At 41.7% G+C, this 287430-nt stretch overlaps 2 protein-coding genes, 1 long non-coding RNA gene and 1 other non-coding gene across 6 annotated transcripts; 1 reads left to right on the top strand and 3 right to left on the bottom strand.

Annotated features, from left to right (window-relative positions):
• Positions 1–4626: 4626 nt before the first annotated feature.
• LOC123479584 (uncharacterized) lies at positions 4627–6980 on the bottom strand. Its single transcript, XR_006655237.3, has 3 exons — positions 6920–6980; positions 6007–6128; positions 4627–4791 (listed from the first exon to the last, which is right to left on the bottom strand). It is a non-coding gene; the product is annotated as an uncharacterized lncRNA (long non-coding RNA).
• DKK3 (dickkopf WNT signaling pathway inhibitor 3) lies at positions 5057–49768 on the top strand. 2 transcript variants are annotated; one of them, XM_024559024.4, is made up of 8 exons: positions 5057–5164; positions 7838–8082; positions 14471–14608; positions 17799–17882; positions 44894–44986; positions 46131–46275; positions 47008–47164; positions 48179–49768. In XM_024559024.4, the coding sequence occupies exons 1-8, from the start codon at positions 5068–5070 to the stop codon at positions 48396–48398; spliced, it is 1179 nt and encodes a 392-aa protein (XP_024414792.3). In that variant the 5' UTR covers positions 5057–5067; the 3' UTR covers positions 48399–49768. The 2 variants fall into 2 exon arrangements, with proteins under 2 accessions (XP_024414792.3, XP_071077535.1); XM_071221434.1 differs by lacking the exon at positions 5057–5164 and adding an exon at positions 7140–7272.
• Positions 49769–54679: 4911 nt separating this feature from the next.
• USP47 (ubiquitin specific peptidase 47) lies at positions 54680–158595 on the bottom strand. 2 transcript variants are annotated; one of them, XM_045194312.3, is made up of 29 exons: positions 158325–158595; positions 128862–128921; positions 123196–123399; positions 119448–119561; positions 117476–117614; positions 112852–112948; positions 108556–108701; positions 107949–108028; positions 105777–105926; positions 87769–87864; positions 87532–87684; positions 84516–84683; positions 82051–82182; positions 81533–81609; positions 80925–80980; positions 78699–78811; positions 77881–77985; positions 75268–75475; positions 71069–71184; positions 70641–70760; positions 68104–68881; positions 64095–64270; positions 63676–63756; positions 62238–62353; positions 61768–61886; positions 59546–59676; positions 57979–58026; positions 57758–57888; positions 54680–56923 (listed from the first exon to the last, which is right to left on the bottom strand). In XM_045194312.3, the coding sequence occupies exons 1-29, from the start codon at positions 158361–158363 to the stop codon at positions 56749–56751; spliced, it is 4128 nt and encodes a 1375-aa protein (XP_045050247.1). In that variant the 5' UTR covers positions 158364–158595; the 3' UTR covers positions 54680–56748. The 2 variants fall into 2 exon arrangements, with proteins under 2 accessions (XP_045050247.1, XP_024414738.1); XM_024558970.4 differs by lacking the exon at positions 128862–128921.
• Positions 158596–261009: 102414 nt separating this feature from the next.
• On the bottom strand, positions 261010–261111 carry LOC112303504 (U6 spliceosomal RNA). The gene has a single exon (XR_002974653.2). It is a non-coding gene; the product is annotated as a U6 spliceosomal RNA (small nuclear RNA).
• Positions 261112–287430: the final 26319 nt, after the last annotated feature.

The raw sequence follows: 287430 nt of genomic DNA on the forward strand, positions 1-287430 counted from the left end.
TCCCTTCAATTTTTCCTGCAGTCTCCATCTCTCTTTCGCTTGGACTGGGGTGCTACCAGCACCTCTTTCACCATCTTTTGACCCCTGGGGAAGCTCGATATCTCTTGCAATCATCAAGAATAGAGGTTCTAGTCCTGGCTGGTGTGGCTCAGTGGATTGAGAACCAGCCTGTGAACCAAAGTGTCACTGGTTCAATTCCCAGTCTAGGGCACATTCCTGGGTTGTTGGCCAGGTCCCCAGTGGAGGGCGCACAAGAGGCAACCACACATTGATGTTCTCTCCCTCTCTTTCTCCCTCCCTTCCCCTCTCTAAAAATAAATAAAACCTTTTTTAAAAAGAATAGAGGTTCTAAAGATTGGTTTCTTAATGGATAGTACTGGCATCACATAGGAAATTGTTAGAGACGCGAAGTATAGGGGAGTAGGCGTGTTAACGCTGACCACCTACACCCAGGTGATCCCGGTGCTTGCCACTGTCTGAGAGCCACCAGCTGAAGCGGTGATGGGCGCTGCCTGCGCTGCCTGACAGTGCTGGCCAGCCTCAGCGTCAGCAGGGTGAATTTTCAAGCCAGCATCATCAAACTAGTGAGGGGCTATTATTTTGCAGAGATATACTAATCAGATAGACCCTCTTCAAGTGTCTGCTTCGAATCTAGAAGGAACAGTCAGAGGAATAAAAATAAGACACAATTCTAGCAGTATCTATCCAAATTGCTTCAATCATAGGAAGTCTTTCCTGCAGGACCAGTGGGACCAGTGGGACCAGTGGGACTAAATCTTGCACACATTTCACCAGAGGGCTGGATGGAAATCATACTGCAGGAAGGAATGTGCAGACCCTGAGCAGGAAAAGAAAAGGAGTCTAGAATGTGAAAGCCTCAGCAGTGGGAGCTAAGCTTGGTTGGGAGCGTGTTTATTATGTGAACTTCTTCTGACCCAGCCATTCTGGCAACACTATGCACCAAGACAGATAAAAAGGTTTGCCTGTGAAAACAGAAAAGAGCTTTCTGCACCAAGACGCTCCTTACCCCTTCATGGTCTAAGCAAAACTGACTGTGGACACTCCCCTCACCCTGCCTTCCCTTGAGCCCCAGCTGAGCACACACAAAGGGGGCTCTGTTTGCCGCTTGCTTTGCAAGAGCTTTGTTGGCCAGGCCTGGTGATGATGCTGAGGGTGATAATTATCTTAATAGCTAACAATCAATGGGGCTTGCTACAGGGGGGACGCTTTGCTAAGGGTCTTACCAAACTATTTCTTATAAGACTCACAATGGTCCTACAAGGCAGATGCAGTTCCTGTCCGCCTTTTATAGATAAAGGAAGTGGGGCTCAGAGAAGTGGAGAGACTTCTCCCAGTCACCCGGCTGGACAGTAACGCAGGACCAGGGCTGCTTGCTCCAGGGCCACTGCCCTTGACAGTGACGCTGTGGTACTTCCCAACAAGGACTTGTTTCTTAAGGTCGGCTTTTATTGCTCTTCTTTAATTAGGAGAGATTATTTTTTAAATGAGAAAACTAGGGTTTAGAAAGATAAATTAGCTTATCCAAGAAATCTAGGAGGTGGCACAGCCGTGACGAGAACACAGTTCTTTTACCCACATTGCAGCGTCTCACCTCCGGCTTCTTTGTCTGACACCCCTGACCACAGACAGAGACCTGTTTCCAGAGACGTGCCACCTCTGCCTGTGGAACTGCCGGGGGCTGTGAGCAGCCACAGCACAGAACAGTTAGAAGTCTGGGTGCAAGGGTTCGACGGCCCTGCTGGGATCCCTGGCTCTGACCTTGGGCAAGCTATGTCACCTCCTTTTTACCCATCGTCTTTGAATTTGGGTATAATTCACTTCCATACACTGAATTGTCTCTTTAGTGTATAGTTCTGTAAGGTTTAACAAATGTATATCAACACCCTCTGCCTACCACCACGGTCAAGGTACAGAATCCCCCACATATTCCCACACCTCTCCCCTTCATCCCAGCCTCTGGCAGCCAACGATCTGTTTCCGGTCCCTACAGTTTTGCCTTTTCTAGAATATCATATGGATGGAATCAGTATATAGTTTTTTGAGTCTGGTTTCTCTCACTTAGAATAATGCATTCAAGATGCATCTGTATTGTCATGTGTATAAGTAGCCCATTCCTTCTCACTGCTGAGCATGAAGGACCTTACCACAGCAGAACCAACAGCAGCCGCTCCTCCTTAACCGGAAATACCCTGCCAGGCAGTGGAGAATGCCACGTATTAAATCTTAACTCATTATTTTTATGAGGGCAAAACAATCTTGGAGATAATAGTAATGAAGGTAACTGGAAACCAGGGCTGAACCTCAGATTTACAAACCCATCTTTTGGGGACTTCCCAGATTGTCTTCTTTGTGACGGCAGGTGTGGGCTAGGAGCCCTGTAGTCTGGGCTCTAACATGCCCATAAGCTAGAGAACCCTGGGATGTTCAGGTCCTGGCAGCGGGGATCAGAGCCAGAACCTAAAGCCAGGATTATCTAGCTCCAAATCCAGCCTTTTTTCCACTACTCCAGCAGCTTCCAACCACATGGGAAAGCAAGCCCTGCTGGCCCGACCACACTGTTCCACAGATGGGAGGCTGAAGGGTTGGGAGGAGAGCTTTTTGTTGAGGCCTGATGCTAACAGAGTCCCCAGCAAGGACCATTCCAAAATGCAGCCCGCGGGGCTCCACCTCACAGTTTGGAGACACCAGTCAGCATCTCCAAAGGACACTCAGGCACCTGCATTATTTAGCAAGCTTCACAGGAGGTTCTGCTATGGACTGGGCATTGGAAATTGCTCCAGGGGAGGAATACACACATCGTTCCATCCCCAAGCAATGGAGAAAATTAGGTAGAAACGCTTTTCTAGACATCCTTCCTCTGTAGTTGCCTAACAACATTAATTCTTTGCTTTTCCTCTTTGGACTGTAGCTCCACCAAAATTCTCTTTCTCCTTAGCTTCCTCCACTTGAGACACACATGCAGGAATATACAGTACAGAACAAGAATCCACCTGCTAAATAAAAAAAAAACTAGACAGCCAGGCCCGGGGCTCAGCCCTCCTGCGCTGCATTCCAAGGGTGATGGTCAGGAACATGGTCCTCTGGGTCGCTTCTGTTCGCCCACCCACGGAAACTTGGCAAAGTAAATGTGTGTTTTGGATCTTCAGAGACTGTTACTCATGGAAACCCTGAATCCACGTGAAAACGCTTTCCAAAGCCAGATGGAGTTTCCATTCAGAAAAATCTTGGCACCAGTTTCATCAGAACAATCACAAATTCCAGGCAGGACCTGGGAAGGCTCGATGAAAGTGGTAGCTGGCACTGGGTCAGGGGTCCTGGAACAAAGGGGCGGATGGATGGCCTTCGCTGGCATGTCCCTGATGGCCCTGTAATTCTGATCCACGGTCTCAGAAATTGGTACTAATCTCCTCTAATGCGAGCCTCCCTTGAAAAGGCTTGCCTTGTTAAAATATTGCCCAGACAGTTCAGTAGCCAGTAACAGAAAATTACTAAATCTAGCTCAAACAGAAAGAGAAGAATCCAAAAACATCTCACAGTGTCCAAGAGCAGATGGCGCAGCTGGGTCTCAGATTCATAAAAAGACTACAACCAAGAACCAGAATGACTTCATGGAACGTAGCAACTACTCTCCTCCTCCCCATAACCCCTCCTCTCAGGCTCGTGGAATCTCTAAAGGTCCCTCCCCTCATTCCCTCTCTCTCTTTCTCTTTTCACATTGGCTTTGTCTTTAAGCAGCCAAATGGTGTCTCTAGTCTCAAAATCCAAGAAAGAATCTGATGAGTCAAGAAAGAATCCAATCTCCAGTCCAATCAAAGTAAATGTAGGCCCTGGTGGGGTGGCTCAGTTGGTGGGAGCGTCATCCCATAGACCAAAATGTTGCAAGTCTGATTTGTCCCCAGTAGGATACATACCTACGTTTCAGGTTTGATACCCTGTTGGAGGCACGTATAGGAGGCAACTGATCAGCATCTCATTCTCTCTCTCTCTCTCTCTCTCTCTCTCTCACTCACTCTCTCAAATCAATGAACATATTTTCAGGTGAGGATTAAAGAAAAAAAGTAAATGTCGATGGAGAGATATCCATGTGGATACCACAGGGTACCCCATTCCCACTAGAGTTAATTGGACCAGGGATGGACAACCCCCTAGACATTCTGGAAACAGTTAGCTTTTATTATTTTCTCCTTTTTAAATTTTATTTTTAAAATTTATTTTTCAACTACGCTGACATACAGTATTGTGTTAGTTCCAGGTGTACATCATAGTGATGAGACTTGCCAGGTGATCTTCCCACTAAGTCCAGTGCCCACCTGACGCCATACGTAGGTATCACACTAGTATTGAGCACATTCTCTGTGCTGCACTTTACATCCCTCTGACTGTTTTCATAACTGGCAATTTGTACTTCCTCATACTTTTTTCCCTCAGTGCCACTTTCTCTCTGTCTTTTCCTCCATCTTACTGTCCTGGAATCTGCTTAGTAACAGAAGTATCTGCTTACTTCCCTGCTTTTTCATATCCTGTAGATTCCTTGTGGGCCAGGACCCCTGCCTCTGGCAGGCCCCTCGTTCATTCGGCATCTCCTTATCAAATGCTAATGCTCTGCAGGCCCCGGCTGGACTGGAGGTGGTTGCAGGGACCAGCATCTCGCATCCTGTGCAATCCCACGTGGCTTGCACTCTGGCAGGGGAAACAGATACTAAATAGTGATGCAGATATGTTATCTCTGAGTCTCCTCTTCACACTTTTCCAAGTTATGTTTGGTCCAGTCTATACAAGATGGAAAGGAAAAGAAAAAGAGAGAAGTGTGTAATCAACCCTCCACTGGTTTAATAAATTATTCCGAATGGTTAAGTGTTAAACATCAGTGCTTAACAGCCACCTGTGCTGTGTATACATTCTGGATATCTGAGGTTCCCTCCCTGGGAAGGGAACCGATAAGCCTTATCTGCTGCCCAGAGCCAGTTACTGGCTCCGGCTGCCCGACACTCCCATCCACCCCGGGGAGGAAAGCTCCCAACCATTCGAGCAGACAGAGGGCCTTTCATGAAGGGAAATGCCACTCCACCTGGGCCTTGTGTGGACCTTCCCACCCCGGCCGTTCACCTCACAGCAATGCAGGCCGCTGCTGGGCCTGCAGGAGGTGAGTGTTTCTGTCAAGAACAGATCTAAGAAAAGTCTGTTTGGCCATAAGAGGATTTTCGTTTTGCTTTGTGAGCAGGGAGTGGGGAGCTTGCCCTTTGCTTTGTTTGTTTGTTTGTTTCAAATCTTCACCAACTGTATTAAATAAACCAGAAATAATACAGCAGACACACCATACACCCACGTGTAATTAATCAGCTGCGATGATTAGGCAGATGTGAGTATTTGGACACTTTCGCTTCAGCACTCCCCCCACTGGTACACTCTCTTTCACAGAGAGAACTAGAACGTTATAAATACAGCTGTAGATGGTCCCCATCTCTTCCTCTGCTTTCCACCTCGGAGGCAGCCTGCCCATCTCTGTACTTTTTTACTACACTGGTAGCACCCATAACCAGTATGTACTGTTGATTTGCGTTTTCAAAATATGCACACATAGTGTTCTGTACATATCATTTTGCAAATTGCCTTTTCTACTCCACATTATGTTTCTTTGAGATTTATCCAAGCTGTTGCCTAGAAATATTGTTCATTACTTTAACTGCTGTAGTCTATTGTTTGTAGATATCCCACTTTATCCATTTTCCTACTCAAAAACACTAATATGTGGGTTTCACATTTTTGCTATTGAAATAGTGCTTCAGTAAACATCTTTATATGCAACACGTCCCAGCCAGGTTTATAGCAGAGGAGGTTGGCTGTGAAGGGTGAAGGCTCTGGAGCTAGACTCCCAGGTTCAAAACTGCTTACTAGCCATGTGGCCTGGGGAGAGTGTCCTCATTTGTGAAATGGGGATAGAAGTTGCAGGACCAACCTCAGAGGTAAGAATTAAATGAGTTGTACCTGTTCCTGGCACATAGCTGAGTGCTCAGTGATGGTGCTGCTGTATCCATGTGTCAGTAGCCATTGTTATATTAATCAGCCCATCCATTTCTCAGGGACCAAGTGTGTATGGTGTTCCAGACCTGGTGACACAAAAGTGAGCAAGTCAGTCCCTGCCACACACCCCTGCTTCCTCCCAGCGCTTCCGGTCTCTGGGGAAATGGGCCAGTGACTAGGTAGATCATAAGGAGCCTGGGCTGCAGTAGGGAAGCTCACGGTCCCGGGACAATGTCTAGACGGAAAGAGTAATAGGAAGAAATAGGAGGAGGTCTGACACATAAAACACTGGCTTATTCAAAAAATATGTGAGAAATCCCTGTTCTCAGCACGCACATGGTTTTAAAATTGTTTTTTAAAAAAATAGTGCCACCTGTTCTAAGTGCTGGGGAAAAGGCTGTGAACAAGACGGTTCTGTTCCCGTTTGGACAGCGAACACATAACCCACGCGTGCCGCGCACTCCCCATGCCCGTTATGCTCGTTAACGATGCGCTTGCAGCTGTAACCTTCGCGTACATTCGGGCTCCCTGGAGCGCAGACAGCTCCGGTAACCTGGCCAGACACACGAGGCCCGAAGAGCAGAGCTGGGATTGCCCCAGGCAGCCTGGCTGCGGCTGACTGGCCTTAACCGCTCGGCATCCGCCCTCGAGCGGCTCGCTGACCTTCTGCGGGCCTATTCTGGGAGCTTCAAGTGGGTTTTCTGGGCTGGAGTATGGTGTCAGCAGGGACAGCCAGGTACAGGGCAGCGTCTGATGGGCCTTGAGCACCAAACTGAGGGGCGGGATTTCGCCCAGTAGGGCTACACGCCGAGGGGAGGATGGCTTGGAGAGGGCCAGGTGGGACGCAGGCACACACCCCTTGCCCCGTTCCCCTTACAACGCTGTTGGAAGAATCCTGGAAGAGAAGGCCACGGCCGGGATGCCGGGATTAGGAGAAGGGGACGGCTTCCTGTGAGACTGGATCTGGGAGGCAGAGGAGGCAGGCCTGGGGCGTGAGGTCGCCGGCGCTGATGGCCAATGGCAGCGGGCTGGGCGCGGCCTGTCTCGCGGGGCGGGGGCCGGGCCTGCGGGCGGGGCGCACTTCGGGCTCGCTCGGGTACCAGCGCCGCCGCATCCGCACCGCGCTCCACTCGCGGCCCGCCCACAGCGCCGCTCCGGCTCCCGCAGCCCGCGGCGGCCTACCCGCGAGGCCCGGCAGGTCCAGTCCGCAGCACAGCTCTGTCCAGTCGGGTGGGTGAGGGGCGGCGGCGCGGATGGGGTGGCTCTGCTTGATCCGTTAGGGTGGGTGAGGGGCCGGACGCTCGATTGGGGTTCGAACCAGAGGGTAGTGCGTGGACTTGCGTTCCCACCACCCAGATGGGGCCGGGGTAGGGTTGCGCTGGGAGTAGGGTAGCGGCGCTGGAGCTGCGCTCCGATGTGGTCGAGGAGAGGGCAGGGCTCGAACCCGGCGAACCCAGGAGGTGGGATGAGCTGAGGGAACCGGGGTTCGGATACTTGAAGCGGGGGCCATCACTAGGGGCGGGTGAGAGCTCAGCCCGTGCCTGAGGATGCGGTAGGGGTACGGAGGGGATCAGAGCGTGGGGCGCGGGGCTGGATCTAGGCGTTGCTTCTCGGTCCGAGGGAGCTGCGTCCTGGGGGCACTCGGTTTCTTCGCTTCTCGGGGTGGGTGCGGGGAAGAGAGGCGCCGAGGGCGGACGTGGACTCGGAGTGCGACTCGGAGTGCCCGGGGAGGCCGGGTGGGGCGGCAGGGCTTTCGCGGGTGGTCGGCGCGCTCTGACTGCGTTCTGGAACACAGGCGGAGGCAGCGGAGTTGGGCGCAGAGCGGAGATGCAGCGGCCCGGGAGCACCCTTCTGTGCCTGCTGCTGGCGGCGGCGGTCCCCACGGCCCCCGCGCCGGCTCCGACGGCGACTTCGGTTCCCGTCGAGGCCGGCCCGGCTCTCAGCTACCCGCTGGAGGAGGCCACCCTCAACGAGATGTTCCGCGAGGTGGAGGAGCTGATGGAGGACACGCAGCACAAACTGCGCAGCGCGGTGGAGGAGGTGGGTGCGCCACAGGGTTCTGGGAAGCACAAGGCTTGGGGTTGGGGACGAGCAGGCGGCGGGAGATAGCAGTGTTCGAGCTAGTCAGGGTCTTAGGTTTCGCAAAGGGGCTGGGAAGGGCCGGCAGCAGAATCGGGGTGATCTGGAAGCAGCTCGGGACGATCCCACCTCCCACCTCGTCTGCCTCCCTGCCAAAAGATCGGGATAAGAGCCTGTCCGCCGAGTAGCCTCTGGCTGGACCCACCCACGGGCAGCCAGGTCTGGGTCTCCATCTGACTGCAGACTGGCCGCCACAACCCAGTTTTCTTCAGATGTGCAGCGCCCCCCCACCCCCGTGGTAAGCAGATGTTTGTAAGGTCCCTGGTATTCCAACGTTGTGGTTTTGCAGACAGGCTAAGGAACCTCCAGGCATTTCAAGTTCCAGCTTGTCTACTGGGCTTTGAGCTTGTGCCATCTTCCCGAGACACAGTTAAGATGCCATGTGGGGCAGAGAAGAAAATCCGAATCCTGAGTCCAGCAGTGTGAATTATCAGAAGGTGGTGGGTGGGGGGAGGAGGGGTAATATGAAAAGTACCCCACCTCTACCCGAAGAATGCTTTAGAATCAGTCTCAGGCTCAAGGTCCTCTTCTGCCACTCACAGGTGACATTGGACAAATCCCTTAACAACCTGTACCTCAGTTTCCCATGTCAAATGATGTGTGTGGGCACCTGGCATATAACGTATAGCAGCTGATAGTATCAAATACCAGGTACCTAGGCAAAACTGCCTGGCTTCTTCCTTCCGTCAGCTCCCAGGTCCAAACACTCTGGTTGGCATCCTCTGTGATGGGTATACACCATTGCCAGGCCTGCCAGGCCAGAAGGTGCAGCTGGTCCAGCTCTCCCAGCCTTGGTTCCTGGTTCCTGGTTCCTGGGGCCGGTGCAGAGCTCAGCCTGTGGGCATAGTCACTGTTAGGCCCAGCTCTGGCTGCAGCATCTCTTTGGAGAGAAGGATTTAGCAAGAGATTAGATGTCCAGGCTGATGGGTCAGGTGTCTTTACATCCATTTGGGCAAAGCCTCCAGTGCTTGCTGAGGTCTCTCAGAAGTTGCTTTCTCCCCTCACCCCAGTGTAGTTTGGGGATATAGCCCCTTCCTCCTATAACCTTCAACCCGGAGCTTTCAGTGAGGGGGACGTGGGACTAGGAGGCAGTTGCACGGGCAGCTGTACCTGAACATTCACTATGTGGGCCAGATTCCAAACCCATGGACTTTCTATTTCCTGTTAAAACACAAGAATCATGACGCGGAACAATTACAGAGGGAGGGGAGTCGGGCCCCCCACTGTCTCTTAATTCTGCACTTTCAGATTAAGTCGAGCTCATGATCCCTCTGGTCTTCTCTGGATTCCAGGGTTTTCCCTCCCACGCACAGATTCTCAGTGACACTGACTAGGTCACCGCCGTGTCTTTATTCCGTGGATACTGGTCCATGCAACATGGCCCTTGGGTGGGAGCTCCTGGCGAGGGAGCAGCAGGGACTCTTCAGGATCTTCACTGATGAGAGCAGTTTGGGGCCCAGCAGGACCTTAATGGCAGGGTCCACTCTATGGGAACTGTCCACATTCCCTGCCTGGGCCCCAGCTGTCCTCTCTCCAGATGTGGCTCTGCTCTAACTTGGGAAGATGGGCGAAATGAAGTTTGCCACCAGGGGAGACATTAGCTACCACTTCCACCCCATTCAGTGGCTATTTCCCAAAGGATGTCCTCGCTAGCAATGGGGACAGGTTGAGAGAGAGGCTGAACACCTGAGTGGCAGGAGAACGGGCCGTGGGGACCAACCTTCCTTCATACGATCCCAGCTGTGTCACTTACTAGTGGTGGCATCCAGGCTCTGAAATAGAGGAAATGTCTACACTTAGGGCAAAAGAATTAAGTGGAAGGGTGCAAGTCTTCCGACCATCGAAAATGGGGTTAAGTTTAATTGATATAAGTCAGCCCTTGATGAGGTTGTTTTAAGGATTAAGGAGATTATTTGTTATTGATAAATAATGGCTATTATTATCATCACATCAACAGTACTAGTATGTCATCATATTAACAGTGCTAGGATGAATAGTAACAAAGAACCACCACTGTCCACTATATCATAGATTCTCGAGAGATTGTGGCTATTGGTATTAATGTCTTTTTAAAGAGACTGCCAAAAGGCCCCTTACATCTCATAAACACGGGACAGCTGCTATTTACTCTTGTCCCGGGTAAGAACCAAAAGGTCCGGGCCAGATGTATTAACTGTTTACATAGTTGCATCATGAATCTGCTTTCAAGTCACCTCCTGACATTTTAAATATTCCAGCTGACTCCGCTGTGCATTTCTGTAGTGGGGGAGACAGAGTTAACTCTGCTCGTAGCATCATTATTGGGGGGTCTAATCTTCACATGGTTCAGTCCAGGCTGTCCCTGATTTCCTGTCTTATTCTATAAGTTGCTGATAAATGTATTTTGAGGATAAAACTTCTTCACCCCCCCTACCCCCCATGCACTCGTTGCCTTGTCTGTAGCTGGTATATTTTAGAATATTCCCAGGAAGGACCCCAACACCAAGCCTGGATTATCTTCCAGTTTTTCCTACTGTACTCCTTTAATACACACATTCAACCAACCATAAACGCCATTTTAAATAACATTCACATTCCTCCTCTGTGAGACAAGTCCTATTGGTTAAGGTTTTCTTGCTAGTGGCAATAATAGTTGTGGTTGAAATTTCCACTGTAAACTGTACTTTTAGTTCGCGGTGCCATTAAAGAACTGTTAGCTCATTCTGTTGAAATACCCACTGGTTGAGAGGGAGGTTTTATGAAAAAACTATCTGCTCAGCCCAGAAGAAACTCTAGATTTGGTAACGTGTCAATTATTTGAAAACCAAACTGGAAGAGTCAGATTCCCATGGGAATGTTAAAAACAGGAAGACCTTCCCATCTCCTTCTGCATAGTCGCCGCTGCAGCATCTGCAGTCTCCTACGCTTTTCCAGCTCTACCTAAACAGGCCGGGCTCTTTCGCTGACAAAAAAAAAATGAGGTCATTTTCTTGCCCATCTTTGTCTCCTTTCTTGAATCCATTCCGTTTCCTCTCCATTTGTTAGCAAACTCTTCGAACGCATGATAGAAAGTCTGCTTTTTCCACTTCTACCCAAACATCCCCTGGCAAGCTACCTTCTGAACCGCTGTCTTCAAGGGCAGTACTGTGAAAGTACTCGCAATAGCTATTTCTCACACCTTTGCTGCTTGGCAAATACTGTACCAAGCACTTGGATTTTGTGATCTTAATTCTTACATCTGCTCAGCAGAGCAGGATTATCCCCCATTTTATAAAAAAGAAAGCTGAGGTTTAGGAGATATTTGTCATCTCGTCCAAAGTCACTCAGCTGCTTTGTGGCAGAGCCGGGACTTGGCCCACCTTACCTGCCTCCAGAACCCAGGCACTTTCTACTGTGCTGTCCTCTGAAGATGCTGGGGGCAGTTTTCTTCTTCTTTTTTTTTTTTTTTTCCTAATCCTGTGGCCAGCTCTCAGTGGCTTGGTCTGTCCTTCTAGACATAGTTGGAGCCTTTGCCACCTAGAAGTCCCCTCCCCAGCCATAACTTCCTACCCCCAGACCTGGTTCTAGCCAGCCCTCTGACTGTATTCTCTTCTTTCTCTGGCTGTATGATTGCCCAACTAGTCTCCAGAACTTGCTGCAAGTCCCCATTATGGCCTGGAGCAGAGGTTCTTACCCGGGAGCAAGTGGGAGGCAGGAAGGACCCCAGAAGTACCTGAGAAGCTCATTGATATCTGAGGTCCCACCCCCAGAAGTTCTAATGTCAGAAGTCTGGTGAGGGATCCATAGATACTCATATATATTGAGAGTTTGGGCTATGACTGCTGCTCCCTCTTGGCTGAGAACCAGGACAACAGCCTCTGCTTTAGAACTGCCCCTGGATCTGCCTGTTGAACATTTTCTGCTTCATCGTCCACCACGTTATGCTGTGTCCAGCATGGACCCTCTGCAGGAGCTCTCAGCACACACCATCGCTGTCAGGCTGCCACAGCTTTTCCATCTCTGGGTTCCTGTCTGTCCAAATCCTACCCGTGTTTGAGACCAACCCAGTCATGCCTCCTTTTGCTCCTAGAAGCCTTTCTCCTCTCTTCTTTGAACTCCTTACTTGCTTCCAGAGACCATCATAATTATCCTCAGACTGGTTTATGTGGGGCTCTCCTATCTCCCCAGTAAAAGCATAAGCCACTGGGGCAGAATCATGTACTGGGACGGCACATAGTTTGCGGACAGACTGACCTGAGTTCCCGTTTGAGCTTTGCCTCTCACTAACAATGTGATGACCTAAGGCAGATTCCTTCGCCTCTCTCAACCTTGTTTTCTTCATCTGCAAACTGAGGGAAATAACAACTTCCTCATAGGGTTGCTGCGAATATTCAAGGAGACGTGGTAGGTATCTGGTGCAATGGCTCACGCACAGCTTCTGTCCAAACGTGGGGGCTATAGTGTTGAGGCCGACGACGATGATGATGATGAAGCCCGTGATCGACTTTAAACATCTCAGCAGTCATCTCAGGGTCAAACACAGCAGCCACTGACCAAGTCCTCTTATGATTATCTGGGCCTTCGTGCCTGTCTGAATTGCTCCACACTTCAAGTTCAGTGTTTTTGAGACATGGAAATTCATGTCCAATATCCAACCCAGCTCAGTAAATCTGGTTGGAAGAAGAGGGAAAAGAGGGGCCTCGTGTAGTCCATAAGGAGAGAAAGGACAGTGATTTTTAAATAAAAGCTGGAGGGAGGCATGTGTTTGAGAATTAGTTTTAAATAGGATCAGTTTTCATTCGTTTTAAATGAAAATAGCCCAGAGTATAAGATAGCAGTGTGGGAAAATTGCCGACTACCAACTAGAACTTCTCTTTGTGTCTTTTATTTTTGATTCCTAGAGAGAGTATCTGATTGGCTCGACTATTTCATGATGTGGCCTCCCTTTGAGTCCAATCAGCTGTGAATGGGTCATGTTGTCAACTGCCCACTCATCAGGGCTGGGACAGGGCGATAAATCTGGAGGGGAAAATCGGGTGAAGATGTGAGTCAGCCGACCCTCTCTGGAAGGGTCGTCTTACACCCAAGAGGTGGAGTGGGGAAGGAGACAGAACTGTAGCCCTAACCTGCAGCGGGTAAGGGGCTGCCTTAGTTCAGGTCCTCTCCACTGCCACCACCAGATCTCGCAGCCAGGGTTGGGGAGCTAATTATTTATTTTGGAAGTGATCCCAGAAACACCAGGAAGAAGTGGAAAAGTGATATGGAAGAGAAGAAAAGCAGTAAAGACTGTGCTGATGAGAAGGTCACTGCTCCGGGCAGCCAGGGCTCAATGCCACCGGGGTCCTCGGAGAGAGACCGTCCTGTTGTGGGGAGAGGGAGCTGGAGTACTGACCCCATCACCCAGCTCACACACCGCTGAGCATTGTTCCTGGGTGTTAACGCCCGTGCACTGGGGGCCTGTGCACACTGAGCACACTTCAGCCACTGGAGATTACCCTCAGAGAGAGACGGTTGGTTGTTGCCATGTAAGGGAACTGAATACAGGTGACCACCGGATGGGGGCACGAGGAGATGGGTGGGGCACCCACAGCGTTTGTACAGGGGCCAAGACTACTCAATAGGAACATGCTCACATCCCAACGCTGCCCTTCCCTGAGAGCCTCAGAGAGTTATCTGGTCTCCCTGAGCCTCGGGTGCCCCATTTATGAAACGCCCACCTCGTAGGGAGCTTGTGAGATTTGTGGCTGTGATATATGTAAAACATTTAGTACAATGTCTTTTCCTAGTGGGTACTCAATTAAAGGTAGCTATCATTATTACCATTATTTGTAATTGCAAATAGGAAAAGAGAAGTAGTTCTTTTTTTTTTTTTTTAATTTTTGGGAGGGTAAGGGAAGGCAGGAGAAGGTAAAGGGGGGATAAATGGTCACGGAAAGAGACGTGACTTAGGGTGGTGAACACACAATGTAATATACAATGCAGATGATATCTGATAGAATTCTCCTGAAACCTATATAATTTTATTGACTAATGTAACCCCAATAAAATCAATGAAAAAAGTAAAAAAAATTTTTTCAATTACAGTTTACATTCAATATAATTTTGAATTAGTTTCAGGTGTACAGCATGGAGGTTAGACAATCATCTACTTTACAAAGTGTTCCCCCTGATATCTCCAGTACCCACCTGGCAGCATACACAGTTACTACAATATTATTGACTGCATTTCCTGTGCTGTACTTTACATCCCCATAGTTTTTTTCCCCCCTAATGGACTCTGACTTGTATGAAGAGAAAACAGTTTTGCCCATTTAATTTATTGATTTAATAGATGGAGGCGGAAGAAGCCGCTGCTAAGACATCGTCCGAAGTGAACCTGGCAGACTTACCTCCCAGCTATCACAATGAGACCAATACAGAAACCAAGGTGGGAAATAACACCGTCCACGTGCACCGAGAAATTCACAAGGTAAGGGTGGCCACTGCCAGCACTTCCTTCTTTCTGTAGCGCCCAGTCCCATCTGAGAACTAAGATTTTATTCACGTATTTGATACACAAGCCAAAAACACAAATGAGGGTGGTACAACACAGATTACAAACCAGAGGGAGTAGAGGAACTGTTTAATGGGGAAAGATGTATATCAAAAACCTAAGTTGCTTTTGCATTTAAGCAATAAATTTAACTCTAGGCTTCCTGCCAGTCCAATTGCAAAAGAATGTTCAGGGATTTTTTTGTTACTTGAAAAAAGGGAAAAAAGGGGGGGGGGGCGCCTACAGACATATACTATACTTTCCTAATATTGGACTTGAGGAGTTTATCTCTTAGGTTGTTATGTATGTTTCAGTAGAGTTGAAATAGAGTTCTAGAGTTCACCTTACTGTTTTCTTAGGAGGAACTCACATGTAATCTACTCTGCCTTCAGAAGGGAAAGCCTCAGTTGCCATGAGATTAAACATCTTCTTTGCTGGTTATCCATTTAAAATTCTACAGCAGAGTTTTTTCAATGTACCACCTGTCTCTTGGTCTAATATCTTGCAAGAAAATCAAGTAGTTTCATTCCAAATCCAACTTGAGGAAGAAAACACTGCAAATCTAGAGGAACATAGTTAGCACACTCCTGCGATGAGGTGTCCCCAGCGAGATTGTGACAGGACTTTGAGAGCAAGCTCTGCAAGCCTGTGTTAGCTTGAGGAGTCCGCTGTGCAGACATTCAGGATCACTGTGAGGGGCCGCAGAGTCGCCATTCCGCTGTGGCCATCAAGGAGCTCGACCTCTGATCTCATTTCGGCTCCTATATGCAGGGCCACGACAGCGCTCACAAAAGAGCCTTATTTCCCTTCAAGTGTTCAGGTAATGACTTGGTTGAAACAATAGCATTGCTGTGCCATAGCGCACAAAGGGGTCAATTTTCATGGGCCATTGCCTTGACTATAAAGTAGCTTCTGTGTATGGCTCTCCTGCTGCATACTGATGGGCCCAGCTCCAGAGTGTACCCCTCCCCCAGATAAATGAATGAGTCACCCGCTGAACAGAATCTTTTAGCATTTCTCATCCAAAGACTGGAGAATGTTTCCAAAAGTTATTCTTTTATTCTTGTCAAAACCAATATTAAGTCACCCTTTCTGACAATCATTAGTCAATAAGTTCGGCTGCTTTTTAAAGTTGCTCCTTGTAGATGTCAGAATATTTAAGTGTGAGTTTTCCCAGTAACCACTGTGCAATTGAAAAATTATGTAAATGTCCTGACCCTCAGTGACCACACTTAGGAAACAGGAATGTCAGCATCTGCATTACAGTATTATGAAGGTCAAATGTCCTAAAGTATACGAGCATTCATCGTAAACTGTTAAGTGCTATGCAATAGCAAGTTGTTTTTATTATTACAGCTGTTATTATGGTAAAGCTATGTTACCAGCATGGTGTAGTAGTTAACTGGGTTCCATGGAGCCCTGTCCTGTGCAATGAATGCGTCAGGACAGAGGGGCTCAGCAGTGGTGAAACATATGTGGAAACATTGTATAGATTTTGTATCATGTAGATACAAAAATCCACGTTAGTATAATAAAGGCTCTGAGACATCCTACAACCTGTATGTACAAGACTGCAGATTTTCTTAAAAATATAACTTTGGTTAATTCTATTAAAATTTGGAATGCAAGGAGAAGACATTATGTCTTTGCTGGGGAGAGGAACTATTTAGATAAAAATTTTAAAGTATGTGGGTGAAGACATGATTCTTAACTCCTCAGCAATGGAACTTGATCCACTACCATAAATTAGGCTGAGTTTCCACTTTGTTCTGGCTGCAGGTTCCTGCGATATTGAGCTGGCAGGAACTTTAAAGGTCACCTAGAAATGAGGAAATTGTGAATCAGAGTGGGGAATGACTTGTTCCTGTTACAAAGCAGATGCTTGTTGGCAGTGGAGCCAAGGCTCAAAGATCACAGATCCCCTGGCTCTTGAGTCAGCAATCTTTCTGTTCTTCATCATCAACCTCAACATTAGACGTGGCCTTTGATGGGGGCCTGGACAGCCTGGGCTCCACGTCGGGATTCGAAGGCTTAGCTCTGAGGTGCCTGCTTCTGAGTACAGAATCAGAGGCGGATGACGTAGGAATAGTGGGCCAGGTCTCTCCTGCTACTTAAGTACTTTTTTAAAAAATAGAAATTATTTGTATTTATTGTTAAATATTTAGTACTTCTATTTTCTTACCACTCCTTGTCTTTTATTCATTTTTTGACATTCAAGCATGGACTTTCTTGTACTTCTCAACAGTTCCACACATAAATCATCTTTTTTCCCTCACTGGACTGAAATCCTCTGGGGGACAAGGTACCCAGCATGCCACTGGTTTTAAATTCCCAGTGTGCATCAGAATGACCGGGGGAGCCTGAAACATCTAACCACCCCCAGCCCAGTCCTCAGGGGGTTTCTATAATTGATACTGGGTAGTTTTAGAGCTCGCCAGAGCTTTGATCTAGTTCTCACACGTGGCTAGACGCTGGACTCGACTGGGGAGCTTCATGAACTCGTTATGCGTAGGTCCATCCCCAGGGACTCCAGGCTAGTTGATCTGAGTGCTTCAGTGATCTGAGCGGGCCCGTCATTGATCTAACTGCCCCCTTTATTGATCAGAGAGTGTCCTCCATTGATCTGGGCGATGCCTTCAGTAATCCCAGGGGGGTTTTTTTTGATCTGTGTCTCTCACTGAGCTAAGTTTGAGTCACCTGAATCAGGAGTGGGGCAGCTATAGCTAAAAACCGCCTGCTTCTCATGAAAGGTGTTCAGTTAATCACCCAGACCTGTAGCTGTTGAAAAGAAAGTTTACCTCGAGTTTCAAGTGATGCACCCCGAGAGTCATCAAAATAGCCAGCACTGAGTATGTGCGAGGAGACAGGCTGTGTGCAGAGCGCTTTGCACAGACCACCTCGTTGCTCTGCGTGGCAGCCCTATGCGGTCCGCTCGGTTAAATCTATTATCACTGCTCAGAGGGGAAGCTATTTGTCCAAGGACTGTTGCTGGAACTCAGAAAGAGAGGGGAGTGGGCAGTCTGTCTGCTTGGCTGGATGCCCCTGCTTCAGAAAGTAGAAAAAAAGAGTTGTAGGACTTTCCCAGTGTTCCTTCTACTTCACATTCGCCATGCTTGTTCTATTGCAGATCACCAACAACCAGACTGGACAGACGGTCTTTTCAGAGATGGTGATTACATCTGTGGGAGAGGAAGAAAGCAAAAGGAGCCATGTGAGTTGTCATCTCCCCTGCGCTCACACCCCAAGGCACACAAGCCTCCGTGCCCCCTGCCAAGGGTGACCCAGGCTTCAGACCATGGGCAGGAGGGAGCTGACTCTCAGGCACCTTTCCTGCCTCATTTCAGCCACGATCGTCTAATTCCTGACTAGGCCAGTGCAACCTGGTAACAGGCTCTACTTTCATGCACTTTGCGTCAGAAATAACAGAGAAATTACATTCAGTTGTCATTTGCGTGGCTCTATCTCAGCCTTGAAGGGGGACACAGAAGTACGAGGTACATTGATTAGGGACCCTGGTCCCAAGACCTGTTGCATCCAACTCTGGGATGCCCTGGAGCCTCTGGCCTGGCCTGTGCCTTGTATAATCTCAGCCCTGAGCAGGCAGTTTGAGAGCAGGAACACCGTGAGTAGAACCCAGTGGCCTACAGGGAAAAGGGTGCCCTCCTGCTGCAGGCTTCCCACTCGGCCCCCTTGTGATTGCGCCTGCTACTTAGGTGCCTGCTGTTCAGTCCAAAGGCAGGTGTTTTCTCTTTTGCTTTAATAGAACTATAGAGTCCTCAAGTTAGAAGGGGTGTCATTACACAGAAGGAAGACCTGGGGACAGTGACCCAATCAGACTCACTGGTCTCCAGACTCCCAGGCCAAAGGTGACTCACCGGCAGTCGATCTTCTCAAAGAAATGCCTGACTTCAGAAGTGCATGCCTGGCGAGGCCTGGACAAGCGACTGCCTGGCCAATGGCCGCAGTAAAAAATAGGCCTCCTTTGTGGAAACCGCAAAGACCAGCCTCTCTGGACCCAGGTGCCTTATGCAAATTTCCGGGCTGTGAGTTCTTTCCCTCTGAGGATCAAGGATTTTCCCTTGCCTCCTCTGGCCTTATCTCCGGGAGAGAGCCAGTGTATTCGCAGCAGTTAGGGGGGTGTCGCTGACGTGGTTGGTAGTCTGGGGGCCCTTCTGGGTGGGTCTCCGGCACAGTGCTCAGACACGTCCTGCTGGCCGAGGGGTCCAGGCGGCCATGTGCGATGCTAGTGACCCGCCATTCGTGGGACAGGGGTGAGGCGAGCCGCGTGGTGAAATGAAAAGAGCTCCAGCAGTGGAGGCTAGAAGGGTGAGTTTTTCGCTTACAAGCTGGGTCACCTGGGCGTCCCCATCTTCAAGCAGGGCAATAATTTTCACTGTCTCCCCCAAGTCTGAAAGTACAGAAGCCTCTGAAACAAAGACAGGATTGACTAAGGTCAGGAGGGAAGAGAAGCCAGCTTTTGAAGTTGGGAGGAGAGAGGGCCACAAAACGAGACACCGCCAGCTGTAGGTGCAGTCACATTGCCCAGAAGGAGAAGCATTAGGGTATTCCGGGTTTAAGTCTCGGTTTGGGGCCCCAGGAGGGCAGGAGCACCTGAATAGAAGCCATGGCATGGGCAGGGCAGGGGACATAGAACTCACAGGGCTGTGAGTTAGGGAGGAAAAAAATCCATTGTCTTCAAGTTTTAAAAAAAACCCCTATGATTGTGCGGTGAAGCAGGTTTGCTCCAGGGAGCTTCCCGGAGCCCAGAGGGCAGCAGCCCTGGTGGTGAGTACACCTGCACCTGCCGGAGGGCCGAGTACACACGTGACCTGCACCATTCAAATCCCCCCTTACTCTCTCCTGTGCCCCCCAAGGGAGATGGCTGTTTTCCCCCTGTGATGGGGGAACCGAGGCTCTGATCAGGGTGGGCCGGTGGGAGACAGGATCGCAAAGATGCAAAGAGCGTGCTTGGGGCAGAGAGCCAGTGCGTCTGTGCTAGCTGTCCCGAGGGCGCTTGGCCTCGAGTGTCCCTGCTCAGTGGGGAGGCCCAGAATCTCCACGCCTCTGTACGCCATCTCCTCCGTCCATCCTGTGATGTGGACGTACTGCAGCACCTTTGTGCAGCGCGTGATGGGAACCCCTGTATACATGGTCCTGAGAATGCAGAAGGGCGAGAGAGGTCCCAGAAACCCAGAAGGCAGAGGCTCACCAAGTTTTTCTAGATTTCTGCTCAGGCCCTTGGAATATTAACTCACTGAGTTTCTCTGTGAGAATAAATTCCAATGTGATTGGTTAGAAGGGGGACCTGGGCATCTGATGCTTGACTAGCTAGTTTCTGGAGAACCCCATGGGTCTGTAGAGAACAGACTGGAGACTTTTCAAGCCGCCTGTGACAGGGATGTCCTGTTCAGAAACTGTGACATTCGTCCCCTACCACAGAGCCTCACTCATTGCCAGAGTGGCTTGCTAAAAGGCAGAGAAGCAAGATCTAGTTTCAGATGCCCACAGAATTCTCCCACTCAACTGCTCTTTGGTTCCTAGGTCACCACAGTCCTCACACAACTGAGCTGGGGCTCAAGCCTCATCTTCACAGACACATGAAGCTCCTCTTCCCGAGTAGGAAGCTGTAAAGACTAGATTGCTTTTAAAGGAGTGTGAAGGGTCAAACATCGTCACCACTGTCCCATTCCAGAGTTTCATAATGTAATGCTTTTTACAGTTGGCCCTGAAATGCATTACATGCTGAAGAACTTTCTCTTAAGTGGAAAAGGGAGATTTGCTATTCAAAAGGACAAAAGTTATATGCTGTTCCAGTGTTCAGTTACTGTAAACAGGGGCCAAATTTCCAGGATTTAAAACTCCCAGATGAATTCAATTAAAAATAATCACCAAGCACCCCCTATTTTCCTTTCTTCAAATGCTGGTATGCGTATTAATATGCATGGTAACCCGAGGAGGCCCATGGAAAGTTGCAGACAGTAATACTAGATGGCTGTCTAGAAAACTCAGCACAGCATGTGCAAGGCATGGGTCTGTTTTTACATTCAAATGCGAAAGGGGAAAAGGACACTGCAGCTTGTTATTGCACCCGAGTGCGCCAGCGATGGAGATGTGGCCTGACGTCTTTCTGTGAGGCTTTTGTGCGGAGCCCTCAGCCCTCTCCCTGCATGGGCCAGTGGGCAGCTGACTGACGCGGTGCTCCTTTTGTGCAGGGCGAGGCTGGGAGGAAGGTGGTATGTTGGAAGCTAGAGAGCGGACAAGCCATTATGCATCAATGGGAAGCTTTTATTTATTTATAGCCCTGTGTCCCCAAATAGGAAGAATCTGGCCCAGTTAGCCAAGGCGCCATTTTGAAGGGACATGCCTTTTCATTAAAACACAGCTCACAGCCACCAAGCTCCGCACGTCATTCATTGGTTGTCTTTTCTGTTTTTACATTCGAATATGAGATGAAAGAGTAGATTCATTTGTTTTTCCAGCTGAACATAACTCGTTTGAATCTATAGGTTCAATTGCATTACAACCAACTCCAAGTCTTGGTTAAGACTTCCGAGGCCCCAGGGAGACAAATTTCAGTACCAAAATCATGTAGATAGTAGCGATTCGAGTGACCCAGCAACTTTCTTGTCCCAGAGAGTGATGGGGTAACAGTGCCTTTTTGACTTGCTGCAGTAGATGGTGGGTAGTGACGATGGAATTCTCTACAAGTGTGAACCAAATGTCTTCTCTGTTGCGAGGGTGCTTGCCTGTTATTTGTGCTGAAGGTGAGGAGACGTGGGAAGGTAAACTGTGGCTGAACTTCTCTGGACTCGCTTGTTGGTTTTCCACCAAACAGTAAGCGTCCTGTCACCTCAAAGCCCAGGGAGACCCAACAGGAGTGTGGGAGGAGCAATGGCGTTGAGTGACGGCCTTCTCCCGGGCTTGTCCATTCATCACAGTGTAAACATAGGTGGGGCGCTGGCTTCGTTTGCTCCCTATGCCCTGGTTTCTGATGCTGGAGTTGCCGTTATCAGCCTAACGGAAGGGCAGAGGGCACCATCATGGCAAGTCACAGGGGCTATTTTAACAGAAATGCTCAGGGGGAAGACATGGGCCTGTCAGAGAAACTCAGTCAGTTCCCAAAGGTCCCTGCTCCCTGAAGAGTCCTGCTTGGAGCGGGAGGGTGGAGCTGCCGGCCTGAAGGTCAGACTCTGACCTGACCCTTCCCAGCTCTGTCCTTTATGAGTCAGCTTCTTCATTTACCAAATGGGGCTAATAATCCCCAGTTCACAAAACTGCGTGAGCAAGGTAGGCAAGGTTTATGAAAGCTCTTTGTGTGAGGCTGATTATTATTGGGAAGTAATTATAAGTGGGTTCTAATTGGTTTCTCCCCTGGTTCCCAGCAGCTTACTGCCAAGAGTGAGTGTGCCTGGAGGCGGAGGATATGTTTAAGGACTCCACAGGCCTCTTTCCACTGACCTTTGCAGCCGGAGGCTGAGTTCTCCAGAGCCCCGCCTCACCCTCTGAGCAATGCACTTCCCCAGAGCTCTGTGTTCCTAGCCACAAGGTTGACTCACCTGCTGCCCTTGCAAGTTGGATGTGTCTGGTTTGGGCGTTGGGGATACAAACAGAAAGGGTGGGCCGTAATGAATGACAAGAAGAATAGGTGATGGCCAGGTGCTGACAGGTTCCAGGATAGGCCTTGGGCTGGCAGGACGTGCACTGGTTTCTATAGAGAACAACAGACTCGAGGTTCTAAGAGTGATGACGTCGTCTCGTGTTTCCACTGCCCGTGACCAGAGATTTGGGTACCTCTGTGATTCCAGATTTACACTTTGAGTTGAACCTGTGATTTCTGGCCAAGTATAAGGCCCTCATGCCTTAATCCAATAGGAAAAAATTATAGGGAAAATTACAGAGCTCTGGATCACTCTGAGAAATGGATAAACAATCTCCAAGTCAATAAAGCTGATGTAGGCATTTCTTTGTGAGCTGCAACCCGCCTGTAGTAAGTTACGCCCTCCTCACCTGACTATCCGTCAAGAAGGAAGTCATTAAATGTACATATTCCACGGCTAAACTTAAAATATTGTGACGTTAATAAATGAGTCTCATGTAAGTTGGCATAAAAGGGCATCTTCGATGGAATGTGAAGTGAAAACGGGCAAGTGCGGAGCAGAGTCTGCGCCACACTGAGAATGTAATACATGCGTTGTATATGCAGTGTAGTAAAAATCCCGTTTTTATGGAGGAAGCATGCCTTAAAAACCTTGGCAAAATATATGCTAAATCATGAATAGTGCATCTCTCTGGAGGAATTGAAATTCCAGAGACTTTTCCTTTAGACTGTTCTATATTTTTAAATGTTTTAAAAAGAGCTTGTGAATTATTTACAGTTTTGCTATAAACATCTATTTATATTTTTAAATGATTTTGCAAGTTTTTCTCTTGTGATGACGATCCTGGAAATTAGATTGCTAAGTCAAAGAGTGCATATCTAAAATTTTGAGGGATCCTGCTGAACTTCCCTCTAGAAAAGTTACAGTAATTTTGTTCTTGGCAGAAATTTCTGAAGCCGTGTTTCACTAACCCTCACCTCCAGTGGGTGTTTCGGTGGGTGATTATTTATATCTTTTTTGTTTGCTTCTATTTCTCTGACTACTGGTAAGGTCAAGGGGAATAGCTGTAGCAAACACAGAGTGCTCCACAGGCTTATCTCATCCCCCCTTCGCTTTTGCAGGGAGGGGGCAAGGTCAGCTTTGCATTCCAGGCTGTTCCCAAGAGCAGACCCCATCTGCCCCAGTGTGGGGCAGATTAGGAAGGTGTGGCGCTGCAGTGGGAACTGTCAGAGGGCTCAGTGTCCGTGTGAGGTGGCTGCTAGGCTGTGAGTCACACCGGGAGGTGATGGTGACATGCAGCCTCCTGCCTTCACCCCTGTAGACACAAAAAGACAGGCACTTCTCCCTTCCTTCTTCTCTGACCCCCACCAACACCCCAAACACAGGCTTAGGTACCTCCTGGTCGGAGGAGCCCTTTGTAGGGTGGCTAAGTTCCCAGGCAGGTGGATTCAAAGCACAGCTCTATTTATTGTTCAGGAGCCGTGTGGCTTTGATTAAGTTTCCTAGCTGCTCTAAGACCTTAGTTTCCTCACACGTACAGTGGAGTTAGTAAAAGTCCCTTCCGTGTAGTGTTGTCATGAGGGTAAAGTAAACTAATCCGAGTGAAAAACAGCACTCAGCACCTAGAATGCCAGAGTGAGTGGTCAGTAAGTGTCGGCCACTTACTATTTGATTACCCCAAACCCCGGCTGCCAAGTCTCCAGCATTGTTACTCAATGCATTCATTTATTTGCACATTCATTGAGCTCTTACTGCATGTAGGGCGGATAAATGTAAAAGATAGTCCCTAACATCAGAGAGCACCCAGGCTAGCTGTGCACCAAAAAACCCAGACCGTTCCGACGTGGGTTCCTGTTTCTGAAGGCAGAGGCTGTACAGGAACAGCGAGAGCACCAGAGCTGCAACTCCGGAAGACTTGCTGGGAAGTGATCCTTCGTGGTCTCTGGTGTTTCCCCTAATTTTATAAGCAGATGCGTTAATTACCACTTTGTTCCAGACTATCTTTTTAAAGATGTTTCTACAGTAAGCAGCCTTGGAGACAGAGGCAGCTGTCCCTCCTTGGCAGAGGGCAGCTTTGCTTGCAGCCCGTTAAAAAAAATTTGGGTTTGCCAATCTTGACGTTACTCAGCTGGGGTGCACCCCACTCTAGGCACAGCAGCTGCCTGGGCCCCTCCGTGGTGTCATGTGGGTGTTGGGGCAGGGGAGCTGCTGAAAACACGAAGCTCCTGCTCCTTCTGTGCTGTCAGCAATAAAGTCCTTTGTCCCCAACCCAGGAGTCTCATGTCTTCTGCTGGCATCCATGAAACTGTGGAAGGCTCACTTGTCACCTTGCAAGTAAATTCTCAGACCCTTCACACTTTCTGGCAGGCTTCCTGGAAGAGGTGGCAGTTAAGCTATAATTTGAATGATGTCTAGGAGTTCTCCATTGTGGAGGGGGAAGGGCATTCCTTGCAGACGGCTTCTTTGTTCAAAGTCAGGGAAGCACGTGGAAGTAAGACCATGTTTGAGGAACACTGTGTAGTTTAGAATTCCAGAGCTGGGAGTGTGCTTGAAGGAACAGCAGATGAGGCTGGGGAGAGGCAGGAACTAGATCAGGAAGGGCTTTGAGAGTCCAGCCAAGGAGTTACAAATACTTGCGGAGTTAGGAACACACCCTGCGGCTGAAATGCTTTAACGTGACCGGTACTGTGTGCATGCAGAGTCCTGAGGCTCTGCGCAGTCCCCAGAGGTCCCCGAGCAAAGAGCCAGGAAGATGTGGTCTGGATGGCAGATACATTGATGGGGACAGAGTTTTGCTTAATCCTGCTGGAGCTTGAGTCCTGAGTCCTGTATACCCTTCAAAAAGCCTGGCTTCGGGACTTGGAATTTGGAAACTTTTAGTTAGAAGAGGAACACTCTGCTTTTATGTGGTGCCAGTAGGCAGGCCAGATAAGTAACAGGATTGAACTTGAAATCTCATTAGGCTGAGGGCTGCAGAACAAGCCAGTGTCTGTGGTGTCTGAGTAGCCTGGGGCTGAAGAGCTCCCCTGGGGCAGGTCTGTGGCTGCCCACTGCCCTTGGGGCCTGGGGATTCTCCAGGTCAGCCTGGACAGCATTCCCGTGGGGCCTTAGTGTCTGGCTGGAAGACATGTGGCCCTGCCCTTTCTTGATCTTTGGCATCATTCTGAAAAGCTCACAAAGCTTGTGAGTCCATTTTGTTTTATTTTTAAAATAATGTCAAGAACCAGTGTTCCCTCACTCAGTCATTATGACTGAGAAAGTGACCGAATTAACCACCCCCTCCCCAAAGCTGCCTGTCTCGCGTTCAGGTAAATCCTGGTAACAGTTCAGGCCAACCCGTCAGTGCTGTGATTAAGAGCTCGCATAATTAATGATCACAATGCCCAATAATAATAGATGATGATGCAGATGAGAGCTGCCATTTATGGGGCCCTTGCTATCTGCCAGGCCCCGTGCTTGGGGTCTGACCAGCTTCCCCTCACACAAGCTGCGGGACAACCATGCAAGGCAGAGGCGCCCTTGACCCCGTTTCCTAGACAAAGTGACTGAGGCTCGGGGAAGTTCCACCCCAGAGCTGGGCAGCAGCACCAGTTCGACGAGGGGAAGACAAAACCAGTCACTCAGGTCTCAGCGATTCCAAAACTTCCAAACACGTGTTCTTAACGGGACATTTCTGAAAGTTGGGATCACATATGTGTACCGTAAAATGTACCGTCCCAGCCTCGTTTCAGTGTACGGTTCAGCAGTAAGCACTCGCACATCGTGGTGTGACCAACCCGTTTTCATCTCGCAGAACTGAAACGCCGCACGCGTGGTACCATAGCTCCCCGGCCTCGCTCCCCGCTCTCGCCCCCGGCAGCACCTTCGACTGTCTGTCTCCGTGAACGTGACCGCTCCAGGTGCCTCCTGTGACGGAATCACGCAGGAGTGGTCTTTTTGTGGCTGGTTTGTTTCTCTTACCACGGTGTCCTTGAGGTGCATCCACGTTGCCCCACGTGCCAGAGTTCCCTTCCTTTGTAAGGCTGAACCGTGCTCCACTGCGTGCGTGCGTGTGTGTGTGTGTGCGTGTGTGTGTATGTACTACATTTTGTTTCCACGCACCCATCGATGGACACTCGGGTTGTTTCCCTCTCTCGGCTGTTGTGAATGGTACTGCGACGAAAGTGGGTGTGTAGATATCTCTTTGAGTCCCTGCTTTCAATTGTTTTAGGTGCATTCCCAGAAATGGAATTGATGGATCCTACCAACATTCTATTTTTAATTTTTTGAGAAATGTTCACACTGTTTTTCACAGCAGCAGCACCACTGTGCATTCCCACCAATGGAGCACAAGGTGGGATATTTTTTGACCTCTGGTTTCTGTGACTGTAGGAACTAGGCTACTCACAGACCCAGGTTTGAGCTGAAGGGGTGCACAGAAATCCCCAGGCTCTGCTGCCTTTGCTCAAGGCAGCGCCTTCCAGCACTGGCCCAGGGGTTGCCTCTGCTGGGCGGCAGTCACAGTCTCAGGGGTGTCCCAGCCTCTGGCCAACATGCTGCAAACTGCCCCGAGCTCTGGCTCCTGCTGCATTTGGGAGATTCATATCTAGGAGCCAAACGTGATTTTTTTTTTGACCATTAGGAATCTATGCCCCTCTCCATTCCCTTCTTTATGAGGTCCCCCACTGTGATCTCCTAGAAGACTCCACATGCTTTGGGGGCCTCCTACTCCCCTATGAAGACTCTGCAGACTCCTGGGGACTCAGGTGGGGTCTCAGGCCTCCAGGGAAAGGGCTTTGTGCTGGTGGTGGTGGTGGTTTTTAAATTCCCACCAGTGGTCGGGAGGGTTTCCTGGGACGAGGGCCAGAGGGTAGTGCCAGTAGAGGCCTTGGTCATTCCCTCCCCACCTCCAGGGGCAAAGTCAGGGTCAGTGGAAGGGAATGAGATCAGGATGGGAGTTCGGGATGCAGAGGGGCGTGTGCAGTGCTCTCAGGGAGTGTGCAGCCTTGCCCCTAATCTGATGAGCTGAGCTAGTCTTCTAAGTCAGGCGGGCATGTGTGCTCTGGTCCCATCCCAGGCAGACTGCGGTGAAGTGATGGATAGGGGCTGAGTCATCGACGTTTTTGCCCAGATCTCATCACTCTGTCTAGACCTGCGGTCAGTTCCATTTTTCACCTCTACCTCCTGGAAGAGAAAGAACAAACACGACATCGGGGTATGCTTAGGGAGCTCAGTGTAGTGGGATTTGGAGTCCGAAGTGCCACAGGCTGGAATCTCTGCTCCTTGGGCAGCTTCCCCCACTCCAGACACTGGTTCCTGCTCTGTGCAGGGAGAATTTAGTGACTGGGCCCAAGGCAATTGTTTTAGAAATAAATGACAATGTATGGAAAGTATCTGGCATTTAATAGATGCTCAATAAATGTAAATTCTCCTTTCTGGCCCTAATTTCCTGGACCTTCCAGGGCAGAAAGCAGTAACATGTTTATTTTTTACAAGGTTGCTCTCGCTTGAAACATAGTACCTAAGAAAGTTTCTCTGGTGATGGTGGCTAAGGTGCATGAAGAGGTTATGTGTTAAGGCAGGCCTCTGTCCGAAGATAAACTAAAGCAATATGTCACTGAGTCACAGAATTCTAAGTGGCAGAATTCACAAAGTTCTTTGAGCTCCTGTAGATCAGGGATAAAAACATGTGGCACCCACACTACTACCCCACCCCCCATGCCTGGCAGACATTGCTAATCAATTGCAGTTCTTCCCTGGTGAGCCCAGATAGAGCCCCAGAACTTGAGAGAACACGGCACTTCAAGCAGGTAATCAGTTGGAAGAGCACTATATCTGAGATCTCTCTCTCACCCCTGCTCTACCCCAAACCTCACATTTTAACATATGAGGAAACAGAGGTGGGGAGGTGCATAATTTTCTCCAAGTCATGCGGCTCTTGGAGTTGGGGCTTCACGTCCAGTTCGTTTCAGTATTTAATACACTGTGGACCTGGAGTTTCCTGTTCAGGAAGCAGGGTCTAGGTGCCACCATTTTTGTGACAGCTCTTAAGAAGATCACTAACAGGGAAGACACTCTGCCTAATGCTGAGAAGGGTGGTGGAGACCAATGGAGAAGGGTCTCCCGAAGCCCAGGGAGCCAAATCAGAAGCTCATACAGTGGTGGCCAGGAGAAGTGAGCCCTGGGAAAGCAGGGACATTGTCACATTCACCTCTGTACTGACATGAGTAGGCGCTCAGTAGTTGAATGAACGAATTTATGAATGAAAACTGTATGACCAAGTGAATTGGGGAATATAAACAGAAGCAGAAATCCTTGAAGATAAGATTCAGCCAAGAGCTGCAAGTATGAGGATGAGTTTTATTTGTTTGAAAAATGATTTCCTCTGTGTTTTTCTCATTCATTCATTCATTCATTTACTCATCTACATTGGCAATTTTCAACCTTTTTCATCTCATGGCACACATGAAGTAATTACCAAAATTCCGTGGCACACCAAAAAATGTGCTTTTTGCTGATGTGACAAAAAAGTAGATCTAATTTTGATTGATTTACAAATACAATAATAATAGTAATTACCTCCCCTTTTTGCTCCAAAGTGACATTTTAAAAGTCAGGTTTCTATATACAGGGTCTGGCAGAAGTAACACCTGCTTGAGTGTGGTTGATTGGGTGTAATAATTTATAGTTTTAATTTGAATATTTCACCTAAAATGTCATATGATATGCTTGAGTGTGGTATCATGTTACAGAATTACATGCATGTGATTTTATAATAAAAGATTTTATAATAAAAGGGGATGTTATTTGTGCTGGACCCTGTACATATATACATTTATAATGTGGAATGCATATACATGCATGTATATGCATATATGTATGTGTACACACATGTATGTTTATATGTGTGTATGCATGTATACATGTGCACACACACGTATTTCAGGTACCAAGAATTAACCAATCAGTTGCAACCTTATGCAACATGACCAGAAAGATGCAACCCCATTATATGACCCATGTATTAATGGTTCAAGACAGGACGTTCACAGTAGATGACTATTGTTGTGTGGCTGTGATCACTTTTTAATTTGACAATCTAAGGGGAAATAGATCAGTGCCCCTGAATAAATAGTCAAGTGTTGTATGTTTTAAAAATTCTTGCAGTACACGGGTCAAAAATCGCTGATCTACGTTACCGAACACCTACCGCATGCTCTGCTGTATGCGAGGTGCTTCCCGCGTGTTTTCTAACCCTTGTCACACTGAGGAGAAAGAAGAGGACACTGGGGTTTAGAGAAGTTCAGGCCACAATAGCTCCTGAGGAGGAGAACTGGAATATGAACCCAGATACACATGTTGGCCTTTTCCATAGAAAGGTATTTCTGATAGAAGAAGTCATGGAAGTTTGGAGCCCTAATTCTAGGTGGCTTTGCAGAGGCTAGCATGCACCTTCCGCCGCCTGCTCCTGTTCCTGTCGTTTACATCGCGTCATTGAACACCCACCTCCCCCAAACGCCCCAAATGAAAAACCGAGAAACACCGACCATTCCCTCCAGGAATGGCGTAGCCCGAGGGCCACTGGGGGAGGGGATCAGGGGAGGGTGGTGCGGAGACTGTGGAATCTCTCACCCACTTTTGCTCTCACCAGTGATCGGGAGTGGGCCCTGCTGCTACTCACCAGGGACATTCTACACCACTGAAGAGGAGTATTTTAAGTGGGTGGCATGTGCTCCTCTCTGAAGAAGTTGACCACTGACACATTTCAGTGATGCGATGTAGCCAATATAGCCACAGGGAAACAGCCTGAATTTTCCATAGTCTCATAAGTCAGGGTCTCCCCAAAGAGGGAGCAGGTACGAAAGGCAGAAAGAGCTCGTTGCCCCATGAGTGGTGGTCAGGATGGAACACATTTCGGCTGGATGACGGAGAAGGACCTGCACTCCAGGCCAGCAGGACCCCAGCGGCTCAAAGTGGGCAGAGGCAGCAGGCCCAGTCCTCAAGCCCCAAGGCAGCAGGCCTTGGGCTCAGCCCACGTGCACAGGTCCCACCCAGCACCCTTCTGCTTATACTGCGCTTCCAGGGCCCTGTTTTTCCCCGTCTGCAGGGACCTCCTTCCCCAGACAGAACACACGCCCTGCCGCAGAACGGCCAAACCAGAGGCCAGTGGTCACACCTGCTGCCTGTCTTGGCCGAGCGGCTCCCCTCCCCCTGATAGTTTTGCTAGGATTTAGAGGAAGGAAGGAGAACTAATGTTCACGAGCATCTACTATGTACCAGGTGCTATGTGACCACTTCACATAAGCTCGTTTCCTTAACTCTTACCAAACTACCGACCCGGGGTATTAGCCCCGCTTTAACTAAAAGGAAGCATAGAGTGACCAGCCAAGGTCACACAGCTAGAAAGTGGCAGAGCTGGGATTTGGAAATAAGTCTGTCTGACTCCAAAGTCTGGATTCCTGCTCTGTAATACTACCTACAAAAGGGTCGATGGGAAAGTCACCAACAGTCACTGAATGTCTGGCAAATGCCATAGTGTATGGATATACTTCCCACCTTAATCTTCCCGGCAACATCATCGGTTGGGCTTTTTCATTCCTATTTTACAGATGAGGAAACTGCAGCCCAGTGATATTACCACATTTTGCTGTGTCCAATGTGCACATTTTTGCCCACATTTTTGAGGGAAAAATAAGGATGTGCATTATGCATGGGTAGCACCTGAAATACCTTGTGTCTGTTCTCATGTTTTGTAACATTATTTGTTACATAAAATTTCTTGTACCACAATATGTTCACAATTAAATGCTAAAATTCCTTTATAAGACAAAAAAACAAGTATCTAAATATAAATAAATAAAAATTGTATTAAATAATTAAAATGAAAGATTTTTTTTCCTGAAAGTTTGGGCCAAAAAGGTGGGCCCACATTATACATGGCAAAATACAATAAAGGACTTACCCAGGCTTGGCCAGCAAGAAGAACTGAGGAAGGAAGCAAACTTGGGGAGCTGACCACGGGGGGAGTGGGTCCCTTCTGTGGCTTGTGGCTGGGTCTCCGCTTGGAGAGCCAGAGCAGACTGGGTGGTGTGGGTGCCAGCACCTCCCCGGCAGCACTGGGGCAGCTCCAGGGCATCTGGGGTGTCTCTCGGGGTGCCCGGACCACCTCCCCTACACCACGGCACGCAGCTGAAGCTTGCAGTGCTCCCTGTCATCCCACCGAAGTGAAGCGAGTAAAACGTGTCTGCTTGGGAGCAAAATGAGGCCAAAGCACATTTTTCCAGGCCTGAAACTCATGAAGGCTTTTTTCATGCTCATTAACATAAACGGTTCAACTTGAAAGGTTTAACAATTCCACAGGCCCCCTTTTCAGTCCTCACTGTGGTGGAACTTTGTGGGCAGTGCTGGGGGGGAGAGAAAGAATCAATAGTAAAGGCAGGAAAGAGGCGAGGCCCAGGGTGAATGCCAGGCTGGTTCCCCCACCCTGAGGCCTGGCAGGGGGCTGGGAAGGTGACTTTTTTCTGCAAAGGGAAAAACAACTTTGTGTTTGTTTTGTGTTCATTTAAACTTTCTTCTTTAACTACTTTTTTTTTTTTTTAAAGAAAGCTGAAGGAATTCTTTGAGCTGTGGTTTGAAAAGAGGGTGATAGATTGCAGGCACTAAAGCAGCGGTTCTTAACCTTGAGTGTGCCTCAAAGCCACCTTCTTAACCTGGGCAGGGTCAGGGGAAAGAAACGCACCCTTGTTTTCACTGACTTTTAGATTAAAGCAGCACTCCCTCCAATCTTCAAAATCAGCAACAGACCGCAGTATCGCTAGCAGTACCTTTGTTTCCCGGAGCAATCACAGATATCGCCACGTCCCGTACTGTAGCTGCCGATGCCTTTAAATAGCATTTACGCTCATCGCCACCTAGAAATGAAGATGGTTGTCACACCTGCCAGTAGGTCTTACTAGTCAGCGTGTGAGTAAAGAAGCCCATAAAACACTGTATCTCAATTTGATAACTGTACTTCAGTCATTTTTCTCTGTAATCTTCTATTTTCCTTTATTCATTGAAATGCATTATTCTGAGCAGGGGCCTGCGACCTTTGTGTAGCCGCCATAGGAGTCTATGGCGACTGGCCAGTGCCCACCATTGGTTGTTCAGGTTTAGGCAGGTCCCCGCAGACAGCGGGGAAGTTGTTAAAGGAAACTGGTCTGTTGCATTCTCTGGAGTGGAATCCCCATCATTGTAGATGGGACTTGAGCCCTGGTTTTCCCAGGTAATGCCAGCCTCCATTCAGATGGTTTGAATCCTAAGGACCGTGACGACCCACTTGCAGGAAACTAAAGTTTGAACAAATTCCGGTCACCAGCAATGCTGGGGTCAGGGGCCATCTCAGAGGCAGGAAGGCGCAGGTGGTCTCAGATCTGCTGTCTGACACCTGTGTGGCCCAGGTGGGAAGCCTGTAGATGACTGCTGGTTAGGAGTCCAGCAGAAGTTAGGAAAAGGAAGGCTGGGGGCCTTGGCCGCAGCTTAGACGTGTGAAGTTGCCTTCCGAGGTGTCTCCTGACCTCCTTCTCACTCCAAGGCCTATTTCACCAATGGCCTGGGTTGAGGACACAGACAAGACACCCAGGTGGAAGTTTTTGATGTTGTCAGGAGGCATCATATGCCATAACGCCCAGAGCCTGTTCTTGCTCAGAGAAGACATCACCTGCTCCCCTCAAGAGCCCAGCCCCAGGCCTAGGGGATGGGGAAAGATCTAGGCTTCATGTCCACGGTGCTCTCCAGTTCCTGTGCCTAGGGACTGAGTCTCAGAATGCCAGACTCTGAGAAACTAGGTCTTGTAGAGGCACCATCTCTAAGTGCTAAGAGTAAGGTAGGGACATGATACATTGATTACTTTTTCTTCCCAAGGCCAAAAAAGAAAAGAAAAAAACAGGGGTTAGGCCAAGTCAGCTCACTGACTCATAAGAAGAGTAAAGGAGAAACCAACTAAGTAAATATGGAGAAACTCCATCTTCAACAATAGAGGAAGGGTCCTGAATATACCCAGATCTAACTGAGCAGAACATTCTAAGGAGCTCTGTGTAATTACCGAAAAGCACAAGCACGCACTTGCACCCTAACCCTGAAACCTGCCCTATTTCTACGCTTCACCTTCTGCATTACTCTTTCCCTTGAAGGAATCACACAGCCAATGGTGTGAGCAATACCAGGCTTGTTGGGTGCAGGTAAACGGTGTGAGTGTGACTAAGATTAATGCTATTCCTTGCTTTGTTTGAAGTAAGGCGATTTCACGAGGGTGGAAACACAAAGCGATGGCTACCCCACAAGGCCCTGATGGGGCCCCGTTTGCCATAGTCACATGGGAGCATCATCCTGGCCTGGAGCCCAAGGCACAGGCCATGGTGTCGCCTAGTTATGAAGCATAAAAACCCAGAACAACACTGCCATGGCAACGGCTCTGCTGCCCTCCAAGGCCAAACGCTGTTTATCTGGGGCAGATGCCAGCACTGAGGGGAGCTCCGATTCTGGTTGTGTGTGTTGCAAAAAGTGTCCAAGGGCCGGCAGGACTGGAGGCAGAGGATGCAGAAAGCAGATGAAGATGTTAGCCAGATAGCTATTCAGCCCCCATGTAGAGGAGAAGAAGGAGGAGGAGGGCAGCAGAGATTTGCCTGAGGTGGCTAAGTTTGTGCATAAGAGGTCAGAAGGGTAAAGCAGATAAAGCCCTTTGGACCAGTGACAAAAGCTTATGAGAAACAAGAGCCAAGACCTGCCTTCCCATAGACACTTCAGACTTCCTGGAGCTGTCTCCTGGGAGACCTGTCGCTGGGACACCCCAGGTCCCTCTCTCCCTGGGAGGGCCCATCATCTGCCCCAGGAGAGCTGGCCACGGTTCTCCATGGATCTCCTCCCGGATCTCCTCCCAGGCCCTGACTCATCATAGTCAGGAAATGCTCTGGGCTCCTCAGACTGTGGAGGGCCCACTGTCCCTCCTCCCATGTTGCTTCTGAGGCCCACCATTCATTGCCCAGAGCGTTTATTTTAAAAGAGAGAGAAAAAACATAAAGACCCTCCCCATGGGCCTCCATTCCAGCACTGCGGGGTCAAGGCTGGGGTTGGGCGGTGGCCTCCTCCTCAGAGGACCACAGGGGCACCTCCAGCAGGTGACCACCTCTGAGTCTTAGCATCAACTAAGACTGATACTTTATGAAAAGTCACTTGGATTCATAGGAATGCTAGGCCTGTCGGACCACTGAACAGTGAGGGGGGAGTTGTCCAGCCAAGGACAATGGCATCAAACCTGCTTGGCCAAAGAGACCATAGAGCGGGCAAGACCACAGAGGGGCGAAGTGGAGATGAAAGGGTTCATGAATCAGCCACGGAGCTGCGAGGTGACCAAGCAGAGGGGTGTGGAGTTGTCCTCCTCGCTCTAAGTGACTGCCTGAGAATGCCGAGAGAAAAACGCCCCAACCCAAATCTTGGCTTTCCCAGTATGAGTCTTACAAGCACCTGTTGGTCCTTTGAGCCCAAAATACTCCCATTTTCCCACCTTTTACTGGGAGGATTCTGAGGACTGGGTGTCAGGGTGGTGGCAGGGAGACAGGCACCCAGTGGGGGAGTCAGGCAGGGCCTCACTGGGGCGGAGTTATCTGTGCTGCTCCTTAAAGACGAACCAGTGCAGCATTGTGGAAGCAGGGACCAGGATTAGGGGCTTGTTGGGGGTCAGGGTCAGACCCGAAAGCAGGTTGGAGACTGCCCATGGAGGGCTCCGTGTGCCATGCAAAGTTGGGAGCCGGGTTGGTTGTCTGAAGTTTGCTGAGTGAGTGAGAATTAAGCCTGGGGAGGTCGATACTGTTGAGGACAGTTCATGGCCCCAGGTGCCCCCCGTGATGGAACCTCAGGCCCCCTCTCCCAGGTCACTGGAGGACGCAGCTGGTTTTTCACTCACTCCACCCTTGTCCCTTTGTTTTACCATGCCAGGGTCACAGATGCAGTCTGGCCGTTCTCCAGCCAGAGCGCAGCCTGTCTGCTCCCATTAGGTGTTGATTGAACTAGTCTAATCTTTGTGTTCTCCAGGGCCCCTTGGTTGGAACAGCCGTCAGAACAATTAAGATTAGGGACATGGGTCATCAGGTTTGTGTGTTTAGGAAGATAATTTGGGCTGCGGCAAGGAGCTGGGTAGAGAGGGAGAGAGGCTGGGGTCTGGGGCCCAGCCTCTGCTACCACAGTTGTGAGGTACCACAGGACCGGCGCCCTAATGTTGGTGCTTTTGATCCCAAAGTTCTCGTCTGGCCCTTGATGACTTCAACAGCAGCTCTGCTCTGCACGTGGAGCGCTAACCGGGTCCTCGGTGTGTTTGGTGGACATCAGAACCAGGCCCAGTGGCTTCCCCATGTCTGCCTTTGGAATGGAGGGTGGGAGCTGTGCAGACCCAAAGCCCCTGGAGACGTTGCTGGGGGAGAGGGCAGAGAGGGCTCCCTCCACTGCTGTAACTCATTTGGTTAGAGAGGACTTGGGCTTGTGAAGAAGTTTCCTTTGAAATTAAATATGGTACAACTTTGCCAAAGGCAGCATCACTCAGACTAAAGGAAAGCGTTGGGAAATCCTGTGAGTGGGGCCTGGCTGGCAGCAGGACAGCATCCCTGGAGGAGGGCACGGGTCCTGTTCTGGCACACCCCCTCTCCATCCCTGAAGGCCTCCCCAGGGGGCTGGTGAGGAGAGGGGGCTCCCAGAGGGTGGGGTCTGGGGGCTGCAGATGTTGGGGGAGGGAGAAGTGCAGGACTATTTTCTTGAATGACCCTGGCACGGAAGGGTCCAGAGTGAGCAGTCCGCACACCTGGGACGCCCAGCCCCGCTGCAGGGCACATCCTCCCCTTTCGGGGCTGTGTGACTGGCGGGGGATGAATTGACTGGAGCAGCCCCAGGAGACACAGGCTTTTGCAGACGCCAGGACTTCAGGGTAATAATAGCTGGCATCGGCTCCTGGCTCCTTCCTGGGTTTTTCCATAGGGCAAGCTCTGCATCATGGGTTAGGCCAGAACGCGTGGTGTAGTTTGGGGCCCCTGCCTGCCCTGAGCTGGCAGGAAGTTTCTAGTGCAGCCTCCAGGAGAGGCTAGGGTGGGGGCGCCCTGCTGTGTGAGAAACAGATGTATATTTTGCAGGTTCCTGTGATGGGCCTGCATTTCAGATGAAAACCTGGCTTAGATTGTGAATGAAGGGCGGACTTCCTGATGTGCTTCCTCAGCACCTTCCCTAGTCCTCTAGACACCTGGGACCAGGACCCAGCCTTGGGGACCATGGTATGAGGACACCAGAGACAGGATAGCAGAGACCTCCTATCTTATACTGTCCCCTCCTCTCCCCTTCCTGGTCCCCAGCCACTGGCTCCCAGGGTCGCCCTACTCTCCATAGAACACTGGTGGGTTTGGCAAGGGCCAGCCCTGCCCCTTCTCACCCATGACCTTGGTAAGTGACTTCATCTCACTGCCTCGCTTCCCTTGCCTATAAAGGGAGCTTCACTTGCTCTCCTGGGAAGATAGCGAGGATGAGACGATGGGTGCCGAGGTGCCGAGCACCCAGAGGCATTTGAATTGTGTTGATTTTTTCTTGCCCCTCAATGCCTGCTTGTCCTCCTTGGCCAATGGCCAATCTGGGCCCCCTGTAGTTCTGTGTGACTGGCCTCCTCCTCCTGCCTTCCTCCCCATAGCGCAGGGCTTCGGGTGAAGCAGGTGGTTGTCTCGTGCGGATGGATCGAGAGCCCTGACTAGACTGACATTCTGGACCTGTTCAGCAGGAAACGTGTTCATTGCTAGAATGAGATCCACTGGCCCAGACTTAAGCTTGGAAGGTTATTCAAGGCTTTCTACAGATACCGGTGAACTCCTGCTGGGAGTTAAGCAGTGCAGAGAGAGCTGTGCCCTCGGGTTTGGTCCTGGGGGCCAGGCGCTGTTCCAAGCATGCAGCTATTATCTCTTTTAATCTGTGCAACAACCTCAAGAGGTCCTTCATTTTAAAGATAAGAAACTTGAGGTACAGAGAGGCCCAGTAAATTGCCCAAGATCACCCGGTGTGTAAGTGAACCTGTTTTCAAGCCCGCACGGGCCTCATAGCCCTGGTCTTGCCCTCAGGCCGCCCCAGGCACGCTGGGCACACGCAGCCCTGACAGGGTGGAGGAAACACAGGTGTGACCCAGCACTGTGATGAGTGCAGCATCAGGGCTTCTCACCTTCCCAAGGTGACCCGCTGTCAAATCAAGACAGTTGGTCCCCACAGTCCGCTCTTCTCTGTGCAACTACCTCTGCTCCGGAGGGCCAGCGTCAGAGAGCAGCCCTGCATCCGGGAGGGACACTCGTTTACTCCTTTACTCGTTTACTCGTGTAACTCGGGAGGTGTTCAGGGTCTGGCACCACCACCCCAGGCCTGAGGCCCGAAATGACCGATGATCAAAACCTTGATTAAGCAGAGTGTGGGACTCCAGTGCCAGAGCCTGGAGCTTCCTGGTTGGTGGGGGGCTCAGCCAGGAAACCCTGTTCTGGTTTCTGGGTTCAGCATCCTTCAGAATGTTCCAGAGCCTTTCCACCGGCCTCCTTCCGTCACCTCCGCCAGGGAGATGCTGAAACCGAGGAGCAGAGGCTGGCTGTGTGAGGAAGGTCTGAAACAGAGGCGACTGGGGCTCGGGGCTGTTGGGGGCGGGGCAGCCTCAGATTCCTAGGCCGAGGTAACAAAGTGCCACAAACTGGGCGCTTCCGCAGAAATGGCTGTCCCCCATATCTGGAGGCTGGAAGTTCAAAGTCAAGGCATCGGCAGGGTTGGTTCTTTGAGGGCTCTGAGGGAAGGACATGTGCCAGGCCCCCCTCTGGGGCCTGGAGATGGCCATCTTCTCTCTGTGTCTTCCCATTGTCTTCCTTCCATATGTGTCTGTCCCTGTGTCCGAGGTTCCCCATGTTATAAGGACACCAGGCATATTGGAGCAGGGCCCATCCCCATGACCTCACCATCTTAGGTATTACATCTGCAGTGTTCCCGTCTCCCAATAAGGTCCCCTTCTGAGGTACCAAAGGGTAGGATTTCAGCATATGACTTTGGGGGGAGCACAATTTGACCCCTAACTGTGTGTTTGGAGGCAACAGGATGCAGTGGAAAGATGGAGCCTTGGCTTAGGCATCTGAGTCTTGGGTTTGAATCTTAGTTTTTTAAAGTCCATCAATGACCTTGGGCTCTGAGCCTCAGTTTCCTCATCTGCAAAATGGAGATTGACCAACAGTTCATCTATTCATCTATTCATTCCTTTGTTATTCCTTTAATGGGTGGCAACCATGTGCAAGCCCCTCTGGGGAGACACAGTCGGTGGCTGACCTTGGAGGGTGGCTGTGGGATCGGAGGGCCAACTGGAGCCCGAGCAGGTGCAGGCACACAGCAGGTGCTCTCCGAGCCCTCACTGCTGCCCTGCCCACCTCAGCTGCAGCATGCAAAGCTGAGGGCCCGCAGGTTTTAGTTGGTGGTGGTGCCCCAGGATTCTGTTTCATGTGCCCTCGCTCCTTCCCCTGCAGATGTTCTTTCCAGAGCTCTGGACTCGAGAGGAGGCTGTAGACAGCCCAGCCCTGGAGAGGTCCGCCCACGTGGCCCCTTTCATGGGGCCTCATGAGAGAAAGAATGTCTGGGATTCTTGAGGAGTGTGGGCATAATGCCCCTAGCCAGTGTGAGAAGGGAAGCAAGGCAGCCTAAGGGCCACAGAGAAGCCGTGCCCATCTGCCCCACCTGCCCCACGCATAGATGTGAGGACAGCCCCTCAGGGGCCCAGTGCTGTTTTCTTCCCCTCCTTTGGGTTCCTGCCTCCTCGGAGCTGCTCGCTTCTGATAAACTCTGAAGGGGAGAACCAAAGATGCAGAACAGCCCCTTTGCCATTTTCCACTATTTTATGGTAGCGTCAAAGCACCAGGGCCGTCGCCAGGCCCAGCGTTCTGCCAGATCTGTGGCATGTTCCCCGCCAGCCCCACCTCCCTGGGGCTCTGGCCAGAGCTTTCCAAATATAGCTCTCTCCCCAGGACAACAAAGACGCTATCCTTTGAATGGCTTCCGCTCGGACAGCCAGACCCAGACTGTTTGTCCAGCTTCTCCACCAGCTGGGGAGGGAAGAATGGGGACAGACAGGAAGCAACTGTGAGAACGGGGACTAGAGAGGAGCTGCTGAAGCCAGTTCATAAGTGACCTGGACACTCAGACGTCCAGGCATAAGGCCTTGGCCCTGAGTTCCTGCCTTCCATCTGCAGAGAGGTGTGGGACTCAGGGCACTGTCTTGTCACTGAGGGGACTGATGAGTGCTGACGGGAAAGAAAAAGCATCTTCCCAGGGGGAGAGGGAGAGTCGTCCTGACTTTAGGATTGGACCTGCTGGCCGGGACTCCCAGCTTCACCTCTCAGCTGGGTGACTCTGGGCAGGACCTTCACCTTAAATCTTGGCTTCCACATCTGTGACATGTGGATAATCAACACGGGGGTTAAGGAGAACTTGTGACAAGCGGTAGGCGCTGGTGGCCCTGTGGCACCAGGACCCTGTGTCCGGAGGCCTCAAAGTGCTACGGTCGGCTCTGAGGGCAGGGCGCACAGCCGCCTCCTCCCCCCCACCCCGCCCCCCACCTCTCCCGCTCTGGGGCACCCCTGCCTTCTGCACTGTGAATGGCTCTGAACAGGAAAATCAAAGACACAACAGCCCCATGGCTGGAGCGGCATGGAGTCCCTCTTCCAGTCCCGATGGTCTGAGAGGCACCCCAAACCCAGAACCTCCACGGCCTCTTACTTTAGAGCTCACCTCCCCAGATAGCCTGTGCCCAGTTTTACTGAGGCTCCTTTAAAACATCGGCCCACGTGTGAATATTTAACCCTTGAGCGTAGGTAAGAGAAACCGGAATTACAGAAAAGAATAAAATCCTGGATTTCTCAGCTCTGGGCCTGGCTCTGCTTGGGGCAGGTGGGGTGGGGGGAGCCCACCCATGTCCTCCCCTCCCACCCATTAAGTTCTGTTTGATGGGGGCGGACCTGACCTGTTTCCCAGGCCTCTGATACCAGGAAAGGTAGGATCCTGCCCTCTGCTAGTAAGGGGTCCTCAGGAGATACCCCCAAATAACAGCCTTACCATATGGGAAGCCCGCTCAGCATATAATGAGAGGCCACTCTTCCCCAGGAACTTTAGTCTTGTGGGCACACAGGCTACTGTCCCCAGATGCGCCCTGCACACAGACAAGTCAGGGCTCATGTGACAGCCCCAGGTGTTGACAGGGAAGGAGATGGCGAGTCACTGGTGGAAACATTAGCCCCTGTTTGGACCTGCCTTTCTGCTAACAAGCTGGTCCCCTGGCAGGGGTGCTGCCCGGCAGACTAGGTCATGCAGCTATTAAGTAGCAAAACCGGGATTCAAAGTTTGGGCTCTTTTGGCCTCTAGGGTTCACGCTTTGGAGTTCCAAGGTTTCCCATATGGTCACAATTTTTAAAGACCTTTCATAGGGGCTGCTGGGAATGCACACGCACAGTCAACAAGCCGGCAGACTGTCAGAACAAAAGCACTGAACGTTCTCGAGGCTAGGTCACACTGAACTCACCTGCCAAGCCTCTTGTAGTAGCAAAAACTGTCAGCAAAGGAAAGCAGTAGCTTTAGAGTATGTACTTCAATGTTTCAAAAGTCTTTAGCAAGGTTGCATGCCAAAATATTTTCCATACCTAGAAAAAAATGGAATTGCTTCCCTGTGGCTTTGCAGGGAGTGCTTTGTCATGCGTAGGAGCCAGGTTAGGGAAAGAAAAATGTTCCTGAGGATGAATGTGTACTTTTCTTATGGAGAATTGTAAACAGCAGGGTCTCACAGGGATTGGTGCTAGGAAGTCTTAGCTCATATTTTTTAAAATTAAAGATCAGGAAGAGGCCCCGACTGGTGTGGCTCCGTGGATTGAGCACGGGCCTGCAAACAAAAGGGTCACCGGTTCGATTCCCAGTGAGGGCACATATCTGGGTTTCAGGCCAGGTCCCCAGTTGGGGGTGCGCAAGAGGCAACCGCACATTGATGTTTCTCTCCCTTTTTTCCTCCCTCTCTTCCCCTCTCTCTAAAAATAAAGAAACAGATCTTTAAAAAAGAAACAGATCTGGAGGAGGAAGTATGTAGTGAAAATTCTCAGTCAACAGGATTTTTGGAAAATGAGAAGTCAAATTAATGGAATCTGTGTATTTTTTGCACTGGTTCCCAAATCATTGTGAATGAGCAGCATTTGTTAGCCTGTTTGCCTCAGTAACATTCAAGTGATTTTCTCCATTCAACACACACCGGCCGCGTGGCCCTGTGTGCCAGGCTCTGCGCTGGGCACCAGCACGCATCATACATGTTGTTACTCTGCTTTACAAAAGCGGGATTTCATGGTACGTCCGCTTGCTTTTATTTACCGATGTAGACGTCACAATGCAAAGGACAACCCCTTCGTGTTCATGTCTGCCTGGTGGCTTTTCCCCATGACCCAATTTAATTGGTTCCCTCTTGTTGGGCATTTCCAGTATTTGTGGATTACAAATAATATCCCAGTGCAGCCTTAAACACCCCTGAACTCAGATATTTGTACATGTGGGCGAGCGTTTCTGAGGATAGTCACCTGGAAGGGAAATAGATTCTGATGAATCGCCTGCAAAAAACATCTAGTTCCGTTTCAATGCCCCCGAAGTGTCTGGTTCTGCCCATTTCCTCAAATCCCTACCAACACAGGACATTACATTGGTTTCCTATTGCTACTGTAACAGCTTGCCATACATTTGGTGGTTTAAAAATAGCACAGACTTATTAACTTAGAGTTCTGTTAGTCAGAAGTCCCGCAGGAGTCTCACCGGACGGGAATCAAACTGTCAGCCTGGCTGTGCTCCTTCCGGAGGCTCCAGGGGAGATGCTGTTCCCAGCCGTGGCTCTCTGCACCGCCAGTGCGGTCTGGGTGACTGGTAGCGTCACCCGCCTCTGTTTCTTCCAGCTTCACGGCTCCTTCACTACATGGGGCACACTCGGATAATCCAGGAATCTCTCCTTAGCATCAGGTCAGCTGATTAGCAATCCCAATTCTATCTGCGGCTTTTTGTCTGTTTGCCATGTAGCATGGCCTGTCCACAGGTCCTAGGGGGTCGGATGTGGGCGTTTGGGGTTGGGCGGTAGTCTGCCTACCACAGATATTGTCAACCTTTCGAACTGTTTTCGTTTAAGTGAAAACATGGTATCCTGCTCTTTTAAGTTGCATTTTCTTGGTTATTGGTGAGGTCAAACATCTTTTTCTGTGTGGAAAGGAAAAGCAATTTCTGTTCCTAGGAGTATACCCTCTGTCTCCTTTTCTACTGAGTTGCCTTAAAAAAAAAAAAAAATTCCTTGAGGGCAGGGACTTTCTCATATTCATCCCAGTGCTTCAAACCGTGGCTGGGTTCAGAGAAGAGACTCGATGCCTGTGGGCCCTCTCTCCCTCCCTCCCATCCCATTCTTGTGCTATTCTGCTTGGGAAGAAATGCCAGGACGCTTCCAGCTGAACCGGCAGAGTCGAGTCTGTGTCTAGGACAGCGTGGTGGCTGAGACAAAGCTCTCTTGTGGCTTACTTACAGCCCAGTGCACTTAGGCCGCATGGGCCCTGGAGTCAGACAGGCTGTGCACCCCCCCCACCCCAGCCTCTGACTCGGGCAGCCCTTTCACCAACTCCCCGCCCCCCTACACTGAGCCTCAGTTTTCTCCCACGTGAAAACAGTGATGGCGGCATGCTGACATTTTAGGGCTGTTGGCATGGGAACAGGGACCAGCACCGACTCCTTCGAGAGGGAGGACCCTGTTTGCCACGGTGATCAGTGGGCTGATATGAGTCAGACGCTGGGGAGACACAGAGAAGAGCAATTTTGGTCGTTTTGCAGGGCATCAGGCAACGTGCTCTCCTTTGACATTTTAAAAGAACTTCCAGGAAAGATTTAAATGGCTTCTCAGTGATACCGGGGGTCAGCCCCTGTTTCTCCTGGAGCCCCTGGTGCAGAGTGGTGGCTTGTAACACTGTCTCCAACTTGGCCTCTTCCCATTATCCTTCAGAGGGGCTGTGGGAAGCTGGTGTCCAGTGGGACAGACAGTCTTCCTGGCTGCGCAAGCCTTGCTTGGTCCAGCAGCAGAGTGGGTCCCTCTGTTTGAGGTGGGCCCGGCAGGGGGGCAGTACCAGGGCTGGTGTTGCAGAAGCCAAGCCTGCAGCCACCCTAGATCAAACGCCCGCCCTCTCAGGCCTGCAGTGCTGGCCAGGGTGCACCCAGACCTGGACCAGGGACACTGGCACTTCCCAGCGACTGAGCTCATGAGTTCCCTAAGCTGGCCAGGGCCTCCCTGCGGAACCCCAGCCTACCCACATGTGCTGGCCCCCAGAAAGCTCCGTTGGAAGTCTCCCTGTCCACCCCCATGCGCAGAGCTGCCTCCGTTCACAGAGCAGAGTGGGGACGAGTCTGGTCTGCAGGCCAGGGCCTGCCCATGCAGGCCTTCCCAGGTCCAGCCCCACACCTGCTTTCAGGATGGAGCACGCCCTGGTGTTAGAGTTGGGGGATGGTTCTCTCCCTCCCCCTAGAACCTTCTGTAAGGTTTGCTAGGGCCCCAGAATCCCACCCTCAGGAGAGTCTTTCTCATCTGCAAGCCTCTGACGGCTGCATCTGGGGCCCTGGGCCCCTTCTCCCAGGGGCCAGCGGTGGAAAGAGCCCCTCTACCCTGAACTAACTGCACTATCCTGTGGGGGCGGGTGCTTTTGGCCTCTCTGAGCCTCCGTTGTCAGTGTGCAGCACCGGAACAGTCCTCCCTGCGGCTGCCTGCTGGAGGAGTCACAGGGGCATCAGGACCATGGTCCTTGTCATGCCCCCCTCCCCCCCCCCGCCCCCCCCCCCCCCCCCCCCCCCCCGCTTCTCCTGCCCGTCTTTCCTGGCAGTTGCCAGTTCCTAGGTCTGAGCTGACATAGCCCTGCTCCCACCAGTGACCCTCCTGTGACCTCTCTCTCTGGAGCTGGGTGGTGGACAGATTCCCTTCCTTCCTCTCCCCCATTTTCTCCAGCCAAGCGGGGCCAGCAGCAGTGAGAAAGCACCTGGGCTGGCGGAATGCCCGCCACGCCCGCCTCCCTTTTGGAAGCTGGCAGCTGCCTTCGGGTGTCACTCAGACCCAGGACCCTGAGGTGGGCTCCCTGTGGCCACCCTTTTCCTTCTCAGTCAGCAAGGCCCTGCTGAAGTGCAGCCCCTCCCGTGCAGCCACCCGGGGTCTGGAACTCATTAGCTCTTTTTATTAAATCCATCTGCTCCGTGCTGAAGACTGGCCCCGGGTCTCAGTGCTTCCCACCCTGGGTGTGAGGGGAGGCTGCACACCGAGGTGATTGTGTGAACTGGGTACGGCATCCCAGAGGGCAGAAGTCTAGATGCCTTGTGTGGGGGAAGGCCCTGCCTGCCTGGGGGAGTGGATGCTGAGGAGTGAGGGGAGTGAGCAGAGTGAGCGGGACAGGGCTGCAGGGGAGGGCGTCTGTTTCTAATCCCTGAGCCTGGGGATCCTGAGACTTGGGGTGGGGAATAATGGGGCTTTGCCCTTTTGGGGTGTATGGTAGGCTGCTGACCTGCCTTTCCTGATGAAGCTGCACCCCTCCCCCACTCCCAGGAGTGCATCATTGACGAGGACTGTGGGCCCCGCAGCTACTGCCAGTTTGCCAGCTTCCAGTACACCTGCCAGCCATGCCGGGACCAGCAGACGGTGAGTGTGTCCAGAGGCCTCGGGGCTGCAGCCCCAGGGCTAGGGAGCCCAGCAAAGAGCCCTGGGGGAGAAGGCCAGAAGCCCCACATTTTTAGCCGGGCTTCCTGGAGGCCTCCCATGGAGCCCCACCACATCCCTACTCACTCAAAAGAACCTGTGACCGCCCGTGGGGCTGACTCCTGCAGTGACCAGGAGGCCGTCTGCAGACCTGCTGCCACAGGGATGTCACAGGGAGGCTCCGCACCTGTCCCTTCCCCTGGGAAGGCCCATCCCATAGAGAGCCAGCGACACCGCTGTAGCCCCTGGGCAGGGAAGGGGCAGCCCCTCGCCCTCCTGGCCTGCAGCCCACCGGCCAGATCTTCCTCCCACCTGCCCTATCAGAGAGGGCAGAAGGGGGCAGGGAAGAAGCCAGAACACTTCCCTGCCAGGGACTTTTCAGAGAAGCAGGAACCAGGGGAGCAGAGACTCTCCCTCCACCCAACAGCTGTTTGGAAAGAGCCATATAGCCTCAGAGTTTTCTTGGCCTTTTTCATCATTAAGACAGTAGTAACATGTTTGGAAAATAGAGGGCTTCTTACTACTACCCAACCCAGCCCTGCCCATCGTGGTTAGGAGCCGCAGTTGTCCCGCCCAGCCTGTCCTGCTGGGTGCTTTCAATGAGCACGGCCTGGGGAACCGGCGTGCTCTCTAATAGCCATTCCCCACGTGTGACTCCCACGTGCCTGACCATTCCCGTGGCCTTCCCAGGCTCATGCAATCAGCTTACAAGAATCACATTACTGCCTGCATCTGGGGGCCCTGAGCCACCTTCCTTCCTGACTTAGGGACCTAATACAAAGGGGGCAGGGGGCAAGTCTGTGGGTGAACCACAAAGACAGGCTACATCCTTCAAAGGCAAAATCTCAAGCTGTGTAGGAAGACTCAGATTCATGCACCCCTCTACCCCGTGCCATTTTCCCAGTGTTCCAGCCCTTCACATCTGCCTTACCAGCCCTGCTCCGATGGCTTCAACACCTCCCATCCTGCCCCGACCTAGGACCTCAGCTTCCCCCTCCGTGCAGTGGGTGATGTGGGTTAGCTCACCTGTGGGCCTTCGGGCCCTCCCAGGCCTGAGTCACAGGCTGTTGTGTCTTCCCACCTCCAGCTCTGCACCCGGGACAGTGAATGCTGTGGAGACCAGCTCTGTGTCTGGGGTCACTGCACCAAAACAGCCCCCAGAGGCAGCAATGGGACCATCTGTGACAACCAGAGGGACTGCCACCCTGGGCTGTGCTGTGCCTTCCAGAGAGGTGGGTGGTTCCCTTTTGGGTGCAGCGTAAGCCCTGTCCCAAACTCCAGCCTCCCACTCCACCTCATTCCCCAGGCCTGAGGTAGCACCTGGCTCCTGTCCTGTTCCCCATGAACTGACTGGCCCCCCTCTCTCCCCATCTTCCATGCTCACTGCCCCTCCATGGTGAGGTAAGCTCAGGCACTCTCCCCTCCCACAAGTGTTTCCGAAAACCTCTCCCTTAGTCAACCTCCCCATCCCTCTGGTCCACCTGGTACCTGCTGCTCCTGCAATTTTCCTCAAGGACGGCTTTCTGGCTGTCACTCCTCTGGGGGCTGTAGCCACACCTGATCTGTCACTTCAGTTTGACTCTCCAGTCCACCTTCCAAGCCTTGGCCAGCTCCGGCTAACCTGTCCTCCATCTGTCTCCACTCCTTCTCAGCCTGGTTGGGATTCTCACTGCCCCAGCCTTGAACACCTTTCTTCCATTCTTAATTTCTCCAGACCTTTGGCCTCAAAATCCAGCACATGCCCGTCTCTTCCAGGCAGTCCTCCTTAACTGCTCCAGTCCTCCCGACTCATTCTCTCTTGAGCCCACACTGCCATTCTTGTTTCTCTCATTCCACGTTTTCAATCCAAATATCCACATTGGGGTTGAGGGTGGAAAGTGGGAGGCTGGAACCCGTTTCTCCGCTCCCCCTTCCCGGTGCCTGCCTTGGTGCTGGAGCTTGGGGGTGACTTTGGCCGGTTCTAGGCCTCTTGTTCCCTGTGTGCACACCCCTGCCGGTGGAGGGCGAGCTCTGCCATGACCCTGCCAGCCGGCTCCTGGACCTCATCACCTGGGAGCTGGAGCCGGACGGAGCTTTGGACCGATGCCCATGTGCCAGTGGCCTCCTCTGCCAGCCTCACAGGTGAGGCCCCACCTGTCTTCCTTGTCAGGGGCCAAGTGGGGATGAGATACCACTCAGAGGGGACTCGGGCAGGAGCAGGGGAAAATGTGGATTCAGTTTAGGATAGGTTTGATCTGAAGTGTCCTTGGGTCTTCCAGACGCAAGGGTTCAATAGTAGTCAGACCTGTATGACCGGCTGAGGAGAAGGTGGGGCCAGGGGCACAGAGTGGGGGCTCATCTAGATGGTGGTTGAAGCCTCCTGAGTGGGTCCTCTGGGAAGAGCGTGTGGAGGGAGAAGCAGTAAGGGCTGAAGGGAGCCCATTATGACAAAGGACAAGAAGAGAAGGAACCAGCAGAGTTGGCTGAGAAGGCGCAGAGAGGTAGGAGGAAAACCAGGAGAGTTGGCCCCCAAGGTGGAGGGCACCAGCAATGATTAGAAAATGCCCAGAGACCAAGAAGCACCAGGGCTGCACGGCCCTCTCCCAGTGAGCATCTTCCTGGACCTCTCAGCAGCGGCTGGCTCTTCAGCCTTCTCTCCCGGCAGAATCCAGGGTGGCTGGGCGGATTGCACCCATCCCTGCTGCACAGGCCCCAAGCGCCCCACAGGCACAGGCGATGAGGCGGTGAGGTCCTGTCCCACTCTCTGGGGCTGATCCCTCCTGGAGGCCCAATGGGCAGTGGGGCTGTGGTTCTCAGACCCTGTGTCCTCTGGCCAGCCCAGGCATGCTGAGCCCGAGAGGGTCGGTCAAAGGAAGACAGACCTGCCCCTAGAGGCAGGGGGAGCTGCTCCTCAAGTACATTCTCCAAAAGTGAGCCTCCCTCAGCAACCTTTCCTAAGGCAAGATGTTGACAGGAAGTTAAGACTGGTGGAGAGATGTTAGAGGAGGGGTTGTGAAGGTGAGACCCGGAGACACACCCACAGCAGCACCAGGTGGAGCCCCTGTCTCGCACCCAGGCTCCCTGTGTTGAGCGCCCAGCTTTGCCCCTCCGGGGAGACACGGCCCTGGGCTGAGCCACAGCCCCGTCTCTCCCCAGCCACAGCCTGGTATATGTGTGCAAGCCGACCTTCATGGAGAGCCGTGGCGAAGACGGTGAGAGCCTGGTACCCAGAGAGGCCCCCAGCGATTATGGAGACGGCGGCTTCATGGAGGAGGTGCGCCAGGAGCTGGAGAACCTGGAGAGGAGCCTGACGGTGGAAATGGCTCTCGGCGAGCCCGATGCCACCTCTGAGCTGCTGGAGGGAGAAGAGATTTAGACCGGGGCTTGTTCTCCGGGTAGACGTGCAATAGAAGTAGCTAATTTATTGCCCCAGCTGTGTCCTCTAGGTGTTGGCTCACCAGACTTTTTTCCATGGCCTCTTCCCAGAACACGTTCCCTCTGGCCCGAAACCAAGTGAGGCGCTGCACGCTCGTCCAGCCCCCACCAGATGGCACACACGCAGCGCAGTGCTGGCGCCTGGGGAAGGCACCACTTCCGGTGTGGGGGTGAAGGCGGAGCAGGGATGCAAAACTGGCCCAAATTATTGGCCGCTTTGCCTCTGCGGGTTGGCAGATGGCACGTTTTGTTCTACGTCCCCCGGGAGGGGATGGGAAAGGATGCAGAACTTCCACGTGAAGGGTTTTGGGGAAATATTGTTGCTTACACATGTGGAGTAGTGTGGCCTATTGTGCAAACATCAACCTGGCGAAAATGCAACAAATGAATTTTTCTCACAGTTCTTCGCATGGGCACAGGTAAGCTGTGCCTTCAGCTGCTGCAGGTGAAACGTGCTGCTCATTCGTCCAGCTTTTCAGCAGTCCCTCAGCTCCTGCCTCTGTGCCAGGTGCGCAGTTTCACATCCACCATCAAGTCACGCTGTCGCCACAGCCTGGGGAAGAGGCACCGTTCTCCCCTACTGTCAGCCTCGCAGGGGCTCAGAGACGTCACGTCGCTCGCCCAAGGCACACAGCTAGGGAAGACCCAAGAAGGATTTCACGCTCCGGTGTGACTCCAAGTTGTGCTCACCCACTGCCCCCCACCAGCCTTGGTGCCCCCAAGAGTACCCCCTAAAAAGAGAAAGAATGGGGTTTTTCTTTTTCTGAGGCACATCTGGCATTAAGGTCAAACCAGTTCACACATCTCTGAAAGAGCAAACTTCTACTCTTAGAAGTAGCGTTCTCCCCAGTGTCGGGGTGGCCATCACCCTAGTGGTGACAAGTGGTATTGACACTGTCCCCCTTGGCACTTAGTTACATTAGTAACTTTGAAGGTATGTGATTGGAGCATAATATTGAAGTTAACTTGCCAGAAACAGTATTTAAGTAACTGTAGGGCTAGGATTATAAATGAAATTTGCAAAATCACTTACCAGCAACTGTAGACCATTAGCAACCACGTGGAGAAACTCAAACCATGCCAGGCTCTGTGAAATACGGTTGTAATATCCAGACTGAGAGCAGTGAACTGTACGCTGTTGCACAAATGATGTTTTCAGGTGTCACGGACTGTTTCCATCGTGTACGCATCCAGAGTTATTAAATTTTACATCTGCACACGATTGTATAAGCATGCTTTCTTCGAGTTTTAAATTATGTATAAACACATATGTTGCATTTAGAAATGAAGCATAAATCACTTAAACTCCTCTTTTGTAGTTCTTGGACTTCTTTTTTTCCTTTTGACTTTGAGTAAATATAAAAACCCTTTCAGCCAGAAAAAATAAAATAGAAGTGACCTGCATCATAAAAACAAAAACTCTTCCATGTAGCTAAATTTTCCAGACAACTAAAGCACATCTCTTTTAGCATGAAAATATTTTAGAAATGGTAACCGTTTTTGGATGGGAATCAGTCTTAAGAGTGTCAACGTTTCACTGTCTTCTGAAAGAGTAAATGGAATGTGTATGACTTTATTTTTCTTGGGAGGCTTTTTTAATCCAACACAGTTCTGGCCCATAAGAGAGTAGGATTTTCAGGGACTGTAATAATAAAGCTACTGTATATTAAGGTCAACTGGGTGGCAGGCAGTCACTTCATTTAACAAATGAAGAAATGGAGGCTCAAAAAGATTAAGCGATAGAGCTGGAAGTCAAACCAAAGCAGTATGAAGTATAGTATGCTGAGGATCAAGTGATAATCTGAATATCAAATATAGAGTTGTTCTCTCTTCAATGTTAAAAATCAGTCCTGGCTGGTGTGGCTCAGTGGACTGAGCTCTGGACTACAAAGCAAAGGGTCGCTGGTTTGATTCCCAGTCAGGGCACATGCCTGGGTTGCAGGCCAGGTCCCCAGTAGGGGGCATGTGAGAGGCAACCACACACTGATGTTTCTCTCCCTCTTTCTCCTTCCCTTCCCCTCTCTCTAAAAATAAATAAAATCTAAAAAATATTGAGCAACTACTATATCTCAGGCCCTATATTGTGCCAGGTAGACCATGGAGCATGAGATAAAATTAGGTTCCTCCCTCATGGAGCTTGTATGCAGGTATATTATCTTGCTCTACTAGGCCATCATAGCCAGAAAAATGTAAGCACAGGAGAGACTTTGCCAAAAAGTTAGCTAAAATTCACATATAGAGTAGTTATTTACTTAGACTTCTAAATGGAATGTGGTAAGGGTTCAATGGAGTTTGGTACTTGAATCTGTCTGCCTTTCTCTGGGATCCAGAGTTCCTGCCAAGGGAGACAGGGCAGATGTCCTTTCAGCTACCCAGAGCTATTCGCAGCCCTCTTTCTGCCCCTCCCCCACCACCGCAGGGGCTAGAAAAGCCAGGTCCCCGCTGCAGCTAGGGATGACCACATGACCCAGTCCAGGTCCAAGACACGTGAGGGGAAGGCTGCCAGTTTTCTGGGAAGGATGTTTTTCCTGAGGGACAAAAGGAAAGAGGCCTCACCCCCCCACCCCTTTCCCTGGTTCCCTGCCTTTGAGTCCAGGCGTTTAGGATATGCTATTTGACACTGGAAGCAGCTCGTGGTCGGTCACGTGACGGGGATCAAAGTGGTGTCAGCAGGGCGGAATTCTTCACTGGAGGCTGTGGGGAAGAAACCAGCTCCCTGCCTCGTTTAGCCTCTAGATGTCACTCTCATCCCTTGTCGCATAGTCCCCTTCTTCAAAATCAGCAACAGGTAGATTGCTTTTCGTGAATCACCTGCCTCTCTGGGTCTGAGCAGCTGGCAAAGGTTTTTTACTTTTAAGGATTCATAGGATTAAATTGGGCCCACCTGGATAATCCAGAGTAATCTTTCCTGTTGGAGTCCTCAACCTTAATCACATCACTCAGGGGCCATTACCCTGCCTACCGCAGAGGGATAAGCCTCCGAGTCCTTGATGAGGTTGGAGGGAAAAGCAGCCCTGCTATCCGCTGTAACTGGACTCCTTTTCAAGTAAACCACCAAAATGGTTATAAAACTGCTGTTAGTCTTTTCGTTATTTGAAGTCCAAAGCATTCTCAACTAATGTGGGAGATACTGCCCTGGGGAACAAAGGCCAACAGGGGAACAAAGTAGAGCTTTGAATCCCAACCCACCCACTTTCCAGCCCCAGCGCACAGCCCTGGGAAAGGCAAGATTAGAAAATGAAATGTTTGGGCGTGAGGTGCAGGCTCTGCGTCTCTGCCCTCCCCTCCCCACAGATGAGAAAGCGGGTTTACCTGCACCCGCAGAACGAACGGGAAGAGGAGTGAGATGCAACAGAAAGGGTGGCCGCTGACCTGTTCGGTTCCTTCTCCCTCTCTTCCCCCTGCCGCGTGCTTGGCGTGTCCTGCCTCACTAGCCTGGCTCTTCGGGCTTTTGGGAGAAAGGGGTGCAGGGCGGAAGGATGGGAGTTGAAGAGAAGCAAGGGGCCCTGCTGTGGCGTGAGGGCAGGCAATGGGGTCAGAAAAGGGAGAGTAAGTGTTCTTGTGGTCTGTGCATCCTCTTCACACAGTCAAGAGATGCAACCGATTGTTCCAAGATTATTTTTAGATCATTAGACTGGGTTTCGTAAGTTTAGAGGCCAACAGCTGTGGAGTAGGACCCTCCACGCAGGACTCGCTGAGGTGCCATTTCCATAGCAGCACATCTGTCCAATAGAACCACTGGAGAGAGGGTAAGAAACCCCCTTTTGGGAAGTTAGTGTTTAGAAAACAGGGCATTTCCTTCCCCGACCTCCCATGGAGGGGACAATTAGACTTATTCCTTTAACTGAAACTCATGGGGAGAACTTTCAGAAATTTTGTACGGGAGCTATTGACACATCATGGGGGAATGGCTGTGCAGAAGCCGCAGGTCCTGCTGACCCGCCAACCATCTACTACAGGAGCACCAGGGAGAGGCTGCTCGCGGGGACGGCTGTGCGGCAGGGCTCCTGCCAGCACTCATCCCGGGAATGGGGTATGGAAGAAACACGAAATAGGGGTCGAAGGCTTGGTGGGGCCAGGGCAGCATGGGACAATGTGGTGCCCGTTTCTGAGGGCAGCCCTTCCCCAGCAGCACGTTGGCGAGTCATTTCACAAAGGACCACCACTACTGGGTGGAGTGGAGGCCTTGGCTGCTAGAGCCTGCAGAGCACTCTTTACAGTGAATGGACAGACCAGATGAAAGGGGACAGTGACCTAACCAGCACCAGCAGGAGGGTGCCCCCATCAGGGGATGTCTTCACCCCTTCCTCCCTCTCCGGCTGCCCAGAGCTGGTGCAGGAAGAGCAGGTGGGGAGAGTGAGCACCGGCCACACACCCCCTTCTCTGTCCAGGCAGAGAGCAGCACGGATACCAGGCACTTTGGCACGTGATGGGGATGGCGGCCATGGGGAGCTTTGAGTCAAATGACTGAAACTTTAAAAAATACTGGACTGTTTTAATAGAAAGTGACTTAAAAGTTGTAAGACTGTACTGAGAGCTTGAGGACAGCTGACTTCCAGGGGAGAACCGCATTCAACAGAGCAAACACGGTTGGCAGTTACTGGAAAAATAGAACCATTGCATATTTGTATCTCAAGTTGATACTCCTTAAATGGGTAACTTAAGCATTTTAATGAGGCTGAAACCTGTGTGCCTCTGGTACTGGGGGAGGGGGCAGGTCGGGAGCAAAGGACGCAGAATGCAAACGTGGTCCCTACCTTTCAGGCTGGGCCAGAGAGTCCACTGGTAAATCCCGGAGGGGTGAACACCAATCATTCTGCACAGTTAGCTGGAGGGGAAAGGGACATTCTGCCTCAACGCTTTTCTGCCCTCCTCGCTTGGCCCCTAGTGATTGCTATGTTCTTTTCTAAATGGTTACACTTGCTTTAATGCACTCTTGATGTTGTCAAGTACTGGTTTCCCAAAGCCAACTTCTGAAAATTAACACTGTATCCAACCATACGATCCCAACACCCCTCTTCCCCACCTGACTTCAAGTCTAGGTGGGTACAAGCTCTAGTTGGGAAGCAGACTCCTTTATAAACCCGATTAAAAAACCATCATACTAACCCCCTGGAAAACTACACACGCACACAATTTTGCATTTCAGAATTTATAGCCTTTTGACTGCTAGCGCCCAAAGTATTGATTTTTCAAAAATTACACAGAATTGTTTAGGTGGAACAGTTTTATTTAGCAAACAAAAAACTTGCTACTTCAGATTCTCTTCTATTCCATGTACTCTCTAGACTACAATTTGCAAGCCACAACAGCAAAACAGCTGGTTAGGGTCTCAATGCTGAATAGGACAAAATTCAGGGGGAGGACTTCAGTAGCCAATTAAAGGAAATACTAGCAACTGAACCAGAATAAAAGGTTTTATTGTATTCCATACATTCACAAGTCACTTTCAGACGCAGTGCACTCATTTAGCTTAGACCACATTGTACATTGGGGGCGCTCTCCTTCTCTCTCCGCCTAGAGACGCATCACAAGACCACTCCTAACAGTGCGGCCTGGCAACCAGCAGCCCCGTGACCGTTTCCTAGCTGTGGCATCGGGTCACCCCTGCTTCCTCAGCACTCTGAAGTACTTCCCATTACATTACCGAAGAGATCACCAAACATTGTACTGTGAGGCTCCTTCACTTACTGTTTTTCTCTCACGGTGACTACTATCCTGTTTACATCCTTAGATTGTGAAGTGGACCTTCAACTAGTGAACTCCTGTAAAGGCCAGGTAGCCACAGCACAGTCCTGGAAGCACAGCTCTTCTTCCTTTGGCCAGAATGCACCCCTCATCTTCAACACCTGCCTCAGAAATGTAGGTATTTGGTTCTCACAGGACACGCTGGCTGACATAAACCCATCTGCCCCACAGTAAAAGCACTTCAAACCCTTGGGGTGACCTGCGGGGAGGAGGGCCAGGCTGGCGAGTGATTACCAGGCTCCGCGTCCTGCCCAGCTTGGGTACTTGATCCAGTTAGTGCTCTGCCCTTTGGCCTCGTGGGTATTCACTTGATCCTTTGACTCTCAGGGGGTCTGACTCACGTTTACCTCCTTTACATAAATTACTGTTCCTATTACAAGTCCATTTGAAAAGTTAAGTGCCCCTTTACTGAAATTACTAAAGTGCAACTTTGTGTTCTCACTCTATCAGGCACTGAAAAGCAAGAGCTTTAACTTTTTATTTTCTGTAACGAAATGTATTTTCTTTACTCTTGGTATTTGTAACATGCCAGCAAACACAGAACAACAATCAGGGCAGAAGGCACAGAATAAGAAGAATTTTACCATTTACTCTGTAGGAACACTAAACGAAACCGAACCAAACAAGCCCACAGCCAATTTTGTTGACAGCCTCCCCTGCTCCACAGTCAGTCCTTGAAAGCAGAGACCCAGTTCATTAGCCCCCACGTCCCACGTAAGCAGGTCTGGATCAGAACCAAAGAGCCGTCATGTTACATCAGAAAATCCGTGACCTTGAAAGACAACTCACCACAGGCTTCCAGTTTTCCTCTGAGAACACCAATTCCAATAATGCAAACTCAGAACAGGACTTCAGACTGAGCAGAATGCTATATAGTTTACATGAAATAAAAATTAGCCAGAAAAATACCTTAGAAAAGATTTTTTCCCCTTGTGGATGCCAAAAGACTTTTAAGATATAGTAAGAAATTCTCAATTATTATATTCAAACTGCAGAGCCAACCTCTAATATTATTTTCTAATTATATATTTCTTAAAAGGAAAAAAGTAAAAATCTGATTTTGTAATATTGACAGGACCCTCCAAAGTTAAATATTAACATCTCTTCATCTCTTATGAGAACTTTACTGTAAACATACCCTATCATAGAAGTGAAATAATTATCCAGTACACATTACAAAATGTTATATTTAGAGAAAACAAATGTATTCTTAAACCCAATTCTTCACCCACAAAAGTTTAATGACTAAAATAACACAACAGAATGAACGAATGTTTTATTGGCGTGTTCATTGTTGTAAACAGCATCTGGCATGAAAAAGTTTTACCAAAACCTCTTTATTGATTTTTATAAATTAGATGGCATTTTCAAAATTTACGTATAATTGTGTTCATTGAATAGTTGAATTGAGCAAAGCAAAAACTTGCCGACTCTAATAGACTTTGCAATGAAATCATGTTGACTGCATCAGCCTGTGCTATGGCCTGACTTACTAGCAAGTTTATTCCACATGATGGTAAGAAGTTTCCCCAAAGTTAAACTACATGGAACTACAAATCAACTCCCAAAATTAAAGTGGGGCTTACAAGGGTTCTATAAGATTCAAACTTGAAGTGTATTTTCAAAAGTAATGTACAAAAAGAAGTAAAACCAAAGCCACTGAACAGAGAAACCTCATTAACAAGGGCAGATACAATGGTATGGGACCCGGCACTGAGGAGGACACTTACACAGACTGCTACACTTCTTGGTGCGCACGGATGCACGTCATGATGGGAACAGCTGAACTGCCGTTACGCTAACTCAGCAGGGTCAGTTTATTTACATGCTGAATGAACGAGGGAAACGTATTCTCCACATCCATAACTTAAGTACAGTTATAATTACAATATTCAGCAATTTGAGCTGCCATCTGCTGGGAGTGGTCTAAAGGAAATGTTTTGATGTTCCAGAATAATGTTCTTTATACTTCGCAAAAAATGAAACAAAAAAACACAACTTCACAATTCTTTACGGGGTTACGGCTGGTTCTAAGAATTTCCTTCTTCAGCTCCTATTTTTGCTGCTTTCCAAGAGTCAACACACGTTGCATTTACTTACAAATTGTCAATGAGGTAATGTGTGTATCAGTGAAATAAACAGAAAACCCATTCATTCATGGCCTTTGCACAGCTTTTATTATTAAACTATCAGAATCCTGTTTGAGGCTAGTTTTACTAGCGGCTATGCGCACATTTGTCCGCAAAAAAGACGTTTGCTCATTCCCCTCCCCCCTTTCTAGTAGCAGGTTTTCCTTTTTGTTTTAATTTTTTTGCACATCCCTTTTTACTTTACAGTACATTTGACTATAGTGCACAACATGATTCCAAGTCAAAACAGTGGCCCATTGGGCACTGGGCTTCTGATTGGTGAAAGGCAGTCCAATCAGTGCTGGTGTCACGGGGTTACCCCTAACCATGTCTGGCCAGAATGGCACTACACAGTAGCAGTGAACCATCTAATTAAAATCAAAATCCCCCAGGGAAAATGCTACACTAGTAGAGTCAGTCTTGAGTCAGATCTTTATTTGGTGCTCCATCCAGATATATTTTTAGTGCTTTCTCTTTCCGAGGTGAGTAGGTTACGCGGTGTCCCGTCTTCTGGAGTCGACTGCTTTCTTTTTTCATCAGTTCATTTCTTTGCTCATCTGTCAACTCCATTAATTCTTCTGTTTTATCCCTACATTTAAAATATTAATGACATATTAGACCACGAGAGCCATCTGCCTCTATTAATTTATGCTTTGATACTATAATGCTCCTCAGTGAGAAAATGAAATCTGATGTCACCAATGAAATTAATCTCATATACTAAAATGTTGTAGATTACTAATGTGTTTATTAGCAAAGCACTCACTTCTAAAAATGGCATAATTTCCATGTTATCAGTATAATAGTTATCATTTATCGAACATCCATTTAATAACAAGCACTGTGCTAGTTTTTGAAAATGAGATAAAAGCTCTAATTCTCAAAATCTTGCAAGGCGGACATCACTGCTGCCACTTCACAGATGAGGGTTAGGCCAATAACAAAGCTACATCTGAACCCGTATCTGCCAGGCTCCAGTGACTTCCTTTTCTTCTTGGTCTGTGTTGTCCACTTGTTAGCCAGTAACCACGTGTGCCTACTACCGCCCGTAGCTGTGCCTGGTCCAAACTGCAATATGCTAGAAGTGTAACACACACACACGATTTCTAAGACCTACTACAAGAAAAACAGTGTAAAACAACTCTCAAGTAATTTCTTACATTGATTACACGTTGTAATCATAATATTTTGGACATCTGGGTTAAAAACATTTTATTAAAATTAATGTCACCTATTACTTTGTACTTTTTAAAATGTGGCTACTAGTAAATTTCAGAATGAAATGTGTGACTCTCATTGTATTTCTACTGGTCAGAACCGCTCTCTATTATAACAACAGTGAAGGTATTTATAAAAAACAAGACACTTACGCAAAACAAAAATGTTACATTATTAGAAATAACAAAAACACTGTGCGTGTTACCTATAAAATATGACTGCACCATCATCACAAATATAAAGAGGCCAAACATTCAGGGTAGAAACTTTGGGGTTCCAGTCCAAATCCTGATGAATATCAAGGACAGAAATATCGCAGGGAAAAGTCCCTCTACCCTAAGGAAGAAAGAAGGAAGGAATAAACCACGCCATTAACCACATTTATTGAGCGACAGTAACCTGGTGCAAACATTCTCAGGGCTTTACCTTGGCAAATTCAATATCTTCCAAAGGAATTCCACTGATTTCACAAAGCTGTGAAAGGAAACATTATATGAGTTCATTTAAAATATATGTTTGCTTAAAAAAGTTATTTTCCTTTTACCCAACATACAAATAACTTGATTTTTTTCAAGAAAAAGTAGTATGTTTGATACAAAAAATTAGGAAAAAAGGACAAAGTGAAATTCTCTCCTCTATCTACTTTGCAAAGGCTATGTCCCAGAAATATCATTTAGTAAATTCCTTCCAGAGCTTTTCCTATTATTTATAAATTATGCAAACATTTAAAAACATAAAACTTTATAAAATATCTCTACACGGTACCTTTATTTTATAAGAATAGTCATCCTATTATAATAATAGGATATGGAGTAACCAATTCTCTTCACCCACCGAACTACTTTATTTCCAGCTGATGGAAGTAAACTAGTAAGCCTGTTTTTAACTCTTCCCCGTCACAATGCTGCACTACACACCACCATGACCCCCTGCATACTTCTGCGAGTACCCCTCTGGACTTAGTTCTCAGATGTGGAGCTGCACGTGTGGAATGCTGACGATGCCAAAGTGAACCTTAAAAAGTCGTATCATTTTAATCACGTATCAAAGGTATATGATATTGCCTATTACTTCACTTTAGGTATTCACTGATTTCTAAATCTTAATCAATTTCAGAGGTGAAATACTATCGTTTTAACTTATATTTCTTCAACAAATTGCCTATTCATGTTCTTTGCCCATTTTAAAATTAGGTTATTCATCTTTTTCTTATTAATGTAGTAGCCCTTTACAAATTATGGATCATCATGTTTCATATATGTTTCAAATATTTTGTCCCTTTCTTATTTTTTAACTAAATTATTTATTAACTTTTACTGTTCAAAAAAAATTGGGGGGGCTGTGTAAAGATTTAATTTTTATGTAAGTCTATCTTTTTTTTTTTTTTTTAAGCTTCTGGTATCATGATTAAAAATATCTTTTCCTCTCCAGGATAAAAATCTTTTCATCTAGTATGTTTATCATTTCATTACATTTTTAACATAAATTTAATATATTTAGAATTTATTTTTGTGTTTGGTGTGAAGTTTCAAAATAAAATTTTTTCCAAAATGTTAGGTGGCCTAGAATCACTTATAAATAATTCACTCTTTCCCCAGAGATCTTTACAAATCCCACCTTTAAAAATAAAACATTCGAAAGAGACCTTCATCTGGATTCTCTATCTAATCCTACCTGCCTCATTAAAAAAAAATACATACAGCAATTTATTCTGGGAACTCCGAGCTAATCCTAACTACTTAGGACAACGTTGATCCAAGTAACAGAAATTGAGGGTCTACTTCCGGATGGCCTGAAGCCGATGTTATTTTTCAAGGAATCAGGAGCCCTCAGAAATAACTGGAATGTGTGGTTCAAGGTGCCACAAAATGTGACAGAGACAAAGAAAGGTCGCTGCAGCAGTATCCGGCACTCACTTTGCACGCTACCTCTCGGGCCACACAGGGGAAAATACAGAATGTATACTAGGTCACTCTGTTTAGAAAGAACTTACCTTCTCTCGCAACTCATCAACACTACTGCTTTCCAACACAACCTCCTGGAAGGGATCCAACTTCATCTCTGACGGCCTCCACCGTCTTGACAAAACTGCGAGCTGTGACATGGATTTCATCTTCTCCACCCCTAAGAACATGCAAGATTAGGTTACCACTGCATTTTCTCTATAGGTGCATAATTCAACGTTCTCTATGTTGCCTGACTAAAAAAAAAAAAAAAAGACCTACTTCAAGTGTTACTCTTAAAATTTGGGCATAAAAGAAACCAATTATCCCCAGGAGTTTTTGAGAATAAAATTTACTCTCCTTTGCAGTCTCAAAAGATACTTCCTAACTCTTCTGCAAGCTCTCCTTCCACCAGTATTCCTAATTCCACTCTCTCCTGACTTCAGTTGGACACCAATTACTCTCTTCTCTGGATCGCCAATCTATGCCTCTCTATCGGCTACGACCCACAATCTAAAATCATAGTTAAATCGTCTTCACTTTACCTCCTTTTTCCACTCAAGCTACCTGATTAATCATTCCCTCTACATTTTCACCCAAGCTTACTGATTCTTCAAAACCCAGCTCAACTGCCACCTTTCTCTCTGGTTTATACAACAACAAACTATACTGATTCAGTCTGTAGTACCTATTATTTTGGAATTACAGCTTTTGAGTTCTGGTTCACCCACAGACTATGTATATCTGGGGGCAATCACTAGTTCTTACTCATTTTTGTAGCACTAGGAATTAGCAGTGTCTGGCAAATTATAGGTCAATAAATGCTTCTTAGATTTAATTCCATAACTTACTTCTTACTCAACTATTTGATGCTAAAATATATCCTGGATGCTGACTCAGGCACCCACCTCTCAGTGACATTTTCTGGCCAATCCATCTCTGCTAACACACACTCAATCCTCCCCGAGAAGGGGGACTTCTGTGTCCCCCTTCCTGGCCTACCCAGACACAGTGAGGACTCCCCAAGGCCCCAGCCCCTCAGAGAAGGAATCACAGTCTGAAGCACTCCCTTCTGCATGATAGCGTACAGTACCCTTCCTGATTTCCATTCCCTTCACAACTTATCAATCAATTAGAATTTCAACCATTGAAATTTAAACCAATTTGTCCTGAAATAGGTGAAGAGTTAGTATTACTAAGCATCTGAAAACTATCACAATCATATACAGAAACATTCAGAAGTTATAATATATTAATTTCTATGGGAAAAAGGAAAATCAAAATCTAAGTGACAGCAAAGTCACAAAAGAATATAGAAAACCAGTTGTTTCCCTAGATAGCACCTCCTAAAAGCCACTTTCCCCACATTGCCTCCTCCAAAACCCAGTACTTTAAATACACCAATTTTGACAATTAAAACCATGATGTAAACAAACACAAGTGTCTCCTCTAGGTCACTGTTATGGATTGAATTGTGCCTCCCCCAACCAAGACTTACTGAAGTCTTAACCCCCCCCCCCCCCCCCCCGGTACCTCAGAATGTGACCTTACTTGGTATAAGGTCATCAGAGAGGTAATCAAGTTAAAATGAGGTCACTAGGGTGGCTCCTAATCTAAAATGGCTAGTGTCCTTACAATATAGGGACATTTGGACATTTGGGTAAGCCGACAGGGGAGACATCACGGGAATATAAAGGCAGAGATCAGGGTGATACATCTACAAGAAAGGAACACCAAAGACTGTCAGCAAACCACCACAAGCGAGGAGAGAAGCATGGAACAAATTCTCCCTCACAGCCCTCAGAAGGACCCACCGCTGCTGACATCTTGATCTCAGACTTCTAGCCTCCGAAACAGCGAGGCCAAAAATCTCTCCTGCTTAAGCTACCTAGTTTGTGGTACTTTACTATGACAGTCTAGGAAACTAATATAGTCATTATTCTCTAAATCTCTGATAAATTATCAATAGCACATCCTCAAAATAAAATAAGCCATAATGAAAAAAGAAACTAAATAACAAACATGGCTAAGAAAATATTAGAAACATTTTCTGTAAAAGATACTAAAAATACAACATTGAAATTGCAACATCCCGTAAGAAGCAATAGTATTCTAAAAACCTTGAGAAAAAAGAAACATTTAAAAGGCAAATGGGATCCAGAGAAAATACAGGAAAAAACTCATCATTTGACTTAAAAAGCTATAGGCTTCTATAGTTTTAATTCTAGAGCATTTCTAACCAGTATTTCCCCCTCAAAAATGTTAGTAATACCATCAAGAACTTCAAGAAAAACCTCCCAGTTGCTGGAAATATTAATATCTTCTTCATAAATATGGTAATCCAAAAAGACAGTGCCAGGATTCTTCCATGTCTTTTTCCTTAAACGAAACCTACAAATATGATAAGACATTAAAAATACTGTAACTTGAAATTCTTGACTTAAGAAAATGACATTGATCTAACATCAAGGAAAAACAAATAATGCTTAAGTCAAGCAGTTATTCATTAAAACTGGAGAAAATAAAATGCTCCCAATACTTCAAATTTAATAGTATTCTACAGAGGAAATTTGAACACAATTCTAGTACTTTTGCTTAGTTCTATTAAACTAATTTGCAGTACTAAAATTCTGAATTCTATAGGAATTTTAATTCTTCTAGTTTTAGAAAATCATACCAATTCTATCACTTGACCACATGGTCTTTCTTCCAATCACGGATGACACCGCAACTGCACCTTACCTGTCAATACTGAGTTCCAAACCACACTGCTCCCTGAGTTGAGGAATTAACTCCTCTTTCGATTGCCGTACAGTCATTCCTTTAGCAAACACAGCGTCTAGCAGAAACTTGCATGGCTGGAAACATAAATAGTTAGAGCTTGAGTTATACATTTAAAGAAAGGATTGACAAGACATTTTATTTGCACTTTATACTGTGACAATTATGGGCCAGAGTTTAGGTTCAAACCTTGACTCCACTGGTGCCTGGGGCAAGTTTACTCAACATTTCTGCACTTCAGTTTTCTAATCTGTATACAGGGACAAAGTCTTACTCACAGTCATTGTAAGCTGAAGATAATACATTCATATTTCCCTTCTTGTGATAAAATGATCACAATTTTGAAAGTAAAATTAATTATTTTTATGGACTAAAATAAGGGAAATGCATAACTAATTCTCCAAGTACATTCATTAATTGTCTTGAAAGAGAAACAGTACCCAGAGACCCCACACTTGGAAGAAACATGTAAGTCAAAATGACTGTAATGGATCACATACAAGAGATATGATTGGTGCCTGACAAAATGTTTGTTGAATGAATAGAGGCATTTCATGAAAAATTTATCCCCCTTATTTGCATTTGTTTTTCACATTTGTCTAGGTCCCCGATAAGATATCATAAACATTTTGAAAATAAGAGTCTTTGCCTTCTTCTTCTGGGTATTCACCACAAGCTTTGTGTATCACAGAAACTGAAATACTTTATTCATTACTCCCTAAAAAAGAGCCTGGTTAGATCCTTAATCCATCATTTACAAGTTGTAGGACTTTGTGTAAGTTACTCAACTTGTCTGAGCCTCAGTTTCTTCATCTATAAAATGTGAATAATAGCAGTTACAGAGTTAATTAACGAGGATCGAAGAAGTTCATATGAGCACTTTGAGCACATGGTAAATAAACACTAAAAAAATGCCTGTTAAATACTAAAATGATACTCTGAACACAAAAAGAACCAATATACTCTACAGGTCAACTGTTACCCACCTGAAGCATTACACAATCGTTCCCAGAAAATAAGCAGACGCAAATCCCCTTTTAAAAGCAGGAAATTTTTGCCTCCCTCCAGCATTTGTAGCTACACTTTAGAGCAGGGGCATGATAAAAAATGACCTGAGAGCGACATTCATCCCCTGCCTGTTTTATAAATAAAATATTAGTGGGAAATAGCCACTCGCGTTGGTTTTCTGTATTGTTGATGGCTGCTTTGATGCTACAGCGGCAGAACTGAGTAGTTACAAAGAGGCAGTATGGCCTGAACAACCAAAAGACGTCCTAGAAAAAGTATGCCAACATCTGGTTTGGAGAGGTCAGAAGTGACTACTAATAAGATGTCTGCATCATACATTTTTAATAACTACCAAAAGTGACTATATCTTGCTCTTAAGTGTATTACTTACCTCCTGTTCATTGACTAGAAGCTGGTACACTTTAACTCTGTATTCTCCTTTTTTAAGAGCTCTCCCCAGTCTAATTGTAATCTATAAATTAAAAACATGTTTTAGATGTACTTTCTCAGCAGAACAAACAACCCATTCTCACCCATTGTTTAGCTTGTTTTCCAAAATTCTCTAAATAATGGGCTCTTTGAGAACAGGAGTATCTTTTACCCTTGGTTCCCCAGCACCTAGACCAGTAACTGACACAGTTAACATTTAACAAGTGTTTGTTAGATGAATGAAAACAACAAAAATAACCACTAAACATCAAAGAAAAATTATACTTTTAGAGTATCTATTCCACTTTACTTGAATGTAGTGCAAGATGTTCTTGTATCTATCATTTAAAAGACCAGTTATTCAAAATTATTGTAATCAACCTTATTGTCATCTGAAAATGATGAAAGTGTCTCATTCAGTCGGACGCTCTCAAACTCTTGATTGCTGGCATACACTCGAAAGACCTTGAAGTGAGAGGACAAAACTCCAACAAAGGGCTCTAAATGTTGTTTGAAAGCAGCCAGAGTAATTCTTTTATCAACATGCACCATCAACCCTAAGCACAAAAAAATCAAAACAGAAAAAAAACTGTAAAAGATACCTCTTAGAGTATAAAACAGATCATCTACATTTTACTCTACTGTAAGCAGGGAAAGCCCCCCTTTCCGTTACCTGACTTTTAGCAAATATACGACATTAGAGGGACAAAGAATACGGACACTGAGTACAGACTGGTATAATCTGACAGCTTTAAATGTTGAGATATTTAAGTGCTTATTTATTTAGACTGCTGGATTAAAAAATAAACTTCCAGGCAGACTTTTCAAACACACAGATCTGTAGTTGCGCATAGTAAAGAGTGGGTGCTGGCCGGGTTCCAACCCTAGCTCTTCTGCTTCCTTAACACGGAGCAAGCTGCCAGCCTCTGTACTTGTATTTTTTCATTCAAAAGATGGAGGTAGTAACAGTACCCAACTCAGAGCATTGCAGTGAATTCAATGAGGTAATATAGTTATCATGCTTTTAGCACAGTACCAGGTAATACATAGCAATTGTCTCAAATTTTATTAGTAAATCTAGTTCTGGGATTTCTACTAGGAAAAAAAATGCCAAGACTAGCATGTAGCAATGTGGCTGGACTGTAACAGGAACAGATCTAAGCTGATCAGAAACTCCCACCTCCTCCAAGGTTCAATTTAGGTTTTCTGGGCACTTTAATGTTATTATCTTTGATGACCTTTGTTTTTTCTAATGCTTATTATTTTAATCTTTTGTCCTGTATTATATGAGCCACTCATGAGCATACTTCTGAATATTTCTATTTACTCTGGTCTTTATATTCTAGTAAAGGGCAAAACGCTCATTTGTCTCTTCCTCTTATGACAGACAGAGCAGACCACAATAGCCGCTGCACTGCCACAGGCCCAGGGTCTCCCTGCAACCCTAAGGCTCTCCCTAGGGCAGTCCTCGTTTTTCCGTGAGATTTATATCGAAGGTCAAGGATGAGACCTTAATATGACTGCTGGTTAATGTTTTCAGGTCATCCCAATTTGGGGGATGCAGTTTTCTGAGTGGACTTTTTCAATTTAATGTTCACTTAGTGTTTTCCTGACTATTAAATACTGATTCACCATAGGAAATGTCACAAGTACGAATTAGATGAAAAGATAAAACAGCGTAATAAACTTTTTAAATGCCCATTTCTAAGCTTTAAGGAATATCCTAAATATTAATAATCCAGCTTTTAAAAAACAAGCCTCTACTTATGCTATCCCAGGAAGGTGGTAAATTTCTGGAGAAGTGTGTAATGAAGACATTATTTGATTAGAAATAAGAAGCCTATGGCTGAATTGGTTTTGCCTCTTTAGTCTGACAAAGGGCCACAGATAGGTCACCCAGTCTCTCAGAGCTTCAGTTTTCTCATGGGATCATTACACCAGTCCCCATGTTTTTTTTTACAACAAATGTACTAAATTCTACAGCACTACTCAAAACAAGTTACTACTGCCATTTTGGTTTCTCTCATAACTTGTAGTAACATTGTATCACAGGAAGATACAAAAGCTTGTTGATTACTGACTAGTCAATAATGGTAATTAGGACCAGGTGGTTCTGGAGTTAGATGGCCTGGCCTGAATAAATTTCTGGCTCCTTCTTGTATAGATGGGTGACTTTGACTTCTTATCTATACTCCAAATACCTCTATTATAAAATGGAGATAACAGTATTTATACCCCCAAATGTGTTTGTGGGTCAAATCATATAAAATGACAAACATAGCCCTGATAAAGAGAGTGTAATTGGCTGTAATTATTTCAGAGTTTTAGAGATTACCATCATATCATTTTTCTTATCTACCTCTTCAAACTGAAGAGTTCAGTCTCTTCATAGTGCAACTATCTTCAGGGTTTTCCTTTTTCTTTCCTTTCTTTTATGTATTTCTTGAATAAAGTGGTAACCAACATTATACAAATAAGTTTCTCTGCAAATGCACTACACTTTTATTACCTTTACTTTCCTGTTCATACCCACATGCCTGCGGACTACAACTAGGTCTAATTAGAACAGTATTTTTAGAGAAAGGTATATAATTACTCCTTGAAAGAATTCCTGGATTGCAACAGATAGCTTAAAGGTCATTCTTTTGAAGGTAGTTTGGTTATTACCTAAATGAATCGCCTATACAGTACATAGAATGTCACTATTCAGTTTTAAAATTCTTTGTAGCTATTATACTTTGCCATTTCAACACTTTGATGAAGAACCTGTATTAATACTTATCATCCATGTTTCCCAGGCACCGCACCTCAGATCACTGAGGAACTGTGACAAAGCAGACTTACTACAGACTTCTGAAACAGCTGGCTACCATTCCTACTTCTCTATCTCTAAGCCAGTTTTCTAAACCTGAAAAGGCATTTTCCAGTTTTCTCTTTTTTGTTTCAAACGAGCCTTCTGTGTAGCTTCTGAAAGACTACATAAGATGTTTATTCTTTCAATAAATGCTAGTAAATCAGCCCACTATGAATTTCCAATAAGGTTAAAATGGCCAGCACTCCCTTTTTAAAAGATTTCATTAACCATTCTAAGATGGAAATAAGATCCTTCAGACTATAATTCTTGGGGTTGACACTATCATGCAAATTTTAAAAACAAATCCCTAAAAATAATCTCTAACCTTTCCCTAAAGAGAAGCTACTTTTAATTTCTTCAATGTTCTTGAAAGGTTGAGTATGGCAAGAAAACACAGTAGCTACTGGCTAATTTTCTTTACGATGATGTAAGGAAAGCAAGGCACAGTGGTGGCAGTAATGGGGTGGAAGAATGCATACTAGGCGTGCAATCAGAAAACCTGATTTGATCCCAGTAGTGTGACCTACTAGCTTTGTGACCTCAGGCAAATTATTTAACCTATTTGAGCCAGTTTCTTCATCAGTGAAAAGCATCTAAGGACATCAAATTCACACAGCTATTGAGAACAAAATGAGATAATGTGGGTTAATGAGCCTTATGAGGTTTAAAAAAAAAACAAACACTCCATAGAAATTTAAAGCATTATTATGACCAAGTTTCTCTGACTCCATTTTGGCCCCACCAATTCACATTTTCTCACTTGAATTTCTACAAGATGTATATATAAACATCACATGTTTCCAGTGTTATTTGGTCCTAATTAAAAAAATAAAAGCACCTTTCCTTTCGGACTTTCCCAATTAGTTACATACTTTTTAGGGGGTGTGGGAGGGGAGTTGTTTGCATTGGGGGATGGAGGATATGGAGGGGACACACAAAAAATTTTCTTGGGCATTGAATATAGAATTTTCTAAAGTGTCTAGACTTTTCTTCTTTGTATATTATTTAATTTTAAGGCTTTCTTAATTTTATAGTGCTTTTATCATGATTATTTTCTTTTTAAAATATATTTTTTAAGATTTTTGTTTATTTATTTATTTTTTAGAGCGGGGAAGGAATGGACAGAGGGAGAGAAACAGCAATATGTGGTTGCCTCTCACATACCCCCTACTGGGGACCTGGCCCACAACCCAGGCATGTGCCCTGACTGGGAATCAAACCTGTGACATTTTGCTTTGCAGGCCACTGCTCAAACCACTGAGCCACACCAGACAGGGCAAAATACTCTTTTAAAAAAATAACTCATCTCACTAGAGTTATGACATCATTACTGTCACAGATCTAAGAACACTGTTCATTATAACTGCATCAAAAATTAAAGCTAAGGCAATAAAGAATAGTCTTATAATCCAGGAAGTTACAGGTGGTCTTAGAACAAAGTACTTAATTCTCAGCTGATTATTTTTTAACTAAAATTTAAAAAGCTGAGAATAAACTGATGATGTTTCAAGGAGCTTTTTCTTTTTAAGTACATACATTTATGTCCTTCCCCAGAACCTTCATCTGCAGCATACGGTTCTGCTTTGAAATACATGTACTGTATTTCTCCCCTACTCTTGCCACTCTCATCATATTCACTATCAGTTCCGGAGTCTTCTTCTGCTGTATCCCATGTCTCTTTCTTCCCTTCATTCGCTTTAGTTCTTCTACTACTTGTGATGCTATGAGAGTCAAGTCCATTAGCCAAAGGGATCTGAGCGTTATCTGCATTGCACAAAGTGTCACTGCTATGACTGGAGCTAAGAATATCACTGTCCACTGAACTTGTACTCCTGTCATTATTCACATCCGAGTCCGATCGTTCTTCAGACTGAAAATTTTCAGGATCAGAAGTCTGAATATGCTGTTCAAGTTCTCTATTTTCCACTGATGCTGAAGAGTCTCTCTCATTGAGGGGTGATTCAATATTTTCAAAGTCACTTGTCTCAGTACTTTTGCTGCTGTCCCCATTATCTCCATCTTGCTGCTGCTGCAGTGACAAGCTTTTGAGTTTCTCAGTGCTCTCTTCTAGAATGGCTTCCACAGACTTTAGGCTCCCCACAGGTCCTTTGACTCTCTCACAATCATCCTCCACATTGCCAGCATCACCCCCAGCTTTCTGGTAGGCTGTCCTTTTGGAATAAGATCCTGGGGATTGTTCAGGTAACAAAACAAATAATCTGATTGTATTTGCATGCCGATCCAGGAGTTTCCACAAATGAGAGTCTGTAAAGGCCATCTGGTAATCCAAAGTCTCAGAACTTTCAACAAACACCTAAATAGTAAGTCAAAGAGTTATAACGCATCATTAATTTTAGTGACATTCTCATTCATCTTAAGGATAATATCATATCAATACCAGAGAGTGCATAAGTTATAAATTTTGGAGAATGACAGTGTTTCTATAGGGCACATGCACTGTTTTTGGAAACTATACAAAATAACTGGTATTCTCATATGTCTTTATAATTAGTCATAAGACTGTGCTAAGACAGATGGAACACACATTCAGTATCTTATTTACTGGGTTGCCCATTTTCAGAAAATTTCTGTATCTACGTCTTGCTTTTTAGGAAAACAAAGCTTAGCATGACTACAGACATCTTGGGAATGCAAGACCAAAATCCAGATTACAGAATAAAATCTAATGGACAAATGATTTGATTCCATAGCAAATTAAACATGAAGGGGAATCTTTAGATTAAAAAAACTTCAGAGAGATATTATGACCTTTATTTGGATCCTGATTTGAACAGACAAATCCTATTGGGGAAAAAAAATTTTGTAAGATAATCAACAAAATTTGAACACTGACTAGCTACTGGTTGATATTAAAGCATTTCTGTTATTTTTTTAGGTATAATAATGCAATTATAGTTGTATCTTAAAAAGACTTCTCATCTTTTAGAGAGATATATTCAGATTACTTATAGATGAAATGATATGATGCTGGGGATGTTTTTCAAGGAATCCAGGGAAAGAGGTGGTTGAATATGGATGAAACCAATAGCTGGTAATTACAGAAGCTGGGCAATAAGTACACAGGGGTTCATTACACTATTCTCTCTATTTCTGTATATGCTTGAAATTTTTCAAAATAAAGTTTAAAAAATGAAATGCATATATATAAATTTGGCAATTATAAATAGCGTTCTGAGTTTTGCATAAAAATATAACTATTATTCAATAAATGTTACACATCAGGACTAACAGTTAACCATTAAAAAAAAATCTCTCCCACTCCTTACCCTAAAGCAGTATTAAGGTGGATTAGAGATTTTCATGTTCCACACACATATAGCACATAAAAGTACTCGAGGAAAACAGAGGTAAAATGAAAGTTACACATTGGATTTATAATAAACAATACTAAAAATGGTTAAATGAGATGAAAGACAAAGATAAGTAAGGCTGGAAAAGATGATAAATAAAAGATGACAAACAAGGAAACTTTTGAGTGAAATTCATCCAGACTAAACCAATCGTGTTAGGAACAAACACATAGGAAAAAATGATAAATAATGAAACACATAATTATATCAAGAGATGAAATAAAAACATCAACATGAACTTTCTCTTTTCTAACAGAGACAAAAGAGTAGGCAAAGAAAATAATGTTGGGTAAAGCCAATATGATAATTTTCTCTATACTAGGCGTGCCTCTCACTTTCACCATGCAGTACTACATTATGGGAGAAGCTTAAAAATGAGTAAAATTCAGAGGACATAACCAGAGTGGATAAAAATTGTCATGAAGGCTTCACCAAAGAGGCAGGAGTAATCTGCAGCTTGAAAAAAAATGTAGGGAGATAGGAAGGAACACTCCAGGTGGGAGTAGCTCGTGAGCAAGGCAGAGAGGAGAACGAGTAAGACTGATTCAGAGGACAGAAAGAAGCCAGATCTGACCTGACTATAAAGAAAGGTAATTATTGGGAGAATTTAAAAGGTGGATAGCTCTAGAGGCTGGGTTTATAATGTTAAACTTAATTTCATTTGTTATTACCAGAAAGTAGTAATGAAAAAATAAGAGATACCTTGTTACTCCTAAAAAATCCTTCAGCTTTCAGGGTTTTACTGGGTACAGTGAGAAGACGCAAATCATTGTAGCAGCGTTCCAGCACTATTCTCATTGTTTCAGCAGGTAAATGAATGGCCTATAATAAAAGTTAATTTAACTGAAAAAAGTAATTTAAAAACCCTCCATGAAATAACTGAACATACATTTCCAGGCCTGTTTACAATGATCCAGCCAAACACATCATTGCTTTATACACGTCTCACACTTTCTTACCTCAACACTTTGGCCAATCAGTTTCTTCTCTCCTAACTATAGTTGTCTCAAGCTATAAATGCTGGCTTCTAAAAGTAAATACTGATTCCTATATCTTACTCATAACTATCACACAGCGCTTCGTGCAGAGCAGGCACTCAAAAACATTCATTAGCCAATTTAAAAACTTACCTTTGAAATAAGTTGTTTGAACTCTGTAACTGTTTGGTTTAAGTAAGCACGAACAGTGACAGGAGCAGCTACAGATTCTGACTTTAGATCAACGACGTGAACTTTCACCATCACTTCTGTCACATTTGAAAACAATGAAAATGTAACTGGAGGTTAATTTTTAAAATGTATTTCACATAAGTAATGCATTCTTCATGTTTCTATAGGTAGCAAAGATAACTTTTTACTAGTTATAAAAATGGTAGATAGATGAAGCATGTTACACATGCTTTAACACACATTGTAATTTGTACAATTTGTCGCATTACAAACATATATGAAGATATGAAAATGAACCTAACAAAAAAGTTCCAGATCGCTCTAAAACAATGACAGAAGTCAAAATGTGATTTTTAAAAATACATGGTCTGACACTTCTGGTCAAGATTGCGGCATAGGTAAGGCTTGCCTCCTCACACAAACATCAAAATTACAACTAAAATACAGAACAACCATCACTCAGAACCCTCAGAAATTGAGTTGAATGGAAGTCTGACAAGTATAGAATTAAAGAAATCGCATGTATCCAGACTGGTAGGAGGGACAGAGACACAGGAACGGGCTGGTCCCACATCCACATGTGGTGGGTAAAAGTTCAGGAGGGACATCTTGGAGCGAGGAGTCCCAGCCCCATACCAGGCCCCCCAGCTCAGGGTCCCAGTGCCAGATAGATAAGACCCCATAACTTATGGCTGCAAAAGCCAGCAGGGATTGAGTCAGTGGAAGAAATTTCTAGAGTCCCAAGCAGTTCCTCTTAAAGAAACCACATACAAACTTAATCAGACTCACTCCCTCTGAACTGCAGCACCAGGGTAGCAACTTGAAAAGTACCAGTGGCATACAGGGAGAAAGCAAAGTGTCTGGCATCAAGGTGGGAGCTGGGGACAGCTTTCTCCCAGGCAGGGATGTCTGGGAGACATTCAGAAATGTCCCTTTTCTGAACAAGGGCCACAGAGCCAGCAGGCTCGTGCCATATCTGAGACTGCATCAACCTGGTTAACACTGTTAGCCCTGCCCTGGAGATCCCCTGAGACTGTCCCACCGAACCCAACTTATGGCCCACCCACACTGCTTTTCCATATGAATGGCTGGTCTTGCTTCATGCTTCACAACTTCCTAAATCCTCTCAAACAAGCAGTAACAGCCTCAGGGAGCCCGCAGCCCACCATACCACTTGTTGAGGGGCCCCCCAGCCCAGCCCTAGCAACAACAAGCCTAGATTCACAGCTTGACTTTGCCTGGGAATCTCTAAGTCCAGCACAAGTAGCAGCCATCTCAGATTGCTTTAAAACTCATGTAGGGTGGTCCCAGGCAAAACACATGTTGGGGCTGACCTTGGCCTACAATACCCTGGAAATCCCAGAGCCTGTGCACCCAGAAGACAGCTACAAACCACATTGGAGCACCACCACCCTGCTCCTGCTCAGAAACTTTGCAGAGGTTGGTGGTCAGTGGTCACAGCCAGTCTTTGCAGCTGACTGGCCTGGGAAAATCCCTCCCATTGACCTGCCAACAGCAATCAAGCAACTACAAGAAGAGGATGTATGCAGCCCACATGAAGGGCACACCTCCAGTACCCAGCTTGCGTGACGGGAGGCTGTGCCACTGGACCCTACAGGACACCTACTACATTAGGCCACACTAATAAGACATGGAGTCAAAGCAAAGTCTTCCTAACACATAGAAACAAACACAGGGTGGCTGCCAAGATGAGAAAAAGAAATGTGGCCCAAATGAAAGAACAGATCTAAACTCCAGGAAAAAAACTAAACAAAATGGAGATAAGCAACCTATAAGATACAGAGCTCAAACCATTGGTTATAAGGATGCTGCAGGAACTTAGTGAGGACCTAAACAGCATAAAAAGATCCAGTCGGAAACAAAGGATTTTCTAATTAAAATAAAGGACAGTTTACAGGGAAACAGTAGAGTGGATATAGCCAAGAAACAAATCAATGATTTGGAACACAAGGAAGCAAAAAATAACCAAACAGATCAACAAGAAGAAAAAGGAATCCAAAAATAAATGAGGATAGTGTAAGCAGCCTCTGGAACAACTCAAACAATCCAACCTTCTCATTATTGGGATGCCAGAACAAGAAGAAAAAGAGCAAGAAATTGGAATCTATTTAAAAAATTAATGAAAGAAAACTTCCCTAATTTGGTGAAGGAAATAGACATGCAAGTCCAGCAAACACAGAGAGTCCTAAACAAAATGGGTGCAAAGAGGCCTGCACCAAGACATCATAATTAAAATGCTAAAGGTTAAAGATAAGGCAAGAATCTTAAAAGCAGCAAAAGCCTTAAAAGCAGGTAGTTACCTACAGGGGAGTTCCCATAAGGCGGTCAGCTGATTTCTCAAAAGAAATTTTGCAGACTAGAAGGGATGGGCAAGAAAGATTCAAAGTCATGAACAGCAGGAAGCTACAGTCAAGACTGTTCTACCCAGCAACGATATCATTCAGAATCAAAGACAGATAAAGAGCTTCCCAGACAAGAAAAAACTAAAGGAGTTCATCATGACCAAACCATTACATATGAAATGTTAAAGGAATTTATTTAAGAAGAAGAGGATCAAAACTATGAACCATAAAATGGCACAAACACATTATCTATCAACAACTGAGTCTAAAAAACAAACTAGGCAAATAAGAACAGAGAGAGAATCATGGATATGGAGAGCATTTTGATGGTTGCCAGATGGGAAGGGGTATAGTGGAATGGGTGAAGAGGTCAGGGGATTAAAGATTACAAATAGGTAGTTACAGAATAGCCATGGGGATGTAAAACACAGCGTAGGAAATGGAGTAGCCAAAGGACCTATGCGTGACCCATGGGCATGAACAATGGTGTGGGGATTGCCTGAGGGAGTGGGGGGTACAGGGTTGAGAGGGGCAAAGGGGAAAAATTGGGATAACCGTAACAGTATAATCAATAAAATATAGTTAAAACAAAAATAATAAAAAATAAAAATATATGCTTTGTTTCCTTATAAAACATAACACCACTGTCAGATTTATTAAACATATTAAAAATATATTTCCAAAGTTCCAAAATACATGCCCAAAACATATTAAATAAATACAAATAACTAGAGAATGCAAAACAAACAGTAAAGGGGGCACAGGAGCTGTACCTGCTTTTGAATTACCTTTATTAAATCATTCAAGACCTTGTTTGTAAGTTTTACAATTAACACTCACATTTGGAGATCTCTTTTAAAAAAATTGGTTTTATTGCTGACTCATGTTATTCTTCGATCATAATTTTTGCTAAACAGGCTCAAAAACAATCTGCCAAGAAAGGCTCCAAAGGAACTCTTTACAGATAAGGCAGAATCTGACCGAAGGAGCCCTTGAAAGAATACCACACTTAATCTACTTCGGAAAGAGGAGTCTTCATTTAAAAAAAGGAGGTGTACAGGAGCCACAGAGGAACACAATTTGAAAGGCTAGCAGAAATTCTTACAAATTCAGCCTTTAGGAATAAAAGTAGAGAACATAAACCTGATTTCTGATTAACAGCCAACACAAGGGAATTAAGATCAAGACAATAACAGTAAGAATTTGGTAAAAAATTTTAAACATTTTGATTTTGCCCTATCTGTGGCAGTTTAAATATAATGACTACTAGAAAATTTTGGACCATCTTTAAAGATGACTTTGGGTAAAGCTACAGGCATGGTGTTTTGCTTTTCAGATCAGTCTCAAAGAAAAAAATACCTTCACACACTGAAAAATGTGACAGATTTAATAAAAACAAAAAAGGCTGAAGTCCCTGGAACCCACAGAAATGGGGAGGAAGAAGAAAAATTTAAAAGGTTAGCAGCGATGAGTTATGAAACCATTTTTCAAAGGGACCCTGGGAAACAGACTCTATTTCTAAGGCTTTATGGGAATACATGTTTTTTGGTCCAGGGTTTTCTTTATAAATGGGGGGGCGGGAGGGGAAGGATTATTCAATACTGAAGAAAAATCCCACTGAAGACTGTTGTTTTTTAAATTTTGTGCATAACTCTTTGAAAGTAATCTGGAATTTAATTCCAAGCTTGATACTGACTATCAAAACTCTTTTAAGAACATAGAAGACATTTTAAGAAAACAAAAATTTTATAAAAATTTTAAGCCCACTACTGTACAAAATACTGTGACATTCCTTACCCCCAGGTTTATAGGACTGAAAAACTTGGTCAGGTTTTCTAGTCTCCAACAGCAGATCGAACATATACGTTGACTTGACTCCACCTAGTAGAAGTCCCATCGGTGTATCTTCTTCTCCTTCATATGACCGTTCAAGGTAATCATGAAACTCATCATATTTAACAAGGCGACAACAATCCATGGGGATTACCTCTTCCAAATCCATCATCTAAAAGAAAATGGCCCCCAAGGAAGAACATATAATGTTATATTCTGATGTGTAATTGCACTCACATTTAGAGCTCTCTTTTATAACGTCTCTTACTAGGTTCTAACAAACCTAACACCCGTGTTTATGATTTGCATCAAAGCTCAAAGAAATTCAAGTTAAAGACACAACTTAAATGCTACTTTTAAATAACCACATTTCATTATCCTCAAATCATACAACCTATGCACTAACATATTTTAAAGACAACTGTATTTTAAAAAGTTAATATTCTAAACTTTAGATGAACTCAAAGTCAGTGTATTATAAGTTACTACTCTATAATTACTAAGCTGAAAACAAGGGGAAAACCATCAACTAAAATAGACATCTTTTGTTTTCTTAATCCGACTTGGAGAAGAATTGGTAACTCACATACCTAGTAACCATCTTTAAGTACAGGAGGACAGCATACCTCAGAAAGCTACCGTAAAGTCTATAGCTTCCGTGCCTCCCGAGTGCTGCCCCATTCCTTGCTGAACTATCCCCTTCAATGTTAGCCTCCAGAATACATACAGCTCAGGGCACAGGAATTCCTATCATAAAATTTCCCTCTATCCCATGTCACTAGTAGATAGCATGCCTGGATGCAACATCTCTGAAGTTGGAAATGAACCTCCTGGAGAAACACAGAAACCTCATTTAAGTTCTGTGATTGTGACTTCAAAGAAAAACATGTGTGTCCCCACTGACCTCTACTTAACTTCACTCTCATCCCCAAAGATCAGCTCTATTTTTGGCACATAAGATTCATTATTTCTCTGTTCTCTTTGTTTGATTCTTTATACTTGCAAACTTTTACTTCCTACTTTTAAGACAGTATTTTTTTTCTTCATGCATTAAAAACTGATGGAATACAAACTACCCTTACTGCTATCACTGACTGACCTTGCTGTGTAAAATTGTTTAGTAAAGACATTTTCTTCATTTTAGTCTAATTTGGTTTCACTGTGATCTTGCAATGATGTCTGTATGTTTAAAGGATTTTTACTTTTTTAATAAAGTCAATCCAGAGCCACCCATCCACCCATTTTATTGTTTGTTCATTGATTTACTCATTCATGTAACCATATAATTCTGACTCTCCTATATACCTGGCAGAAGTACTGAAAACGAAATCATGAACAAAACCAGAACACTCTTCACCCTTATAAGTGCTTACAGTTTAGTGAGGAATGATGACATTAAGTCACATAATATAAATTTTCAATACTGATTTCTATGAAGGGTCAGGCACCTAATAAAAAGTGGATCTCAAACTTCAGTATGCTTAAAAATCACTTGAGGTAATTGTTTAAAATGCATATTTCCAGGCACCAACACAGAAATTCAGAGTTATTTGCAGGAATTAGGTGTTTTTTTTTGTTTTTTTTTTTTAATAGGAACGCAGTTCTGGTGCAAGTTGTGCTGAATCACATTTTGAGAAACAACGTCAGCTACCATGTGTACTATTTCTATTTCTCACATTGGTTCTAATACAATTATAAGTGACAATCTGGTATACAATTTTTTCTTTAGGTAATGACTGCTTAATTTCAGTCAAATTATGTTAATGTTTATAGAAAAGGGCACAGAATTTTAATCTGCCAAGTATCACAGATGATATTTAGAATAATCTGGTTAAAGAATGCTTCCCTTTCTATTTGCCTTTCAAAACCCACTAATGACTTTGCATTGTTCTTAAAAATGCAAACCTGTAATATTGAAAAGTCTCTAATTTCATTTTATGCTTGTCTATTCTCATTCAAGACAATCAAAACCTAATGCTTTTTTTTTCAGTTTCTTGATCATGCCAATCACTTCCTCACCTCAGTCTTTACACACACTGCTACCTCTAGTTAAAATATTCTTCCCCCAATTTTTGCATAGCTGTCTCCTTCTCGTGGTAAAAAGTTTCAGAATCAATAATCTCCATATACCACTGATTTACTTTATAGCATCTAAACAATAAAACACGGGCAAGTTTTGATGTTTAGTATGTTTTGTCTGTCTTTCCCCCAATGGATTACACACTCGGTGAGGGCAGTGAGCATGCCCGCTCACTCTGGTATCCCTAACGTCTTATGTTGTCCTGCGCACTCTACTGTCTCCGACGTCTCATACGGTAGGCGCTCAGTAAGTATCTGCTAAATGCATGTAAAGAATGAATAAATATTTTTATGAGAAATTTCTCAAAACCAACTCAGTATGTTTCAAAAAAGAGGTATAACCAACACTTTTAAAAAGATACATGATTTAAATAAGCTTTCAATGTTATTGCAAGTGTGTATATTATTATTGACTATAATAAAAAAACTTTGGAAAGCATGTTAATACCATTATCTAAGATATCAATAATTAAATGCTAACAGTGCAATTAAACATACCTTATAGGCCATTTCTACTGCTTCCTTCAATGTCTTATCTTTATGAACCTCCAATTTATTTTCCATCATTACTTGTTTCACAGGATGCAAACAGAACAATTTTATCTAGAAATTGTAAAATATCATCAACTCAGCAGGTCATAAGTTGAAGCTTAATTCTTTCGTAGACAGCACTTTTTCCCTAATAGTCAAAAAACTATATATGTTTTAAAAACATAATTTGGATCATTCTCTCTGGTGTCTTTTTCTCAATAATTGATAGTGATTGCATTTCATGTTATTAAAACATTTAAAAACATCATTTTTAACAAGTGTATGTTTCTTTTTGAGTATTTATCAAAATTTATATACTCATTCCCCTACTAAAATACATTCAGTTTGTTTCCAATTTTTCCTGAGTTTGGAAAATACTGTGATGAATGTCCCTGTGGTCCAAATTTTACAGCATCTGTAATTATCTCTCTAGGTAATATTTCCTTAAGAGAATTATATATAAAATAATATGAATTTGCATAAGGCTCTTGATAAATTCCACTCAATATCTACGCAGAAAAGTTTTAATTTAGTCTTTCTGTAGCAGAGTATGACCATGTTCATCTTACTGTAACATCACCAGTACTGCGTATTATCGCATGTTACTGTTTTTAATGCATACTATGACACCCCGTCTTACCTCAGTTATGTGGCTGCTTACACGGCTGAGTGATCATGAGCACAGAACCACCTACAGAGCCAACCCCATCAGTGAGCTATGAGAACTGCAGTTAAGCACACTTCACTAGCACTTTTTAATTAAAAGTTAAATTATGAAATCTAACCTTGCATGTGTTGCGCTCAATTTCTCGTTGCCTCTTTTCTTGTTCTTCCAGTTCTCTCTCTCTCTGCACCAATTTTTTAATATGTTCTGGATATTCATCTACTTCTAGAAATTCTATTAATAATAAAAACACGGTAAGACTGTTACTGAAATTGAGCTTCCTATATTTTATTTTGTTCTACTATGTTCCCATTGTATATAATTCTACTATAGCTCTCATCGAAATATATCTCAATTATGTAAATCTCTTGATTTCAAATATGAGCTTCTTCCAGACAAGGGTAAAGAGGTAGTTAATAGTAACACATGATTAGGTCTCATATTTTAAAAAGACATATATTTACCCATAATAACTCCTGGCTCCAGGATAAGTATGTAGATTAATATTTTTAGAATAAAAACATTTCTCTGAAACTTGGAAATAAAACTATTTCTGATTTCACATCGCATTACCACCATAAAATTATGTGGCCGTGGGCAAGTTTACTTCTCCAGACCTCGGTTTCTTCAGCTTATTACCAGCACATACCCCACCAGTTATTATCCAGGATATAATAAAATGTAATAAATGCTGTTACTATTGCTACTACTACAAATGCTATTTATTTATTATTCCCTAATATAATTATCCCATCTTTGTTCTCAAAGCAATCTTTCAGCTGCCTCTAATAAAGGAATTTCATATGGAATGCAAAGTATTAAAAGTGACATTATGAGATTATGACACCATTTAATAAAGCCAATTATTATTAAATGAGAACTTAATATAAATTTAATATACATTTAAAAATCATGCCTCTGTGGAAGGTAAAAATCTACTCTTAGAAGTACACTCTTAATTCTAAAAATACTCCATGTCATACACAGAGCGCCCTCTGGTGCTTCAGCACAAACCTACAGCTGGGGCAGCGAATAAAAAGCAAGCTGAGTTTGTGCTCTATTGGAAATAATCTGGAATGCTGGGTGCTAAAGAGGACACATAAAATATAATCCTGGCTCTGCCTCCGGGTAGCTATGATAGTGGACAAGTTAATTTTGGGGTTATATCAAATGATTACTCCTACTCTAAAATCTTTGTTCTAAAATGACTTACTATAATTTTCTTTCTTTTCATTGATTCTACAGTAAATTATTGATAAACCACTATATGACAGACCCTGGACTATACTTTTGGTGAAAAGATGAGTAAGACCTAAGCCTTGCACCAAGTGAATTCACAATCTGATGGGGGTTTACAAAAATGTAAATAAAGCATTATACTGCTTAAAAGAGATTTACTCATAGCATGGTAGTTTCTAAATAAAGAACTTTGTTAAAATCAATGACAGTGAAAATATTATTTTAATTATGAAAAGAACATAAGTAAACATCATCTGTGTTTATAACTATGCACATGCACAAACACACACCTCTATTTGCAATACTGCTTTAGTCAGAGTTAGCAAGTCAGCATTAGTCAGGAACTGCAATTTTTAAAATAATTACAAAAAAAAGACAATCTTACATGCTTTGTATACAAGATTACCTGGGGGGAATTCTTAATAAAATTAAGATTTAATAAAGGAGGCATACTAGATTTGTAAAGCCTTATTTGCTTTTTAAGCACACAGCAAAGGTATTTAACTCTAGTTTCTAAGAACACTTCTTGAGTGCTAACTGGGAAGTTTATTCCATCTGTGGTCCCCATTCAAAGCATTTAGATACTAAATACCCAAAAAGAGTAAAACAGAGAAAAACAGTAATAGCCAAATTTGAGTTTTTACTATGCAGCAGACATGATGCTAAATGCTTAAAATGTTACCTCATTTAATTTTTAAAAAACTGTATAAAATACTATAAGTATTCCTATTTCAGAGATGTGGAAAGTGAGACTTAGAAAAGTTAAATAACTGGGTCCGGGACATGCACCTGGTGAGTTGTGACTGCTACACAGGCCTGGAGGTTATCATTACTAAACTGCATACAATACAATCTTACTGCAAATAAGTATCTGGTTTATTCAATGTAAATAAGTTTTTCTCTTAATGTATTAAAAAACAGCTCATTTTTTCCCCAAGGATTTTTACCAGTTGGTATTCTCTTTTAACAGTCTTTATAATTAATTCTTCCATGCATAAAAAACCTTAATTGTCCTATCAGTTAAAAGTGGTTATCTAGGTTTGCTAAACTTGCAAAAGAAATTAGTTTATACTACAGATTAAAATCAAATTACTACATGTTAACATACTTGCATTTCTTGCTGGATCCTTCAGTCTATATATCAGCATATATGCATTCGTAGAGCTGGTGGAAGTACAAAAATGATTAATGGGGACAAAAAGTACAATGGAAAGATTCTATTTCCTAGCATCAAATATTTATTTAAAATATATTTTTCAAACTATTAGAAAATCATGACACTGTTCTCAAACAGGTTCACATTCAAAACGTTCTAAAAAAAAAAAAAATCTACTTTGCTTTTACTGCTACATTTATGAGAAGATTCCATACCACCACTTGGTAATAGTAAAGTTTTCAAAACAACCTGTGTCCTAGAATGATTACTACAGTTAAGGGGTCAGTAAATTTTTTCTGGAAAGGACCGGATAGTGAAAGTATGATCTCTGCTGCAATGACCTAACTCTGCTGTTGTAGTGCAATAAGATCAGCACACCATATTTAAACAAATGAGCATGCTGGTGTTTCAATAAAACTTTATTTCCAAAAACTAGAAGTAGACTGGATTTGGCCTATGGGTTATAGTTTGCCAACCTCTAGGTTAAACCTTTTTAATGGTGAAAAATGCTGAGAACCTATAATTAATTTATAAACACTGAAAATTATGAAGTTATTTACCTTGCAAAGGCACTGGAGTAATACCCTCTGCTTCCTGAAGATCCACCATGTGTTTTCTTAATGTCCTCTTGTGTTATCTAAGAAGTTGTTACATTATTTACTTTTTGGTAAAATCTGTAACACCGTTACCTTTATGGCTATATGTAACCCAATTTTTAACCTCAGTTAAACGGACGACACAAATACCAATTCACAAAATTTAACCATAATCAGTGGCTGCTGGTGACCAATCAGTTCTAGTGCTCCTAAATGGCCCATATAAAGGCTCAGGACAAGAAGAACATTGGGAGTCTATCTCTGGAAACACTCAGAACGCCCCAAACAAAACCAAACCAAGAAATGACATCAATAAACAAAGCAGGAAATTTACTAAAAGTAAAAACAAAAGTCTGATTTGGTATGTGTCTTAAAATGCTTCACTGGACATATTTAGTCTCCCATTTCAATAAACCCTGCTATTGATAGAAACATCCCGATCTTGTCTTTTAGAGTAATTATCTTTACAATCCCCTCCTTACCCTGCTGACATGTTGATCATTGAAGCTGTACCACTGGTCGTCACTGAATGACTTTATACAAGCATAATAATGACCACCAGCAGCACTCCCTGAATGAACCATAACGGAGAAGAGCTCATAGATCAAGGAATTCTAAGGGAAAAAAATAAAGGTAGCTCAAGAAGAGGAAAAACACAAAATCCTTATTTGTATATTTCCTACTCTTTATTAATAGTAAAGTAACATGTTAGTTGTCCTATTATTTACTGTAGATTAACTCCTCTAAGATAATTAAAATGGCAAGTTACCACATAAATGTATATACTGCAAGTTTCACAAGTTTTATTCACTGTATCCCTCCACATTTTAATTATGCTACACCCTCTGCAACTATGCATATCTGAAATATAATTTATTTATTTATGTAAAAAAGAAATTAATAGCCTGAAATTTAAGAAGCAAGTGTCAAATATAAGACTAATCTAACATGAACAGTCAAGATCAACAAGTCCCAAATAACTGTTTTTGATTCAAATAAAATTGTATTACATTTACAAAGGAGATGAGGGATAGAATAATTTGCAACATATAATGTATTTATGTAATATCTGTGATACCGTGACCTACTGATTTGACATGTCAGGTAAAGCTGGTTCAAAATTAGAAAAGCAATCTATGTAAGCAATTTCCAACCTTTTTCATCTCATGGCACAAATAAACTAATTAGTAAAATTCTGTGGCACACCAAAAAATATATTTTTTGTCAATCTGACAAAAAAGGTATAATTTTGATCCATTCACACCAGATGGCTATTGTTTAAGCTGTTGTTATTTTTTATTTGACAGTCTCAGGGAAAAGAGGTCAGTGCCCCTGGCTAAATAATCAGGTACTGCACATTTTTAAAATTCTTGCAGCACACCAGTGTGCCCTGGCACACTGGCTGAAACTCACTGATCTATGGAATGCAGATTAAAGGAGGAAAATTACATGATCATATCAACTGACCCAGAAACAGCATTTGACAAAATCCAATACCCATTTGTGATAAAAAACTCTCTACAAATTGGAAATAGGGAAACCTCCTCAACTTGATAAAGAACATCTATAAGACACCTATAACAAACGCCATAATTAATGATGAGAGACTGAACACATTTCTCATGAGACTAGGAACAGTGCTAGAATGTCCTCTCTCACTATATTACTCAACATCGTAAGGGAAGACCTACCTATTTTAATAAGCCAAGGAAAAAAACCATCATTGTCTATGTAGAAAAACAGGCATGGGGTTGGATTTTGCTCTGAAGCCAGTGTGCCAACCCCTTGCTTGAATGTAATGTTCTTTATACTAAGTTATAATGTAACCCCCCATTATTCATTTCATAGTAATTCACACTCATCTGTCTGCCCTGAAAGAAATAGGTAATCTTAAAAGGTAAAGGGCAATGGTGGTGAGAATATTGGTCTGGGCAAAAATAGATTTATGCACTTGAAAACTCCATTTTCAAATATTGCCAAAAAAGCCTGTATATGTAATATGACTCTAAGATTGAGGTAGTGATCAGTTTTCATGCTAGTGACTCATATTCACACTGTGTTCAAGATATTTGCTCTGTAATTCTCCCTTCATTAAAGCAGATTATATGAATGTGGAAGAAATGGTTTGAGAAAATGTTAAAAATTATTGACACAGTAACAAAAAAGTTTCTATCCTAGAGATTATCCAGTTTTGTAGTTTTAAAATTACAATTCATGGAACTATAACATTTTTTAAGTGCCTTAAGGGCTGTCACGGGGGAGGAGGAAGCAGACTAAGGGCTTTGTCTTTCCCCTACCTTGAAAAGATCAGTTCTGGGCGAGACCCAAGATGGTGGAGGAATAGGTGGAAACTACACTAACCTCCTCGCAGGACCAATCTGGAATTACAACTAAACTGTAGAGAAATCATCCTGACTAACCAGCTGAACACTAGCTGGAGAGAAGCCTTATAACCACAGACAGGCAGAAGGAACCATTTCACCACAGCGTGGAGGGACTAAAATAAATAAATAAATAATACAATAAAAAGATCAGTTCCATTATTAACTATTTCATAAAGGGTTCCACAGCCAGAATTTTAAAAATCAAAAGATCTAATGTTTTATTTTGCTGCATGAGAAAACTCTTAAGACACAAGATGTACCGGCTTGCTGCAACTTGAAGGGCAGAAGTCCTGATCACTAAGGCCCTTTCCACACCATCCCCCACCTTGCTTACATAATCACAGTTCAGCCTCCCAAAAATTAATGCTCCCACCTGCAAGCAGTTTCTCATAAGTTTAATTATAATCACATAAATTAATAAAAAACAATACTTTAAAAAGTCTTAATTATCAAAAACTTCTTTTAAAGAGAACTTTATCAGTCACACAGGTACATAATTGTGCCCATCAGCCCAGAGACATGTTATTCTCTTTCAACTAAACACCACACACTGTAAAAGGTACCTTTTCAAGACCAGGCTTTGAAATCTTTTCAGTTCCACTGTTGCTCTCAAGGCAGATGCCTTCATCAACACCATCATCATTGGAGAAGTCATTGCTCATCTGATCGCTGTGACAACTGCCTTCGTTTTCTGCTCCACTGTCTGTGCAACTTTCAGTCTGAGGGGATTTCTTAATAAAACAAATATCTCACAATTACAAACTAAACACAGGAAAACTATACACTCAAGAGAAACGCTTTATCTATATGCTGCTTTTCACACAATTTAAGATGTTATTGTTAATAAAATACTTAAAGTGAATTTAGTTTTTCTCTAAAAGACTTTAAAATATTAAAACAAAAAAAGTGTATTTTAAAAACATTTATATCAATTCCTTAAAATTCTAATACAACAAATCAGTGATTCAGATTTCTATCAAACCATACTTATGTTTATAGTTGCAAAGTAACAATAAAAAGTATTTCTTTCACCAAAATGAAAAAAAAAACAGAAAACCAAATCTCCAAAATGAGCTGCTTTTGTTCTCAAATCCCCAAAGAAGATTGTATCTTTCTTGAATAAAAAGCTCAATTCATCTTATCATTGTGTTAGGTATTGTAGACAATTAGAAAAACAAGATGTATCTTTCCTTATTTCTAGTATGTAGGAGGTGGAAATACAACAACAGCAAATCATACTTTTTCACACTTTTATGGTTTTTAAATTCCTATCATGCATATTTAAATTGAAGGAATCTACTTCTAAGATTTCTTTTCCCCTTTTCATTTAATGTTTTATATACATATCTAAAACTTTTTTTAAAAAATAATTTCAGAATTCCCCTCTAAGGCATGGCATAAAAGTTCTTGAATTAACCAACTAATATAAAATAAGCACCAATTTTTTTGCCAAGAACTTTGCTGTAGGGACTGCATCTGACACATGGTCTTCATCCCTTTAGTTGGTTTAAGGAAAAATGGAGGTAAAAAGCAACCTTAGAACTCCACACTAAGTCCAAAGAGATCATTCCTGAAACTCCTTTAACTAAGCCAGAGCATCTTCTCTTTTCTTCTCCCAAGAAATGAACTTAGAACTTCCTAAAAGTTCCTGTCAAACTTTACATCTAGGTTTCCATCCCTTGAAAAAGATTTCCCTTTACAATAAATATTGGGTTAGTCAAAAAGTCCATTGAGTTTTTTTATATAAAATAAGACACATTTTTCATTTTCACCAATAACTTTATTGATTTGGATATTTTGAGTATGTTGACTATCTCCCAAGTTGGAGAACACTGATTGTTCTCAATTAATGTCTCAATTTGATCTCTATCAACTTCAACTGGTCTACCCGACTGTGGAGCACCGTCCAGCAAGAAATCTCCAGCACGAAACTTAGCACACCCCTTTTGAGATGCTGGATCAGTCACAGCATCATCTTCATACAGCACACAAATCTATTTTGTGTTCCAGTTGCCTTTTTACCTTTCTTGTAATAATAAAGCATCATATGATGAAAATGTTGCTTATTTTCCTTCATCTTCAATATTAAAGTGGATACACAAAAATTCACTAATTTTGATGTTTTTTTAAATGCATGCTGATATGACAGCTGTCACAATGCAATCTATCAAAATTGTTTTGAATGAGGTTAAAGATAACTAATTACTTCTAGAGACATCTTACAGAAAAAAACCAAATGAACTTTTTGGCCAACCCAATATATTAGGAACATACTGAAGACTGAAGTAATAATGATCTCTGAGAAGGAATCCTACAATGATCATGTCTCCTTTGAAAGTTTGGTATACTTCGGGTGGATTTCCTAGCTTAAGCACAAGCATTTGAGATGTTAAACTAAACCTTTCAAAATATTACCTGGTCATAGGTATCACTCAATGAACACTCTAAACTATCACTCTTGATCTAAAGCACTCTCTTCTTATAAAAGCCATAAAAAGTCAATTATTATCCTTACTTTACAGACAAGAAAAGGAGGCTCAGAAAGGTTGCTCTTTTATACCACACTGTCTCTTTAGCATTCAGCAGCACTAAATAAAATTTGATGAATGTTTAAAATTATTTTTTGAGCTTCTGGGAAAAGGCATTTTTATAACTATAGTAGTAAGTTCCAATCAGGAAAAAATATTTCATGACAGTTTGAGAATTCTAAAGATTTATCACTCTAACAACTGTGTAAATAATTGTAAATATTTCCCATAATGAAATATTAAGAGTTCCCAAAAGAATATAGTTGAACATTATGAACGTTTCACTGGATAAGGAGAGAGAAACCAGAGAATTCGAGCAGGTCAATGAGTGGAAAAAACTGATGAACTTTACCTGTGTAGTTCAAAGTAACATTCTCAAACTATTTAAATAATGTTTTAATTTTAAAGAACTCATTACAAAAGGAAAACAGACAAAACATCTTTCTTCCTTAGCTTTCTAATCTAGCCAATAAGAGCAGGCAAACCTTAAGAGAGAATAACCCAGAAACCTTAATCCTTGAAAAAGACACTAAGACAAATACAAGGAATTACGGCTATTCTACCCGGTTGCTTGTTCATTCATTCATATATATTTGTTCTCTGTTTTTTTATATACAAGTGCAGCCTACCTCTAGATTGGTTTATTTCAATAACTGAAAAGTATGAAACATAAGATTACCTCTCAAACTAAAGAAATAATTCCAGAGTTTTAGGACTTATCTTTTCAAAAAATATCGTAAATTACTTTGATCAAGCAAGACTATTTGAAATACAATTTGTGATGGACAGAGAAAACTTATACAAGGTTAGTTGTTTTTATAGAAATTGGCATTAGGAAATAAGAAAGGAAAAGCTTCCATCAAGAAAATAGTCTAGTGGGTGGAGGTGGAAGAATGTATGGGGGGGACAAATGGTAATGAAAAAAAATTAAGAAAGTAAATAAATACTCTAAACATCAGTGTTAAGCTACTCCACATAGCTCTTTTAAACATGACTAACCAAATGGATTAATAAAAAAATCCTATAACAAAAAAATATAATAAATATTTACCTCATCTTCAACATCAATAAATGTACTCATATCTAGCTCTTCAGGAAATGTCATCCGATCATTCAGTTTAATCCTGTGCATGGTTGTATAATCAAAATCAAACCTTTTCAATTGTAAGGTCAGCAGATAAGGGAAATGCAAAAACCGAAGACCCTAAAAAAAAGAGTGGGACCTATTAAATACTGACTATTACCTCAATGTAAATTAATTTAGTGTTAATTTCAACATGGCATCTACCTTTCTTGCATCACACTTCTTCTTACAGCGTTCACAAAAATACTGATTTGGGCCATCCAGGATCTCTGGCTGAATAAATGCATGCAATGCTTCTTCCTAGTTAGAAAAAAAAATATTTCACAATTACTTATTATCATATTAGTAACAAAGTCCTTAATATGAAAACACTGCAATTACCAAAATACTTATAAATAATGGCTAAACAATTAGCAACTCAAAATGCAAAAAGGAAAAATAAACAGAATCAACAAAATATTATTATAAAAACTGAGCAAAAATATAATTATTCCATTTTGTATGAGATCTGCCTTTCCTACTATTGCACATCATAATCATTTCTACCTAATTTTTATTAACTTTACATTGTGGTGTTTGCCTAAATAACGTAATAAAAATACCCAGTCTTTAGGTTAAAAAGTAATTCCATACTTCTTAGAAAAGCAGTTACACATACCATTTCAATCTCCTTGTAAAAGGAAGTATTTTTACACTGTACAGTAAACAAGGACTCTAAAGAATTCACACTATCCATATACTTAAAAATCTAATGATCATCCTTAGTCACTGTATTTAGAGTCAGTCAGGAATCCCCCACTGCGCTAGCATAAAGGCTGAAACACACTGCAATCTTCTCAGTGCATGTCAGACACTGCTGCATTTGAAAATGTATAATGAGAATTCCAGGACTATTCATCTGTGTAACATGTTGTCCTCTTTTCTCCATACAGCCTTAAGACAGAAGCAAGAAAGTATGAACCCTGTTAAAGAATCAGTGGGCATAAAATTAATTTTTAATCAATAATTTTTCACAATTAAAAAAATTTTAGTTAACACAACACATAAAGGTTGCATAATGTCAAATTGTATTTGATGCTATCTCTTCACATTATCTAAGCAGAAATACTGGCAATACATATTTATTACATATAAGAAAAAATGGAATCATTAAGACAAAGAATTTTCAATATTTCAGTTGTTCCTCAAAAGACAGAAAAAGGGAGCTGATCAGGCTAAATGGACTTAGTTGTAAAAGAGCTGGCAAAGCTTTTAAAACTACTATCCACAAGTTGTTTGATATTGCTCATTCTGGAATAAGATCAAAGGTATGAAAAGATATTAAAAATGCTTCTGATTTCATCCATCTCTTATTTGTTCTCAAAACACAAGGAAGACCAAAGGCAGGGGGATCAATTAGCTGGGGGAGTTTCCACATGACCAAGCATTTTACTGGAAGTCATAGGAAAGAACACATTTAGAAAATGATTTTTTTCTCTAAAGCATATTTTAAGCATAAAAAGGCAAATGCCGCAAAAACAACAGAGTAAAAGCAGCTTTCATAGAAATCACATATACATATAGCTTAACATAGAATGCCATCAAATTCATCACTTTCCAAATAGAGATAATTTGAATTGGTTAAACTCTCAATACCTAAAAGAATCACAGGAGGAGTGGGAGGCAGGCAGTAAGGAGAAGAGGGAGATTGAAAAATTATCTAACTCGAATTCTACCTTACTAAACTAAGGTGTGTGTATATTGGTCTCTGGCTTACAGTATGTACCCAGAACTTAACTTTTTTTTCTGTTTTTAAACTCAGGGAAGTTAAAAAAACAGAAAATTCCCTTCAACCATTTACTCAGACTCACCAAGCTTTAACATTTTGCTGCCTTTGCTTTATCATTATCCCACCTACATACACATTATGTATTTTTCCCAACCATCTGAGAGTAGATCCACACTTCATGCTTTCCTCTTAAAACTTCAATGTAATACTTTAAGAAAAATATTCTTAAACATTAGTTATCAAACTCAGAAAAATTTAAAGTGCTTTTTTTCTGTCCATATTCCAATTCTGTCAATTATCCTAATAATGTCCTTAATAGTATCTCTCCCCTTCCAGTACAGAATGGAATCCTGGATCACAGACTGCATTTGGCTGGCTGCCTCTTCAACCAAAGCCTTTCTTTTATGACATTAATTTTTTTTTTTTTTTTTTTTTTTTTGCGGAGGCCAGGTATTATACTCTTTTTTAAAAAGTCCTCACCCAAGGACATTTTTTAATTGCTTTTAGAAAGAGAGGAGGGGAGAGAAAGATCGATGTGAGAGAGAGGCATCGACTGGTTGCCTTCCTTATGCGCCTGGACCAGGTATAGAATCCACAAGGCATGTGCCCTGACCAGGAATCAAACTGGCAACCTTTTGGTTACAGAACAGCACTCCAACCAACTGAGCCACACCAGCCAGGGCAAGACAAGGTATTTTATAAAATGTTCCACAATCTGGGTTTCTCTGATGTTCCTCATGATCAGATTCAGATTATGCATGCCTTTCTAGACCACTTTATGCCTTTTTAAGGGTTTCACAGTTGCAGACCATTATCCTCCTTACTGGTGATATCATTAACTTTAATCACACTCAGAGTCGTGTTCAGTTTGTCCACTATATGAGAGGGGACCCCCCAAAAGTCCCAGAATTATCTTCTGGAGGGCAGGCCCCTTATAGTAAAGGCTTCTCCTGCTAGGTGAGTGTTTTAGGATCTCATCTGTATCAGTGTACCAGCTGGCACTGTTGTGAGAGGCTGCATCTGGTTTCAGTGAATTTTTTTTGAAAACTCATTTAACACATTTGCCCATTTCGTGATGGGTGATTTATAAGCTCACCTGCCCACACCATGCTGAGTGTCCAGCAGTTTTTGACCAAAAACAGCATGACCACTGTGCCCTACCCTCCCTATTCACCCGATCTCACATAGAGCGCTTTCCCCAATGAAAAAACTCCTCACAGGGAAACGTTTTGCCATGTGGAGGAGGTGAAACAAAAAGAGCAGACGTACTAAAAGGCACTAAGACTGATGAGTTCAAAAACTGTTTTGAGCAGTGGAGAAAACGCCTCGACAGGTGTATTGCATCAAATGACGCGTACTCTGAAGGTGACTGAAGTTTAAACATGTAAGAATAAATGCACAATTTTAAGTAAATTCTGGGGGGGGGGGGGTTTGGTCCCCGCCTTATATAGTTATTTTTACCACTTGCAGCTAACAAGAAATCTGGAAGAAGGCCCTTAGAGACCATGCAAAAATCCTCAGCCTTAAACTTTCCACCCTAGATTTATCATCCATTAATGGATTCTTGTGTAAAACAAATTTTAATGTAATGTTTGCTTTTATAAGCCAACTTGAAAATTTTCTTTTAATAGGCAATTTAAGCCCATTCATATTTGATACGACTGATGTTTTGTTTTACTTCAGTCACTATTGTATGCTACAATTACTGTATTGAATAATATTTACTGTGTTTTTTTCTCTACGTGGAATGTCTTCTTTCTGTTTTTTACATTTTCTTTTGGTATTTAGGAAAAGGTTAGTAATTTTGTTGTAGTCCATTTGTACTTTTGTTACCACCCTTAATCCTCTTTATCTTTTCCCTGTTCTTACTTAAGCTTGCAGTGTCTAGTCTGCCAGTTCTAAACGGTACTGTATTTCCCACCTACTGAACAGCCTTTGATCTTACTCTGCAAATATTTTCCCTTTCTCTCCCCTTTCTTTCCCTTTACTGAGAATGATATTCCTTGTACTTTGTCTAACATAGGACATTTCATGTTATTCTTCTACCCATATCCCTATCCTTTTAAAATTTACTCAATTCTACAATATTAATTAGCCCTCAATTCTACAATTCAATAAATCAAATGCTCAAAGTCCTTTTCCTGAAGTTTCCCCAGTGATTCTTTGGTTGGATGGAGCTCATTCTCCAATAAACTCCATAGATGGGCTCATAACATTCAAAGTTCTTCAATGTTCAAAACTGGTTTTCTACCACCGCCATTATTGAAGGAATGCTGGCTGGATATTGAATCCTTGGCCTGCACTTTCTCCCTTTGAGTTTCTTGAAATTGTGATTCTGTTGCCATGATTTGAATGTTGATCTTCAGAAGTATGATGCTGGTCCAATTTATCCTTAAAGTTTAATGGTTTACTAAAATATGTCCCAGAGTTGGTTCTTCCAGCCCAATTTGTCCAGATAAATGGTGGGTACTTCAAAAGGTAGGTTTAAATTTCTCTTATTCCCATGAAGTTTTCCTAGAATATAGTTTTTAAGTTTTGTTTCACTGTGTTTTTATTCTTCAGACTCATTATGTTGGACACCTCCTTTACTAGCCCTTCCCTTATAATCATTTTCTCTGAGATCCCCTTTTTTAAAATCTCATTTTCATTTGTCCCTTAGATTTTTATTCCATTACATTCTCTTTCAAGAACTTTATAATTTACTCATTTCTAGCACAGTTTTGTCTTTCTTTCCTCACTTTGACCACTATTCATTGCATTTCTTGTTTTTTTTTATTTATCATATTTTTTAGTCCTCACCCAAGGGCATGTTTTTTTATTGATTTTTAGAGAGGGAGGGAGAAAGAATGAGAGAGTGAGTGAGTGAGAGAGAAATGAAGGGCTGCCTCCTGTAGGTGCCCCAACTGGGGATCAAATAAGCAGCCTACGTATGCGCAACCTTCTGGTGTAAGAGATGACTCTCTAACCGAGTAACTCAGCCAGGGCTTGTTTTTTTTTTTAAATCCATTTCTCTCTTTAAATTTTTGGATACTAGGTTTTGCTTGTTTGAAAAATATTTAGTTTAGTCTAGAGTACTGTCCTACTTGGTACTATTCTATTTTTCAGCTATTTTCCTAAGGTTTTTATTTTGGGGGGGATTTTCATAAACTAAAATGCTTTAATACATATTTTTTTTGTTTTCTTCTGACAGTGGTGCTAAGTTGTTTTTTTTTCCTAATTCTTTTGTGGATAGCATTCTTTAGTTTGAGAATAACTTTTGTCATCTTAGGGAAATGCAGTTTCTGGAATTGGCAATGAGAGGAGAGATTGGTGTCTTCCTTCATTTTGCAGGACCCTTAATTTTTCTTTCTCTTCTTGTTTTCTCTTCACTTGCTTTGGGTGGGAGGCATCAGCCCTTCTGCATTTATCTCCTTCTTCCCCAAAAGCAATATTCCTCCAAGGCTGCCACTTCTACCCTGCTCACTCTAAAACTCCTTCCCTTTAGCTGCTGCTGTAAACTACCAAGTCTCTATGTTGGCACATACTGTAGTACTTTCTCTTTTTGAGGGTGACTTTCTCTTTGTTTTGCCTAAGTCCTTCAATCCCTCTTCTCTAGTTTATAGTCTCTAAAGCTTCCCACTCCACCCTCTTCACACACAGACTTGCAGCAGCGGTGCAAATTCTGTTGGAACTTGGTGGTTATTTATTTTGCTACTTACAGGTAATTTGAAGTTCATGATATTCTTCTCCCACTAATGCAAAAGGAACACAAACGAAATCCAGTTAACCCACACCTTCTAGAGTTTGGGGGAAGGATGTGTGGAGGCAGCTACCATGATCCTTCAGGCTGAGAAACCAGTTAAAGCTACATTAATAACTTTTTTTAGTTTCTGTATTAGTAAGTTTCTATAGCTTCCTTACTCTAGCTTTTAAAAAAGTTTTAACCAGGATAATTATAATTAAGTTTAGTCAGTTATAAAAATTAGCTTCAATTCATCCATCCACCCATTCAACAAATAAGTATGTGTAAATGATACATAAATGATGGGTTAATATGGTTGTTACATTTATCTTCACTTAATGTTATAGACAAGATAACTAAAAATCATGCCAAACTATATTTTAGATACTAAAAATAAGTTATGGATTATAAAATAGAACAAATATTATCATTGTAATATTATTAATACACATACACACAAAAAAACCCCTGTACTGCTTACCATGAGCTGTCATCTTGAGTATGTTAAATTGATGTATCATGCATCCAAACTAGCTCTGGGTTAACTATGATTGTTTTTCATCATTCCAGAGTGAAGATTATAGTTTTATTTTCTAGAACTTACTTATATACTATACAAAATGTAATTATGTACATTTTTTAAAACTGTAATTTTCACACTTCAGAAGAGAACACAAAGAATTCTTACATCCCTAGTTCCCCAAATAAAAAATATCAGTTGTGGTCCTGACCAGTGTGGCTCAGTTGGTTGGAGAATCATCCCACAAATCACAGCATTACAGGTTCAATTCCCAGTCAGGGCATAAGCCTAGGTTGCAGGTTCTGTCCCCGGTAAGGGCATGTGCAAGAGGGAACCAATCAGTGTTTCTTTCTCACATTGATATTTCTCTCCCTCTCTCTCTCCATTCCTTCCCCTCTCTCTAGAGTCAATAAGCATATCCTTAGGTGAGGATTAAAAAAATAGGTTATCACAATTTTATATTTAATGCAGAAAATAATAGGTGCAGTGCAATCAAAAGATATAACCAAAGAATCGTACTGTCTATAAATCCTCTCATTTTTCTTTTTACTCTTAACCTATATACAAAATCTTTCTCCACCATTTAATCTCTATTTTACTCTGAACGGATATTAAAATGTGACACTTTATTTTTCAAGTTGACAAAGATAAATCAGAACCTCGACTGATAGCTATTTCTTGATTTTCACATACTTAGCAATTTTGAGCTATTGCTATACAACAGCAAATATATCCAACTATCTTCCCAGGATACGGTATATACTTTAATATACATATAATGGGTTTCTGTTGTGTTTCACTAGGGAAAAGACTCCAATTACTTTTAACCTAAGCCGTCTACTTATTTTAATTGCAATTTTTGAGATCACTATAGATGCATACAACTATAAGAAATAACCCTTGTAGACTCTGCCCAGCTTCCTCCATTGACACAACCACCTACTTTATTCCTAGATTTTCCCAGTTTTGGTATACTCACTTGTCTGCATATGTGTGCATATTAAGCTCTACACAGTTTTATCACCTGTATAGGATCATATATCCATCACCAGTCAAGAGACTGAACAGTTCCTACACCACAAGTACACCTATGTTGCCCCTTTATGGCAACCACCTATCTGTCCTCCTCTTGACCCCACCAAATCTATAAGCTCTGGCAATGATTAAGCTGTCCCCAAGTTTTAAATTTTTTTCGTATCAAACATATTATATAAATGGAATCATATCATACGTAACCTTTTGGGATTGGCTTTTTCCACTCAGCATAATTCCCTGGAGATTCCTTCAAGTTTTTGTGTGTGTCAATAATTTTCCCTTTTTATTGCTGAGTAGTATTCTATGATTTGTATACACAAGTTTGTTAATCACTCACTTGTTGAAAGACCTCTGGGCTGATTCTAGCTTTGGAATATTAACATAAAGATGCCATGCACATTTGTGAACAGGTTTTTGTGTAAACATAAGTTTTCATTTCCCTGGGATAAATAACCAAGAGTGTAATTGCTAGATCTTATGGTAATTACATGTTTAGTTTTATAATAAACTATCTGTAACATTTCACATTCCCACCAAAAATGTGAATGATCTATTTCATCCACACGCTTGCCAGCTTTAAGTGCCATCATTATTTTTTATTTTAAGCACTCTGTGAGTACAGAATGATACTCTCATTGTGGTTTCAATTTGTATTTCCCTAGTGACATTGAATACCTTTTCCTGTATTTATTTAATATCTGTATATCCTCTTCAATAATATGTTTATATCTTTTGCCAATGGTCTAAATGGATTGTTTGAGGGTTTTGGTTTTTTTTTTTTTTTTTACTATTGTATTTTGAGACTTCTTTACGCATCCTATAAATTAGTCCTTTGTCAGATATGTGGTTTGCAAGTATATTCTCCCAGTCTATAGCTTCTATTTTTATCCTCTTTGCATGGGCTTTCAAAGACCAAATTTTTAATTTTGATAACTTCCAACTTTTGGAATCAAACCTAAGAACACAGAGCTTAATTCTAGATCTGGAGGACTTCTTTCCTATTTATATTACTAAAAGTTATAACTTTACACTTTAAGTCTATTATCCATTTTAAGCTAATTTTTATACACAACGTGAGGTTTAAGTAGAGGTTCTTTTTTGTACTTACGGATGTCTAATCGTTCCAACACCATACAGTGAAAAGATCATCCTTCCTCCATTTAATCACTTTAGTATCTTCCTCAAAAGTCAGTTGGGCATACTTGTTGAAACTATTTGTGTTTTCCATTCTATTCCACTAACCTCTTCGTCTATCCCTCCATCAACACCATACAGCCTTTATTACTATAACTATATAAAAATCAGGTAGACTGAATTCCCCAACTTTATTCTGCTTTTTCCAGAATTCTAGCTATTTTAGTTCCTTTGCCTTCTACATAAATTTTAGAATGGACTTGTGTATATAAAAAATCTTGCCATATTTTGAAAGGAACTGCATTAAAACTATAATCTGGGGGGAGAATGGACATCTTTGCTATGTTGAATCTTCCAATCGATGAGCAAAGTATGTCTCTCCATTTATTTAAATATTCTTTTCAGTTTGTAGTTTCTAATATATAGATCTTTTTCCATAACTGTAAAGGTATTGTATTTTTAATTTCACTTCCCACATGTTCTTTGTTAGTATTTTGAAACACAACTATTTTTGCAGGTTTATCTTATAACCTGCTACTTTGCTTAAACTCACTTATTATATCTAGAGATTTTTTACATAAAACATGTTATCTAAAATCAAGAGTGGGGACAATTTAATTTCTTCAATTGGTATGCCTTTCATTTCCTCTTCTTGCCTTACTGTGTTGGCTAGGACTTCTAGTACTATATGGAATAAGGGTGTTGAAAGTAGACATCCTTGACATTCTAGGGGGGAAGCAGTCTTTCACTGTGAAGTATTGTGTTAGCCGTACGTTTTTTGAATATGTTCTTTATCAAGTTGCAAAATTAACCTATTCCTAGTATCTACATTTTTATCATGAATGTTTATAGAATTTTAACAATTGAGTCAATTGATGTGATCATGTAAACTTTCTTCTTTTGGTATATTAACTCACTGATTTTTTAAAAATACTGATTAGCTTTGAATTCCTGGAATGAGCTCTACCTGGCCATGGTATACAATTCTTTTTATATATTACTTATTTCTACCTGCTAATATTTTGGTAAGAATTTTCCTATCTATATATCTTAAGGACATTGGCTTGGCCATAATTTTGGTTGGTTGGTTGGTTGTAACTGTCTTTGTCTGGTTTAGTACCAAGATAAGACTCAGCTATTGTTGAGTGCAGAATTTTATAAATGTCTATTAGAGTCTGTTGGTTGATGGTGCTGTTGAGTTCTATTATCTTTGCTGATTTTCTGTCTAGAGGTTCTACCTATCAATTCTTGAGAAAGGGGCACTGAAGTTCCAAAATACAACTGTGCATCTGTCAATTTCTCCCTTTAGCTGGGGAAGTTCTTGCTTCATATATTTTGCAGCTCTATTATTTGGTACATACACAGTTAGGGCTGCTGTCTTCTTGATGAACTGGCCCTCTTATCATTACAAAATGCCCCTGTCTTGCCTATACCAATATACTTGGGAGGGATTTTTGTAGATAGCATACTACTAGGTCATTTTTTAAAATCTAATATGCTGATCTCTACCTTTTAGTCGGTATAGTTAGACCATTTATATGTAATTAAATTCACTATTTTAGTTTTTTTGTTTTCTTTCTCCTGCCTTCCTGTGGAGTACTTGAATATTTTTCCATTTTGATTTATCTACCCTGTTTTGAAGGTATCTCTTTTTCAGTAGTTGCTCTAGGTATTATATTATATACATATAAATGCCTATTGGTGCCTTCCTTTTACCAGTTCAAGTGAAGCAGAGAAACCTTACCTCCCTTTACATCCTCTCTCCCTCTCCCATTTAAATATCATTTTCTCACACACTTCCCCTCTATATATTTAGAATCATATCATACAGTATGATAATTTTGGTTCAACCATCAAACATAATTTAGGATAGTCAGGAGGAGAAAGAAAGCCAATTCTATTTACCCCAATTTTTGCTTACCATGTTCTTTCTTCATTCCCAATGCTCCAAGACACCTACCTTTTAATCATTCCTTTTCTGTTCAGAGAAATTTCTTCAGCCAGTCCTTACAGTTGGGTCTGCTGGTGACAAATGCTCTTAGTGGTCCCCCATCCAAGAATGTCTTGATTCCCCTTCCATTCCTTAAGAATATTTTCACTGTTCTTTCAACACCCACCTGAAAAATGTGCCACTTCCCTCTGGCCTCCATAGTTTTTGATGATAAATCTACTTATGAAAAATCAGAGTGGTTTTTCCCTATATGAAAAAGTGCCTTTTCTCTCTTGCTGCTTTCAAGATATTTTATTTGTCTCTAGTTTTTAGAAGTTTGATTATAATTGGACTTGATGTAGAATTCTTTTGGCTTATCTCATCTGGGGTTTGCTCAGCTTCTTGAATCTGTATGTTTATGCCTTTTACCAAATTTAGGAAGTTTTCAACCATTATTTCTTTGAGTATTTTCAGGCTTGCCTTCTTTTTTTTCTCCTTCCAGGACTCCAGTGAAACAAATGGTAGATCTTTGACTATAGAGTCCCATAAGTCTCTGAGGATCTTTATTTCCCAGTCTATTTCTCTCTGTTATTTAGATTGGGCAATTTCTATTGTTCCATCTTGAAGTGAATTCACTGATGCTTCCCACTATCTTCTTCATTCTGCTGTTGAACCTATCTGTTGAGATTTTTATTTTGTTACCGCATTTTTCAGTTCTAAATTCTCATTTCATTTTTCTTTGTATCTGCTATTTCTTCCCTGAGACTGTTTGTTTCAAGTGGGTTTGGAATCTCTCATTAAAGTACTTCTATGATGGCTCTTTAAAATATTTGTCAGATAATTCTAACATCGGTTATTTCAGTGTTTATGTCTATCGATTGTCTCTTCTTTCACTCAAAATAAGATATTTCTGGTTCTTAGTACACAGAGTGATTTTTTTTTTTATTAAACCTGAACATTTTAGGTATTCTGGACCTTATTAAATCTTCTGATTTACCTGGTTCATTTGACACTGCTCCAGCTGGGAAAGGTTCCTGCTTCATACTGTCAGGTGGAAGTAGAAGTCTAGGTTTCCCACTTGGCCTCTGTTGTCACCTCAGTTCAGGAGAAGCTCTTCATTACTACTGGGCAAGAGTATGGATTCTGGCTGCTTAGTAGGCCTCTGCTGATGTCACTTTGGCTGTGAGCGGGCTAAGTTCCTTACTAGCGGGAGGTGGTGAAAGTCCTGATTCTCCCCTACTAAGCATCACTCCAGTGGGGAGAAAAAGGAACGCCTCCTTAAGGCCAGGCTCCCTATGCAGTCTCTGGTACCAGTGAACCAGGGAAACAGGAGAATGGCAGTGGGAAAATTAGTTACTGCCCAGCACAGATGAAACTCCTGGGTAGCTAGCTACTCAGCCTTCTCTGAAACCACCCTGGTGCAGGGTTGGAGAACTTTGTTATAATTTGATGAGGGTGGAAGTTTAGGATCCGTACGAGCCTTGGCTGGCAAGGGGTAGGGCAGGGGTCAAAGTCTTCCTGTGGTGTTTGGCTAGAGCAGAGCAGACACTATATAAATGCTTTGAGCCTTACTAGACTGTCCTCTCCCTGGTCTTTCGATTAGAGAAAGTAGGCTTTTTAGTCTGTGCCTACTGCTGTTTCCAGGCTGCCAAATTCTTCAGCTCCAAGTCTCAGATATATTAGGCAGAAAGAAAACCCAAGGAACTCACTCCATGTCATTCTTTGAGTCCTAAGGTAACTAGTCTTAATGCCTTTTCTCAACTTTTCAGAGTCTTCTTATGTTTGTTTTATATATAACGTTCAAGACCTTTAGTTGTTTTAGCAGAAGGAATAGGGGAATTGTACATCTACTGCATTTTCCTGAAAGCAGAAATCCCCACTTTTTAAACTGGCTCCCACTAGGTCTAACCACAGAAATTCCTGGAAAAATGAGGGTAGAGTCTGTAAAAGAGATTATTCTTTATGTAATGCTTACAAATTTGGACCACTCCACCATCCAAATGAGTTATTGTGACTGAACCAGCCATACTGGAATGTCCAAATCACCTGTTAAATCAGGGAGTATGTCTGAGGACCTCAATGTGTGTGCAGTACAAGTTGATATCTTATGATTTCATAAATACTTAGAAATTTAACAATTATCCATTCAAAACTTTAAAACAATCAATAAACTATGTTTACTTACAAAACAAATGTCTTTTATATAATCTGATCTTTCCAAAGACACTATGTGAAACTATACAGCTAAACCCATTTCACACTTTTGAACACATATTGTTACAATAAAGAGATATTTAGATGTACTTACCCAATAATAGAATAAAAGTATCCTAATAGAAAATGGCCTAGAATAGCGCCAGTCAGAGTAGGCAACTAAATAAATATGTTAAATAACAAAACGATACCCATAAAATATAGTGTTGAAAATTTTACCATTAAATAGAAAAGCGCCTCTCCTGTTAATACCGAACATATGAGGTTCTATCGTTTTTGTCCAATTTGTGAAATAAGCTTTCATAATTAACCAATAAAAATATTTCTAATTTTTATATATCATTAGAATATATTCTGTATTTAGGACTATCTCCTTATAATACATTCTCAAATTTGCCTGGCAATACACCAATTCAAGGTTCCTTTGATTATTAAATTCAGGAAGACTGGTTGTATACAAACAGCTCTAATCAGTGAAAATAAAAGGTTCCAATTACCTAATAAATCATTAAGAACAAAACTTTAAAAAAGACTAATACACAATGTTCCAGCTGATGTTTTTTTAAGAGTAATAACAAAATTTATAAAAGATGAGGAAATTAAAACATGTATTTTAGTATTCTCATTTCCCCTCAACATCCCAAGGACATAAATGTTAATGTAACAAAGTAGAAATAGTCCTTAAATCATCTTAATCTACTGCAGTGCTTCCCAATAGCTGTTCCTCAGAATCCAAGTGTCCCTTGAAATATTAACGGATGTCCCACAGAGAGAGACAATGCTAGGTTAAACACAGTTAAACAAATTTCTCTACTATAGCAATCCTTGGGGAATTTAAAATAAAATATGCACCTTGAACTTCACAAAGAGGACTATAGGTACACAGTTTCCCAAATTTAATCAAAGAAACCATCTCTCAAACATCTCTTAAATCCCACTGGAGACTAGTGTTGAACAGAATCGAATCTGACAGAAAGAGAAAGGCAGGAGAGTCCTTAAATACTGATGCCCTACTTGGCCAGGTAAAATGAAGGCCAGAAATTTAATAAATACCACAGTTATAATAACTAAAGAATTCAATAAGGAAAACATAATGGTGAAAAGCATTTTTCAAAAACTATAGGCAATTCTAGTACTCATTAAAAGAAGTCTTCTATCAATCATGCTGAAAACTACCATAAAAATTGGTTACAGATGGTATAAGGATAAAGTAGCTAAGTGTTAATATCAGTCATATTTTAATATTAAATATTATTCTCAAGAAATTTATTTGAACATGGAAAGAAAAACTCCAGAAACTGGATGTTTTAGATGAAGGTTAAAAAAAAAAACCCACTGATTTTTAACAGAACCTCAAACTTAACTATCTGAAATTAAACATCAGGTCTTATTCAACCTCACTGTATATATACACATCTATACTACAGTGGTTCACAGAACAAAACATACAATGAACAGAACATATAACCATCAATGTTGTGCACTTATGTACATGTCTGTGTTAGTATTTGTGTGGGTATACATCTGATAAGACAAAATACCAGAATCCAAAATTAAAAGTCGGAAAATAAATTTTTAAAAAGTTCAATTTGAATTATGGCCAAATATAAAATATACTCTGAATAAGATTTTATAATGCTCCTTTTAACTAGATTTTTATAATACACATTTATATCAATTCTTTAAACACATAAAATTAATAAAATACACAATGGCAAGCAGTGATATAAAACTAATCTTAGATGCTATATGATGATTTCTGTGAATTAAGAAGTGTTTTGAATTCAGAAAATAATGGGAAATCACTTACCTCTAACTAAAGTTTTCTGAAGGTAGTATCCTCCTTAGAACCCCATCTTGGGTAGTTTCGCCTGCTGTTATTTCCCTCAAGAGATTCCAGCAAATTCTAGGAAGTTTTGAGTTGCCTTCTGCAAGCCCTACTAGCGCATGTGTGCTGAAAACCTGCTCACATACTGCCTCATAGATAAAACTTCCAACTCCCACTGAATCACCACTACCACCATCCTTGTATCAGTGGAGGATATTACCTTTGGAAGATTTCACTTAGAAATGTGGCTTTTTTCAATTCTCCAAAAATATTCTCCAAATTGCTCCATTGCTGTGTCTATAATGTACTTAAGAGAGTGGTGGCAATTCAGTAGGTGAATAAATCATGACAAAAATATTAGCTAAGCAATTGTATTTGCTGAATACTCAAATATAGCAATGCAACAAAACAAATAAAACTAGCTTCCTCAACATTCAATTAATACATAAAAAACCTAAATGTATATGAGAAAAATCCTTCATAAAAATACTTTTGTAAACAAAGGAGAAAAAATGTTCTATATCACTTGGGCCTATCAAATATTTCCCTAGTATATTTTGCTAAAAAATGCCCATATTTTAAAAAGAGATAGGACATTAATCACTGAAAGACAAGTGTTAACCAATTTCCAATGGTTTTTCAGTTTATCACTTCTATCTGCCAAAATAAAGAAAAAGCAAAACAAAAATGAAAAACAAAACTAGTTACTCAAACCACAGCCAATTTCATATACCTAGGATGGCAGTTTATGAAGGGTACAATTGAGCACTTAACAAAATTTTTCAAATCTATTCAGGAAGTGGACTTAAAAGTAGTGGAGGAAAGAAGGGGACCTTATCTTCCGCTACCCAGAAAAGGTCTTTTACTTTGGATTTCACTCATAGATTCCATAACTGCTTGCTGATTATTTCTGAGAGCCATACAAAAGTAAGAAAAAAGAGAAAAAAGGGATCAATGGTTCTATAGACCAGAGGACTAAACCATACACACAGCACTATTTTAGAAGATCAAGTATGAACTAGCTTTAAAAACACTGATTTTAGGAGTTCTGGCCAGGATGCAGATGTAGGTAGAAACACTTCGCTTCCTTGTACAACCAAAAGGACAACAACCAATTTAAAAACAATAAACAACCAAAAGTGCCAGAAAATCAAACTGCATGGAACTCCGACAACCAAGGAGTTAAAGAAACATTCACCCAGACCAGTAGGAGGGGCAGAGACAGGAGACAGGCAGTCCAGCAGAGAGGATAACTAAACGGGCAAGGCAGGGCTAGCTGAATGGGAAATTAAAGACTCAAAGCTAGCTGTAAAACATGGTGGGGGCTGCAACGGTGGGAGAAACTCCCAGTCTCACAGGAGAGTTTGTTAGAAAGTAGGGCTAGAGTGGAGCAAGCCAGTGGCATGGTTCCCTCTCAGACCCCTCCCTGACAGCATCACAACACAGCAAGCTGGGTTGTCCACTCTGATGAATACCTAAGGCTCTGCCCCTTACAACATAACAGGTGTGCCAAGACAAAATAATATGGCCCAAATGAAAGGGCAGATCAACCCTGGCTGGTGTGGCTTAATGGACTGAGTGCCAGCCTGCGAACCAAAGAGTCGCTGGTTCGATTCCCAGTTGGGGTGCATTCCTGGGTTGCAGGCCAGGTCCCCCACTGGGGGCCATGTGGGAGGCAACCACACATTGATGTTTCCCTCCCTTTTTTTCTCCTTCCCTTCCTCTCTTTCTAAAAATAAATAAATTTTTTTTTTTTTTTTAAAGAGCAGATCAAAACTCCAGCAAAAGAGCTAAGTAATGAGGAGATAGACAACCTATCTGATGCAGAGGTCAAAACACTGGTAATCAGGATGCTCACAGAACTGATTGGGCTCAGTCACAAAATGAAGGAAGAAATGAAGGCTACCCAAAGTGAAATAAAGCAAAATATACAGGGAACCAGCAGTGACAGGAAGGAAACTGGGACTCAAATCAATAATCTGGAACAAAAGGAAGAAACATCCAACTGGAACAGAATGAAGAAAGAATTCAAAAAAGTGAGGAGAGGCTTAAGAATCTATGGGACAACTTTAAGTGCTCTAACATACAAATCATAGGGGTGCCAGAAGGAGAAGAACAACAGTAATAAATTGAAAACTTATTTGAACAAATAATGAAGGAAAACTTCCCTAATCTGGTGAAGAAAATAGTATTCCAGGAAGTCCAGGAAGCTCAGAGAGTCCCAAAGAAATTGGACTCAAAGAGAAACACACCAAGATACATCATCATTAAGTTACCCAAGATTAAATATAAAGAGAGAATCTTAAAAGCAGCAAGAGGAAAAGAGACAGTTCCCTACATAGGAGTGCCCATAAAACTATCAGCTGATTTCTCAAAAGAAACCATACAGGCAAGAAGGGGCCGGAAAGAAGTATTCAAAGTCATGAAAGGCAAGGACCTACATCCAAGATTGCTCTATCCAGCAAAGCTATCATTTTAGAATGGGAGAGCAGATAAAGTGCTTCCCAGATAAGGCAGAGTTAAAGGAGTTCATCATTACCAAGCCTTTATTGTGTGAAATGTTAAAGGGACTTACCTAAGAAATAGAAGATCAAAACTATGAACAGTAAAATGACAACAAACTCGTAACTATCAACAACTGAACCTAAAAAACAAAAACTAAGCAAACAACTAAAACAGGAACAGAACCAGAGAAATGGAGATCACATGGAGGGTTTTCAGTGGAGAGGGGGAGGATAAGAATGGGGAGGGGAAGGTACAGGGAATAAGAAGCATAATTGGTAGGCATAAAATAGATGGGGAGAGATTAAGAATAGTATAGGAAACAGAGAAGCCAGAGAACTTATATGTACAACCCATGGACATGAACTAAGGTGGTGGGGGAATGCTGGAGGGTGAGGGGGTACAGGGCAGAGCAGGGATAAAGGTGAGAAAAAAATTGGGAAAACTGTAATAGCATAATCAATAAAATATACTTAAAAAAATAAACACTGATTTTTAGCTAAGAGCCACCATCAGCTTGTAAGCATAAACAAGACCCAAAGGACATCATGATGAAATTCTACGTTTTTAGATGTCTCAGTTAGCTCTGAAAGCTTCCCCTTGCTAAATGTCACTGAACACTCTCATTTTAAATATCAACTAACTCCTTCCATGACTCTCCTTTCATATAAGTAAACACACATAATGATGAAATACAATAATAAAATTACCAGAAAGCAATTAAGAAATGGATAACAGGAAAACTAGGAAAATGTTAATCTCCCACTTATATACTCAATATATAAATAAACTAACCATATATAGTTCGGATTCTTGAAATTATCTGTGCTTCTACAATGCATGGATTTAAATTAAATTTTAGAATAGAGATGTTCCATTAAAAAATGTGGCCTCTGTTATCATAAAACCGAATGTTATTCTTCCAATTTTAAAAGTGTATGGAACAGCAGTGGCCAGTGTGGCTCAGCTGGTTGGAGCATCATCCCGTAAACCTGTGACCGAAAGGTCACAGGTTCGATTCCAAGTCAGGGCACATGCCTAGGATGTGGTTCGGTCCCTGGTTGGGAGGGCCTACAAGAGGCATCCAATCAATGTTTCTCTCTCATGTCATTGTCTCTCTCATCTTTCTCCCCCTCCCTTCTCCTCTCTTTAAAATCAGTAAGTATGTCCTCAGGTGAGGATTAAAAAAAAATCATATGGAACAAAATGCCCTCAAAACAAAACATATCTTCCAATGCAAACAAAGGTCACAAAAGAGCACTTATAGAATAGATTGTTTAGAGGTAAAAATAAAGTGAAATAATCTAGTCACTTATCAGAAAGAATAAAATACTGAGCCATAAGGCAGTACACATGCATTCACTTTCTCTTTTACACATGCACTATTAGGACTCACTGAAGGGTCAAAAATCTTCTAGATCTTGCTAGTTTAAATGCAGGAATGACTAACAACCCAAGAAGGTGTATCTAGGATGATACTTACCTTATGATAGATTATACCACTGTGCTATTATGTATTCTGCATATGGATACACAAGCAGTCAGCGGAAAGGTACACACCACACTAGCAAATGCTTGGCTGGACCCATAAGGTCGGATGACCAATGGAATATCAAGATATGTGTCGATTCTCCAGCCCTCATAACCACATTCCAGACATCTTACGTAGTCCTTCAGCTTGCCTTGATATAGTTCATTTATAAGATCAGCCTAAAAATAAGAACATTTACATTTTAAAGTATAAAAATTTTTTTAAATATGTGAAAACACAACTCATACTTTTAAAAATGAAATTTCTAAATGATACTCATTTTGTTGAGCTTTTAAGAAAGCTTTAATTTAAGATTTACCTAAAATCCAATGGAAAAAAATCAGGGCTAGATAAAAATCAATTAAAAATCAGTAAAATTAGATTAACATTAATTTAAAAATCAATGTACAAAAATTAACTACTTCAATTCTCATATATTAAAAACCTCACTATTAAAAAATGTTCTGTTGAAATCAATGACCAATTTATTATACTATTAAGCCTCATATCTTTTCAGTTAGCTGAAAATACATCCTAATCTATCACTTTAGGCATATTAATAATGAAACAAATAACTGGCTGTTTTTATAGCTTTATATATGCATATCACCACTCTTACAATACTACATTCTGATTTCTAAAATCCTATCTGCTAGCTCAAATAAAATTTTTTAACTTTCAGTAACATATGTAAAACAATTTTAAGAAAGATTATAACTTTTTAAAAATGTATAGAAAAATTTTTTAAAAAACCTTAAATTCCATCTCCCTTAAAATATCCTCACCTAAAAGAATGGATTTCTCACCTAATCCCCCAAACTCAGCCAACTAGGGCTGTTCTGGCCCAAATAAGGCACATAACTTCCTAAGTAAGGACCCTCCATGTGAATGAATGTCTTCCCTCAAGGTTCTTTGCACCCAAACTCTGGGACGCAGTAGGAATGCTCCAGCTGATCTAACTGAAAGTACTGACCCATAGAAGGATGTAACAAGAAGGAGGATATCTTCAGAAAAAGAAACAGGCCACTAGTACCATCTACATAAATTACTAAAGTACAATCCCACAGGGTTATGTAGAGAAGCTAGATCACTAAATAAACTTAAAATTTTTTTCAAATCTCTTAAGAATAAAGAAGAAAGCACATTGCAGTTTACCTCTTTCATAAATTTACCTCTCTTCAAATGTCTAGGTCTTAAATCCTTCCAGCTAGGATCCACCATCACTGTCTACTCTAATATTTAATAAAGCCTTCTTCATTCACCTGCCCCAGTCACATTTGATTTCGTCTTCTGTATCATTTCTAGTGGTTCAGTCCTGTGTTTTTTCAGTTTTGATAGTAACCCACAGAAAGAAAGTAATTTCCATTGCAACCCAGTATATATAATTGTAACAAAAGTTATATAACAACAATACTTGCCCTCACTTATGTGATACTCTCTTACACTTTTCTACATTTTTTTTAAAGTGCTGGTATAGATTCACTAAACTGATTTCATAACCCATGAACGGATCACAATCTACAGCTTAAAAAACTCTGGTCCAAGCTATCATAATAGTTCAGAGGAGACATCAGCGCTCCAGGCTACTGTCCAGATTCTCCACCTGCCCCGCTTTGTTAATCCCTGTCATTCTCTATTACTACATCCACTAGTTACCCCTCATACCAATGACATATCGAATGTTTTTCCATCTTCCAAACCTGTTCCATCTTCTTTTGGGTAAGAAGAACAGGGTCAGGATAACAAGAATTCGAAACGTCAAAAGCCTATGACTATACCTCATTGCTCAAAACAAAGGTAATGCTCAATGAATATACTTCATAATGTGCTACAGACTATAAGACAATTTACTTAGTAAATATCCGGAAATTCTGTTCAAAAACCATCCCCCTAAATTATATATACATATGTAGAATATATATATGAATTACATAGTTTTTAGCTAAAAAGAAACCATCTAGATAATAGAGCCCAACTTCCTTATTTTAAAATAAAGATGAGGAAACTGAGGTCTACAGTGGTTTAATGAGGATTTTTATGACTCAGTTAATGGCCAACTGAGAACCTAGTATTTTCAACTCCTCATTTTAGTACCTTCACAACTGAACTATGACCAAGCCAAAACATTCCAATAAATAGAAATCACTTTAAGGTAATAAATGATGTATTAGAAAACACTCCCATCAACTTAAGAGAATTACCTGTTCCGTTTGTTTCCACTTCTGTTCTAAAGCATCAAACATGACTCTGCACAGTTCTTGTACATCATGCTGCTGCCAAGCTATTTTAAGACAAAATTTAATTAAAAATAGCAATAAGTTTAGTAATAAAACATTATTGTTTAAAAACAAATGTCAGAAACATTCAGAAGTCTACAAAAAATAATACTGAATTTCAAAACAACACAAAATATGCATTACAATCATTAAAAGGCAATCACAGGAAAAGAATAAACGGGTCTCAGCATTTACAAATAACATATGCTTTATGGTGCTATGTATGATATTTGCTATTTTCATTATTTTTCACTAGAGTTTAAAAAAAAGATGACAAACTTTAAAATGTTTAGTTTAAGTACATGTAAATAGAGTATAACCACATTTATTTTACAGAAAATTTTTAACTAATCAAAAATTTACTCCTCAGAGCTTAAATATTAAAAATAAGTTGTTTTTAAACCCCAGGAAAAAGCAATGAAAATGTTTTAAAAAGTTGATTGCATTCTTAACACAAATGTTGTGTTATTTTGTTGTCTACCAGAATTCCTCTGAATATTGGAAATACTTATCATTACAAGAGAATTAGTACCCTCACTACTATCCCATCCAAAGCTCCTTGTAACATCTGTGGTTTCAATTGCTCTCTTTTTACTTGTTTGTAACAAAACAAAAAGCCTTTGTAGTTGATATGGGATGCTTGTCACTGGATCTTCTTCAGATTCTTCAAATTCCCACCTATTAAAATAAAATTATTGAAAATTATAAAATATTTTTATTCTTTAAAGCATAATTAATATTAACATCATAATATGTCAGATCCTATGTAGAGTTTGAATATTAACTAAAGCTATTACTATCTAATGAAACATTAATCTTTCTCCAATTTATAAATTTGGAAGAAACTTAGACTTTAATAAGAAAAGACATAAGAAAGCAACATGAATGAAAAGTAACTGTCAAATTTGAATCCAATCAGGACTCTTGTCCTAGTTATTAACTCACAAAAAAATACAAGGAATAGGACAATATTAAATGACGCCATAGCATTCAACCATCAAAATCCAAACTTGCAAACTACAGGACAAATGATACCGGTTTTTTATATATGTATGTACATATACATACACACATATACGAGTATGTATGTATATGTTTTTTGTATTTTATATTTTTTTTTCAAGGAAGAAATTACAAGGGGAAAAAGAAAGAAATTAAAAATAGATTAAATGTCTTATCAATCAATTTCAATGCATGGATCTTACTTGGATCCTAATTTGAACAGATTGTTTAAAAAAATTATGAGGCAAATGGGGAAATTTTAGCATTGACCTGAGATATACTTTACAGATGGTAAGATGGGGGCGTGCTTCCAAAAAATCAAGAGTGGATAAAAAATAACTGATCATGAGTTGATAATATTCAAAGCTGGGTGACAGGCACAGATAAATTCATTACAATATTTCACTATTTTTAGTGTTTGAAATTTTCCATAATAAAATGTTTTAAAAAGAGAATATAAGTAAATAAAATAATCCAGATACGATACATACTCTCATATATTTCTGATAAACATTAGTCTATCTAGTCCTAACTACAGGTACTGTCTCAGTAACAAGCAAATTTCTAACAAAAGAACTTAAGATCAGATTGGAAAAATAAGATTGGTGGGATTAAAGTTTGTGATGTACCCACAAAAGTCCTTAAAATAATTTACATACAATAAAATAAAATGTCAGAGACAATATTAATATTAATAAGGATAATATTAATGGTTATCTTTATCTTAAGTTGGCAGTAAGATTACTTTCCACTTTCTCACTCGATTCTTCTTAGAATCTTTTTAGATTCAAAAGGAGGCTGTAACATAACTTTCCTGTAATGCAATTTATAAATATACTAAAAATCTTTCATTTTTTCTTCTTTTGGTATGACCCTCTGTTAAAGTATTCAATACTTTTCTTATTTGAGGGCTCTGGGATCCTGTTCCTTTTTTTTTACATACTGAAGCTCCCTTCTGTCTTGCAGATGTCAATGGAATACATTTTGTTTTTCTCTTCTCAAAGCTTCCCTGCAAAACACCTCTACTCATCATCCATTCTTGTATATTCAATCCCTAGCTCTCTTTTATTCTTATTTCTCTCAATAGAAGGAAGTTATACTTGACATTATAGGACCTAAAATTCTCGCAGTAGCGGTAAAGACACTGTGAAGTCAAAATAAAGAATGCTTAAACTTCTTGCCAGGGAAATTCACTAGTGGGAAGGAATTACTGTATATAAAGCTGAATTCTCACCTGTCCTTTAGTCCTGGTACAAATACCTTAAAAAGGTCTTAAATCTTGTTGGTACTTGCTGTTACTCCAGTCAGCTAAATTAGAAACTTTGGGCCATATTTGATTCTTCCTTTTCCTTTACTCCTAAATAAAATGTGTCACTAAGTCGTATCAGTTTTCAATCTGAAATATAATAAGCACTACCACCAGCTTCATTGTGAGCCTCATCTATCTGTGCCAGGTTTAATAACAGATTCTTCCAGGGTTCCCTTATCTTTCAAATCAATTCTACATGCTACTATATATAAACTTTCCTGAAACAATGTATTTAACACATCACTTACATGCCTCCACACCTAAAGTGGTAGAGTCTCTGTTGGCTATCATATAACAAGCAAAGAAATAAGACTCTATCCTTTCATGCTAGTGCTACCCTGTCTGTAGTTAAGTGAGGTCCAGCCTGTTTAACAAACCATCCCTTCCTTGGGTCTACATTAGGAAACATCATTAGGCTCTCAGGCTTTGTTTCCCAACTGGCAACAAACACTACTCTATTCTCACAATCCCCACAGCATTCTGCCTTCCTGTTTAACCTTCTGTCTCACCCCCTCCTCACTCACTGGGCTCCAGACACAATGGATTTTTGTTCCTAAAAGGCCTTTGCACTTGTAGTTCTGTCTTGAATGTTCTTCCCCTAGATCTTCACAAGACTGGTTCCTGTGAAGTCTATTCCCATGGCAGGTAGTTCCTTAGAGAGGAATTCCCTGACTTCTCCACCTGCTGACAGTTACTCTTTCCACATTGTCCTGCTTTATTTTCTTTGTTGCATACGTGACTATGTAAAATGAACTCATTGATATAAACTGACTTATGGAAGCTCGAAGGGAGGGCCTTTGTCTTACCACTGTGCCTAAAAGAGTGCTTAACATACAGTAAGTACTGAATATTAATTTGCTGAGTGAGTAGCCCTGGCCATGCTCTTAGTCTTCTCCGCAATACTGTGTTTTTACAGACCATGTTCAGGGATTAGAACTCATGATTAATCAAGCTCCTGGGATCCCTATTCCCTCCCATGCACTACTTGCCAAAGCAGGTACAACACCCTAGACTGTTCAGTTTGTTCTAGTTTTGAGGGCAGGTTCCAAACTCCATCTATTAACCTCAACTTCCAGTACTCTGACAAAACTGCAATTATGCTATTTCCTGGAGGCCTCGAGGACATACGTATTTATCGGCGTCAGCTATAACATAGGCAGAATAGGGAAAAGGATTGTGACATCTACTGGGTGTGCCACTTCTAGCACAGTGGACTCCAGCAAAGTACTTCACCTCTCTGTGCCTTCAGTTACCTCCTTTGTATAATGTGGATAATAACATTGTGTAATTCATACAGTTACCAGAAGAATTAAATGAGTCTATACGTAAAGTGCTCAATACAGTGTCTGATACAAACTAATAATAACTAACATTCAGGTAGCACTTACTTTTGCTCATTTTTGCTCTTGAAAGTACTCCCTTCTGCAATACATTCTCTATCTTTCCGACCTGGCCAAATCACACCTAGCTTTATGACCTCAAATTCTACTTTCTACACTAAGCCATTTCTCCAGGTTTCACTAGTCTCCCTTCTTTCTAAACTCTCATGGTATTTAGCTGTCCTTAGATGTTAAACTATTTCATAAATACACATGTTGCTATTGATATAAAGAGATCTGTAGCTTATTCAAGAACAAAAAGACCTTACTCCATCTCCATCCACCAAGTGCCTAGTATACATAAATGCTACTGGGCAATAAATACTTGCTGAATGAAAAAGATAACTTTTATAAGTAAACTGAGCCTCCATATTAATGCAATGGTAGTATGTTGTTTGAACAATACAGCAATATTAAAAGTTTCCAAAATACTTTAAATACATATTTATAGTAATTTCAAAGATGTTACTCAAAAGTTACATGAAAAAGGAAAGAAATCAGTTTATTTGTACTTTAAAATGTCTTTTAAAAAGTAGAAGTTGTATACACCTTAAAGAAAATATAAAAGACAAGGGTATGTTAATAAACAAGGGTGTGTAAATAAACTTTAGGGTTTATTTACTTAGGACTCCCTTCATAAAGCATTTTAAAATATCTGATGTATAGAGAGTCTTTTAATAACACACATACAAACCATACAAACCCAAAACATAGAACAGATGCTTGATACATTAATTAGAAACAAAGTTTGCAAGTTTAAAAGACAACTTTGTTTCTTAAATTAAGAAGTGAAGAGAAAGAAGATGCGGCTTACATATTCAGATTACCTGAAAAAGCAGGTAACATATTTCTTCATAAAGGTGTTAAAGAAAAGGTGTTAAAGAAAGAGAAGCTTATAAACAATAATTTATCCCAAATGTAAATCTTATCAATTTACCCTTTGCTATCTATGCATTTGATTCTCTCTCCATATATTTTTCACATGCCAATCTCTTATAAAATCCTGTTCTTATATGCTATTCTGGTGTGTCTTATGAAGTAAGAAATATCCCAAACTTTACAAACAACTGTACAAAGATAAATTAGATTTTATTCATTAAAAACTATATATTTTAATAGAATTAAAAAAAATACTTACTTATATAATGCATTCCTAAATTCAGGAGTCATAAAAAGTGTTTGCAAAAGGCTATTCAAATAGCAGGTCATTGCTTGGTTTACTAATCCCACATATCCTTTAAAAAGAGAGCACAAAATATACATGAGTCAGCATTTATATTAAAAAATAACAAAAGAGAACTTACTGTGAATTTAAAACGGTACAAACTGAGAGGTTAAGGATACTTTGGTGGAAATTATTCTCACTTTTTTCAATAGCACCTAAGAAATATGTGCACCTTGCTTCTCAGAAAATCAGGATATCTTGTTATAAGTCCAGAGATACACATGAATATTAGGTTGCATTTAATAAAACATTAAGAGAAATATGTTTAATATAGTATGTTTAATTGACATAAAAATAATGTTTGGTCCCCAAATCTGACAGCTGTGGTTTAAAATGGAAAAGGAAAAACATATTCCCTTTAACTATCACACCTACCCAATCTAGGAAGGCCGAACTGATCCAGTTATCCCTGTTATCAGGTCCTATAACCCAATTTCTACCAAGAATTAGTAACGAGATAAACTCATTATATAAAAACTCAGAATGACTTCCTCTATTTTAACAAGCCCATAAATTGTCAGATTCTATGGGTCAGCATGTTATACAAAAAGTGACTATAAAGTAAGAAGAGAAGAAGACAGAAGTGGAAGTAGGGAAGATCAAGGGATTGAGGGGAAAAAGGAAAAGGAGAAATGTCTATGAATTTAAAATTTAAGCTGAGAAGATTAAGGGTGTTGGGGAAGACTGTCCTGGTAACTTGAAGTCACAGAGGGAAGTTCATTAAATGTTCACAAGTGCTTTTCAAAAAAAATAAATAAATAAAATAAAAGTGCTTAGCTTTATATATCTAACTGGATACAGAACTGTTGAGAACATTTTGGGAACTTTCCTTTAGAAGTAGACTACAGGCCCAGTTTATGAGATATACATATACTTAAAAAAATCAGTCTCATCATTTCAGTTACACCTCATTATTTGAACAAAATGTAGTAAATACTTTGCCTAATAATTAAACTTATTTACTCTTACTTAATAATGAATAACTTTATTGAAAAAAACCTTAAATCTGCCCTGGCCGAGTAGCTCAGTTGGTCAGAGCATGGCCCAGATATGTCAAAATTGCGGATTCGATCCTGGTCAGGGCATATACAAGGGTCAACCAACGAATGTATAAATAAGGGGAATAACAAATCGCTGTTTTCTCTCTATCTGTCTTCCTCCTTCATGCGCGCGTGCTTAAAAATATCAATAGAAGAAGAATCAAAACTTAAATCCTTTCTCAAAAGATGCTGGTGTTCACTAAAGTTTTTCAAAATACCTTTTCAGTTTTCCAACAATTATTAAAAATTGTTTTTACAAATGATAGGCTGTGCGGATAACTATATTGCCAAAGATAGTGACGAAAGGGCCAAAAAATATGCATGATGAATCTCGGTCAGTTGTGAAAAAGAGGAATAGATTTCACACTATCTGCACCTGCACAATTCTAAGAGACCAAGTTGCTACCACTTTTCACTTTGGATGAAAGTTCAAGCTTTGATTTGTAAGGGCTTTTATCTTTATTTTAAGAACACTGTGTTTATATAGTTTACATTTTTTATAATTATAAATTGCTTCAATTACTACCCATCCCCCATGTGAGTTTTTTTCCTAACACCCCATCCTTAATCTATATCAGAGACTTTAATCTCACTATTCTATAATTACCTATTTACTTATATTTCTTCCTCATCAGATTTTAAGGGCAGGGTTCCAATCTGCAAGTAGGGAGTGCACATGAAGGGGAAGAGCATGTGACTTACAAGTAACTCAAGTCCGTATGATACCTAGCCTGGTTATTAATAATTAAAAGCATTATTTCATTCTTAGTTCATATAAACAGTCTCTTCCCCACAAAAAACAAAAACAAAAAACAGTGCTCTAGCCAGGAGACCACTGCAGCCATAGCTCTAAAAATACTACTATTGTCCTTTGTGCACCTATAGACCAATCATGTATCATTTATTTGTGATCTTAAAGATTTACAGTAATTTCTTAAGGAAAAATACAAAATCAATAGTGACTAAAAAAGTAAGAGTTTTTAACTTAAATTTTATTTTTTCAATTACAGTTTTCATTCAATATTATTTTGTACTAGTTTCAGGTGTATAGCATAGTGGTCACACAATTACATACTTTACAAAGTGTTCCCTCAGTATTTCCAGTACCCACTGGACACTATACATAGTTATTACAATGTTTATGCTGTACTTTACATTCCTGTGACTATTCTGTAACTGCCAATTTGTACTTCTTAATCCCTTTACCTCCAACCCAATCCCTCAATTCCCCACCCCTCTGGCAACCATGAGTCTGTACCTATTAGTCCATTTTGTCTGTTAGTTTATTTTGTGTATGGTATTTGTCTTTTGCTAACTGACTTACTTCATTTCGCATGATATGCTCTAGGTCCACCCATGCTGTTGCCAATATTGAATAGTAAGATTTGTCTTTTTTATGGCCAAGTAATATTCCATTGTCTATATGCACCACTGCTTTTTTATATACCTGTCTAGTGACCAAAATGAATTTTGAAGTATAGCTCCTTGGGATGTTTATAGACTATTTCAATTCACAAAGGCAGTGCCCCAGAATACTGCAGAAAAACCACAGGTAGGAAAAAGGAGTGGAGTAGAGGTGTGTGAGGTACAATTATTGGAAATAAAGATTATGATTACATGGCAATGTATTTCAAGGGCCTCTCAATTTTTTTAAAATAAATTTCAACATAGTAATTCAATTTCTGGGAACTTGCCCTAAGGAAATAATCTGAGATGAAAATAAAAACTTATATGAAAGAGTGTTCATTATAAAACCAGTAACAGTTTAAAAACCTAAGCCATATACTAAAACACTAATTTTCAGCCATTTTAATTTTCAACCCCATACTAAAATACTACTTAATAATTGAAAAATGCTCCCTATATAGTATTTATGTAAAAAATATAGACTAACAATGTACTATCATGATTACCCTATTTTCTTAAAAGCATACATGTAGGAGAAAGATATAAATAAGCAAACCACTAAAAGTAGTTTCTGCTAGGAGTACTATCAGTTATTTTCACTTTTTTATTTTATTATATGTCAATAAATATATATTACATTTATATAATCAGAGAAAAGACATTTTTAAAGAATGTTTTAGTCTTTAGGAATTTATGGGCATCAAAGAGCCATATAGGACACATCACAAAGTAGGAGTTTTGTAAATACTGTCTGCATAAAGGCTGAACTGGATGTCAGAATACAAAGCAAATATTTTAACAATCTTGATGTGTTAAATCTGGAACTTTCTTGGAATTCCAACTATCAGAATAATCTAGGATGCTCATTTAAAACAAAATGCAATTTATCCAGCCTGCTCCAGAGCAGCTAAATCAGTATTGCTTTGGAACCTATTAACAAGTATCCCCAAATGAATTTTTAAAAAATTAAAATTTGAGAATCACTATCATAGTGTAATGAGAAACAGATTTATTGTCTCTTATTATGTGAAACAGAAGATAATTTTGCATTCCTTTTTACTCTTGGTAGTCTGCTATAAAAAGTTCTACCGATATAAATCATCCTAAATACCAAACATGACCAGTTTTTACTGCGGTTTCCAGAACAAATACAACATTTAAGCATGAACAAATGATTAGCTATGAGAAAATTATTTTGTATTTTAATTACAAAATACAGTAAATGGAAGATTACAGATCACATTCAAACATGATATGCAATGTAACTCAATAGTTTTCTTTTATACCAGATATTTGTACGCATTATTTCAAATCATCTGTTTTGAAGTTGTAAGATTAAAAGTCCAAAAGGCATACTGAGCATTAACTAGCTACAAAATCAAAGGCTTTTCTGTACCCCAGCTTCCATTTATTTTAATATGAATAAACCATCTACTGGGAAGGTTTGCTGTAGGATGAAATGATATGTAAAAGTACGTACATTTTATTTTTAGGCAATTTACCAATTATACATAAAGGAATATCTTTGGTATTTAAAAAGCAATTTCACTAGCTCAATAAATTGAAAAATTTCAAAAATCTAGGTTTAACCACGTTCGGAAAAAAGTTAACTGAATTTTTAAATTACAAGATTAATGTCAAATACATGATTAGATTAAACTGAAAGATAACATAGTAGGTCTAATAAAATAAGCCCAGCCTATCTGCTTCAAAAGGGAAGTATCCCCCATAATCTATTCTAATCCAAAAGGAGATAACAAGAGACATTCCTTTCCAAGGAAGTCAAAATAAAAAATGTAATGTTAAATTCCAAATAAAAACTTACCAAAAATAAGAGTCTTCCTTCAAAATACAAATTCAATATTTTTTACTTTATTACTAAATAGTGGCAGTAAGAATACGGTAAAAACAACAAGGTGAGGAAAACGGAAACCACATTCTTAATCTACCTTTGCTTCTGCTAACCACTGATCTTGCTCGGGGTCTCAAATTTTCTAATCCACAAAACGAGGGGATTAGGCTTGAGACTGCTAATATTACTCTGGGCTAATGCCTACAGTTCATGAAAATACAGCAAAGACAAATCTTACCAGTTTCTGACTTATTCAAAATAGATGAATAGGAGTAGCTTTGGCTGACATAATCATTGGTAGAGCCCACAGAACCTTCTCTTGGAAGTGGCCCTATAAATCTGTCATGGACACTGTCATCCCCAGCACTGGAATCCTCCTAAAATGCAACGTAACCAATATTTACTAAATGGCAAATGTTGCTAAAATAGTAAAAGAAAAAAAACAAAAAGAAAAACATATGAATAATTGCTAAAGCAAGGAAAAAAGATGAGGCACCATTATTACTGTTACCACCAAGATATTTAAGTGTGTCCACTCTGAACGTTTCCTGTAGAGATGTTTGAAAGATGGCTGATATAAAACACTTTGGAGAGGTGCTCGTGTCTCCAGAGTTCTTAACTTTCTCAATTTTCTTTTTTTTTTTCATGGATTTTATTGTTAAATATCACAGACATTTTATTTTATAAAATTGTTGTTCCATTTTCACCCCCCCTCAGCAACCCCCCACCCATCTCCGCCTCCCATCCCTGAATCTACTGCTTTTGGTTTGTCCATGTGTCCTTTATACATATTCTTTGATGGACCCTTCCCCCATTACCCCTCTCCTCCCACCCTTCTGGTTACTGTCAACTTTAATTATGTTTCAAATTTCACTTACATGAGAAAAAGAAGATTTTTTGGTACTAATAAATCAAAAGTACCATTGGGAACTACAGAGTGTCACTCATTCTTATATCATCCTTGCCAATAGGCCTGGCTGGTAGGGGATACTCAGTAAGTGTTGAATTGAATGGATAGTTTTCTACTGTCTCCAACAAGAAATCTCCCATCAACGAGAAAAATGTTGAAAAGGATTTAGAGACATAAAATCAGTGCAAACAATTAACACAGAGCTCAAGGTAATTCCTATGAAATTTAAAACATGAATTCCCAAATTGTGAATCCAGAGGTTCTGAAATTTTTAGCTGATTTCAATGTCAGACTCTAAATCAAAATATTCTCATAATGTTATAAAAATAAATGAGACTTTAAAAGGTTAGAGGGAATATTTTAATATTGCTTTAGTATGGATGCCCTATGTTTAATTACTACCTGCTGTGCAGAGAGGCATTATAATTCACAATAGGCTTCTAAAGGAAAAGCATCAAACAGAACTTTTCCTAAGGAAAGTTTCATTGAAGAGAAGGATTCTGAAAAAGTCCCTGAACTCTGAGCCTGCCTTTCTTCAGTCCATAAAATAGCAAGGTTAAATCAGACCAAGTTTACTCAATCTTTTTTTAAAGAATGCCGCTCAAATTGGGAATTACTGGGTTTAATCATCTCTAAGACCACACTATACCAGACAGGAAATCGTATCAAAATATGAATTTTGGAATAAACACTAAAAAAATAGAAATATATCATATAATTTACAAACTATTCATTCTCCCAGAAAGCATGAAGGGAGGCAGGCAGTGGGAGTGAAAATGGCAGAGTAGAGAATTCTGAGAGTCTGCCCTTTCTCCAAAATACCAAAAAATGTGGGGCAAAACTGTCAAAGATTTACAGCAACCAAGAGAATGCTTAACCATAGGAAAGACCACCAAAACACAGATCTTTGTGTCATTTTAACTTATCCTAACCCACCCCACATCCCTGTTGTGATGGTGGTCTTGAAGATCGTAACCTGTGTTCCCCATGGCAACAGGCCACATATACAAACAACAGTGCTATGGATGCCCATTGTAGCCATGTGAACATCTACACTGTTAACAAACCAACATACTTTATTGTAATCAATTATATTTTTCTTTAAATAAATTTATTTTTCTATAATAAATTATAGAAATAAATTATATTTTTCTGTAATTTATTTATTATATAAATTATAGAAAAATAATTTATTATACATGGATTAAAAACACATCTCTCCTTCTCCCTTTGGAAAATTGCTTCCCAAGTAGTAGGTAACAATGCACAAAAAATATGAATGGCTTTCTAAATAGTTTACCAGCAGTATTTGAGGCTGTTCACCATCTTTATCTGTCAAATGCAGAAAGTTCTTCTTTCCGGGCTCAAAATTAGCATCAAGAAGAGACTTGTCACTGGTATGATCTAGTGGAGCCTATTGGCATAACGTAAAATATCTCAGATTATGAAAAACATTTGCTGCAATAAAATAATTAATATGCAAATGAACACGTATCAACAATTATTGGGCTCAAATCATTTTTTTAAACAAAGATTCTGGTAAAGTTTATTAGACTACATTTGGGATTAACTCATCTACTCATGTATTGGGATGGCTAAATCCAGTGACAGTCATGTACTGACAGGCATCCCAGATACGCCATTCCCCGATGTCTAAAAAACTAAAAGGAGAAAAGGTAAAGGTTAAAGCACTCCACAAAAAAAGAATTATAAACATTTGTGGTTTATGCTCTCTAAAATATATGCAATGTAGTGTTTAATAGATTTTCATGAAAATTAACTGAAGATAATTTCATATAAAAACATGGTTTTATATATGAATATATTAAGAATTCCCAGATAAGCAACACACTAAACAAGCCAAAATAATTACATACTATAACAAAATGGGCACCTTTAGAAAGACCCCTTAAGGAAAAGCCTGTCCTAGTAAATGAAACTCATTTTAAGTCCACTGCCAGGACTCAGGGGATCCCAGGAGGATAAAAGTGATAATCCTTTGAAAATTAAACATCTAAGATATTTAGTCTTTACCTAACTTTTTTATGTGTTAGAGCAATTTCAGCTCTAGCTGTCATTCTGATACACTCCAACTGGTGAATGTGAGATGAAGCTCTGTATACTCCAAGTCCTACTCACTCACACTATAGTCCAGGGGTGTTCAACCTTTTGGCATCTCTGGCCACACTGGAAGAAAAGTTGTCTTGGGCCACACGTTAAATACACACACTAACAAAAACTGATGAGCAAAAAAAAGGTCCATGCATAATTTTCGTGATATCTGCCACCACAGATAGGCAAAAATGTCCTCACATAACCCTAATTATGCAGCAGCCTCACAGTCATCTTGGGCTGCATGCAGCCTATGGACCATGGATTGGACACCCCTGCTCTAGTCAATTGTTGAGAAAAATGCATGATGGGATGAATACCCTATTCTTGTTTTAAAAAATTGTTACACTAAGAATTTTTTTTTTATGTTTTAAAGATATGAGGAATGTCTCCTTAGAAGGACTTATTTTATGGAAACATTTTTATTTCTTAGAAAAGCAACATTTTATAAAAGTACAGGTATTGAGCCCTGGCTGGTGTGGCTCAGTGGACTGAGCTCTGTACTGCAAAGCAAAGGGTTGCTGGTTCAATTCCCAGTCAGGGTACATGCCTGGGTTGCAGGCCAGTTCCCCAGTAGGGGGCACACGAGAGGCAACCACACATTGATGTTTCTCTCCTCTTTCTCCCTCCCTTCCCCTCTCTCTAAAAATAAATAAATAAAATCTTACAAAAAAAATACAGGTATTAAGGACAAAAAGTTAAGTGATTTTTCCACTAGCTATTTATGTGACTTTGGGGAAGTTAAAGTTACTTCAGTTCCCCATCACTCAGTTGCCTCAGCTGCAATATGAGGCTGTAACATCACCTACCTCATAAAGTAGTTATAAGGATTCAATGAGGTTCTATTTGTATAGAGCCTAGTATCAAAACAATACTAGATACCTAGAGTAAGTGCAAAAAGTGTTAGGGAAATAAAGTAAACTATATAATATACTTCTTATCCCTGGCTCTAGAAATCCATGGGAAAAATAGGAAATACTAAACCTGAAGCTACAAGACGTCACATAGGAAGAGAAAATGTTTTGGGTCCCTTACATTCTCTGGCAGGAAATAAAAGATCAGATGATATAGTTCAAATATATAATAGTTTTACCTCAATAAATGTGTTTATGTGTACTAGATAGTGAGTAGCTAAATGTGCTAGGTTTTCAGAGAAGCATACCCTCAGCATTTCGCAGTAAGCAGGTGAAAGTTTACTTTCAGAAATGTACTGTAGGCAAACAGAGAAATTGAGTACTTAGGAACAGCCATAGCAAAGAAAGAGAAATAGTAATCCTGACATAGAGTTATTTGGAATTATGTAGATGTTAAATTAATAAACACTTTTTGAACACTTAAGGGGAATATCTATAGAGGACACAAAGTTAGTGCTATGAGGTCCTAGCCATCAAAATACAGTCTACTAAATGGAATGACACGAATGAGTGACAACTATGATAAAAGGAGACTATGACAAGTGGCACAGCAGAAGAAAAAAATGGAATAGGAGGACGAAGCTAGCGAGATTACATTTAAAGTTGCGTGAGGAAAACATCAAGTAAGTCTTCTTAAAATTGAAATATAAAAAGGACTTGGGTAGACATATGAAACAGTATAGAGCTATACTTTAAACTGAAAAGGAGGCAACACTAGAAGTTATATGGTGATATACCAGGGAGTATTCAAAGTTTCATATTAAATAGTTTTTTTTGTATATTTTGTTGGACTACCAATTTCTACTGATCAATTTCAAAGGGGAAAGCTAATTAAAATATTAGTTCTATATTTTAAAAAACAAATATAGAACAGAAAGCAAAATACCATGAACTTTAAAGGCGTATCAGGCAACATCAAACAGCTATGATTATTCTATAAAGCCAGTGAAGCTATGCCCTCCAAATACCATAGGGACACACATTTCATTTCATTTGCCGTTAGAGGTACTTTCCTGAAAAACTTTAGAGCAGCAACAGCAAAGGATAGAAAAGAGATAATATAAAAACATGGATATGGAAAGGTATGGAAATTTGTGCTGAGAAAATAAATTAGTCCAGTATCTGGGAGTTAAGATTACAGACTTAAAGGACAAAATGTAGCTTGTCTTGATTGCTAACCTAGGGAATCTGATTTTTAATTGTGGGCACTGAGCACTCACTGAATATTTCTGAACTGAAAGGTGACACCAGTGCTATGATTTAAGATGACTGAAGGTAACTCTAACAGTAGTATGCGGAGTGAATTTGGACTGAGAGACAGGAAACAAAAAAGATAATTCAGAATACTAACGGTGCAGTTAGAGCCAACTCAACAGTGTCCTTCACCACTATCTCATGCAAAACTGGTCAATGCCTCATCTGTGCACTCAGGGAAAATGTGTAATATAGGACTTAAAACATAGTCATGTAATTATTTGTTGATACATCTGTCTCTACAACTGGATTGTGAGATCCTTGAAGCAGATGTCACGGTACCACTGAACCTCTTGATCAGGGGCTTAGCACTCATCTGGCATGTAATCTCTGTTAACACTGCTGTGTATATCCTTTTACTCATTTCTCTTTCTAGATACAATTTTTTCCCTTCCAAAAATTAGATTATAAAATACGTATGAGTTTATATCATGCATTTTTTTCATTTAAAAATACAAGAGGAACATCATTCCATTCAGTAAATGTTGCACATTTTTTTGTAGTTGACACAACATGACAGTCATATTACATGCATTTAAAAAAACTAAAGGTGCAAACTTTAGGATAAGCAAATATTGAATCCAGAATGAAGGCAAAGGGATGAAGAGGGATGCAATTACTAAGTTGCACATAGGCTCTTAATGTTACAGTTTTGCTCATATTAAAAAGGGTTCTAGGATTTAATATACTCGCTTCTAAGAACAATAAAAATGACTATATTTTTATTAGCCACTTAAGAAAAGATGCTTTTTAAGTGTAGCGTTTTACCATATCAGCAGTATTGATTCCATTTCCCCACACCAAATCAAAGGTTCCGTTTATGTAGCCTACTTTATTGGCCACATCTTCGAAGAGTTTTCTGAGTGGAGTAGAAGCTGGTAAATTTAAAGTGATCCGTTCATTCACTGTCTTTGAATTAGTAGTATCTTGTATTATACATAAGACTCTAGGTTCTTCAGCAGCATTTTCTATCTGAAATTAAAAAAAAAAATTATCTTTAAAGGAAAACAATTATAATTAGCCACACTTTCTATGCTTAAGTGTTTTTAAAATCCCACAAAATGTTATTTTCTTTGTGCTAGCATTACTGCTTTGTTATGTCTAAAACACTTTAATGTGTATGTCAAACATATAAAGCACCATATTTGTTTGTTTTGGAGAAACTGGGACATATTTAAAAATCAAGTCATTCTTGTGGATATTTGCTTTCACCTTTTAAGGCTGTAAATCAATGGTCAACAAGCCATGAGGACAGTATACATGAGCAATTTTCAGTTGCAAGTAACAAAATCTGACCCTTAATAATGTGTCATTACCTTGCTAGCACAGTCAAATCAAGCATGTCTGGGTCTCCTGAAGAAACAGAAAGGGAACTGTGTAGAAATGCAGTGAGGATTGTCTAAGATTACAAAATCCATAACTAAGGGACACACAGGCAGCAAGGCCTACAGACCTTTTTGCTGCTGTACCGGTAAGCCAGATGTCCAAAATGCCCATTATCCTTGCAGAGGGAGCTGACAAGGTTGTCCCAACAAATCAGCCAGCAGAGGGAGGAAGTTTTAAAAGCAAGAAAAAAATCTTTTCAATTACCAATGTAGAAGAAAGTTAGGGTCATAAATTCTCCTTCCTTCTTTCTCAGTAATTATCAAGACAAAAAGAATTGTAAGGACATTTTCCAAAGAAGCTATGTCCCTCCTCAAGCTATTGAAGGACACCATTTTTCTTTATCACTTTCCACAGGGGTCAATAGGCTGCATCAGATACTTGTGGAAGTTCTTTCCCTTCTCCTCCTCTAACAGCCAACTCAATGAATGGCACCAGCTGGTGAAATCAGAGAGCAGAACATCTTCCTTGTCTCCTTCCTCCTCCTCATCAGGACCTTACACCAAGATGCTGGCAATGGCTTCCTGAGAAATATAACTTCTTCCAATGTTATCTTTCTTCAATCCAGAATAGTTATTTTAATATGCCAATCTGATTATGTAAATCTTGTGCTTTCCATCGAAGTCTAGCAGTCATTTTACTGGAGGACCTCTCAGTATCTCCATGATGGGCTTTTCAGAAATATTAACTGAACAAACTGGTACAGTATGCTAGAATTTACTTCTTTCCTTCTTTTTTTACAATGTAACCCTTTGTTTCTTCTATATATACACTTTTAAATAAGAATAATTATTATCATTTACTAGTATTGAAAAGAGAATGGCCATAAGGTTTGCTTGTTTATTTAATGGGTTGATACAATTATAATTTGTTTCTGCCATACATAATTTTGGGTTTGCAAGAGATTACTGAAGTTAAATTTAATCTGATTAGTTTAGGACAGAAGTAAGTTGTTATAAAAGAAGTATAACGTTTAAAACAGATTGGCACTATATTTCAAACAAATCAAAATATTTAATTACCAATCATAATCTATTTAAAAATGAAAGGATAATTTCTATAAAATAAGCAGGTAACAAAAGAGAGTATTACTAATACACTAATACTTCTCACAAAGGAGAAAAGCTTTCCCTATAAACTTAAGGTGTCACATTGAACATATAATGAATTATTTTACACATTTTAATCCTAAACTGAGAAATACAAAGTGGACCTTTTTAAAAACTAGTTTATAATAAAAGAGAGAGGAACTACATTTCGACTACCAAAGATCTACTTTTGTAATTTCAATAATATACTTCAGAGGTAGGTTCAAGTTTTCTAGGTATAAGATACTGTGGTGGCCGGATTTTTAAAGTTTCAGATAGGTTGGAAGTGATTGTCCAAGTAAGATGACCCTACTTAAGAACTCAGAAATCATGAGTGCTGACGCATTATACATAACAATAGTGATGCAGCAACACCAAATGGCCAGACACTGACAGTTCCTAGTTCTTTCCCTAAATACCTGAACACAAGGTACAGGCACTCCAGCCTCCTCACTCTTCACCCAAAAATGTGGGGAAATTATCCCCAATTGAATCTTTGAATACTTAAATGTACAATAGGAAACACAACATTTAATTCCATGTATGTCTTTTAATCTTTTTAGTGACAAAAGTTTTCTTTCCTGTGCATTGCATATAAATCATTTTGCTCCTCTTTTAAAAAGTAGAAAGAGTATAAAGGAAAAAGTGAAAATCACCCACAATCCCATAACACAGAGATTAACTACTACCATTTTAGTATATATCCTTCCAAATAGTTTTCCTACACACACACACACACACGTATGTTTTTAAACACAAACACTGGTTTAGGAGATACATGCTGCTTTGTACCTTCTTTCTTTACCTATGAATATACCATGTAATCTTTCCCTATCAAACTTTTTCAACTCATCATTATAATAGTTGAATAATATTTTATTATAATTTGTTCTATAAATTCTATCTAACTCTTAGTGTAGACTTTATTACACGTCAGAGTAATTTTGTGATGAACACCTACATAATAACACTTTGTATACTTTTCCTTTTCCTTAAAATTTCTATAAGCAGAATTTTTGAGTCAATGACATTTTACTTTTAAGTTCAATTCCAGGATAATTTAAACAAACAAAACTCTCTGCTCTTCTTTAAAGCTCTAAGATAGTCACCTGTAAACTGTATGACTTTATACCCAGACTTTTGGCCCATTCTTTGTTTCTAATTTAATTAAATAAGTGGTTATCATCCATGGACTGCATCTAAATTTTTGATATTACTATCGCCAACACTAATCACACTGAGATGAAATTTCCTCCCTATCCCCCACTCCCCAATTTGGGAACTCACCCCCTCCAAAAAAAACCCCAATCTTACAATATTATATTAAACACGGAGATTTCTAAAACATTTAAATCTAAAAAGTTATTTGTTAGAATTGGAAAAATAAAGTAGCTATTTTTATTTATTTATTTGGAGCTCTACCCTTCATTGAACCTACTTATGCCCCCCCCCCCAAAAGCAGTATCATCTTGAGGTGAATTAAAAGATGGCTAAAAATCCTTTGCTTCTCTTCTTCCTTTTTTTTTCTTTTTCCTCTTCCTATAAATCTGGGCTGGCCTTTTGACCAGGTAGGACCAAGAGTATGTGACAGAAGTGATACTGCGTGGGATCTTAAGAAATCAGCAGCTTTTGCACTTCTTGGAATATTTCCTTTTCTTCTAAGCCAGCCACCACAAAAGCAATCCAGTCACCCCAGGACCACCAAGCTATGAGGAAGCCCTAACAACCCAGGCAGAGAGAAGCAGCCATTTAGAGAAACAATGAAGTGCCTGATATATTGGGAAAAGAAGCCTTCTTGCATATTCCATCCAAAGCCAGCTACCAGCCAAATGCAGCCCAGTAATGATCCCAGATGATGCCATGTGAAGCAAAAAAACCTGAGGGGCTGAGTCATTGCCCAAATCCAATCTGGAAAGAATTGTGAGCAAATAATCTAGTTGTTTCAAACACTGAATTTTGGGGTAGGATATTCCACAGCAACAGATAACAAAAACACACCTAAATATATTTAAGCACAGACAAGCTCTAACTGGGAAGGCTGGTGATGGTGGATTATTGAGGGGGTCAGGGAGGAGAGTACCCATTTAAGTATATACCCAACGTAATTTAGGGAAGGGAGCACACTTTTTTAGTTAAAACAGTTTCTATGAGGAATATGAGAAAACAGGTAAGAGAAAAGTGCAAAGTTTTAGAAAAGTCTAAATCATGTCCCACAAGGGAAAACATTTACTATCTTAGGGAAACTATTTGAGGGGCACAAAAGTTTTCTACACAGAAAATTTAGCCAAGTACAGAAAAGGCATGAAGCATAAAATTAAAACTACTTATTTTATGTACAACTCACAGCAATATTATACTTGTAGGAACGAGGGGAAAGTCAACACTATATATGCTAAGACAGCGTTCTGTCTCTATGCTCACTGCAGAAACAAAGCTGGATTTTTCTAGTAAAGTCTGAAGAAAGCAGCTGAAAAATAAGTGAAAAAGAATAAAACCATAGTCTTATTTACAAAAAGTAAAAAAATATTGGGATTTTTCATTGAAAACATTTTTCTTCCAAAGATCAGCTCACTGCTAGAAACATTTAGAAATGGTTGACACAGATAATTCTTCTAGGAAATCTCAGAGCCTGCTTAAGCCATTATTGTTTGCCTCTTCAGTCATTTTGGCTTTTCTTGGCTTTCCCAATAGTGCTGATTTCAAATCTGAGTTCTTTGAAGCTAACATCAAAATTCTTGTTTCATAAGAAATACTTCCTAGGTGTTTCTTATTTAAAAAACAGAAAACAAGGTATATAATTCATGGTATATGTTCAGAATGGCACTAGCATGCAGAAAAACAATATCAAATAAAACTCAAAGTTAAAATGATTCAAATTTTTCTGAGAGAGAAAAATTAAGATAAAGAATTTTAAAACATTAGAAGGGACCTCTTTACCTACAAATTTAAGTCAGTCCATTTTCTCTCAAAACTTTCTTCTTTTCAATGTTATTTCAAAGAATGGTATTGTGGTTATAAACTTAAAAATACACAGGCACACACATGCACACGTTAAGTCCACCTACATAACACTTCGTGTACTTTTTTTTAATCTACTTCTTGATATAGGATCTTCTATGAGCTAAGAAATTAGGCCTTAACACAAAACCCATCTGAATCTCCATAGTTCATTTTTAATACACTGCAATACATCTAAAAAGAGAATTGATGGTGTGAATACTTTCGCTGATTGAAATTTATTAAATGTATTAGCCTCATTCAGACTGTGCGTTTTTACTTTAACAGGCGATAATTCCTGGGGTAGGGATGGAGATCCTTAACTTACATGGGGAAAAAAAGAGATTATTTTAAGTTCCTCCCACCACTCCACCCCAACCATCTCAGCAAACTCTGATGTAATATGATTTGCGTCTAAGCAGTGTCTTCCCACAGGTGTCTTGAAGACAGAAGAGGTTAAAGGAATAACACTGGGGAAAAAAACTTAGAGCTACAGGGACCTGGAAAAAATGAGGTATTAAGTAAAAGTCAGAATGAGATGATACATCCCAGGGAAGTTTAGGTTTGTGATGTATAACAGGCTGCCAGGAAGGTAAGAGTTTTACTTAATTCTTCAAGTAAGATTTCTTATTTTTGACTCTGTAAATTATTAAATGATTTAATCCCAGAACCATTAGTATTTCAAAAAATGAATGTCTGTTAAAAAAAAAAAGAGAGACAGACAACTAACATACTCAAAAGTCAAAGCAAAGGGTTCTTGTGGTTTTTATATCAGTTTTCCCCCTCATTCTATTGTTAAAAAACAAGGGAGTATCAAACACATATTTATGTAAGGTGACTTTATTATAGAAATAAAAGTCAAACAAGCATAAAAGTTAACACATGCCTTGTTATTAAATAAAAATATTGACATGCTGTTACTTGCTCTGCTGATTATCACACTAAAGCAATACATCAGCAGTCTACCTGTAAAAATTTCTTCTTCATTTCATCAAAGATATTTTGTCTGCATCTCCAAAACACATCCTATGGTATACAGAGAACAAAATGAATTACAAATTATTTCTTTAAAATACAGAGGTTAAACAGCGAAATGAGAACAATTAACCTAAACACATCTTTTATAAACAAGTTTTCTAGAATTTTATTTATAAATTACATTTACTCTTATGAGGTTACTGAAAATTTGTGCTATAGTTATAAGGAATAATATTAACAAGAAAAACAACTACATTTTTAAAAAGAGTGGTACCTTAAGATTTGGGTATAAATCAGAAGTTCTAAGTCACAGAATATTTTTCCCAGTTTTAATGAGATGAAATTGACATACAGCAATGTATTTTTATTACCACTATAAGTTTAGTTAACATCCATCATCTCACACAGTGATGAGAACCTGGCCACTGTGTTGTGTGGAAGCCAAGTAGCCACATGGAAAAGTCATGTGTAGATGTTCCAGCCACAGCCCAAATGAGATCACAGCTGGCAACCAGCATCAGCCACCATACATGTGCGTGAGAAAACATTCAGATGATTCTGGCTGACATCCTTTCAGCTTCCTGGCTGACACCTAGCAGAGCAGAAACAACCTACCCTAGACTCACTTTGCTTAAATTAACATCTGTGAGCAAAATTCACTAAGTTTGGGGGCAAACTGTTATATAACATAAGACAATCAGAAGAACAGTCAATGTCTCAATCTAGTCCTTCTCTCGCCTTCCTATAGAAAATCACAAGTGTCTTAGTATTCTTCAGTACTCTTCATCTCCTTTCCTTGTGTTGGGTTTTATAACTACCTGATATATTTGCTTATTTTACTTATATATTGCTTATCTCCAAAAAACCTTCCACTATGAGCCAATATGAAATAGCAGACTGGATTTACCCTCCCCACCTTAAACAACTAAAAATCAAGAAAAAAAAATAAAGTGATAGTTCTCAAATATTAAACAACAGGCAACACAGGACAGCGATCCCGGTGAAAGCAGCAACAGACAAGATCAGCCACTGTCCAGGCTGCAGTGCTGGGGAGGGAGAAGCCAGGCAGAGTCCAGCAATCTCCATGAATTCAAGAGATGAGGTGGGGAGTTCAAGGAGGCCAATTCAGCTAGAATTTACAGGGCAAAATACTGAAGAGAAGAAAGCTGCACAAATATTGGGTTGGCCAAAAAGTTCGTTGTTTTCCCATAAGATGGCTTTAGTAGTGCTTAGTTGTCTTCAACTTCATTCAAACCAATTTTGTTAGATTGTATTGTGACAGCTGTCATATCAAAATGCTTTAAAAAAACCTTATCACAATTGGTGAATTTTTGTGTAGCCATTTTAATATTGAAGATGAAAGAAAATAAGCAACATTTTTGGCATATGATGCTTTATTATTACAAGAAAGGTAAAAATGCATCTGAAATGCAAAAAAGATTTGTGCGCTGTATGGAGAAGGTGCTGTGACTGATCAAATGTCTCAAAAGTGGTCTGCAAGTTTTTGTACTGGAGATTTCTTGCTGGACAATGCTCCACAGTTACAGAGACCAGTTGAAATTTATAGCAATTAAACTGAGACATTAACTGAGAACTACCAACGTTCTATCACACAGGAGACAGCTGACATACTCAAAATATCCAAATCAATGAAGTTATTGGTGAAAATTAAAAAATTGTCTTTTATATTACATAAAAAGCTAAAGGGACTTTTTGGCTAACCCAATAGCAAACTCTAGAGATCTGTAGAGTGGTCCTCCTCTGAGTACTCAGCTGAGCGCTCATCTGCATATGCATGTGAAGAAACTATCTGACGCAGAGGGAAGAATCACACGAAAGAAATCCCTGGAACTCACTTCAGTTTCCACCAGCCAGAGTGGGGAAAAAAAAAATCTCATAATACACAGGGCATCAGATGAGAGTATTGGCAAGAGTGCTGTCTCAGTAGTGGGACCAAGTAAGGCCTGGTCTAAAGGCTACTCTCGTCTAAAGTTTAAAAGCTTAAAAGCCTCAAAGGGATCAAACTGTTTAAAGTAAATTAACTGCATTTGAAAATAAAGCTCAAGAATATTTATGGGAATAAAAATATCCACTAGCAATCAAGGTAAGTAAAATTAAAAATGTCTGCCATCCAATCAAAACTAAACAGGTATGCAAAAAAAAAAAAAAGAGAGAGAGAGAGAAAACATGGAAAATATTACCCACATTAAGGAGAACAATCAATGAAATCCAACCCAGAAATAATACAAATGATAGAATTACTAACAGATAAACACATAACAAGTTTATAACTATATTCTGTATTTCAAGAAGGTAGAAAAGGCTGTGGTTAAGGAAAAACATGGAAGATAGAAAAAAGATCCAACTCATGAAAAGTATAGTATCTGAGATGAAATATATAATGGATGGGATTAACAATTAGGTATCATTGAAGAAAAGATAATGAACTCTTGAAGATACAGCAATAAAAGCTATCAAAAATAAGATACGGAATGGGGGGGGGAAATCCAAAAAGACCGAAAAGTGGGACAACTTTCTTATCAGAGGCCAGAAGTAAGTTGCATAATACTTTTCAGCTGCTTACAAAAAATAACTGTTAGTCCAGAATACTGTATCCCCCCAAAAATGTCATTCAGGAACAACCCAGGAATGGCTTTAGTAGTCAAGCAGAATCCAAGATGTTCTCGGATGAGGAAATTTTCTAAACAAAAAGAAAATGATCAAAGAAGGAACCTTAGAATATTAGGAAGGAAGAATATGGTAAGCAAAATGTAGCTAAATACAACACACTTTTCTCTATCTGTTGAGTTTTTACTAAATGGTTGTCAGCTGAAGTAAAAACTAAAGGACTGCTTGATGTGGTTACAAATATAAGCAGAGGCTATATTTAACATAATTATAAATGAGGGAGGGTAAAGGGACATAATTAAGTTTCTACATTTCAATTTAACTGGTAAAATAATGACACTAGTAGATTCTGCCAAGTTGACATATCTAATGCAATGCTCAGAGGAACCACTAAAAAAAGTATTGCAAAACAATACAATGAAAATCACTATAGATAAATCAAAATGGAATTTCTAAAAATGTTTAAGTAACTCATGAGAAGACGAGTAATAGACAACAGAAAAATGGAAAACAGAAAGAACAGAAAACACAAAATAAAATGGCAGACTTAAACTCTAACAGATTGATCATTACATTAAATACAAATGGTCTAAATAAACCAATTAAAAGACCAATTGTCAGAGTAGATTTGAAAACATGACCCAATTATACACTGTCTCTATGAAAGTTAGTACATACACATACACACACATCAAATATGTGACATAGTAAAATTTGTTACATGAATTTGTGTATAAAATATATTTCACATAAACTATTTTATATGAAAATAAAAGGATTGGGAAAATATACCATGCAATCATTAATCAAAAAAGTAGGAGTTAATTTAAAAAATTAATAATCAGATAAAGTAGACTTCAGGATAAAGAAAATTATCAGAAATAGACAGATTATATAATGGTGAAAGGGTCCATCCACCAAGAAGACACAGCAATCCTAAATGTGTATGAACCAAAAACCAAAGCTTCAAAATGTTTGAAGCCAAACTGATAAAACTGAAAGAATTAAATAAATCTAAAATTATAGTTAGGAGATCTCTCTCAATCGATCAATTCCCCCCCCTCCCTCCCTCCCTCCCTCCCTCTCTCTCTCCTCTCTCTCTCTCATACATAGAACATTTATAAAAACTAACCTGATACTGGTCTTCACTATAAAGCAAGTCTCAACAAATTTCAAAGGATTGTTATACAGAACTTTCTCTCACTATAATTCTCACTATAATGCAAGTGAATTAAATATCAATGACAAAAAGATGACTAGGAAAACCATATATAATTGCAAAATTAAGAGACACTAAATCATGGGTCAAAAAAGAAATAATAATGGAAATTAGAAAATATTTAGAACCAAGTGATAATAAAAATATTACATATTAAAGCTGATACGGAGTATTGGGAGAAAGTAGGGAGTCTTCCAGCAGAACAAGGGAGTCTACAGGAGAATAGGTAGAGGCAGGATGAAGAGTAATCTGCCCAATTCCAAATGATGAGCTCGAAAAACCTAGAGCTCAAAAACAATTCTCTGCTGCTAATGGCGTACGGGGCTATAGCTAGTCCCCAGAAGACAGAAAGCAAAACCAAACAACAAACTCTGTCCCATACTGCTAAAGCAGCAGAAGAAATAAAAAGGTAAGAGCAGAAATCAGTGTCACAGAAGATAAAATTATTATGAAGGAAATATCAAAGCAAAAATCTGGTTCCTTAATGACAAACTACTAATATAAAATAATCTCCCAAAAAGGAAAAACAAAAATATTACGAATAAGGGAATAGAAGTAATACATACAACAACAAAGATAAAAGAATGTCACAAGCAAATTTATGCCAATATATTTGAAAACATAAAATGGAAACGTTTGAAAAATATAACTTATCAAACTCAAAGGAACACAAAAGAAAACCTCAATAGTCCTAAAGGCATTAAACAAATTGAGTTAGTACTTAAAAATCTTTCAATAACAACAAAAAATTCCAGGCCTAGATGATTTTTTAAAAGTTTTTACTAACTACTCAAAGAGAAACCATTCAGGTTTTACAGATATTTGTGTTACAGAATATGAGGAATGCTCCCAAATCATATCATGAGGCTAGCATTTGGTACTAAACTCTAAAATATTAATATTAAAAAGCTATAAACCAGTATCACTCATGAAGACAACTGCAAAATATCTCAAACAAATTATTAGGGAACTGAATGCAGCCATGTATTTTTTATGACTCTTTTTATTTTTTATTGTTCAGTTACAGTTGTCTCCATTTTCCCCCCTGTTGCTCTCCCCTGCCCCATCCAACCCTGGCTCCCAAAGACAATCCCTACCCCATTGTCCTTGACCCTAGGTCCTTTGTACATGTTCCTTAACTTGACCCTTCTCCTTCTTTTCCTATTATCCCCCTCCTCTCTCCCCTCTGGTCATTGTCAGTTTGTTCTTTATTTCCACGTCTCTGGTTCTTTTTTGTTCGTTCGTTTGTTTTGTTGATTAGGTCCCACTTTTGGGTGAGATCATACAGTATTTGTCTTTCAATACCTGGCATATTTCACTTAGCATAATGCTCTCCAGTCCCATCCATGCTGTCTCAAAGGGTAGGAGGTCCTTCTTTTTGCTGTGTAGTATTCCACTGTGTAAATACACCACAGTTTTTTGATCCACTCATTTACTGATGGGCACTTGGGCTGTTTCCAACACACGGCTATTGTAAATAATGCTGCTATGAACACAGAGATGCATAGGTTCTTTTGAATTGGACTTTCATGATTCTTAGGGTATAATCCCAGCAATTTAATCACTGTATCAAAAGGCAGTTCCATTTTTAGCTTTTTGAGGAAGTCCCATATTGTTTTCCACAATGGCTGCACCAGTCTGCATTCCCACCAACAGTGCACTAGGGTTCCTTTTTCTCCACAACCTGGCCAGCACTTGTTGATTTGGTCATGATGGCCATTCTGACTGGTGTGAAGTGGTATCTCATTGTGGTTTTAATTTGTATCTCTCTGATGCCTAGTGATGTTGAGCATCCTTTCCAATTTTAGTATATGTGCTGCTGAAGCGAGCTCGAGCATCCTTTCATATATCTCTGGGCCCTTTATATGTCCTTCTTGGAAAAGTGTCTGTTCAGGTCCTTTGCCCATTTTTTAATTAGACTGTTTGTCATCCTGGTGTGGAGTCCTGTGAGTTCTTTATATATTTTGAAGATCAAACCCCTGTCCAAGACATCTTTGGCAAATATATTTTCCCATACAGTTGGTTTCCTTTTTATTTTGCTGATGTTTTCTTTGCCATGCAAAAGCTTTTTAATTTGATATAGTCCCATTTGTTTATTCTTTCCTTTATATCCCTTGCCCTAGGGGATATATTGGTGAAAATATTGCTACATGGGATATCTGAAATTTTCCTGCCTGTGTTCTCCTATACGACTTCTATAGTGTCACAATTTATTTTTAAGTCTTTTATCCATCCTTCTATCCATCGTGTATTTTGGTGTATGGTGTACGTTGGTGGTCTAGTTTCTTTCTTTTTGCAGATACCTGTCCAGATCTCCCAATACCATTATTGAAGAGGCTATTTTTACCCATTTTATGCTCCTGCCCCCTTTGTCAAATATTAATTAACCATAGAGACATAGGGTTATTTCTGGGCTCTCTATTCTGTTCCATTGATCTATGTAACTGTTCTTATGCCAGTACCAGACCATTTGAATACAGTGGCCTTGTAGTATAGTTTAATATTAGGTATTGTGATCCCTCCAACTTTGTTCTTCTTTCTCAAAACTGCTGACGCTATTTGCGGTTATTCATGGTTCCACGTAAATTTTTGAAGTATTTGTTCTAAACCTGTGAAATATGTCATTGGTATTTTAGTAGGGATTGCATTGAATCTATAGATTGCTTTGGGTAGTATGGTCATTTTAATGATGTTAATTCTTCCAATCCATGAACACAGTATATTCTTCCATTTATTTGTGTCTTCTTAAGTTCTTTCTTCAGTGTTCTATAGTTTTCTGAGTACAAGTCCTTTACCTCTTTGGTTAAGTTTATTCTTAGGTACCTTTTTTTCTTGTTGCTACAGTAAATGGGATTTTTTTCCTAGTTTCTGTTTCTGATATTTCATTGTTGGTGTAAAAAAATGCCTTTGATTTCTGACTTTGTATCCTGCTGTTTTGCTAAAATGAGTAGTTTTTTGGTGGAGTCTATAGGGTTTTCTATGTACACTATCATGTCATCTGCAAACAATGACAGTTTTACTTCCTCCTTTCCAATTTGGATATCTTTTATTTCTTTTTCTTGTCTGACTGCTGTGGATAGAACTTCCAATACTATGTTGACTAGAAGTGGTGAAAGCAGACACCCTTGTCTTGTTCCTGATCTTAGGGGGAAAGCTTTCAGTTTTTGCCCATTGACTATGATGTTGGCTGTAGGTCTCTCGTATATGCCTTTATTATGTTGAGGTATGGTCCCTCTACTCACACTCTGCTGAGTGTTTTTATCATAAATGGGTGCTGTACTTTACCAAATGCTTTTCCAACATCTATTGATATGATCATGTGATTTTTGTTTTTCTTTTCATTTATACGCTACATTATGTTTATTGATTTGCAAATATTCTACCATCCTTGCATGCCTGGGATGAATCCCACATGATCACGGTGTGTGATCGTTTTAATGTATTGCTAGATGCAGTTTGCCAACATTTTGCTGAGGACTCTAGAATCCATGTTCATTAATGATACTGGCCTGAATCCAGCAATGTATTAAAGCATAATATATCGTAACCAGGATCATTTAACATCGGAAATATCAATTTATATAATGTAACATATTAACAGACTGAGAGAAAATCATGTCAATACATACAATACAAAAAGGCACTTGAAAAGAACTGAAACATCTTTTCATGACAACTTGCCATTAAATTTCGTGAACATCTTTTGATGATAATGCATAACAAAATAAAAAGAATTTCTTTAAGTGGATGAAGTGCATCTACAAAATTTTACAGCAAGTATATTTAATAACTCTCCCTTTAAGAATAAATCTATTTACTTTAAGAATAGAAACATGTTCTGGCTGGGTAGCTCAGTTGGTTATAGTGCCATCCCAATATACAAAGGTTGCAGATTCGATCCCTGGTCAGGGCACATACAGAAATCAATCAATGAATGCATTAATAAATGAAACAACAAATCCATGTTCTTTCTCTCCTTCTCCTGCTTTCCCTCCCTCCCTCCCTCCCTCCCTTCCCTCTCTAAAATCAATAAATAAAATTTAAAAAAAAAGAATAGAACCAAAACAAGGTTGCATACTAGTCATCATTTCTGGTCAACACTGTTGAGAGACAGTGCAATAAGCAAACACATGCAGTGGAATACCATGCAGCCCTTAAAAATTATGCTATGTGATATTTACTGACAAGGGAAAATATTCACTACACATTGCTAAGAAATAAGGGTAGCCTTACAACACAAAACAAAAGAGGCTTTTAAAAATTCTGTGTTGGGAAGGAGAAGAAAACATGTACAGAATAAAAGAATTACAACAAAATGTTAACAGTATTGTCTTTCAAGGATAGAATTAGAGGTGATTTTTTTTCCCCTTTTTCTTTTCTGGGACTTCCAAACGTTTGGCACTGCACATGTATGTGTTTTCATAACTTAATGTAAACTACAAAAAAGAAGCCTACACACTTAGTTAACTTTCATATAAAATAAACATTTTTAAGTGTTAGCCCACTTAACCCTTTTAAACATTTTTAAGTGTTAACCCTATCAAAAGAGACAAAACAACTAAGTGCACAGTAAGGAAATGAAAGCACATTGCCTGGGCAGCAGTACACATGTCAAAGATGTGCAGAGAGTTCAAGGACTACACTCTTAGTGTGTACAACATGCATGATGTTGTCTACAGAAAATAAACAATAAAAAAACAGCATAATCAAGACTGGGTAATATTAACAGATACTAATATACAGGTTTTAGGTAATTTGAAGTTACTACATAAAAATATAATTAAAGAAACTACGGATGTCTAAAATAGAGAAGGCAATGAACTTCAACATCTAGGATTCCTCTACCTCAAGTAATACACACTTGGAAGAATACAGGGCACAAGGAAGGGTGAAAGCCCCTTAAAAGGAAATTAATAGAAAAGAGCATTTAGATAGTGGTTAAAAAAGAATTATTGTCACTTATAGCCTTAGAGCCACATACACAATATATATTACACAGTTTAAAACATCTAATACTTTAATTTCTGGAAGAGGGAGGAAATGCATTTCTCCCTGTTCCTCCTGCTAAATAAAACTAAAAATGTTATGTATAAGGAAAAGATAAGAAGACACTGAAATATGAGAAAGCAGACTGGCTAGGGGCCTGAGGAATTAAAGACATGGTGGTTAATTCCCTGGATTTATTTTTTGCCTAATACATCCCGGCCTGAGTGGACACACACTAAAAAAGCCCCAAAAAAAGAATGCCTTGCTCTAGCTAAAGCATCAGGAAAGGGGCAGCCTTATAAAACACAAAACTTGCAGACACTAACCACACTATACTACAGCCAAACACCACAGGGGGGAAAAAAAAGCTGTTGCCCTAACTCCACTCTCATCATCAAAGTCTGAGAAAGAAGCCTGGATTTCCAAACTCAGCTGGCTATAGCAAGGCACTCCCTTCCCTCCAGCAGGGTGGTGTCAAAGAAGACCTAGTGGGCAGCAGGGTCTTTCATCATAGCCCAGTGGTAAAGACAGCCTCCGCACTTCCCTGTCAGTGGAAGCCACGTGAAAATAACAAAGGGCCCCACTGCCTCCCAACCAAGCAGGTGTCCACAGAAGCTTAAAGGGAGCATGAACTTCAACCCCATCAGCAGTAATAAGGCACACCTCTCATCCCAGACTGTAAATAAAGGTGGAATGAGGAAATTGGACTCCCACCCCTACCTCCAAGTAACAAGGGAGTGCCCCCTTTTCCCTGTTGACATGCCATCAGAGGAGGTCTGTTAAAACAGGAGGTTTAAATAAGATCCAAAGTCTCATAACGTAATACTCAAAATGTCCAGAATATAATAAAAAAATCACTTGTCAAAGAACCAAAAACATGTCAACTTGGAGATGACACAAATGTTGAAATTATCTGGCAAGGACTGTAAAGTGGCCATCATAAAAACATTCAGCAAGCAATTATGAACACACATAAAACAAATGAGAAAAAAAAGTCTCAGCAAAAGACTACCAGCTAAAATACAATAACCAAAATTAAAAGTCATTAGGTAGGTGCAATAGCAGAATGAAGATTACAGGGGAAAGATCAGTGACCCTGAAGATAAGAACAAAAGAAATCTTTATCTGAGCAATAAAGAAAAAAACATATTTAAAGTCTATCTCAAGCACCTGTAAAACTATTAAAAGATCAATCTCAAGCATCCACAAGACTGAAAAAAAAGATGTCATATTTGTTTCATCCAAGTTCTGGAAGAAAAGAAGAAAGAGGGCAGGCCTGAAAAAGCTCTCAAAGAAATAATTGGGTGAAAACTTCCCAAGTTTGACAAAAGGTATAAGACTACATATTTGAAAAGCTGAGTGAATCCCAGAGAAGATAAACTCAAAGAAAAACCTGCCAAGACACATCACAATCAAACTCCTTGAAAACTAAAGTCAAAGGGAAAGCCTTTGAAAGTAGTGAGAGAGAAATGTGTTATCTGTTAAGAGCAAAACTATTCAAATGTATTGATAGGCTATTTCTCCCCACAAATCACAGAAGTGGAGGTGGCACAATGTTTTCCAAGTGCTGGAAGAAAAAAGTTGTCAATTCAGAATTCTATATCCAGCAAAAACATCCTTCAAGAATAAAGGGGAAATAAAGACACTTTCAGATGAAGTAAAAGAGATTTCTTGTTAGCATACCTACCCTAAAGGAATGGCTAAAGGAAGTTCTCTAAACAGAAATGATGAAAATGCTATGAAATCACTTTATATTAAGAGTGAAATGTAATTATTACATTCTATGATAATATATAAATGCTATTTTATGTAAGTAATTAAAGTACTGCCCTCATTAACACACTGCAGAACTCCACACTATAAAATAACTGAGAGTTGACTCAATGTGATATTTGGGCTATTGCCACGAAAAGCTAGACATCATGAGCTCTTTGTCAAGGCTATAAACTCCTGCTATATCACTTACCCATGCTGCAAAGTCAAATTCAACTTACATCATTTCAGCTTCCAACAAATTTTCAAAACATGTGACCCTATATATATATATATATATATATATATATATATATCATGTAAACACATATGCAAAAATAAGCCTTAAAAAGGCAATTCTAGTACATACTACAAGTTGGATAAACCTTGAGAAAATTATGCCAAATGAAATAAGCCTGTCACAAAATGTCAAATACTGTATTATTCCACATTTATGAAATCAATGTGGAATCACAAGTAGTCAAATTCATAGACACAGAAAGTAGAATGGTGGTTGCCAGAGATTAGAGGTAGGTAGGTAAGGAAATGGGAAGCTATTGCTAATAGGTAGAGTTTTGCAAAATGAAGAGATTTCTGTGAGTGGATAATGGTGTGTAGCACAACAATGTAAATGTACTTAATATCACTGAGCTGTACACTTAAAAATGGTTAAGATAGTAAATTTCATATTATATGTATTTTACCTAATTGTTTGAAATATTAAAATTAAATAGAGAACTTATGACCATAACTTTGTAAAAGTAGCAAAACTGCCTGTAAACTTGGTTTCTACTGGCCTGTTACAAATACATAATATGTATAAATATATTATGGATATGTATAAGCAAGAAAAATTTCTATTTTTCTTATAATCCAAAAAATACAAAATCCTCCTATTTTTAAGAGCTTTCTTGTGATTTGAATGTATATATTCATACATGTAGAGAGAAATACAGAAATAAAAACATTTCAAATTTATATGTGTATGTGTGCTTATTTTGTAGCTCCTTTCACTAAGAGAACCTCGAAGTAATGAATACCCTATAGCAATAAATATATCTAGCATCCAGATTTTGGTTTCTGAATACCATTCTCCACAAAAAGGATTCAATGTCTTTGCAGAAATGGCTGATGTCAGTGCTGGGGCTGAGAAAGTACAGGAAGAATTTGGAACATCTTATAGTGCCAGAAAGTAAGGAAGTTTTCCAAAAATGGTGGGATATGTCAGGTAACATGGCTCTCACTAACCAAATCTTGAATAATTTAAATATCAAAATAAATAGATGAACTATTCAATTTAAAGCTAACATTAAAAAGATTGCTGTATAGCATGAGAGGTAATCAAATGAGTGAGCGTATATATGTATTCTAAAAATTTTAACATTATATCCTATTTCTGAATAATATTAAGATACTGCTGATGGGCAGTAAAGATTAGAGAATGACTCTCTCTGGCCTAATACTTCTTGAGGAACCCTTAGAAAACTTATTCTCAATATTTAAAACTCACTTGCTCACTTAAAAGCAAAAATGTTACCTATAGAAGTTCTCTGCCAGGAAGCTGTATTCCCAAATCAAATATAAAAACATTGCTCATATTTTAAAAAAATTTTGATCATGAACTTTTTATTCAGCATATTTTAAATATTCAATTTAGAAACAAATGTGTATGTAAATAAATGAGAATTAAGGATAAAGACATTACTGTTAAATTTTACATGAACCAATTTAGAATTTTTAGAGCTTATTTCAGTTTTTAAATTTTTCAGAAATCATCTACTCTTTCCATTTTTGTGATTTCATGTTTTAAATGTTCCACTTTAATGTGAATGAAAACTGAATTTAAATATGTCATTAAAAGCCCTGGCCAGGTAGCTAGCTAGCTCAGCTGGTTACAGTGCTGTCCCAGTATGTGAAGGTTTCAGGTTCAATCCCTGGTCAGAGCACATACAAAAATCAATCAATGGATGCATAAATAAGTGGAACAATAAATCAATGTCTCTCCCTCACCCCCTCTCTCTAAAATCAATAAATAAACAAAAAAAAGGTGTATTGTTAAATTATATCACATTTCTCATTTCCCATTCCCATTTCTGTCCAACATTCCCAAACAGTCAAGCCTTTCTATTAAAACATCTCTATGAATCAGTATAATCAGAAAGTATTAAAAGCTATATATTACTTACAAAAATTCAAGTCTTTCTACTTTAAGAAAGTAGATACTTTCAAGTATCTACTTTAAGTCCATTCCCACTAGTATCCTCTGTAACTTCCCCCCAAAAGTTCAGTCTTCTAAACCCTAGCTTTTCATAACATTCAGTTTTAGGCTCAAATTTCTAAAAATGTTTCATATCTCTCGGATTTATATCATTTTTTTTTAAATATAGACTTCAGCCGTTCTGCTTAAAACAAACATGTCCAAGGATTTGAGATTGAGAATATATCAATATTTCAGAAAATCATAAAGATTGATATGATATGACATATTGATATCTCGTATTGATACAATATGACATTAATAAAGACCATAACAAGTGTACTGAAAGAAACTAAGCAGATTCTTATGAATAATTCTGCTTAGGTAGAAAAATGAAAATGGTACTTTACAATATTTATTACTAAAAACAAACTACTGGAGTAGAAAGTCTAATGCCTTTAATGAATTCTCTAAACCAGTGACAGTCAACCTTTTTCATCTCATGTTACACATAAACTAATTATGAAAATTCTGTAGCACACTAAAAAATATTTTATATTTTTTGCCAATCTGACAAAAACAATAGGTATAATTTTGATTCATTCACACCAAATGGCTACTGTTGTGTTGGCTGTTGTCATTTTTTCATTTAACAATCTAAGGGCACTTCTTGAAGACACTGTCCAGTGTTTCTGGTCAGCTAATGTCAAAGCAGACCAGCACAGTGTCTGAATCAGGACAGGCCAGGGGCCAGATGTTATCACAGTAAAATGAACCTGAAGTGTGTCCCACACGCTGAGCTCAATGTGGCACTTGTCTATCTCAAAGCGTGCGGTGTAGTTCTCAAACGGTGGGGACATAACTCCCCTGGCAGGCACCCTTGGAAAACACCTGCAGCAGTACCATCTTGCCGCACAGGGTGTCCCCCACCAGTACTCAAGCACCCCCACCCCCCTCACAGCCTCCCTCCTACTTCCTGGGTGGTGCTGCCGCCAACAGCAGCATCTCAGCTCACTGGCTCACACCGAGCCACAGGTGGGGAGTACAGTGCCCCCCCTGCCCCACCCCCAACACCTTAAAAATTGTGTGCTTCTTGCAGCATACCAGTTGAAAAATCTCTGCTCTAAACAAAATAAGTTCATTCAGGAAAACAATTTCATGGTATGGTATAGTTGAGGCTTTTGGAAACACAGTGTCTCTTAAAATTTTTAAGTAAATTTCTAAAAATTGATTATAAAACTGAAAATTTTTCAAGCAGATTTTAAATTCTAAAATTTTTTTAGTCCAAGAGCTTTTACTATTTAAAGTAAGTTTGAGAATAATTACTCCCTGCTTTAACCCACTTTCTAAATTCAAGTCTTCATAGGAATTTTTTAAAAGATGACATTGTACCTGGTTCTAAAGGCTTAGTTTGAGGCATAAAAAGAATTGTAAGTATATTCTATTGTAAGTACTTTACTATGTTACCAATAAAACAAGTCCCCAGAGCCCCCATGATATAATTAGAAAACTAAATATACAAAACTCTTTGGAAACTGTTTTACTTGTAACAAATTATATCAAGTTCTAATTATAAAAAAAAACTAACTGTAGAGTTTCATAACTTTAAAAGAATAGTTTAAAATCTAACTATGATCAATAAATTAATTTGACAGTTAACCAATCAGCTGATTCATCATCACACATGACATATTTAAAGCTGGATGAACCTTTGGACATCAGATCAAACTCCTTATTTTACAGTCAAATAAAAAGGAAGTCAGGAACCTAAAGGAACTTACCTAAGGTCACATACAAACACAGATCTCCTAAGAAATAAAGGCTTTCTGATGACTTTATAATGTTAACATATTTGTGGCATTAAAATTGTAAGGATATTGTTTTTCCCCTCACTTCTATCTTAACCTCTTTCCATTTTTGCTTTATTCCTTTAATAGTAGTTGTTCTCCTGGCAATGGGTAACTCACTAATAATGTACTGTAGGTATCTAAACTTAGAAACTAAACAAACTCCTCTCTGGAGGAGAAATAATATGTCCTTTACTATTCCCATTATCTTTATATTTCATTACAGCTAAGTTTTCTTCAAGTACAATGCTGCTGACAGGCAGTGACTCAGCTTGTGATAAAACTGATTTGTTTGAAGGTCTTGATATTCTGCATTATTACTAAATCAAAGAAGCTGTAACCATGCTTTTCATTTAGAAGCATGAATAATAATTTTCATGTAAGATTACACTCTTATAATACTCTGAACATAATATTATACAACTAAAAAAGTGTTAAAGTTATTTAAAACTACTTAAAGACTGTTTATTTCCTATTGGAGTAAACTACAGTCCAAAGCGATACACTGCAGAGGCAAAAGATCTAGACTTGAATTCTCAGGCCAAGATGGCTGGCTACTTTTCTTTTAACTGTGTAATCCTAAACAAGTCACTTATCTGTGACTCTCAGGCACTACAAAAAAGTGTTTCTTAAGATCAAAAGAGAATAACTTGAAAATGCTGTATAAATTATAACATAATAGCCCCAGCTGCTGTGGCTCAGTAGATTCAGAGCCAGCCTGGGAACCAAAGGGTCACTGGTTCAATTCCCAGTCAGGGTACATGCCTAGGATGCAGGCCAGGTCCCCAGTAAGGGGCACATGAAAGGCAAACACACATGGATGTTTCTCTCCCTTTCTCCCTCCCTTCCCCTCTCTCTAAAAATAAATAAAATCTTTAAAAAGTTATAACAATAATATCATATAAGAGGTATTACTTAGAACGTTACTACCCTTATAACAGATTTAAAAAATCTATAATCCTTAACTATAATAATGATACATAATTTATATTTTTAAAATTTCAAAAAGTAACAGGAATTTCATCAGATGGGAAAATTGGCAAATACCCTTTGTTTTATGATTGCACAGCCTTCTCACAAAATTTAAAAACCTGCTACCAAAAAAAGTTGAGAAAAACCTACTACTAAAAAGTTTATGTAGACTTATATTTTAGGGGCAAATCTTATACCTTATCTGGTCCAACTCCTTTATTTCACAGATGAAAGAATTTTTTTTAATAGGCTCAGAAGGATTAAGCAACTAAGGCAAAGTCAAACCAGTGAGTTTTCTGATTCCCAACCGTTGTCCTTTTGCCCAGACCACTTAGTATGTAAACCATGTTCTCAAAGATCCTACCAAAATTATAACCGCACTACCTTTTACGTAATTACCCGTTTTCCCTATGTAAATCATTAACTCCTTCAGAATAGGTACTTTTCTCCCCCTCCTATCGGTACCTAGTAAAACTTTAACCATATAAAATCTTCACAAAGTATGCTTTTTAGATCAGGCTTAATAAAAAAAAGCTCAGACACATGAAAAGATGCTCTATGTTATTAGGCATTAGAGAATTGCAAATTAAACCCACAAAGAGATATCACTACACACTTACTAGAACTGTTAAAAAGCTAAACTAAACTAAAAAAAACCTGACACTGCCAAATACCAAACAGCTACAATGGCCATACATTGATGACTGCAATGCAAAAAGGTACAGCCAACTTCAGAAAAGAGTTTAGCAGTTTCTTTCAAAGTTAAAGATTCATTTACCATTTGAAGACCTGTCCACCCAAAACACCATACACAAATATTTTTATCAGCTTTATTCAGAATCACCCCAAACTGGAAAAAAACCCAAATGTCCATCAGCTGGTGAATGGATAAACAAACTGTGGCATTCGGCAATAAAAAGGAAGATTACTAATACACACAACGACATAGATGAATCTCAGTTTTATGCCAGATGAAAGAAGTCAGACTCAAAATGCTGCATACTATATGAATTCCAACTATGTGATATTCTGGAAAAGGAACAATAAGAGGGTAGAAAACAGATCAGTGGTTTGCAGGGCCTGGGTTTAAAAGAAGGCGTTGACTGCAAGAGGCATGAGAAAACTTTAAGGTGACTGTATCTTGATTGTAGCAGCGGTTATACAATGTATAAGTTTATAAAAATTCATAAAACTGTGTACACCTTAAAAGGGCAAATTTTAGTGTCTATAAATTACACCTCAGTAAACTTGACTTTTTAATAGATTTTATTTATTATTTTTAGAGAGAGGGGAAGGGAAGGAGAAAGAGAGGGAGAGAAACATCAGTGTGTGGTTGCCTCTCACACGCCCCAAACTGGGGACCTGGCCTGCAACCCAAGCATGTGCCCTGACTGGGAATCAAACCTGCGACCCTTCGGTTCTCAGGCCAGCACTCAATCCACTGAGCCACACCAGCCAGGGCATCAGTAAACCTGACTTTTATAAAAAGCTTCAGCTCTTCCATTACCTGAGACCTTGAGTAAGTTATTAAGCTTTTACAGCTTTTATGTTTTTTCACCTAAAAATGGACTGTAATACTTCACTACTATCCTTCCAATGCTAAATCATATTACTGAATTGTAGAAACATTTTCTGTGCTATGTCTATTTTTTTTAGAATTCTTAAAATTATATTTGTATCATGTTTATGGTAAATAATGTAATGGTAAACAAGTATTTCAAGACACATGAATTTTAAATGTCAAAATTAAAGCAGTAATATTTTGCAGATGTCTTTTAATAGAAACTTCATTGTTAGGTATCTAATTTTTTTTACCAATTCCCTTTCATTACCTCTAAGTACTATAAATAAAGTAACATATTATACAAAGGCAAATTAAAACACCTAAACACATAATAGGGTAGGCAGTTTATATCTATAAAATGAAAAAAATGTATATAAATTCATAGATAACATTTATATTTACTAAAGCAACACATATCTTTCATGAGTCATACAAAAATTCTACACTCTAACCCAGCCTGGAACTGGGTTATAATCAAGAGCTCCTCTTAGTTAAATATTAAAGCCAATTTTACTTGGAGCATTGGGGATATCCATGGGAAGATTTCATTAATCCCTTAATTAGAAACTCCTTTTGGTATTCTCAGATGCTGCTGCTGCTGCTGCCGCCACCATCAGATTAATCCCTCTCTAGCACAGGTGACACCTCTAGCAGGCTGAACTTCTGTCAAAAAGAAGGGGGGTAAATAGGGAGTACTCTATACATGGCTCCTACAAACATGAAGGCCTGTAAACAGACCATCAGTAAATCACTCAGGAAGCAATTGGCTACAAATGTTGCTTTGAAAAGGTGAAGGAACCACATTATTACAAGCCTAGTATTGTGGTTGTCCATGAAAATTCTAAGTACACTGAACTTCTCATTTGCAAACTTCCCTTCCAGCAGCCAAGTGTGAAAAATTGCTCAGAACTTCCAACAAACCTAAACTCCCAGAGTGCAGGTACTGGCATTTTTCTGGAGGAAAATGAGTCCTGTTCTACTTAGCCTATTTGAAGACACCTACCTGTGCATTATCCATATCAAATGTGTAACAATTATACCAAATGATATCCTGTCAGCACAATTCGTATGTGGAGAATGTGTTTAAGATGCATTATAATGAGAAAATATATATTGTTAAAAAACAAAAAAGTAGCCTTGGCCATGTAACTCAGTTGGTTCGAGCGTCGTTCTGATACACCAAGATTGTAGGTTCAATCCCTGGTAAGGGCACATAAAAGAAGCAACCAATGAATGCATTAAATAAATGGAAAAACAAATCAATGTTTGTTTCTCCTTCTCTCTTTCCTCCTTATTCTCTTTCACTAAAATCAATAAATAAAAAAGTAAGTATATGATTGCAAATAAAATTTTAAAAAGGTGAGAGAATAAAGTATTAGCAAATTCCCCTTTCCCCATTTTCATTTGTGTGCAAATTTTTAGTATTAATTCAGGACATAAAACATTCATGTAAGTAAAATGCTTCAATGAACACGTTTCAGCAATTAAATTTCATTAACAATTATACACAAATCTGTTAACCTGTTCTGGGGAGAGAAGGGGACATTTCCCTGCCCCCTAATATCTACATAATAAAAATCCAAATTCCTTATAGGTACATAAATCCTTCAGAATTTTAAGACACAACGTGCCAGAATTATCTTCTTTCACTCAACCACAGCCCCCCTATGCACCTACACTAAACTTTTGCCACTTCCTAAAATGCATTACAAATGTTGTGTTTTAAATGTTATTCCTTCTAACTAAATGATCTCCTCCTTTACCTGGTAATTAAGTCATCCTTTGTGACGTAGTTCAAATGTTACATTTTCACAGAATCCCTTAGATAAAGCCACTTGTTTTGGATTTGTGCTATACACATAGTTATTTAGCTGACAGGTCATAATCAGAACTGTAACTTCAAGTAGGATATTTAATAACTAAAATACAACTTCATTTTTTTAAATCCTAACCCAAAAATATTATCATTAATTTTAGAGAGGAAGATGGTAGGGGAGAGAAACATCACTGTGAGAAACACTGATTGATTGCCTCCTGTGTGCACCCCAAACGTGGATCAAACATACAATCTAGGTATGTGGCCTGACCAGGGATTGAACTCACAACCTTTGGGTATATGAGATGATGCTCCAACCAACCTGAGCCACCCAGCCAGGGCTGACTTCATTTTCATTTAATCAATAAATATTTATTGGACAACAATGTAGAACACATTGTGCTGGCCCCTAGGGAGAATATGAAATAGAATAAAGGTGTGAGGGAAGATGAAACTTCCCTCTACCCTCAGGTTCTTCTGGCTGGTTTAATAATCAAATAGACATGAGACAGATTAGCAAGAGAAAATAACCAAATTTAATAACTACACATGGATGGAAACGCCCCATACACAAAATCCAGGGACCATATGCATAAGTGGTTCAAAGACAGAAAGGGAAAAATGAGTATATGTGACATTCTGAGCCGGGGATGGGGTAAGGCACCATGAGGCCTCGGAAGGTCACTGCAGGGAGATACTTGTTTAGAGATTAGTAGTTTGCCCTGCCCTACATATAGGTTGAAATAAGTTATTTCTGATAATCCTTTACTATGGGAAAGGGCCTAATTCAAGTTCAATTTCTTCTAGGTAGTTAAGAGAGGAGCAGATGTTTCTCTTGAGCCCACAGCTAGAGTTGCCATTAGCTCAAAACAACTCTCATACCACAGAGGCACGTCTTTGGGTGACCCATTCTGAACCCGGCCAAAGGTAATAACAGTAATGATGACAGTCACAGTAATGCTAAGCTAACATTAACAGAGTGCTTATTATGTAGAAGACACTTTACATGTATTAACTCATTTAATATTCTCAACAACCCTATGAGGTAGTTACCAGTATCTCATTACACTAAGGTACTGAGAAGTAACTTGCCAAAGGTCACAAAGCTGGTATTTAAGCCCAGGCTGCCTGGATATCCTGACTTTGAAGAGCTTCTCATCTAATGAAGACACTAACACAAGTAACAGTTAACATAATAAACGGGCGTAAGTTTTTAAATGCCAAAAAACTACAGTGCTATGGGATTTCAAAGTTAGGAAAATGCAATCAGACTGACAGAGGAGAATCAGGAAGGTTTCTTATAGAAGAGAGGCTGGATTTTGCTGGTTAGGCAGGATTTTAAGAGTATATTTTTAAAAATCAACAAAGTTGAACACAGATATCTCAGTAATTTCCATAAAAATTAATCTCTCAAAAGTGGGTTGTAGAAGTTTCATGTAAATAAGTGTTCATATCCATGGCTACTTTACATATTCATGGTTCAGTTTAGCTTCATTAAACAAAAGAATAGAGCAATTATTATTGCTCCCACACCTACAAAGTAAATGGAGTATGCAATAGGGCAGAGAGGAGACATCTGTTTACTTACTCTACATCAATAAAATCCAGGGTCAAAAATATATGTGCTCTTTAAGGATCTTGGTGTAAAAGACCACATCATTTTGCCAATCATTTGCCATCACTGACAAACACAATCATTTTGCCAAATGCTTTTTATCAATGGACAATGTTTGTACAAAATTAAATTTTAAGACAGCAATACCTGGGCAAAACACTTTAAAATTTGTGTAATAAATCTTACAGAAGAACATGCCTCTGCATAGAATGATACCTAAACATGTTGCCTGAACTGAAAAAGGTCCTTAATACCCATGAATCATTTTTTTTGTTAAATTTATTGAGGTGACATTGGTTAATAGGGTCATATAGGTTTCAAGTATACATTACTGTGATATATTATCTGTACAAGGTCTGTCCAGTAGGTATCCAACCATATAATACAGAAAATAGAGACATTTATTGAAGAAAATACAGGATACAAGAAACAGTGTACATAAGACAATGATACCTCAGTCCCCTTCAAAGTAGGCACCTTGGGACCTCACACAGTTCTCCCAATTGCCATCAGCTGCCCCATTGTATTTTCCTGAATCCCACCAATGGTCTAAAATCTTTTTCCTTTCAAAGGTGATTTTAGTTTTGAGAAAAGCCAGAAGTCACAGGGTGCCAAATTTGGGCTGTAGTGGGGCTGAGTCACCTGGGTGATTTGACGTTTTGCCAAAAAACTCTGCATGAGATGTGATGCGTGAGCAGGCACGTTGTTGTGATGAAACTGCCAATCACCAGTTGCCCACAGCTGTGGCCTCTGAATCATCCAAATAGTTTCCACAGTGGAATGTTCAAGCTTAATGCAAAACGTGATGCAGATCCATTGCTCTAATTTTAAATGTGAAGGCCACACAGTGCAGACGCTCACTCAATGGCATCTACCACCCCACCTGACTAGTACAGTGAAGTTGTCCTTGTTTATGCATGTGCGTTCCAGTCCACTCTCTTTGGCAGCCAGGTTAAATTGATATTGAGCAAACTGTTCTCATTATATTAACAATGGCCAGTCTTTTTCCAGACAGACCTTTTCATATAATGCATCGTGTGCTCACCACCTAAAGTCAAATCTTTCTTTGTGCATCATATTTTGGCCCCTTTACTACTCCCCCATTCTGCTCCCTTCTGGTGACCATACTGTTGTCTGTGTCCGTATAGCTTTTCAAGGTACCTCTTTTAAGTAAGTGTTGACTTCCAAGGACCACCAAACATCTAAGGAAAGCACCTAATAGGAAAGACAAAGCCCAAAGCAAACAAACAGGAAATCTGGAGAAAAGAGAGTCTATGCAGAGAAGAAAACTACCAATATTTCTTAAAGATAAAAGACACTGCATACATGAAACAAAAATAGGATATAATTTAAGACTTTTCCCAGAAAAAAATAGTGCTTGAAATTTATAAACATGATGGCAGATATAAAACCTTAGTAGAACTGGAAGATAAAGCTGAGAAAAATCTCCTAGGAAGCAAGGGAGGAAAAAAGAAATAGAAAACAGATGAAACAAGAAAATGGATGAAGACAAAACTAGAGAAGCCACTTAGTATAGGCCCAACATCTAAACAATAGGCATTCTAGACAGAACAGAAACACAAAGGACAAGAAACTAAGGAAAAGTCTCAGAACTGATGAGAGACCTTCTAGATCAGATAAGACTACTCTGGACAGCAGAAATGGATAAAAAACAGACCTATTCTAAGGAACCTAGTACAGGAATTTCAAAACTCTAGGGGAAAAGATCACCCAAGCTTCCAGAGAGAGGAAAAAAATAGTTTCGAAATAGTGGAAAATTATTTTGCAGGAATCTGATATCCCAACAGCAACACTGAAAAAAAGTAGACAATAAACCAATGTTTTCAAAATGTTGAGAGAAAATTATTTAAAGATAATTCTCAATAGAGAATTATCTGCCCGGCCAAACTGTCTTATAAAGCAAGGGGATAGAAACAACATTTTCAGGCACATGAGGTCTTGAAAAAATTATATTCCAGCCAGGAAGCTATTGAAAGTGATCGTCCAAAAACTGAGAAAGCAAGCAAAGAAAGGTGAAGACGTCAGATGCAGAATCAGGAGCCCCAACACAAGACATCTGAGGGGAACTACTAAGGTGACAGTAAAGGCAATCTAAGATAACAGCTGGAAGTCAGGAAATTCAAACAAAAAACTGGTAGGTTTGAACATAACAAGAGGAGATTTTATATACTTGAGAGAGAAGAGTAAACCAGGGTTTCTCAACAGTGGTAGTATTGACATTTGGGGGCACGTAATTCTTAGTTGGGGGGCGGCGCTGTCCTGTGCAGTGTAGGATGAAATTTGGTAGCGTGACTGGCACCTACCCACTAGCTATCAGTAGCACACTCCCTCCCCTCCCTCCACCTACCTAACGACTGCCAAGCGTCCTCTAAGTTGAGAGCCACTTGGTAAATTAATAAGTACATAGAAAACTAAGCAAAATCAAATTTAAAATATTACACTAGAGAAAACAAAATGTTGTATAAGAAAGGAAAATAATCACAGTAAACTAGATGGCTCAACTATGACTAGTTTGGAGTCACACTGATAGTAAACTCTGAATACTGATGTATCCAAACAACTTGCAATATAACAATATTGGGAGGATTGGGAAGATTAGGAAGTGTGTCTCTGTGTGGTTGGGGATAGTGGTATAAACATTTCTTCCACTATGGGAAGTCAGTAGATAAACCCTTAAACTGGAGAATCAAGAAGGAAAACTATAAGCATGCTATTTTGAGATACGGAGATAAATATCAAAAAGAATGGATTGAAAGTAGTTGCCTCTAGAGAGCCTGAAACAAAGGGGAGAACGAAAATACAAAGGACTACAGTTGTTGTTTAGTCCTGCGGAATTCAACTTTTAAATGTATCCATGTATAACTTTGATAAAAATTGAATTTTAAAAAACCAACTGAGCCTAGATTATAAAGGACTTTCCTACTGGTTAAAGCTAAATGAACTTAAAATCAAACAGCTATACAACTTTAAGCACGTTACTTAACCAAACCTTACTTTTTTCATCTACAAAATAATGAAAAACAGTTGTCTTAAAGGGCTGTTATACAGAACTCCAAATTTATACATGAGGTGTTAATATTTCTACTGGGTTTTTAATTATATCCAGGAATGGAGTTTTTTTTTTCTTTGAGAAAAGAAATATTTCCAGAGAAATCTTGTATCCATTATTGCAATTCATACAGAAAGAATACTACCATGTACTACATGAGAAGAGAGACTTGGGGAAAAATATAGAATGTCTATTAAAATGAAACGATAGTATAAAAAAAAAAAGGGCTGTTATAGAAATTAAATGAGATACTGTATATAAATTGTTTAGCATAGTGTCTGATACATAGTAGTGTTTATAAATAGCACCTATTATTCAATTTGCAATGAAAGGTAATAATTACAAACAGGTAAATCCCAATATTATCTGCTTTAGACAGTACTTCTGTCACTTGTGAGGATGGCGGCTAGCAAAGGGAAGAGCTTAGAAGCTGAGAGACCATTAGAAGAGCTACACTTGAATGAGAAAAAAAGAGTCAGAGCCAAGGATAGAAAAACAAGGATACCAGAGATATTTTCCAAGTGATGAACAAACTACAGTATATATGAGAAAAGGAAAAAGGAGGAATCCAAAAAATGTTCTTTTTTTAAAAAAGAGATTTTATTTATTTTTAGAGAGAGGGGAAGGGAAGGAGAAAGAGAGGGGAAGAAACATTAATGTGTGGTTGCCTCTTGAGCACCTCCTACTAGGGACCAGGTCCACAACCCAGGCATGTGCTCTGACTGGGAATCGAACCAGGGACCCTTTGGTTCGCAGGCTGGTACTCAATCCACTGAGCCACACCAGCCAGAGCCCAAAAAATGTTCTTAACTTAAGCAAAGAAATAGATGGTGATGACACTAACTGAACAAGAGAATACAGGCAAAGAATTATGTTGAGAGGAGGATGTGAGAAGAGGGAAAGAAGATACATGAGATTGACATTACTCACATTTAATTTGTGGGCTGTATAGTACATGCAGGTAGAAATCTGAATCTAGAGGAAGAGAGGTCAGGGCTGGAGATGTAAGTATGTAAATTACAATCAAAAATCGAAGTCCTACAAGTGGATCATATTACTTTGTGGCAAATATACAGAGCATGAAGACAGGTGGGGAAAAAAAATCCATTAGCATAAAAAGCAAGACAACACTATATAAATAACTACCTCAAAAACTACAATCAGATCATCTACATTCAGATCATCTAAATGTACATGCTTCATTATTGAAATACATAAAGATAAAAATATAAATATAGTCCAATAATCTAGATATCCAGAAACAGCAATTGTTAATATTTTAGAGTATTCCTTCTAAATCTTTCAAATCATATAACCCTAAATTGTCTATTTTTTCTTGACAAAATTGGAATCATATACAACTCTGCATTCAGTTTTACTTTATTAAATTAGTATTTCCAATGATATCTGAAATACTAATGATTTTTATTAAACACTCCAATCTTTGTAAACCACTGATTAGTGTTACCTAACATAGTTGCCTCTTACTGGTAAAGGAGAATCCACACTGCAAATTTAAGGAAAAAAAGGCTAATTTTAAAAGAACCACCAAAACCAACAATGATCATTATAGTACATTTTCTCAAGTGATTTAATTAGCACAAATAATATTAAAATACACATTTGACATCCTCCATAATAGATATTGATGGATTTTATTTAAAAAACAAAAATGAAAAAACCCAGACAACAGAGATGAAAAACAAGTTGTTTTAATGTTTGGGGGTTCTCAATACCAATGGCCCTTATATAGTTGTGAGGTCATTGTGAAGCTCAAATTGATTAACACACAGGAAAAACATACAACAGTACCTGACATATAATAAATGCTTAATAAATATCAGTTATTACTACCATCATCATTAGCTCTAGATGGAAGTAGTGTTTATTACATGGAAAAGAGAGGCAGAAAAAAAACCAATGAGAGGGAACTGCATCTTTTTCTTTCTTTTTTCCATCTTTTCTACATTAATATACTTCTTGGACAACAGTTTAAGTGTTGCAGTGAAAGTATTATTTTAAAAGCATTAGTAAATATGTACCCTAACCTTAATTATAAGATACTTGAGGGAAGAGTGAATTTTTTCCATTTCTTCTCAATTTTCACTGTATAATTGCAGAGTACAATTAATATGCACAATGAATACTCAATAAATAATAACGTCACGAATCCTTATACGATAATAATAAAAACAAATAAAAAGAAATTGCGAAGACATTAAAAAAGTGATCTCAAAGCCAATATTAATATGCAACAATTCAAAGACATACAGTAGAGTGAAAAAGTGAGGTGCGAAGCTCTCTTTGTTACCCACAGCGAACAGACCACACTCTCTTTGCTCTTCTCTGGGCACAACAATTAAGGAGGAATACTAAAAACACTGAAATGTGCCCAAAAGAGAGCAACAGAGAAACAGTTCAAGAACTGAGATGCTCAAACTATAGGAAGAACAGAGAGGGTTTTCCCTCCTGCACCCCTCCCCCATCTTCACCAATGAGAAAAATGCATCCTACAGAAAATGATTAAAAGATTTCTCTGTTGTCCAAAGGCAACTATCAAAAGATGGCCGCAACAGCGATCTAGACATCTCTCAACTCAAAAACTTAACAGATCTCTTTTAAGCCAAAGATATTATGAGAGAGAGAGAGAGATCTCTGCTGCAAGAAATTCATAACATAATATATAAAATGTATATTACAGTTTGAGACCATAATGGATGTCACAAAGCACTATTTGTTAAATGCCAAATGAATTCTATTCATGTATAAGGGTCTCCTAAGAAGGAGAAATTCCTAAGGTTAAAATGCTCAAAAAGTTTTAAGAATAAGTAAGATATGAGGTAATTGTGGGAAAAAATGTATATGAAGGTTCTGAACAGGTGGAGAAAAGTAGGAAATAGGGAACAGCAGAAATGAAAAGCAAGTTAGAAACTTGTTTGGATGCATTATAAACCTGTTTCATGGGAGAAGAGCTAAGCTGAAAGGGCAGGTTGTGGCCAGAATCAAACTGCGCTAGGCCTTGAATATCAAGCTAAGTAGTTTCAGATTTATCCTGCATACAGCAACTGTAGCTACTACTCAACTCTGCTGTAGCCACAGACAATGGTAAATAAATGGGGGGCATGGCTGCATTCCAATAAAACTTTACTTACTGACACTGATATTTGAATTACACCTATTTCTGTATCACAGAGTATTATTTTGATTTTTCTCGACAATTTGGAACTCAACTCTTGGGCTATACAAAACCGGACTGAAGCTGGGTTTGGCCCATGGGCTACAGTTTGTCAAGCTAAGCTACCTCCTTCACTAAGCTGCCTTTTCCAGCAGCATTGTAAGGGACATCCTTGAGCTTCAGGGATCAGAATCATACATTCCTCAATCAACATGCATGAATGCACATACCTAACCAAAATCTAAATCTAGTAGGGGTCAGAGGTTCACTATACAAAGGTCCTCAAACAAACAAAAAACTCTCTAAATTATTGGTAATAAGCCATTAAAATGGAAGAAATTTTTAAATTTTGTAATTTATTTTCTCATAGTAAATGTACTTACAGAGTTACAAACTATTCTTACAGAGCATCTTTCTACTTGGAAGGACCTGTAAAAGGGAGTATAAGCAAGGGGATTGTCAGTTCTACTCCTAGCTCTGTCATTAACTCATTATGTGACCCTGAACAAGTCATTCTCAATCCTCTGGCCCTGAGTTTCTCATCTGTAAAGTGAAGGGATGTAAGTTACCAGATGACCACTGCGTTCTCTCTCAGCTTTAGTACTCTGTGATTCTACTACTTCTTAAGAAGACCAGAGAGAAGACAACATACACCAGACAAAAGTGATGATTGAGGACACAGAAAAGAAGAAAAAGGAATTGACTAGAGGAGTGGGCAGACAGAAGAGGTACGAAAAAGACCAGAAAAGTACAGTATTACTAAAATCAAAAAATGGGTTTTTTCAAGTATCAAATGCAAAATAAAATTAAAGGAAGAGAAACAAGCAAGAAGTTAAGGAATATGACCATCAAAAAAGAAAGAACTAGTCAGCTAGATAAAAAAAGGCAAGGACTTCAAGTGACAGTCAAGGTTTAAGAGTACTGTGCACACTCCAGAAATCATGAGATGAGCTGGGGAAAAGACTGAAGATGAATCCAGGGAACAAAAAATAAAGGCTTATGGTCCAGAAAAAGTAGACAGAAAAAAAGTTGGGGTAAACTTGAAGCCTCAGGTAAAGGAGTTATTCTTAAAGGAGAGACATTTTATCTCTAAAATCCAAAAGGCAAAAACAAAGCAGCATTACAGTATCAGTGTTCATCCAGTTTTCTATACATCCAGTTAGGGAAATAAATCTAATAGTGGCTTTTCTTAAAGCAGAGTTCCACCTATTACTATATTTTGTAATGGTCAAAAACTTAAGAACTAACTTCACTTTTCATAAGAATGAAAACCAGCAATATATAGTTCTAAAAGAAAATGCATGTTTAAATTTCTTACAAAACCTATCACTTCCACTCTTACTTATATAAGAAGAGTTACTTTTTTCGTTAAGTACCTAGCCCTTAACTGGGGCTCAACAAATACTCGTGTTCTCTTTCTTAGTAGCTCTGAAAGCTCCCAAAACAATTCTTCTGATTAATTCACCTGTTTATCTGCTTTGCACAGGTGATGGTTTATGAATACTGACACAACTGAATTAAAATGGTCCTTCCGAAACAACTATCATCTGATAAAGTTGGAAAAACATTTATATCATAGATACATAATTCCAATATCACTAGAGCTTGCTTTAAGTAGCAACAAATTACTACAAAGCAACTAAAAAATTAAGAATTTTTAATGAACTCTTAAATATCAAGATCCTGCTACACAGCTAATTTCAACAGACAACTGCCTCTATTTAAGGTATATGGGAAATAAAAATCCAAAGCATTAGCCTGAAGATCAACCAGTTAAAAATACACATTTGTATACGCTGAAAATATTTATAAAGCCCACAGAGATACTATTAATATATTGAAATCCACTGGCCAGTGCTGGATTCTACCATTAATCTTCCAATATTCAAGAGAAGCCAAGAAGTCGACGCTCCTCATATCACTTGCTTTTGAGAAATTTAGTTAAGTCACGCAAAGGGGCATACATAACCCAAGTTAACAAAAAGTAGCTCAGCTCTCCATACGTTAATGTGAAGCTCTTACCTGTACGTCAAAGTCACATCTACTACTTTTCAACGAGGCTGGGTAGGCCCCATTTAGGCAGGCCATTAGTGCTACCAAGTAACAGCAGTTCATAAAAGTCTTAACAGTTAACTCTGCCCTCCCCCAGATCTCCAGGCGGGTGTAGATTTCACAAGCCCTGAAAGTTATACACTGCCCCTGTCAAAACCAGAAGCAGCACCGTCACCCGGTCGAGCCCATTAAGAACTGTTGCAGAATTTTTTTCTTTGCAATTACCTACCTTGGCTCGACATGTGAAATAAGGACTTAAAAGGCCACCTCCCCCAAAGCGGGACTTGATACCTTCCAGTCCGCTCCTTTATTTGTCCAGCCCTACAAACCCGAGGGGGGGGAGGTCTCGGCCCCCTAGATCCAGGCGGGTCTCCCAGCTGCTCGCCGCACCCACCACACACCGCACCCCCCCACTACCCCCACTAGCACCTTTCACGTCCTCCTCGCCGCACACTCGGGCCGCACACGAGCTGGGCCCGCAGCCGACCCCTCGCCCGGGCCCGCGCTGCCTCCAGTGGCCGCAGGCCTCAGGCCTAGCCGCCTCCGCTGGCCCCTCACCTCTTTCGGAACCAGTTGGTTCTCCTCTCCGGGCACCATCGCTCCGACTCCGGCCGCTCCTCTCCGCCCTGCCGGGGGAGGGGGGAGGTGGCGGCGGCTGTCTCTCAGGAGAGAACAGCAGTGGCAGTCATCCTCTCCACCGCCTGCACTCAGGGAACCTCGGAGGCCTCAGCCTGGGCCTCAGACACCAGCGCGCAGATACAGACCCACCGCTCAGCTGCCTCCGTCGCCGTCGCCTCAGTTGTCGGCCCCTCCCCCAGCTCGCTGCAATCAATGGAAAAATGGCGGCGTCCGCTCTCGCGAGAATTCGGGCTTTGGGACGCCGAGCCCGGCGCCTGGCGCCGACGGTGGCGAGGCAGCTGTCACTCGCGTTTAATCATTTCAGCTCTTCTTCAGGCCCAGGGGGTACAAAATTAGCTGAGCAGCTATGGAAACGGTTTTTCGATAGAGGGAGTTTGGACTGGCCATCTCGGCACTCCCTTTGCGGGCGGGGGGGAAAAAAGCCAGGCCTCAGCGTCATCTCGGACAGTTACTACTCCCTGCCCGGGAGGAAAGACTGGTGCCTAAAGCCCCTTCCCCACCCAACCAGCAATACTTCTCTTCCCTGCGGTTAGAGAAGAGAAGTGCCTGAGCTTAATCCCCTTTTCACTTACTCCTGGCCTCTTTCCGGGAAAGAAAACGCCCTGGGCCACCTCCTGGCCTCCGCCTTCAAACCGGGCACAGCCGGGAAGAACTGCGTTTTCTTTTCCCCTTATCTCTACCCTCCCGACCCTAGCAGGAGGGACATCAGGGCCCAGCTCTTGCTAAAAGGAGGCACTAGCCCTTGCCTGAAGGGCTGAAAAAGATAAGCTGAAAAAGATAGAAAGATATGTAGATCCTAATGGAAGAAGTACGTCTTTGCCTGCTCTTACTTCTGTGGTTCCATTTTTATCACTTGCATTCATCAACCATGGAAAGTTTTTGTTGCAATTTAACTAGTAACTTTTTATTCTACCTGTTGTCAGCCAGGAGATGTTGCATTTTTATATGTTTAACAAATGGGTCCAAAAGTCTCTGGAATCATTGCTTAGAGGATTTTTAAATAGGTTGAAAAATTCTGTCTTCAACTTTTAGTGTACATATATAACTTTTTTAAAGTACTAATAATCTTGTCTATTTAAAATTTTGATATTTTTGTTCATCACAGATTTTCACATTTTGACTTTTTAAAATGTTACATTAAGATAATTACCTTGATTCCTGAGTTTTGGGGGTCTCCCTCAAATTGTGTACCTGAGATGAATGCCTCACTTGCCTCACAGCAGCCTCGGGTAGCATGCATACATTATTTTTGCATCAAAATCACGTAATGGAAGTGTTTCCAAATCTCTGATTTCAAAATGTCATCCTCACTACTTGATAAGATGACTTCTACAGAACTCATGCTAGAAGTAGACATGTCCTCTCTAGTATTGTCTTTTTGGTTTATGATTGCATTATTATCTACAACTCATGTTTTCTTTACAGAAATCTTTTTTAGCTCCTTTCATTTTAGTGAGGGTTAGTTCAATGAAATAATAATGTAATTGGTAAATTTACTTAGCCCAGGCCACATAAACCAGAATAAATCACAATATATTAAAAAGAAAGAAAATAAATAAATCCCTGAATTGTTCTCCACATTGCATAACTTGTACTTTTCACTCATCAATAGTGAGATGCCAGTATAAATCTATGTACTAAATACTTGTAAGACATTTTTTAGATAAAAAAATATTTTTAAGGTACTAATATTTTCTTCCCATGATCTACCTTCTCTGGTTACACACTCTTCCCTTCAGAGGACATTAGCATGACTGTACCTATCAGCCTATCAGCCTGATATGTTGATAGGCATACAATGAATATTTCTGGATTAAAAATGTGAATGCATTAAGGAAACATGATACTCAAGAAAATGTAATCCAGGAGAAACCTAGGAACACGTACAAATATTTTTATGAAGCAATGGAGGGAGGACATTAGTGGAGCTCTCAATCCACTTTGGCTGCAAAGAAAGATTGGTTCAAGGACTTAATATAAAAAACTTAAAAAAAATTATTCTTACCGACATGCTTGCCCTTTCTGAGGTGAAGTATGTAAAACAAAAGTTTACAGGTCAATGTGTTCAACAGCATAAAAAGAGACTCACATCAACAGAGAATGCCTTAGCAAACATATACAAGGAGACACCACTATCAGAGCTCACCACAGCCAAAGACAAATTGACTGTGATTTATTTTAGCTTTCTCCAGGGTTCTGCAAACACTCAAATTTTAGGTCCAAAATAAGGAGCAATCCAATAAAGCATAGCTGGAGTCACGGTGTTAATCTTTTAAAAATTATTTTGTAAGATTTTGCAATAGAGTAGTATCTATAAATTTGGTGTTTGAGGCGACCTCAATATTCCTTGAAAATATCAGATGTTCATGGTAATAATTACTTTATAGAATTGCTAGAAATAATGTATACAAAGGTGAATCTTTTATAATAGTACTGTCTTGGAACAAAACAAAAAACCAGAAGTGTAAACAAAGATGATAATTTAAAAATTTTAGGCCCCAGCCAGGTAGCTCATTTGGTTAGAATGCTGTCCTTATATGCCAAGGTTACGGGGTTGATCCCAGGTCAAGGCACATAAAAGAAGCAACCAAAGAATGCATCAATAAGTGGAACAACAAAATCAATGTTTCTCTCCCTGTTTAAAATCAATTAAAATAAAAAATAAATTAAAAATTTTAACTGGTATGTAGCAAAATATTAATATAAATAAACTCCAAAGATAAATATCACCTGGAAAGATATTTGCAACAAATATGACAAATGGCTAATATCCTTAATATAAAAGAGCTCTTATAAATCAATAAGGAAGAGATGAATAACCAATAGAAGAATACTTAAAGGAGATATATTGGCACATCATAAGAAATGAAACATGAATTGCTATTAATATCTGAAAAGATGCTCTAAATTATTCTTTATTAAAGAACTGCAAATGAAAACAACAAAATGCCATCTTTCACTCTCAGATTAGTAAGACTTATGGGAAAATAGCTCATTTAAATTTTGTGAATTAGTGTAAACTTCTTTAAAGGCAGGCAATATGGCAATATATATATCAAAATTATACACAAAATGTACACATCTTTTACCCAGTAGTACTATTTCTAAGATTATCCTACAAGCACTAATGAACACAGATATACATGTCATGATGTTCATTACAGTATTGTTTGTAATAACTAAAAACTAGAAACAACGTGAAAATTTGTCAGTAGGATTATGTAGATTACGGTACACCCATACTATGTAATACTACGCGGTTGTTAAAATAAATAGAGTGAGGCGGAAACATGAAAACTGACATGGACTAAGTGCAGCATGGTATGCTGGGTTGCATCTTGGCACAGAAAAAGGGTATTGAGAGAAAAACTAATGAAATCTGAATAAAGTTCATAGTTTAGTTAATAATAATGTGTCCATATTACTTTCTCAGTGTGTGTAGAGCAGTGTTTGGGCTACACTTCAGCCTCCACTCACCCTTAGCTGGGCACCCTTAGCTGGGCACTGCATAACTTGCACAATCACGTAACTAAAACAAATATGTGAAAAAGATATAGTAGATGTATACACAAAGTCTTGAGTGTGTTGAGAAATAGGGTCTGTCAGGACAAGGCATTTGAGTCTTAGATGATTGGTAGGGTGTGTGATAGTGAGAAAAAGGAAGCCCTTTATTTGTGATTGGCTCTGTCTGAGTCACATGACTAATGCAGTGGTCAGAGACTGAACTGAGTGGGGACAGCCAAAGGAGGCACCAGTGAGAAGAGATCCTTGAACTGCAAAGCCACAGGGGGCATTTTGAGAGCTGCAGAAGAGAATCATAAACATCATGGAAGATCCTAAATGCCATGCTAAGAATTTAGGCACTCTGGGAGTGTTAGTAGAGACATAGAAATAAATTTTGTTCTGTAAATTTTCCTTATAAAATGTTTTCTGGTTCTGTTCCTGTTCTAGTTGTTTGCTTAGTTTGCTTTTGTTTTTGTTTTAGGTGTGGTTGTTAATAACTGTGAGTTTGCTGTCATCCTTACTGTTCCTATTTTTGATCTTCTTTTTCTTAGGTAACTCCCTTTAACATTTCATATAATAAGGGCTTGGTGATGATGAACTCCTTTAACTTGACCTTATCTGAGAAGCACTTTATCTTCCCTTCCAACTTATAAGTATGACCCATGGACATGAACTATAAGGGGGGGAATGTGGGAGGGAGGGGGTGGGCAGGATGGAGTGGAGTGAGGGGAGGAATGGGACAACTGTAATAGCATAATCAATAAATATATTTAAAAAATGTTTTCTGGTTGTTTTAGAAATGCCAACATTATCTAAGTCTAGAGTTGAAAGGTAATAAGTTGAAATTTTATCTTAAAACTGTTCTGTGTGCCCAATCTCTTTTCTCAGGAAATAGAGACTATAAACAATATGGAGTGTAAGATTCTGGACACTCACAGAAAGTTGTTTAGCTCTCTGTCAATCTCTAGGGCAGTGGTCTCCAAACTTTTTTGACCTGATGTTTATTTAATAAAGCACTAACATATGTTGATTCATTTATTTGTAAATTCAATACCTGTCCTACTAATTTTAGCTAATATACTAAAACATAATCAACAACTTCAGGTAAAGTTCACCATTAAGGATGGTGATACAAATCTGTATTTCAAACACCTTCCTGATAGTTCCATATAACTTTGTTTTACTGTGACACTGGTCAGGCTTTTAGCTTCCTAAGACACCTGACCAAGGTGTTGTACCAAGAGGAGGAAGAGTGTCCACTATGCCATTTTCCTGTTTCCTGGTGCTTGTAAAGGAGTATCATGTTGTGGTCCAGAGCACTGTCTGAGGTGAATTGGGGCTCTGCCATTGACTAGCAACTTAAACTCTCCCAGCCCCAGTTTCCTCACGTTTAAAAATGACAATAAGAACAATAGCACTCCCCCAGGGTTTTTGCGAAGGTTAAATGAACTACTGGAGACAAAGCGTGTAGGACGGTGCCTGGCGTGCAGGACACGCTGCTGCCTAAGTGTTTGGTATCACTGGAGTTATATTCCTCCTTGTAGTTTTTTAGTTCGAGTCTGTTAAAGCCACTTCTCTATTTTGTGAGGGCAAGTTAGTTAAAACCAGATAACACAATCTGTAAATCTACCTCACTGAACCCTCAGTGACCCACTCTTTGCTGTGGGAGCTCCCCCCCTTCCCTTCAAGTGACCTGGGTGTAGTATTGGCGGAGAGGCCATCAGACGTGCCCGCTCAGTGGGAGTACTGACGTCAATCCACACATAAAATATTAGTAAATCTTAACTTTTCTTTTTTTTTAATAAAAAGCAAATAAGTACCTGTGTGTTTGTGTGTGTATTCTAACATTTCCTTCTTACACTTCGTGGATTTCTAGGGTATTTCCTGTGATGTGCCCATCCACTCTGGAGGCCCCTGTGCAGGGGGATGCACTGAGAATACGCCCACAGCCTCGGTGAGCTGACCACTGTGGAAGCCGGAGGCGAGCAAGGTGGGGGCATGAAAGGACAGGTGGGGAAAAGGAAACCTGGCAAGAGCCTGCGAGTGGAATTTTGGCTGTAGGCAATCCTGTTCTGAAAGGTCTTCCTGGGCAAGTTGGTGAGGTCATGGGGTTTCAGATCCAGCATTTTCCCACAGCTGGGCTGTAGGCAAGTTTGCACGCAGCCCCCACAGCACCCAGCACTGGGTATGGGCCTCAGAGTAAGTGGTCACTTCCCCAAGGAGTTTATTGAGATGACTAACACCAACATAGAATTTCAATATATGTTACTTATGTTTATTAACGTGTGAATATACACACACTTTATGAATAAATCACACAGCACAAAAGGCTGTAATTTACAGAAGGAGGAACTACTAAAACTTGAGTTTTCAAAGGAATTACTTCCTGGAGGAAGGAGGTGGTGCCTTGGATAAGTATTGAAAGAACAAATTCTCATTCATTAAAGCTAAAAAAAAATCCCTTACAAACAAACAAAAACCCTTCTTTTAACTGTTTATTAAAGATGCTATTCCTAATGACCCAGGATTTGTATAGAGCCACTACAGATACCAGAATATAAACTCCATGAGGATGTTTGTATTTTTTTTTCACTGTTGTGTGCCTGATGCCAACACTAATACTTTGCATATAGTGGGTTCTCATTTGTCAAATAAATTAATGAATGATTAGAGAAACTGTCTGTGAAATGTTAGTTGAAAGTTTTTATCGTCTCTCTTTGAATCATGGTGTGACTATCAGGGTAAATGCAGACGAAATTTAGTCCAAATTCCACAGCTGAAAAACCAAGGTCCAGATTGCTCAAGTAACCTACTCAAGGCAATCCAAGAAGCCAAGTCTATAACTGGAGTTAGAACTCCTATTTCCGAACTCCTAGCCCAGTGCTTTCTTCACGATCCAATGGCACCTCCCCAGAAGTACCAGATGGCCACAACTCATCTTTCAATATCCAGACCTTCTCAAGAGCCAGGAAAGAATCTGATTCCAAAGGTTGACAGAAATGAAGACAGCTAGAGAGTTTCCTCTCCAGCTGCTGCGTCTGTGTCTGGCCTCCTAGACACCAGTGGTTTCCATTGTTATATGTCCTTTTTCTCTTGGGAATGAGGAAAAAGAAACAAAATAGCATTACATTATGCTATTTAAGTATGATTTAAATTATGTAACATAAACACATTTTGTAACTATGTCCATTATTTTCCAAGCAAAGTAACCAGGCTAATAACCCACTCTATGTAGCCCAATGCTCAACAGGAATATGACCTGAGCATCTCAGAGTTCTTCTTGTTCTTAAAGGTACATTCTGAAGACACGTATATTATGAATATACATATTATATGAACACATATTCTGTTTATGAACACATGGTATGTTTATGAATATATATGAAATAAATGTGTCATCTATAAATTATTACATTTCATATAAAATAAAATTATACATACACACACACATATACCCGATAACCCAGGTTTTTAAGTTTTAGGCATAAAATCTGACCTCATCATAACATCCTTTTGTTTCTGAATATATTTTATTGTCTCAAAGTAAACTCTGTAACCCTTTCTGAATAGGAGCTATCTGAACCTTACTAAGTTCTCTCCCCTCTTTTAAACTTAAATTCATAACTAATAGTTTGAATTTTCAGGCCTTACTTTTGTTCTGTAAATTTTCTTCTGTAAATTTTCCTTATAAAATGTTTTATGGTTGTTTTAGAAATGCCAACATTAAGTCTAGAGGTAGTAAGTTGAAATTTTATCATAAAACTGTTCTGTGTTGTTTATCAGTTCTACCTTCTGAAAATTTTTCAAAACTGCCCAGTTTTGTCCATCTCTACTGTCACAAGCTAGGCCAACAACTACTGTCTCTCAATTAAGACTAATAAAATAACATCTCTTTTTTTAAGTTTTTTTAAAAAATATATTTATTGATTATGCTATTACAGTTGTCCCATTCCCCCCCCACTCCACTCCATCCTGCCCACCCCCTCCCTCCCACATTCCCCCCTATAGTTCATGTCCATGGGTCATACTTATAAGTTCTTTGGCTTCTACATTTCCTACACTATTCTTACCCTCCCCCTGTCTATTTTCCACCTATCATCTATGCTACTTATTCTCTGTACCTTTCCCCCCCTCTCCCCCTCCCACTCCCCTATTGACAACCCTCCATGTGATCTCCATCTCTATGGTTCTGTTCCCATTCTAGTTGTTTGCCTAGTTTGCTCTTGTTTTTGTTTTAGGTGTGGTTGTTAATAACTGTGAGTTTGCTGTCATTTTTACTGTTCCTATTTTTGATCTTCTTTTTCTTAGGTAACTCCCTTTAACATTTCATATAATAAGGGCTTGGTGATGATGAACTTCTTTAACTTGACCTTATCTGAGAAACACTTTATCTTCCCTTCCATTCTAAATGAAAGCTTTGCTGGATACAGTAATCTTGGATGTAGGTCCTTGCATTTAATCTTGGGTAATGTAATTATGATGTGCCTTGGTGTGTTCCTCCTTGGGTCCAGCTTCTTTGGGACTCTCTGAGCTTCCTGGACTTCCTGGAAGTCTGTTTCCTTTGCCAGACTGGGGAAGTTCTCCTTCATTATTTGTTCAAATAAGTTTTCAATTTTTTGTTCTTCCTCTTCTCCTTCTGGCACCCCTATAATTCAGATGTTGGAACGTTTCAAGATGTCCTGGAGGTTCCTAAGCCTCTCCTCATTTTTCTGAATTCTTGTTTCTTCATTCTTTTCTGGTTGGATGTCTCTTTCTTCCTTCTGGTCCACACCATTGATTTGAGTCCCAGTTTCCTTCCCATCACTGTTGGTTCCCTGTACATTTTCCTTTGTTTCTCTTAGCATAGGCTTCATTTTTTCATCTGGTTTTCGAACAGATTCAACCAATTCTGTGAGCATCTTGATAACCAGTGTTTTGAACTGTGCATCCGATAGGTTGGCTATCTCTTCGTTGCTTAGTTGTATTTTTTCTGGAGCTTTGAAGTGTTCTGTCATTTGGGCCATTTTTTTTTGTTTGTCTGTCTTGGCCCGTCTGTTACTTTAAGGGGCGGAGCCTTAGGTGTTCACCAGGGCGGGGTAACGCTGGTCGCTGGGCTGTGACGCTCTACGTGGGGGAGGGGCCCAGAGGGAGCAATGGCGCCTGCCTCACTCTCTTCCGGATTTCAATCTTTCACTCCAATACCCACAATCAAACTGGGCCCCTCTGGTGCTGGTTCCCGAGTGGGTGGGCCTGTGCACACTCTAGGCCACTGTGGGTCTCTCCAACGACCTCTCCTGTGAGGCTGGGAGTCTCTCCTGCTGCTGCCCCAACCCCCACGGGCGTTTTCAATCAGAGGTTTGAGGCTTTATTTCCCTGAGCTGGAGCCCTGGGTTGCGTGGTCTGCTTTGCTCCCCGCAGTTCGCCTGGTTTATCTGTGGGCAAATGTGGTGCCGCGGGGTGCTACCCACCGCTCTGCCTGCCCCGTTCTCTGCCACTCTGAGTCCAGCCCTCTCGGTTTATCTGTGCGCCAATGTGGGGCCACAGGGTCTGCTAGTGGTCAGACTGCCTGCACCGTTCGTCCCACACTCCGCCAGTCTCGGTCCCGCCACAGCCACGAGAGTCCTCTCCACCCCAGTGCCCGTCTCCGCCCCTCCTACCAGTCTGGATGAATGTTTATTTTGTATTTCCTTGGTGTTGGATCCCCTTGCCATTCGATTTTCTGTCAGTTCTGGTTGTGCAAGGAGATGCAGTGTGTCTACCTACGCTGCCATCTTGGTTCTCCTAAAATAACTTCTTAATTCTATTCCCTCCCATAGCTCATGAGGTAAAGACCAGAGTCTTATTTATCTATTTATTTTTAAAAGATTTTATTTATTTTTCCTTAGAGAGAGGGGATGAGAGGGAGAAAGAGAGGGAGAGAAACATCTGTGTATGAGGGAAACATCAATCAATTGTCTCTGGCAGGCACCCCAACCAGGGACCTTGCATTTTCCCAACAGGAGCTGAACCCGGCAATGTTTCACTTTGCAGGATGATGTCCAACCAACAGAGCCACATGGGCCAGGGCAAGACCAGGGTCTTTAACGTGGCCCACAAGGCCCCTTATGATCTGGTCCCTGCCTGCTCACCAGCTTCCTCTTGGGTACTCTCCCAGATCTTTGCATTTCAGCCACATTCTTTCAGTTCCTGAGAGGAGTCAGCTTTTCCCTTTCCTAGAGTTTTTGCCCATGTTATTTCAACTTCTTAGAATGCTGTCTATTATGGCACTTCCCCCACCCCACACACCTTATGCATTTCTGTGAGTGGGCAGTGGAGCTGGTGGGTGCTTGAGAGCCCTCTCTAGTGGCTCAATGCAGGAAGATGAATGAAGAGGAAGAAAAGGAGGCTAGTTCTTGGATAAACCATAAGATACTAAATTTATATTCCCTAGTGAGTATGTGTGGCATATAAGTGCTTTATGTGTGTTCATTTGCTTGAAATAAATAGAATAGCAGAAACAGTTTTTGTCTAGAATGCTTAAGAATGTGTTTGAAATAATAGCTCCTAGTCATTGAACTACATGTTGCACATTTTGCAAACTGTTTCATATTTAAACCTCATAACTAACTGCAGGTGAATGTTTTTAAGTTCCTATTTTACAGAGAAGGATACTGAGGCTTAAGAGGTTGAAGCACTTATCTAAGTCACAGCCAAGAGTCAAACCAAGACATGCCAGATTCCATACCTGTGTTTGGCCTCATGCTGCTCTGCCTTTCTGCATTACTGAGTCATCAGAACTAAGGTAATTTTTGAGATTGTTATTAATCAGATTTCCTTTAGAACTACTACTTATGTGTCTCTGTATGCTGCTAATCTGTGAACTCCTAGGGTGGAGAGAGCTGTGTAATCCCTTGTTTTGTCCCTACTGGTTAGCATAATGACTGGGACATAATAATAATACAATTCATTGAATATTAGGTGTTAAGCACAGTTCAAAGTGCTTTATATATATTAAACTTAATCATCACAATAACTTTATGAAATAGACACTATTATTATCTTCATTCTACAAATGAAGAAATGGAACCACAAAGAGGTTAAGTAATTAGCCCAAGATGTCATAGAGGCTTTTAGTCCTCACCCTTCCTGGGTCTCCTCTCTTTCTAAGCATGTGGGAGAACCATTTTTCCTACCCTCTTGTAGTTAAATGGCCTTGTGGCTGGTAATGGTCAATAAGCTAGAAATAGAATTGATACGTGTCACTTTTATGCTATAGGTCACTTCTTGCTAAAGTATGTAATTACTGACATGAGACCCTCTAGTGCTCAAAAAGCTGAAGTGCATACACAGCTACAAGATGCTAGAATCTCCATTACCATGGATTTCTGAGTGATTATGTGAGAACAACTCCCTCTCCCTCATAATGGAAATGGAGCATGAATGACAACTAAACCCTGACATTTTAAGCCACTAAGATTTCCCTTTTGACTGGTTACCATGTGCTATAGACTGAGTATCTATATCCCCCTCAAAATTCTTATACTGAAATTGAATCCCCAATGTGATGCATTTGGAGGTGGGGCCTTTGACAGGTGACCAGGTCATGAGAGTGGAGTGCACATAAATGGCAGTGGTGCCTTATAAAAAAGACCCTTTCCGCCATGTGAGGACACAGCAATAAGACAGCCAACTGTGTATGAATCAGGAAGCAGGCTCTCCCCGGATACTGAATCTGCTGGTACCTTGGTCTTGGACTTTCAAGCCTCCAGAACTGTGAGAAATAAATGTTGTTTATAAGCCACCTAGCCTATAGTATTTTTTAGTATACAATAAAAGCCCAAAGGACTAGATAGCACAGCAAACATAACTTATGTTGACTAATACACAAGATCAGAACTCTGGTAAGTGATGGAGTGGAGGTTTAAACACAGGTAGCTCTGGCTCTGAAGCCCATTCCTTAAATCACTACCTTGTAAGTTATTAGTAAGCGTCAATTGACTAAATAAGCAAGTAAATGGCAAGAGGCCTTTATTATTCACTCATGCTTAGTGGTCGGGATCCAGCTTTGGTGGGGGAGGAGTGCCTTCCTTTCACTAAGAATACCATCACGAGATGGATATCTCTAATCAGCACAGCCTTCGTCTTGACCTTGTCTTTCGAAGGTATTCAGCCAACTTAAAGCTTTCAGATATCATAAAAATGGAAACATTTGGTTGTTTTGATTTAGTCATGTTTGGCTCCACGTATTTAAAAATGACAGTACTGTCAATCAAATGAAACTTTAATCAAATTGGTATCTTAAAAAACGAAGAAAAGGCATAGTCAACTTGGTAATAAATGACAATTCTCCAAAGAAGATACCCATAGATAATTTTGGATTTACTTAAAAAATTGATTTCTTCTTCTTGTTCTAAGGTCACAGTCCTTTGGGATTAGGCCCCAGCCTTATGACCTCACTTAAGTACCTCCTAGAAACCCTATCCAGACACAGTCACATGGGCACTTAGGGCTTCAGCATTTTCATTTTAGGGGGAGGGGGGTAAATTCAGTTTATAGCAAAATGTCACTAAGGAGCCATAGTCTAATGGCCAAAGAGAATGGGACATGATTCAAGTTTAACAGGTTTTTACATTTTAAACAAACATATTCTACTTTCTGATGGCAACCATGTCAGGTTATCAAGTTTCCCTGTGGGCCTTAGTACCAGGAAGCCCAGATCCCTGGACCTATCCCAGTAACTAAAGTGGCCCCTATTGTTAGAATAATTGGGCTTTCCTTTTTACCTTGATTGTTTCCACTATTACGGTATTTGTCTCTTCTTGTTAGTCAATTTATATTTTTTCCCAGATGACACAAAGTAAAAGTTAAAGAAATAGACAATGATTTCAGTATCCATGGCTTTTGTTTCCTTTTTAAAACATATTATCAATTTATAGTGGTAATATATTTTTCACTGAAACGTGTTGTACTTAACAATAAACAAACAGTGGCTGAAATATGCTTTCTTCCTATGGGGGCTTAGTATTTATCCCATATACTGTGTATTACTCTGTGTCTCAGGATTTTATCTTTTCTAACATTTAAATAACCTTAAGGACTGATTAAGGCTTACCAAACTTAAGACATTCATATCCTTTGCGCAAAAAACCAATATGAGCATAATTAATTTGAGTGTTGAACTAAGTTAAGTTGAAAGTCCTGAAAATACTAGATTATAATGAAAACATCTCCTTAACCATGACTGCAGTGGTTAAAATTTAATGCAACATTAACAGTGAAGTATGACTCTTCTAATGGTCTCTGCTCCTGCTTTGTGGAAGCTAAGGCAGGATTTATGCTACAAACAGGACTCTGTGTTCATGAAAATATGTAGCTTAGTTTTTAAATACACTCAACACATAAAAAGACCATTTACTCTGTTTTATGTTTTCATGTATTTATTAGTTTGTAATAATAACCATGCCCTCCAGAGGCTGGACATATTCTGGGAGCTAATGATCTGTCAGGGTTAGAGGCCCAAAGCTTCATGCTGGCACCATTAATCAGCCCACCATCTCCTAGCTTATGGGCAACACCTTCCATCAGTCATTGTGACTCAGGTCCTGCAAGCCAGAGAGCATGAGGTTTGGAAAGCCCATCCTATGGGCAGTGTGCTGAATACCACAGCACACTGCTGATCATATCCATGGAAACCAGTGTCGGAAACTTCACACAGCAGAGGACATATCTTGCATGACTGTCACTCTTCTAAGGCCTAAGACCTTGAGACTGTATCTCAAAAGGTCATAATATGAGACAGATCATCATTAACTTCTTTTTCAAGCCATTGGTCAAGCAGTTTTAAAAATATTTCAAAATATGTTCATACCATTGAACCCTATTAAATAAACATTTTTAATCATTTAAAACCTAGGATGGGTTTTATAAACAGGAAAATGTCAAACAAACCCAATATTCCACTGTTTTTGTCTACAATTGTATGACGATTGACAACTGTAGGACAGGGTATCTGTTGATAGCACACTGGGCTCCAACATCTCACCCCCTGGAAGGTCTCAGAACATTAAAGTGGTGAAACCCAAGGGACTGTTCCTTTGGAGGCTGCTCCCCCTAGTTCCAGCCCAACTACCAGGGGCCTCTTTAGAGCCCTCATCCTCCACAATCTCTCTCTGACACACTGACCACTTCCTTACCCCGCCACCACCTCCCCCAACCCACTGCAGTTCATTCATTCAATAGAAACTTATTTAGCTCCTACAATGCACCAGACACTTGCTTCTGCGCCATCTTTCTTTCTTAGTTCTCACACCTCTCTAACTACTCCTCTTCACACATTCTGTTTCTACTTTGTCTTTTCATCCTTGTGTTATCCAAGGTTCTCTTTTATCCTTCTTATTATTTCTGAAGTTTTTGAGGTACACTTGACATACCACAAAGATCAACCATTTTAAGTGGCCAGCTTGATGAATTTGGGAAAATGTACACAGTTGTGCAACCAACATCACAATAAAGTTTTGGAACACTTCTATCACCCCAAAAACTGGTCCTTCCTGCCCCATTTCTGGCCCCAGGCAACCACTGATGTGCCTTTTGTTGCTATTGTTTTGCCGTTTTGAGAGTTTTATATTAATGAAATTCTTGAGTGTGCCCTTTTGTGTCTGGCTTCTTTCCCTTAGCATGATGTTTTCTTTTCTTTTTTTCTTTTAAATATATTTATTGATTATGCTATTACAGTTGTCCCATTTCCAGCCCCCCTCACTCCACTCCATCCTGCCCATCCCCTCCCTCCCACATTCCCCCGCTATAGTTCATGTCCATGGGTCATACTTATAAGTTCTTTGGCTTCTACATTTCCTACACTATTCTTACCCTCCCCCTGTCTATTTTCCACCTATCATCTATGCTACTTATTCTCTGTACCTTTCCCCCCCTCTCCTCCTCCCACTCCCCTATTGACAACCCTCCATGTGATCTCCATCTCTATGATTCTGTTCCCGTTCTAGTTGTTTGCCTAGTTTGCTCTTGTTTTTGTTTTAGGTGTGGTTGTTAATAACTGTGAGTTTGCTGTCATTTTTACTGTTCCTATTTTTTACCTTCTTTTTCTTAGGTAACTCCCTTTAACATTTCATATAATAAGGGCTTGGTGATGATGAACTTCTTTAACTTGACCTTATCTGAGAAGCACTTTATCTTCCCTTCCATTCTAAATGATAGCTTTGCTGGATACAGTAATCTTGGATGTAGGTCCTTGCCTTTCATGACTTGGAATACTTCTTGCCAGCCCCTTCTTGCCTGTAAGGTCTCTTTGGAGAAATCAGCTGACAGTCTTATGGGAAGTCCTTTGTAGGTAACTGTCTGCTTTTCTCTTGCTGCTTCTAAGATCCTCTCCTGTTTAATCTTAGGTAATGTAATTATGATGTGCCTTGGTGTGTTCCTCCTTGGGTCCAGCTTCTTTGGGACTCTCTGAGCTTCCTGGACTTGCTGGAAGTCTATTTCCTTTGCCAGACTGGGGAAGTTCTCCTTCATTATTTGTTCAAATAAGTTTTCAATGTTTTGTTCTTCCTCTTCTCCTTCTGGCACCCCTATAATTCAGATGTTGGAATGTTTCAAGATGTCCTGGAGATTCCTAAGCCTCTCCTCATTTTTCTGAATTCTTGTTTCTTCATTCTTTTCTGGTTGGATGTTTGTTTCTTCCTTCTGGTCCACACCGTTGATTTGAGTCCCAGTTTCCTTCTCATCACTTTTGGCTCCCTGTACATTTTCCTTTGTTTCTCTTAGCATAGGCTTCATTTTTTCATCTGTTTTTCGAACAGATTCGACCAATTCTGTGAGCATCTTGATAACCAGTGTTTTGAACTGTGCATCTGATAGGTTGGCTATCTCTTCGTCGCTTAGTTGTATTTTTTCTGGAGCTTTGAAGTGTTCTGTCATTTGGGCCATTTTTTGTTTGTTTGTTTGTCTTGGCACGTCTGTTACTTTAAGGGGTGGAGCCTTAGGTGTTCACCGGGGCGGGGTAATGCTGGTCGCTGGGCTGTGACGCTGTATGTGGGGGAGGGGCCGAGAGGGAGCAATGGCGCCTGCCTCACTCTCCTCCGGATTTCAATCTTTCACTCCAATACCCACAATCAAACTGGGCCCCTCTGGTTCTGGCCCCCAAGTGGGTGGGCTTGTGCACACTCTAGGCCCCTGTGGGTCTCTCCAACGACCTCTCCTGTGAGGCTGGGAGTCTCTCCTACTGCTGCCCCAACCCCCACAGGCGTTTTCAATCAGAGGCTTGAGGCTTTATTCCCCGCCCCCCCAGCCCCGTGCTGGAGGCCCGGACTGCGCGGTCTGCTTCGCTCCCCGCCGTTTGTCCGGTTTATCTGTGCGAGAATGTGGGGCCGAGGGGTCTTCTAGTGGTCAGACTGCCTGCGCCGTTTGTCCCACACTCTGCCAGTCTCGGTCCCGCCACGGCCACTCGAGTCCTCTCTGCCCCGGTGCCCATCTCTGCCCTACCGGTCTGGATGAATGTTTATTTTTTATTTCCTTGGTGTCGGACTTCCTTGTCGTTCGATTTTCTGTCAGTTCTGGTTGTGCGAGGAGGCGCAGCGTGTCTACCTACGCCGCCATCTTGGTTCTTCCTAGCGTGATGTTTTCAAGAGTCACCCACGTTATTGAGTGTATCGGTAGTTTGTACCTTTTTATTGCTCAGTAGTATTCCATTGTATGAACATACCAATACTGTCTTATCCGTAGGTCTTAAACTTTTTAACCACCCTTTGCCTCAGTCTCCCAGTTTTTAAAACGGACACAATACTGGTAGCTTAGAATAAAGACTGACATCTGTCAGGTTCTCTTTTAGCTCATATTATTATATTTACTTGTTGTTTCCTGGGAGATACAAATGTCTTATCTCAAGGGGCTGAAATCAAGAACTCTGAGGGCAGAATTTGATTTCCTGTACCTCATTACTCAGGAAGGGGGGTCTCTTTGGGTCAGTCTTTACTGGGCCGGGGAAAGCTGGAGGAGAGGGAGGGAAGTGCGGTGCACCTGGGTGGGTTTGGGGCAGCATGAGAGAGTGGGGTACTGCAGGGATGGAGGAAGGGGTAAAGGGGTAGGAGCTGATGGAACTGCAGACAGCAGGGTGAACAGGCAAATGAATAGGCAAGGCACCCAGGCTGAGTCGCGGGGCGGGGCCTGGAGAGAGGGCGAGGCCTGTGGTCCTTTGGCACCCAGGCTGCGGCGTAGTGGCCGAGCGCAGGGGGGCGCCAGGGTCTCCTTCTGCGGTGCGACTGCGCTTCCTGTGCCCCGCACCCCTGCATTGAGTCGGAGCCCCGAAGGTTATTCGCAAGGGTGTTCACTCTGTTCTTCCTGGGATAGCAGCCCGGTAAGTGGGGCAGGGGCCGACCCAGCTCCAAGCCTGTGCCCCTTCCTCCTCAGCCTGGGGCTAGCGAGCGCACCCGTCGGCCCTGGAGAGCCCAGACCCCCACGTTCTGGGCTGCGATTCCTCGCCTTCTGCGGGAGGAAGGAGCGGGGCACGAGCACTCCCTACGGTAGCACGCTCCTGATACTCAGCAATGGAGGGGAATAGCGTGCATTCTGAATGTAGCGGGGCTTTAGCTTGCAGGAAGTTTTTTCATTAAAACATTAAGAGGCAGAGTCACATCCACAACCAGGCCCCTTCTTCAAATACACGGAAAGTATTTACGTGCTAAAGACGTCCTTCAGCAGAGGGGGCGATGAGCCGGGAATCAAGATAGTCTACGTAAACTGTAATTGAAAAATAAAAGTTTGGTTTTTTTTAAAGGGTAGTTCACACTCTACCACTAGGGTCCCTCTGTTACCTCAGCTGAGTCAGTTAACCTTCGGGGGTCCCTCATTTTGTCCTCTGTGGAATGAACAATCTCCATGACTTTTTAGTTCTGTGTTCTGTAAGGGGCAGTCGTGTACCTGGACAGCCACAGTTGGTGTATCCTCAATCACGGGTGGCGGCTGCAAAGCTCCCGTCCCTTCGGCAGCCAGCACTTACGGCCAAGAGATGCAAGGTGCTCCGGGCACTGTGGTAGATAGACAAGTCCTGTGTTCAGGAGCTACCAGTCAGCAGGGGCTGTGAAGTCCATCTTTTCCTTGAGTCCTCGGGTCCTAGATCCATTCTCCCAGACCCCGTAGGTAGAGGAAGGAGGAGGAGGCTGTGTTTGGAGAAGCAGGGAAGGCCGTCAGGCTGGGGAGAGGGTGCAGAGGGTACAAGAGCCGGGCTGGTGTGGAGAGGATGTCAGTGGACCAGTGATAAATAGGCATGTGAGATACTTCAGCGGTTCCAGGGTACAGACCTGAACAGTCGTTCTGGGACCACGTCAAGCACATCTTCCTGAGGGTCCCCAGTCCCCAGCAAAGGGCTCTAACGTGGATGACTAATACAAACCTACCTTATCAAAAAGCCCTGTGTGATTGTGATTCACGTAAGGGGGGCGGGACAAGGGGCAGAGTACACTTGTATGTGGACTCCTTCAGGTCCGTATCTTACTCACTTGTTTCTCCCAAGGTCCCTAGCAGAGAGCCTTGCACATAGCCGATTCTCATTTGTGTTTTTAAATTTAATTTCAGAATCACAGAATGAAAAGCATGGTGGACTCTCCTTCCCACCCTCGCCCCTGCAAAAAAACAAAAACGAAGAACCTCTGATAACAGCAACAGAACCCCTCCACCTGTTCATATGATCCTGTTGCTTGCAATTCTTTTAATGGTAGACAATGCCTTTCATTCTGTATTTGGGCCATTCTTGCAATAGTGTGTTCCATTCTGGGTGATACTTTTGAAGAGGGACTTTATTGAACTGCAACATGTCCAAGAGAGGGTGAACAAGATGGCTAGGTGCCTATAAACCATGACATATGACAAGTAGTTGGGCATATTTGAACTTCAGGGACATAGTACTCAGTGGGGAGGTGACAGCTGCCTTCAAACAAAGTAAAAGGCTGCCAGGAGGAAAAGGACTTGTTACATGTTTTGTAAGTGAGGAGAAATTGTAGGGGGCTAATTTTGGCTAACATGACTGAGAACATTTTAATCATTAGAACAATCCAGAAATAGAATGGGCTGCCCCAGGAGGCCTTGATTTACAATCAGTGGAGGTGTTGACTCAGGCTGGATTCCATGTGTGGGATTATTCTGGAATTGATGCAGAGGGTGAAAAATTAGAGAAAAAAGACTTCCACGGTTACTTGCAGACATCTGATTCTGTTGGTTAAATTCTGGCTAAGGCTATCTGACCTCAACTGAGTCACTGATGATCTTTTCCTAGATATTTCCAAGCCCTGGGAGTGGGGGGTTAGGGCATATAAATGGTTGGGGTCCAGGTGGGGAGACTAAAGAACTGTAAATAGAAGGGACTCTTTCAAGATGAGAAAAAGTCCAAGAAAGGGGGCACTCCTAAAGGAGGGCTGCCTTAGCCCACTTCACAGGTGGGTGCTTGTTTGTGTGTTTGTTTCTGGGATCAGTTCTGTTGAGTTTTGCATGGAGAGGTACCAAGGGGCTTCATGAGCATGTTGGTGCATAGCTTTTTCTCTCTCCTTCCTGCTAGGTCCTCTCTGTAAACCACACTCTATTTGCTTGTTGTCAACCCTGATGAGCCAGACTGGCAGATTTAAAGATGAAATGACAAGCAGTTTAAATTAACTAGTGGAACCTAGACTTGTTGTTCTATTTTTATTCCTTCCCTGTTATTGTGTCGGTCAGCGCATAGAGGTTTGATTCACATATCCAATGTGCTTCTCTTGCCTTGTTTTTTAGTTCGTTTTGTCAGCCTTATTTGATTTTGTTTTCATTGGAGCCCAGCTTCATAGTCTGGGGTTTATCTTCACATAATACAATGTGCTAAAGACAAGCTGTCCTGCCTGTAGCCGCTGCCTAACGGTCTAGACATTTTTGCCTTGCCTTTTACATGATAGCTGCATCTGGCACACCATACAACATCCTTTTTCATTTATTGGTATGGGATGTAAAAGCAGTTTGAACGTAGAAACATACCATACAAGTATAAATTACTATTATGGATAATACGCAATTCTTAGGGGAAAGTTTATGTAGATATTTACCAATACCTTACCAGTAGAACATGGCTTTTTTGGTTTTATGACATGTTAGTAGATGGATAAAGCCATTCTTGTAAATTGGCACCTTTAATTTGGGATGACTTGATGTGTCCGTTGTTTTAAAATGGCTTTTCTCCTAGATGCATGGTTCCCAGATGAGGGTTCATCACCACTGGTGCTTTTCTTTCTTTTTCAAAACATCACATGCCAGTTTGATACACTTTATCAAATGGAAACATTCTCTTCTTTAAACTTTACTAAGTTGGCAAGTTGGCAACAGAAACTTTTTTCCTGCTTAGAAGTCAAAACCACAGCTTGTACTTTGTTTGGCAGCAAATGCTTAGGAAAGTAACTATTTCTACCTAAAGTACATAAATGTGCATCATATGGTGTTTATTATGTGGATGAATGGAGCTTACTGTTGTTTGTCGTACTTTAAGTGTCATCAGTTGTAATCAGATGAGCCCCAGTGTGAAAACTCTGTTGGCTATAAAGGAAAATTCAGAGCCAGTCATCATCAGAGAACAGATAAAGCAGATAAGGCCAGAAAATCAAATAAGAAATGGAAGGTTCCTATGGATCATTAAAATATGTTTTAGCTGTAAAGAAAATGAAGATATGGTATTATATTCAGAACATGTGAATTAAAAAAATCTCAAACATTTCTAATGCCTATCTTATAAAAAGAATAAAACTCCTAAAACCAAACATTTTCAACATGACAAAAAGAGTCTGGGCTCTAGGCAATATCAAACCCACCAAGGATTATATTTATCAAGATCAGATCTTTCTCATCTTCATTCTTAGTAATTACTGACAAGAAAGGAAAGAAGAAACAACATACTGGAAAGTCTTAGCCAAGTCTCATTGTCAGACATCTGTAAAGGCTTTACAGAGCCCTGGCTGGTGTGGCTCAGTGGATTGAGTGCTGGCCTGTGAACCGAAAGGTCACCAGTTCAGTTCCCAGTCAGGGCACATGCCTGGGTTGCAGGCCAGGTCCTCACTTGGGGCTGTGTGAGAGACAACCAAGCACTCTACTCTCACACATCAATGTTTCTCTTCCTTTCTTTCACCCTTCCTTCCCCTCTCTAAAAAGAAATAAATAAAATCTTAAAAAAAGTTTTACAGAAACAAGGCCAAAGAAGAGTATTATACATATTTTTCTATCAAAGATGAAGACAATGAACACCAGGTAGCTAGTACTTCTAGAGATAATTGCAATGAAATATAAAAATTGCCTTATACTGTTTTGATGATAGGATCCTAACAGATTTTAAAAAGCAGAAAAAGGACCACAGGGAAACCATTGTTGGCCTTGTATTCAGAGTTGCCATGCCTGAAGTAAACAGCTGTCCTCTAGCACAGAGCTTCCTCTGTGCTGGAATTCAAAACATGTAACTCTGAAGGTGAATTTTGGGTGGAGAGCCTGAAAGATAAGAGGAGTTCTCAAATCCTGAAAAAATAGGCCGCAGTTTTGATCACAGTCAAGAGAGTTTTCTAACTCAAGACTCTTTTAAAAAAACATTGGGTCTTGTCCATCGTAGTCACAGCAGTCACTGTAGTTATTTGTCCTTAGCAACTCACCAGCATGTCAGGGATGGGAGTTGAGAAGGGAGTCACCATTTTGCGGTTCTGCAGAAATGGGGCAGAGATCTCTAAGTGGAGAAACAGTTCAAGAGTACGGCCACCTCACTCAGAGCAACTTAAGATCCTCTCAGAGAGAAAAAAATAAAATAAAATTCTCCAAGAGAACCAGAAGCCATGTGGACACATAAGAGAAGACTACCTAAATGTATTTTGCTCTTCAGCCATAGTTACCTCCTTGCTCTTCAGAAAGAAAGTAGATTTGGGTAAACAGCATCTGGATTTGAATTTGACTGGAAAAAGCAGGGTATGGCTAAAAGGGTCTGAGAGTATATTTTGGAACATGCTGTATGCTAGTGATAGAGTTCATATGATGCCTAAAAATGCTTGGAGACTATGAGCCTTATATAGAAGACAATAATGAAGTCTCAGGAAAAAAAATGAGGTCTCAGGTATCATGACTACAGTCCTTAGCAATTATAGCTGGTGAGAAGAAATGTGTTTGCATCAAGCTGCGAAAAACAGAGATAAAATACATTCAGACAAAAGTAAATTCATCTTAAAAAACAAGCACAGTACTAATATTGCTAAAGAGCCTTTAGTGAAAATAACAACCAGGTGATTTTTCTTTGCCATGTAACTTTTCTTCTAAGGATATTAAGGCCAGTTTCTTACTTTATTTCTTCCTCTCATTTGATCTAATTGATCTTTTCCCCTACCATTCTCCTGAGACCCTGAGATCTCTTTTCAAATGCATAAATAGCATCCTTCTGGTAAAATCCAATGATTGGGTTTCAGTCCTCTTATAACTTGAACTGTTAGTAGCATTTGATGCAATTGGTCCTTTGTCCTTTCTTAACCACTCTTTTTTTCTATTAGTTTTGGCGGCACCACACTCTTTCTGGCTTTTTTTTTCTCTTTTGGCTGGTCCATCCCCATCTCCTTCCCCAGCACTTCCTCTTTTTTTCTGACTTCTAAATATTTGAGTGTCTCTGAGATTAGTTCTTGGCCTCTTCTCTGCTCACTCTTTTTCAGTAAGACAGCTCATCCAGTTCTATGGCTTTCAATACCATCTATAGGCTGATCATTGTCAAGTGTACATTTTTATCTTCAGACTTTGTCCTGAATTCCAGACTTGTGTTTTCCGACTGTCTACAAGGCATATTCCCTGGGGTCTCTAATAGGCATCTCAAACTCAATATTTCCAAAACAGAGCTCTTGATTTTTCCCTGCCAAACTGCTCCTCCACAGTCTTCCCCATCCTTTTTGTCCAAGTCAAAAAGCAGTCATCCTTCAGTCTTTTCTTTCTCACCTTCCACATTTAGTCTGTCATAACATATCCTCAATCCATTCACTTCTCTTTATAAAAATTTCCCCACTTTCACACCTGCCCTGCCTACATGTTCCATATAGAAGCTAGAGTGATCACTTTAGCTGCTTAAATTAGGTCAGATCACTCATTGAGTAAAACCTCCCATCAGCTTCCCATGATACTTAAAATAAAATTTAAGTTTTAAACCCTTATTCACAAAAAGTTCTATGTGATCTGGCCATTGTCTCACTCTCTGATCTTATTTTGTTCCCTTTTCTCCTCCGCCCATTCTGTTCCATGGCCTGCTTTGGAGTCTTCCAGCCCAATAAGACACTTCTTTCTCCTGATTTTCACATGAACTTAGCAAGCCTAAATGGCATCTCCTCTAAGAGGTTTCCCTGACCACTCATTCTAATGGAGCGCAAACCCTATCACATCACCTGAATTTAATTGTCTGCACAACACATATCTACTGGGTATTTTTCTGACTTGTTTGGTATTATCTATCCCAACTAGAAGGCGATCAGAAGTCTGTTCTGTTTATCCCTCTGTTTCCCCTGCCTCATTTGACATAACTCACGGGCCATATACAAGACATTGGGTATGTGAGTCTGAGGCACAGTAGAAGAGGTTGGAGATGTCATTAGCTGAAACCTTGTGCAAGACTTGCTGATTTTATCTTCTATGTATTTTTCTATTCCAGCACTTTACCTCCTTCATCAAAGAGGTGGAGTAGGCACGAAGATGTCATCATGTTTTCTCGGTATTCTGTAGTTTTCCAGCTGGTCTTTCTGCCTTTCATTTTGACCCCTCCCACTCATTCTCCACCTCAGTTTCCAAAACACAAGTCTGAGGTGTCACTCTCCTGCTTCAAAAGCTCCTAAAAAATCTGCAAGATAAAGTCATTTGCCTAACTTGGCATATAAGGGCAACTCCTCCATCTATGCTCGTTCTTCTTCATGCTGCATTCCCCAGGAATACTCAGTTGTTTGTAGGTCCCTGTGAGTCCCTTGCTTTTCCTCATCTTCATATCTTTGCTCTTGCTTTCTACTCTGCCATGGAATGCCCATTACTTAGAAGTTGTGTGACCATGAGACATCACTTATTTTTCCAAACCTTAGTTTCCTAATAGTCATAATTCTTCATAGAAGCAGCATAAAGGTCAAATGATATCATATACAGATAATCCAGTATAATGCCTGGTATATAGGATGTGTTCAACAAGTTATCAGTAATGTTACTATGAATGAGAACAATAAATAATAATATCATGGCACTAGTATAGAATTTCTGTTAGTTTCCTGACCTGCTTGCCTTGGTGGGAAGTGACTGGATCTGGTTAAAAATTCAAACTATCATCTCCAGTGCTCTGGTACTCTGATTTAGTTCCTTCTCTCTCTTGCTTGGAAACCTCGCCATCCGTGTAGCTGCCATACCAGGAACCTCAAATCTACAGGGACAAGGTAAGGACTTGTTTCTTTGGGATGCCCCTTGGCTGTACACACAGGTGAACAGTCATTTGGGATTGCCCTGCATTCCCGTGTTTTGCTATTAAAAATCAAGAATTTGAAGTTTTTCACTGATTTTTACCTTCAAAGTTTCCCCCCACCCCCCAATCTGAAGAGCCAGGTTTCAGGGAGATGCTGGAGCCTTCTAGTGGTGGCTTTGGCATATGGGGATAGTCATAACAACAGGGTGAAATGAACCTGTCAAGTTCAGAGTATTTTGGCTCCAGTAATCCTGTTATCATTTCAAAGGGCTTAGGCATCTACCTAGCATCTTGTAAACTGAGGCATAAAGAAGGGTAATGACATGTTCTGACCTTCCAGGGAGGGGTGGGAATGATGAGAAAGGTCTTTGGTGTAAATGGGACAGTTTAGCCTGGAGTGCTCCATAGGAGCAAAAAGCAGGATTACTGTGCATAATGACAACCTTTACTGGATCAGAATCGGACCCAAATGAGCCAGGTCTCCTGGTGATTTTGGTGATTTGAATCTGCTTTCAAAGTTTAGTTGCTCTGAGACCTGTGAATTTCAAATAGTCTAATAGGCAGTTTGGCTTATACACCAATTTACTTAGAGACTTTAAAAGTTAAGCCAACAGATACCTACTGAACACCTACTATATGCTGGATACCGTGTTAAGTGACGTGGCAAATTCTAAGATGATTCATGGTTGCTGCCCTCCAGGGACTCATGGTCTTCATAGGGGATATAAGATGTGTAGTCCAATATCTGAAATAGAGTGGACAGTGATGATTTAAGACAAGTTTAAACAAAATGCAAAGTGAGTTCAGAGGAGGGGAAGATATCCAACAAGGACTGGCAGCTACTGTTATCACTTGAAGTAAGAAGTTAATGTATAGAATATAGAGAAAATACCATTAATTTAGAAGGGGAATATATTAGTTTGCTAGGGCTTCTATAACAGAGCACCACAAATGTGTGGCTCACAATTCTGGAGCCTAGAAGATCAAGTGGTTGGCAGGGTTCGTTCCTTCTAAGAATATGAGGAAGAGTCTGTTCCATGCCTCTTCCCTGGCTTCTGGTGGGTTGCTGGCAGTCTTGGCATTTCTTGGAGGGTAGCCATGGCACCCCAATCTCTTTGTTGTCACATGGTGTTCTCCCTGTGTTCATCTCTTGTGTCCATGTTTCTCCCTTTTATTAGGTCACAAGTTATATTGGATTAGGGGCCCGCCCTACTCTAGTATGACTTCATTGTAACTAATTATATCTGCAACAACCCTATTTCTAAATAAGATCATGTAATGAGGTACTGGGTTAGGACTTCAACATAGGAATTTGGTAGGGACACAGTTTAGCTATAACAAGGAAGGTGGCCTTTAGAAGAACAGTTTCAGCAGAGATCAGATTGTACACAAAACAAGAAGTAAGATAGTCAGATTCAGAGAGCGAAGAGAAACAGAAGAGCATGGGATAAATTGAAGTATATTGACTGCGAGGGTAGAAAAGATGTTTATATTGATGACAAAGCAAAATGGATAAATGAGCAATAATTTGTGTCCATATCTAAGTCCAGAGGATGGAATTTTTTGCATCCTCCTGCCAGGCCCTACAGCCAGGCCCAATCTTTTCTTTTTTGTTTGATTGTTTGTTTTTGCCTGAAGTACATGGAGAATTGGTTTATTTCTCCAATTTGCTCATGAAAAAAAATTGTTAAAAATGATTGCACAGAAAGAAAGCAATCAAGCACATGCAAACAACCCTGATTGCTGTTATATTATAGAAATATAATGAGTTTGGAAGAAGGGAGTCCTCCTTTTGATATAACTTGTAGAATTTCAGGATTTCCTTTAAAATATATATTTTTTTTTCTGAAGGAGATATGTAGCTTAGAATGAGCTACATTTGAGAGAAAGCTTTAAAGATAGTAATAATCTTAATTAAATAGTTTTTCATATTCAGAAGGGAACAGAATTATAAATGTACATACAACTTTCTCAACCATATGTTCTTTTTAATGATATTAGTATGTCTCTAGAGATTATAGTAAAGCTTATTCCTAATTAGGTAGTATTTTATTAAAACTGAATGTAATCTCATGTTAGTTTGAATACCATTTTCAAGAATTGAATAGCATCCATATTCTCAGATAAAGAGAGTTTTGCTTTCTTCCATGGAAATTATTGGTGCTCATTCAAAAACCAGTTTTAGGTTGAAGGAAATAATGAGTCTGCTTGTTAAATGAAGACAAGTCAAATTTCCCAAGATTTTACCAACCAGGAATTATTATTGCTGATTTTGCTTATGCAAAAATAGTTATTTTAAGCAAAAATTAGAATAAACTTTGTAAAAATCTAATTTCTGTAATTGAGTAGTGCTTTCAATCTAATGATTTACATTTACAGATTCAGCTTTACGTAATCTGTAAGGGTATTGTATGGAACGGGGGCATGAGGACAGGGATGGAGGCAGAAAGGCTAGAGCTCAAACCCTGGTTCTATCATTGAAACAAGAGGGAGAGCAAAAAGTATGTAAAATTGCAAATAATAGGGATTAATGTAATTGTAAGGAGTATTATATGCATCTCTATGGCAATACATTTGACAACAGAAATAACAATTAGTTTCCCAGAAAAAAAAAAGGTCCCCAAAGGAAATAAGCTAAAGTGGAAAATATGAATGTACCAATTGCCATTCTAGATATTGAAAAGGTGATTAACAAGCTATGATTGAAGAAGACAACAGGACTAGACAAATTCATAACTGAATTTTTTCCCTCATTTTTAAAGTATAGTTCAAATGTTTTATAAACTAGTCTAGATCATAGACAGTCATCACATAGGACTATAGATGTCAAATTTCCAAGGAAAATATCAACAAATAGATTTTATTTTATTATTTTTTTAATATATTTATTGATTATGCTATTACAGTTGTCCCATTTCCCCCCCCACTCCACTCCATCCTGCCCACCCCCCTCCCTCCCACATTCCCCCCTTATAGTTCATGTCCATAGGTCATACTTATAAGTTCTTTGGCTTCTACATTTGCTACACTATTTTTACCCTCCCCCTGTCTATTTTCCACCTATCATCTATGCTACTTATTCTCTGTACCTTCCCCTCCCTCCCCCTCCCACTCCCTTAATGACAACCCTCATGTTCTAGTTGTTTGCCTAGTTTGCTCTCGTTTTTGTTTTATGTGTGGCCGTTAATAACTGTGAGTTTGCTGTCATTTTTACTGTTCCTATTTTTGATCTTCTTTTTCTTAGGTAACTCCCTTTAACATTTCATATAATAAGGGCTTGGTGATGATGAACTTCTTTAACTTGACCTTATCTGAGAAGCACTTTATCTTCCCTTCCATTCTAAGTGATAGCTTTGCTGGATACAGTAATCTTGGATGTAGGTCCTTGCGTTTAATCTTGGGTAATGTAATTATGATGTGCCTTGGCGTATTCCTCCTTGGGTCCAGCTTCTTTGGGACTCTCTGAGCTTCCTGGACTTCCTGGAAGTCTATTTCCTTTGCCAGATCGGGGAAGTTCTCCTTCATTATTTGTTCAAATAAGTTTTCAATTTTTTGTTCTTCCTCTTCTTCTGGCACCCCTATAATTTGGATGTTGGAACGTTTCAAGGTGTCCTGGAGGTTCCTAAGCCTCTCCTCATTTTTCCAAGTTCTTGTTTCTTCATTCTTTTCTGGTTGGATGTTTCTTTCTTCCTTCTGGTCCACACCATTGATTTGAGTCCCAGTTTCCTTCTCATCACTATTGGTTCTCTGTACATTTTCCTTTGTTTCTCTTAGCATAGGCTTCATTTTTTCATCTGTTTTTCGAATAGATTCAACCAAGTCTGTGAGCATATTGATAACCAGTGCTTTGAACTGTGCATCCGATAGGTTGGCTATCTCTTCCTCGCTTAGTTGTATTTTTTCTGGAACTTTGAAGTGTTCTGTCATTTGGGCCATTTTTTTTTTTTTTTGGTCTTGGCGCGTCTGTTACTTTAAGGGGCAGAGCCTTAGGTGTTCACCAGGGCGGGAACAAATAGATTTTAAATATGTATCTAAGAGCAGTAAAATAAATACAGCTGATTTCAAGAACACAAATTAAAATTCAATAATGGAAGTTGATCAACAAAATCTATTAATAAACGAATTCAGGGAAAAAATCAATGTATTGATTAAAAAGACATTTGATTAAATTTAGTAACTATTCCTAATAAAACTGTCAGTAAAAGTAAATATTTTCCAAAAATGAACAGCAAATATTATCCTAAATGGCAAAATAGTAAAACATTTTAATTAAAACTAAGAACTAGATAGGGATGCCTATTCTCATCAGAACTGCTTACTCTCATCATATTTTTTTACCTTTGTCTTGGAGGTTTGTGCAATTATAATAAATAAGTAAAATAATTCATAAAAAATACTGGGAAAAAATAATCTCTTTTCTGACCATATGATTATCATATACATGGAAAATCCAGTAAGCTGTAGTAAGTACCTTCTTAGAGTTAATAAGATAATTTGGCTAGATAGATGTCTAGTTGCAAGATAAAATATACAAAAATTAGCAACTTTTGTCATTAGCAATTAGCAATAAATTAGCAATTTTATTGCTAATTATTTATTAGCAATAAAAATAATCAGGTATAAATGAAAATGTTAATATGTACTTAATAATAAAATTATAAAACAGGAAGAAATTCAACAAGAAAAGCAGAGGATTTATTATTTTTATTTTTTAAAAAGATTTTATTTATTTATTTTTAGAGAGACAGGAAGAGAGAGAGAAAGAGAGGGAGAGAAATGTTGATGTATGAGAGAATCGTTGATTGGTTGTCTCTTGTATATCCCCAGCAGGGAACCTGGCCCACAACCCAGGCATGTGCCCTGACCAGGAATCAAACCAGTGACCTCTTGGTTTGTGGGACGACACTCAACCCAGTGAGCGACACCAGTCAGGGCAAAAGGCAGAGGACTTATATGATGTAACTAATTTATTAGAAGTCATGTGTCTAATAGGACAAAATAAAAACAAATAGAAATACCATGTGTTTGGATGGGAAGACTTTATATTAAAATTGTCAATTTCAGATTAATATATAAATTTAAAGCAATTCTTATTAGGATCCCAGTGGGTTTGGGGTTGGGAGGATTTTATAAAATAGATTAAAGTTTATATAGAAGAATAAATGCCCAAAGATGGCCCATAAAAATATGACAAAAAGACTAACAAGAGAGAGTTTACAAGATGTCAGAACATACTATCAATTAAACACTATCTTGGCATAAAAATAGGTAGTAACTAAATTAATAGAATAGAATAGAATAGAACAAGACTCGGGAAGTAGATCCTGGAACATATAAACATCTTCTATATTAGAAAGTTGGTAATTTAGTTCAGTGGGAAAGTAATGTATTCTATTATGAATGATCCTGGCAAAACTGGGTATCCATTTGGAAGAAAAACTTGGATCCCTATCTTCTGTATATTTGAAATGAATTAAAGATAGATATGAAAACTAAATATAAAAAATTAAACAATAATGTCTTACAAGATAATTTGAGAGACTATATTCCTAGATTTTCAAAGAATTGGGAATGATGGGGAGAAACCCTTTTAGCCAGAAGTTTAATCATAAAAATTCACATTCTTGTATGGCAAAGATATCATACGCAAAGTCCATGAACAAATGACTGATTTGAAAAAAATAATGGTAATGTAGGTGACAAGATTTGTGAAGAAAACATATCAAGAATTCTTTACAAATGGCAAGCAAAGACAAACTACCCAATCATAAATGGCCAAGTCATATAAACAGGCATTTTGTGGAAGAGCAAAGCCAGTTGCCAGCAAACATATGAAAAAGTGCCCAGACCTGCACTCAGAAAACTATAGAACACTGAAGAAAGAAATTGAGGAAGACACAAACAAATATATACTATGTTCATGGATTGGAAAAATTAGCACCATTAAAATGTCCATATTCCCTAAAGCAATCTATAGAGTCAATGCAATTCCCATTAAAGTACCAATGGCATATTTCATGGATCTAGAACAAATATTCCAAAGATTTATATGGACCCCCCCCCCCTCAAATGACCCCTAGGAGCCTTAGCAGTCCTGAGAAAGAAGAACAAAGTAGGAGGGATCACAATACCTGATATGAAACTATACTACAAGGCCACTGTAGTCAAGACAGTCTGGTACTGGCCTAAGAACAGACACATAGATCAATGGAACAGACTGGAGAGCCCAGAAATAAACCCATGTCTCTCTGGTCAATTAATATTTGATAAAGGAGGCAAGAGCATACAGTGGAGTAAGAACAGTCTCTTCATAAATGATGTTGGGAGAACTGGACTGGTACATGCAAAAAAACTGAAACTTGACCTTCAACTTATACCATACACCAGAATAAACTCAAAATGGACAAAGGACTTAAATATAAGTTGTGATACCATAAAAGTCCTAGCAGAAAACACAGGCAGTGAATTTCAGATATCCCATGTAGCAATGTTTTTACCGATATATCTCCTAAGGCAAGGGAAATAAAGGAAAAAATAAACAAATGGGACTACATCAAATTAAAAAGTTTCTGCATAGCTAAAGAAACCATCATCAAAATGGAAAGGGAACTGACTCAATGGGAGGACATATTTGCCAATGATACATTGGACAAGGGTTTAATCTCCAAAATATATATAGAACTCATACGACTCAATGCCAGGAAGACAACCCAATTAAAAAAATTGGCAAAGGACCTGAATAGACACCTCTCCAAAGAGGACATACAGAAGGCCCATAGACATATGAAAAGTTGCTCAATATCACTAGCCATCAGAGAGATGCAAATTAAAACCACAACAAGATATCACCTCACACCTATCAGAATGGTTATCATTAATAAATCAACAAGCAACAAGTTCTGGTCAGGATGTGGAGAAAAGGGAACCCCTAGTGCACTGTGGGTGGGAATGTAGTCTGGTGCAGTCACTGTGGAAAACAGTATGGAATTTCTTCAAAAAATTAAAAACAGAACTGCCTTATGAGTCAGCTATTCCATTGCTGGGAATATACCCTAAGAACACCAAAACACCAATTCAAAAGAACTTATGCACCCCTGTATTCATAACAGCATTACTTACAATAGCGAAGTGTTGGAAACAGCCCAAGTGCCCATTAGTAGATGAATGGATTAAAATACCATATGATCTCATCTATAAGTGGAACCTAATCAGCAAAACAAAGGAGCAAAATAGAACCAGAGACATGGAAATAAAGAACAAACTGGCAGTGACCAGAAGGGAGGGAGGAGGGGGATAACAGGGGAAAGAAGGGAAAGGGGCAAGTCAAGGCACATGGATAAAGGACTCAAGGGCACGGACAATGGGGTAGGGATTGACTGTGGGAGCAGGGTTGGGACAGGGCAGGGGAGAGAAACTGGGAAAAAGGTGGGACAACTGTAGTTGAACAACAATAAAAAAAATTGGTACATTTACACAATGGAATGCTACACAGCAGAAAGAGGTACTACCTTTTGTGACAGCGTGAATGGAACTGGAGACTATTATTATGCTAAGTGAAATAAACTAGTCGACAGAAGACAAATACTATATGGCCTCCCTTATAACTGGAATCTAATGAACAAAATAAACCAATGAGAAAAATAGAACCAGAGACATGGAAACATGGAACAGACTGACAGCTATAGGAGAGGAGGAGGGTGGGGGGAATGGTGGAAGGAAGGGGAAGGGGTTAGTCAAAGAACATGTATGAATGGCTCATGGACATGGACAATGGAGAGGGGATTGACTGTGAGTGAGGGGGGTGGGCTGGGTGGAGGGGGGCAAAAGGGAAAAAAGTGAGACCACTGAAGAGGTGCCCAAATTTATCACAGGTTAGATAACTGCAAATTATAGTAATACCTAATCGTAACCTCTACCTGACTGGTAGAAAGAAGCACTAACGCCAACTACTAGTGGGATACAGATCAAAGGTATTTTCATACTTTGCCAAAGGAAACGTGAATTATTCAGTTCTTTAGAAAGTAACCTGGCAACTTCTTTTAAAAATAAAAAATATTTTTCCTTCAACCTAGCAATCCCTCTCATGAACCCATTCTGATTTGAAAGGATTTTTGTAAGATATTATTAAGTGAGAAAAACAAGATGCCTGGAGTTGTACATAATATGGTTTAATTTTTGTAAGACAAACAGTGAAGCCTCCACCAATATGAATATGAGTATGTGAGTTTATGGAAATGTGGAGAAATATATGGAAGGATACATACTAGCTTATCGACATGGGTGTTTTTGTGGTATTGAGACAAGAAAGTTAGTAAAACCAATATAGTTTCTTTAATAATTTCCTATGTGACATTTCCTTCCTTTTCCCAATTAAAATTTTAATTTTACTGAATTTTTAAAATTAAGGTCAATTTTTCCATATATAATTTTTGATGAAGACTCTAATGAACATTTTTTCCCTATCAAGCTTGAATGATTATAACTTGCTATTGTGAGTTTTCCCTTTGGCTATTATTTTTAGAAAGTACAATTCTTTTGGGTCAAACTATCAGATCAAAATTTTATGAAGATTCTGATTTTTTACATACAATTTTGAGTTCACATGTTGGTGTATTTAATATTACCTAAAAAATGTAATTCTTTTTGTCATTTAAAAATAAATGTTTCTGCTTGAAGCTTTTGCCGTTGCAAGTCTTACTTTGTGTAGATTATTTCTGCAAGTAATACTTGTTATGAATTAGATGTGTTACTGATTTTATATTTTTTGGCCCAGAGAATGAAGCAAATGCATAGAGCAAAGATATAAGATTCAAAAGCACAATAAGAGGAAGATATCTTTGAGGTCAGATGTTAGGGTCAAAATGCTCCTTTTTGTGAATGACCCAGACTAAGTGCTTGGTAATTACTAACTATTATTATTACTTGAAGGTGTTAATACTCTATTTAGCTGTCCTTCTCTCTGTAAGACTGTGGCTGGGATTTAGAGAGACCACAATTTTTGTAGACCCGGGGTCAGGGGTCAGCCTGGTAACCTTACTAAGTGAGGTAGGCCAAGTGGACATTCCAGTAGGGATTGGTAGTGTCAAACTGGAGAAGGCCTGCTCAGGTAAAGGGACTTCTTCTACTCAGCTCTAGCTAACTGCTGTCATGAAGGAATGCCGTTCATGTGTTGCGATATCTTTAGAATTTTCAACAATCTGAAAGTCCACATTTTCAAGGTGAAACCTGATATTTAAATATTGGTAGGTAATTTGAACTTTGTGAAACATGCTATGGGCCAATATTATTAGTTTCAGCGAAACATCCCGGCAGCATGCAATGTACTTTTTGACCCCTGGTGCAGTTTGGCCCTTGGCTGTCTTATTCCCAATGCCGGAACTATGATGATCTAGGAGGAAAAGTCTTCGGTCTGAAAAGTCCCTCTTGCCAAGGAAATTCGGCTGTATCTCCAGGATCGGATAAGTCAGGTATGCCCTTGGTCCAGACCTAAAAGATGGAGATGATGGGACGTATACTGGGGAGGGATTTGTTTAGAGGCACCCCATGTAGTCCCCCACTTACTTCATTGCATCCCCTTGAAATAGCATGTGGGATGTTGGCTGTTCAGCAGCAGGTGGCAGCATTAGAACAAAGATTGGCCCTGTTAGGGCCTATGATAAGCTAAACTTCTTCCTTATTTGTTTATTAATTGAAGAACGAACAGATTACCCCAGGTCAATTTCAGAGGGAAGAAAATTATTTGCCGTACACTTTCAATTTAAAAATTATTTAAGCTCCCACTATGTGCCAGCCACTGTGCTGTGCATTTTCTCAACACCCTTCTTGTTTAATCCTCACAACTGTGATGTAGGCAACTCCTTCTCCCATTTTAAAGTTGAGGAAATTGAGTTTTAGGAGGCTAAATGTTGTACTGTTTCTAAGAGGCACAGCTGGGTGGGGAACGAACTACTAGATCTTTGACTTTTTCACAGAATCGCACCTGTCATTACCAGCCTTGCAGTCGTGTTGCTGTCTCAATTCTGTTAACATTTTGTCTGATTAGTGTTCTTGAGAATCTTGGGCTGTATTCTGGGGCAGAGCAAGCCAACATAGTACAGGGCATTTGCCCCAGATGCCGGCCAGGTGGTTGTGCCCCAGAGAGCAGATGGGTGAGAGAAGATGGGCGATATTATGGAGAAATGCCAGGTTGTTACAGTCTGCGGAGTTGATGTGGGAATTTGATGTCTTTTTCCATTTTTATATAGCGATTCCTGTAACAAGAACAGATTGACCTTTCCCTTATTTCTTATTGTTCAAAGATAAGCCATCTCAGAAGTTTAATGCTTCTTGCGATAAATGCGAGAGGCTGACCATTATTACAGCTGTTTGGTAATCAGGGCTGCAAGGTGTTGGTGTGACAGACCTACCATCGGCTGTTTAGCACTGTGTCAGATTGTCTCTGATGAAAAGTGATTACTCTCGTGATTTTGTATAAATGGTTTAAATCTGTTAAACAATTTGCTAAATAAGTTTGATCAGTCATAATTTCATAATTTCTTCCAGCTAAGGCAGTGTCGGTAGAGGGCAGATTCAAGACTATTCTTCTCTTCATACATGACCTTGAGCAAGCAACTCATTCATCATCTGTAAAGCAGGGGATGGACTGAATGGCATCAGTGTTTCTTTCCCAACTCTGAATGCACCTTGGATAGCCCCTGTACATGAACAAATCTTTTTGTTGTGGCTTCTATTCACTGCTGCAGCTATTCCAAAATGGTCAGCCTGCCTTTTGGATATGAAAATACTTCACTTTTATTGGTACTTTAAAAATACTTTATATGATTTCCATTCCATTCTCACAACTCTTTGAGAAAGATATAATTATTTTTGCCATATTAGGTATATTTAGTAACTTATCCCATGGTTGTCCACCTATGAAGTAGTAGAGCCACGATTTGAATGGACTCTGACACTCTTGACCCAAGAATCCTTGCCTTTAATTCTCTCAGCGAGCTCTTAACCACTGTGAAGATGAGCTTGGAGATGACTGGGGTTGAAAGAAGAACAAGTCTGCATGGCCACTTCTCATCAGCAGGGCTCCAAGCAGCAGGACAGCTGTGTCCTCAGCACTGGCCTCCTGCTGTCTCTCTTATCACATCCCTGGAACATGCTGGACACAAGGCTGCTCACTGCCTGTAGGTCACTGAGCCTGCTAAGGGGTTCCATTAGCCAGAGCTCAGAGCTGTTACCGTCATTTTAGGTTCTGGGCCCTTTATCTTTCAGGCTTCCCCAAAGCTGCCATTGGTGAATTTTTTTGGCTTCTGCCTAAGGATCTGATGTAGAAAACCACAGTGGAGGGGCAGAATGCCATAGTGGTCAAGAGTGTAGGCTTTGGTAGCAGATACCTAGGTTTGAATACTGAGTCCGTTGATTATAGCTTGGATGAATTTCAGTAAACTTAGCCTCAAATCCTCACCGATGAAATGGGGATGACAGCAGTACACATCTCAGAGGGCTGTGGCGGTGTTAGTAACACATGCACGCATTAGACCAATACTTGCTGAGTACCTAATACATGTTGGCTGTTATACAATATCAATGGGATGGGGTAGAAACTATAATGGTAACTGTCTAGGAGCGCACCTCTTCCAGAAAAAGGACTGAACTATATATAGTCTGTAGTAATATATTCATAAAATTTCAATAACTTGCCATCCATATTACAATAGAAATATAGATCTTGATGCACATGTAATTTATTTCAGGAATTCTGCAATTTGATAGAAAAATGTGCATAGCATATAATAAATATTCATTAAATGAATGAGTGAAATGTGAGGAGAGGCCCTGGCAACTGCAGGAGAAAGGGGAGCACAGGCTGGTAGAGGCCTGGGCAACTATGATAGCAGTCAGAGTGGTCAATTGTTGAAATCCCTGAATCTAGAGGATGTGGTGAATTCTGATCCAGTCCAGACAACAAGTAGAGAAGTGAGAAGGCAGTGGGCATCTCAAGACTCTTACCATGACAACCAGTGGTGGAGATGTTTGGGCTAAGGCCTCGCTGAGCTAGAGGAAGCAGAGCTGGGAGAAAGGGCAGCAAGAAGCAAGGGGACAGGGGCAGAGCCCTCATCAGTTGGGCTCCATTCCAAGTGGGGAACTGAAGGGAGAGCCAGGGACCAGGACAGAAGCCTGTCAAGCAGACAGAAAGACTTCATTGGGAGTTAGAGATGGCTTCTGGCTCTGTGCTCACTTTGGGAGGCTCCATTACTCATGGGATCTCTGGAGAAAGGCCTGTGGGCAGCGAAAGCATCGCAGACCCGGATGGCCATGTGAGCCAAGCCTGCCTCCTGTACAATGTGGACAGATCTTTATTGCTGGCAGCTGGGGGGCGTGGGACACCTGGGCTAAGAGAGAGTGCCAAGGACTGGATTCCAGTTCACAGGTTGCAAGGCATGGGAACTACACCCAAGCCTGATGTGAATGGGCACTCCCATTCTGAACCTGAAACTTGCATTGTGAATGTCCTACCTCCTGGAATTTTAAAGTGGAGTTGGTTGATGGCTTTTCAGAAACAGCGGAAAGATTTGTATTGTGAAGTGGAGATTGTTATCTTCTTTTTGGAAGATAGTTTTGCAGCATTATCAAAATTTAAAGGGTGTTAATTGCCATGTTGTCTGTGACAGTGAAAAAGTGAAAATGATTTAAATGCTACCAACAGAGGGCTAGTTAAATAAATAATAGCTCGTCTGTACTCTGGAACAAAATGCATTAGTCAAAGACAATGAAGTAAACACATATGCACAGACATGGAAAGGTGGCCACATTACATTATATGAAAAAAGCATTCTTCAGAAGAACACATCAGTATGATCCTGTATGTGTATAAAATTATGTGCCTACAATAAATATGTTTGAGTAATGCATAGAACATATCTGAAAGGATGCAAACCAAATGAGCTGTGGCTAATTCCAGAAAGGATTGATGAGAGAGGGGAGGGAATGGGGAATTTCATTTTATACTTAAAAAGATTTCTGTACTATTTGCTTGTTATTGTTTTATGTTATGCATATTTATTGCATTTTACTTTAAAAACAAAAGTTTGTTACCTTAGTATTTGGGGTTCTATATTTCTTGGCTATCTTCAGGTTTGGAACAAGTTTCTTGTCTTGATAAAATGATATTATGTGGTTTTTTAAAGACCCTGAGGGCCTGTGGAGTGGCTGACTGTGGGGTGGAGTCATACGGAGGCCAGGACAGTCCCAGGGAATTGTTTAGGGGTGGTGGGCAGGCGAGAAGCATCCTAGTTGTATCACTCTGGGTTTTGAAGGCCATTCATTGGGTTCCATGCAGGTCATCAAACAGTCACTTGCTGGGCACTTGGCATCGTACTGAGCACCATGTTGAACCTCTTACTGGGCACAGCTCAGAACCCTTCAAGGGGAATTTTGCTGAGCACGATGTAGAACTGCTGACCAGATGTTATATTTGGGATGGCTGTGGTCATCTCACTGGCTTTTCTCAGGCTGTTGCACATTGCCCCTCATGGGCTCAGGGCCGTCATTGTATAGAGCCCCTGACTAGGGCATACACTAGGCACAGGATGGAATTCTATATGTGCCACTGAACTGGACACTCAAAAGGATGCTTACTGTACTCTCCACAGACGTGACTTTCTGCATCATAATTGGCCTCATGCAGAACTCTGAGCTGATTCCCAGCAAGCACACTTTCTGGGCACCTCTGTGACCCCAATAATGGGTATGGATGGATAGCTGGAGTCTGATTCTTGCATCTTCCAGGAACAGAGCCCATGCTATGGATGAAACTAAAAAAGAACTAGGGCAGCCATGTCCTCTCTGCCTGAGAGAACTGTGGTGGTGACGAAGGTAGACCAGACTCAGCAGAGCCCACTCACACGTGCCACCTCCTTCTTGCTTCCGAAAGGGCCACAGCTGTTTTAAAGGGTCAGTTTGCTATGTGAAGCTCCAAATAAACAGAATCCACTGTCAATAGCACAGATACTTCTGAGAGTAGCTTGAAATGAAGGCAAGCATCTTCTGAAGAATTGCAAGGAGAATGAAGCTCGCAGAAGTGTCCAACCTTTTGGCATCTGTGAGCCACACTGGAAGAAGAAGAGTTGTCTTGGGCCACACATTAAATACATCGCAACATGTAATCACACAAAAAAAATCTTATAATGTTTTAAGTAAATTTATGGTTTTGTGTTGGGCTGCATTCTTAGCCATCCTGGGCCTGCATGCAGCCCACAGGCCACAGGTTGGACACCCCTGCATCTAAGGTCAGGTCTGTGTCCAGGATTACTACTGCTTGGGTGACAGACCCTTGCTTGGGGGTATGTTCTGAGGCCTCGGTAAGTCTCCATTTTCACGTTGCCTGTAATTGCCCACATAAAAGGCAGTACGGCCAAATTAAGGATCTCAAGTGACCCCTCACACCCTTTATGAGAATTTCTGCTCCCTCAATGCCAAGAACAAAGCAGCATTGAGACGGGATGCTGGTTGGCTGTCTAGGCACCCTCATTAAGAGATTGTTCCATATATTTCAGAGTCCTAGAGATTCAGAGGGGCTCCTAAGCAACTAAAAAAAAGACACAAAAATGATATTTTATGGGCTGTAGAGTCATTTGAGAATAATCAAACAGAATTTTGTGTTATCTGTATTTAGGGGACCCGTAGAAGGGGTGGTGTCTACCCCTCATAAATACTCCCAGGGGCATTTTGGACCATCTTGGGCAGCTCCTTGTACTGTGATTAATAAACACAGGTGTTGGTGCCAGGAAACTCTCACTGTCAGCTAAGGAGAGGTACGGTTTTATTCAAATTCTTCACTTGAATCAAGAAGGAAATGTTGGCTTATGCTGCTTCACTTAACTCAGGCACTTCACTGTCCCACAAATATGCTGAGGGAATTCTCTTGAAATTCTCCTCTCCCCCCAGCCCCTGGCAGCCACTAGGTTTCTGTCTCAATAGGTTTACTATTCTGGATGTTTCATATAAACGGAGTCCCACAATATGTGACCTTTTGCATCTGGCTTCTTTCACTTAGCATAAAGGTTTTGAGGTTCAGCCACAGTATCCTAATAGCTGTGTAGGGACACTCTGTGGTATGAACAGTATTTAATATTTGGAGTCAAACAGACCTGGGTTTTAGTTCTGGGTCCTAGGAAAGTTATTTACGACTTAATAGTTGTGGGTCCTAGGAAAGTTATTTACTATTTCAGAGCTTCAGTTCTTACTCATGAAAGGATAATAATAATCCCTACCTCATATATAGTTGTGAGAATTATAGTTGTGAGAGCCTACAGGGTGGGCAAAAGTAGCCTTACAGTTGTGAGTACACAAAACACAGAGTTTATTCTTGTACTATTGTTTACTAACTGTTGTATTATTTCCCATTTGAACAACTGTAAACCTCCTTTTGCCTCACCCTGTGTATAGAAAATCACTTGGTCAAGTATCTGGCGCATAGTAGGCCCTCCCTAGTTGTTAGAGGAAAAGAAATAAAGTTAGATGTAAGAGTGTGTGGTGCATAGCATGCTAATTCCTTCCCTTTGCCCCCTCTGTTAGCCCCTTCTGTAATGCACTTCCTCGCACAGCAGCACCTCTTTTGCCTGACTCCCTATACCCTCTTTCCCTTATCTTAATAATTAACCTTCACTGAGGTATACTTCATTTTTCCTTTGTGTATATCTTATCTCTTCAATGTGACTGCATATTTTTTGAGGTCAGAGGATTTTTTTTCCGAGGGAACATATGTTTCAGATTCTCCAATCCAGTCCCATTTTTAAATACTGTTGTATAGTTCCCAAAACCACTGGGATATAGCTGAAAATCTAATAGTTTGGCATTTAAGCTAGGCGTCCCTGACTGCTCTGGCATGTACAGTGGCACAAACTCCTGTAGCCTGGGTTTGAACAACAATGATCTCTTTCAGTGTTTGGTGAAAGTGTTAGTTGCCCAGCAATGCCATGTCTGTCCCCTGTCACCCACAGAGATATGGAATGGGCAGCAGGTCAGAGCCCCATCCTAATTAGCTGGCCATAATTGAAAGGTGCAAGGTGGCATTCTCAGGGACGTGTTTCTTCAAAGGCACTTGCTGCAGAAGCTTAAGTCCAAATTAAAAATGGATTTACCGCCTCATAGAAGCATCAGCTGTTAGCAAGTAGGTTCTGAAAAGGTGTGCATTACCGGAGAATGAGGTCAGATATGGGCAGGGAAAATGTCTTTCAGAGTTTCAGAATACCTTAGACTCATAACTGAATTTGTATGTTGAGTTTTTACTACAGATAACATGTAATAATGTTTACATGTAATGTCATTATGGCACTCATTTAATGTTTTTGGCCTTTTTTTTTAAATAGGAATTTGGTACTTAGAGAAGGAAAGAAAACAGAAACTGAGAGTCAGAAACATTTATGAAGGTGATGAATTTCTAGAGTAGTTGTTTTCAACCATTTTTTTGGTTCATAGAGCCCTTCGAGGATGTGGTAAAAGATATAGACCTTTTCCAAAAGAATGGTGCACATATGTATAGGCACAAAGTTCTGCATATAATTTTGGGGGGATTTGAAGCCTCCCTTGAAGCCCACCTAAAGCCTTCAGATGAAGACTTCTTTGATGAGAGCCACCTGGGTTAAACTCTAAGGACACAAAGTAAAATAAGACATGGCTCCTGCCCCAAGGGGCTGATACTCCGGTGAGGGGGATCAGACATATACCCAGACAGTGATAGATTAGCTACTCAGTTGCAGGAACCTACTCATCTTCTCTGAGCCATTTCTCCTTTGGCTTCCTATGCTCTTTACCCTGGTTTTGTCTCTCATTTCTGGACAGGTAGCAATATCTTCCAAGCTGGCGGCCTATTGTTAATTTCTCCACTCTGCACATGGATGAGCAGTAATCGTGCTAAAGCTCATTCATCTGAGGAAGGTTTGGATTACTCCTCTCTTGAGAAACTGCCCATGCTGCTTTTCCAACCCCTCCAGAAGGAAGACCCAACTCCTTACCGCAGCACTCAAGGCTCATGGTGGGATGTCACTACACATTTCAGCTTCATGTCCTAATCTGCCCGGTACACTCTTTATTAATAGTAGATCTCTCATTGTTCCTTTAATAAACTTGCATTTTCTTTTTTTAAAAAACCTAAAGTTTATTTTTCAATTACAAAAGCTTTCCTCTTCAAGCATCTCTGACTGGCTCATTTTGCACCCCTACCCTGGAATGCCATTTCTTTTATTATCCATCTGTTAAACCATTCTTATCCTCAAAGAGCCAGATCAAATACCTCCTCTGAGAAACTCTCCCTAATCCACTGAGTCAGAATTAATCAGGGGTTTTTTGAACCTGTATTTAGTACTTAGTCTATTCTGTCTTTTAAGAGTGTTACTGCCCATATCGGGTTCCTCCAACAGACCATGATATTTTCTGAGGCAAAGCTGCCATCAGGCTTCTCTCTGGGGTTTGGAGGCCCTGTCAGAAGGGTGGCCTACTAGAGATTGAATGTGTGCATTTTTCCTCATCTCTAGTGGCAAGGATGCAGAAAGTCACTCATGACTCCCTGAGGTTGGCATTCCTTAGAAGTGTGGCAATGAAATCCTTTGGAGGGTCTCCCTGAGAAAGGCAAAGCCCCTTGGAATCACTAAAAATAGATCTTCTTAAAAGAGGAGGTATAGCATGATTGAGGAAAAAGGGCATTACAAAATCCTATGTGTGAGAATTCAAAATAAAAGCTGCTCAGTTCTAGAAGAGGGAAGAGGATGATGATTCGTGGTCCAAGAAGTTGGGGACCCTGGAACCCATCCCAGACCAGCTCATTCTGAGCTAGGCTTCAAACGGAAAGACATGCTGTGTGAGAACTATGTCTGGGCTGGGTTGACATTGGAGAAGAAGATCCATCTTCACCTCTGAACTCCAGCCTGCTTTTAAGGGAGGAGCCCTTTGCTAGCATAGGTAGCACTTTGCCCCCCTGGATGTTCTCTTCTGCCAAGCCTCCAGGCTCCCCGCATGCCCAGAGGGTAGAGCTTTCTGCTGTCATGACTTCCAACCCATGCCACACCTTGAGATGGGGAAAAGGTTAGCCTGAAGATCCTGCTGGGCCCTTTAGGTTAGCTTCTGGTGGAGAGGACACACCCTAAAATGAGGTGTTACTGGAACTGAGGACTTGGAGCCACTTTTGTGGTTTGATGCGACTCCCCCAAAGGAGCTTCTGCTCAGACATCAGTGCCCCTCCCTGAAATCAGAACAATGAGGTAGAATCAAGGAGGTCTGGACTTTTCCTAAACTCTAGGGATGCTTAGGCACATTACTAGGAGGATATTACTATGGAATTTATGCTATCGTCAGAGTGCAACCTGGGCAATCAGAATGGAGTTTGTAGCCGGAGGAATCTCCTGCTGCATCTGAATCTCCAAGCTTGTCCACAGTGGTTGCAGAATTGAAATCCAAGTGCTTCTTAGCTGGCTCTGAATATTGATTCTGCTATGCAAACATTTCTTCCCATCCTCCACAATACCAAATGCCACCATTTTGGTTCCTCTCCAAGGTCTCTGTCTCTAAGCTCTTAATTAGAAAAAGGAAGCAGTAATTATTAAAGTTATTAAAATATGGAATATTGCAAAGGAGTGGATTAGAAGTCTTCATGCTAATCCAAACAAATTGTGCTAATGTTACTTTGATTGTAGCAGAACCAAATCCACAGAGGAAGATAAAAGCAAGGGCTTGTTTTCTAAGTGGAAGTTTTAGCATATTTGCTAAGCCAGGATTCATTAAGCATTCACTAGGATCTGCAAAGGAGGAGCACGAGGAGATGAAAGCAAGAAAGATAGGAACATGATAGAAAAGATGCGGTGGGTGGGGAGGGGAGCTGTGCCAAGAGTCAACCCAGTAGCTATACCCCAAGCTCCTTCCTCTGCTGGGGGAATTAGGGGACAAGGAGTGCCTTTTCCACCTCTGACATTAGCAATGTATTCATGACAATATCTGCTCAAACCCTCTGTCTAGTGCAGATACACCTGTAGGTCTACTGGACATCATCCTTATCAGAGAGAAGTATGTACATTCCAACCAGCACGGTCCCCAGAGCTCCAATAGAGTCACACATTGGACACGTTTCTGTCCGAGAACCTGCCTTGGCCTGGAAGGTCTCCACATACATCTCAAATCCAACACATGCCAGACTGAGCTGAAAACTTAAGCCCCCCACCTGTTCTTCCTACCCCATGCCAGTCAGTGGAACCATCACCCACTCAGTCATCCAGGCCGAACCTGAGAGACCTCTTGGGCACTCATCCCTCTGCCGATGTCTTTTGGTTGCTAAGACCTGATGATGCAAACTCAGAAGTGTCTCGTATCTTTTCTTCCTCTTTACCTTCAGCACCACTGCTCTAGTTCAGATCTTTAGCATCTTTTCTTATGCTGCATCTCCAATCTCTCCTCCAACCGCTTTTCTAACATGTTTCAGTCATCCCAAACTTCTTGTCATTCACATCTCTATGCCTTTACATGTAACACTTCTTTCCCTCCCTTGACAAACTGTCAAACTCTTCTCCATCCCACAAGGCCCAGCGTAAAGGTCACCCTCTCTGGCTGTACAGTGTTGGTTCTCGCAGAGCTTCAGGTATTATGCCATCACAGCCTTGGTCTATGGCACTGTTGATGTGAACAGGTCTGTCTCCTTCGAAGGTCAGGGACTGTTCATTCCGCATTACCTATCCCAGGTGCCTTACGGAGTGCTTGTTTGCACATGGTACACGCAGTACACCTTTATTGACAGAACGCTTGTTCCAGAGAGTGATTAATCCTGTAGATATATGCTGATGTGAAGGACAAAACTGCCAGTTTGAAAGCAAGAAGCTTGGGAGATGCCACAAAGAGCTATTATGTATGATCTAGTGATTTGATGAATTACAACTTGATGTCTGAGGAGGCAAGAAGCATGGGTCTGAGAGGAAGGAGAGGATAATGAGATGTTGTGTTTGAATCTGTCAGCTGGTTTGGACTTTACTGTATTTCATAAAAAGATCTTCGTAGTGCTAAAAAATCATTACCATAGTTAGGACTTCAAAGACTTAAAATAAACATTTCAACTTAGAATGCTACAACTTATTGAGCACCTTATCTGTCCAAATACTGTTTTACCTATTTTATATTTAAACCTAACAGCTCTAAATGTTATGTGTACTTCCTCTTATTTTGTAGATGAAATTGAGGCTTAGAGAGGTTAAGTAATTCACCCATGGTCACACTGGTATAACGGGAGTGGAATAAGGATTGTTCTAAGAGTTGGAACACAGATCTGATTTTAAGGCCTGATCTCTTCATATAAACCATATTTACCCTGGAAAGTGGAAATATATTTCCACTCCAGGTCCTGTGTATGGACCCGTGTAATCACGTCTTCACATTATTCTCTTATCAGAAATACTATAGGATTAATGATACCTGATAAAATGGACTGAGATTTATGTCAGTTTGCCTTCCTTCCCTCACCTCACTTCTGGTGGGTACCAAAGTAGAAAGATAATAGACCCAAAAGGAGCGGACCAAATGAGGAAAGGAAAAGAAGCAAAATGCCCAGGTAATCCACCAATGACTAACAACGTTTCCTCTTGTAACTTCAATATACTTTTCAAAGACATTTCTACTTATGCCTCATAACAATACTGGGATATATACACTTACTTTCATTTTCTGGGTGAGGAAACTGAGGCTCAAGAAGCTTAAGGGATTTGAATAAGTTGGAACAACTAATAAAGGGCAGAGCCAGAATTGAAACTCAGGTGTTATCTTCCAAACCCACCACACCAGATGTGCCCATTCCTCAGCTCCCAGCACAGTGCATAGCAACCAGTTATGTTTGAATATATGAATAGTAATAAGAATAACCATTTTTATTTGCATTGACAATGTGATAGGTACTCTACAAAGTGCTTTGCGTAAATTATCTCTCTTAATTCTCATTACGACCCTACAATGTGGTACTGCTATTAGTCGCACTTTACAGAGAGAGAAATTGAGGCACAGAGAGATTAAGTCACTTGCTTAAATGGCACAGACAGGATTTAAATCTGGTAGTGATGACTGCTGAGGCTTTGCTCTTAAAGGTGGATAACACACCGTTGTGTGTCTACAGTCATAGAGCACCTTCTAGTTATCTCCTCACTCAGAGAAGCCCAGTGCTGTTTTCCTTTAGGGCTAGGCTTAGTTGGGTACAATCTTTTTTTTTTTGGTTATATTACGTGTAGCTTTATTGTGAGTGTTCGGGGCGCATGTCTTTTTTTTTTAAAATATATTTATTGATTATGCTATTACAGTTGTCCCATTTCCACCCCCACTCCACTCCATCCTGCCCACCCCCTCCCTCCCACATTCCCCCGCTATAGTTCATGTCCATGGGTCATACTTATAAGTTCCTTGGCTTCTACATTTCCTACACTATTCTTACCCTCCCCCTGTCTATTTTCCACCTATCATCTATGCTACTTATTCTCTGTACCTCCACCCCCTCCCCTATTGACAACCCTCCATGTGATCTCCATCTCTATGGTTCTCTTCCTGTTCTAGTTGTTTGCCTAGTTTGCTCTTGTTTTTGTTTTAGGTGTGGTTGTTAATAACTGTGAGTTTGCTGTCATTTTTACTGTTCCTATTTTTGATCTTTTTCTTAGGTAACTCCCTTTAACGTTTCATATAATAAGGGCTTGGTGATGATGAACTTCTTTAACTTGACCTTATCTGAGAAGCACTTTATCTTCCCTTCCATTCTAAATGATAGCTTTGCTGGATACAGTAATCTTGGATGTAGGTCCTTGCGTTTAATCTTGGGTAATGTAATTGTGATGTGCCTTGGTGTGTTCTTCCTTGGGTCCAGCTTCTTTGGGACTCTCTGAGCTTCCTGGACTTCCTGGAAGTCTATTTCCTTTGCCAGACTGGGGAAGTTCTTCTTCATTATTTGTTCAAATAAGTTTTCAATGTTTTGTTCTTCCTCTTCTCCTTCTGGCACCCCTATAATTCGGATGTTGGAACGTTTCAAGATGTCCTGGAGGTTCCTAAGCCTCTCCTCATTTTTCCGAATTCTTGTTTCTTCATTCTTTTCTGGTTGGATGTTTCTTTCTTCCTTCTGGTCCACACCGTTGATTTGAGTCCCAATTTCCTTCGCATCACTATTGGTTCCCTGTACATTTTCCTTTGTTTTTCTTAGCATAGGCTTCATTTTTTCATCTACTTTTTGAACAGATTCAACCAATTCTGTGAGCATCTTGATAACCAGTGTTTTGAACTGCGCATCCGATAGGTTGGCTATCTCTTCCTTGCTTAGTTGTATTTTTTCTGGAGCTTTGAAGTGTTCTGTCATTTGGGCCTTTTTTTTTTTTTGTCTTGGCGCGTCTGTTACTTTAAGGAGCGGAGTCTTAGGTGTTCACAGGGCAGGGTAACGCTGGTCGCTGAGCTGTGACCCTGTGACACCGTACGTGGGGGAGGGGCCGAGAGGGAGCAATGGCGCCCACTCCCCTCTCCACCGGATTTCAGTCTTTCACTCTGCTACCCACAATCAAACTGGGCCCCTCTGGTGCTGGTTCCCGAGTGGGTGGGCTTGTGCACGCCCTAGGCCCCTGTGGGTCTCTCCAACGACCTCTCTTGTGAGGCTGGGAGTCTCTCCTGCTGCCGCCCCAACCCCCACGGGCGTTTTCAATCAGAGGCTTGAGGCTTTATTCCCCCACCCCCCTGCACTGCGTGGTCTGCTTTGCTCCCTGCCATTTGTCTGGTTTATCTGTGTGCGAATGTGGGGCCGCGGGGTCTGCTAGTGGTCAGACCGCCTGCCCCGTTCGTCCCACACTCCTCCAGTCTCGGTCCCGCCACAGCCACGAGAGTCCTCTCTGCCCCGGCTGCCCGTCTCCACCCCGGCTGCCCGTCTCCACCCCTCCTACCGGTCTGGATGAATGTTTATTTTTTATCTACTTGGTGTCGGACTTCCTTGCCATTCGATTTTCTGTCAGTTCTGGTTGTGCGAGGAGGCGCAGTGTGTCTACCTACACCGCCATCTTGGTTCTCCGGGAGTTGGGTACAATCTTAATACAGCAGGACTCCTCAAGTCTTTTCTCCAGATCTGGAAAAGAAGTAAAATCAACCCCTTTGGAAAATGGAGGAGAAAGATAGTTGGTGGCTAACTTTTCATTAGTCGGTACTAATTGATACCACTTTTTTTAAAAGCCCTGGGGCTAAGTGGTGGATATTTCCTTGTATTTCATTTGAATTGTTTGCTGAATTCTGAGATGATACTGTGCAAGCAATGGCCCACGCAGAAACTGCAGTACTGTTTTCATCCTGTTAATGGGTTTTACTAGCTAAGGACAATCTTTGTAGAGTTTTTATATCTGTTTTCATAAAAAGTCCTGAAAGGGAATTCGGGAGATGGTGGTGATGTGATGATAACTATGCCCCAGGTCATGGGACCTCTTGGTTTTTACTGCCTCTCTCCCCCAACTTTATATTTCAGCTTTTCATGACCCACAGCTTTTTGAACTTTCCATCTGCTCATCTGCCTAGCTCTTATTCATCTGCCAAACTGACCTGAGGTGGGAGAATGATAACTAATAATAGTAGTAGTAGTAGTAGTAGTACTAGTAGTAGTAGTAAGCTGCTCTAACCCTTATGTCTTTTGGGTCTCTTATGCTTAAAATAGGATGGCTCTAACCCCATTCCATCTCAGCACATATCCAGTAGACCCCCAGGATATTAGTACATTCCCTAGTTGGGGTCAGGCTTCTCAATCTCATGCTTTAAGCTCCTCTGTTTGCAGAATTGGTTCAGTTTCACCTGTCCCTGGCTGCCTCTGAAAGACAAGTCATTTTACTTAATTCTGCCTGGTAGCAAGCAGCCCTGGCACCTGTCTTTTTATGTAAGTGTGGCAGCTAGAGTAGTTAAATCAGTCAAAAATTGATGTAACAAATAGTATACTAGATCTGTCCAGAAAAAGTCCGGCCACTGTTAATATAATGAGATTGGTTTTTGTGACATCAATGTAACCTGGCAGCCAAGGAGAGTGGACTGGAAGGCACATGTATGAACAATGGCAACTTCACCGTCCTAGTCAGTGGGGGCGGTAGCCACTGTTGAGGGAGCATGTGTACTGTGTGGCCATCACATTCAAAATGACTGAGTGAGTAGAGCAACGAATCTGCATCAAACTTTGCATTAAGCTTGAACATCTGTCCATGGAAACTATTCATTTGGATGACTCCAAAAGCCACAGCTATGGGCAACTGGTGATTGGCAGCTTCATCACGACAACATGCCTGCTCATGCATCACATGTATTGCAGAGTTTTTTAGCAGAACATCAAATCACCTGGGTGACTCAAGCTCTCTGCAGCCCAGGTTTGCCACCCTGTGACTTCTGGCTTTTCCCAAAACTAAAATTGCCTTTGAAAGGGAAGAGATTTCAGACCATTGGTGAGAGTCAAAAAATAAGACAGGGCAGCTGATGGCGATTGGGTGAACTGTGTGAGGTCCCAAGGTGCCTACTTTGAAGGGGACTGAGGCGTCATTGTCCTATGTACAATGTTCTTGTATCTTCTTCAATAAATTTACTTTATATTTCACAGTACATGGCTGGCTACCTTCTGGACAGACACTGTATAACCTCAGGTTGCCTTTTCTACCTGGGTTTTGAGTCTGCTTCTCCTCCCTTCAAAATAATAAATCATGACATTTATTGAGGCCTCACTGCTGTGCTAGGCACTGGGAGGATCACTTAACTCGAAATGGTCTGACAAGATAAGAATTTTCCCCCCCATTTTGCAGATGAGGAAACAGCAACTCAAATCACAATGCAAGGGAATATAGGAACTGGGATTGGAAGAACTGATTCCAAAGTCTTAATCCATGGCTCCCCATATGGCTCTGAGGGCTGGAAGCTTGCTGCACACTGACTTAGATCCTAGGGCAGGGGAGGAGTGAGGCGGATGGTGTTGTTTGGTTCCTCTCTTATGTTTGAGTATTCTGGTAGGTGCTGGGCCACGTTTGTCATTGGCATCTGAGTGCTTGTCCTTTAGTGAGAAAACACAGCCCTTGACCCCTTTCTTCCTTGTCTCCCATCCTTGGTCCTAGTTCTCTCCACCAGAATGTGCCTGTCTAAAAGCCCACACACTTCTCCACAGAACACCCTCCTTAGGCATGACTGTTGCCATAAGATGGTTATTGTGAGGGTGATGGAACCCTCACCTCATCTCCAAACCCCAATTTTAGCATATTGGTATATTTTAATGTATTAAGTGTATTTTATACCAATGAACACAGTTTCTACCTCCTGCTCTTCACAGTACATTCCTGATATATGTGAAAAGCTGTATCTCAGGTCAAATGTTAGGGTTTTTTTTTCAAGGAGGCCCTCTTCCACCACCCCAAATTAAAGTGAACCCCTCTTCTCTGGTTACTCTATTACATTTAAATCATTTATTTAAGCCATGTTTAGATCAAATTGAAATGATTGGTGTGATTCTGTTTATGTGAAATGTTTAGAAAAGGCAAATGTACACAGTCAGAAAGAGATCCGTGGTGGGCTGGGCTGGGCATGGGAACTGGGGTTAACTGTAAGTGGGCATGAGGGACCTTACTGTGGGATGAAAACCTTCTAAAACCGATTTATGGTGATTGTTGTACCACTCAGTAAATCTACTAAAAGTCATTGAATTGCACACTTAAAATGAGTGGATTTTATGATATGTAAAATATACCTCAATAAAACTGTTAGGAAAGAGAAATTACCTTGTTCAGTTTGTTCACTTTATTGCTGTCTTGCATTCTTTGACTGGTGTCTGGTCACCCAGAGCAGGGCCCATGTTGATCTTGTTCACCAATGTATCCCCAGCACCTGGCCCAGCACCTGCCCCATAATTAGAGCTCAGCAAATGTTCAGGGAGCGAGTGAATAAAGAGTCTAGCAATCTCTCTCCTTTTCAAGGACTCAGTGCAAACCTGTGGGAGGAGATAGACCCAAAATGGAATGAACCACTAACACACTTCAAATCTACCAGTCACATGCCAATGATTAAAAAACTGGCAAAATCCTCATCAATGGGAGTGCCAGATTGTATGTTGTTAACTCTGTATCTTCTTCTCTGCTTCTATATTATCTTCATCATTACAGCATCATTACAGAGAAGTCTGCAAGTGCATTTCCCAGAATTCCTCTCCAGGATAGTTTTGTGTCAGATTCTGTAAACTCAAGTACAAGTTGAAGTGTGGCAGAGCAGGAGAAGCCATTATTCCCTGGCACAATTTTGACAGATGGGAAGGGGGCAAAGGAGAGGTTTGTAGAAGCTTCCAGGTGGGTTCCTGTGAACCACCTGCTGTAGGAACTGAGATGGTAGCTTCTCTGCAGCTCCTGAGGAGTGCAGCACCTTTGGGCAGACTCCCTTATCACTCGCTTTGAGCTGTGGACAGCAGAAATTGTTGGCAGCCACTTCCCTGCTCTGGTTTTTGGTTTCATGAATTTCACCACCTGCTACCCTGATCTTTGTCCCTCTAGTCCGTTCAATGGCTGTGCATGTGTCTAATTCCCTATACCCAAACCTTCCCTATTTGGAAAACCTGGAGGAGTCTCTTTTTTTTCTGATTGAACTCTGCTATACAATGAGTATAGAATATTATCTTTAAAAACTCAGAGTTGGATGATGGTGGAAGAAGGGAAAGGTAGAGATTCTGTGTCCTTTTTTAGAATCCAGTTGACCACAAGAGGCACATCCATCGTTAATCCCTGGACACCTTGGATCTTGCACGAACAAGTCCCTTTCCTCTTCCCATCATGACCTCTCTTTCCTGCTCTCTGTGCTGAGGTCATTGTGAGTGCTTTCTTTCCTTCTGTCTCTCCTCCCCAACTCCGAGAAGCCACCAGCACACCTTCCCCCAGATAACTAATTTATGGAACCTGACCAGCTTTCCTGCCTTTACAGTCTTGAGAAAAATCATCTGGTTGCCTGGTTACACCGAGGGAGCATAGCCAACAACCGGCAAGATTCCCCAAAGCAACACACATCCAGCCTACTCATCAATCTTCCCAACCCTGTGCCAGATACTCAAGGAGTCAAGAACTTAGATTTGCTGCCTAGAAAAAAGATATTGGGCAACCTGCTCTTTTCCTTCAAATAACAAAGAAAACCAATCAGACCAAGATCATATTTTAATAATAATTCTGCCAGAATACATGGTTTTGGTTCAGTTCAAGCCTGAACTACCATGTTTCTGAACCCTCAGTAGAAACCGGTCAGGGAGGGGCTGCAGGTTTTCCACTGCTTATGTCTTGGCCTTGCTCAACTCCTGTTACCTGTGGGTCCAGAACCTCATAAATCTCTCAGCCATTCCTGACTAAGACAAAGCTTACATTAGCAGCCTGAACCCATCACGGGGCAGGGTGGGGTGGGGGGACCTGGAGTTAAGTCACAAGCCCAGACTTGATGTCGGAGTGTCAAGAGTGAGTTCTGTTTGTTTGAGGGCCGCTCGGTCCTGGTACTTTCTGATTCAGTATTAGTCTTTGCCAGACAGGGCATTTGTCTCAACCTCTGTAGTCACCTGAGTATCATGCCTTGTATTATAATCTCTCCAGGACTGGGCCCAACTTAAACTCTGTGTCTGAGGTTGGGACTCACACCCAGTTCAGTTTTTTCCCCTCCCTGTTGGGGATGGTGGTATAGGGATGCTGAAATCTTCTTCCTGAAATGCCCTTCCCAAGTTACTACCTGAAGTCCTGCTAGGAATGGACCGATCACTAGAATTGCCATCACCTGTCTGTATGTTTCTCTCCCAAGACCAAGTTCTTCCACTTCAGTATACCATCACCCCCTCCACTCTCTCCCTCACTCATCACACATCACTCCTTCCATTCTCTCCATCACTGGTCACACCCCAACAATTCTGCCTATGTCAGTGCAGAATAAACTGTACCTGTCAGACTCTGAGTCTCGGACCATCTGGTTGTTCTTGCCGGAATCAGCCTCTTCAGTTGAGATGGATCCAAAGAGCTTTTGCCAGGTGCTGGAGAATAGAGAACAAGTAAGCTCTTACTTCCTACCTTCAGGAGGTCACAGTATGGCCCACAATAGTACTTTCCCCATCCTGGTGGGCCCCATTTCAGGGAGCCCACCATACATTGCATTAAAGTCTCCCTTCCAGTATGGTAGAATTTCTCACAGCTGGAGGGAAGTATGAAGGCAATGTAAAATGAAATCTTCTTGTTAGTTCAGGTGAAAGCAACACAGGGATCTGAATTCTCTAGGCAATAATATTTTCATTTGTCTGTGGGAAATCTATAGAGCTTGGGAATACTTTTCTGTTCACAAAGGTGAAGGGAGATTTTCAGATTTCTGGAGAAATAATAATGCAAAAATGATAATATAAGATCCATCATAAGTATACTAATAATTTATGGAGAGCCTTGAAGACTGTGAGTTTTTCATGGTTTATTGCTTTAGGCAAAACTAGTGCCTAACCTAACAATGATGGCAATAATAACGATAATGCTGAAAAGAAATCTGGAAGAAAGCCATACATTGTGCTTCTGAAATGTGCCAGTCACTGTGGAAATGGAATTGTCAGATACTAGGAGGATTTTCTGCTACAAATCTCAAAGACCCCGGGTATGGATAGGAGAGTTCATTTTATGTAAGGGATATGGGAAATATTTTTTAACCATCGCCAGCTTCAATTTTTCTTTTTTCTCTGAAAAGCTCTAAGCTGCCTTTCTTTATAGAACTATGAAAATCTCCTTCATATACAGTCAGATTTTATTGCCAAAAGGCAGAGGATAAATGGGGGAGGAATAAATACATCTCTGTACTCATTAAAACCTGCACTCCATAATATGGATTTTACTCTCTGTGAACATTTATTCCGCCAGCACTGGAAATGGGTGAAAGTGTGGGGGCATGTATCAGGAGACGTGGACACGTGGAAACAAAACGAGGAGTTGCTACATCCAATCCTTGTTCTTTGATACTGAGCACCCTCAGTCTCCCCACAGGGACTGATCAGCCTGCTGATGGTTAGAGTGCCACTAATGGGCACATGCAAAAAGTGCTCTGGACCCCTCTGAAGGAAGGCATGCCAATTTGGACTGAGCCTGTCATCATTAAGCCTAAACTATGGCAGAAAGCACTGGGCTCAGTGGACTCATAGTTATTTTAGACCAACAGTTGCCGTCAACACACCTTGCAAACAGTAACCTTGAGTCCCATAGGTCCCCACAGGCATTGCTAAGGTGCTTTATTGGTAGTAATCCTCTGATTCATCTTCACTATGGATACCAGTTTCTATTTAAGGTCTGTAAGCAGCAAGGAGGGTCCTCTCCACAGAGTATCTTCTATGTGCCTAATAACTCCATACTGTCTGTAAGTGAACCGTATGATTCTGAGACCAGAGATGTGATGGGCTAGAATCTGGTCAGATGAGATTTTTATGAACCTTAAATAAAGGACATCTATTCATTTATTCTATTGAAATCTGTCACTTTGGAAGAAATTACTGATATTTCCCAGTCACATATCTTCAGTGCCAAGAAACTAAAAGAACTTTTTGGACACGAAATAGTCATGTTCTTCAGAGAAACTCAATTGCTACTTGGATTTCTATTATTATCCTGTCCAATCTCTCATCATTTATTGATGGATGCTCTTTGGCAGCAGGAACATCCCTTATAAGGCAAGAATTTAGGTTTTAATCAAAAGAACACATATGAACCTTGAAAACAACTTGGGAGTCTTTCTCCTTGGGAAAATTTATGCACAGTGAGCCTCCCAGAAAGTGCAATTCTGTCTGAGAGAGTCCTGAGCTAGAAAAACTTACAGCAAAGCAGAATGGTGGCGCAGCTAACTGATCTGATGTCCTTTGCAAATGAACTCTCTTTCAGTGCAGGCCAGATGGGAGCACTTTAGGAATTGAAAAGCTCAAAGCTCTTCTAGCACTGCCATCCACATTTAGTGTCCTTGGGGTCCAGTCCACCCAGAGGGAGGATCCATGCTGTTCTTGATCCTTATGCGCTGGTGACCACCACCAACTGGATTTAGCAACAATGACAATAGTAAAAATTGCTAACTTATGAAGCACCTATTATGTGTCAGGTGTTGGGAAAGGTGCTTTCATACTTTATCCTATTTAATTCTCACAATGACAGTGAGAAGTAGGTATTTTTTTTTATCCAAACTGCACAAAAGAGGGAATGGAGGTGCAGAAGGATAAAACAGCAGTTAACCCTGGGATTCAAACAAGTCTACTTGAGTTTCAGTTTTAACCACTACACTCTATTTTTGCTGAAGTTTTGGAACCATTTGGAAAGACACTTTTAAAAGGTTTACTTCTTTCTGTTATAAAATTTACATTCACTATAAAAAACTGGAAACTAGAGAAGCAGAAAGTAGAGAAAAATACGACTGAGCTACTGTAACAGAAGACCAGTGACAGGGTAAATTAAACAATAAACAGTGATCTCCTGCAGTTCTGGAGGCGGGAAAATCCAAGACCAAGGCGTCAGTTGATTTGGTGTCTGGTGAGAGCCTGCTTCCTGGTTCATGGACAGCCGTCTTCTTGCTCTGTTCCCACCTGGCAGAAATGGTGAGAAAGCTCTCTGGGGTCTTTTTAATAAGATCACTAACTCCATTCCTGAAGGCTTTACTCTCATGATGAGTAAACATTTACTCATTGGGAACATTTACTTCCCAAATGTTCCACCTGCTATTAACATCACCTAGGGGATTAGGATCTCAACATATGGATTTTGGTGGGCATAAACATTCAGTCCATGACCATGTCCCATAGACTTACGACTCAGACAATCCATGGTTAATATTTAGTTATGATTCTATCCAACCTGCTTCCTGTTCTCTTATAGTTATTCTCATGTAGATGTGATCATTCTTTACTGAAGATTCTGCATACTGCATTTTGTTGAAAACTTCAGAGATGTCATTTATAAAGACTACATAGCATCCTAGCTAATGATTACAACATGATTTTTGCCATCTTCTCTTATTGGACATTTAGAACTTTTCTTATTTTATTTTATTTTATTTTATTGCTTTTTCAGTATTACAGATTCCTTCCTTTAGGAAACATAGTCTTAACCGTTCAGAGTGAAATGGGAATACCCAGGGAAGGCATAAAGAGAGAAAAAGCAGCTATCTTCATGGTATTTCCTACCTTCCGAAGGAGATAATCCCACAAGAAGCAGGAAAAGGGATAGGGAATCGTGATACAGGGAAGTATCACTGGCTCACCTTGACCTGCTGCTTTCTATTACTGTCTGTTTTCTGTCACCCCTCCTCAGACTCTATGTGTGATGCGGTGGAGGTTGGGGGAGAGAGAGAAAGAGAAAGAGAAAGAGAGAGAGAGAGAGAGAGAGAGGAAGAAGGAAAGAAATGAAGAAAGGAAGAAAGAAAAGATCCAGAGCTTTGACAATAATCTCACGGGGTATCATGACACTGACAACATTCTCAAAAGATAAAGTTTAATTAATGAACAAAAAGTCCCACATAACATTGTTGTTTAGGAAGGCAAGGAGTTTAGAGGGAAGTTTAGGTAGTTTAGGGGGAGGCCTGCTGAACTGCTGCTGGAAGGGGAATCTGAAGGACAGAGTTAAATAAGGAGCCTTCCGGATGCCAGCTGTGTCGTTTTCTGTAAGCTGGCCTCTCTGAGCCTCAGTTTCTTCATCCGAATATGGTAGGGCAAGAGCTAATATTCAAGTACCTACCTCTGTCAGAGTCAGTCCCTGTCAGGTCACATGAAGCTTACTGGAGACCCCAAGATTCCACTTGCTGTGTGCGATGGGGCATTCTCCCAGTCTGCTGAGATGGAAATCACCCACTTGAGCCCAGGACCTGCTTGAATGTGTGCCCCTATTGTGTTATTCCAAAACGCAGAACCAAGAGTTGGTTGTGAGGTAGAGATTCCTAAAACCTATCCTATGGAAAAGAGGAATGTCCTAAGAGTAAATTTGTTCCCAAATTCAGTACTAGAAATCTCTGTGATTCCTGTCCCTCTCCCTGCTTGGGACAGTCCTGCAAGCCTGTGCCTCCTGCATGTCCTCAGGAATGAGAATCTGGCCACACACTTGTCCCATTCTGCTCCTTTCATTTAGCTCCAGATTTTGGTTTTGGTATTCTGATTCCATCTCCTACAACTACCCTGAGATCTTTTCTCTGATCTCCTGCTCTTTACAGCACTTGATCATCCTGAGTTTTGCGTATTCCAAGCCCTTTCATTTAAGTCAGGAAGAGCCCTGGGCTGGGAGTCAGATCTGTGTTCTAACCTTGGCTCTGCTACTTACTGCTAAGGTTCTCCACTTCTCTTGCTCTTGGTCTAACCACATCAGACTTTAAGGAAGTAAGGGTAGGTGAGTGGATACAATTTCCTCAGTCCCCAAATTCTGGTACTTGGTGAGCAGGGTTGAATTATATGAGCTTGTCAGAGAAAGAGAATCTTACAAGAAATCAAAAGGCATGGAGAGAAGATGGGGACTGGAACTTCATCATGGTCCAACCCTGAATAAGTTTGCAGCAACATGGGAGAGTGGAGAGTCTCACTCGAACCCCCACTAAGTGAGCAGTCTCCTTCCTGACATCCCACATAGGGCTATAACTCACTCAAAGTTGTAGTGAGGTTATAAACTGCTCAGAGCTCCTCTTGAAGAATTTATGAGAGGTCCGAAAGCTGTGTATTTACTCTAGAGACATCTATTGTTTGTTTATAATGTGTGCATGTTTAATTTGCAATAAAACTGGGAGACACTACTGTACAAACAAGCAACTCATCCACCCTCGAGTTCTGTCTTGGAAGAAGGATGAGAGGAGGGGGGATTCAGGGAAAGTTGATCAGTTGGTCTGTCAGTGGAAGGATTTTGAGTTGTTGTTTTATTGCTAAAGGGCTGTCCTGTTATGCTTGTCAGATAGATGTCAAGTTCCTGGGGATTTTTGAATGTCTCTTTATCCCCAATATTCCCTTATCAGAGTTCCATACAACCTGAATGTTCTCTTGGGGTCTGAAGGTAAGTGATGGGGGCTCACAGACCTGGAGTCCTAGGCACACATCAGGTTCTGATGGTTATCTGGGGACAGAAACTAGGGGAATAAGTGAAATTGGGTGAAACAAGTACTAGCTTGGTAGGGGAAGGAAGCCTGTATAGGGTATCTTAGAGCTGGAGTCCCCAATCCTCAGGCCTTGGACTGGTATCAGTCTGTGGCCTTTTGAGAACAGGGCTGCAATCAAAGCTCACCTGAGCTCCCCCTCCTGTTGCTCCATCTTCCACGAAACCCTGGTGCCAAAATGTTGGTGGCCGCTACCCTAGAGGATCATCTGCGGTCCAGGTCAGGAGGTGGGAGAAGGGAGAGTCTGCCCAGTGGTGGAAGGGAAGCCACTGAAACTTGCTGAGAGTCTTATATGCCAGGCTTGGTGCAAGTGCTTTAAACACAGGACCTCTTTCAATGTGCTTAGAAACTCTGGGAAGTTTGAAGTTTTATCTTCATTTTACACGTGGGGAAACAAAGAGTTGGTTGTGAGGCACAGAATGAGTGGTAGAATCAAGTTGTCTGACTCTAAAAGTCATTGCTCTGAGCCAATATGACATCCAGTCTTTTTATAAGAGGATCAACTTCTTTGTGGACCAGGATGGGAAACTCAACTTTTCTTCCTAGGGAGGGCTCCTGAGATGCTGATTTGAAAGATATATTCTTGGGAGGGGGTATAGAATCATGTTTTCATTATCAGGAAGCCTTGATGCTTAAAGCGTGGTCCTGCTATAATGCTCTTTCCAAAAGAACATGGTGCTCACATTAAGTTTTATTAGTCAAATACCTGAAGGTCTTTGGCAGATGAATTGATAAACAAACATGGCATACACACACGAGCCCCCGTGTGAGCCCTGTGTAATGGTGTTGGGTGTCTGTGTCCCACATTCGTTTACATTTCAGTGGGAAAATATGCCCCTTACCTTAGAATATAAGTTCCATGACATCAAGGGCCATCTCTACTTTTCACCCTTGTTTTACTAGGGTCTAGCACAATATCTGCCACATGCTTAATTAATGTTGCAGAATGTATTACTGAGTGAAAGAAGAAAGGCTGGAGATGTAGTTCTTTTGGAAGCAGGGAACTTTCTGTGCTGTATATGGCCCAGTGGTTGGTTTCCTACGCTTCAATGCTGGGACTAGAGATGCCATATTTTATAGATCACTTGCCACGCCAGAAATTCTAATTTCCAAATTGCATTGTAGGCCCTTGAACTTTCTCTGGGGTCAGTGGAAGAAATCCCCTCTATGGTTGCTGGGGCAGGAGGCAGAAACCCCTAAAGCACATCTCCCACTGCCAGGACCTGTGTCTCTCCGTGGTTTGTTCCTGCATCAAACCTGTGAGAGCTCCTGCCTGTTGTCCCTGATGCAGTTGAATTCGGAGGGCATTTGGAAACTTTGGGGTCCCTAGGAAGGAGTGGCTCACTCTTATGTGGTGTCACCAGAGGCTGAGCAGAGGAGGAGTTAATCAACTTAATTACTAGAGGGATCCTCCTGGCTAGGGTTCAGTGGGGCTGGAGGTGATGATTTATGCTAAGGACTATCTGAATGATCGTCCTTACCAAGGATGCATTTTCTTCCTGACCATTCACTTTCCTATAGGTTACTCTTTCAAGCCACCAAAGATTGTTTTCACAACCAAAACATGGTAGCATCTACCTTGATACCCTGCAGTCTCAGCGGTCTCCAGCATTAACAGCATCAAACTTCTCACCCACCTGTTCTCTGCTCTGTGACCCCAATTCCTACTATCTTCTAGTGACAAAGATGGCCCACACCTACAAGGCTGACAGAGGGGATTAGTACCCTCTTTGGGTTGCCTTTGCATCATGGCTTCCCCAGACAGCCTTAGGGGTACAATAGATTAGCAAGAATGGACCCAGAAATATGCTGTGCAGATGCCTTGGTTGTCTACTTTCTCTAGCCTTGGCATGTTGGTGACTCACTCAGCCATTATAGTTTTTTTGAAATTGTCGTGAAATACACATAACAAAATGTATCATCTTAACCGTTGTAAGTATATGGTTGGTTCAGTAATGTTAAATATATTCACACTGTTGTGCAACCAATCTCCAGACCTGTTTTCACCTTGAAAAATTATAACTATATCCTTTAAACAACAACTCTTCATAACCCCCTCCCCTCCGCCTGTGGTAACCACTATATACTTTCTGTTTCTATGAATTTGGCTACTCTGGGTAGCTTATATAAGAGGAATCTTACAGCACTCGTGTTTTTTGACTGGCTTATTTCACTTAATATAATGTCCTCAATGTTGATTTATTTTGTAATATGCACCAGAATTTCCTTCCTTTTTATGGCGGAATGATATTCCATGGTGAGTATATGCCACGTTTGTTTATCAATTCATCTGCCAATAGACATTTGGGCTGTTTTTTCCTTTTGGCTATTGTGAATAATGCTGCTCTAAATATGAGTGTAGAAATACCTGTTTGAGACTCTGCTTTCAATTCTTTTGGGTATATATACCCAGAAGTAGAATTGCTGGATCATATGGTAATTTTAGTTTTGTATTTTTTGAAGAACTGCCATACTATTTTCCTTAGTGGCTGTACCATTTTATATTGCCACCAGCAATGCAAGAGTTCCAATTCTTCACAACCCCGCCAACACTTCCCTATTTTATTTATTTTGATAGTAGTCACCCTGATGGATGCGAGGTGGTATCTTCATTGTGGTTTTGAATTACATTTTCCTAATTAGTCATGCTGAGCACTTTTTCATGTGTCACCATTGTGGTTTTGACTTCATTTATTTGATGCCACAATCAGCAGCCACTGTTAATGAGGCAGAGCCTTCCTGGCTACAGCTGGAATGAGCACCCCTCCCCCACCCCCCCAGATTAATCTGCTTATGTTTCAGGAGGCCAGGGACTTCTGTGCCTCTTCTGTCTGGCCTCATGCAGGGCTGGGGTTTGCTCGCCCTATGCATCACTTAGGACTGCAGCCTGGTACCCTCACTATATATCCTTTGACTTCTAGAACTGAATGCATCCTGGTGTGCCCAGGGGAGAGCTGGGAAAACTTTTCTTGAATCCCGGTCTGCAGCAAGACCTACATCCATGAGGAATCTCAGCTCACCCTGGGAGCTGGAAACAAAATTGCATTGTGATGTGGATGACTGAGAATTAAGAGCTTCCTTGAGATGCTTTAGAAGCAGCTGCTTTGGCTGAATGAATAATTAGATACTCTGCAGGCCAGTTGGACCCCTATTACCCCAGATCGGCCCACTTGGAAAGACACAATGGTTTAAATTAGAATCCCAGAGGATGGGATTCTTGTCAACACCCTATCAGTTTTCACTGATACATCTCACTCTGCCACCTAACTCTTCTTCCAATGTCTGGGTCTGCCTCTGCTTCCAGTGGGGCTGGGCACTGTCTAGAGGGATGAGTCTATCTCTACTGCTCTGGCAGAGCCCTGCTGCTCTCACTAGCTCTTAATTTGGCCCATTACTTAATTAACCAATTAATTAAATAAAATTTTTAAACATCAACTCAGTGCCAGATTCCATGAATTATTACAGTTTCTTTGATTACAAGTATCAGAATTGAATTCAAGCTACTTTACTTAACGAAAGGAAGTCTGCCATAAAGATAGAGGGATGTTTCATAGAACTCAAGTACAGGGATACAGCCAGGCCTCAGGAAAGGCCTGAAAAACCATCAGGCAGTGTCTGAAAAGCCATCAGGCACCCAGAAATACTCTCATCTGGTCCCTGGTCTCTGCTTGAACATCTGTTTCACTCTCATTCTTGGAGGATTGGCCTTCGCTGCATCTCGATTCACGTGATGGGTGCAGGAGGCTGTTCACAGCTCCCAACTCATATGTGCAAAAGACCAGCCCACGCTGACGCAGAGTCAGTCTATCAGTCTCAGTTCCAACAGGAGAGAGAATCTGATTTACTGAGTTTGAATTAGGTATCTGCCATTTCTCTAAAAAACTATAGCCAAGGGACCAGGACTGCGAAGTACGAACCCTCAGAGGGTCACTCGTGGGAACGACAGGTCAATTTAAGTGGTCACTGTAAATTGAAAGGTCTCTACTGTGTCTGCCAGATTTGGGGATTAAAGAGGTGAGTGGACCATAGCCCTTGTCTTCAGGTAGCCCCCAGTTAAGGGGAGACAGATAAGTGTACATGAAATACAATGAAATAGAGCAGTAGTTGTCAGCTGGGGATGGATAATTTTGTTCCCCTGGAGTCATTCGGGAATACCTGGAGACACTTTTCGGCTGTCACAACTGCGGGGAAGGGGTTGCTACTGGCATCAGTGGGTTGAGGACAGGGATGCTGCCAAACACCCTACAGTATGCAGGACAGCCACCACAAGAAGGGCCTATCTGGCCTCAGATATGAATGGTGCATAGGTTGAGAGACTCTGAAAAAAAAAAAGAAATGTACAATATACAAAGACCATCTTAAAGTTGTTTCTCTAACACTCCTTCACTGTTTCTCTTAGTGAATGTAAGATATTTAAGGAAGGAAGAGCCTACTACCCTGACTACTCTGAGTTCCTGAGGTGCATATAGAGATTAGACACCTCTTCCCATTCCCTCCCCCAAACATAGACACACACTCACCCCCACACATTCATATCCACGACCCCCAGTGTGTTCCAATGTGAAGAGTCATTTCTATTCTCATCCCCAAGCACAGGGCCAGATTCTGGAGGAGGGCTGAATGGGGGAATGCAGCTGTTATCAGCCCTGTCTGCATCTTAGAACCCCCCAGGAAGCTGTGGGCATGGCCAAGGTACACCTGAGGCCAGACTTCAATTTCATAACTTTTAATCTAATTGGTAATGGTTTTTATTTGCAGTGGAAGAAGCCTGGGCTGTCTACTCAGGAGATCCAGGCTAGGTCATCTATAGAGTTCTTTGACTTTGGCAAAAAGACCCTTGTCTTCACCAGCCTTCATTTTCTGGTCTGGAAATTGGGAAAACATCTAGCTCCTCAAATTGTTAAAAGCCCCCAAAGAGGTAGTAAATGTGAAAGCGGTCTGCAAACCTAAAGCTCTAGATAGGTATTAACACTAATATTAGAGCTGGCTCTTGACAACACACTTCCAAGGTTCTCATTAAGTGTAAGAGATGGTAGCCCCAAAACTGGATGACTCACCCCCAAGGATGATGTGCTTGCCCACTCTGAGCACAGGTAAGGAACAGGAGAGAACTCGCACCCTGGGGATCTTAATTAGGGAGGGACTCCACAGTCACAGAGCCACAACTCTCCCCCTTTTCAAGAAAATGTACTTACTCCTAGAAAAACTAAGGAGAATGTTCAGGAAAGGAATCTCTTAAATAGCATGTGAATGAGGGTAGCCATGGAGACCTTGGAAATGAAGGAAATCCGCGGGGTTCTATTTTTAAAGCACACAGGTCCGTGATTGCATTTTATCAGCAAAATGGTGCTGCTCAAAGGCCAGGACCCGCACAGGCAGGGTGAAGACTCATGCTTCCCCTTGGGAAATGTCTGTCAGAAGCATTCATTTGATTACACAGATGTGTCTTCGGAAGCAAAAGAGGATTTCACACAAAACGAAAACATAGTATATTTCTGACAGACAGGTAAAATGCCTTTTTGCGAAGGCAGTAATAACACGTTTGTCAGGGAGGTGAGGAATCTCAAACTTATTTTTGAAACAGATTCAATGGCTTCTTTAATCCCAAATAACCACTCTCTAACTGTATGAAACAGAGCAGCCCAAGGGTAATTGCCGAAATGAGGAAGAGGCAAACCCACGGCTTTCTATCTTGAAAGGATTTAGCCTGCCTTTCAAAAGTGGTGTGTGTAAGAGTTGCTCACAGCTAGCATAATGCCTCCTCAGCTTCTCCCGACTGTAGACGTGCTCGGAAACCAGCCATCTATCACACGCCCCGGAGAAAGGGAAGTGCTCTTTTGTAATCACTGCTATTCTTCCCAAAGTACACAGATTGAAACATCAAAAATTCATAGAATAATATATGTCAAAGATGAAAAAGATGCACAGGGGTCATAGATTCTCTCTTCAGTGGTCCAGACAGCAGAAATAACGATCGTTCTTGACCCAGACAGCACTTTGCACTTGCCTCACAGCTGAGGCAGCACAGAGTGCTTGCATATCATTTTTTAGATGGAGGATGTTTATTCTGCCACAGGTTGTCTCTGATGATGTTCAGGTTGTATTTACTCAAATACTTTTTTTCTTTTCCAGATATTTCTCTAGGGTTTTGAGACTTGTAGCTGAGCAGAAACAAGTCTAGGTCAATACTAGAACCATGTGAGTCCATGGGAGGCTTAGTTCATGGTCAAGGTAATGGATGAAGGCCAAGAGCTGGAAATCACTGGGAAATTTTGACGCCTGTGCCAAGAAGGTCACCAAAGTCATGGTCCAGAATTTTGGACTAGGATCAGTGATACCGCAATTACTTTTAAGTGTGTTTTGACCTCCACTATAGATTCCTGAAGTCTAATCTGTGCCAGGCCCTGTGCTAGGCTGGTCATGTAGTACATATACAGATCAGACAACTTCTCCCATTCCTTCCCCCCAAAAGAGACACACATGCACCCCTACATACCCATACACATGACCCCCAGCCTGGGGGTACAGTGATGAATGAGACAGAGAAGAGAGAAAATGACCCCGTCTGGGAGTTCACAGTCCAGTGAGGCTTATAGATAGGGAGTTTTAAAATAATTGGAAGTACAATGACAGAAAGATGCATGATGCTTCCTGGTGCACAGGGAAGGGGCATCTGACCTAGTCTAAGAGTGGGGATGCATGGTCATTAGACCTACATTAGGAAAAATGGGTAAGGACTTAAGGACCAATTTAAAGACAGGAGAAAAAGAAAAAGAGCCTCAACTACTATAAGAGGATGGCTTGGAAGGAGAAGGAGGGCATATTGTATTCTTTTATGTGTTGGGCCTTGTAAGCTTGGATATGGCTTTGCTTCCATCTTTTACCATATTGATGTAGGACTGATAAATACATTAACATCTGAAATGCTTAGTTCTGATCATCGAAACTCTCAAAATATCATGGCGGCTCTGTTAAAGGGTTGAATCAGTGCAGCAAAGGGACTTATGCAGATGAAGGGGGTGGAGAAGCAATGTTTGTACCTATAATTTCATGACCCAAAGTATGCCTTAAACATGTGAAGTTGGCAAAACTAAAAAAAACAGTGATCCCTGGTTCATATCCTATTTGGGGGAGATCCTTTTTAGACTCTTTAGGCAGCTGTTCAAACACAAGTGTGTCAAAATAGTAAGCCATGGCCACAGTGTTATCTATGGGGCCTGCCCTTAAACATGCACAATGCACCCCAGCATCATTTTCTTCCCCTGAATTTTATGTCCCTGCCACAATGGTATTTTTCCATTTTATCTTCTCTTACTTGGCTTTTTTCATTGATGTCTCTATGGCTTGAGGTTTCTACCAATAGCTTTTCCTACTTTGGTGTCTATGACTTGATACTCTTTCTGAGTTCCTGTCTTTGGCTTGATATTTGTCTATTCACCTGAACCTGTCTGTGATTTGGCACTTATTCATTTTTTGTACAAATAAATGAACAAATGGGGGTAGTGATTGATTTCTGCTAGTGTTGCTGCTGTTGCCTTGGTTTCTTATTTTGTTTTATTACCGTTTCCACCATTCATACTAAACCTTGACTTTCAGGGAAAGGAGGCCATAGCAGAAATGGGAAGAATATAAAAAAAAGAATGAATTATCTTCACGTAGAAACTGGTTTGGAAGAATACTTGACTAGCCAGTTTCCCTTTCTCCCTATTTCTACTAATAGAGGAAAAAGAAAAATCTTTGTACTTGAAGAGAGAAAAGAGTTGGGAGTGAAGGAAGAGAGCATGTAAGTGAGGGTCACTGAGAATGGTTTCCCCAGTGTTAGCTCCAAATTAGTTTTGAAAGGGATGTAACCTGAAGAAAATATCGGGGATCTGAGAGTCAGTGGAATCCTAGGAGGTGGCAGCTTTTTGGTAATTCCCATACTGCCATGGTATGGGAGTAGGATAATAAACCAGGGGTATCGAGGCAGAAAGGACCTTAGACAAGCTACTGAGTTCCTGCTCTCCAAAGAAGTATGGGAAAACGCTTGGATTTTGTATATTCTTGAGATGGAGGTAGGAGTTAGCTGAGAGTATGTCAGAGATCCAGAGGATCCTCTAAGCCAAGACCAGAAAAAGCTCTTTTCAAATATTGGTTCATTCATGCACTCACACTCACTTTGGCAAAGCAAGTCACATGACAGAACCCAAGTTGGGGGCGGAGTGGGGGTGGGTGCTGGAATATTCTTTGCCTTTTTAGTAGGAGGAATTGTAGCATCACAGTGAAAGGGAATGGATTCAGGAGAGACCCAGATTTGGAGCTATTGATACAATCTACCAGGTAAGTGAGGAGAGGGTCATGATTAAGCTCGGGGGAGCCATCATAAAGTGACTGCTACATCAAGTTATGTTGGACCACTTTGAAGCCAGGCAGAAATGTTTTAGGAAAAGGATGGAATAGAATATAAAAGTGATATTGGATGTACTCATGGCCAAACATCTGGCCTCCTTTTGAGTTGCTTCATACCTTGGGTTAATTGCGGGCATGATGCCCCAGTTTGAAATGTTGCAAAAAATGTTGCTAAAAAAGTGGGTTCATGTTTACCACCTTGGGTAATTAAAAAAAAAATGCCTGTCACTGAGTGTCCCACACCCATTTCTCTTGCATAGTGGAAGAATGGTCAGTCAATCTATTGAAAACCACATTAAGGTACTTAAAGATATATAGGCCATTGATATTATATGTTATTCTAATGGTTAAATTTCTTGCCAAGAAATGTCTTTTTTGGATCAACTCAATAGAATCAATGCAATGGTCAGCATGAATTAGGAGCCTGGAATTTCATAGTAACTTTCTGTCAAGCCTCATTCCTTTCATCTTGCCCAGCTCCTTCTGTGACTTTGGGCTCTCTCCATTAATTAGCCAATCCTGACAGCAGGAATGAAATTTGTGTTGTGTTAGACCCACCATGATGGATGAAGTTCATTAGTAAGCTGCTGTTGTAGAACTGCTATTCCAGTGTGATTGGTTGCTAGAGAGTACCTAAGCCCAGTATTTCCAATCCCAACCCTCTTAACACTTGTCTAGTGGGAGCCTTTCGTTTTGAAACCTGTTTACTGTCTGGGCAGTAGGGACTCAAACAGCAAGTAAAAGGATTTAGCAGTTATGTTTTCAAGACTAATTTCTAAGCTGCCTCACTCCACATCCACACATCCTCTCTCTGACTATTTGTTATCCCACCTCTTAGTCACTGCAACGTCTTTTCCTTCCACCCCATTTCTCTCAGCATTTGGCCAAGCACGTCTTCTCCTGGCTTTTGACTAGCCTCCTCCTGCTTGATTCGAGCATGGCTCAGATGGACATATCGGTCTTTTCTCCAGGGCCCTCACTCGTGAAATACTCTATGAACGGCCCCATACTGGTGAGCCTGTGTGTGTGTGCATGTGTTGCTTTGACTGCAGCCACGGAAAGACTGCAGTCAGAAGATACTCAGGCTCCCAACTGGACCCAGGGTTCTGATATGAGCACTACTAGCCCAGTCAACTAAGTTCATGAGAACATGTTCAGTCCTTGTCAATACCTTTCCTCTGGGAACTGGATAGACCTTTTTCTTGAGTTCTTTCACGATTGGTGGGAGTCCTGGGAGTCCTGCTGTGAAAGACCTGATTGGATACAACTTAGTGCTGCTGCTACCATCAAGTCTCACTTGCCATCAGAGCTTCCTCTCATCAATTTTCTCAATTCCACAACTGGAGTCTCTTTGAGTTCTGTGCTTTGGATAATTCAGATATCTCAGCTAGATCAACCACCATAGCCAGGTCACTTCCCCAATATTTAGCCACAGTAGTCCCAGCTTCATCTGCCTCTACTTTGCTTGTGTTGCCAATGTCCCTTACTCTCTCCCCTGCTAGATAGAATGATACTAGTAGAGAGATGGTCAGGCTAAGACCACAAAAGATAATATTGCCTCTTTCCAGATTCATACTTGTAATTCTATCAATAACAGCAATGCAAAGCTGAGAAGATGCCTCAGAAAAAGAATCAGAGCTGTAGGTGGAGAGGAAATCTGAAAATAAAAGATTGCTAAATATTTTCTTAAAAACCACTATCTACAGGGACAATCACTTTGTAACATTTACTGAAATGTCAGTGTTCTCTAAACTCTCAAATACCCATCCTGGTGATTAAGAAATCAACAATTAACATGCAAATCTGAAAGCTGTAGGCAAATTGAATATTAATTACTGACTTCATAAGTGGAGGCTGCTCGGCAATAGAAAAATAGTTCAGGATAATTAGGATTTAACAACCTTCAGACATAAATAAAATATATACAAGGTTCTTGATGAATGACTTTGTTTTTATTTCATTATCGTATTATAACCATTCTTGGTTTTTCAAAGACTGAGGAGAGATAGAAAAGGGGTGGTTTTGACTATGTGACATATTTCATGGTGACAAGTTCCTTCCTCCACTGAAAGCCTTTGGGGATTGCCAGATGGAAGTTAAGTTCTACAGTCTTCAGATTGCAAGGTGACCTGTGTTAGTTCGGAAACAAGTACGGCACAGCAAAACCAAAACATGGCTAAGATGAATGGTTAAAACAAGTCACTATTTTAGATCATCTCATTGCTCTATAATCCTTATATTAAATGATCACCTAGGTACCACTTCCTTCCTTTGCAGCTTCCGGTCTCATATTTCAGCCCCTGTATTTTCATCTTCCTGCTTCACCTCTTCTTGGTCTGGTTCTGGGCTTTCGTTGCTGGCTTCACCTGTTCCTGGTTTCTGGCATTCGTACACGACAAGGTCCTCATTTCCAGGCATCTGGCCCTCTCTGTGGTTGATATTTCCTGACATCCTCCCTGGACAATCTGTATCTAAGTTTCTTCCCTCTGTTGTGTGTAGTATTTGCTGGTCATCAACATTTCAAATTTAACTTTTTAATACAATTTTTGTTGAAAGGTAACATTCCTACAGAAAAACACATAAATTTAAGTGAGTTAAGTGAATTTTTACGAAGGAAACACACTCATATAACCCACTAGCCAGGTTAAACAATAGAATGTTAGTAACACTCCGAAGACACCCAGCACCACCTTCGAGTCAATTCTCTCACTCTTCTTTTTTAAGATAAACATATAACTTTGAATTTGACATCATAGATTTTTGAATGTTTTGAACACTTTAACTATATAAATAGAATCACCCAGTATTCTTTGTGTCTTGCTTTTTCTACTCAGTTTCATATTATGAGATTTGATAATATCACTGCATATGGCAAGAGTTCACTCATTTTCATTGCAATATTCTGTTGTATGATATACTGCTATTTATTTATCCATTCTGTTATTGATGAACATTTAGATTGTTTCCACTACTTGAGGAAATTGCTAAATTATGAGTTGTGAGTCCAGTTAACTTTTGTAGACATTGCTGAACAGTTTTCTACAGTGGTTGTAAAGATTTGCACTTCCTGCAGCAGAATCTGAAAGTTCTGGTTGCTTCATGTCTTTGGCAACATTTGATATTTAAATGCTAGCCATTCTTTTGGGTGGACCTTGTGCTTTTAACTGGCATTTCCTTGAAGGACATCTTTTTGTATATTTGTTGGTGATTTGAAAATCCTCCTTTTCTATTTGACAATCTGCCTTTTTCTTATTTTTTAGGACATTCACTATGCATTCTTGATACAGTTCTTTGTATATCACATATTCATATTGCAAATATATTTTCCCAGCCTGAGGCTTGTTTTCATGCTCTTAAATCTCCTGTCTATGTCTTGTCTTTTCATAAATAGAATTTCCAAATTTTAGTGCAGTTAAAGTCATCCTTCTTTTTCTTGGTGAGTAGTAATTTTTGTGTCCTGTTTAAGAAATATTTGACAACCTCAAGGTCATAAAGATATTTCTCTATGGTCTTTTTAAGATGTATTGCTTTGTTCTTTATATTTAGATATATAATGCATTCAAAATTGATTTTTGTGTGTGGTGTGTGGTATCACGAGGTATTGTCTGTCACATACATCCAGGTGAGAGGCTACAGAACCCTTGCACACCACAGAAATGAGAAAAATGCATTTTGAAAAGGGTAAGGACAATTTTATTTTACTAATGTCACTCCTCCCCTAAGCTAGCACAATACAGCATTGAAAAAATTCCCCTCAACCCCTAAGTTCTCCCATGGGAGAAACAGAGAGCAAAGTAAATGTCCACCTTCCTCAGCCCTTTGGGGGTGCTACCCAAGAGGACCAGATCTTTCATACTTCACCCAGGACATGGGATGACTAAGAAAATAGAAAAGGGGTGGGGTCTCTCAACAACCAGCATACACAGATCTCAGTAGCCAGCCCTCAGCCCTCCATCTCACTCAGCCACAATCCTTGCTGGTTTTTACAGCCAGAAGTTGTGAGGACTTCTCTTTCTGGCACTGGAATCCTGGGCTGGGGGTTCTGATGTGGGACTGGGACCCTTTCGCCCCTTAGGGGGTTGCTTCGCAGCTGAGATATCACTGCTGATTTTTAAGTGCCAAACGTGGGTGTGGGAGCAGCTGTTCTGCATGTCCACCCCTCTTACCAGTCTCTATGTGGTTTTTTCTTTACATCCTTAGTTATAGGTGTTCTGTGCAGCTAGGTTTCAGGCATTCTAAATGATAATGGTCCTGTAATTTAGTTAAAATTTTGATGTGGTTGTTGGAGGTTCTGAGTACCATGTGTACTTACACTGCCATCTTGAATGGAACTGACAAAGAGAGAATTTTGAAAAAGCAAGACAAAAGTGACTCATCACATACAAGGGAGCTCCCATAAGGCTATTGGTAGATTTCTCTGTAGAAATCTTGCAGGCCTGGAAAAGAATGGAAAGATACCTTCAAAGCGTTAAAAGAAAAATAAAACTGACAACCAAGAATATTATAGCTGGTAAGTGTCCTTTAACAATGAAGTGGAACTAGGCCTGGCTGGGGACCTTGGTCGGTTTGAATGTCATCCTGATTCGCCAAAGTTGTGGGTTCAATCCTGCGTCAGGGCACATACAAGAATCAACCAATGAATGCGTAGATAAGTGGTACAACAAATTGATGTTTCTCTCACTTTCTCTCTCTCTCTCCCTTCCTCTTTCTCTTTTTAAGGCTAATAAATTAAAAAACATCAAAACCGGAGTAGAAATAAGTCTTTTCTTGGTGAACAAAAACTGAGCGTGTTCACCATCACTGCACCTATCTTTCAAGAGCTGCTAAAAGGAGTTCTCCAAACTGAAATGGAAATATGCTAAACAGAACGGGAAAATACATGAAAGTAAAAACCACACTGATAAAGCTAAACATGTATATGATCACAAAAATTTGTTAATGGATACACAATTTATTAATGGATAGACAAAACAGAATAATGTAATACTGTAATGGTATTGTGTTAATTACTTTGAAACCCAGAATAAAAGTACTAAAATAACTACAACCATAAAAATGTGTTAATGGCTCCACAACATAAAAGGAGTCAATTCTGACACTAGTCACATAAAGTATGTGTAGCGGGGGAGTGAAGGTGTAGAGGTTTTGTATGTGACCTTGTAGACAGAAGATGCACGATCAGGGAAAAGGCTGTCATCTCTTTGGCTGAGCTTAGGTGACACTCTGAACAAGCAAGTGAGTCTGATCTGTGAGGTGGGCACAGGATGGTGCATAGGATGTCGAGTCTTACAAACTCATAACCCCTTGTCTACACTGGCCGCCAGAGTTAGGCTGACACTTTTCCTAGCCAAAGAAAAGAATGAAGTAAAGTAACAGCCGCGAGAAGGTGAAGAGCTGGTCCTCTGGTGTACCTATGTCTTTTAGTAGTGCAACTGGGCAAGCCATTTCCTTTTTCGTTTTTTAAATCTCTCCATTCTTTAAAAAAACTTTAAAACATAAGGCAACCAAGCTTTTGGGGGTGAGGGAAGCGTGTTAAGTAGCTTGCTCAAAGCCACACACCTAAGTGTTAGAGTAAGGACTCAGACTGAAGTCTGAATACCTAAAAACTCAGGGCCTTTTCACCATACCAAGATGCCTAACTTAATGCTGCTTGGGGTGTATTGTAAGCTGAAAGGTAAACTAGAAATCAGCTTCATTCCATCTTTCCTATTCCTCAGGTGGCAAAAACATATCTTAAGAAGTTGGGGAGAGCAGTGTCTCCCTGCAAGTTGGGGAGCCTGCTGAGACGGTCATGGGGCATATACTTGTGCCCTATGCAGTCCCATCACATCTGCCCGGCACACGCACCTGCTTCATGTCTGAAGGGAAAATGCCTCAGGAGGAGTGGGTGCTCTGTCGCCCTCTTTCCCAGTTACCTTATCTGATGAATGATTTAGGGAGGTGACAACCCAGAGAGGCCCACTCTAATTACGCTCATGAAAGAGGAGCTGCTGAAAGTGCCTCTGCTGGATTATTGATGAAGATGGAGAGGAAAGAGGCTTGGAAATAAAGACCTGTTGAGAGAAGGAGCCAGGTGATGCAAAGGCTAGGAGAAAGAGAGGAATTGGAGAGGGGAGAGGGGGAAGAGAAAGAGACTAGGTCTGCTGCTGCTGTTGGGGTGTGGAGTAGGGGCATTGGTAAGGTCAGGGGGAGAGTGCAGCTGGAAGGTGCTGAGTGAATGGCAGTGCTGCTTTCTGTCATCATTACAAAGCATTGCGGCTGGGATCTCAGCTCCTGCTGAGAAGAGATGCATTTCTGTTGATGCTCATGTGCAAGCTGACCCCAGCTGACGATGGAGCGGCTTTCTGTCCACCCTTATGGTTCTGATATGGGAGAATTCTACAAAGTGTAACTAACCCTACTTCTGCCACGGGGAGTAAAAAACATCTTCCATCCTGTGGGATTTCGTCCTTCTTAAGTGACCTTCCACATACATCCTCTGCGACCTTCCTCTGATCATCATTCCCCTCCCCTCAGGGACCTTCTCTCTTAACTTTAAAACAAAACTCATTTTTCTTAAGCTTGCTTAACTTCTTTAAGCCTCACTTGGCTCGAATGTCAATGTGGAGCTAGTGCCGTGTCCCTGGCAGGGCTTTGCGGAAGTAGAACCAGGTGGTATTACACAGCACGGCCAGTTCGCAGGAGGTTTCCATCACTGGGTGTATTTTTCTTTTCTTTTTGGTTTTCCTTCAAAAACTGTGCTGTCCAGTATGATCGCATTAGCCACAGGTGGCTACGGACACTTGAGATGCGGCCAGTGCACTTGAGATGGACTGGCTATGTGTGAAGCATGAAGATTACATCCTAACACCTGAAAGCCCTTTAGCTGTAATTCTTACTCTGGGCCATGTTCAAATTTGGTTTCTTTTTTCCATTCACATCATCTTGATTCATGTTACATGTATTTCTTTCCGAGACATTTCCAGAGTAAATTTTATATATGTCACATGGCATACACACACATATATATTTTTAACTGTTGTTTGAGTACAGTTGTCTGCATTCCCCCCACAACTCCCCCCCCACCCCAAGCCATCTCCACCTCCCTCCCCTGATTCCACCCTGCCCCCCTTGGTTTTGTCCATGTGTCCTTTATAGTTGTTCCTGAAATCCTTTCCCCACCTTTCTCCTCATTACCCCCTCCCACCTCCCCTCTGGTTACTGTCAGATTGTTCTTAATTTCAATGTCTCTGGTTATAGTTTGCTTGCTTCTTTGTTTTGTTGATTAGGTTCCACTTAAAGGTATACACACATATTTAATATAATAACTTTATTGACATATAATTCACGTATCATAAACTTTATCCCTTTAAAGTACACAGTTCATTGGTTCTAGAATATTCAGAGAGTTGTACAACCATTGCCGTGATCGAACTCCAGAACATCTTCATCACCCCAACAAGAAACCTTGCGCCTGTTCCTGTTACTTCCCATTTCCCAATCCCCTTAGCCCCTGGCACCCGCTAGTCTGCTTTCCGTCTCTGTGGATTTGCGTCCTCGGAATATTCCATACTAAGTGGAGTTATACAATACGTGACCTTTCACATAGCTTATATTTTATATGAGACCATCCCACTTATGATCTGCACATCCTGTGACAATCCATGAAATGTATTTTGTGTGATGCAGAGACAAGTAAATGCATGGAAACTTAATTTTATTTCCATATGTGTGCCCTTATGACCACTTTGGAAAATACTGTCTCCACGTCACAGGTGAGGAGCCTGAAGCACAGAGACGTTATATATTGGCCTAGGGTCCCCTTTCTATTAAATGGAGGAGAGGGACTCATGCCCAGATTATTTTTTCCCCTTTAATCTACAGTGTAAGGTATGTGGGGATCTTTTTAAAAATCTTTTTCTCTCCTGTGAACAAAGCAGAGTATACGCACACTCATGTATGTGTTTATGAACTGGATGAAAAATCCAGGCAGTTAATCAGCTGAGACAGCAGGTGACAGGGAGAGGGGAGTGGCCTCTGAACCCCAGGCATTAGCCTGCCACACCTCAGGCTGGCTGACGCTGTGGCTGACGCTGAAAAATGAATAGCAAGGCCCAGCAGGCCTTGTCACTCCTGCTGTGTAGCACGTGCTGCCTGTCTGCCCTGGGGGTGCGTTGCTGTCAATCCTGGCTCCCCTCCTCACTGGGCTATTCCTGTGTCACTGGGGTGTAGCAGCGAAGCCTCCCAGGGCACTCTCGGGGGCTGCTTGCTTCAGGAAGACAACTTCCTACAAATCAGGATAGATGGAAATAGGAACCCAGTGGTCACTTGGGTCACCTAGAGTAATTTAAAGTATGAATTGATTTCTCAGCTGGAGACAGTGTTGATGTCTTGCTTCTCATTTGTGCTTCATTGTGCATATTATCTCATGTGGAAAATTAACAGGCACATTAATCCCTCTGTGCAGCCTAGGCTGGAGGAATGGACAAGGCTCCTGTTCAGAATGCAAAAGCTTAGGGTAAGGAGGAACCCTGCACCTGGTACCTGGTACCTGGGAACATCTGCAGCCTGCGCATGGGCCACATCAGCCCTAAGGGCACCAGAGAGGGAGCACTGTGCAATTCATTGAGATCTGTGGCTTTATGGTGACTGTGGTGTGACAACCAGGTAGGAAGGTATATCAGACAAAAATAAACAGATTAATAGGAGCTCCAATCCCTGACAAGGGTGCCCCATTTCTCCCAGAATTCTGGAAACACCTTGTTTATTTTTTGTTTCTGACAGTCTCTTCTACTTGTCACGTCATCTTCTGGCTTCTGATCATATCACTTGCTTAAACCTCTGGTCTTCCCCGCTTGCCGTCCCCTCCCACCCCTGCTCCCCCAGCCCATCTTTCCTGCTCCTCTTTACTCTCTGTTCTAGACACACTGACTTTTAGTCCTGTCCAGTTTCATTCAGCCCCAAGGTCTTTGTACACAGTTTCCTCTGCCTGGCATACACGTCTCTTACTTTTTCTCTGAGCCAGGCTCCGTTCCGTTTCACTTCCTTGGGGAAACATTTTCTGATTTCACACCTCTCACCTCAAACCATTATATGGCCTCAGTCTCCTATATTGCTCTATTAATAGCATTAGTCAAAACTGCAATGAAATAATTAGTCTGTAATTAGTCGGTTTCTGACTGCCTTTCCTGCCACACTGGTAGCTCTGAGAGAGCGGAGACTGTGTCAGTCCCATTCACCTTTGTATGTCCAGTGTCGAGCACGTTGCCTTGGGTAGAGCAAGTCCTCAAAAATGTATTGGATGAATGAATCTCTCTCTTGTATTTTTTTTTTGCCTTGGCAGGTGGTTCTTTCTGAGATTTAAACTTGGCATTTCTAGGAGAAACTAATTACTAAGAACATTTAGTTCTGAGAATCACATTTTAACCTGTGTATAAGCCAAAGTACCACACAGTCTAATCCTGGTGCAGTGTCACATGCAAAGAAGCACAGTTCAACACCAAAATAAATGTTCCTTCCATTTCTAGCTCATTTTTCTCTCCCTGCCCTATCCTCTAATTTCTGACAGTCTCTTTATGAGGCAGATTGACTCTGGCTCCTTGATTGAGCTCAGTATGCAGTGATAGCCCTTACCCATCAGGAATTTATAGCTTGATTGGTTAGAAGTCCCTTGCTATAGTCCAGGCAAGAGATCACAGTAACTTGGAAACCGATACAGTAGATACATTTAAGATATATTTTAGGAGGTACAATTGATGAGGGTTATAAAAAACATTAGAGTTGACACGCCACATCAGACATAATCCAGATTACTAGTCCAAGTTATTCATGGTAATTTCATCATTCTGTTTTCTGGAGATTAATATTAAAATGGTCATGTGATTCAGTGCTGTCTGTTTCTGAGACATGAGAAGTCCAATGGGGGCTTTTGGGGAATAACAACCCTCTTCTTAAAGAGAGAACCACAAAGGAAAACAATATCATCTTTTGCTGAATGTGAACCAAGAACCAGTTCTTTGACCGTGGTCTCTGAGTACTTGTATCCCTGACTACCACTGCTATGAGATTGGAGGGGCCAGCCACAGGAAGGCGGATTTATGGAAAGCACCCGAGCTTTTGCTAACAGCATTGAGTTGCTGGTTGTAGTGCATCAGAGCCCACCCTACCTGGAATTCTGGATGTGTGATACAATAAACTTTTCCACTCTTTAACTCATTTGGTTAGATTGATAAAGGGGGTGTCAGTGGTAGCTCAGTGGACACAATGGTGTCTTTGTCTTGCTGGCAGCTTTCCAGAAACAGGGACCATGGGCAGTAGCCTCATGTCACTTAGTTACCTTGCACGGGTGGAGCTCCCAGTTTCCCTTCCGACCTGCTCAGGGATAGAGCTGAGGCAGCAGGTGAAGGCCTCAATACATATAGTTGGGAAGGGATGGAAAATGACCCAGATCAAACAATAAATAGTGAATTCCTCTTTGGGGCTTTCAATCTGCATTGAAATGGGAAGGTTATTACTTAATAATTTATTTATTTTAATCAGCTTATGTTTTACCCTTACTTTTCTTGGATAATATATTTTGAGGCATTTCCTCCACAAAGAAATACCATATTACAGTAACAGTACTAGAAATTGACATATAGGAAAGGGCAAAAAGAATTTTCTGTGATCTTGCAACCAACACAAATTGTTTTCTTTGCCCATGCTTCCTTGAAATTCTTGTTCATATTTTTCCAAAAAATGAACAGCATGGCAATCAAAGCCCAGGCATCATTAATTTTTTATTATGGTATATATGACATTCACGCTGCAAAATGCCCATATCTGTACAGCTTGATGGTTTTACATGTGTTCACTTTTGTAACTGCCCCAGTTCAAGATACAAAACACTTGACTGGGTATCATTTTGAGTTTGATTTTCAAATTTCATGTCATATCAGAATCATGTTACCCTGATGTTTATTCTAAGAATTTTTTAGTATGCTACATGGTTTTCATACTGCTGACTATTAAAGGCTTTAAAAATTCAATCAGATGTCTGAGCCAACCCACATTACTGCATATTAAGAATGTTTACAGTTTTCCAGAGCATAAGTAATGCTTCAACAATCTGTACAGGAGAGGTCAGACCCGACAGCCTGTAGGCCGCATTCTGCCCACGTACCCATTTTGTTAGTTTTGCACAATGTTAGCACACAATATTTTTAATAATACCTGAAAAGAAATTTTAAAAAGAATGTCTGCTTTTGTCATAAACTTTAAACACCTGAGAGAACTCACGTGGAAATCTGGATTTCTTGATTCCGGATAAAGCAGAAGGTCTGGACACGTGGTCCGCATTCCCAGGAGTGGCAGTCACGTGGAGAGGGGAAGAGGCTGCCCTTCTTGGAAGGGGAATGTGCTCCCCAGTTTGCCACAGTCCCTGTGACTCCCAATTTTTCAGGCCTGTTCACTAATTAACAGCATCTGCCTTGGTCCAGTAGGCACTTGATTTTGCAATCCCTGGCATATGGCTGCTTTTTTCCTGATTCTTGCAAAGATGTCAGTTATGCATGAGGTTGCTGATAACCCCAAGGAAATCATAAACAGAAGCACATTCACAAGAGCGTAGTGAAAAAGAGCATGGCTATTGTGTCCAAGGTACCCTAGTAGCAACTGCTGCTCATGACGATGGCCCAGTCACATGCTCTGTAGGCTTCAGTTTTCTCAGGCTTCCGGTGAGAACAATGACTCCCACTTCACAGAAAATTGGGATGTTCTAATAGAGTTTAGCACACAGTAGGCCATCAATTAATGGTTAGGTAAAAAAAAAAATCTATTGAACATTGTTAATTGATTCAATTCTAGTTCTTGAAGAAGAACCAGAACATTTATTTTCATAAAAATAAGATTTAATTTCCTCTGGATTTCTAGTTTATCCAAAAGGTCTTCAGAGACACCTATAAAGTTTTAATAACAGCAACAGTAGTAATGATAAGTGGATAGGATTTAATAATGTGTCTGAGTGTCTAAAGAGTGACCTTCATATTACGATTTCATTGAGATGGTAAATTAAAAAGCGTGCTGCATTGCTCCACCATATTAAGGAGGTTAAAACGGGAGAGAGATGGTCCTTAACATAATTGTTGGAGCTGATTTATTTTTAGGAGAATCATAATTGCCAGCTACTCTGTCTGGCCTTTTCCAGGTGATTTTAACAGGTCCAGAGATTCTTTAGGGGAGATCTCTAGTAATACAGAGTCTTGAGCCCACAGTTTTGAGAGCATACATTATTGGCCTCCATAGAAGAAATCTTTCCTAGAGGATGATTTGTCTTTGTCTTAGTTCACAGTCCCACCACCTACCAGAAACCTGTGAGTCATACTTATCTTTTTTATTCCTCCTCCACACCCAGTCTCTCAGTAAGGTGTCAGTTCTCCTTCCTAAATCTCTCTCAGTTCAGTTTACTCCCTCCCATCTAAAGCAATGCCACCCCCACCAAAGTCACAATGCACACTATCTGTAAACAGCAAATAGGGTGATCTTTTGTATATGCAGCTCCTATCACCCTACTTCTCAAAACTCTTCCATGACTCCTATTTCACTTCAAATAAAACTTAAACCCCTTATTATTACACACAAGGCTCTGTGTGATCTGTCCCTGAGCAACACCGATCATCTTTTACACCAGATTCTTACTGAGCTCAGAGGCTTTGCACATGCCTTACTTAGCTCTGCCTGGAAGCCCAGCTCCTACACCAGGTTCTCCATCTTTCTTTGTAAGGCTGGTTCTTCAGGTCTCAGGTTAAAAGTCATGTTTTCACCCTAAGGAAGCCCTTCGAGTATCCTTCCTTACAGCATCCTATGCCTCATACCCCTCACACACTCTGTAGCGGTTTTGTTTCCAGTTGCTGGTCTGTTTCCCTGTACTAATGCAAGTTTCACAAGAACTGAGGTCACGCCTCTCTCATTTATCAGTTATATCCCCAGCTGCTAGCACATTGCTGGGCATATAGCAGGCATCAATAAGTATTAATTAAACAAAAGAAAGAAAAGATGGATGCAACTGCTGTGAAAATTCAAAGTAGTCTCTGGAAGACTTTTCTCAAATGTGATGGCTAGAAAGAGCTTTAACCTCACCAGCTACACCAGCATGGGTATGTGTTTGGTATTATTCACAGAAGGAAATGTTTCAAAGGATCTAGAAAAATTGAGAGCCAGAGACCAAGATATTGTCAACTTATCTAGCACTGTTAGGGGAGGTCCTGGGTTCTAGACCAATTATCACTTACCATTTTCTTTGAAAATTAATGGCTCGGTATTTGGTTTATTAATCAGTACCCTGTAAGTTTGGTTAGCATGCATTAGAATGCTTAACCTGATCAGTTCTGAGAGCTGACAAGTCTCAACAGCTGCGGGTGTGATGCACCTTGCTCTCTCACTGGCACTCAGCCCTGACGACTACCCGGCGTTTGGCTCTGACACCGCTCTCTCTCTGCTCTTACTCAGGCTACTCAGCCCTGGTCCTGCCTACTCTATCACCACTTTCTGACCCTGGGCCTTTCTCCTGTCAGCTTGTACCAGCTCCCTTCTTCCCATATGCCTTGATATAGTAAACTCAATGGACACATTTAAAACTTAAGAACCATTAAGTCAGGATACATCTTTGTATCAATAAAGAAAAACTAATTTATTAACTTGGCAGCCCCTACTGGTGAAATATGGTATTACACCCAGCTCTAGTATATGTTATAAGTGTCCAGGTGAAAAAAGAAAGCAAAATTCAAGGAGATACGAAGTGGGATTTGTGGACTGCTCAAATGTAGAAGAATGCTGAGTTCTGGAGAATAGGAACAAGATGGAATTAATAAAATGAGAATACGTACAAAGAAAAGTAAATTTCTAGATCTGGAGCATGTCCCTTTTAGGACCATGACCAGCTAGTTTCCTTCCATTATTCTGGAAAAAATGGAGGCAATTACTCTTCCTGGTCTTTATTTTGAGATCCCTGGTCTGGATTTAAGCATGATCTCCAGACCACAGGGACCTTCCAGTGGGAGCTTTTGCTTTGATCCGATAACTTGTAGTCACGAGAATGAGAGCGCTCGGAATCCCAGATCAGAGAAGTCTGGCTCTGATTGTTGCTGGCTGCTTTCCGATCCACACCTGCGCTCAGGTGTAATCTTAGGGAAAGTTGTGAAGCTGAGCATATTTATTATCTATGAACTTACTCTAGCTTGTCTGTACCATATACAGCTCTCAGAGTCTCCACCACTTCCTCTCCCTTTAGGCCCACTACTCTCATACTTGTAAAAAGGAACAAAATAGAAATAGGGGTAGTAACAATACTGATAATGGTTTCAATCAGGATTCACTCAAGAAAAAGTAAATTACAAAGATCTGGGTTCAAATCCTAGCTTCGCCACTTATGAACTGTGGTTCAATTTGCTTTTAGTAATATTCAAATTGCAAGTTATTGTGAGGATTAAAAAAGTATGCAGAGTACCTTATATATTATTTGCACTCGTTACTCTTCCTTAAAGTTATCTGTATGCGCAAGGATTAAAACCAAGATGCTGCTTTCATGGCGTAATTTCAGGCAGTGGGTGGCATAGATATTTTTGGATTGTTGTTCCTCTATGTGCTCCTGACATTATTGCATGGAGGCGACTTCTTATTCTGCCCACATATAATGACATCTGGGCTTTGCTACTATGATTCCAGTTTGATGATCATTCCTGGTCTTTGGCTCTAGCCTGTATAATTGATCCTGTTCATGGAAGAGAGGTTCTGTAAGCTTTGTTCAGTTCTATTAAATATTCTTGAGTCCATTCCTTCCTCTCCAGTTCCTCACCACTGTCATGGTTCAGGGTCTCATCACTTCCTATATGCACCACTGCACCACCCCTGCTGCTGGGCTCCACCTCTCCTGTTCATCCTTCACATAGCAGACACAGTGATCTTCCAAAAATATGCATATGATTTTGTCAACTCTTTACTTAAGAGCCTTCAGTGGCAGTGTGCTTTCTAGCCTTCGTGGATCTCAGCCTCTGTTGTCATAACATGCTGGTTTGTCACATGAGTTGTAAGGCAGACTCATCCATCTATCCATTAAACAAATATTTATTGAGCATCTACTATGTGTCAGCTGCTGTGGTAGGCTAGTTGCTTGAGGGGTACATCAGAAAAAAAAAAGAAAAATCTCTGCATGTTGTCAGAAACTTGTTAGAAATAAGAGTTAAAGTCTTGAAGATTGTGAATGATTTATCTGTTTGAATATATAGTGGATACACATTTATTTCTGCAGTAACATTTCCCTAAATCACTTGCATGGTGAGGTGCTCCTTGATGGGGAATTGAAGGGGAATTTATAGCTACTAGTCGGGGAATTGTGTGTAAATTTGGGTATGCCTTTGGCAGTGTGCATCTGAACAGTATCATCATTTGTCTACAGAAAAAATGTTAAGTATTGCTACTTGTCTACAAGACAGGGTACAAAGCTTTTAGCCTTCATTATTTGGTGCTGGCTTACTCCATCAGACTCATTCTCTGCCACTCGCTACCTTATACTATACACTCACTGGTCCTTACCCCTCGTTTCATATTGATTTAACTTTCCACCAGTAGAAAAGTTGGGCTTATAGGTAACTGAAATATGTAAAATTTTTTTACAAGCCAGAGGTTGTAGTGTTGGGGGGAGAAGGGACGCATGTTGTAGTCCATATTGTAAACTGAAAATGTGGACTAAAAGGGAAATTTGGTGGGACCATCAGATTCCTGAGAATAGATTACATTTCTAGTATTTTAGAAAGGTACATTTCTTGGCATTTAGACACAAAAATAGACACAGTCTTATGATAATAAATCTGAAAACATTTATTGATATTGATGTTATTATTCAATCACAAATACAGCAAACACATTGAAAGATGGGATGGTTCTGGAGGATGAGAAAGAAGTAAAACTTTGTGTAGGGATTAGTCTAATTTGGCCTATGTGTGGGAATAGAGTGGACAAAAAGTGAACTGGAGGAGACTTTCACTACCTCCAGAACATAAGAAAACTCTCAAAATATGCAAAAAGGAGCCAAGGCCAGGTAGATTCCTGCAAACATCAGAATTGCTCCCCATCACTAAGTGGACTTCGAATCAAGCCTTAACTCTGAGCCACATGCCTAATTCATTTCATTCTCCAAATACAGTTTTCCTCCTAATCCTTTCAACTTCTGACGTTGGGACTTGTCTTCTAATTTATGACATCAAAAGTGATGCTTGATACAACCGTGGCAGCTTGAAGAGGGAGAAAGTAAGGTATCAAAGAAGCTTCCCTTACTATGTTTTTATGGAAAGGTGTGGAAGGGAAAACCTTAGGGAACACAGATGTGGCTTGTTGAAAATGACCCAGCTAGGAGTCCACAGATGGTGTTGGATGGAGATGCCCCTACGTTGTTTTTATCCCATGACACTTAGTATGGCTGGTTGGTGGTTCTTTAGGGCAGCATTCGCTAAGATGTTTAGGAGAATTGAACAACATCAAAGACACCCCTGGGAGTATTTCAGCATCTTGAAGCCAGACACAGAAATAGGGACTCAAAGCCATGAGTCATTCAGGGGGACATGAGGAAGAAGGGTATAGCATGCAGGTCAAAGGGTAACGCCAGAGGGTTATGCCACAAGATTCTCAGACACAGGACATATCAGAGGGCTGGGCCACTCCCCACCTCATTTTGCCCCCACAAACAGGGCTGGACAATTCTCTCTCCAAAAGGGCCACTATAGTTATTTTTGTCCTTGCATCCAAGGCTTCGGTGCCTGGACTCTCTCCAACAGTGGGTGAAATGCGGTGAGGGGCCATTCTGGGGTGACTCTCACTTTGTAATTAACCCTCCTATTAGCATCTCACTTGCTTCTGATGGGGCAGTGCACACATGTTTGTGGTTATGTATCTGCCAAATAGGGCTGGGCCAGCTGTTTGTTGGCGTCCTAATTGTCTCCAATCACAGGGAAATGAATTGCAGTGAGAAAAGTAATGAGGAGTGGAGCACCCTGGCAGCCAGCCAAGGGCTCCACACTGTCAGCTGCAAAGCCCAGGAATCTGCCATCAAAGTAGGGCACTGGAGGTTGGCTGGCGCAAGAGAAGCCAGAATCTAGGTGCCAACCTGCGTAAGGAGGGCTGTGGGGACAAGTGGGAGGGGATTGGGACCCAGGGAAAGAGAGCACTTGAGTGAGGTACAGAGGAGGAGAGATTGAAGCACTTTCTCTTTGTGACCTCTCCTTCTTCTTTTCATTCTCTCCTATACCTCCTTAGCAGTGACCTTGAGAGCACAGGGAAGTGAAGAGAAGGCAGGGCAGGGCACAAAGAGGAAGAGATAAAAGAGATCCTCATGGATTAAATGATCAAGAAAAGCAAAAAAGTATCTCAGAGAACAGTTATTCTCCACCTTGCTATGAGTTGCTGTTGCTACTGCCACTAAGGTGATGGGGCTGCTGGTGGTGCTCGTCACTGAGGTTGTGGCTGCTGCTGAGGCTGTTGGTACAGTTATTTCAGTGATGGGGATTCCATTGGTGAGTGACAACAGACGTGGAAACCCTACAGGGGTATCCAACCCATGGCCCATGGGCCACATGTGGCCCAGGATGGCTATGAATATGGCCCAACATAAAATTGTAAATTTACTTAAAACCTTTTCTTTGCTCATCAGTTGACATTAGTGTTTGTGTATTTAATGTGTGACCCAAGACAACTCTTCTTCCAATGTGTCCCACAGACGCCAAAATGTGGGACACTCCTGCCTAGAGCTTTAAGTCAAGTTTACCTTCTATGAGTGAAATTAGTAAGAACACAAATGTCACAAAATGAGATCATTGCTCTATAGAAATATCCTAAGAGTTCATAAAATGGGAACTTAGTAAAAGGCAGTCAGTAAAAAGGAACTTAGGAGAACCTAGGCTATCAAGCCTTAGTCAAGCTGGAGAATCTTACATATTTATGAAACCTAACCATGGGTTGATGATTAAAGGAGATTTGCGGTAGAGAAGGCTGGTCTGCAATGGGCTTGCAGGGGGAGTCCCTTATGGCCAGATTTGTCACCGAGTTCCCAGCATTGTCCAGGGAAGCAGGTCTGAAAATCAGGAAGACAGAGTATTCTTAATCTGGACAAACACTTCTGGTTACGGACAGGGATGTTTCACAGGTGTTCACAGTGGTTGGGTGTAAAGTTCTTCAGGCCTATTCAGTTCATGTTGATGGATTGTCCTGTGAATTAATTCCGTATTTATTGGGCGCAAACTACATGACAAACACTTGTTGGTCCCTGGGAGTAAAGAAGTAGACAAAACAGATAGAGTCCCTATCATCATGGAGCTTTTACTTGAGCAGAAAATACAGGGAGTTATGCAAGAAATTCCTGAGGAGGGAGTGAGCATGGTGTGTTCTTGGCACTGAGACAGGGAAAGGGGCAGCATGTGACACAGGTGGGAAGGTGGGGCCCAGGTCAGGTAGGGCCTCTGCTCTGTGCCAAGGGGTTTGAGCCTTATTCCAAGGGTGACTGTGTTAATCAGAACATTTTTTATTGCAAGTGAAGGAAATTTAACTTGAATTACCTATGGCCAAAAGGGCAATTTAATGGCCTGGAATCCAAGGAAGAGATGAGCATCATACACTGACAGGAGGAGCTGAGATGAAGGTGAACTGGGGACTCGAGGGGATCCAGAGCTTGAACCTGGCTAAGACTTTCCCTGCCTCTCACACGCTGCTGGCTTCTAGCTCTTTCCCTACACACTTTCTTCAAATGGTAGAGAAAATGGACACCTATAGCTTCTGAGTTTTATCTTATAGCTTCCACAACTAGAGAAAGATTCACTCTCTTTTCTCCTGGGAAGGATATCCTGGGGAGGAGGCTTATGGAGCATTTGGGCCAAGTATTCATCCAGGACTATCACGTGTTCTAGCAAAGAATGAAGGTGAAGTAAGTGAGAATTCAGAAGGTACACTAGGAACTATATAAATTGGGTAGGGTGAGGTGGGGGTGCTAGATACCCCATGGGTGTCCAGTACAACCATCAGGGCCCACCAAGCAAATTCTGGACTTCTAAAGCAGGTTCCCAAGATATGCTGATTATGGAACAGATGCAAATATTAGTGTTAGGTCCCTGGGAAATGCAATCCCATTTGGCAAATAATTGATTAATAAGTCACCTACAAATGACTGATGTCTCAGAGTAGTGCCTGGAACAGTAACACTGTCTGGGTGTCAGTGATTGTCACTGTGGTGGTGAAGGTGATGATTCATGTCCTTTGGGTATACAGGCATAATTCAGTTCTAGACCCACACAGCCAACAGTCAGGGTTATGGTGGCCCCGTCAAGGCAGGAACAGCCTGAGCCACCAGCCAGTATCCTCCACATCACAAGCTCATCTCCTTTAGGCTTCAGTCTCAGGAAGTTTATTAGTAGGAAGTAATGACAAGTCTCCAGCAGGAACCACATTTTCCTTCTGCCATTCACTACCAAACATGGTACATGCTCAATAAATACTTAATAAAGATAAGTGATAAATTAAATCTGACTAGAGAATTCTTCCTACTAATAGTGTGTCTGTATTTGAATAAGCTAGGCTTTTCCACTAAACTTTTTGTTACCAGCAGAATCTTCATGCACCCTCTAATAACAGCCTTGACAGGCAAGGCTCCAAACAAACATTAATTAAGTCTCTTAACACCCTGTAAATCAGTGAGCCATATGGCAATTATAAAAAAAGAGATAATTTTATGGAGCAAGAAATTTAAAAATGATTGTTTACCTTATCATAACAGGGAAATCATTTACATACACATAAAAATGAATATTCAGAGCCATAGGTAAAACAGAAATGCTTAGCTAATTTCTGATGAACCAGAACCAAGTAGGTCAGATTTTGACCTTTTGAAGACAAAGGTATATGTATTCTCTGCTTTATATCCCCAATCCATATGTCTTATCTTAGATCTGCACTATCTAATAATAGTTTCTGTGATGATAGAAATGTTCTATATCTACAATGTCCAATATGATAGTCGTTAGTGGCTAGTGTGAGTGAGAAACTAAAATTTTAATTTATTTAATATAATATAACTTAAATACCACCTGTGGCTAGCAGTCATCATATTGGACAGTACAAACTTATGCTATGGTTCATGGCTTTGGAAACTTACTGTGATTTGGGAGGGGATATACAAGGGATGTAAATACAGCATTAATCAGATCATGGTCCACATGCAGGGTACGGGGATAGTCTTAATGGTGAGATTGTGCATTATCTCAATCATCACAGGTCACTCATTCATTTGTTCATTCATTCAAAGACTGTGCATTGAGTACCTACTGTGTGCCAGGCTCTGCAATGATCAGAGGGGCTATAAATAGAGACTAATTATTGTCCTGACTTAAAGGTAAAGGGAGAAATAAGCAGATTAAAAATCATACAGAAAGTTGATGTGTTATTTATATTAAAGACAAGCCTATGAGCTGTGGGAATACAAAGGAAGAGCAACTAAATCATCCTGGGGTGGGTAGGTCACAGAATACTTCTCAGAGAGGTGGAGCTGATTCTTAAAGGACCAGTAAGGATTCTCCCAGATGAAGAAGATGGGGGGAAAGGCCTTCCCAAGCAGAGGAACTGGCACAGGCATGAGTACCATACTACAAAGTTTTCACCTTTGGGGGAACTTCCAGATGTGTGAGACATGTACTGTAGGGTACAAGTGGTGAGTAGTCAGCCATGACCCCCAGGAAGAGGGTAGGAGCAGAATAAAGGAGTTTGGGTGTTACTCTAAAGGTAGTGGGCAATCATTCAAAGGGCTTTAAGCAGGGAGCCACAAGATCAGATTTGTGTTCTAGAAAGACCCTTTGGCAGCAGTGTGGGTAATGATTTAGAGGGAGTGCGAATGGAGACAGGAGTCCCTGGGGAAGACAAACTTTTCTTTCTGTGAGAGATCCTGAAGTCCTATCTAAAGTACCGTAGTAAGCGCTGCTGGCCAGATGTAAAACTCACTGCTCTCTTCTGAGACATGGTGGGAATGTCTGGGGTGCAGGGTGCTGGAAAGTCTGAATCTGGCTTCAGGGAGAGCAAAGAACCTGGCATGGCACCAGGAAGACTTTCCTTTGGAGAGAGAAATGTGTTTACCTGAGCAGCCTGGGCGTATGAGGGTGGGTAACTTGAGCTAGGTGAGCCTCGAGGTGAGAGACCTGACTGGATTACTCTGCTACTTTCATTCCTATTCTTCCTATGCATGCGTGAACTTTTCTCTGGGTTACCTGCTGTATTAGTTTTCTTGCCATCACAAAATCCCATAGACTGGATGAAACAACAGATACCTATTTCTCCCAGTTTAGGAGGTTGGGAAGTCTATGACCAAGGTGTGGCCAGTTGGGTTGTTGGTGAGGGGTCTGTTCCTGGCTTGCAGGTGTCTACCTTTTTACTACATCCTCATATAGTCTTTTCAGTCTGTGTGGGAGTAATTTCTCTCCTCTTCCTCTTTTAAGGCCATTATTCCCATCATGAGTGCTCTGCCCTCATGACCTACTCTAACCCTGATTACCTCCCAAAGGCCCCCATTTCCAAACACCACCATGTTGGGGATTAGGGCTTCAACATATACATTTGGGGGTGATGTAAAAATTCAGTCCATAATACCTGCATTGGCCAAACAACTGGGTCTGGGGTTTGGAACACACATTTGGACTTCCCAAAGGTACATGCAGCGTTGCCTACACTTAGTATCACAAGAGCACTTATAAAAACTGGGCAGGAGCAGGGGGGCTTCTGTTCCTAGATGTTGCATAGTTTATACTCTCCCTGCTGAGCGGAGGGCCAGGAGCCAGACCTGGGCCCAGAACCAACCACTTAGCCTGGGCCCAGAAGAGCCCTTATTCATCCCTTCTGTGATTTACCTTTCTTATCACTCATCTCTCATCCGGAAAGCAAGAGTCTGTATTCCCTGAGTATGCACAAACTGACTGGCCAAGGAGACGTGAACTCAGAAGAGTTTGAGTCTTTGGCAGAGGTCAGCTTGGGTTGAGAATGTTAAACAATTCTGAGCTGCTTACATCTACCTGTCATTCTGGCAGTGGTGTCCCCCAGGGGTAAAGCCAGGGTCAAGAAGAGGTTAGGAGAAAGATGAGGAGTTACTAGGAGAACACAACTTTAACTCTCTAGTGGTAAGATTGAGGTCTCAAAAGGTAGTGGGTTCTCCATTATCGAAGGCATCAAGGGAGAGTCTTGATGACAATTTGGCAAAGATGCTGTGGGGACAAAAGTAGCAAACAAGGAGTTAGACTGGGAGAGCAACAAAGAACAGACTGTGGATCAGATCATGTACTTTCTCTGCTGCATCTTCTAGGTAAACAGACCATAACAAGATAATGCCCGGTAGGGGAAGTTCAGGGTGATTGGGAGCACACTGGGGAGGATATGTCATCCAGACTTCAGGAAGACTGGGAAGACCACCCAGAGGAAGTGACTTTAAGCAGAAACCTAAAGGATGCATAGGAGAGAGCTAGGGAAAGGGTGACGAGATTGAGGGACATAGACCCCTCCACTGTGTAATTCCTAGAAAGCATTATCTGGCTCAAAATGTCAATAGTGCAAAGTTTAAAAAACCTTCATCTGGCGTCAGTTTGAAAATCCTGTCTTTTGAGAGATGGCAGGCCCCTTGATACTATAAGCTATTTGAATGAGTTTTTTGCTTCCTCATTTTAAAAATGTTCTATGTTCATCAAATGTAACAATTTTTGACAGGACCTACCACATAGTAGTGTAGAAAAGAGAGCAGGGCTATAGGGCCATTCTGTGCTTCTCTCACCTCTTTGCATCTTCTTGGGGATGATGCTATCCAGTCACAACACATTGCAGCGTTCCTTCTCACCGTCCCCTGTGATTTCTCCAGCCCTCCAGGCTGTCAGAGCTCTGACAGGCACAGGCTGAGCCTGTGTTGTTAATGAAGGAAAAGAATGGAGAATGAGAAATAGACTTATGGGAGGCATTAAAAAATGCCTCTGGGCATTTTTTGGAGGAAAAAAATGGAATCTTGACCTGGTTTCCATGGCCAAATTCCAAAAATATGCTTACAAGTTTGGACTTTGTCCCTAGGGTAATGTACTCATAAATGTTCAGTTAAATGTTGAGAGAACTGAAACTCAGTTTTATGAATAACTAAACCTGGCTTTATTTGTCATAATCTTTTATATTGCTCACTTGCAGATTTTATGGTCACATCTAACACCCTCTTCTCTGTGGTTATTTGAAAACTTATCTTGCTTTAACATGCTGGAGAGAGAGCATGGTAAAAAAAAATTAGCATGGAATTTAGAGACAGATTATGAATCTCAACGTCCACATAATTAGCTGTGTGATCTGGGTAATGTAACATCTCTGAGAGTATTTCCTCATTTGAAATGTAGAGGTAGCCCCTGTCTCATAGAAAGTGTCTGGTACAGAGCCTGATGCATAATATCAATAGATGCTCAATAAATATCCCCCTTTTGGAGGTTAAGAATAGTATAGGAAATGTAGAAGCCAAAGAACTTACATGTATGACCCATGGACATAAACTAGAGCGGGGCAATATGGGTGGGAGGGGGTGTGCAGGGTAGAGGGGAATAAAGGGGGGGGATGAGACAACCATAATAGCATAATCAATAAAATATACTTTTTAAAAAAGTATCTCCCTTTTGTGAATGCATAGCCATGTCTGCTATGTCCTGTGAAAGTCTGTTACCTTTAATGGCTGTAAATCATATTTCAAATGAGGGAGAAAAAACCCCGAGCCATATGGCTTAGAGTATTAAGAAGTGTGTTGCATCTCACAAGACAGGAATTACAATTTGACTCCAGAGAATATATGCTGTTTGTCAGTTTCAACACCCATTTCCTTTTAAAGATTTTTGTAAGAATGAAGGAATGGAAGCCATTTTAAACAATCACATATTTGACCAACCTTAAAAATTCAGTTGTACCAACTTTTTATTTTGAATAATTTTGATTTAAAAAAATCAAAGAGATGTTCATTTCTTAAGCATAATTCAGAGCTAACTCAATAAAATGTTGAAGACTCTTTGAGCTGGAATAAATCTTAATGATGATCTGTAATAAATGTAAGTGACAGTGGCATGGGCTATTATTAGGGATGTTTGTTGTCCTATAAACTGGTCCAATAGGGAAACTCAGACTCAGCTGAGTAGAAGTGTCCTGATCAAGATGTGGTGACAGGGTTAGTGACAATGACATTGCATTGGTCTGCTTAAGGCTTATTCCTCACATTGCACTTGGGAGTCACTTGCCTCACTCTTGACCAATTGGAAACAGCAGCACATGCAGGGGCACTGGCTTCTCCAGCCTCTGACCTTCCTCTATGCCCTCCCATTGTGGACTAGATTCACCTGCCCAGCGCAGCTAGAGTGATACATTATAAGTTGAGCATACTTACCAAGCCCTCATATTTTTTCTCTTGAACTACTAGAAAAGGGTCTGGCAGAGATGGAAAGTCAAAGCAAAGGAGTATCTTGGTGAGGCTTATACATGGCGGGAGCTAGGTCAGTTTGGGCAGCCCAGCAGGAGTGGCGTGGGTTGGCGCATAGCTCAGAACTATAGATGGTCTCTTGAAACACGCTCAGATAGGAGGTAATTGAAGGTCTGTACGGCAGCCATTGAGACTTGTCACTCAGCAGCACTGCGGTACCTTGACAAAGCATTGCTGATTGGAAATTAAAATGCGTGGAATTGTGTGGGGAGTGCTTTCAAGAAGAAACAGAATCGACTTAGTGACACTATTGAGGCTCTTACAGCCAAACACCACATGCAAGGATTTATCAGAAAAGCCACAAGGCTCTCTTCCTTCCTGGTGCTGAAGGTTTGGTGTTTAGGTTGGTCAGAGTAAAGCTGTTTCAGGAGACTTTGCCGAAGCCTGAGTAAGAGGTGTCTGAGAGTTGTGTCAGAGTTGATGCAGCCCCAGCCTTGGGACCAGTTTGGACAAGCAGCCTTTTGATTCTATCCTGATCTTTTTGCCTAACTCACTGGTGGGGGTGGGCTCCTTAGATCATCCTACTGTCATAAATCATATATCTGCTGTGCTGTGGGGCCCAGGGGATTTGTGTGTGCAGTGAGTCACCACTGTTTTCCTCACCCCACTACATCGGGCTAGATCAGTGATTCCTGACTGCATGGAAGAAATGAGACTCCACCTCCCTGGATCCCTCATCTCCTGGGTGTGAGGCTCAGCCAGATTCCCTTTTCCTGGGCTCAGACTTCTTTCATTAAGATAGTATATGTATGGAAATATACTTTACATCTAATGTGCTGTGAAGGCAAATGTGCTGTTAATCAATATACATTATCCATGTATAAAAATGACCACATCCTAATCCCTGAAACCTGTGAATATGTTGCCTTACTTGGTAGAAAGGACTTTGCAGATATGATTAATTTAAGGATCTTGAAAGGAGGTTATGTTGGATTATCTGGGTGAGCACAATGTAATGGCGAAGTCCTTACAAGGGGGACGAAGGAAGTGTCAGAGTCAGAAAAAGGAGACGTGGTGAGGCAGCCAGAGATTGCAATGATACACTTTGAAGACGGAGGAAGAGACCATGAGCCAAGGACTGTGGGCAGCCTCTAGAAGCTGGAAGGGGCAAAGAAGTGATTGTTTTCTAAAGCCCACAGAAGGAATGCAGCCCTGCCCCCACCTCGGTTTTAGACTTCTGACCCCCACAGCTATAATGCAATTTTTATCATTTTAAGCACTAACTTCTGCAATTTATTACCACAGCAATAGGAAACCAATGCTACATATATATCTACTACATGCATATACATGTATGTGCATGTAAGCATATATATACATATATATTCTGAGTTTAAAAATTCAAGGAATAGAAAACTTATATGTATTTGTACATATTACATAAAGTGAAAATAGCAATAATTCACTTAGAGTACTGGCTATGACTCACAATCATGGACCCTGGAGCCAGGTCTTCCATGTTCTAGCATTGTGACTCGGGCAAGTCACTGAACCTCTTTGCATCTCAGTTTACTCATCTCTAAACTGGGAATGTGATCCCACCTCCCAGGGCTGAAGTGAGGGTTAAATGAGGTAATACACATACTGTACTTATAAAAGTACCTGGCACACAGGAAGTACTATATTGGACAATAATATTATCCTGATTTTTCAGATGCAAAAACTGAAGCTGACTTTCCCACAGTCATGCAGCTCTGAAGTACCATAGCTGGGGTTAGAACCCAGGCAGTCCAGCTGCAGCATGGTTTCCACACCGTACTTTCTTACCGACAGGAGGAAAGTATCTGTTATGGAGCGAATGTTTGTATTCCCTCAAAATTCACATGTTGAAGTGCCAATCTCCAGTGTAACTATATTTGAAGATGGGCCTTCGAGGTTAATTAAGGTTAAATGAGGTCGTGGGCTGAGGCCCAGATTATACAGGTTTAGTGTCCTGAAAGCTCAGTCCCCCTGTGACCCTCCTCCCCATACACAGGAGAGGAAAAGGCCATTGAGGATGTGGCAAGAAGACGGCCATCTACAAGTCAGGAAGAGAGGCCTCACAATAAATCAAATTTGCCAGCACCTGGAGCTGGGACTTTCAGCCTCCAGAACTATGAGAAATACATCTATTGTTCAAGCCACTTTGTCCATGGTATTTTATTCTGGCAGCCTGAGCAGACTAATAACATTATCCTTCCCCAGGCCCCAACTCCTGTTCCACAAGCACACACTTCTGTCAACGGTCGGCATATTCCCTTTCAGGCAGACACATGCACATATGCGCACACATACAAACTTACACAAAAATAATATACAATAATTTTAAATAATATATGTGGTTTTGTAACTTGGTTATTCATGTAATACATTATGAATGCCTCTTTTCTTAAATTTATTTTAATTATAGAATAATACATAGATCATTCTTTTCACAAAATTAGAACATTATGGGTAAAGCTACAGTCTCCTCTCAAGGCACAGAGGAGAAGAGCAGCCCTGAAAGTGGTGCCCAAAGGTATTGGTATGGGCACCACTTTCAATGCTGCTCTTCTCCTCTGTGCCTTGAGAGGACTGCTGTGGGAGGTTAATGCTTATCCTTCCGGGTTTTTCTTTAAATACCTTTGCACACATGCACATGTATCCATAGTCAATGTATAGTGTTGTTTGTTGTTTGTGTCCGTGTTCTTACCTAACCGTGTCATACTGTAAAAGTTGTTTGGAGATTTGGCGTTGTGTTTCTGAGATCTGTCTCTACTTACAAACATAGATTTGTTTTATTCCTTTTCACTTCTGGATTGCATTCTGTCACGTGGATGTATTGAGTATATTTGTCCATTCCATTACTGATGGACCTTTAGGTCATTTTCAATTTTGTGCTATTAGAACGCTTCAGTTGGTTTCCTTATCTAGTCTTCTTGCACACATGTTAAAGTGGTTCCCTGGGGTGGAGACATAGAAAAGGAAATTCTCCGTCATAGGATATGCACATTTACAGTTTTAATAGACTGCCAAAGGACCTCCCAAAGTTTTTGTCCTTATTATATTTTTTCCAACCGTGTGAGAGTACTCTTTGCTCTACAGTATCACCAACAATGGATCTTGTCAGTGTTTTACATTTTGCAGATCTGAGGAAAAACCTAGAATCTTCTTGTTTTAGTTTGCATTTAGAAAAGTTAATCAATTTAGATAGTTGGGCAACTCTTCAAGCTGCCTATTTGAATTTTCTCATTTATATTGTCTATGCATATTCTTTCCTCAATTTTATTGCATTGTTTACCGTTTTTACGATTTGTAGGAGTCCTTGTGGATACCCTTCTGTCTAAATGCATGCACACATACAGGTCTCTTTTATTTACCTTTTTAATGCTTTCATAGTATTTAACCATATACATCTGGAGTCAGCAAATACTGAGGCCAAATCATACGGCCTTCCGTATGTTTTTGTAAAGAAAGGTCTTAATTTTTTTAGACATAGGCATGTCCATTCTTTTTCGTATTGTCTGTGGCTGATTTTGTGCTACAACAGCAGAGTTGAGTAGTTGTGACATAGGCCATATGGCCCACAAGAAATATTTTTAAACCGGCTTTTTATAGAAAACAATTTGCTCTGATATAGATAAATTGTAATTTTTCACCATTTTTCTTTTGATGCATATAGCTTGTTTCTCATTATTTTTAAAAGTCATCTGCAGTTAATATCATTGCACACACATCTCTTTCTGCAGATGTGAGCATTTCCTTGGGCTGTATTCCTAGAAGTGAAATTGCTGGCATATCGGAAGGCTGCATTTAGTGAAAATTGCTTATTTGAACTGGTAATACGTCTAAATTGGAGGATATTTTACAGAAGTGTGGTTCTTTCTTAAGAATAATGATAGCATCCCATTTTTTAGTACCTGCTAGGCACCAGGCATTGTATTAGGTGCCTTATATGTATTATCTCATTTAATCCTCCCAGTAACCCTGAAATTGGTATTGATAACTACCTTTTACATGTGAGGTAATTGAGGTTTGATGAAATTAAGAAGCTTGTCCAAGGCCACAGAGCTGGTGCATGGTAGAGCTAGGATCTGAACCCTTCAAAACTCCCATATTTATTGCTTACTACGCAGTGATGTCTCTCAGTAAAAAACCAGGTGATGCACACAATTGGCATAATGTCATATTATAAATACCAATTTTGCATATTTGTTCTTTAAATGAATAGGTAACAACATTTGTTACTAATGTAGTAAATTCTTGCAGACAGATGAGTTAAATTTTTAATTTACTCAAAAACTGTTGGCTTTCTTAAGTAAGTAAACATTTCCTTTGCAATCTTATTTGTGTTTCTATAAATAAAGGCACAGCTGTGGTGTAGGGGAAAGAGTACTGGATTTAGAAATCTAAATTTAGAAAAACCATGTTTTTTGCCTCCTCCCAAGGTTGCTGTGTGACTCTGGTCAAATTTCCCACCCTCTCTGTGCTTCAGTTTGTTGACAAAGTTGTGAGAGGTCAGTGTAAATAGCTGAGAAGTGCTTGATACAGTGCCTAGCACGTAATAAGGGGTAATAAGAGTGCAATCTATGATGGTCCTTGTTCCCTGAGGATATTTCCAGGAGGCAGACTCAATCTAATAAACTCTAGGCACCCTTCAGGGAGATTCTTTTTTATGTTCCACCCTGCTCTGAAGCCCTAAGGTCACACCGTTGGCATAATAGTAACAGAGATGCCAGACACTGTCTATTGCCAAGAACATACCTTGTGCCTGTGGTACAGAAAGGGAGGCCAGGGTGAGACCACCCCTGGCATTTCAGTTTTGCTATACCTGGTCCATGCTCTTTTGAATGCTGAAAACCTTAATACTAACAGCTAACATTTACTCAACACTTACTGTGCCAATTATCTTATTTAACGCTCACCACAATGCTGGTAGACCAGTACTCTTCTATTCCTGTGAGGGACAGAATAGATAAGGAAATAGAGATCTGGATAGATTACAAAGAGGCATGTACCTAGTAGGTGGAAAAGCTAGAATTGGAATTCACATTTCTCTGGCAATTAAGGCTGAATATCTAATCACTATGCTGTGCTTTGCCCCTCAGTTGGGAAGCCTTCCATAAGAGGGCCCCTTGCTGAGACTGTGTATGTGCCTATTTCAGTTGCAGGCTTTGAGTTGGGAGGATTTTTCCCCTTACAGTGCATCAGACTTGTGCATGCTAAATGGCCATCTCTTAACATTTGGAACATGGGATTGCCTCTCTTGACCGTCTGGCGCCACGGGTCAACACGTTTGCTTAGACATAATTGATTTTTCTTGCCATCTCAGGGATGCCTCCCCAAGCATTAGAAAGTGAGAGCTGATGGCTGACGGTTTTGCTTTTATCACTGCCTTTCTCCTGTCAATGAAGGAGTCTCTTTCCCCCCAGATTGCTACGTAGCACCCAAGCCAGAACCAGATCAATTTGTGCCACTCTGTTGGGATTGCTATTGTCTTTTTGGTTTTAGCTGGCTCCCAGACCATCTTGTCTGCAATATAAGCTTCAAATGGCCTGGAACTCGTCTTTTATGGCCTCTGGCAGATTAAACATTTAGAACATCATATAGCCGGCTTCAAAAACAATTGCACAGCCTTCCAACCAAGCAACATATTGATTTTAATTTGGGTGTTGCACACATTTTCAGGTCTTAGGGCTTCAGACTGCAGTGGCTCATGGGCCTTGCCCCTCCCCACTCCTGCTTCTTCACTTGGGGCAGGAAGAGCCCAGAGATCATAAGGTTGGAAATATAAGCCTCATCCATTGCACCATGTTTTCTCTTTTGGAATTGAGAGCATTTGAGCCTCTGTTCCAAAATGACTATGAAGCAGAAAAGCAGCAAGGTAACTTACCCCTGCCTTAGCCCTGCCTTACCACGAGTGGCGCATGACTCCGGGCAAGTCACTTCACCCTCAGACCTCAGGCTTCTCGCCAGTAAAGTGGGGCAATGAGGACATAGCACTCACAAAGCAGATGTTAAGATTAATTATCAAGTGCTACAAGATTCCTCAGTAAAAATTGGGTGAAAAAGTGGACTAGGCTGTAAAACATATAATGATTTTCACTGAGTGACTAATCATAGAGGAATATTTTAATGCCTGGGGAGGTTTTTTTCTTACCCCATGGAGGCATTGATTTAACAACCACTGCATGGAGTCCATGGGAGCTATATATTTTGCATTTTGGTAAAGATAATGATATCCTACATACAGGACTGATGGCGCATAGCTTGATTAAGTAGCCAATTCCAGGGACTCAGTCATTAACACCAGACCCCAGCTCAGTTTTCACTCAACATGCAACATACATTTGTTCAACATACAACAGTTCATTCAACATATATTTGCAGAGTTCTCACCTTGCTAGGTGCTGTTACGTAACTGTGAATGTTTGCTTTTAAGGGACTTACTGTTTCAGATGGAAAAGGGACACACATAATGGTAATTTCAATGCACCGCTCCAGTGGCTGTTCCCAGAGAAACATCTGCCAAGGCTGGACAAGGGTCCCCTCATTTGTCCACTGTCGCAGGGGGACTCACAGTAGCAGAGCTGCTAGGACTGAAACTTAACTGCAGTGGCTTAACCGCATTATCGGATCGATTTGTGACTTGTAAAAGAAGCCTGGAGGTCAGGGGCTAGGGCTGAGGAGCTCCAGCTGTCATGTCAACATGCCAGCAGGAAGAAGAGAAAGGATGAAGGGACAAAAGTTGTTTACTCTCAGCTGAGTCAGCCCTTTTTCAAGTGGTTTCCCAGAAGCCTTGGCCACTTTGAGTCTGTTAACTGGGCACTTTGCTGTCCTCTACAGAAGAGCAAGGGATAGTGGTTGCTGCATAGACAACTATTAGTTATTGCAACATCCACCAATTGAATGTTAGCCTTTTCCATCACCTCGAGATTTCTTCCATCTGTTTAAAAATAGAGATGGATAACGGAGATGTCACACTAGGCCAGTGACAAAGTTTGTGGTACTATGGCTTTCAGTGGCATGATTAACATTGATTTGTATTCCTGGTGTGAAGAGTGGGGAATCATCACACAGAGTGAAGGACGGAGATGAGACGAAGTGGCAGAGCTGATGGGAGGCTGACTCAGAAAGAAGTGGGGAGACTGTGAAAGAAGCATGTGTAAAGCAGTGTCTCCTGCAATTGAGGAGCCGCTTTCTGTCTGAAGCAGAAATGGGGGAAGCTAGAGAGACTACCAGGAGGTAGTTGGTATTCAGGGCCATTTCTTTGGCTAAAATGTCCTGAGCTGAACCTATAGCAGTGGTGAGAGGAGGTTTGCTACTTCAGCAAACTGCCTGAGAAGCCCCAAGCCACTGGAAGGAGTTTTGGCTCTTAGAAATGCGCCTGGAATTACGCTATAACCCTCTTATCTTCCTAAATTGACCTGTCATGATGGTACATAGCAATTGTGTCTTTCAAATCAGAAAAACTTTATGCTTAAAAACACTTCTAACTCTGGTTGCAGGGAAATTAAATTAGAATAGTGAATAGAGTTTGATAACTGAAAATCTAACTTTGCCTGCTTTTAGAGAAATAGCTGAGTGTCAGCCAAAAATGAACGTTTCAGTAACTTGGAGAGTGTGATAAAGAATAGATAACGATAACTCACTTTGTGGAGAGATGCTCAGAGGTAGGGGAAGACACAGTGGGGCCTGCTGTAGCATTCATCCTCACCCACTCCCACTGTGCTCACACAAAGCTGTTGGCCACACAGCCACTGTGGAAGTCCACACATCCAACTGTCTGTCCTCCATCCCCACTGGGACACCCCAAACTCAGCATGTCCCAAACTGACTGTCATCCCTCCCCCTACATGCCAGGTGGCATTCTTGACTCCACCCTGTACATCCAATTCTGATCAATCACCAAGTCCCACTAATTCAAATGCCAGAGTTTCTCTCAGCCATTTTCTCCTTTCTACCCTTAGTGTTGTACAATGGCCTAGTTCAGACTTGTCTTTTTCCTCATCTACTACCAGGCTTCCCGTGGACACTTCTTCCCGCAAGTCTTCCCCCTCAACCTTGTCTTTATATGCATGTGATGTTCCCACCCTGTATAAAATTCTTCAGTGGCTCCCTTTTCCCTACACAATCACATCCACTCCCCTAAACATGGCCGATTCCAGTAATCTGTCACAGAGGTAGTGGAGTGTGACAGTTATGAGTATACCTGGAGCCAGGCGGCCACTTGTATGATTTGGTGTAGGGACTTCTACTGCCCATGACTTGGTTTTCTCATCTGAAATGGGGATGATCATCTTATCTCATTAGGCTGCTATGAGAATTGAGTAAATAAAATAAAATAAAATAAGTGTATATACACAAAGAGGGGGGGGAGGAGAGGGACAGAGAGAGAGAGAGAGAGTAGTGCCAGCCATGTAGTAAGCACTGTACAAGCATTTGCTGTTGTGACTCCTTTCCTGTACACCATGCTCCACCACTCCTTATGCCTTCCTCCTCACAATGTGGTTTCTTCTCTCAGTAAGGCTCTCCCTTATTTTTGTTCAACTAGCCTTTGTTCACTTTGACCTCTTTGCCTTGGAAGTTCTCCCGCACCTGGCTGGCTCCCTCCCACCCTCTGTGAGTTCAAGAGTTGCCTTCCAACCTCTCGCAATACCTCAGGCACAGCCTTGGCTTCACCTTTCACCTCTGTCTATTGGTTACTAGCCTATATCCCCCTGTAGTTTATGGAAAAGAGGGATTGCATGTTATTATTATTTTTTATTTCCTGCCCCTAGCTCAGTGATTGGTATTTAAAAGAAATGCAGTGAAGGTTTGTGGACTGGAAGATATTATAGTTCTCATAAAAACCACACTGGCAGAGCTATCTTTCTATACATAGGTCTGATGACAACTTTTCTCTACTGAGATGTTTCTTCTGAAACAATGAGGACTATATTCAGAATAAGCCACAAAACTGGAAGCCCACTTCCTTGCAGGACCAGGGAGAGCCTAGCTGAGGAGATCTTTAACCCAGGTGACCTGAGGCAGTAGCCTCAGGGAGAACAGAAATCGGGAGATAGGGAAGCAAAGTCCCAGCTGGGTGACTGTCATGCTTCGTTAGCCACTTCTTGGGGGAACAACTGTCTTAACTCTTCTTGTGACAAGCCAGCTCTGTCTGTTCAACCCCATCTGCTTGTTGAGAACCTCCTGGTGGAGCATGAGAACCTTCTTCACCCCCTTCAGTGACCTAAGGTGGGGGAGCTGTCAGTTATGTCCCCAGGAGGTCATTAAACACCTGGGAGAGTAAGTCCCATTGTAGAGCGGTGACACCCAGCCCTGGGCAGCACCCAAACCTCACTATGTGCAGGCTATACCCCCAGTAACTGAACCAGAGTGCCTGGTGGTGGGACCCGGGTGTCAGCAATGTGTAAAATTCTCCAGGTGGCTCCAGTGTGCAGCAAGGCGGAGAACCGCTACTGCAGGAGTGGGGGTGACGCCGCACTGGGCTGGAAGAAAGAATTAAACTCATCACCTGTCCTTTTCTCTTCTGGACCAGATGTACTTCCTTTTTAAATAACATTTATAGATTAAGCCACTTTCCCAAATCTAGTCTGTAATAGGCAAATCAGTGTTTACTCTCTAGCTTTTCTTCATCTCTTTGGCTTGCATGTTTTCTGGGTAACTTGGGCTAGCCGTTACTGCTGTGACCGAGAGCAGGAGTTCCAGCCGACGTGGTGGAGCAGGCAGGCTCTCAGTTGCAAGCAACAAAAATCAATTGTTCTTGTTAATAGGAAAGGAGAGTTAAGTAGAAAACGGATTTTTACAACATGAAAACACATAAATATATATAACATAAAGTTTGCAATTTTAACTATTCTTAAATTTACAATCCAGTGGCATTAATTACATTCACAATGTGCCACCATCACCACTATTTTCAAAACTGTTTCATCAACGTATGAAGAAACTCTGTATCCACTAAGCAATAAATCTCCACTTTCCCTCTTCCCTCGGCCCTTAGTAACCTGAATACTCCTTTCCGTCTCTATGAGTTTGCCTGCTCTAGATATCTCATGCAAGTGGGATTAGGAAATATTTGTGGGGTGCCTTCGGTCGGCCTCACTTCACTTAGCACACCGTCTTCAACGTTTATCCACGTCGTAGCCTGTATCAGTATTTCTTTCCTCTCAATGGCCGAATAAGGTTTCACTGAATGGGTATATCACATTTTTAATCCAAAAAAATGAACTTTTAAAGGATATTGAGTAGGTTCAGTAGAATAAAGCTTGGAGCCTGTATAGCCAATGTGGGGCTTCAGGTTCTGTAGGAACTTTGGCTCTGAGGAGACACCTGGGTGTTGCATCGAAGCTGCCTCTCTGCCGTGTGGTCTTGGGTAGAATGCTCTGAGCCCGTCCCCATCTGTAACATAGGGATAAAGCATCTTGTTTAGTCATCTGAGATAATCCATGTAAATTGCTCAGCATAAATTGTGACACAAATAAAGGTGCTCATGAATGTTACCTATTATCGTGGTTCGTGAAATTATTATTTATGTTTCTTCCTAATACAAAATCAGACAGGTAGAACTTTTTCTAAAACATCTCCTCCTAAGGAAAGAAATAAAACTGAGGTACTTTTTTGTACATGATTTAATTGCTTTGGGAGTGGGGGGTGGGTACTTAGAACTTCTGAGGAAAGGAAGAAGGCTCCTCTGCTGGCTAAGAGGGACAGACACTACCCTGGGCCATCCAGCCTGGTACCCTCTTCAGAGGGGGCAGCTTTAGGGCTTTACTTTCAAAATACAAGCCCACCCCATGGAAGCACAAAAGGGCCAGGTGGGTGGAGGAGATGTCTGATGAAAGGAAATAAGACATAGTTCCTTTGGACCTGAAGTCCTGTGGACTCTAACCAGATTTCCCTGCAATGGGAACTAGTTAGAGCCTGGGAGGATGTCATGGTCCTTTGGAAGTAGGTGGACCTGGTTTCAAACTCCAGCTCTGTTGTTTACAGGTCAAGTTTCCCGTCTGACAGGCTGAAAGGGGTCACCTCTGGGAGATGCACGGGGTGCACAGCACCCAGGAGATCCACTGCACAAGGACGCTATGGCCAGAAGTGCCATCGTGGAGCCCCCAGAAGAAGCCAGAACATCAGGCTGAGGTGTCTTGTTGCTCGTTAGTCTTTCGCTCCCTCTGGCCTCTCTGCATAGTTGGCTCAGACATCTTGGCAGTGGGGAGCCTTTGGTGTGGTCTTTCGTCCTCAGTAAGGAAGGAGCACAACAACCGTCCATCCATTGCTGGTTGAGACCCAGTAATTCTGGGTAAGCCCTTGAGCCAGCTTGAGCAACCTTGTAATGCAGCTCTGCCCTCTGATTCCTAAAAGTGTTTTACTTAGTTGTAACATGTTTTTTTTGTATAAACCTTGTTAAAACAAAATAATCTTCACCCACAATTCAGAAATCAAATTTGTATGCTGCGTTTTGACATTGCTCTTGCCACTGGCTAGCAAGGCCCTGGGAGTGCTGGCTGTACACTAGCAGGTGTTTCCGGAGACCCATCCCCGGTGTACAGGGCTGTGTTGTAACACTGGCTATAGTAGTAATGACCTCTCCCACAATACAGATTTGTTAACTCCATCACTGAATTAATTCTTTTCAAAAACCCTTCGTGGTTAGCATGTGATGGGAGACTGGCCTCTTTCTTCACAGATGTGGAAACTGGAACTCAGATGTCAATTACCAACAAATGGTCTATCTGGGGTCAGTATACACACTTCTGACTTCTGGTCCAGCGGTCAATTACTTCCCTCAATAAAGATGGGCAATGTGGGAACTCCAAATTTTATTGACTTGGGGGTTTGTGATATGGTTCCAGGGAGGTCACCTGACCTCCCTCTGCCTAAAAAGGGGGCAAATCTGTGATCTTTTTCTTTCTCCAAATTTCCAAAAAGGAAGCACCTCTCAGCCTGAGCCTATTTTGTAGGCAATAAGGTATGCAGGTAGCTCATTGCCTGTGCCCCGGGGCAGCAGTAAATTGATATTTGCTGATCTCCAAGCCTCTGGCAGAGATGGGGAGGGAGGGCTGGGAATGTGGCATTTCTTTAAATAACCACACCTGGTTCTAAGAGCAGAAGGCTTGGCATGTCCCTGTAGCCTCATCAATTACTGTCAACCTTTGCAAAGGGAGCCCCAGGAGAGAGGATCTCCTCACACTCTTAAGATTATTTATAGGCATCCCATCCTGTCCACACTCTGGGGGGCATATGGTTTCCTCTGCAGCCGCCTCCTTCCAGATGTGCTTATATTCTTCCAGGCCCAGCGGAATGCATCCTTCAGCCCCTCCGCTACGTGGAGCAGAGGGGATGCTCAGCGCTGGAACATAATGAAGATGTGGAAGGGGAGACATGGGCAGGATGCCTGAATCCCTCAGTTAGAGTCATGTATCTCCCAGCAAACACTGATTGAATAGCCACTTTGCTGCCGAGGAGGCAATTCAGTGTGGTGGTTAAATAAACATGCTTTGCAAGCAGATAAACCTGGATTTAAATGCCAGCTCTGCCATTTACAAGCTGTGTGGCTTTCACTAAGTTACTTAAAGCTTCCGCCTCCATTTCCTTATCTGTAAAATGGGATAATAATACCTTCTCTCAGGGTCATTGCGAGGCTTGAATGTAATGCCTGACACAGCAGGTGATAGGTAGGTATATGGTGCCAATTTTTAAAAAAAATTTAAAATATGGAACACTTCATGAATTTTTATGTCATCTTTGCCCAGGGCCATGCTATCTTTGTATCCTTCCCATTTTAGGATATGTGCTACAGAAGCAAACACTGCTGCCTTGCCTATTCCTATAAGACACTGCTAGTTTCTCTCTCTCTCTCCCTCTGTCTCATTCTCTGTGTACAGAAACCCAGGGGTAGGACAGGTCAGAGGGGACATCTTGGTGGGAGAGGTGATTGAGCTAACTGAGTGTTCGAAATATGTTGCTGGATATGCCAGCAGGGTGCCCACCGCCTGACTGTGGGTTGGCAGAATGCCCTAGACCAGATTTTAGGAAAAGCTGTTTTAGCCTGGGAAAGTGGCCTGGGCTGCCAGTGTCCAGCAGGAAGGCCTGGCAGCCTCTCCAGATGGAGAGGTCTGTCGGCATGCCACCCTGAGTGGAGCATCTGTATTACCAGCTAACCCAGCCCCAGCAAAAGTGAGGCTGCCTAAAATGACCAAAAGAAAAGGAACATTTTGGGTGAGTTATCTGCAGTTAATGGATCTTTTACTCAGCGCTCAGATTTCCACAGCTGTTTCTAAAATTTTTTTTCAGTTGAATTGAAGTAAGATTCCCACATAGCAAGTGGTTGGTATTTCTCATAGTCTCTTCAATTGATAGATTCCCCGGCTCCCTTTTTACCCCCTTGCAATTCATTTGTTGAAGAGACCAGGTCATTTCCCATTTTGCAGATAGGATTGCATTCCTGTGATTCCCTTGCTGAGCCATAAAGCATAAAAAAATCTTGCCATTTGCGACAGTGTGAATGGACTTCGAGGACATTATGCTAAGTGACGTAAGTCAGACAGGGAATGACAAATACTGAATGATTCCACTTATATATGGAATCTAAAACAACCAACCAACCCAAACCCCTGAATTCTTACATGCAGAGAACAGATTGGGGGCGAAATGAGTGAAGGTGGTCAAAAAGTACAAACTTCCAGTTAAAAAATAAGTAAGTCCTGGGCATGTAATGTATAGCATGTTGACTATAGTTAATAAAACTGTATTGTACATTTTAAAGTTGCTAAGAGAGATCTTAAAAGTTATCATCACAAGAAAAAATTGTAACTATGCAGGGTGACACATGTTAACTAGACTTACTGTGATGATAGTTTCACAATATATGAAAATATCAAATAATTATGTTGTACACTAATGTAATACTATGTGTCAATTATATCTCAATTAAAATGTTTTTAAAAATAGGGAAACAATTATTTTTCCAAAGTGTTATACCATTAACAATCCACCAAGGATATATGAGTGTTCCAGTTGCTTTGTATCCTCATGGACAAACAGTGTCATCAATCTTTCAGTCATTCTCACAGTTCCGGGTACCGAAGTCCAAGGTCACGGTGTCGGTGGGTTTAGTTTCCTCTTGGCTTGCAGACGGCTACTTCGTGTGTGTCTTCACATTGCTTTTCCTCTGTGTGTGAGCATCCGTGGTGCCTTTTTGTGTGCCCACAATTTCCTCTTTACCTAAGAATACTAGTCATATTGGATTATATATGGAATCTAAAACAATATAGTCAAATATGACTAAGAATACTAGTCATATTGGATTAGGGCTCACCCCCAAAGCTTCATTTTGACTTAATCACCTCTTTAAAGGCCCTGTCTCCAGATAGGTCATTCCTGAGGTGCTGGGACTTAAGGCTTCAACATGTAATTCTTTGGAGGGACACAGTTCAGGTTATAACAGGACTGTATTGGATCTATAAATCAGTGTTGAGATGATTGACTTCTTAACAATATCGCCTTCCAATCCAAGAACATGTTATGTCTCCCCATATATCTAAGTCTTTCATTTCCCAGAGATGTTTTATAGTGTTCAGTGTAGAGGGCTTGCATATATTTTGTTACATTTACTCCTAGATATATGTTGGGTTTTTTTGATGCTATTGTAAATGTTATTTTTCAACTTTCCAATTGTTTATGGCTAGTGTATAGAAATGCAGTTATTTTTGTATGTTATATCCTGCAATCTTGTTAAATTCCTGTATTTAGTAGTTCCTTTGTGATCTTTATACCCTTTTCTTGCTTTTTTGCATTGGCCAGGACCTTCAGTACAATGCAAAAGAGAAGTGGTAAGAGTCGACAGCCTTGACTGATTCCTGATCTTGGAGGAAAGTGCTACACGTGTTACCATTAAGACTGAGGTTTATTTCACTTAGCATAATGCTCTCCAGTTTCATCCATGCTGTTGCAAGATGAAATAAGCCAGGTGGTGAGGGACAAATACCATATGATCTCACTTTTAACTGGAACATAATCAACAAAAGAAAAAAGCAAACAAAATACAACCAGAGACATTGAGGTTGGGAACAGTCTAGCAGTGGCCAGGGGGAAGTGGGGTGGGGACAGTGGGAAGAGGGGATTGCAGGAATTATTATAAAGGACACATGGACAAAATCGGGGGGGGGGGGATGGTGGGGGTGGGGGAGGGAGGTGGGTTCAGCTGGGGTGGGGGGGGAGGGAAGGGGAGAAAAGGCATACAACTGTAATTGAATAACAATAAAAATTAAAAAAAAAAAGACTGAGGTTAATTTTAGATTTTCCACAGATACCCTTTAACAATTTGGTAGCTATGAAAATGTATCTTTCAGATTTCCCAGTGTGGGAAGCTTAAAGTCCAAGAGCCCAATAGCTGCATTCTGAAATCCTTCAATTTGTGCTGAGGCCACACTTCCCACAGACTCCCCCCAGCCATGCCTAGGAGAGTGGCATTCCTCTGGTGGGTGGCTTTGGCTTGTGCACTCCCTGATGGCTCTGCCTAACTCTCTAAAAGCCGCACTGGAGTTTCAGACACTTCCAAGTCACCTGCCCTCTAATCTCTTGCTTCACCTGGGGCCAGATTTGCATCATGATCTGGTGAGTCTATAATTCTCTTCTAGGCCTTTTTCTCATTCCCTCTCACAAGCACTTCCTCTAGTAAATTCCTTGCATGTCTAATCCTATCTTGTGATCTGCTTTCCAGGAGACCCACACTAACCCAGAGATTAAGGAATTCCTGTTCTGTTCCTAGTTTGCTAAGAGGTTTCTTTTTTCCTTAATCATGAATTTGCATTGAACTTTGTGAAGGGATTTTTCTGCATTTACTGAAACAATCATATGATTTCTCTTTTTTTATTAACATAGTAACATTAATTGCTTTTTGAAAGTTAAGCCAACCTTGCATTCCTGAGATAAATTTTAGTTGTCAGGAAGTTACATCGTTTTTATATATTGTTGTATCTTAGTTGCATATTTCCAAGGCTTTTATATGTTTATTAATGGGGATATTAATCTGTAATGTGTAGTGTCTTTGTAAGGTTTTGGCACCAACATTATTCTACTTTTTAAAAGAGTTTTTGTAAGATTGACATTATTTCTTTGAAATGTTTTGATAGATTTCACCGGGGCAGCCATCTGTGCCTGCAGTCTCTTTCTTCTTTGCATTTTTAGTCTTACTCCTGGCATGCTTCATTGTCTGTGGGGACATTATTCTGCTCAACTTTTTTCTTAAAATAACTTTGTGTGGGATTGAAACAGAATCCATTTTTGTTGTTTATGCTTAAAGGGCATGAGTTATTCTATTCACTGTGGTAAGGAGAGTGGGCTGGGATTGTTTTCCTAGCTCTTTAGCTCTGGAGTTCACTATTCTGTTGTTATTACCAAGTATTCAAATATATAGCTGGTATATTCTAACATCTGTTGCCTCAGTTAACCTTCCCCAGTTTTTATTTCTTTCTTTTCTTCTTCTTTTTCTTCTTCTTTTTGTCCTCAGCTGAGGACATGCTAATTGATTTTAGAAAGAGGGGAAGGGAGGGAGAGAGCAAGAGAGAGAAACATCAGTTAGTGCCTCTCACACGCACCTGAATCGGGGACCTAACCCACAATGCAGGCATGTGCCCTGACTGGGAATCAAATCCATGACCTTTTGGTTTATGGAATGAAGCTCCAACCGAATTATGGAATGAGCCACACCGATCAGGGAAACCTCCCCCAGTTTTACCAGGAACTTTTCCTTCCTTTTTCCCTAGTGCCTTGTCCTATGTAAATTAGATTCTACCCCGAATAATTTCTATCTAGCGCAGGACTTTGTCCTGGAAGGGAGCTCTTGTAAGTTCTGAGAGTTCATAGAGCCCAGACAGCTCAGCATCCTCTGCTCTTGTGGTCACAAACTGAAGCCTGCAAGGCCCCTGCCGGTCATGCCTGTTGTTCCCAAATTGTGTTTCCTTTCCCTACGGCATGTCTATCGGCAGTTTGGGGTTATCTGGCTCTATCAAGTTCAACATAAATCCTGTGTCTTCTTTGCTTTCCCTACACACTTGTTGATGTCACATGGTCTGGGTGATATTTGTGCTTTTTTCTCAACGGTTATTCTTTTGGGGTCGATAAGGATTCTTGCTTTGCTATAGATGTTGTCTGCAGGCTTTTGATTTTGCTATCTCATACTGTTTTTTTGTCGCTCAAAAAGATAAAAAATTATGCTACCATTGCTGACACCTTCCTAGAGTCCCTGAATGTATCTGGAAATTTTATGGTGAAGGTGTGGGTAAAGATTGCCAATTATATGCCCCCCTTAGGAGTTTAGGCAATATGTACAAACCACCAAGAGTCCTATTTGATTTTGAAAGTATTAAAACTCTTGTGAGAAACCACAAAAGACCTTCAGAATTGATGGTGGTAGGCCCAGACACTAACAATAACACTTGTGAAATAAAAGTGGGAAGAAAAGTAAGATGCTTCTCATTGAGTTCTTCTTGGTACTGGGTATTGTATGAAGTCTTTTGGACGAATTTCCTTAATTAAGTTTCTCAACCACCCTACTTTTATCACTTTTATTGTAAGGCAGGTAATATCACTTTTACCTCATAGTGTTGAAAATGAGGCATAGAGTGGTTTGTAACTTTTCCACCGTCATGCAGATCTCTCGGACTTCAAAGCTGGTGCTTGTAGCCATTCTACCATACCCGCCTCCCTCTTTGTGCATACACGCCAGTGGACTAAGGTCTCAGAGAGTCAGGGAACCACTCTCACGTAGCTACCTGGACTGTTGCCCGAGTCGTGGGGATGGCACCATGTGCCCAGCCTTAATGACTTGTCGTGAGGATACATTGCAACACTCTACCCAACAAAAAGAAAAAGTTTTGAAACAGTATCATAAGAAAGTGGCAACTCAACAGTCCAATGGTAGGAAGAGAGGGCCCTCCCCAATCTGGCAGGGCAGCCAAGGTGGATGTTCAATAGTGACAAGGCCAATAGTAGAAGCTTCAGTGGAGGTCACCAAATGGCAGGTGGGAGATCAGCCTGGGCATAGGTGTCAGGAAAGCTTTCCTTGCTCTGATGAGCCAGACCCCCATGCTGGCAATTGCTGCCTGGGCTCACAGCCTGGCTCTATCACTTCCTGGCTGTGGGACCTTCAGCAAGATCCTTTACTTCTTTTTGCCTCCATTTCCTGAGTTGTAAAATGAAACAATAGTAACACCTGCTTCATTGTGTTGTTGGTGGGATTAAATGAGTCAATATATGTAAAACACTTAGAATGATTCCTTCTGCCCTATAAGTCTCTACGTATGTTCCTTCCAATTATAACCCATCCTTACTGTTTGCAGATTCTGTGTTTGCAAATTTGCCTACTGGCTAAAATATATTAGTAACCCCACCATCACTACTCGTGGTGCTTTCGTGTCATTGTGCAGAAGGACTGAGTCGCCCGATGTGTGTGCTCCCTGCTGAGACTGAGGTAAGTTGATGCTTTGCCTTTCACTTTAGCTTTCATAGCGTAAGGAGTGTCCTTTCCATAGTGTGGTTAGTGCCACGTTTTCTTTTGTGTTTTGTGCTCTTTGATGGTGATTCCATTGTCTAAAATGCCCCCAGTATAGTGCTATCTACTGTTTCTAAGCACAGAAAGGCTGCGATGTGTGTCTTACAGAGAAAGTACGCAGGAAAGGCAGCACCACGGATACCCCACCGCCACTCCACGTTGCAGGCTCACACAGCCAGAATACAGCAGAGTTACCGTAGCCCTGTAGCTGGCACCACACCACTGTGACACAGCTGCAACAGCACGTGACCAGAACATTTCACCCTGACGAATTCGGACTTGGCACCGACAAAGCTCCAGTCTGTGATGTTATAACCAGGCTCCACCTCAGACCGCCACCACGCTCTAGTGCCGAGATTACAGTGTGACAGCCTCAGAGCACCACCGCACGTGTCAGGAGAGCATCGCGTGCTTGTCACAATATGGCAATGCCCTGACAATACACCAGCATCTTGCAGAGCTCTAACCCCATGTTGCCTGTTTTGACCAGTTTCCTTAACGGAGTCTCATCAGCTCAGAGTCCAGGTATTTTGGGGGCTTTAAGCCCAGCCCAGAAGCACCACTGACAGACGCCTGAAGGGTTCCCTCAGGCTGCTCCCTCCCTTGTGCTATTGGTTGGCACATCCGCCTTCTCCCCTGGGTGTGAGAAGGACAAGACCATTTCTTCCTCACCTTTGTATCTCTCAACACTTAACGTAGCACCTGGCTCAGAGTGAGTGGAAGTAAGGAAAAGGCCGTTTGGTGAATATGGCATTGAGTTAAAGAAATCCATTGACATCAAGGAGGTAGTGTATAAATCACAGTAACAAGTCCAGAAGGCCCCTTAGACCAGAATCAGTGTTTTCCCACGGGAAACCAGAGTTTACCTACCTCTGTATTCATTTTTGCCATATGTATGTATTACCAATTTTTAGCTCAATATCTTTAAATGTACTCATTAAAAAATGCATGAATTTCATTCCTTAAAAGGAAGACAAAACTCCAAAGAATTGATAACCCCCTTCACCCATCTCCCTGTGGGAGTTATCCCACCATTGGCCTATGTGCCCTGCTTGGTGTGTGAGGGCTGCGTTTCAGGTGCTGCAAGTGACCAAGTGAAGCCCGAGACAATCTGTGTCCCCTGAAGAATGGATGGCCCCATGGACTTGGTGGGATCTGCCTCAGCCGGGTGGGGGTCTTTGGGGCTGTGTGTGACCAAGGCTGGGGAAGCAGTTGCCTCAGGGAGACCGGGAGAGTTAAATCAGCCTCCAGGGCCTTCCTGGCTGGGAGTCCTGCAATTTGCTGGTTAGGGGCTATATACCTGGAACTATTCCTTGTGTCCAATACCACTCTAGCTACATTTATGGAGACCTTACAGTAAAGTGCCCTACTTTTTCTTTTTAATTTTCATAGCAGTTGAATGAGACCGGTACTTTTCACTATCCCCAGTTTGACATTCAGAAAACTAGGGCTCAAAACGGTTGTGTTTCACAAGATCACACAGTTAGTGAGAAGTGAACCAGGGGTCACCACAAGCTGGCATCTCTGCAGCCCCAGAATCTGGGCTTCTAACCATCATACTACACTCCCCTCTGGGTTCCCTAGTTGTATCCCGCTGCTCAGGACACACAGATAGAGGTAAGGGTGATGTCTAGCTTGTGCTCTTTGCTTGGATGAAGCCATTTTCTGAGGGTTTAGAGAAGCTAGTTGATAAGCCTTGGAGCATCTGGGAGCCAGTGGTCAGCTGAGTTGTGTGGTGCTATTTTTGAACGTGTCTGGGGCCCCAGCCAGAGCTGTCCGCTGAGGTGATAGAGAAACACAATGGGGTGTACTCGCAGGCATATATAATGAATAACACGAGAAGGCAGGATGTGGCTAATTCTATTGCCAGCACTTGCTTGATTAAATGACACACCCAGAGATGTGTAGTAGTAATTGCTTATTCTCCATCATGGCCCCCTTTTCTCCTACTAATTTGTTCCTGAAATCCACCTACAATTCAAGACTTGCCATGGGTGATTATTTCTCAATCTATAATCCTTTTCATCGTACTGAGTTGCTGTGGACTTTGTCCTAGTTTGCTCCTGAGTGTGGGGGCCCCCAGATGGAAGCCTTGAGATGGTGAGCATAGATATTTTGCTTAGAGTATAAGCTCATTAATATTATATAGGAATCAAGTGCATGTGCATATATGTTCCCAGCAGCCCTATCCCAATAGCCAAGAGGTAGAAATCACCCTAATGTCCATCAGTGGATGTGTGGATAAACAAAATGTGGTAGATTCATACAACGAAATATTATTTGGCCACAAATGGGAATGAAACTTGAAAAGATCACGCCAAGTATAAGAAGCCAGACTCACAATTTCACGTGATTCCACTGATATGAAATATCCAGAATAGGCGAACTCACAGGGGCAGGCGCAGGTTGGTGTTGCTAGGGGCTGAGAGGACAGGCGAATGGAGAGCAACTGTTACATGTATCCTGCTGGGTGAGGGCAACACGTTGGAACTAGATCGAGGCAGTGGGGTTACACAACACTGTGACTGTACTAAGTGCCATTGGATTGTTCACCTTCAAATGGTTAACTTCATGTTATATGAATCTCACTGTTGTAGAGGAGGCTATAGTTTAAAAGCTGCTACATAACAGATATTTGGTTAAAGCATCGTGGGTTTGAAGTCATGTCAGCAACTACCTAGTCCTTCAGTGGAAGCAGCACATGTATCTTCTCATCTCCCCACATTCCCAATGAGCAGCTTGCTCCCCGTGCCGGCAGGGTGCAGCATGCGTTAACCGGGGCTGTCCCAAGACAGCGTTTGGGGTGACAAGAGGGTGACAGGGACAGGAAAAGAGACCAGGCAGAGGAGTTAGGCTCCGGTTCAAGATACATGGAGCCATTTCTTCTGCCTGGGGTGTGGGAGGGAGGAGACATTTTTTCAATTCGATTTCTCTATGACCTACAAAAAAAAATGATCACAGGATATGTAATTAAAGAGCAATATATTTTGAGAGAAACAGAAAATGTTCTTTTTATGAACTTTTCCCTTACAGTTTATTGTTTTACCTAATTGTAAAAGCAACCTCATATTTACTATAAATTGGGAAAAACATAGAGCATAAACAAAAAGGGTGGAAATCACCTATTACCTCACCATGTAGAAGTAGCTACTTTTAACAATTTAATATATCTTTTCCAGAATTTCATCTTTGCCCTTTAGTCACCTAGCTAAAATCATATGATGTATACAAATTTTTAACCTTGTTATTTTTCCCATAAAACGAAAGATTAAGCATTCCGAGGGGTTCTTAAAACTACTTGGTAAACATCACTGTGTTGGCTGCACAACGCTCCCCTGTCAGGACGTACAGTTTACTTAACCATTTAACAGTCCCCTCCCATTGGACAGTTTGTTTCCTGCCTGGGAGCCGAATACTGAAAGCTCCTCGAATACCACCGGTGTCATGGGTGGAGCGACCCTGGAGGTCACATGGAACTGACTGTGTGTCTGAAGATACACGCACCTTCCACGGAGGAGACTGGCTACACTCCTGGAAAGGGGTGTGATTGTTATTTTGCTAGTAGGAAACAAACTCACAGCGGTAAATGTCCTGTTTGGAGAACAAACAAAAGGGTGACATCAGCACGCAGCCTGGACATGAAAGGACCCAAAGCTGACAGACTCATTCAGGCAGCTGACCAGTGAGGAGGGAGGCCTGGCCCTAAGATTTATAATCTTCATGTCTCAGTAAACATTTCCTGAGTGCCCTGGCAGGCGATGGGGACACGGTAGGAATAAGGCACCTTCCTTGTCTCAAAGGAGCGCAATATACAGTGGGCAAGCAGACGGCTGTGTGATTGTGAAGACTGCTGAGCAGTCCGGTCGGAGCCACGAGGGGACTGTGCATTCTGGGAGCAGAGAGCAGCGTGCTGGGCCCAGCTGTGGTGTAGGGGCTGGGAGATGTGGACAGAGAGGTTTCCCATAGAAGGGGGCTCGTACTCTGACACTCAGTGGCTGAACTGGACACAGAGTCCTCTGAACTCTACTGTGGATCCCCCAGAGTGGCCACCCCCCTTCTGATTCCATACCCTCTAGGCGGCCAGTGATGAATAACTTGGCTTTCAATATCCATAGAGCAACAGTGCACTGTGCATGTCCAAGAGATGGGTGCACTTCCCATTTCCATGGCCATGTTAGCATCTGCTCTTGAGCTTGGGCCCTGTGAGTCTGTCCCTGAGAAATGGGCCTGCCCTTTGTTCCAACCTGGTGAGTTTTCTGAGCCTCCAAGTCCAAGGAGGCATGGTGAATTCACCAAGATGGCCCAAGTCCCCCAAGAAGGCCTCTCCCAGAATACCACAGCCTCATACATGCCTTTTCCTTTCTCACTGCAACAGCTCCCTCTCAAGGGGGTTGTGCAGAATAAGCAAGATGGTGTGGGCAGTGAGCCTGGCTCAGAGCTGGTGCTTGGCAGGCTAATTCTTGCCCCTCCCCGCCCCCACCCCGCAGACTCTCCTGCTTGTTTGAGGGTAGCTGATGAGTGGGGATGAGTCACGTAGTTCACTAACACCCTCCAGCTAGTTCTCCCAGGTCATTAACCAAACCATCAGTCAATGTGACTAATTGTTACTTTTTGAGATAAATGTTTAAAATATCATCTCCTGTGACAAGGTTCTTTATAGCTCAAGGACTCTTTGGGGGTGGCAGGGGAAGACAGTACACATGCACAGAGCAACCAGAAAATACTTTTTGACTGTGAAGGTTCCCTCATCTAAGCCTGGGCTGGAAGGCACCAGCACAATCTGCCTGGTCGTCTATGGTCAGCGTGGGAGCTGACCCGGAGGTGCCCATGTGGTACCACTTCCCTTCAAGACCCAGTACGAAGGCTGACTTCTTTCTTGACTCTCCCGTACTCTGCACTCTGCTAGCACTGCCACCAGTCAGCTGTGTGGGGAAGAGGGGCTCTCCTTCTGAGACCTCTGTGCCTCAGTGGTACACCTAGAAACAGTCCTACTGAAAAGCCTGGTGTGGGCTCCACCTGGGAGCAACAAAATGCCCCGCTTGCCATCCCTCTTGTGAGCTGAGAGCTAAGTGAGTTTGACAAAGCTTAGTTTCTTAGGTTGTGGGAGACAGATGCCTTAGGCTGCAGTTAACATAATTTCTATAGGCCTAGGTAAGGTTTGGGGAACTTCCACAAATGCCCAAGGTGGTCTTGGAATTGAACTTGGATCTTGAGTGGGCAAGGGTCAACTGTCATAGGAAGGGTTCTGGGTGAACTGAGCCAAGAGCACAGCCCTGAGACATCAGACCTGTCTCTACCTGGAATGCCTCTGATCCACACACACCTAGAGTCACCCATCCCTTTCACCTCCCTTCCCCTGCCTGTGCTTTCCTTCACCTTCTTTCCAGGCTCTTCAAAAACATTTGTGATTCAGAGTCCTGGGGTCACCATGGCTACACTGAGGGGGAGGAGTTAACGCTGAGACCTTTGCTGTAATTGGAAGTTGTTGCTTGTCACCCTTGGCTGGACACAGCTCTAGGCCCTGACAGGGCCACACATGAACACTTACTCCTTAAAACTAATTTGGAGGCGGGCACCATTATCATACCCATGTACAGATTCACAAACTAAAGTTCAGAGAAGCAAAGTGTCTTGTCCAAGGCACACAGCAGGTCACTGGCAGAACTGCAATTCGAATCTGTTCTGTCTTTCTAACCCTGAGAGGCTATATACCTTTGTCTGCTATGCGTGGGGCCTCTGTATGAGATGGGTAGACAGAAAGGCATGCACTGTGGTGTCAGATAAGCCTGGATCCGCCTTATGAGCTGTGTAACCTTGGACAGACCATTTAGTCTCTTTAACAACAGTAGCAGCAGCAGCAGCAGCAGCAGCTACTTGTATGGCACTTGCTAGGAGCCAGGTATGCTTTACTGTATTAATTTTGTTTAACTTGCAACAACCTTATGCTAGGAGGCATAAGGTTGCTACTGTTATTTTACCAGGGAGTTAATAACAGCAACCTCAGTGTGAGCTCTTGAAGATTAAATGAGATACTGTTTATGCAAGTACTTCACCTGGCAGCCAGCAGGGGCCAAATATTAGGCAACATGGTTAACTGCAGCTCTGAGAAAGACACACAGGCCAGCTCTTCTCTGCCAACATCCTCCATTTGTGAGCAGAGTCGATCCTCAGCTGGATAGATACCCACATTCTCTTTGATTTTCTGTGCTAAATGTAATAGCTCTGTTTTGTGAAGCTTCATGTCGCCTTCTTGGGAACAGCCCAAGCACTCTATAAATGTCTGCTGAATGACTGAGCCAAGGGGTCATCAGTCCCCTGTAGCTGATTTTGGCATCGTGTATTCCAGAACAGAAAGGCCGTTTTCTCATGAACAGACAAAGCTCATCTCTGAGAGGAGGCAGAGGGGCCACTCCTGAGCCTCTGGTGCATTTGTGTGGTGTTTGGGGGCATTCTGCTTTTTAGTATCAGAAAAGGGGGACACCTGCCTGGTTTGCCACCAGCTCACTCCCAAAAGGATGACTTCTGTTTCTGCACACAATTCCCAGGATTTTTTTCCTGGGGGTAGGAGGCAGGATGGGCATCTGGAGTGGGCGCGAGAGGCCATCCCTGCATCAGCAGGAAAGACACTTGGCACCCGGTAAGTGGGCATCCGCACCCACAGCCAGGCCTGGATGGAGGCATCCTTGCGAGTGCAGGAGGCTGGTCCTGCGGGCATCGCGCTGCACCCCTAATGTGTCCACTCCAATTCCTTTAATGGCCCTTTTCTACCCTGACAGGAAGATTGTTCTCTTTCATGTTGTTTTGTTTTTAACCTGACCTGAGCATCTCATCCTCTGGAGTGTAAACTCATTTCTTTTGGTCCTGTGCTCTGAGCAGACAGGGGCCACCTGGTCACCAATTTCGATATAATAACCCTTCAGATCCTCAAAGACTGTTATTAAATCTCTCCCTGGCTGCCTCTTCTCCATCTAAATAATTCCTGCTCCTTTCACCTTTCTCCACAGGTCCAGTTTTTCCACTCTGCGCAGATTGGTCAGAGCCCCTCCGTCTTCCCTACGTGACCAGGAAACTAGGAAGCTGAGGTGTCAGCCAAACATTAGAGACCACTGCTTGCTGAGGGGTAAGGTCCAAGGGCAGCTGGGGTGGGGAACAGCCCACAGCACTTTCTGTTGCCCCTGAGTCAACCTGCATACAGCCTCGGCCTTTCCCCTTGCTGTCTCCACCCAACAGATGAAAAGAAGAAAGATGCTTTCCACCAAGGGACAGCCTCAACCCCCAGCTCTTCCTCCCAGCTCTGCTCCGTCCATGCTGACTGCGGCCTACCAGCACACTCTACTGGGTTCAGGTGCACAAGAGAAGACAAGCAGAGAGCTGAAACAGGCAGGCAACAAGAACAAATGACCGTGACAGCTAACACTGCCCACTAGCCACAGGCTAACTGCATGCTTTATCTCCACTCTTCAAACAACCTGATGGTCCGTATTTTACACAAGAAGATTCTAAAGCTCAACTACAGAGCCCACAAGGCACTTGTCTGAGAACACACCTAGGAGTAAGTACAGCCAGAATTGAAAGCCAGGCAGTGGGACTTATAAGACACAGTGCTTTTTAACATCTACTGTCTCAATCTGCTTATTTTGTAGAAAGTGCATCAGGGAGGGGAAAAGAGCCCATGATGGGTCCACCAGGAGCAGGTGACTACTGTGGACAACCGGAGCTAAAGAAAGGGATTCTGAGAAACAGCGAGGTGGGAGAACCAGAAGGGAACATCTCGAGAAGGAAGACGGTCAGTGTCAAATGAGCAGAAGGGCCAAATGGAATTTCTCCATGCTGCTCTTCCATCCAGGCCCAAGGGAACCTGTCCCCATGGGGCCCATTTTCTGGCCTCTGGAAGAGGCTGGTTTGTGTCCTAGGCCTATCCTCTGATTGCACGGATGTCACCGGCCCTCTTTTCTACAAGGGCTCTCTCCAAGCTTCTCCAGCTCAAAGGGATTTCTCCAAATCCCTCCCAGTCCACCTCCTGGTTCCTGAATGGGCTCTCAGAAGCCAGGCCCATCTCCTGCCCCCGCATGGGCCTAGACCCAGCTCTCCTGCTTTCCAGTTCACAGGACCTGGCCTCTGACTCTACTCCCAGCACACTCTTGCTTCCCAATTCCTCTTCCTCCCTCCCTTCCTGCCCAGCCATAACCTGGGTAGAAAAGGGAACTTTGCTCCTTTTTTTGGTTTTCTACTACAACCAACTGGGGAGTGGTTGGCTGAAATATGTCCCTCTAAGAGATATCTACCTCCTAATCCCTGGAATCTTTGAATGTTACTGTATATGTCAAAAAAGAGATCTTTATAGACATGAATAAGTTAAGGATTTTGAAATGAGTTTATCCTCGGTTTTCTAGGTATAGACACTAAATGCAATCACATGTTCTTGTAAGAGAGAAATGGAAAGAGATTCGACATCATCTGGTGTCAAAGGCTAAGAAGAGGAGAAGGTTATGTGAAGACAAAACAAAGGTTTGAAGATTGGCCTTGGTTTGGCCTTGAAGATTGATGTGATGTGGCTGCAAGCCAGGGAATGCTGGCAGGCACCAGGAGCTGGAAGAGGCATGGAACAGATTCCTCCCTAGACCCTGTGGACTAGCCTAGCTCCACCAACCCTTTGATTTTGGCCCAATGACACCGATTTCAAAGTTATGACCTCCAGAACCATAACAGAACAAATTTCTGTGCTTTTAAACCACCAAGTTTGTGATGGTTTTTTACAGCAGCCACAAGAAGACGAATATATGGGCATCACCAGTACATATTGGCAGATTAAAGTTTACTACCATTTAAAAATGCATAGACCCCATTTTTGCAATCCAGTACCTAGGGGTGGGGTAGGAGTTGGGGTATAACTCAAAATTTGAATCCATAGTTTTAGGGAAGTAGTATTTTGCTATCATTCCTTCATACTCTTCTATCTCCTTTCTTCCATGTTCAAGGCACTTGAGGCCTAAAGCTTCTCCTATAGGGTAGGAGAAGAACTTGTTAAACTTGCTGATTTGTGCCTTCTTAGAGATGCTTGCATTTTAAAAAGAGTGCTGTCTTCCCCTCTCCCCCATGCCCCTCAAAGTACAATCTTTAATCTTATGCCTTCCCTAGGCTTTGCAGGGGTCTGAGAACTGGCCTTTCTGTTGGCCCCTAAAGTGCTAGAAAGGAAATAAAGATAAAGAATAATAAAAAGCAGGGTGGAAGAGGAGATGAGTCTACTTAGATAGGCTAGTCAAGAAAGGCTTTCTGAGGACATGACTTTTATACTTAAAATCTGGGTTATTCCAGGCAGAGAGAATAACATGAGCAAAGGTTTCAAGGCAGGAAAAAAAGTCAGACCTGTTCTAGAACCCAAAGGAGGCCAGAGTGGCGAAAGAGTAGAGCTAAGTTGATCCTGCAGAGCTTTGTCAGCAACCCCAGAGAGTCTGGATTTTCTTTAAGTAAAATGCAAAGCAGGCAAAATCCCAGAGTCTTTACAGTTTCTAGTTTACCAGAAATATCTTTTTCCATCGCACAGATGAAGAAATCGGGACACAGAAAAATTAAGTTAAATAACTTGTTCAAAGTCACACAACCAAGAAACAGACTGGATGAAAGACCAGTTCTAGGTGACTCCAGGCTCCATGCCCCTCACCCCACAGGCCTGGGTCTCCAGTGGATTTCACCGTGACGTACAGCTCAGCCTGGCTGGAAGCAGAGATGGACCTCTCGGAGTGCAGTCTCTAATACTGCAGATTTAATTATTTCAGTTAGAGAACTGATCACTCAAGCTGTGGTCAGGAAGTGTGGTTAACTCATCCTGTGCTTGGACCCATTGGGCCCATGGCTTTGACTTCTAATTGTCTGAAATGCCTTTGTAATCTAATGTGCTCTAATGTGGAATGTTAATGATCCAGAAACTTCCAGCTGATGTTAGGGAGGAGAGAGAAAGAGATAGAAGAGAAAAAAGAGAAGTAGAATTGGTGGGGGAGGGGGGTGGAAAGGGATGGGAGGGGAGAGAGAGGGAGGGAGAGAGAGAGAGCGCGCACGCACGAGAGAAAGAGAAAGGGAAAGAAAGAGAGAAATTCAGTCAGCCCCTTGCCCAGAATCTATTTTCAAAATGGTCTTCTCATCCTTTTCCTATCACTCTTGCTGCTCAATAAATGTTGCTATTATTATTATTAGTTATCACTTTCTCAAAATAGTGAAATTATGGGGGAACTCACAGAAGAGAAAGGAAGCCAAGAAGATGGAGGAAGGGAGGATGTTGCCAGAGGGGCTTGCCTCACAGGATGGGGGGGCCACATCCTGCTGGGTCTGGGCTGAGCTTGGAGCCCCTGGAGGGGATGGAGTGGAGTGAAGGGATCCGGGGGCCCTTGGGCCGGACCTCCTTGGAAATTGTTCCAGTTAGTGGAATTGTGGGTTTTATGGCTCCCTGTGTGCTACCAGGTACAAGCATAGAAGAGGAGGTTCTTTAAATGGGGGGAAAAATACCCAGCTTTGAAGGTGAGGGTAGGAGGTAGGGGCAGGGGAAGGGTGGGACCCTTTATTCATCTCTCTTGCTATTGTTGGGCCCAATGCCAGACACATAATTGACCCGGAAGAAGTGTTGCACCACGATAGGGGCAGGAATGAAATAGTTATAGTTCAGCCCTGCTGCCTGTTCTCTGGGTGACCTTGGTTAAGTTACGGTGCCTCTTTGAGCTCAGTTTCTCCGTCTTCAGAGGGGCAAGAGAGTAGCAGTCGCTGTCACAGCAGTCGTCTGTCACAGGGAGGAGGAGAAGTAGCAGTCGCCTGTCCTTGGGGAGGAAACGCAGTGAACGCACCATGTGAACGCTCAAGCCCTGAACGATTCTAAGGCACGGAAACCTCCCAGGCTGTGTCTGTTGTTCCTTTTCAAGTATTCCAAGGTATCACATTTTGGAATGGGTAAAAGCACATTCTCCCACTGACGTATTTCTGCATAATAATAAGAATATACACATTCTTCTTCATAGGATTCAAGAGAGCTGTTTTCACTTTGAGCTGGAGGAGAAACTGCTGTCAATAAACATCTCCCCCTGCTCCCCCCGCCCCCCTCCAGCCACCATCAGTTACTCTATGGAAAATTAAAAAGTGGCTCTTCACTGGTTTAGGACAAAAAGTCAGCAATATTATTTGCATGCACCACAAAGACTTCTTTGTCCTCTGTCCCAACAGCGGAAATTTCTCCTCCTGTTTAACTTTGACTAGTCTTATGTCCTGATGAGCGGTTTCTCCAAAGAGATCTGAGTCCGTTGTGATCCTTGAGTTTCCGCGGGCCACTCAGAGGGGCTCAGCTCTGTCTCTGGGCTGGCCGTTGGTGGCTGTGCTAAGCCAGGCATCCCTAGGGTTCAGGTTTCTGTGCTCTCTCCCCTGAGCTCAGATGGTTGCAAGGGATGCATCTGGGGATCTGTTTACTAGTGAATGCTATTCTAATGGAAATGCATAGCAATGCCAAGGTGAGAGCAGAGCTATGAGTCCCTGCTAGGAGAAGGGACTCATTACCACCTGTTTTCTGACAATGAATATGAAATCCACTCACAGTTTAAATGAGAGTGCATGCAAAGGAAACGTCTACACAGTGAGTTCAGCGTTCTGGGAGTTTCCATCACTGCCTCTTCAGCCCTCAGGTCTGAGCTTCCTTTTTCCTTTTACACAGCCGGGAAGTTTCCCAATCACCTTGGTGTGAATCGGCTATCCAGGGTTCACCTTGGGAGTGCACCCCATTTTTGCCCCCCAGCAAGGTCTGGAGGAACACTTTGCCAGGCGCCCCTTCACTCCTGGAGTCTTACATGCAGACTCAGATCCCGGTTGGAGGTGAGGGCAGGGCCAGAACTTGGGGACTGAGTGCCTTCTGGATCCCATACCTAGGGGGATTGCAGGGCAAAGAAGCTTTAACTGAGGCCTTACCTGCCAACCCAAATGAAAAAAGAAAGAACACCGTGCATCCTTGTTTTCCGTATATTTCCACCTGGGAGGACAACAGAAATTAAGTGAACAAGTAGCTATCAGACAGTTGCCTGAGGCTGAAAAACACCTATGGGGGCAAACAGGTGATGAACTACAATTTCCTTGCTGTGGGAGGGAGGCTAGTCTCTGAGAGCTGGGGAGCTGTGCCAGAAGAGTCCAGCTCAAAGACGCCAGGCAAGAGGGAGAACTTCCCAGCACCCGAGCCATAACACCCAGGGTGTTACAGGAGGGGATGCTTTCCTGCGTCGAGGCTGATTTGGAAGGTGACAGGGTGGAAATGGAGCTTGGAAAGAGACTAAACCACTTGTCGGTAAGTTTTCATAGGCAGATAGACAGACCCTGGGTCCAGTCCTGGCTCCGCTACTTACGAGGTCCATGACCTTGTGCCTGAAGCTTGGACCCTCTGAATTACTATCTTCTCGCCTACAAAATGAGGCCAGTGACACCATCCTCTTTGGGTGAGGTGGGGCTTAATTAGCGAGTGAGTATGAAGCATGTGACAGGGCTAACAAGCCCGGTTATCAGAGGCTGTTGTCAGGATTCATTTTTATTGTTTTTATAAATTTTTTTTGTTTGTTTAGTTTTAAGTTTATTTTTTCTTTATTTTTATCGTTAGAACTATTGCAGATGTCCCCATTTCTCCCCGTTACGCCTTCCTCCCAGCCCCTGCACCCTCTTCCCTCTGGCCATCACCACACTGTTGTCTGTGTCGTGGGTTATACTTATGTGCTCTTTGGCTAATCCCTTAGGGCTTTTGGCTGGTACACGGAGCAGGGGGACTGCAGTAAGACAGTCGGCCCTACAGCATTGGGTTTTACAAATTCTTCAACACTTTGAAGTGGCCCTGAAGTGGATTTGTGGGTGCTGTCCCTGCCCCACCCCCCCGAAATGGAGGCAGAGGGCCTGTCCTGTCCCAACCCCCTGCCCAGACAGGTGATTTAATTGTTGGCCATGCATTGCCTGAAATGGCTGCCTCTGGAGTCTGGAAAGCACTGCAGAGCCTTGGAGAGCTATACACTTTGAGATACTGTTCTAGCTCATTCCGCCATCCCTTTTGGGCCTGGCTTAGTGGCAGGTGAGATCCTTAGTTCTACCTGGTCACTGCTTCCTCCTCTCCCAGCAGGCCCAGGCTGCAGAGACACCCACCAGCTAGCTCCACTGGGCGCTGTGATCTTCCCTCAGGTGCGAATGATTACAAATGCAAATGTAGCCCGGGCCTGGAGGTGACGCAGGTAGGCAGGGTGGTATCCGGCCCTGGACGGAGGATTCCTTTATTCTCCCCATCCGTGCGCGCTGGATTGGGGAAGCCCATGGATTTCTTGCTGCCTGGTCGATTTCTACTTCTCTCTCTCTGCCAGTGTGGTCTGTGTCATGCTCCATAAATCTTTTCTAGGGTCGGAACCCTAATGAAAATGGACCACGGGCCAGCGTGTTCGTTACTCAGTTCCTCATGGGTCCAGCCCTTAGGCCCAATCACGAGGATCAGCTGTGGACTGAGCAACCGTGCACGCTTTCAGTTCACCACCTCCAGTTTGGTTTTATCAGAGGAATACAACACTTGCCACATTGACACTCAGAGTGGGTGTTCTGTAAATGATTTTTTTTTAAAGAGTGATTAAAGTGAAAGCATATAGCCTGATGCCAAGCAGGTGATCAAGATAATCAGTAGAATCTGAATGTCATCAATTTCCTTCTCTGTGAAAATGACAGTACTGTTAATCGTGTCTCCTTTGCATGCAGTCGCTGTGAGAACAGAGTGAGGCAGTCTGTGCAAAGAGCCTAGCAGCGTGCCTGTTGTACACCAGGTGTTCAATATCTGTTCCCTGTTGTTGTTGTTATTATCAACTGTGCAGGCTTGGGGATCTTTATAATGTGGCTCATTTGAAAACATGAAATGATAAATAACCCCCCTCAGGGGCACTCAGCTCTCCACACTCCAGCTGGCCTGGGAGTGTTAGGTGTGCGGGAATTGGATGGAGAAGCAGGAGAAGGGTGGGGGATAATGCGAAGAACATTTTGGCCTGCTAGGTACTTTCCGAGGTGATAGGATTCTAAATCAGTTCCTAATGATGCTTGACCCCTCCCCAGGAAAGAGAGAAATTAGAGGCTATCGAAAGCCTAGTGTGACCAATGCCAGGCATGCTGTCTTCGGAGTCCTGGGAGGAATTCAGGGGACAAGTCTGATTTTCATCTGCTACACGGGACTCAGAGCATTCATGACAAATGGCTTCATTTTCAGACATAGCTGTTCACCTTGGAGAGCAAGAGCAGAATAAGGCAAGACTGAGCAAAGGGAGTGTCTGCTTAAAGCTGAGTCCCAATAGTTTGAGCGGATTTGCAAGACCACAGCTCTGTGTGACTGATCATCAACTGATCTTGGCGCATATTTGACGTCAGCTGGGACCTCCCTGTCCCTTAAGCCCTGGGGGAGATTGAAGTAAGTAAATCCATTCCATGACTGGAGAGTCCAGCTTCTCTCTAGGATTTCTCTAATTCCCTGGGGCCTTGTATCTGACACTGTTTACTCTGATTGTGGAACTCATCCCTCTTCTAAATTTACACACACACAAAGTCACACATGGAGCTGTGTGTCTACCAGACTTTACTGAATATTTGGCTAAATAAAAAAGGCACATAACTTAAAATGGAATATTAGACATCCCTGTTCGGATAATCTACCTTAGCCATTCCTCAGCTGGGAGCATTGCTTTCTACTCTTTCTCTCCCCTCTTTGCTTTCTCTAGTGACTGATCTCTCTTCTTCAATTCAGCTCCCAGCCACTTTTGCATTTTCATCTGGAAGGGACTTTCGTCAAAGGGGACCCACCCTCCTCAGGTGGGAGGTGTGCTTATAAATTACCCCACACCCACTACATACTCCAGCCAAGGGGGTTTCCAGACCCATGTGTTGAAGAAGGACAAGTGAGGGTGCTCCGTGCACGGGAAGACACTTCCTCTTGATTGGAGCCAGACAAAAGGTCAGAGCCATCTGTCTGGAGCCTCAGGCCTCCCTTTTCAGCCTGGAGAGCAGACTGGCCAGACTGGCTTCACGCCCTCCAGTCTGCACACAGGGCTGCGTCTGTCATTAGGCATGTCCACTTGCTGCCTTGGACTAATAAGCCAGGGTGACAGGTGGCAAAGCACAATATTATAGGCTGAAGGTTTCTGCCAGAGGCCAACCCTCGTGCTGACCAGACCCAGCTCTCCAGAGCAGAGCTGGCACCACCTTTCAAACTGTACCACTGACATTTGCCTTTGCTCCATCCTGTAATGTTACAAGAGCAAATTAAACACGCCCAGTCGTTTGTTTCTTCCTGAAGAGCAGGGGGGCACACAGCTTTCTTTTTCCAGCGTTTGCCGAAGGCCTACTCGGTGAGGTGCCCCACAGATGCCCTCACAATAGCCCTCTGGGGGCGAGGGTCTCCCCTTACAAAGGAAGATGCTGGCGGGGGTTTTGATGTGGCTCCAGAGCTTGCTCATGTCACCCTTCATGGTGAAGATGGCCCATCCTTCCTGGGAGAGGAGGAAGGACACTGCCATTTCCTGGGCGTGAGCCATGGTGCCTGGAGCTTCACATATATGTCAGCCGCTTGAGTTCTCGTGCATAGCTCTGATACATTATTAGCCCTACTTTTCAGACAAGGATTTGAGTCTCAAAGAATCATCAGAGGTTGTATTATTATTCTGGATGCTGCTCTCCTTGTTGTCACTCACAGAGCAGCAACACTGCACTCAGCCCATCATGTGTGGATGCCATTGGGAACCCCACCAAGCTCCCCATCCAGCTGCTCTGGCTCATCATCTCCAGGCCTCTCCAGCTGCCAGCTTTCATAACCAGTCCCTGTACCCAGGCCCGCAGCCACTGGGAGCTTGGCTGGGCACAGTGAAAATTGCCCCCCATTAGAGAGTGACTTCTGCTGCCCCATGCCCTGTGACCAGGTTGTCCAGAACATGGGAGCTGAGCAGGAGGTGGCTGCAGGCTTGTCCAGCTGTAGGCTCCCTCCCTGACCCCCTCTGCCTGCCTCTTATGCCAGGATACCAGTTTGCTGTCCAGTTCCTATATCACAGGCCTTAGTGGGCCTGGAGAATGGTCTTGACTCTCAGTCTTTGCTCTGGGGCTTTGATCTGACTTGAGTGTATCTTGGCCAAGCAAGGTAGGTGGCCCATTGTCCAGACTGAGGTACAAACAACATCCCCAGTGCATTCCAAGAATGCGATGCTTGAGTACTTTATAACTCAGGGTTCTATAGAGAACAGAACCAATAGGTTTCATATATACAAATGTATATATACATATATAGAGAGAGGGGTATTTATTGTAAGGAATTAGCTCAGTAACTGTGGGGCTGGCAAGTCTGAAATCTGTAAGGCAGGTTGGCAGGCTGTAGACTCAGGTAGGAGTTGGTGTTGCAGTCATGATTCTGAATCCTTCACAGCAGCAGGCTGGGAGCTCAGACAGGACTTCTATATTGCAGTCTAGAGGAGAATTCCTTCTTCTTTGAGAAACCTCAGTCTTTGCTCCTAAGGCCTTCAACTGATCGCATGAGGCCCACCCATGTTATGGAGGGTAATCTGCTTTGCTCTAAGCCTACTGATTTAAAATTTACTCACATCTACAAAAATACCTCCACAGCAACATCTAGACTGGCGTTTGACCAAACAGCTGAGCACCACAGCCTGGCCAAGTTGACGCATAAAGCTGATCATCACAAGTACCCCCTGTGAATAACAGCGGCAAGTCCAGAAGTCCAGTCCAGGCCCCTCCACAGCTCCTTGATGTGTGGGGAGTGGCCTCACACAGGAGTCACCATAATAGCAGTAGAAGCTCTCCTCAGCGTTTCCCTAAGGGGAGGGTATTCAGTGAAACTGATCAGTGCCCTTCAGGTTAAATTCCCAGGCGTGAAGAGGTGGATTTTGCTGTGGCAGACCTGTGTACTTGGAAACAAAATGCCACTGGCTGGGCACCGTGACATTTAGGAATTAAACAATTGACTCTCACCAGCAGAAAGCAGAAGCAGGTCAGCTGCCCCGTAGGTACTGTCCAGAGCACGACAGTGGAGACGGAGTCCTCTGCTCTGCCTGCCACCTCAGGCAGCCGTTCATGGCATGGTGTTCGACTGTGGGGCCTTCCTGCCCTTAGAGGCTTAATCCCAAAGGGAAACAGAAAGAGAGATGTCAGGTTTTGATGCTCCAGCTCCTGGTTCTAATTGTAACAAGGTGCCCTACCAGAAAGTCTTCCCTCCCTTTTCCATAAAAGAGGCTGGCTGCTGCTTTCGGTACATGCAGTGCTAAAAGGCTGTATTTCCTTTTTTTTCCTTTCCTTCCTGACCTGAGAACATTTTCATTGCTTGAGAGATAGAGAAAGGGAGAGAGGGTTAAGAGAAAGGAGAAGGGTGAGAGAGAGGGAGAGAAACATCGATGTGAGAGAGAAACATTGATCAGTTGCCTCTCATAAGGGCCCCAACCGGGGACTGAACCCACAACCCAGGCATGTGTCCTGACCAGAAATTGAACCTGTGACCTTTTGGTGTGCGGGACGACACCCGACCAACTGGGCCACACCGCCCAGTGCTAAAGGTTACATTTCTTAATAGAGGTGACCTGAAGATGATCACCAAGAATAGTTATGCGACTATCAGGCTTCACCTCCCTCCCCACAGCTGTGGGGCCCAGGGAAAGCACACAGATGAAGGACAACATGCCATATGCTTAAATATTTAAGAGTTATAAGCCATGGAAACATACTGTTAAATAAAACACGTTCTATCTTGCCTGGTCAAATATACCTTCATAGGCACCTGGAAGGCCCGTTTGAAATGAGAATCACTGGCCTCCTCTGAGTTCTGAGAATATGCTGCTGAAGGGAGAATGGACACAGGCCCCCAGCCCCCAGCTGCTTCTCTTTTCTGTCCTCTTCCCGGCTCTGGCCCCCTGCAAGGGCCATTGCCCGCACACAGTAGACATCCCAGCATACACGTCTAAGCTTCGTCTGGAAGCCCTGCAAGCAGCTCCTCTTGGCCGCCCCTCAAGCCTAGGGGTGTACGTACTATCAGAGTGGTCCAGCTTTCAGAGGATGGCTCCAAGGAAGAGGTCTGCTCAAATCTGGGAAGCAGACTCAGGCTGTCTGGGGAAAGAATTGAATTCAGGGCACCCAGAGTGCCTCTGGGTGCAGAGTGTGGGACAGGCGGAGGGTGGGCTCACCCTCTAGGCCCTGGGGACTCTTTGCTTCATAGAGGGGGCATGGCGAGTGGAGATCCAAAGCCGGGCTCTCTAAAGTGTGGGTGCCAGGGCAGGGACCCCTCTTGCTTAGCAGTGGTCCTGTATTAGCTCAGCAATAGCTTCTTGTTCTGGGTACCAGCTATTTTGTGATTTGTTACTCAATCTGTTTCCATGGTAATAACTTCCTCTCTCATCATTTCCATTTCTTTTCCCCCTTATCTCTAATCTTGAAGATTTCACCAAGTTTGTCCTATATTGCAGATTAGGTTTTGTTTTTTTTTGTGTGTGTGAGTCAATTTTGCTAATCACTGCCATTTAGGGGTATTTTTTTTTTTTACTATTTTATTTTAGGTTCTGTAATCTTTCAAATTCCATCCAGTTCCCTTTGCACCCCAGATTTTATCTTAGCCCAGTTTCCACTTGTGACTCTTTTGGTGTACTTTACAGAGACTAAGACTTCTCTCACGGTGTTGAAACATCAGGCAGGTTTTAAATAATTCATTCTGTCTCTTGTGGTAAATAATTTTTAAAGATAAAATTTTGTCTTTCTTTATTGTCTTCATATTGGATTTTTTGGTGGTTTGTTCATTTGTGAGAAGAAATTAAACTAGATTTTCATTTTGCCAACGGACTTCCCAATTCCTCTAGGGTCCTGGCATCTCCCCCACGCACATCCTGAGCCGCTGAGTGATGGGAGGAGCATGGCCTCTACCCCAGTGTCAGGTTCCCAGCAGTCCACGCACCTGCCTTCAGACAGAGGCACAGTGTCTTGTTCTGAGGTCTCCGTTCTCTAAGTGTGAGCTCGAGTACTGTTTTTTCTGTCTGCATGTAGTACGTAGAAGGCCCTAAGCTCTGGCATACTGGCTCCTAGGGGGTCTGTCTCTGTCCCCACTTACGGTTTTCTAGGGCGCAATATCCTCTACTTTCAACCCTATTGTATTCTTAGAGTTTTTGTTTCTGAACAGTTCTAGAAAATAGGGCTGGGGGAGGGGAAGGAATCAAACAAATTAGCATGAATTGGACTGTCTCCAAAAATAAATATTGAACAGTAAGGTGGGTAGCTCTCTTGTATTTGGCTGATACTCACATGCCCAAGCCAGGGGAAAATGGTGGGGTGTGGGGGATGGGAACGGCATACAAAGCTTTTTACTGCCCCTACCCCCGTTCTCTGCCTTGGGTTCAGAGGGCAGATACCTCAATCCAAACTTGGGAGGAACAAACTAAATGTTTGCTTTTTAAATCAGCTCTTTACCTTGGAGAAATTTCCACCTTGGTTCTGGCAATAATCTTTTTTTAGCCTTAGTTTCTGCCTTGTTCAGAGATTATTTAGTTGCAAATGACAGAACCATGCAAGCTACCATAATTTAAGGATTAACTGGAAGGACAGAGGAGGTGCTCAGAACCCAAGGGTAGGAAATGAAGCTAAGCCCCATCAGGGACTGGGAAGCCAAAGTGCTCTGATTTACATTGTGGGAGGTGATTAGCGTGTCTTGGCCAAGTGTCAGAGTAAATGCTCCCCATGCTGGTCCTAGTAGGAAGCTCACAAATCCGGCTTAACACTTCCAAGGCCACAACACCTCTCCCTGTATATATACAGCGCTTATACCTCTAACTCGGGGGTCCTGTTTGTCTCCGCGTGGTACACGCTGTGGTGGGAGGGTGCTGGCTGCTGGCCCCAGTGGGTCAGATCTGAGGCCTGGCGGCTGTGGCAGGAACCAGAGCTCCATCTTCCCCAGCCATGGCACATTGTGAGGAGTGGTGAGCCCCCTGCCTAGTGAAAGGGATCCCCAGTAAATTGACTCTGCCACCCAGGCCCTCCTGCAATGTGTGGAGGCTGCACCATGGGCTGCCCAGTCCGCACAGGTTTCCCCACCTTATAGGTTGTTAGGGGAAAAAAGCAAAACCCTGCTCTCTGCTGTGGGAAATAATTCATGGAGCATGATGATATCTGAGGTTTATGCTCTCTCAAATCTCTGCTGCCGATGTCAGTATGGAACCCTCTTCGACTGCTGTGGTTCCTCAAGGGTGTTGGGTGGGAAGGCTCCATGTTTTAAGTCTACATGTTAGAACATTCAGTGATTGGCCTTTGCAGTACAATTCGTGGCCCCAGAAGAAGGCTCAAGGCAGCTCCTGAGAGACCTGATGCAGACTGGCTTTCGTGCCTACGGACCCACGGCCCCGCTTCAGTGGGACAGGACTTAACGCACAGGATGACACGCCCAGCACTTCTGTTCTGCCTGCCTTCTAATCTTACTGGCAACTTATTTTGGGGACTTATTTTGGGGATTCTTATGCCTATCACTGCTGCTGGGTTGTATTTAGGGGCATCTAAGTTTACCCCATAGATAGTCTTACCTCAA

The sequence above is a fragment of the Desmodus rotundus genome, chromosome 5 (genome assembly GCF_022682495.2).
Source record: "Desmodus rotundus isolate HL8 chromosome 5, HLdesRot8A.1, whole genome shotgun sequence".
NCBI classification, from domain to species: Eukaryota; Metazoa; Chordata; class Mammalia; order Chiroptera; family Phyllostomidae; genus Desmodus; species Desmodus rotundus.

Excerpts from the sequence above, each read along its gene's own strand:
- DKK3 (XM_024559024.4), top strand. The coding sequence starts at position 5,068 with ATGAAGGGAAATGCCACTCCACCTGGGCCTTGTGTGGACCTTCCCACC. Across the intron at positions 8,083-14,470 it reads TGCGCAGCGCGGTGGAGGAG|ATGGAGGCGGAAGAAGCCGC; the intron begins GTGGGTGCGCCA and ends TTGATTTAATAG. Across the intron at positions 47,165-48,178 it reads CTCCTCTGCCAGCCTCACAG|CCACAGCCTGGTATATGTGT; the intron begins GTGAGGCCCCAC and ends GTCTCTCCCCAG.
- USP47 (XM_045194312.3), bottom strand. The coding sequence starts at position 158,363 with ATGGTGCCCGGAGAGGAGAACCAACTGGTTCCGAAAGAG. Across the intron at positions 105,927-107,948 it reads AGTGGAAACAAACGGAACAG|GCTGATCTTATAAATGAACT; the intron begins GTAATTCTCTTA and ends TCTTATTTTTAG. Across the intron at positions 62,354-63,675 it reads TTCTAGTCAATGAACAGGAG|CCATGCAAGTTTCTGCTAGA; the intron begins GTAAGTAATACA and ends TTATGTTTCCAG.